Source organism: Alligator mississippiensis, chromosome 3 (assembly GCF_030867095.1).
Source record: "Alligator mississippiensis isolate rAllMis1 chromosome 3, rAllMis1, whole genome shotgun sequence".
Classification (NCBI taxonomy): Eukaryota; Metazoa; Chordata; order Crocodylia; family Alligatoridae; genus Alligator; species Alligator mississippiensis.
This window is the reverse complement of record NC_081826.1, coordinates 83,717,482-84,005,839: the sequence shown is the minus strand read 5'-3', so window position 1 is coordinate 84,005,839 and position 288,358 is coordinate 83,717,482. Positions and strand designations below refer to the sequence as shown.

Sequence of the window (288,358 nt, the reverse complement as noted above, 5' to 3'; positions counted from 1 at the left end):
AGGACAGGCTTGTCCAGGGGGCAGGGCCAGCTACCTGCAGCTTTGCACACTGCTAGAGGGCAGGGGGGACCTGTGCCCCACAGACCTATGCATTGGGTGGGGGTGGGGGTAGGCTGGCCACCCTGCTGCCCTCCCCCGGAGCCTTTGTAGCCCAGCAGGTGCTACCTGGCATTGCAGGACAGAGTAGGGCCATGTGGGGAAGCTGCTTGCTACTGCAAGCTCCACACTGCCCTGAAAATATGTCCCCTGCGCACCCGGCAGTGGTGAGGGTGACAGTACAGGGTTGTGCCCCTTACTGCTGCCATACAGGCAGGGGACACCTTGTGAGTGTGGCATGGAGCTCACAGCAGCAATGAGCTTTCCCACATAGCCCAGTTGTTCTCTGCAGCACCAGGTTGCACCTCCTGGGCTGTGTAGGTCCCAGGGGAAAGCAGCAGGATGAGGACCTGGGCCCACAGTGGGCAGCTCATGCCCGGTTGTGCCCCACACACAGATCTGGGGGGTACAGGTACCTCCTGCCCCACAGGAGTGTGCACAGGAGCAGGGAGCTGCCCCCAGCCTGCATGAGCCCACAACAGGCAGCAGTGGGGGGAGCCAGGCTCTGCTCTAGTGCAGCAGCCACCGCTTTGTGCCAGGGGCAGGGAGCTGTAGACCTGGGTCCTTGGCCCTGTAGCCCTGCTAGCTGGGGGCACCCTCTGGTAGGGCTGGGGTGGGGCAGGATAGTGTGGGTGGGGGCCAAGAGGCACCAGGAGGACTGCGGGGAGCTGTGGGGGGGGGGGAGGGAGTGAGGGGCACTAGCAGGGCTGGAGGGGTCTGTGGGGAGGGTGAGGGGCACAAGAAGGGGGGGAACTGAGAAGCCTTTCATTTTACTCATGGATTTGGGGGGTTTTATCAAAGAATTTGCAATTTTTTTATCAGGGAAAACCACACTCCCTGGTCATTTGTAAGAGTAGAGGACTTCAAGCCCTCCCTTTCCTCAGTGTTCAGGGTTGCTTGGGTCAAGGCAATTTGTTCACGTCTGTTTCCAAATTATTCATTTACTGACCTCAATAAGTCATGTAAAGAAATTGAATTATCCTGGTCTCAGAGCCCCACTCTTAAATAGGCATCAGCACTGCACCTTGGTCTTAGCAAAACTCTACCTCTGGAAGGCCAGTTAAGCAGATGAAACCTCTGCTGAGAGGGCCCTAACACCAACACAGGCAAGGTATGATGTTTGAAAGGCATAAAAATGCCTACTGTGGTCCTTGTGTATCCCACAAGAAAATGCCCTTTGTTAGGCTTGACTCCTGCTGGTGTGGGGCTGCCAATATACTGGGGATGTGGGGCCCTGAAGCCAAATAACTACCTGTGTGTACTGTGCGACACATTATGCATCCCCTGGTATATCTGAACACACAGAGGCTGTGATTTTGTCACAGCTTCCACCCATGCGTGTATATGTATGCAGTAGAGAAGCACGAGTGCTTTCAGCCAAGAAACATGCCAACGTGAGACTAGCCAGCATCGAACCCTAAGGCCAGGTACAGACATTACACTTTTACCAGTAAAGCAGTCTATACGTGTAACAGAAGTGTGGTACACAAAACCATTTTATACCCATTACAGAACAGAAGTTTGACGCACACAGACTGATTTAAAAATGGCAGAGCCTGGTCTAAGATTGCCCCCCCATTAAAGGGCAAATGCATGCTCTGTTTCCTACCGATCAAAACTATGCCTTTTACAGAAAACTATGCAACTTAGACTGATTCCACCTCAAGCTTTTTCAATGTCTATTCCTAGCCTAAAGGTGACTTTTATAACCTCTGACCCTCCCATATTTACTTAGATTCTCTTTCAAAAGTATTTGGTCTGTCTCAGAATTTAGTCACTACATGCTCTTATTGAGCTCGCTGTGAATGTTCCTATATTTTTCTGTTTTGGTTAGTGGATCAATACACATAAATCCTGGTTTTCTTTGACAGCATTAGTTGTTTATCCATATCTCACACGCACTTCAGACTTATCCTTTTCAGAACACAGGGCTGTTAGTGAAGTATTCACTCTTCATTATTGGTATTGTGTGACTGGTTACTTAAATCACACTGTATTACTTCTTCTCACTAATTGAGGGATGGAAATATTTTAATCAGAATAATAATGAGTAACATATTATGCACAAAGAACTGTGTGTTAGAATTTGTAACACTTTAAGGATTCCCAAACATGGTCATGAATACTAATGGCTGTCTGAATACTCAGGAATAACGTGAACACTTTTAATGCTGCTGAGCGATGCTAATTTTCCCAAGATCCATTTTTCTTTTGCTATCTGGCCAACTTCACTTGCAGTTACTGGCAAGTATATCTGACAATTAAAAAACAGTTATACAAACAATTGAAGGATTGTTGCAGTAATGTAACTGCAAGTGTTGAGTAGGGCATGAGCTCCAGGTGCTGCCTAAGGGAAGATGCTGGAATAGAGACAGGGGAGTGCCTCAACTTCCCTCTCCTGCCCCCCTACTCAGCACCTTTTCTGCAGCGGTACAGCCACAGTGTTTGCACCTACAAGAGCTGGTACAACCAGAAGCCAGAGGGTTAATGCTCTTGTCTCCTTTTTTCACTGCCAAATTTCAGCTTTTAAATGACCATTCTGCATATATTCGAGCAGCATTAACCCTCTACAGAGCATCTTGCCCTCTCTCAGTTATGCCTCAAGACAATTGTATTGTCATAGTGCTAGAATGGTTGGCAATGCTTTTCAACAATAAATTTCCTAACTTCAAAACCAATGCCACCCAAAATTTGAAAAGATGCCTGTTTTGATGTTTTGTTTTTTTTGTAATTAATTGTGCCTGTCAAGTGACAGTTTACCAAAATCTCAGCTGTGGCCAATAATCCATAGGATAAATCACCTGAGGTCTTTAAAGGTTTTTGGTTGGGCTTATTTGCTAGCCCGAACTCACAGCATTCAGTGCATTTTATGGACTTCAGTAGAAAGAGTCTGCAGGCTACTGTTTTTATAAAAGAACAGAAGGTTTTCTAGTTGCTATTATTCTCTTTATTTCTTTCTCAGTTCTTATCTCAAGGGCTACTTTCACTTGGTTTGTCTGACAGTTGCACTTTTGCCTCTTAGTTCTTTTCTCTTTGGTTGTTCTGCCTTTTAAGTGGAACACATAGGTCAGGTGGTAAGAAGCTGTTTTGGGAACTTTAGTGAAAGTTTTTTTCCCCTCCAGGAATAACCTCATCTAGTCTGAGGTTTTTTTCCTGTACAATCCTTGTGTGTTTTTTTTTTCTTTTCCCATATTGAAAGCTTAGCTCCTCAAAGTAGATTTTTCTCTTAGTAATCCTTACAGGAAAAAAAAAAAAAGGAGAATTTTGCTATCACTTCTTAAAAATCTCTTGCAGTTATTGAAGAGAATATTCTTTTACTGCTGCAGCAGATTGGTTGTCTAAATCTAACTAGCAAATCACAAAAGTAATGCAGTTTAACACACCAAATATCTGTGCATGACACTTAATTCATCCTGCATCTTTTCCCCTCTTCATATGCTCCTGTTTATTCTCCATTACTGTTCACTCAGCATTTTACAGTGACAGGCATATAGACTTTATAGAGCTTTGCAGCCAAAGCACCACTGAATGCAAATTACCTCATAAAGGAATTTCTGCTGGGGTTGCTGTGCTTTAAAAATATAGGGCCAGCTCCTCAGCTGGTGAAAATAAAGAGTGGTTTTATTGATTTCAATGAAGCTAGGCTCATTTAGGGTAGCTGAGGATCTGGCACAGCATTTAGGTAGGGGGGAAAAAGTCACAGCATCCCAGTCCTCTCCACAACTAGGTATTCTTTCCCCCCTTTCTCCACAGAGGGCCCAAGGACCATGCTACCCTCCTAACCATGAAATTGGCACTGCAAAATCAAGAAGAGACAAGTGGATGGAGTAGAGTAGAGAGGGCTGCAATACATTTGGACAAACATCAGAAGTCCCCCACTCCCTGGGTCCTCTATTGGCACAGCTGCATAGCAGCAAACTCTCCAGGCTTCTGGCCATGGCGGCATATGCCAGACACCCTGTCCACCACCACTGCGGCATCCAGAACAATGCAGGGAGTGGCAGCCGAGTGGGAGGGCTGCACTTTAAAACCTCTACAGAACAATTGGTCTTTGCTTCAGATAGCTCCCAGACTTCCCCCAACCCCACCCCCACCCCCCAATTTAGGTGTGGCAATTGGGGGTAACAGATAAATGGGAGGGGACAGGGTAAGGAATGATGAGTGTTACAGGAATAAAATTGTGTGACTACTCAGGTTAAGCATATGCCCATCTCAATCAGTCAATTCAGTTCTAAAGCTGTATAAATAATACTAATTGCCTTGTGTATCTCAAGTGTCACACAGTAAGCCACTCTAAAGGAAGTATTTGTGATGTTTTCCTTGTCCCTCAGCTTCCCTAAGGGGAACAGGTGATCTGCTGCATTGTGCCATACCCACCTATGGCTTTTTGATAAAACGTATGAAATGTAGATGGGAGCACGGGTATCTTGAGTAACCATTTATACCAATTCACCTGAGTACAAATCAGAATCTCATCATTTCGTATGAACTTTGCAGTAGGTAAATGACCACACAAAGTGCAGCAGCAATGGAAAAAATCAGATCCAGAAAACATTTGTACTATAACCATATGACAGTTGAATTAAAACATGACCCTCATTTTGCAGTGAAAAGTGCTAGTTGACTTTGTTTTACAAGACACAGAGTATTGCTGAATAACAATGCAGTCATTTACACCAAAAGGTGCACAAGTGCAGTACTTCACACAAAATTATAAAGACAATGCATGAGCAGTTAAAATTATGAGACTTAAGCACTGGCTGTCTAAGACGTGAAAACGCCTCACATCTTTAGTGACTTAGGCGCAGGGATATTACCAACTGGTAGATAAAAATTCTGTGCAACTTTATCTAGAACATTTTTTCCTTGGTTAATTGTAGCAGCAGTAGAAAGTCTGTTGAGTGTATGCTATGGTGCAGAGCAAGTCGTATCCCATGTTTGGGAATCTAATATGCGTCAGGGCCTCTGATCAGATGTGCCCAGCTGGGCCAAGCACTTGAGTCATCATCACATCTGCCCCGATCACTGGCTAATGTGACAGTCCCAGTCAGGGTTTGAATTACACTTTGAATCTTGGGGGGAAGGGGGGGAATGGAGAGGTGGTCTGCGAGATAAATTGGGCTGCCCATCATGATGCCCTAATAAAATTGGAGACCCTCCCCAGGTTAGTATTTTGAAATCTTACAGAGGGGCTCATCTCTTATGGGGGAGCTCAGCCCCACTGAGCTCCCCCGTAACATGAACCCTAGTCCCAGTTTTCTGCAACTGGATTGACAGATGAAAGCACCATTCTCCCCTTATAAGTACACCTGCAGCCTCAGGCTGCAGGCATGCCTTCACATAGCCACAGGCTGTTCTGGCAGCCTTGTGTTCACAGCTCTCTGGTTCTCTGGACTCAGCTTTGGCATTCCCTGACCCTGATTTTGGACCTCCTCTGAACCTTGGCACTAGCCCTGCTCTCCCTAGTTTCCCTTGCATCCTGACTTAGCTTGGCTTCCTTGACTATGACCTTGGATCTCCCTAGGAACTAGGCAGTGGTTCTATGACTCCTGGATCCTAACCTTGGCTTATATCCGGTACTATGTCTCTTGGATCTCCCCTTTCAGCTCAGGTAATCTGTTACCCTGCATTGCTGACCCCCAGATCACTTCTAGTGGCCTACACCAGGCCTGGTCACCTATGTCCCAGCCAATCCCTTACAATATATGTCTTGCTCGGTAACAAGAAACACTCCTAATATCTCATCTTCCAGTCTTCCACAGGGCTTACTATTTCCATGCACACTGCTGGATTTTATCCACAGTTATGGGAGTCCAGGGAATCTACAAGGTCAACTTCAGAACTGCATGGTTATTATTTAAAAATAAACAATAATGTAATGGCTCAGATACAGCAAAATGTAATGCAAGGTGAGAAAGAAAGGTATTGAAATAACGCACCTCATGTCTTTGAGTAATCTTTAGTACCAACCAAACACCACTCAGTAGTGACATCCTGCAATCTGAGCTGAAAAATGACTGACTGAAGTTGCAGCAAGATTTCTCTCTTGGTATTCAAAGCCTCTGTTATACTGTGTACTAAAAAATCCCCCACAAAAACATGAAACAGAGGGAAGATGAAACATGAAACAGAGGGAGGAGAGAGAAAGTCTACTTAATTGTGCTCTTGACTTTTTGTCTTGGCTTCTTGGTAATGTTTCACCTGGTAAGCTTGCCAGTTTCGAGTTCTCTCCCTTCTTTCTAGCAAGGAGTACAGGTATGGGGTCATGGTAACACAAAATCATACTTGTACTAGTATTATCTTTTTTTATCACTAGTTGCTTCTTAATGGGCCTAGACTGATAACTAACTCTGGATGAAAATTCATAAGGGGTGAAAGAGGACTAGTATATCTTCCTTAACTTAAGCTTGCTGACACACTTATCATTTCTTTCACAAGTTTCTTAAGTATACTGTATTATAAACTAAGAAATTGAAAGAATCCTCACAACCTACTCAACTGATTTTTTTTTTTTTTTGGGTAGATATGCAAGAATTTGAAGATATTCATGTACTGACTAAGTGGGATAGAGTCTAACTGGTCTAAACTAGAGTAAGTATCCTAACTACTACCTTAGACTTAATCTATGTGTATTGCATGTGTATTACTCTAAAACTATTTCAAGAACAAAAGGATTAACTGCAAGTAATTCAGACAGTAAGGGTGAAATCCTGGGCCCAGTGAATCCAATGGCAGAATTACCATGGATTTAAAATGGGGCCATGATTACATCCCAGTTTTCCAGTTACAGTACTCTCTTCACAGGGTTAGACTCCATACCCTCCCCACCCGAGCGCACACTAGCCATGTACACTATGTAGTTGTAGCAAACAGCAGCATGGGATGATGGAGGTATACCTCCTGTTTGCTGCCACTCTTATTTAAAACAGTGACAATTTTCCAATTAATTGTGTGGAGCTGTGTTTGTGCTGGAGTAGATCAGAGATGTGGAGCCCTGTGAAGTAAGAGCTGCAACAATCAGCTGAGTGGCTTTTTCCACATTTGGCAACCTGCGGAGAACTAAGTGGGTTGTGAATCATCCAGGTTCTACTGTACATGAATTGAATTTAATTTCAAGTATCAAACATTAGAACTGTACTGGCCGAAGGCAGGGAAGGGTGGCATCTTTATAAATTAACTTGTTTAGAGAGGCATGAACTTTTGCAGGCTACAGCCTACTTCATCAGATGCTGCGAATGGACTTGCAGAGAGCAGGAGTACCAAACAGAAAGGGATAAGGTCATGATGGGTACATCTACACATTGCCATATGGTGACATTGCTATGGCACTGCACTTTAGTACTTCCTTCTGGGTGGTATGGGTAGTTACTGTGCTGTGTGTGTGGTCCGCAGTTAGATTTTGATGCTACGTCACCATAGCAGCATGCTATACTGGGGAAGTACACCACTACAGGACCATAGTTGGCAGTCACATGTAGACCTGTGCGATTCCTACTTCACCACAGCAACCTCGCTGTATGGCATGCTATGTCACTATAGGGCGATGTGTAAATGCACCCTTTAAGTACAAAAGCTAGGGAATGGGGGAGGAAGGAAAGGGGCACTGCTGAGACAGTTGAAGAGGAGCTGAATGGTCAAAGGGGCTAAACAAAGCACTTAATCTACTGAGGGACATAAGGTTTATAAAATGTACTCCAGTTAATGGGATAAGACTCCATAATCTCCAAGACCATACTGAGCACAATCCAGTCTGTGGATGATTTCTTGTTCCACAATTTGGCATACAAGTCAGTTTTTATTTTTTTTCTTTTGGAGAACAGCAGCTTTGTGGTCAGTAATGGGAGGTCCAGAGAGGATAAGTGTTCTGCCATAGGCTTTTGTATTTTGGTGTCCACTCATTCTTTCACACAGGAATTACCCCATCTGTCCAGTGTAGGCAGCAGAGGGGCACCTTGAGCAAGCAGGTGATGGTGTACATGATGTTGGTATAGGAGCAGGCGAATAAATCTCTGATGTTAGTAATCCATGCCATCATTTTGGTCTAGTGATAGATATCCTCTGTGTTAATGAGGGGCACAGCTGGTCTCCAGGTCAGCTGCAATGACTAGTGCCTTAGCAAGAACAGGAGTTATGTCATCTCTTCTTGGCTATATGTTGTTTGAGATTAGGAGGCTGTCTGTAAACCAGGATAGGCTTGTCCTCCAAGGCTTCCTTGAGATTGCCATTACTTTCTAGGAGGAGTTGGAGGTCACTAATGTGTTCATACTGTGCAGGCTTGTAGGTTACAACAAGGGCAATTGATATAGCCATGTCACATGTTCTTATTATTATCACTGGAAGTTCTTAGAAATGATATGCATGGCATATATCTGAGTTAATACAGAGGTCCAGACTCTTCCAAAGTCGATGTGCTCTACTGCATGGCTAACTAAACTGGGATGGAGAGGACTAGGAAAGTGGTAGTGGAGAACCACTAGCATTCAGCGTAGGGATCTAAGTTTGCTTGTTTGTTTGTTTTTTCAAGGTAGGGGCCAATCCTGCTTCTTTCAGTTTTCTCAGACAGGTCAGCAAGCTCTGCAACTGGGAAGGGATTCCCTTTGGTCCCTTCCACCTCATTCAATAGAATCTCTAGCATGAGACTGGAGATCTTTCTTCCCCCTCCGGTATAATGACAGACAACCCTAGGTGAGAGAAGCAACTTCTGAGGAAAAAGATTTGAATGGAAGTGAGCAAATTTACCTTATCATAAATTGATCCCATCCTGGCTCTGCAGAGTCCTTGATTTTTGGTCTGGCTTGAATCTCTGCTGTGAAATTTAATCCAATAGACTTTGTACACCCTCATTCCTACAGAAATATCAGAAAATGCTGCCTAGCAGATTACTTACTATGCTCACAAATACGAATACACTTAGCTATTATGGGCTGAACAGTCAACACCTGTGACTGTGGTAGTGTAGGAGTGCAAAACATTGGTAAAAAAACATGTTTCAGAGACCTTAATTCTGTTAGGGAAAACAGACAATTCAAGGTGTATGAGATTTATGTATGTATTTAGAAAAGGAGGAATAGACCAGGGAAAATCAATGTCGGTTGTGGTGGAATATGAAAAGAGATCACTTATCCCTTGAATAACTATTCCAAATGGTGGAAGAAATATAGGAGAAGGAGAGAGGACATGGAACCAGGTATGACATGCAGGTTATATATAGCCTGGATTTGAAGGGAAGGCAATTGTCTTCAATTGATTTAACTTGATAAAATAAAAGGTTTAGGCTGACTACAAGATTAAGTGATGCAAAGTTTTCAAGCAGCAGTTTTTCACAAAAGGTGAGTTTTGCTTTCTTTTTTACTTTGTGCTGAAGCTACAGGTAGCTCCTTTGTCAGCACAGCTTGTGAAATAATACTGCAAGGCAGCACAATGCGCCTGAGCAAAACTTTCAAACAACCAAACAAATAGTTCCTCTTTACCCTGTATTGAAAATAAGTCTGTCCTTTGCTATCGATGCAGCTTATGATGTGGCATCTGTGACCAGTTTCCACAATAGAAGAATATATAGTTGTCTTTTTTGTTTTAAGCCTTTGTGATAGGATTGGGAGATGTAGCAACTCATGGAATCCCAGCAGTGAGTTTATGAATGATGCATGAAATGAAATCTCTCCCTGCCTTGTGCACAGAGGGAATATCAGACAGACCTGTGAGATCACTGCTGTACTGGGGTGTTTGATGTAAAATTCAGCTCAGACACAGTCAAGGAAGTCCACCAAGCAAAGAAGGCTCAAAGTAAATGCATAAAAAGACAAAGAAATAATTATTTAAAGTTTTTTCAGGTTTAAAAAAACTTCCCTTTTTCTTCACTGTTATCTGTTTCCCTAACCAACCACACAGAATAGGCTAGGATGAAGAATGCTTTTCCTACCCACCCTTCTCTTTGCCCCAAAAGGAAATGTCTCTGTCCTTTAAAACAAAGCTTAAAAAAATTAAGTGCATCAAAGCTGGATTTCCTCCTTGAAAGGACACCTGAGGGGAAATGAGGGGGAGCTCACTAGGCCAATGAAAGCCAATGAAGTCAAGGAATATCTTTCCATTGGCATCAGTAGGGTTTTGGTCAGATCCTTACTATATGTCTCTTATGCTTGGTTTATACTAAATATGTACTAATATATCTTTGATAGGAGATTGGTTGTTGAAAACTGACAAGTTCTCCTGTGTTAAGTATTTGAATAGAACCAAATTTATGGATTATCAAACTGCTTATAGTGATATTTATCTATTCCATCCAATTTGGTGAAGAGATATATGTATCAGAATCAAGGTGGCTGTTGGCAGCCAAAGCAAAAAATGATCAAATGGGCCTAGAGTCATCTGCCTGTACCAGGAGAGAGTCCCACAGGTCATACGGGTGAGTGGAAGGGGTGAAATTATTGAGTTTTCTTGGTGTTAACTGATGATTGCTGAAAACCTGAAATGCAGTAAGCATCACAGCGCATTTAACAAAAACTATCTGCCTTACTGATGCCCACTGGTCTATGCCAGATGTAGTTGTTCTGATCGCTTACCCTGTCTGTTACATGGTTATCATGGTCTTCTTTCATCCTTCCTCTTAGAGCCTTGCTACTGGCTAACTCTTTTTCATTAGTTCAACTCTCTTGTCCTTCACTCTCTCATTGCACATCTGTCCATGTCTCATCACATTGCTCCTTCTCTCTCCATTTTAGCTGTGATGTTGGCCTAATTTGACTTCTCATCCTTCCTGCAAGATGACAGAGCATTCTTATTCATTTCTCTGCTCATTTACCCTGTGCACATTTAAATCTTCAAACACCCACTTCTGACATGAGGGCCTCTGAGAAATTAGCTGCCTAATAATGGCCAGGTATAATAGGTATGACTGGTACTAGGGTATAGAGAAAGATTAAGCTCTACACATAGCTTGTGCATTTTATACTTCTTTTACCTCCTCTACCTAGGTCTGTTCATCCATTTAGCTTTTTAAACTGTAAGCTCTTGAGTGCAGGAACTATCTGTTCCAGTGTCTCTGCAGACTGTCTGGTTCACCTTGGGCATTAGTACAATGCAGATATTCATCACAATTCATAGCTGTGAGTGCAAGCCAAAACGCAGTCTCAAGCAGGGCACTACTTGGGCATCTCCCTAATAGCTAGAATATCAGAACAGCCCATCAACTGCGGTCACAAGTAGGGTCAGATATATAAGGGACAATAAACAAAATGGTGCACATTGTAGGACAAAGACTAAGGGAGCAGAAGTAATTAGAGACTGAGCTCTATGTGATGCATTTAGACTGGAACAAAGCATGCTGCCTTCATCATGGATCTCCAGGTAATCCCTGAGAGAGAGTGTACCACATAGACTATAATGCCATATTCACCAGGTGTTGTCATTTGCCAAGAGCAAATGAGAAAGAAAGAGGTGAGACACGAATAGCTTTTGGGAGAGACAAAGGGGCAAAAGTAATTAACCTCTGCCAGACAATATAATGTGTTATAGTCATCAACAGATTATTCCTGCTGCAGCTACTACAGTTATGCTCATGCATGTGCTTAAGTCTTGCAGACAAGGTTCTTTGGGTAGATGTAATATTTTTTATTAGAGCAACTAAATAGTCCTTAGCTCAACAGGGCTACAGCCAACAACCCTAAGTCTTGCAGATTCATTTACAAAATGTCCCAAACACTGCATTCTTTGGTAACAATGTGTATTTCAGTTCTCATGTAATTTCCAGATAAATATGTGGAAATTAATAATAAACACTGGAACCATAATGCTGTGAATATTTAGAATGATAAAAGCCACCCTAATTATGTAAAAGTATGGAAAGACTAATTAGTGAACAGTGTTTGGAAAGTTGACATATATTTATTGTTTGTACCTTTGCTAATCAACATGTACTCGCTTAGGCGATGTTCTATCAACTAGTGGTAGAGCATGAACTTGGATGGAGATCTGACTTATATTTCTGACTCTGCTACTAACCTGTTGTTTGGCCTTTGACTGGTCACTTCATCTTTGTCCATTATGGGTGGGCAGGAAAGATATGTTCTGCACAGTCAGATTCCTGGAGGGGTTTCACTCTGTGGGTTGCAAGGAAACTTGTGATATATCACAGCGAAACACACAAGGTCTATGCTGCACAATATGGACAGGTATGTTATACATCACAGTAAGGAGTATAGACTGATGTAAGGGTGGATCTTGTAACAAGAGCTGGGAGGAGAAGTATAAAGCACATAGGCATTTATCAGTGTACACATCTTTAGTTTCCTATTGTTAAAATAAGATTAGTGATAACTCAGAGGTGTAATAAGGCAGCTTCACACCCTGGGCAGTGGTGATGTACATGGCAGCAACAGCAGTTTTTGTGCCTCCATAAAGGCCCAGGTCTGCAGCCCCAATTGCTCCCCATCAGCTACACTACTGGTGACACTCCCTTTGTAACACAACTTAAGATCCATGATGAAAAATCCTGTGTGCAAAGCTAGGTGCTGTCATTGGTCTCTATGTGAAGAACGTGATACATCATGAGTAGCTGTACACAGTTTGTGTGATGCTGCCTGCTTTGCACATACTATGCATGTGTGCAAAGGAAACTTTGGGGGCTACCAGGGGTCCAATATTTACAAACTGTATACATTTCTTTAGATAAAAGGCATTTTAAAATTACTCCTAAAAATGACTTGCTCGATCTCCAGTTCTTTTATTTTTTCCCTCCAAAAATCTCTTCTGAAACTTTATCTTACATTTCCATAATGCAAGGATTTTTATAGTTGCAGTGAGAGGAAGGCTAAAAATCAGCTTTGTAGTAGAGACCTGTTAGAAAACTCCACCTACAGAGAGACTTATCATCTCTGCAATGATCTCTAGAGTGTTTTGAGTCTTCCTAACTAGTTGGGTGCTTTCACTCATTTATTTAACTTGTTCAATAGTACTGGTGTAGGTGTGTTTTTTAAGAAAATGATTCCCTTTTTCAATAAAGCACACTGTCAGGAGCCTATTCATTCTTTCCAAAATAAAGTGACAGGCACAGTGAAATGCAGCTTTAGGACCAAAATAAGAAAAAGAAGAAAGTTTTTTTTTGCTAGTCCCCGGAATGAGCAACCAGCATTTACATCCAGCAGATTATCAAGTCCTATTTATATCTCAATCAGTCCTTATATCTTATTATACAATTGTTATTTTTGCTGTTAAGTGGATCACTGATTATTTGTTGGTGCAACAAAGCCATTTTTTCTTCTTGAATGTGTAATCATGGATATTTTTGTTCAAAGAAGGCTGACCACTTTGGCCCCACTTCAGCAAAATACTTAGACGTGTGCAATTTTGGGCATATGACTTCAGTGGAACTTATAAATGGAATCATTCAAGTGCTCAAAATAAAGCTGAAGCCTAAATGCTTTGCTCTCTAAAGAGAGGAAAGGATTTCTGAGAGTGATATCCTTTATTAGACCAACTGTACGGTCCAATAAGATATATTACTCTAAGAAATCCTTGCCTCTAGCAAAATTTCTGGACCATCAGAACTAAAACATCACTCTTATACGTGCTCTATAAAGTGCAGGTTGATTAACGTCTTAATCCCATAGGGTGCGTCCAGACAAGTGCACACATGTAGTATGTGGCACTGTAGACCTGTCTGCAGTGCCACAAACTGCATGTGCCACACACGCAGGTGCTTGGCACACTGCTAATTTGCACAGCAGTGGGGTTTTTTGGCACTGAGAGATCCCGGTGTCAAAAAAACCCATGCCTGAAAGAAGTGGAGCAGCACATGTGGCAGCAGCATGTGCCGACTAAAACCAAAACCTGCCCAGCTAGAGTCACGGTCAGGCTACGCACACTGGATCACCACCACTAGAGCCCCAGGAGTCCTTCAGGACCCCAGGTAAGGCTGCTGCAGCCAACCCAGGTGCTGGCCCCAGCCTCCCCTACTCCACCCAGGGCAACTTGCCACATGCCAGAGCATGGACATTCCCCAGGGACAAGTAGCAGTGGCACAACTATGTGGACGCACCTATAGTGTCTGTTCTAAGATGAATTGAAGTCGCAATAGAACTTGATCCAATACTGAGTAGCCCTGAGAAGGTCAGTTAGCAGTACCTGTTTGCTCCCATAATAAAAAAAAATAAGAAGGCAGGATAAAAATAGAAAAGAAAAGTAGTTAGATCACATAGCCTCGAAAGATAATTGGGTGCCTAAGGGCACTTACACACATGCAGAGAGGCTGCTCCCATGTACTGTAAATCCAGCATGTCAGAACATGGAAACTAACATGCTCCAGCAGCCTCCAGGGTCATGTGTATCAGTGTCTCCATGCTGAAAAATGGTGGCAGGGTGATTTGAACTAAAGCTCAAACTGCTCTGCTGCCATTTTTTTCAGCATGGGGATGCTGATACACATGACCATTGGGTGCTTTTTATTAGTGTAGCTTGCTAATTAAAGCACCCCCCACACCCACCCCCTCCTGGAGCATGTCTGTAAATGCCTTAAGTGATTAGTTCTTTATTGGAATCGTACCTCAGTAATATATTGTAGCAGTCATGCACAGCTGAATGGCATACATGTTTGAAAAGTGTTTCCATTTCTCTGTTTTAAACTGCTTTTCTTTTTTCTTTTTCATCATGCCTCCTTATTTTGTATTATGAGAGCAAACAGGTACTCCAGGTGTAACTGACCTTCTCAGGGCTATTCAGTATTGGATCTAGTTCTATTGTGTTATCATTTATTTGTGTCTCTCTAAAGTCCTAGCCTTTAATTCTACACATACAGGAGAAAACTTGCCATACACCTGATCTTTTCCACTGCCATCCTCTGGACCTATACCATTTCTTCTGTATCCTTTTTGAACTGGCATGACCACATCTGAAAATGTTATTCCATGTGAGGGCATATCATCAGCTTAAATAATGAGATATTTTTAGCGGCATGCTCTTTTAAATACAAAGGGTTTTTTGCTTCTTTTAAACACAGTTCTATAGCCAAGCAATAGTTTTCATCTATGACCACATTCTAAGATGATGCCTAGTTCTTTTTTTCCCCCTTCCACTGAAGGTTTACAGTTAATTTAAAACTGGCTAGTGTATAAATAGCTATACTTTTTCTTTTCAGTTTGCATCACCATATTTGTCTCTATGGAATTTCATCTGACATCATTTATGCTTGCTTAATTTTTTTTCAATCCTTCTGGAACAGAGGTCAGCCACCTAGGACCCCTGGGCCAGATCTGGCTCATCACAAATTACTATATGTCCCATTTTCCAAGAGCATCTGGCAGCAGGAAGAATCAGAGACAGTGGAAATGGTGTCAGCAGTTGGGTCATAAATGGTGGCCTGCCTTGTAACAAGCTGCATTGTTTCAGGCCACGACTCCTAAAAGATTGCCAATACTTGTTCCAGAATTCTTCCTTGTCTCTTGAAATCTGAGGCCTAGATCACAGTGTTCCTATAAGTACTGAATAAGAGAGAGCACCAAGTTGTACTGCCTAAGAAACAGTCAGGAAATTAGCTGTAACCCAGCCATCATTCAATTTATTATTCCTTTAGTCTTTTTCCTGGCTTATCTTATATCCTTCTCCATACTAGCTCTGTTGTGATAATAGTCTTGATAAAGCAAAATATCAAGAATCAATGGACCAACCACTTGGATGGGAATTCAGAATAAGAGCTCCATAAATAATGCTCTCCCCCTTCCACATTTTACTATAAGCTACTTGCACACTGAACAGAACATGTTATGCTCCTTACTGGCTTGTCCAAGATAAACAATTTTATATCATCTGCATACTTTACCAAACTTGTTTTTCAAAAGTCATGCATGTATTGAATGATATTGACTCTCAGACTTTTTTTGGATGTAATTTAACCTGTTTCCATGCTGAAAACTGACCATGTACAACCATCATTTGTTTACCACTTCTTAACCTAGTCTAAGGCTATTCTCTTACTCCCCAACTACTTGGTTCATCACTCCCCAACTACTTGGTTCATTTAATCATTTTTTTAGTCTGAAGTCAGGCAGAAGCCATAGCTGGAGTAGTTTTTAAGGTACCACCTTGACCTACCTTCTGTCGTAGTTTTGTGAGGGAAATTGCCAGGAAATGCACAATAGGTGTCACAGCTGGTCTGTTGCCTCCTATAAAGTGAAGCTGAATGACCCATTCTCCAAGTAGTTCATGCTCAAGTACCAAATGGTACCTGAAAATCTCCAGGTTCTTGGCAGTAGTATCTGTTCCCACTGTGGAGGATGTGCAAAAGAGTTTGTCAGGTAAAAAGCTGTTCACCATTCTTGATGAAAAGGATGGCTACCAGCAAGTCAAACTGGACAAGGAATCAGCAGAGCTGTGTACCTTTAACACCGTATTGGGATGGTCCCACTTCAATCACTTTCCCTTTGGTATTAAGTTGGCTAGTGAAGTATTCCAACAGAAGAATCATGAGTGCTTTGGTGACATTCTGGGAATGACATAATCGCGGATGACATGCTTATTGTGGCAGCTACCAAAGAGGGGCATGATACTATCCTGAAACAAGTCCTGGAGAAAGCAACTAGGAGAACAAGTCCAGTTATTCCTAAATTGAAAGGAGTAAAGTTTAATAAGGACACACACAGTTTTTAGTGGACAAGATTAGGTATATGGGCCATATCTTCTCAAAAAGATGGCGTCAAACCAGACAAAGTGGAAGCCATCAGCAGGATGCCCCCTCCAACAGACAAAAATGGTCTTCAGAGACTCACTGGATTGGTTCCAAGACTTGGCGCAATACATTCTGCATGAATCCAGCCTGATGGCCCCACTGAGAGCACTTCTCAGGAACGACATTATCTGGCAATGGGGACCCGAGCATCAGGAAGCCCTGGATAAGTTCGAGCAAACCATCACAACAGCACCTGTGCTCAGGTACTTTAACTTAGCAGAGCAGCTGGAAATCCAAGCTGACGCATCTGGAGGTGGCTTAGGAGTATGTCTGTTTCAGCAGAAGCAGCCAATCACATATGCTTCAAGGGCTCTAACAATCTCAGAGAAATTATGCTCAGATTGGAAAAGAACTTCTGGCAATTGTCTTCACCATGATGAAGTTCCACCAATATGTATATGGCACCCAGATAAGGGTCCAGTTGGACCACAAACCCTGGAAGTGATTTTTGCATAGCCCATAGGAAAGGCTCCAGCATGGCTACAGAGGATGCTGTTGCAGTTCCAAATATGACATCCAGATTCTCTATACCAAAGGCAAAGACATGTTAGTGGCTGACACGCTTTCTAGAGCCACAACGTTCACTCCTCCTCCTGAACCTGATCTTTTCCAGCCAGCACGGTAATAGCCAAAATGAAGTCTGTATTTGCTCGCCATGGCATACCTACAGAAATTGTTTGTGATCACATGCCACTTGCAAGTCACATGATGAAACAATTTGCAACTGACTGGGGCATAACTATCACTCATTCTAGTCCAGGTTACCCACAATCCAATGATCAAGCTGAACACACGGTTCAGATCATCAAATCAATGTTTAAGAAGACTACAGAATGTACCTTTAAGGGGCCTGCAGTGGAACACTCCAGTCTTTCCCCATGATGCCCAGTGGGTATGGTTTTGTCGGTGGTGGGTTGTTGTTGTTGTTTGCCCTGCAAGCTGTGTTGCTGAATCCTGTTCCTAATAAAGATAAAGCTGTTTACCACCCCACCGGTCTCCCCTGAATGCCGACACGAGGACAGAACCCCAGGGGCATGGAGGTCTGAGTAAGTACCCCAGCCCAGGAATCCCAGTGGCCAAGGGCAAACACTATGGTATCAGCCTGTAGCAGACCACAGGGGCTCTGGCATTAGTCATATGCAAAAACAGGTAATGCCAAAAGTGATTTTTACTTTGAACAACTGCAATGTGTTTTTTTCTTCTCTGAATAAAGCAAACTTCCTGTCTCTCCTCTTGGCATCACGTAACCCACTTAAAATAATTTTTTACTTCTTGCTGCTCTTTCTCTTCCAGATATGCAGCCCCTGTGTGGCTTTTCTCCATCAATATTAAGGCTTTTGTGTTCTCCCTCTTCTGTTCCTGTCCTTCTCCCTAGAGTTCCCTTTTCTGTAAAGTTCTGGATTCCACCACTTATACAGCCTGGAAATATTAAAGCACTGTTTCCATATGACATATGTTTCCATATGACTTACATGTCTGGAAGAGAAAGTGCATGCTAAAATTCACAACCACAGAAGCTACTGAAATAGAATGTTTTTAAACATTTTAAAGTGTGTGCACTGATGTTTAAATCCTTTTTGTGTTGATCTGCTTTTGGCAATGGATATACCAAAAACTCTAGGGGAAAAAAAGTCTTATTTACTTCATAGGTGGACCCTTTGGAAGCAAACTCATGAAAGACTTTTGGCAAAGTATCCAATTTTCCATGTCTGCCCCCCCCCACCCCCCACTGGACCCTATCCCACCCTACCCCACCCTAAATCAAGTAGTTCAGTTAAAAATTGAAATGCCGTGCAGCTTAGTTGCAGGATAACCTGGGAGCTCCAAGATTTCCCAAAAACTAACTCCCTAGCTGCAATACATACATAACCTTAATCTGCACTGAAATAATACCTATTGTGGATCTTGAACACAACTGACATGCTGCAACAACAGTACTACACAAAGCTGCTTTACAGGGGGAAAGCAAGAAGCAATCACTTTTTTAAAGTAACACTACTGGGAAAATAAAAGAACGCAAGCTGGACTGTGGCCATGGTTCAGGAAGGATTCAGCTGCAAAAGATATTCAGGGGTGTTTGCTTAACATTCAGCAGCTTTCATGTCATGCAGGTAACATAAGGGCAACAGTGTTATTCATTACTTATTTTCCACACAGCCAGAACTCTTATCCAAGCCTTTATCATCTCTCCTTTTGCTTATTGCAAGATGTCCCTTGTTGGCCTTTTTGATACCTATTTTGTTCCCACTGATCCATTCAAATTAATGTTTTATGATCATCTGCTTTCATAATCATTTAGAACACCATGCCACTCTGCTAATCCATTCTTGAGAGCTCCCAGCAGCCACTATTGCTGTCTTGGCTGTCCTGCTTTATTTCAGCCTGGCTTTTACACATGAAGTAACTCCCCCACCCTCATCCCAACTGATCCATTAGGACATCACTCTCCTTACTTTCAAATCATATTACACATAGATTCACTTCTACTATGACACTCCTGACTTAAATGCAGGTATATAAAAGCAAAAAGTAAGGGCAGGGACTGATTTTCAGTCTTCAGTGTCCTCTTTCACTAACTGCTATGAATCCCTAATGGCAATAGGTAAAAATAACATACGCATGTGCACTAGGTAGGAAATTGAGCAGCAGTTGTGTTCTCATACTCCTGACAAATACAAACTATTAAATCCCCAGAGTAACCACCAGCCTGCTGAAGATTTTTATGACCTTCATTCTGAAATGGGATTGAATGGCCAGAGGCAAACAATGGCTGCTGATCTGTGATTGTTTTGGAGACAGTGAGCCATGGTCATATTACTCCTGACCCATCCAGTTTGCTTATCTTCTGAATCACTGAAAATTTCAGAACACCATGAGTGGCTTTGAATGGCCCGTTTTGATAAAAGCACCTACCTCTCTCACATCTAACAGAAATAATTGATCTTCAATGCTTAGGCCCACTACAATTCTCATTTACAGTTCCTGAAATCCTTTTCTTGTTAATTAAAATCTGGTAGTGAGATCTTACATCTTATGCCAGGCTCTTCAGCAGGCAAGCCTCACGAATGAGATGTGCCTGCAATCCAGCAAGGAGATTATTGACTGCAACAGTGAGACATTCCTTTCATGCTAAAAATAAATTACTTTGTGGCCACCCATTTTAAAATGTTTTGTTTTGTTATAAAAAAAAAATTAGATTGCTACTTTTCAAGAAGCTTTAGAGGTAACACTATTGGCTAAAGCTTCAGAGTGTTTAAAGCAAAAATGGACTTCATTCGCAACTTATATCAGACTGCACAACAAGCAGAGATGAAATATAATTAAATTTATAATCCTAGGCATTACCTCAAGGACTTGTATATGAAGATATAAATGTTTTCCTCTCTGTGGGGAAAAAAATATCGGTGTAATCATGGGTTGTAGGGACCAGCAGTTTTTCTGAAGCTTAAAGGAAACTAGTTTTGACTATAAAATGTATATTATTCATTTTGCCCAGGTAAACTTTATTTTTCTGTTAATGGAGTTTTGACACTTGAAACTAGCATTCCTGAATTTACTGTAAATCTCTGCAGTATTAGTCAGGCTGCAAGCTAGTAGTGGAAGATGAGAAATATGAGCTGTGGAATAGCTCATTTATATAGAAATATAATATGAGTTAGGGACTCAAAAGTCAGGCTAGGACTGGCCTGCTTGAGAACACCTAAGCAGGTGTTCAGACCTCTCTACATGGGCAGTCTGCATGCACTCCTCCAGCCCATACACATTTTAGTTCCTGAGCTAGGTGATATTATAATGTCTCTTTACTGGATATTGATACTTTAAAAGAAATCATTGTCTTTTTTGAGAAATTAAAGGGTGATGATTCCGTAAGGATAATCTCTTTGATTTAACAGTGAATTTGACTCCCTTTTTGTATTCCACATATACTTAAACAAGAAAGTTTTGCTTAAGGAAAATGAAGGAATTGGTAGTGTCAGAGGTGTAGCCAGCAATTTCTGCACTTGGGGCAGAGGTAGGGGGTGGGAATGGATTATGCCAACCAGTGAAGAGTGGGAGAGGGAGCAGAGGAGTCTTACCTGCCCAGCTCTCCTCACTCCAGCAGCAGCTTCTACTGCTGCAGCTGCTGTTTCAGTAGCACAGGCTCCCTTGTACCCTGTTCATTTGCACAGCTGTGGCTCCTATGGCAAAGCCTTCAGGTGGGAGGCAGGGAGGAAGCATCAGTCTACCTCGCTGCCTAAAAACACAGATACACTTCCACAGTGTAATTCCCTCCCAGGTTCACTATTGGACATGGGGCTATGCTTATCCAACTTCTATAGCTAGGAGCCTACCAAAGACATAATTTTACGGAAATCGTATAAATGGCAGTCTCCCATGAAATAGCTGGTTCCCCATGAAAAAGTGCAGAGAACCGGCTATGTTCAAAAATCGATATAGAGCTGGCAAAAAGCTGTCTCCTAGAAAGGTGGGGGGAGGGTGAAAGGAGCAAAGGGTCGGGGGGAGGGAAGTCAGACTGCCTATCCCCTGAGCGGGGGGAAGGCAGAAAAATTCCCTTCCCTCTGTCTCCAGAAGGGAAGAGGGGGAGCAGGGAAAAGTCTGCCAAAATGGGTTGTTTACTCAGTAATTAATTGTCCTCTGCCCCTTGAAGGGATTGATAATTACTGAATTAACAAGCTAGCCAGCTCCAGGTAGGACTGTCAATCAATGCCTGGGCCCGCAGCCAATCAGAGGTGCGGGCCAATCAGGGGTGCATTGCTCCACCTTCAAAATGGTGGCCCTGGCCATGATATGGCTGTGAAATCAGGGGCCCAGGCCATGTTACAGCCCTGTAATCAGCTACCAGGGCCCATGAATTTGGTAGGTCCCTATCTATAGTGGGTGCAGGGCTGCCCTGTGGTAAAAACTCCTGAGAGGTACCCCTAAAAGTTGGCACCTGGGACTGATACCCCAACCCCACCCCACCTGTTGTGTTTGGGATCATCAGAAAACAATGTTCAGGGGGCACAAAACTATTAGCCATGGTTTACCACTGTTCCCATCCTGTGTATTACTGCAACCTGGCAGGGGTGGCACCAGCCTCTTTCTGGTGGGATGGCTGAGGCGGGCTAGAAAGGAAACTGGGGGGTTGCACTATACATCTTCTGGCCAAAAATACTTATTTGGCCAGGCCAGGAGTGCTGCACCTCTGCTGGCTGTGGGTGAGAGTAGGGTGGGCTCAGCTGTGCAAGGTGGGTGGCAGAGGCCTGTGGGAGAAGCAGGGGGTTTGACAGTGCTGGGTGGGGTGGCCATGGGGGGGAATAAGGCCAATGGGGGGGGATAAGGCCAATTTTGGGGTGGCTATAGCCCCCCCCCAAGCCTCCCCCAGCTCTGCCCCTGCTATCTACCCAGCTATGCCTCTAAAATGAATAGTCAAGTATTTATACGAGAAAGGGTGTATGGTATGACATGACACCCTGAGTCTTTCCAAAACACTCTTAGTGAACTGTTAGCATTGTTCCAAAGGTAAAAACAAATTATTCAGGAAATGGCCTTTATGTCGTCATACCTGAAGATGCAGGTGCATTGTGTGAAGATATGTCTTAACTGCCAAGTAAAGCCAGGTGGTTGGCAGCAGGATCTGAGCAACTTGGTTAACCCAGTCACATTTCAAAACCATGTGGAGTTACAGCATCCTCACTGGTACTGCACTCATCTGTGTATGACACTTCAGGGACATAATCATGATTCTCAGTGTTGCAGGAAGCTGAGCTGCTCTTTGGTTCTTCCCTAGTGAACTGTGAAAGAATATGCCTGTCCTTTTGGGCACATGGAAAGAATTGACTTAAATCAGACACAAGAGATACCGGATAGCCACACTGAGCAGGGAATCATACAGCATACACTTACCAATCATTGTAAAAAAGAAAGAATCCTTCACTTCCTGCTAGAGCACAAGCGGGCAATTATTTTGGGCAGACAATTATTTTGGGTCGCATTGAGCCCGCGGGCGGCATTTTGCCCACCCCTGTGCAAGAACAATAAAAGTCAGGTACATTTAACAGAACATTTTCCACCACCTACATGGAGAAATATTTAGGGGCAAAGGGAAAAAGAGGCCGAAAAGATTTCTATTCTTGATGCATCAGCAGTAGGGCGATGCGAAGATTCAGTCGCTGATTTGATTTGGCGGAGATTCAGCCCGATTTGGTGGTCAAATTTCCAAATCCGAATTGAACCAGGAAACCCATTAATCTCTCCAAATCAAATCAGAAGCCTCTGATTCGATTCGGAGAAATTCAACGACTCTGCCATAGACACACAGCTTTCTATGTTGGTTTCTTTTAATCGAATACTGCCTGCTTCACACACCCCTACTGTGCAAACTAACCACTTGAGAACAAGTTGGTTAGGCTTGCCTGACCAACCTGAATGCCTTCTATGATGAGATGACTGGCTCTGTGGATGTGGGGTATTCAGTGGATGTGAATCACTTCAATTTGAGCAAGGCTTCTGATAAGGTCTCCCTCACAGACAAGCTAAGGAAGTATGGGCTGGATGGTTGAGAAAAAGAAAGTATGGAGTGTAAGGTTGACAGAAAACTGGCTGGGGCATTGGGCTTAGAGAGTAGTAATTGATGGCTTGATGTCTAGTTGGCAGCCAGTGTCAGCATCAGTGTCTCCTAGATAGTGCTTAGTGATCATTGAAGCACAATTAACCTAAATGGAACATGAAACACAAATGCAGATGACTCAGTGTTCTAAAATCAAAGTGTAACTTTATTAATACAATAAGTATTATCTTAGCAGTTTCTATATTCAGAGAGAGAAAAACATTCAGTACAATAATCTCACCCAATCCCAGATGTTACTTTGCTCAAGACAGCCACTCAATTCCTGGATGCAAAGGGTACGTCATGGGTTGGGACAGTCCAGACAGGTGTTGAAGGCTGGATTTATGACAATGACAATGAACTTTCTTTCTGCCCCGTTATGCTTTTCTTCAACTTCACTCCTTTGATGACTCTTTGCTTTTGGAATGGCCTCTCTGCGGTCAGCATACTGTCCATCTTTTATCCTGTCAGCAAATTCCTTTGTTCAACAGACCCATCACAAGCATATCTCTTTTTCTGGTGTCTTACTTTGGGCACTGTCCATTGATCTCCCTTATCATTTTTCATTAACATATCCAATCATTTCATCCCTCTGATTCAGCTGGTTAGTGCCAAGTTCAGTTAATTTGAGCTGGTAACATAACTATTACTATGTTGTGTTAGAAAAATTTCTCACAGTGATAGAAAAGGAAAGAAACATAATGCGAGCAAACTCAAGGCCATAAACTGCTTGCAAAAGGCAAGGCCAGCTGATAATGCAGACACCAGCAAAATGAAAAGTTCAGATAATAATGAGGCTATACAGAACTTAAGCAATGATTAAATAAGGCTGAATATAAAAGAAAACTTTTATATTTGGGGAGAGTAATAGATGCACTGGAAAGTAGGGCCAGGATTCAGAGTGACCTTGACAAACTGGAGGATTGACGAAAAGAAATCTCATGAGGTTCAACAAGGACAAGTGCAAAGTCCTGCACTTAGCACAAAAGAGTCCTATGCACCAGTACAGGCTGGGGACTGACTGGTTGGGCAGCAGCCCTGCAGAAAAGGACCTGGGGGTTACAGTGGACAATAAGCTGAATATGAGCCAGGAGTGTGCCCTACTTGCCAAGAAGGCTAACGGCATCCTGGGCTGCATTGGTAGGTGTGTGGCCAGCAGGTCCAGGGAAGTGATTATTTCCCTCTATTCAGCTCTGGTGGGGCCACATCTGGAGTATTGTGTCCAGTTTTTGGACCACACTACAGAAAGGATGTGGACAAATTGGAGAGGGTGAAGTGGAGGGCACCAAAAATGGTGAGGGAGCTAGGGGACATGACTTATGAGGAAAGACTGAGGGAACTGGGCTCATTTAGTCTGAGAGGGGATTTAATAGCAGGCTTCAGCTACCTGAAGGGGGTTCCAAAGAGGATGGAGCTAGACTGTTCTCAGTGGTGGCAGGTGACAGAACAAGGAGCAACAGTCTCAAGTTGCATCAAGAGAAGTTTAGATTAGATATTAGGAAGAATTTTCTCACTAGGAGAGAAGAAAAACACCGGAGCAGGTTACCCAGAGAGGTGGTGGAATCTCCATCTTTGGAGGTTTTTAAGACCCAGCTAGACAAAGCTTTGCCTGGGATGATCTAGTTGGGGATGATCCTGCTTTGAGCAGGGGATTGGACTAGATGACCTCCTGAGGTCCCTTCCAACCCTCATTTTCTATGACTCTGTGATTACTGTGCAAGGATGTCCAGTGAATGTAGGATGCAAAACATAGGCTTATGAAACTGAAAGAGATCAGAGTTCCCTCTCCTGATATGTTATGACAGTAAGCATGAAACTAAGTTATCTATGGATGCCTTAAAGGAGGGTCTTGGCTCAGTCTTCTTACAGCAATGTACAAAAAGCTAGACATGAGTGTCTACTGTATCACAGACACTAACAACACCTGAAAGTCAAGTGTACTCAAATGCATGAGGAAGTTTTGCCTGTGTGCATGTTGTTATTTATGGAAGGCTTATGCGATTGCAAGGCTTGTTGAGGTTGCAGAGAGGTTCACACTTGGCAATGGTGATCAGTCAGAATGCAGCATCTGAATGAAGCAAACCTCAGCTAGACTCCTCTGGATGATCACTAAATAATCATTGGACAAGACAGATTGGGCAATAGAGCTCAGTCCCATTTCTCTTATCTGGGTTCTCTTATAGAGCTTCTGTTCTACTGCATCCCAAAGTCAACCCATGTAATTTAAGGAACTAGCAGAGACTAATTAGGATAGTAGTATAACTAAGGTATGTGTGTGCGGGGGGCAACTGTGTAGGTGCCAAATTAGAGAGGTGGCACAAAAATAGCAGCTGCCACTGTCCGAGGCACAGAACAGCCCAGGTACACCTCTGGTTCAGGGTGATATGGCTGCAGGTATGTAAGGACAAGATTTACTCATACTTAGGCCTTCCCTATTCAGGACCTGTGGGGCTGAATTAGGCATTCAAAGTCCCATGAGGGCTTCTTTATATCATGGTTCTTCCCCCAATGGCTTTACGAATGCACTGGCAGTACTGCTGTGGTTTCAAGAAGTGTGGCTGAAGCTGATGGGTCTAACAGCTGCCCTTCATTTCAGATGGCAAAAAAGTAACTTCCAAACTAAAACACAGGCACATGTCAGCACCACAGAGGAAGGCACAATGTGAACTATGAAGGATAGAGGCTTGGCTGGGTATTATCCTTGGTAGAGAGATGGAGGGGTATGAGTGACCAACAGGGAGAGGAGTGGGAGAAACAAAGAAACAGACACAGAAGGAGTAGACAGACTTAAGAACTGAGAGCACAGCCTCCAGAATAGCCAGAGATGCAGAGAGAGAAAGCATTTGGCTGTATACTGGCTGAAAGGGGCTTTGAGCTGTGAGCAAAGAATCTGCCTCCCCTTGTTTGATTCCTCCTGCGTTCAGGGAAACAGGACTTTGTACATTCTTTCTAAATAAACAGAACTGCATCAAAGATACCTGGCTGCATCATCCATTTCTCCTTCTAACAGAAAGGACTCGCGGGGCCCTGACCTTTGCCGACAGCTCCAATCAAAAGGAGTAGCATAACTTCTTACATTTTTCAAAAGGGAAGGTGACAATTAGAAAAAAAGTAAAGGTATACAGCAGACTGCAGACAGTATTAGTGACTGAAGGAAATTAATCCACACCAGCAGTTAAGATATGAAGGAAACATCTGAAAAGGCTGAAGAAGCCAGATAAAATATTTGAATATATATCAGCACAACAGTAAAAAAAAGAGAGAGAAAGAGAGAGACTCCAGTGGAGAAAAGCTGCGAAGCTGCATACACACTGTGCAGGAGAACAGGATTAACATAATCTATCTACTTCTGAAGTTGGGGGAGGGAACAAAATTAATGTGCTAATCAAAATGTTAGAAGTGTATTGCATCCTGATGAAGAATACACATTGGGGCACCATGTGTTCAGCAACTGCAAACAAAAAGGATGCGAGACATCTGATGATTTCATAATAGACTTCCATATACCCTTCATATCTATGTAGGAACATCTTGTAGAGGAAATACTTTGTAATAGAATTATAGATGGGTTGAAAAGAGATGAGGCAAAGTAATGATAACATACACCAGAGAAACTATAAAAGAGTGAAAAGATGCATGCAGGGCAAGAGAAGCTATGGGTGTTTCACAAATACAAATAAAAAGTCTGATATATGCCTGTGCAATAATCTCCATAAAAAAAAAAAAGTATGATACCAAATCAAGGAAGCAAATTATGCAAGAAAAAATGAGCTTAGATAAAAATCCCAAATATAGTTGGAGTGGTAAATTGCTAAGAAGCCACAAAGAAATGAAATACTGAGGAAGAATTAATTTGATGTTCAGGTAGTAAACTGAGCCTCCAGATATTGGTGTTGAGTTCCTGCTTGTACCATTGACTACTTTTCTGATCATTGGCAAACTTTACTGGATTTGGAAAATGGAGACATTGCATCCTTTCTTCCATCCTTTGCCTGTAGTTTAAATTCTTCAGGAAGGAGTCTTATTTATAGTCAATTGGGTTATTTATAGTCCGTTTATTTATTTATAGTCTAAGTAATAGGCAAATAGACATCTGTCTGTCTCACAAGACATAATAAGGCATCATGTTCCTGATCATCTGCGAGTGTAGTTGTAGAACCCAATCCTTGAATGGCAGTCCCTTCCACACTCATCACATGTGAAATTAATATATAACAGTCCTGAACATGATGTAGTGTTCTTCCCGAGTTTTCTTCTTTCCTCTGCATGTGAGGCTCTTCTTTTCTCAAAAACCTTCATCCACGTTTAATAGACTGTTTCCAAGTGATTCAATCCTCAACTGTCTTCTCTTGTTTTGCACAATGTTCATTGCCTTCATATGAAAATTGTTTAAATGAAGGTAAGGATGCTCATATGCTCTTCCCTCTGTAAAGAGTTCTCCATACCAGAGATCCTTGGGTATACTGCCATTGTCCATTTTCCACATGACCAAGTGGTTAAAGTCGATGCTGACTGAGAAGATAATGGCTGTTCGAAATATCGGCACATTCCAAGACCTCAGAGAAAGCTACTTTGTGCCACCAGGAATTTCCTAGAATGCAGCAAAGGCAATATAAATGAAAGCTGTTGAGGCCCTTTTCTTGAATAGAGTGTGCAGGTCAGGTCATGTTTGCCTGTTACCATAATTTACAGTAGGCCTCTATGTGCTATTGTGATAACCAGAGATCCTGGTTTTCTGTGATAAAAAATAACAAATTCTCTGATAAAAATCCCAAAATCTGTGGTTAAAATTAAATGCCCCCCACAGCCCTGCTGGTGTCTTTCACTCACCCCTCACAGCAATTCAGCCCTGCTTGTGCCCCTTGCTCCCCACCCACAGGCTCTGCCCCCCAGCCCTGCCGGAGGGGGCCCCAGCTGCCAGGGCTATGAGGCCAGAGACCCAGGTCTGCAGCCCCCTGCCCCTAACAGAAGGCAGCGGCTGCTGCAGCAGGAGCACCAGCCGACTCCCCCTCACTGTCTGCCTGCTGTGGGCTTGGGTGGCGCCAGGTCCCAGTGGCAGCATGCATTCCCAGGATGCAGGGGGGACCCACCCCCCCCCAGATCTGTGGGAGGCAGGGGTAGGGTGGGTGTGCACTGCAGGCTTGTGCTCCCCACTCTGCTGCCCTCCCTCAGGCCCTCCAGAGCACAGCGTGTTTAACCTGGCATGGCAGTGCACAGTGGGGATGCACGAGAAAGCTGCTTGCTGCTGCGAGCCCCGTGCTGCCCTGACCATGCTTCCCCTGCAGGTGGGGGCAGCAGCAAGGGGCACAACCCTGTGCTGCCCCTGTGCACACAGAGGAAGCATGACCAGGGCAGCACAGAGCTTGCCATGGCAAGCAGATTTCCTGCACGGCCTCACTGTGCCCTGCTGCGCCGGTCACGCATGCTGTGCTCCGGAGGTCCTGGAGGAGGGCCGCAGGGTGGGGAGCACAACGTTTGTGACCCAGGGTTTGCAGCCAGCCGGGCACTCTGGCTGGGAGTAGGGGGTGGTTGCAGCCCCCTGGGCACTCCAGCCAGGGAGGGAAGGGGGGTTTGCAGTCTCCCCACTCCTTCAGCTAGCTTGGGCATTCCCCAGACGGACACTCTGGCCAGGGGCAGGGGTTTGCAGCTGGCTAGGAGCACTGGGGGAAGCTGCAAACCCCCTCCTGGCCAAAAAGCCCAGCTAGCTGCAAACTTCCCCACTCCTTCAGCCTCCAGCCAGCTTCTCCCCCAGCTCTGCCCCACAACCCCCAAACCCCACTTACCTCCAGCAAGAAGAGTGAGCCTGAAGCATCCCCAGGTAAGCACAAGTGTCAGGGCCCTGCTCTTCCCCCTCTTCCTTCCCCTCTGGGCAGGGTTGGGAGTTTCCCTGCCCATTTTGCAAACACCGCTTGCAGGCTGAAACTCTACCCACCTGCAGAGTTCTCTGCAAAAGTGGGAAATCCGCAGGTTTCTCTTCTAAAAGGGAAAATCCACGTTTTCTCTGATAAAAATGGGAAATCCATGGTTTTCTGGTTTTCTGTGGGAAATGGAAAACCGGATCCCTGGTGATAACCATATAGATTATTGCATTCTTTATTGCATTTCTAGAATGTTAAAGTGGAAACTATTTGTAAAGAGCAAAGAGTCAAAACAGGGCACAAGTCCATACATAACAGTGAAATGATTCTTTGCCTGCATAGAACAATGAGGTGGAATGCACTGAATCTTTGTATGTTAATCTAGATATTGTTATGCTGAGTGGTGCTAATGGCTACCAGCAGATGAGTCAGGCTATGTCTACACTATGTTTCCTCTTCTGCCAGAATTTCTGGAGGTGTAGAGCAGCTACCAGTGATAACACATCATAGCATGTACACACTACATGCTTCTCTTAACTATCTAGCTCCACTGGAGCAAATGAAGTGCATTCTAAAGCTAAAAACAGACACTTTTATTCTGGCAGCAGCTGTGCCCAGTACACCTTATCTGATTGACTGGGCAACACAGATGTCACCAGTGGTCTCACATGGTCAGGCCTCTACCACTTCCAGCACTTTAGGGGACTAATCCTGTGGGGCAACTGTGACCAGGGGAACCCTGGGTTCCTGCTTGCAGATATGTACCTAGGAAATCTCCCAGCCAGGGATTACCTGAGCACATGTTTCATGCTGCCACATTGAGGCCCCCCCACATTTCCACATGCATCCCCAAGTCAGAGTACAGCAGTATGATATGCACACACAGGGAATCCATAGCAAGGGGCCTTCCCAGAATGTCTCAGGAAATGGGAGAACCCAGGAAGGGGCTCTTACAGCTTCAGGGGCCTGATCCCATGTGCCCTGGGAATTCCCATTCCCATTCCAGGGGTGTGCAGTACCAGACCCCTTAAACCCTGGGAGTGCCTGCTTGGGGCAGCTGGAGAGCACAGGTAGAGCCAAGCTGTTTGTTCTTTCTCACTGTGAAGAAAACTGCTGCAAAAAGTAGCACAAATTTTAAATGCCTATTGTTGGACCCAGTGTTTTGGGCATTTGTGGCATGAACTTCAGTTCATTTGGCCTTTGTTTGTGCTGCCATAAAAATTTCCAGCTTAAGAGGGCAGCAGGTGCCATAGCAGCCACTGAAGGCACATGAGCATCTTCACGTGCCTTCAGTCAATACATCACAGCAGAAGCCTATTCAATGTGACTGAAATGAAGCACAGAGGCTGAATTTCTTGCACATTAGAGCTTGATGGACTGGCAGACTTTGAGACTTCTGAGCCAGGAAATTGCCTCTGCCATTCATTCCTATGTGTTCAGAGACACAGGATCCTGTGAAGTTTATTTTTTGTCTTTTTGTAAATATATAATATTATTACCAAGACTATACTTGGCTCATTTCACTGATTCTGTTGCAGTAAGAGCTTGCATATTGGCTAATAATTCTGGCCAGAAATAGCACAATACTATATGTATACAATTACAAAACAGCCCCGTGGACACTCATAAAATGAATCTAGAATTACATTTTTATTTCAAAGGCATCACATTTGAGCCCTGACCTCACAGCTTTTATGCAGCATACAATACGGTGTGGTGATTTTTGGACCTTAGAGAAGCTGTGAGCAGAGGCTACAAGCATTAGGAACAATCCTCAGTACTGAGTAGAAAAAAACCAAGCCTTTTGAGAAATACTAACTTTTATGCTGTCCAAGATATAGATAGAAGGCATCTTAGAGGTGATCTGGACTTAAGGGACTGATCTACACCATACACCAAATATTGCATGATAAATGTAGAGTCAAAACTGAGATTCAATGCAGGAGGCAAAGTAACATGATCCTACAAAAAAGGACTCCTGTGTGGCTGCCAGATTATTCTTACCAAGGGGCAGGGATAAGGCTGAGGAGGGGATTACATAGCTAAGCACCTCCTTGGCAGGTTCACCTTTGTGCTGCAGCCCATTCGTGGCTTTGCAGAATCAATATCTAAGTGCAATCCTCTGGGTGCACATTATGCTCTTAGCAGCACACTTTACTCTTTGCTTTACTCTAAGAAGAATAATTTGATGGCCAGAAAACAGCATTCTGTCTCATAAAAATAGGATCCATCTCCCCTAAATTACCTGACAGGCCATCTATGTTTGACCTTGTGTTTATATGTGCAGCTCTGCCTCTGCACTGTGCAGCATCAAATTTTCTATCTAAAAGAGAACAGTGTTTTATTAGGACCACAAGTGAACAACAAACCCTTTCACCTAGGTACATTATATACTCAGACAAAAGACCATACAAATCTAGAACTAGTGAAACTGTGATGAGCAGTACAAAAATACCAGAGATAATGGACATGGAACTTGCTATACAAGCGAACACATACTATTTAACAATAGACCTTTGAGTGAACAACAGTTAGGGGCAATCAAACTAGAGACAGACAAAGATAAAATACTGAAAGCATTAAAAAGTGATTGCCTTGCAGGTAAAAGTCTACTTGTCAGGGAATAGTCCAGTAACTAGAGGAATGAACTGCATATTATTAAGGAAATATGGAAAAGAATTGAAAACTACTGTTTCCAAAATAGGAAAAAGAATGTATATACAGAAAGCTATAGGTTCAATCCACTGTATTTCTTTCTGATTTGAACATCTTTTGAGCTGAAGAACATTTAGGACTGCAGTTCTGAACTCTGTTCCAACTGTAATTAAAGCAGTATTTTCAACAAGATCGAAGATGGTAGCAATAATTAGTTTATGCCTGGTCCTGAGCGCTGTAGGGAGATGGCACTCAACTTGTAGGACCACCTTGTGGTGACAAGTAGGGGTTTGATTCTCACCCAATCTAGCCAAGTGAAAAGCAAACCCAGTAAGTTCCAAAACGAACAGTGTTTAGTTGAACTGAAAGGACAGTTGCTTGACAAAGGAAAGCAAAAGAAGAGCATTTAGCTTGCACCTTGTATGTTCAAGGTGTATCAAGTGTCTGGGACTGCAGCCTCCTTGTTTACTCATGGAACAGTCTTTTTTTCTTTTGGGCTCCCAATAGGGCAGGGTAAGATCATTAAGGTTATTTAATTCCTGTGCATCAAGTTAGCGGGTAAAGGGGAGAGACTTTGGACTGGGAGACAGAACGTATGAACAAATAACCAGGAGGTAGGAGTGAGCTACTGCTGCTTATTTTTAATTTACCTCAGTGTAAGAATTACTTTGGAATAGATGATGAACAATAAGTCTCTACCTCTGTTCAACTTATTAACTTTGTTCATATAGTGATCAAGAGAACCAGACATGGGAGCCACACAGTACTGGGTGGTAGGATTGGACCTTGTTCCCAGTGAACAATTGCCAGTAACATCATGACACAATTAAAGGATGAGCTCTCTCAAGTTACAGAAACTCCTCTGACAAATGGAGCAAGGGCAGAGCAAGTCACTGAGCTGATAAGCACACAGTGGGTGTCTACACAAGATGCTTTATTGCACATTAGACTAATCTAATGCACAGCAAAACATCACTGTCTACATGTGCATGTCAATTACTGTGCACGAAATAAGTCTAATGCTCTGTTTGCTAGTACCAACATATACAGGTGCATTGACTAATGTGCTGGAGCGCACGTGTAGACTCTGAGGCCCAGGCAGCAGGGGGCCACTGCTTCTTGGCTAGACCCTGATCTCCACAGGACATGGGGAGCTGTCCCAGCTGCAGGGCAGCTGTCTCCCAGCCATGTGGTGATTGGGATGGGTCCCGATCACCACGCAGCTGGAAGGCAGCTGCCCTGCAGCTGGGACACCTCTCCCCAACCCCACAGAGATTGGATGGGTCCTGATCTCCACATGGCTAGGAGGAAGCTGCCCCCAGGGTGGGGACAGCTCTCCCCACCTAGTGGAGATTGGGATGGGTCTTGAACTCCACATGGCTGGAAGACAGCTATCCCCAGAGGTGGAACAGCTCTTTCCACCCCATAGAGATTGGGGCCAACCCTGATCACAGCAAGGCTGGGAGACAGCTGCCTCAAGAGCTGGGACAGCTCTCCCCACCCTGCAGATGTTGGAACCAATCCCCATGCCCCCTGCCAGCCTGGGGCTGGCACCCAGGGGAGTCTGGAGCATCCCCTGGCTGCTGCAGAGAGGCAGAGCAGAGCAGGAGTGGCCCTATACTGAACTGCTCCCATTGGGAACAAATTTGCCCCAATGGGCATATGTCCAGATGCATGCCTGGTAGTGCTTTTATGAGTCTGAACTCTCTGCACAGAAAATTCAGATACATTAATTGCATGTGTAGACATGTCATAGATTTATAGATGATAGGGTTGGAAAGGACCTGAGTAGGTCATCGAGTCTGACCCCTGCCCTGGGCAGGAAAGAGTGCTGGGGTCAGATAAGTGCTTGTCCAGTCTCCTCTTGAAGACCCCCAAGGTAGGGGAGAGCACCACCTCCCTTGGAAGCCCATTCCAGATTCTGGCAACCCTTACTGTGAAGAAGTTCTTTCTAATGTCCAGCCTAAATCTGTTCTCCGTCAATTTGTGGTCATTGTTTCTAGTTATTCCAGAAGGTGCCCTAGAAAATACAGCATCTCCTGCTGCCCTCCCCTGATGAATTTATAGGCAGCCACAAGATGACCTCTCAGCCTTCTCTTGCAAAGGCTGAAGAGATCTAGGTCCCTCAGTTTCTCCTCGAAGGGCCTTTCCTGCAGGCCTCTGACCATACGAATGGCCCTTCTCTGACCCCTCTCAAGATTCTCCGCATCCCTCTTGAATTGTGGCACCCAAAACTGGATGAAGTACTTCAGCTGCAGCCTGACCAGTGCTGCATAGAGGGGAAGCATCAGCTCCCTGGACCTGTTCATCATGCATCTGCTAATGCATGATAAAATGCGGTTAGCCTTGTTGATCACTTCGTCACATAGACGACTTGTGTTCATCTTGGAGTCAACTACGACTCCAAGATCCCTTTCCACTGCTGTGCTGCTAAGAAGGTCAACCCCCGGCCTGTAAGTGTGTTGGTGGTTCTTTTTGCCCAGGTGCATCTCTTTGCACTTGTCTTTGGTGAACTGCATCCTATTTTGTTCTGCCCATTTTTCCAACCTGTCCAAATCTGCCTGAATCCATTCCCTACCCTCTGGTATGATAACTTTGCCCCATAATTTGGTATCATCTGCAAACTTGGACAGCGTACTTTCCACACCCTTGTCCAAATCACTGATGAAGACATTGAATAGCACCAGTCCGAGGACCAAGCCTTACCAGACTCCACTGCCCACATCTTTCCAGTTCAATATCGACCCATCCACCACCACTCTCTGGGTGTGACCCCTAAGCCAATTTGCCACCCACCTGACCGTGTAATCCCCTACATCACAACCTGTCAGTTTATTTACAAGAACAGAATGAGATACCATATCAAAAGCCTTCTTAAAGTCTTAGGTAGATGACATCTACCTGGACTCCTGTGTCTAAGCATTTTGTGACCTGGTCATAAAAAGAAACGTTAGTCAGGCAGGATCTATCTGCAGTGAACCCATGCTGATTTCCTTTCAGCATTATTTCCCCTGCTGGGCTCCCACAAATGTGATCCTTAATGATTTTTTCCAGAGTTTTCCCAAGGATAGAGGTGAGACTAACTGGCCTATAGTTTCCTAGTTCCTCCCTCCTCCCCTTCTTGAAAACAGGGACAACACTGGCGCTTTTCCAGTCCTCTGGGACCTGACCAGAGCACCATGAGTGCTCAAATAGCCATGCCAGCAGCTCTGCTATGACACTGGCCAATTCCTTCAACACCCTTGGATGAAAATCATCCGAGCCCACTGATTTGAACACATCCAGCCTCTCCAAGTGCCCCTTCACTTAGTCTGCCCTCACAGTTGGTGGGCTGGTGTCCCTCCTGTGTCTATCTGTGATCCAATTGGGAGATTCATCTTGGTCGGTGTCCAGGAATACAGATCCAAAGAACTCATTGAAGACCTCAGCTTTGTCCCCCTTCTCTGTCATCAATTGCCCTAGTTTGTCCTGTAGGGGTCCTATGCTACCCTGCACCTTCCTTTTGCTCCCTCTATACCTGAAAAAGGACTTTTTGTTGTCCTTAATTTTTGTCACCAGCCTAAATTCTAATCCTGCTTTGGCCTTCCTAACTGATTCTCTGCAAGTGCAAGCCAGGGAGGTATACTCCTCCTTGGTAGCTACCCACTATTTCCACAGCCTGTATATCTCTTTCTTTGCCCTTAGACTTTCCTGGACTTCCCTGTTCATCCAAGAGGGCTTCTTGGCCCCCTTTTATGCACAATGGGATCGTCTCCTTCTGTGCCCGTAGATTGCTCCCTTGAGGAACAACCACCTTTCCTGGACTCCTATTTCATCAATGCTCCTGAGCTTTAACACCTCACTAACTAATCTCCTGAGCACACTGAAGTTAGCCTTTCTGAAGTCTAGCACTTCAGCCCTGCTGGTTAGTTTACTCACCCTTCACCAGACAGTGAATTCAACCAATCAGTGGTCCCTAGGTTACCTTGTACCTGCAGATTCCCCACTAGGTCATCCCCTGTAGCTAACACCAAGTCCAGCAAGGTGTTTCCCCTAGTGGGATTGTATACCCCCTGAGTTAGGTGGTGACCCTGTATGCATTTTAAGAACCCATGTGAGCGGTTAGATTTGGCTGACTGCTCCTCCCAGCAGATGTCTGGGTAGTTTAGGTCACCCATGACAACCATGTCTCTCGACCGTATGGCATCTGAGAGCTGTCTGGAGAATTCCAAGTCTAGCTCATCCTAATGGTGGGGTGGCCTATAGTAGGCCCTCACTACCAAGTCCCTTTTCCCCCGGCCTCCTTGTATCCTGAACCATAGTATCTCAGTCTGGCCCTCCTTTGATCCCATCTTGATTATAGAGGATGTATATTGTTCCTTAACATAGAGAGCAACAACCTCCCCACTTCCAACACTTTTTTCCCTACTCAATCCCATTTGTATAACCTGTAACATTGAGTACCCTCAATGGCTACTGCCCAATTATGAGTAGAGTCCCACCAGGTTTCAGTTAGTCCAACCAGGTCAAAGTTGTTGCTTGCAAGCAGGAGTGCAAGTTCCTCCTGCTTGTTCCCCATGCTCCTAGCATTAGTGTAGAGACATTTAAGCCCCCAGTGGATTCCCTTGGTACTGTTCTGATGTCTGTCAGGCCCCTTAGTTTTTACCTGGGCTGATCTAGTGCATTGCTTTTGGCTCACTGATCCTAGGTTCTCCTTATCCTCTCCTTCTCCATCACCTGATGAACTTAGTTTAAAGCCCTTCGGAGGAGATCAGCCAACCTGTAAGAGAACACTCTTACCTTTAGAAGAAAGATGAGACCATCTCATCCCAGGATGCCTCTCTCATGGAAGTGCAGATCATGGTTGTAGAAGCCAAAACCCACAGGATGACACCAACTCTGGAGCCGCAGGCTGACTTCCCTGATGCAGGCATCCTGATGCTGACTGCAAGGATGGATGAGAAGACCACCTGTGCCCCTGACTTCCTAAGCTTGGTCCCCAGAGCCCTGTAGTCACTCATGATGCAGTCTGAACTTCTCCTGCCTGCATCATTCATGCCCACATGGACAAGGACCATTGGATAGTAATCAGAGGGCCAGATGAGGTCGGGAATCATTGCAGTGATGTCCCGGATCCTGCTTCTGGGTAGGCAGCAAAACTCCCGTGCTGTAGGATCTGGTCGACAGATAGGCCCTTCCTTGCCTCCCAAGGGGGAGTTGCCTACTAAAATGACCTGGTATCTCTTCCTCTGGCTGCTTAGTTGTTGCTCAGCCTGTCTGGTGTTTGTTGCAGTCATGTCTTTCCCTGTGGCTTCCTCTGCTGCATCATCCTCCAGTGCTGCCAGGGCTTCATATCCGGTCCCCAGTTGTGTTGGGGAAGCAGTCACAGCTGCATGCTGGCTAGCTCTGGAGGTGATCGTCCTCCATTCAGCTGTCCTGGGACACTTCCGTGATGTCGCTGCACTAGGTGTCTGGTCTTGCATAGAACGAAAGTATCCATCAATCTCATCCTCTGCAGCCCTGATCCCACACAGCCTGCTCACCTCTGCCTGGAGTTCCCTCACCTGCCCCTCCAGGGCCTCAATCCAGGCACCTGTGGGACAGGCAGGGGAACTTCCAGCCTCCACAATACCCCCAGGCCTTATAGGTCCCACCAGGCAACCCTTGTAGACAGGGGGCCAGGGCACTGCTGACCCATCCAAGGGGCCTGTCTGGGTAGAGGCCTCACAGGAGCTCCAGGCCAGAGGCAGCAGCATGGCAGGGGCCCAGGCTGCACTCCATATCACCACCCCCATAGTAGCACCCCTCCCTCATTCACTTACCTGAAGTCTCTGTTAGAAGCTCCCATGTACTCCTACACGGTATGTACTCTTACCCACGAATGTCTATTGGTTATGTCTGCGGAAAGAGTGAGTGCAGTCCTGGTTTATTTATTTATTGCAAGGATGTGCTTAGCTCACTTTCTGCATTCATCATTTATTCTCCAAATCCAAATTCTTTTGTCTTCCCATGTATTTCTGAATAAATGTGCCATATAATTAGAAGAATGAAAGCTGAGTGCTGGGCCTTGGATTCTGTTTTAGGCTAGCTAGCATCTGGTACCTCCTCTTGGAAAGAGAAAGAAGTAAATAATCAATTAAACTATAATTGCCTAAGACAAATCCCCAAGTAAATTTGGTTTCTCAGGCAATTAGGTGTTGTCCTACAGACTACTTTGGGGTAAAGGCTGCTGCACAGGGAGCATCTTTTTTATAGCATTTCGTTGTATTGCCATGAGCAGGGATCAGTATAACTTTCCCATTTGTTTCTATCGTGAGATCAACTTTGAGGTGTTTAGCAAGTCCAAAACTGTCTTTTTCTCTGGATGAAAGTCTGTCTAAATGAGCTGCGAACTGGCTTGCCAAATCCTCCTCTGTAGAATCTCTATTAGCTCATACTCATTATAACATTTCAAACCAGTCTGTACTAAAGGTCTGGCTTTCTGTGCCAGAAAATGGCAATGATAAATTCAATGTGAATTAGTAATTCTTCCCTACTAGTTCTCAATATACTATTCCTCTGGTTATTTCCTGCTATGATTCCTCCTTTGACATTGACAAGAAGCAGCATGAGCACACTTACTAACAACTTCTGCAAAAAATGGAATAAGGTAGACTCAATCAGCAGAGGACTATGAGACAATTTGCAGCAGCCACTCAGGCATTAGTGCTAAACAAAATTTTCTGTTTAGTTAAAAAAAAAAAAAAAAAAAAAAAGTCCCTAAACAGCTGCCACCAGTTGTAGCAGGCCAAGTTAGAAATAATGAGAGAGTTTTGTTTTCAGGCATTTCTGGTAGAGGAAACAGTTATAGACCAATTGTAGCTGCTCCTGTCTGCATCTCCTAGGGAGTCTTTCTATCAGCAGAAAATGTCTGCAATATAAATGCCACCATCTGCTGGTAGCCTCCAATATTGTGTTACAGCAGGTTAATGAAATACTTTGCAGAACACAATTATTGTTTAAAGGCAGAGCCATTATAGCAGGGAAGCACCACATAAAAGCACTGATCTTTAAGAAATTACAATGGACATTTATAGTTGGCTGGAAAAGCTATGCACTTGTGAAGGAAAGATGAGAGGACTCCCAAAAGCAATTCTACTGTTGGGAAAGGATTAGGGGAAAGAAGCTATCCCTCCCAAGAAACCTGCTTAGGAAAACATATTTTTTGGCAATGTTAATAAAGATGTTGAAAAGTACTATTGAGGTGGTTTGACATTGCTCTTCTCCCACTGACTTTTGAGATATTTGGCTAGCACACCTGAGGTGTCAAGCCAGAGCATCTGGTGCTTATTTCCATCTAGGTTTTTGTGGGCTTCCTATAATGGGTGCCCATTCCAGACTCCAGTCGTCAAGCAGAAGGGTTCTCCACACTGTTTTTCAGCTTGCAGTGGTGAGCTGTCTGTGGACTAAGTAGATTTTTGTAGGCTCTTCACTTTAGAGAAGCAGGTTACCTGGAGAGGTTGTGGAGTCTGCATCCTTGGAGCTTTTTAAGACCTGGCTTGACAAAGCCTTGATATAGCTAGGGATGATCCTGGTTTGAGCAGGGAGCTGGACTACATGACATCCTAAGATCTATTCCAACCCTAATTTTCTCTGATTCTGTGAAATACTGCTCATAACCTCCTTTTAGGCAGCCCAGAGGATCCACATGTTAAATAGCTGTCCACTCATGAGTGGAACCCAGTCTTCTTATCACAAATCCTGGGATCCTTCAAAAATGTATATGCAGATGAGGTTTAGGGCAACCTGGTTTGGCTCCACACTAATCATATGCAACAGGCTTGACAGAAGGGGTGACAGAGGGCTTCTTGGGGAAAAGTTTGGGACCCTGTTTGGTGATGTTTGCCAGGCATTTAAGGCTGGTGAAAAAACAGGAATAATTGGAAATAGGAAAGAAAGGTACAGCTCAGCTAGGGGAGCAAATAGGACATTGAAATGTATTTAAAATATTGACTCCCCATGACAGAAAAAGAGTTGGTGCTGAGAGGGACTGAGTGCAATGTCTACTATCATATATAGATTCATACATTGTAAGACCGGAAGGGACCTTGGAGCATCATCGGGTCCAGCCCCCTGCACCAAGCAGGAAAGATGACTGTCAGGTGACCCCAGCAATCTTCCTCTTGAAGATTTCCAGGGTAGGTTACTGCACCACCTCTAGAGGCAGCTTATTACACAGCCTAGACACCGTATGAAGAAGTTTTTCCAAATGTTGAGTCTGAAACAGTCTTCCAGGAGTTTGTGGCCATTACTCTTAATTTTCCCCTCAGGTGCCCTGGTGAACAGTTGTTCACCAAGCCCTTGATGTACTCCCCTAGTGTAGCAGTAAGCTGCTACCAGGTCCCCTCAGCTTTCTTTTCTTCAGGCTGAAATGTGTCAGATCCCCCAGCCTTTTCCTCATATGGCTTGCTGTGTAAGACACTGATCATATGGGTGGCTCTTCTTTGGACTCTCAAGCTTGTCCATGTCTTCATTAAAGTGTGGTGCCCAGAACTGGACACAGCACTCCAGCTGTGGTCTCACCAGTGCTGAGTAGAGTTGAAGAATCACCTCCTTGGTTTTGCTGGAGATGCATCGATTGATGCATACCAGAGTATTATTTGCCCTACTCGCTACAGAATCGCACTGCCAGCTCATATTCATACTGTGATCTATTATTATCCCAGGTCCTTTTCATTTGTGGTGCTAGTCAGTTTGGTGCTGCCAAGCCTGTAGGTGTGTTGGGGGTTGCTCGTCCCGAGGTGGAGCGCTTTGCATTTCCCAACATTGAACTTCATCAGATTCCGATCCGGCCAACTTGCTAGCCTGTATAGGTTCACCTATATCTGTAGACTATCTTCAAGTGTGACCACGTTGGCCCATAATTTGGTGTCATCCACAAATTTGGCCAGTGAGCTCTTCACCCCCACATCCAAATTGTTAATAAAGATGTCAAAAAGTACTGGACCAAGCACTGACTCCTGTGGGACACTGCTACCCACTTCTCACCAGGATGACAGATCTGTTCACAGATCTCTGGGTCCTATGCTGCTGCTAGTTTCTTGCCTACCTGACTGTCTCAGAGTTAAGCCTACACTCCTCCAATTTTCTTGCAAGGACATCATGGGTTACTAGATAAAAGGCCTTTTGGAAGTCTAGGTATACAATGTCAACCTGCTCTCTTGTGTCCAGGTGATGAGCTACTTGGTCATAGATGGAGATGAGATTGGTAAGGCAAGACCTGCCTGCAACAAAGCCATGTTGGCTGACATTCAGAATCTTACCTTCTGCAAGCTTATCGCAGATAGACTCCTTGATGAACTTTTCTAGGATTTTCCCTAGGATGGAGGTTTGCCTGATAGCCCTATAGTTACTCAGGTCCTCCCTCCCTTATGTGGATGGGCACAACATTGGCCCTCTTCCAGTCCTCAGGAATTCTCCAGAGCACCACAAATTGTGGAAGAGTTTCACCAGGAGTTCCTCAATGACTTCAGCCAGCTCCTTCAGCACGCTCAGATGAAGATCATCCAGTCCTGCTGATTTGTATATGTCTAATTTTTTAAATTGGTCATACCCGAATTCTATGGCAATAGTAGGAAGGCAATTATTCCTACTGTGCTCATCCTGTACTCCGCCTAGTGTGGTTTTCCCCTTGGTTCCAGTGAAAGACCAAGGCAAAGTAGTCATTCAAGAGTTCAGTTTTCTCCTTGGTACCAGTAACCAGCTCTCCTGAGTTGTTGAGCAATGGCCCCACACTCCCATTTGTTTTCCTACTGTTCCCTATGTACCTATAGAAGGACTTCTTGTTGCCCTTGATTCCTGTTGCTAATCTAAGTTTGGTTGCCACTTTAGCCTTTCTTATCTGGTCCCTGCAAATGCAGGCCATCATGGAATAGTCCTCCTTGGGGCTTGCCCCGAGCTTTTGTTGTTTATAAGCCTCTTTCTTATTTCTTAAGAGGACCGTGATTTTCCTGTTTAGCCAAGAGGGCTTCCCAGCCTTACATTACCTTTTCTCCGCATGGGAATGAACTTCCTTTGTGCTTCAAGGATCGTGTCCTTAAGGAACAACCACTCTTCATGCATACCTTTTGTCTTTGGTCTCTGGTCCTGCAGTACTTCCCCCTACTAGTGACCTAAGCTTGTTGAAATTTGCATTTTTGAAGTCCAGCACTTCAATCCTGCTGTCAGATTTTTCTGCCTTAGGTTGGACAGTAAATATGATGGTTTAATGGTTGCTGTTGCCCAGACTTCTCTCTGTATTTAAGTTGGTCACCAGGTCACCTCCTTTGGCCAGGACCAAGTCTAGTAGAGCCTCACCTCTGGTTGATCCATGCATTGCCCAAGTCAGGAAGAACTCCTCGACACAGGTTATGAAGGATTGCAACCAATTCAACTTGGCCTAGTGTTCCTCCCAGGTGATGTCTGGATAATTAAATGTCATGTGCATATGTGGCCTCAGTCAATTCTCGAGTGAACTCCAGACTGAGTTCCTCCCCCTGGTTTGGTGGTCTGTAGTATACATTTACAGTTATGTCTCTCTTGCCATGCCCCCCTCCCCCCCCGCAACTTAACCCAGAGAGTTTTGAGCCGAAGTCAGCTTCCAAGGTGGTGTACTGCTCTTTTACACAGAGAGCAACTCCATCACCTTTCTTCTTATTCAGATGGCCTACACTAAACTGATAGGAATAGGACCTATACTGGGTTTTAGCCTAAGAAAAGGTTTTTTGGACTGTCAAATGGTCACAAGACTGTCACATAGGAGTCACAAGACAGGTTGGTAGAAGTATAATGGGGGGAGGGGGAGTGGTGTTTTCCAAAAACACCAAAAACCAAAAACAAAAAAAAAGGGTAGCAGGTTCCTATCAGTATATTTTCCTAATATGGGCTGTGTTTTATAGTCAAGCTCAGTATCGGACTTTTTTAATCAACTAAGTAGTTGGTTACTGAGATTAATGATTGATAATGTATTTAATGAAGTTTCTTTATATGTAAATGTAAGATGAGAAGTCTGTCTGTCCCCCCCCCCCCTCCCATGCTGTTTGGTGAAAAAAATGTCTTCTTATATCCAAATAAATATGGTAATTGCTTGGTCTTAACTGTGTTTTTACTTCAGGGTAGGTGATGCACATTAGTTACCACCAGATAAAAAATAAGTCACTCCTTTTTTAACAGTGAAAACAAGTCCTTAGAAAAGTGCTGAGAAGACAAATTGATGACTGAAGTACGTTGAATGTGCCAAGTAAGTGACACATGATCTTGCTGGTGCCACCTTCATCTTTTCTCACCCTGCTTTATTAATCATCACTTATTTTTCCCTTAGATTCCAATCAACATTTTCTTGGTTAAAATAGAAATGAAGTATAATTGAATGAAATAGAGTGATAGAACCTATGGCTCTTCACACACTAGATACATAATAATTAAGAGCAATTTTTAGCACAACCAAATTATATATGACTATTTCCCAGGAAAAACAGAACTTAGATTGGAAAGGGTTTTTATGGGGAGGAATTGTTGTTTTACTGTACATTTTCACAGTACCTAGCCCATCATTAGTTATGTTTATCAGCACTGACCGGGCCTGTAGACATTTCATAGTTGGTAGGATCAGAAGGGACCTGAGCAGATCATCAAGTTCGACCCCCTGCCATGGGCAGGAAAGGATGCTGGGGTCAAAGGCTAGGTGATTATCTAGCCTTCTTTTGAAGGCCCCCAAGGTAGGAGCGAGCACCACTTTCCTTGGAAGTTGGTCCCAGATCCTAGCTGCCCTGACTGTGAAGTAGTGCTTCCTGATGTCTAGCCTGAACCTACTCTCAGTCAACTTGTGGCCGTTATTCCTAGTTACTCCCGGTAGTGCTCGGGGGAACAGGGACTCTCTTGTTCCCTGCTGGTCCCCCTTGGTAAGTTTATAGACAGGCACCAGATCCCCTCTCAGCCTTCCCTTGTGGAGGCTGAGCAGGTTCAGGTCCTGTAGCCTCTTGTCGTAGGGCCTGCCCTGCTGCCCCCTGACCATGCAAGTGGCTATCCATTTCTACCATAGAAATAAATAATATGCCCCCTTAATAATAAATACTAAATATTTTAGTAACTTAATGATAGTATTTTTGTTTATGGAGTGAGATGAAATTTCCATATGCCCACTCCTAATTTGAACCCAACTGATGAGAGATTCAAACTTTAAACATCAGTTCTTACAAGCTGGTTGTCTTTGTTTGAGCTACGCTTTATATATATTGCTAATTACTTTGATATGAATACTGCTTCAACGGTCATCTGCAGCTGTTTTTTCCCCATTACCCATTCAAAAGACGTAATTTAAGTTCTAGGTAAGATTCATGAGATGGCATTAAATGCTGTGTTTTATTTCAAGGAAGAAGGCTTTTTTGATAAACAGCTTTATCTTGAAAGGAATTCAAATTTTTTTTTTTTTAGCTTATCATGCTTCTCTTGTATTCAGTTGAAATGTCACACATCAGCATCTATAGGTGGGCTATTGTCAGTGACCTTTACATTACCTTGAAAAAGCACCAGGAATGTCTTTTCTTCCAGCTGCTCAAAGAAAGAAAGGAGGGGAGGGGAGCACTGAATGCTTTCTGTGCCAGCTAAACCGAAACCTGGTTTTGAATAACGCACCTTTTTCTTAACAGGTGACACTAGGATTAGTTACTAAAGAAGTGGTTGGCAAATTACAGAATTTTAAGGAAGCTTTTCCCCTCATATTCTGTGGCTCACTTAATAATGGATATAATAATATATTTTCAGTACAAAGCATTCATTTTACCTCAAGAGATCCCCATGGATCCATCCCCAGACAGAGACACGAACATGAGAGCTAACATCTTTTTAAAAAATTAAGACTAGTTTGCATTGCACTGTAGATTAAACAAGACAATTACATGCTAATGATTCAAGCTGGGTGCTTATGTTTTGGATTACTCGCCTAATAATGTTAGCATTTAAACGGTCAGCTTTGATGTTAACAAACAGCCCATTAAGATGCATCGGGGGAGTTCTCTGCTCTTTGGGTGCCATTGTTTCGGTCTGTCTGGCTGCAGACTCAACAAAACAGCAGTGATGGGATTTACATAGTGAAGACTGTTTTTGCAACTGGAAGGGCTAGAAACTTTTTTTAAAATGAAAGCTTATATTATTGAGAACACAACATGTAGGAAAAAGCTAAATCTGTTTGTTTCTTCCAAGCCCTGGGATTTCTATTGTCCTGCCGGATGCTTAAGTGGAAGTTGCTTGGTTCCCAAGCAATTTCTATGTATAGCAATCCTCCTTTTGCAGCCAATCAAAAAATGGAATAGATTGCTGAAGTCCCTTTAGTCTGTTATTATGCAGTACTTTCAAGGGTTAACATAAAATCCACTCCTGTCAGCGAAAATTAAAGGAGGTACAGAGGCAAAAATTACCTCTTGTAATGAAAATTCTTCAAGGTGGTGACTCTCGAAAGGACAAAAATAATTAAGAGATAATTGTCAATGGAGTAGGCCATTCTCACAGGATAATAGTCTCCTGCTGATACAAGAATGCCAAGGCAAAGCCAAGGCATTTATGGAAAATAAATGTCATGGGGTGACTAAGACTTTTTTTTTTCCACAGTGCTGAACATTGATCCAGTGACAATGTTCCATTATTCCAAATCATTGATGTAGACTTAATCATTTGATTTGATGGATGTTGGTTCAGGGGTTGTTCGCTCTGCCATTATAGATCTATGCATTTTGAGTACCTCAGAGAAAAGACTTGCTGTAGACTTCAGCTGATGGGATTTCTTCTATACATTATACTTTCCATTTGGCCTTCTCAGTGCTTACCATAAAGTGCTAACAGGGATACCTAGTTCTTTCGTACTCTAAAAAGTACTGTGTATGTTGTATATTACAGATTGATAATAGATAGTAAATATTATCACTTTACTAGCCACCATAATATGGGCTTGAGGCAGCTCTCATTGAAGTTAACGGGAATCTTTCCACTGACTTTAGAGAGAGATGTTTTTGACCCTTTATGGTGCTTTAGAAGATACGAATTGGCCTTGAACTCTCTCTTCCTCTTCTGAATAAAGAAGTCAGAAAGGATTCAATTTTTTTTAAATGTTATGATTATCATGTATGTCAACACGGGTCTTTCATGATTTTATTGAATGATTTCTTGGAAGCATCACAAAATGTATATTGTTAACTCTTAGACCTTAATTGAAGGGGTGGAGTTTGAGTCTTTAACAAGTAATTCCTTTCACTAATATGTGAGTTAGTCCTTGAACTCAACAAATAAACTCTCTTCCCTTAATTGCTCAACTTTCATTTTTTTCCTTGTGATGTCACTGCAGTGGTACATCACAGAGTCTTTTATGATAACATCTAGAAAGAAACTATCCAGGCCCTGTTGTAACAAAACCTCTTAATCTTTTATCATGAATATAGGTAGTGAATTCTTAAAAGGCAAGAATTATTTATCTCTCTCTATCATATACCATCTGCAGCAAAACCACAGTCTTTCTACAGCAGCTTCGGCATTCTGTGGTCATGTAGCAAGACATAGTATTTGGCATTAAGTCTTCCATGAACAATGTGTACACAGTAACTTAATAGGGGAAATAAAACAATTTTGGAAAGAAAAAAAATCCAGCATCCCATGAGCAATGCCACGAGCAAAGAGGGATCAAAAAATAACTAACATCAACACTGTACCTTATTTGCTCGTATACCACATGGACCTTTCTTTCACAAAATCAGCTCTCCAAAATTGAGATACATCCCCTAAGTGGGAAACCTGGTTTTCATTGGAATACAAGCAGGAAGATACTGTGTTCTAATGGCTGATGCTTTTTTTCTGTTTTAGCAAGCAGCAAGGGTGGGGGGGTTTGGTGTTAATCCTTGCACAGCTACTATGGCTGAGCATTGTAGCTTGTGCCTGGAGAATCAAATGAGCTGTCTGCAGCAAGTGAGCTGTTGAATATATATATATGCATGCACGCAGGCGCGCGCGCACACACACACTAGGGTAGTGCAAAATGGGCCCTATTCGATTTGGATTTGGACTGAATCAGGAACAGTGATTCAATTCGTTGATTCAGATCACTGTCCCCGATCTGATTCGGCTGAATCCAAATCTGAAGATTTAATGCTGATTCAGAGAATTGGCTATTAGGACACAGACACAGCTTTAAATGTTTTATTTTTTATTTTATTTTATTTTATTTTTTTACATACCTTGATGTACCAGTGTGGCTTGTGAATTCTGCGATGCTGGGGCACATGGAGCATCCCACAGGAGTGCAGGGGGACCCTCCACATGCTCAGCGGCGAACCTAGAAGCGGACTGAAAGTGCTTCTGGTCCACTTCTGGGTCTGCTGCTGAGTGTGCTGGCACTCCCTGTGCCCCGGTATCTCAGCATTCACAAGCTGCTTGGTACCTAGAAAAGGTATGTAGAAAAAACATTTAAAGCTGTGTCTGTCCGAATCGTCAAATCTTTCTGAATCTCTCCGAACCGATTCAGAGGGATTAAAGGGTCTTCTGATTCAATTTGGACACAGGGATTCAGCCACCGAATCAGGCCAAATCTCCGCCAAATCAAATCAGGGACCAAAGCTTCACACAGCCCTAATATACACACACACAGATATAAACACATATATAGACACACACATATATACACACACACATATGAAGAGCTATTTATAGAAAGAAGTAACAGTTTTGCTACTGCGCTTGCAAAAGTCCAGGGTCTAACCTTGTTATTTTCTTGCCACATCAGGTAGTTCCTAGCACCTCACCCAGACTATCTTCCGGGATACCACATATCCTGGAGACTCTGTTTCCAGGAAAACTTACTCTATGTGATAGTTGGCCATGATTGTAGAAAAATCTTTTTTTCTACATTCTGCTTTCCAAAGACAAGGTGCATGTCTTATTTGGGGGACTGTAGTATGTGAGAAAATATCATGCATTAAAAACAAAATACTGTCAACAGTTGTTAGAACAGACACCTGATGGTTTTTGATAGTGTCATTTTTAATTTGAAAATACTGGAAGGACATGTACTTTCCATTGTGTTTTTTCTTTTGTTACAGAGATATGAGCTGTGATCAGTTTTATGATCTGATGGGCAGCTTTCTTTCTTAAATGGAACTCAATTGACTATGCCTACTATTCAAAACCTTTTCAGCCGTCTACTTCAAACAAATGATCTTTTGCTTCCTGTCCTTTCCCATGTTGATTGTCAGCAAATAGCAAGGAGACTATTACAAATCAGAAATGCTTTTCATGCTAAATGTGCTGCCATGTAGCTTGTGTAAAGGTTTTGATTTTTTTAAAGTTGGTTAAAAGTAAGTTCATACATGTGGCACAGCCTTTTCTGTTGGCATTGGCACACCTATGTTAATTTGACCATGGGTCATAACTATGATTCTTTGAAATTCATTCAGTGGTCAGTCTCTTTGTTGGTCTCCACATAGTGCTTTATTCCACCCAGGAAGTCTAGGATATCTGGACTTACTGTATACCAGCCCTGAACAATTTGGCCAAGATACCATATTAACTATAATTTTTCAAAGCTTATTTGACACTGTTGCAATCAGAAGAAACATGCATTCCTATAGCACTGCTAAACTAGAGCACTCAGTAATGTGCATGGCAGAAGTTTGGAGTTGCAACATTGTTGGTCTCATCTTTCAGTGGAAGATACAGCATATTGCAAGGCAACTCTATCCAGCTCCTTGCTAAAACCGTGTCCAGCCACAGTATTAAGTCTGGAAGCAATTGGCTTCTGCGTCCTTTTCACTCAGTATGATTTAATTTATGAGATGTTATGCCAAAGGTGTAACTCCTTGTTTCACTGCTCATGCACGAAGAGCTTCAGCTCACCACTGTTCTTCTGTTTGTTTTTACAACACTTGCCAGTAGATGAACAGCTTTATCCCCTATACATTATTGACCCCAGCTATCCAAAGGGTGACTACTGTACAGTTAAACTCTCCTTCCCATACTTTGGTTCCTCTCCTTGTGCTTCTGTAACAATATACATGCCTCTAGTTAATCCACAGTATCTGAGGAAAAAAGAACAACAATCTGAACTGCTGCTTTCTGGTGGGGAGGAGTAGCTGAATGGGAGGACTAGCGTGTGCGAGGAGTAGATGGTAGTTGAGTAGCATATTGAAGCTCTGAAGTGCTAAACCCAAATTATTTATGGCCCCAGATGTAGCCCACATTTTCTGCTGGATTCACTGTCAGCCTGTGACACACATACGAATCTTTGACAAGAGACACCAGTCTCTTCACCCCCAGGAGTCTGGTTGAGAGGTTCATCTCCAGCATGTATCAAGCTCTCCAAGTTTAGCCCTTGAATTACAGCTTTGCATGGTCTGCGGCCAATTTGCAAACAGCATCTGAAAGAACTTCAGAGATCCCTGTCCATGAGCACTAGTTATTCTGACAGCCTCTCATGCTGTTATTCATGTTTACTGCAATTGTTTGGCCATCTGAGGCTGTCACTCTCCATCATGACTGACAATGGCACATAATTCCTCCCTTACAGAATTTTAGCAGTGCTCTAGAGCTGATGCATCTGAAATTCCAAGGCTGCAGTCCATCATTTTCAAGCCAATGGATAGTCAATCTAGGATACTTTTGCTTTGCAGCCTTCCCATTACCAATCTGCTAAACAGTCCAACCCTGGAGAATCACCAGCCCAGCTCAGGATGGGGAGAGTGTGACAGCACTCAGCAGGACAGTTAATACATAATCCATGATGAACAGCTCACTATGGCAGTTTCTGACTGCCTATGAACTATAGACAAAAAAACAATATTTGGATTTCTCCTTATTTACTAGGACAATGCACGGGAATGCACAAAATCATTCAGAATTGGCCTGCATTTTTTACCGAACACTCATGGAACAAACTTAAATTTTCTTGTCCAACTGTAAATAAAGTTTAGGTGAGTTTAGAAAAAAATCTTTCACTTCCACTGTTCTTGTTTATTAAAGGAAGATTTCCCATTTAACTTAAAATCAATAGGAACTTTCTATTTAAAAGTTTAATGTTATTGCAGACAGTGTTAAAATGGAAGAGGCTATGGCACTACAAAAAGCAGTGTGGAATCTGGTAATAGCTTTCCCTTGATACCTGAGATGTCTGCATTGCGAGAGTAAATAGGGAATCACCTACTTATTCCCTGTAATCATGTAATGGAAAAATGAACTGGTATTTATATACTGTGTCAGTGCCATCAGGGACTTTATAAAATTACATAAAACACAATGAAAGTTGTTTCCATCAAATTGTATCCACCAGATACTAGAAAGTAGTGCCACATGACAGACTTATTTTGCGACTATGTTTTGATTTATATGAACAAATCTGATCTTAAAAACACAGAAAAAACAACAAACCCACCACATATTTAAGTTTTCTTCACTCACTTGGCACTACATTTTAGAAATAACTCAGTTAGAAGGTGCTATAGGAAAATGTCTCCTCCCTTCTGCCTTCTTTCTTATGGGGAAAAATATTATAAATACTTAAAGGGTAAATTTGATATGAGAGAGGAAAAAAGAAAACAACTTCCTCTCAACTTTTCATGACAACAAAGCAGCTTTATATATCCCTATCCCATAAATGTAATAAAGTGCAAGTGAGGAAATCACTTATTCTTATATCTGCTCACATTAGCCATGCTAGCCTGAAGTCAGGCTATAAATTAGGCGTTTGTGTGCTTCATGGCACCTGATAAAGTAGACTATCATCTGTGAAAGCTTATGCCTCTATGAACCAATTCATCTTTAAGGTGCCATCGTGTCCTGCCTTGTGCCCCACCTTTTAGAGGATTTGTATGTATTAATATAAGTTATCAGTAATACTGCTTGGCTCATCCAATTATCTCAATGTGCTTTATATTGGTTAGAAGTATCATCCCCAGTTTACAGCTGGGAAAATGAAGCACAGAATGGTTGGGTGACTATCTAAGGGCACAAATAGGCTGCGTCTGCATTTCCAGATTAGCTCATCACCACCCCAATCCCAAATGCCTTACTGGCACCAAATTTAGTCAATACTGTTAATATTTACAAGACTCAGCTCTGAATTATTAGAGCAATGCAGAGCAGAGGTGTAATGGGGTGCTTGAGCACCCTGGGCTGCAGTCATGTAAGGGGCAGCATCAGTGGCTGTCCTGCTGGTGATACAGTGGCAGCTGGGCTGGCAGCTATCTGCTGATGTTTTTGCATACACATACTCCCCACTTCACCTCTCAGGGCTGGCACCCCTGTTGCTCTCCCTTTCTTACACCCCTGATACAGAGGGCAGCTAGCCTAATTGTAGGGAATCACCTACATATACCTTGAAATAGTTTAGTAGAAAATGAACTGGTATTTGCACTGGAGCAAAACATGGACACAAGGCAATGCCTTGTGTTAGATCCATTGTCTGTGAATATATCAGTGTTCAGCACAAACACACAGCAAACCAACACAAAATTTTTCTTCAACATTGTAGGGAGAATCTTGGAGGGAAAAAATCCATTCTCTAAGACCATGATAACCTGGCTAGTACCACCCAGAAACCTAGCCAGGTCCTGGGTCTTTTGACTGGCAATTAGTCTGATATTCAGGACAGCTGACAAGTGTTTTTATGGTATTTTAAAAACTGATTCTTTCAAAGCAAAATCTGCAGATTGTGGGTTAGCTACAAAAGCTTTAGAGAGAACTGAACATGAGAATAATAACCACAAAAGGAAATGGAAAATGCAATAGATTTTTGATGAAGATAATAAAAAGTAAAAGGCAAAAATGTCATTAAAGAAATAGGTAAAAGAAAGCTGAACCTAGGTTGAAGCCATGTCGCATAGGTGCCCAATCACAATCTGTTGCCCTGCTGGTGGTCTTTAAATAAAGGTCAAACAAAATTGTACTGAAAGCTACATGGGGATAACTTAAAGTGGTTATTTAAGGCAGTGGGCTGCCTATTGGAGGTGGTGCTCAGTGCCGGTTTCACTGTATCATTAATAGCACTTAATTTATTTAATTTCATGTACAAAATGACCCTCCTTTAAGCATATGTACAGCTGTTACATTAAGACCGACCTAACTACAGTAAAGTCGATCTAAAGTCCCATCTGTGCAGGTGTTCAGGGGGGTTCAATTGAGCAAATAAAATGGCGGGCCTGATCTAAGTTAGTTCATCTGAGGATGAACTAGTTTAAATTGGGAACAGGTTAACTCAATCTATCAAATGCCTGTATGCATTTGAAGTGCAGTCCCAGGGCTAGGAAAGCCCAGCTACTTCCCCAACCCCAGGCCTGTGGTCTTCCCCCCTCCCCTCCACCCCAAATTCTGATTGGCTCCTTAGTCTGTCCACCTCTAGATGGACAGTGCACCCGCAAGCCCTGACTCACCAACTCTCATCCCTGCAGACCCACCAACCCCCCTGATCCTACCCACCCCTCCCTCCACACTACATTTCTTACTCTAGTTTCCCTGTGCGACTCCCAGGACCAGTGAATGGCTGTACATGCTGCTCCCAGTCTACATTCACATGGCTTTAAGTAAGCTGTGTGAGCATAGGTGTGCACCCAAAATATGCCTGTCTATGGGTCACACTGCCTTTCATTCTAGAAGCGCTTATTCCTCCCTTGATGGTTCCAGTGGAACAGACATCTTATGGTTCAAGGTTTTGTTTGCTTCCTGGCTTCTGCACTGTATCATCTCCCTGCAGCAGGGCAAGTGAATGGCTAATCCAGGGGGGTACGACCATGGAGCTTAAACAAAGCCTAAAGATTCTACAACTTTAGCACCAGCACTTGTGTCAGAAAAAGGATCCAACCACCAACAGATACCCTGCTCACCCCTGTGTACCCACTCCACCTCCATCTTCCTCCTCCTCCTCTGCTAACATAGCCACACATACATAGAGCATGCTGGGTGCATCTACATGTTCATTAATGTGCTGTAATTACATTAGGTTTAGTACATGTAATGACAGGTAATAACTTAATGCAGTGTATTCAGTGCTACTGCGCATTAGTGCAGATGAACCTTTTTTTTTTTTTATGATGCTACTACACACTAGACTAATTGTACTGCACATTAGAGCAGCAGGCAAAGCCTGTGCTAATGCAGTGATGCACAGTAGATTTAGTCTTCTGCACATTAACCATCTCGTGTAGACGTGCCCACTGGGAGTTACAAAGATCAATAGAGAAATCCTGGGTATTTGCTATTGGATTCACTTAGCTTATCAAACAATTGATAGGAAAACTATTTAAGAGACTGACTGACCTGTTGAGCCCATGTAAATTGGGTGACTGCATGAGCAGATGCACTGTTTTCACATGCAGCTGCCAATTTGGATATAACAATACAGGTTTACTTGACATGGGTATACATGCATTTCCTGAATACAACTCACATACTTACACTGTATGTTTTTGGAAAAATATTCCTATGAGGTGGGTATAAATATTTGCTGTTGAGACCCTTAAGGACAAAAATCCTCCGAATGTGAATGATGAACTCTTGCATCTCCATTATAAGTACTTAGACTTAGAAAGTTTTCAACCTATTATCCATTGCCTAATCTAGCAGCGCTGTTGTGCCCTGTTGCTAGGACTACCCACTGCTAAATACAACCAGTGCAGGAACATGTGGGTCAGGTTTAGGATTGAAACCACTTTAAAAGTGCCCTGTAAGGTAAAATTGATTTAGTAATAAGCAAGTCCTGTAGGGAACATTTTCCTTTCTGTTTCCATAGAGTGTATGTGATGAGATGTTCCCTGCCTTTCACAAAATGGTATCTGATGGGAACTAGTAGAAGTTGGGAAACGTAATTTGCTCAGTGAAACAAGTTCATTTTTTGCACCTGAATTGTTTCTGCTCCCCAAGCAAGAGCACGCATCCTCTGCAATTCAGTACCAGACAGTCATTATGTGTCTGGCATGCAGATTTATCAGGCCAATAAGTACTTTTAAAATAAGGATGGGGAAATGGCAAAGTCTGACAAGGCATCTTGATCAAATGCTAGAGATTTCCCCAGTAGTTCAACACTGTTCATGTCTGCCAGCGGAGAGGCTTAGTGGCACATTCACAGATAAAAAGCAATCCCACAGAAATATTATTCAGGGCTGTTTATTCCAATGTTTATTCATTTTTCTTTCTCTGTAAGCTTCATTATGAATATTTCAAAGACACCCATGCCACCATTTATAATGGCTTTGGTCAGTGATTTCTACAACAAATAATCATTGTTTCTTATATGTCTTCAAAGATGTATTACAATAAGATGCTTATTATCCTCAAAGTGGGCTGTAAACTGCCTCTTTACTCAACTTCTTGGTTTGCAAATGTACAAGTATAACTGCCCTATGTTAAGGAGAAACTAAGGCGTATACTCTCCATTACAGAGATTCTCAACAGGGGTGCCATAAACTGCTTTTAGGTGTGCCGCAAGGTACAGCACAATATTAGTACCATAAGTGTGGATATTTCTACATGCACTATTTACAAAACAAACCCAGAGATTTCAAATTCCTTTTTGAAACCTATAGTCAAAAACATTCTGAACTGATGTGGTCTTCCTGAGTTCTCTGCAACAGAAGAATTGATTTATTATTTTTTTGTAATCACAAATGAGCGAAAACTAAGAGCTGAGATTTTCTGAGTGGTGCCTTTAGTATAATGAGGAGGGCCTTGAATCTCAAATATTTGAGAACCACCAGTCTATTTGGACTAGGCCAATAGAAGTAGATATTGACATTCCAATATTTTCAGCTGGAAGTCTTATTCATTTGATGGCATTCAGGAATATTCAGATTGTGTTATCAGCTGCTGAGAAGGCTGAAGATGTCAAGGGTACTTTTAGACAACTAACTTCTTCAGGTCAGTGGCCCATACAGATGCTAAGACAGGTGGCCTACATTTAAGTTTGGCAATGGGCACACTGGAATCATGGGCTTAATTGTGGATCTCTTACTTTTCAAGTAGTCCCCAATGGTTTCATTGGGACTACTCATACAAATGAGTCACAATCCTATCCCACGGGTTTTTAAAACACACAAGTTAAAATTATGATTAGTAGGCTTGACAAAAAAAAGCCCAAAACAACCCCCCACCCCACCCCCCCAAAACCTAAACTAAACTAACAGATTTGGCCAACACTTAACTTCACGTATAGAGAGAGAAGTAACCTACCATAGGCAGCGAAGTGAGGGCAAGAAACATTGCAAAAGCAAGCAGAGAGGAGAAGAGAATTGAGATTTTTCTCTCTTTTGTCTTAGGGTTTCCTTAACTCTTAATGACAAGATGTTGGGAGCAGTAAAAGAGAACTGCGGGCAGCCTTGGCTTTATGATCTAAAGTTTCTGAGTTGACTTTAGAAGTTCTAGCAGAAGTTCATAATACTTGCACCTAATCTTAAGTGAAAATAAGAGACTGAAAAAATCCCAAGGATTTCAGGATGCAGGGGGAGGTTGGGGGGAGAGATTTAAGATGACAAGGAGGAAAAAAGCTAGCATCACACCTTTTACTGGGAAAATCAAGCAAGCTAGGATTATATTTAAATATTTAGCAAGTGTTTTATAATTACAAATGGGGTGGGGGAAAATGTAGCTTCAACCCACATAACGGAGTAGGTGATAGTATGCTAACATGTTCAGTTTTGCATATTAGTCTTAACTCAAGACTCCCTTGAATTTGAGGCCAGTGTTCCTTTGCAAGGGAAATAATAGACCACCTTGTCTTGTCAGACCGGTGAGTTAGGAGTAATGCCTCCTGCAATTAGCTGTGGTAAACCAATGAAGCCAAACTCAGAATCAGGCCCAATGCACCTGCAGATATAAATCAGTATTTCCTATCTTAAAATGGCATTCTAGGGTGTAACCAAAAATACTCTGAGAAACACTGCTCCCAAAAGGCATCAACAGAGAAAGGGACAGCTTCTTACCTCTTGTATGAACTTTGACAGGGGTTATCTATTGCACTGACAATATTTTACAAAATATTTCCTGCCAGTTTGGAGGGAAGTGATCTCCCACTCACATGTCTGAAGGTGACTCCCTCTACCACATACCTCCCTTAAATGGTTCCACCTTTTTAACCCCCATCAAAGCTTAGTTTAAGTCCATCAGTTTGTCCAGCTATGGTCATTTTTGCAAGAAGGGCATCCATTTTTTTCTCTGTTTATAGTAAGACTGTAGTTGACCCCATCTTGTCACTTCTTGCCTTTTCAGGAACCTGAATTAACCCCCTTCCTAGCCTTATAGATTCTGTATCATAATAACCCTGTACACTGACTTGTTGTTCATTTAGTCCCCCAGACCTAGGTCTAAACAGTCTGTATATTGACATTTTTTTACCTTTAAATGATGTTTCTCAGGCACTCTGGTTGGGAAATCTTGGGCATTCCCTGTCATCACAAAACAGGAAAAAACATGCTCAGTTCAGATTATGCAAACATTATATTCTTCTTCTCTTTCTCTTGTTCCTTGTAAGGAATGTTTATAGCACTCAGAAACAAATATATTTGAGGGAGAGCCTTGTAGGCATTAAGATGTCACTACTGAGTGTGATAATAATGAAAGCGGTATAATGAAATTGGTATGTTCAGAGAGGGTCATTTCCAGCTGGAAAAATCATTGAAGTGGAGACATCAGATAAAAAAAAGTTCTGTTTCTGCACCTTGTTAATACTAATTGAAATCTTGAAATATGCCCAGCAACCTATCCCAGAAACAGCAGTTTATAAGTAAGAGAAATCCTGAAGAATGAAACTAGAGCTACACGTTCCAGGTCTAATAAGAGGCTTGTCTATAGACTCTATAGCTTATGGCTCCAACTGGATCTCATATAGAAAGGGTAAAAACTGGTTTGTCCTTTCTGTTCCCAACATTTGTGGGCAACAATACTGAATAAGAAACATGGTACAGGTAACATCATATTTGCTCTATCAGGCCTGGTTTTTTAGTTTTTAGTGGCAATAAGCAATGTCAGAGGGCCTATTGGACCACGTGTTTCAAATGAATTATGGATTAAGAAACCACTTCTCTAAGAATTCAGCAAGTGAAGAGGCATAGGTGCCAGCTCCATGGGTACTCTGAGGCTCAAGCACCCACTGGTAAAACTTAACGGGTGCTCAGCACCCACGAGCCACGACCGTTTTGGTTTGACATGTTACAGCTCTGTGGCTGCTTGCAGGCATTAACAAAAAAACCCAAAACCAAATAAATGCACTTTACCAGAAGAAGAGACACATTACTTCAACCTGGCTCTGCAGTGTCTGTAAAGATCAGGTGCTTCTGCAGGGCTTTTTGGTGCTTTTAACTAAAGCTGATTTATTTAGCTATTGGATAAAAGCCCCTGATCTTTACAGATGTCGGGTGAGCTAGGTTGAACGCACTGTCTCTTCTGGGCATGCACGGGGCTCAGCACTGACCTGCAAAAACCAAAGTCAGTGCCTATGGAAAGAGGGAGAGGGGAGAGAAAGAGAGAGAGAGAGATGAAAAAGACCCTTTTTATTACCTTGAAAACAGAAAAGTGTGTGACCAGGTAGAGACTGTGTGACATGCTAACCAACCAGAGACCCTGTGCATCCACTGTGCTTCAGGGCCCCATGTCCACCTCTGTGACTTCTGATATTGTGCCTCTGTTGTACCTGAGTAACCATCTCTGAAGGAAATCCTACAGAAAAGTTAGTACAGCCTCTAGCTGCATTAGCATTTTGGCCGATTCCACAATAGGTAGGCAGGAGGGAGTGGGGAGAAAGAAGCAGGAGATACATTTCTATCCTGACCTCTGTTCTAATTAGAACCAGAGCTGACCTTAGGGAAAATGGGACCCTGGGCAAACTTGTATTTGCCCCCTGCCATGTTCCCCCTCAAGTCACTGGCACTGTGTGTGTGGGAAGTGTGAGGGGTGTGTGTGTGTGGGTGGGGATGTATGTAGATGTGTATGGGTTTGTGTGTGGTGGGGGTGTGGGTGGGCATGTGCATAAGGGACATATATGCCCCAGCAGCTGCAAGTGGCAGGGAACTCCGTGGGCTATTGTGGGGCAGAGCTGAGATGTTGACCTGGTGCCGGGAAGCAGTGGCAGGGACTCAGTGCAGGATAGCAGGAAGAGTAGGAGGGCAGTCAGGCCTGCCTGCATGGGAAGCCCAGCCCCAGCAGCAGGGCACCACTATCCAGTGCCACCTGGCTGCCCACACCCACACCCTCAGCAGTGGCCACAGTGGACTGCAGCTTGGTCTCCAGCCCCAGCAGGTTGGTGAAGGTAAAGCCCTTGGCTTGCAAGTCAGGCCTACCCAGATGTACCAGTTTCTCACTGCACACCACTGCCTTGGCATTATCTTGGTCCTCAGCACCTTCCTCCTGGCCTGTCATACTGCCTGACAGTGTCCACCATCACTGCTGCCACCTCCCAGGGTTGTTTTTTTTATCCCACTGCCCTAGCCAGCTGGCTCAAATCAGCTCTGGACACAGCTGGCAGGGGGAGGCGGGCTCTGTTGCCCAGAGTTTGGGATTAGTTGCCACCAAAGTCCCCTGACAGCTCCTGCCCAGAACAAGTGGTAGGGTGAGGTAAGGAGAGCATGCAAGTATGCAGCACCCCCCTAACCACAGCACCCAGGGCAGTTACCCAAGTTGTCCACCCATAAAGCTGGCTCTGGCTAGAACTTCCTGTCCACACTCACGGTTTCTTTTCACTGGTAGAGATGTGTGGAAGCAAAGTGCAAGGCTCCCAGAGAAGAAAATACAGGCAGAGAATTGTGAGTGAGCAGCAGGATCCTTGACCCTGCTCGAGTTTTGTGCAGAGGAACACCATACACAAAGACTAAGTAATTGGGTCTGCACTGAAGTTAAGTATTTGGGTGCTGAATAGATGGGATAGACCACATCTATGCAGCACCAAGGGCAAACTAATTAGCACTACCAAGAGTTAGTAACAATTAGTCCACCCTTCATTCCACATGGATGTGACTATATGGCTTCTGATCAGGGTTCACATTACAGGGGACTCAGGGGGGCTGAGCGCCCCCCCCCCAAGAGATGAGAGCCCCCTGGCAGTCGGGCAGAAACTGCTGTTTAGCATGGGGGAAAGGTGGCGCCTCCTGCTTGTCACTGCCGGGTGCTTTTCGCTGCAGCAGCCCTGAGCCTGCACCTGGGCTGCTCTGGGGCTTCTTGCTGCCGCTGCCACCACCTCCAACCCCCCCTCCCCCGCCTCAAAGAGTCAAAGTGTAATTCAAACCTTGCTTCTGATCCAGTAAATGGACCGTGCTAAAAAGAAAAAAAAAATCCTAAACAGCAAAAATTAGACCATGCTATCAACTGTTAGAAGAATCCAGCAACCAAGCTTCTCAAATTTGGGAAAACATCAAAAACAGCACACTCCATAAAATATTTTTTCTTTTAAAACAAGATTATTTTGTTATTGTTTAACAATAAGAAAACTGTGCATACAGAAATGTGATACATGCACAATTGTACATATGCACGTTACTATGCACAAGGTAGCCAAGTTGCCACCTGGTGTTAATTGCCCTAAAGTCAACCATTTCAACACAATCAGGTTTTCAGCACTTAAGAATCTGACTGCATACATTGGTGGGGGCACACAGAAGCACACGCTGATATATTGTGATTTTTTTTTATATATGTATATATACACAAAGGAGTCATCTCTCAATCAAGGTAAAAACCAGGCTGAAACATTCCCATTTTTAACAAAGCAAGCCTTAGAAAACCGGCTACGCTAACCTGTGTCTATTGTCTCACACAGAATTTAAGCCATAAAAGTTTACTAAATATGGCAAGAACTCCATGTAATTACTATACAGAACTGAACTGGAACCAATCTCAAGTTGGATAGCATCACTGACTTGCCTCTGACCAAATGAGCCATTAAAGAGAGTGCCATTAACAAGGATGTGTGATTCTCTGACACAAACGAACCTAGCATTTTGGCACCAAAAAAAAGAGAGACAGTGGTTTACCTGAAACTTCTCATTCTTTCCAACAAACACCTTTCAACTACTGAATTATTCTCTCTCTTAAAACTTCCATTTTTCCTTTAATGTACAAGGATTGACTCTCCCTTTAAAATGTTTTGTGATGCTCTGTATGAAGGACAGTATATAAAAATAAATTGCATTGTATTCTATCCAAGCATCATTTGACTTGATATTACAGTCAAGGTTTTTTTCCTCTTCAGTTTTAGGGCTGACTGGCAAGCCAAATCATTTCTATTTGCTATCGTAAAGGCTAAATAAAAAGGGCAGGGAAATCATAGCTGTTACAATAAAATTCATGTTGTTATTTCAAAACGCTGTTTTCTTTTTTACCCCCACATTTGCATATAATGCCATTTAGATTGCTTCTCTGTTTGCATAATACATAGTCTGCAGATATTGTTTCCTTTGTAAATATGGGAATGATTTATGGTCCTTATTGGTAGATTTCAGTACTAAAAGAGAGCTCATCATAAAATTAGTGTTTAGGTACAATATTGAAGATGGTGAATAGATGTAGGTTTTTGGGGTTTTTGTTTTTTGCTAATGTACAGATGATATTACATTCTTTGTAGTAAATCTCAGGACACCCAATTAGAGTTAACTTACAGCTTGCAAACAGCCTGTTAAACTTGCCAAAAATATGCTGCCATATTGTCAGTCAACGTACTTTGTATCAAACAGTGCAAGATTGTGACAAAACCTCTCATTATCTGATTAGCCTGCAAGAAATGGAGTTCCTTCCTGATATTGAATTTTGCACATAGTAGATGTATTGTCTGCATTACTGGCTGGAACCTAGTCTTCACTGACTCTACTGAACAGAAAAGGAAAGTCAAGTGGTTAGAATATTGGTTTTCAATTATTATTTATATTTTTCCCAAACAACAGAATGTTTCTGTCAGGTACTTCACCACAAGAAAACTATACAGCACAACAGGAATTATTTGGACATGAAGCTAAAGAACAGGCCTTTCCTCTCCATCCTTGTCTGATACTGTGAGGACTGAAAAAGAGATAAGTATGGGAATAACAAGCATACAAGTACAAAAACAGCCACCAAGAATTTTGGAAGAGATTGTGCTACAGAACATCAGCTGACCTATTGCTAAAAAGAATTAGCAATGAAAATTCCCTGCAGTCTGTTCATTTCACAACTACCTGCTGCAAGGTTTCCTTACACCTTCGACAGCATCTGATATTGGCCAGTGACAGTCAGAATCCTGAATTAGATAGAAGCATAACATTGTTGGGTTAGACAAGAGCTGGAGGGTCATCTGGTCCATACCCCCTTGATCACAGAAATCATAGAAATCAAGGGCTGAAGGGTCCTTGAAAGATCATTGAGTCCACCCCACCCTACTCTGGGCAGGAATACTGCTGAGATCAAATGCTCCCAGCAAAGTGTCTGTCCAGTCTCCTCTTGAAGACTTCCAAGGTTGGGGACTGTACCACCTCTTTGGGAAGTCTATTCCAGATTCCCCCCCCCCCCCCGGTCTTCTCAGATCCCTTAGTTTTTCCTCATAAGGTTTGTCCTCCAGGCCATTAATCATTCTTGTGGCCTTTCTCTGGATCCCTTCAAGATTCTTCACATCTTTTTTGAAGTGCAGCACCCAGAACTGGACACAATACTCCAGCTGCAGTCTCACCAATGCGGAGTAGAGAGGAAGTATCACTTCCTTAGCCCTGTTCGTGATGCATTGGCTAATACATCTCAGTATGCTATTAGCTCTGTTGACTACAGTGTCACACTGGTGGCTCATGTTCATCCTGTGATCAACCATAACCCCAAGCTCCCTTTCAGCCATTATGCTGGCCAGGGCATCTCCTAACCCATATTCATGTCACTGGTTACTTCTCCTCAGATGAAGCACTTTGCATTTATCCTTATTGAACTGCATCTGGTTCCTCTGTGCCCAGTGTGACTGCTTTCCCCATAACTTAGTATCGTCTGCAGACCTGGCCAGCATGCTTTCCACATCCTCATCTAAATCATTGATAAAGATGTTGAACAGCATGGGACCAAAAAACAAACCCTGTGAGACACCACTGGCCACCTCCCACCAAGACGATACAGACCTTTCCACTAACACTCTCTGGATTCAACCCCTTAGCCAGTTCCCAACCCATCTGACTGTGGACTCTGTCAGCCCACAATCCCCTAGTTTTTTTTGTAAGAGCATCATGGAAGACCATACGAAAGACTTTTTAAATATCCAAGTATATGATGTCAACCACGTCTCCCATATCCAAGCAGGTCATCACTTGATCATAGAAAGAGACAAGGTTGATCAGACGCAACGTGCCTGCAACAAAACCATGTTGGCTATCCTTCAGCATCATGCCTTCCGCCAGTCTCTCACAAATGGACTTCTTGACAATTTTTTCCAAAATTTTACCCAGTATCAAGGTCAAACTGACTGGCCTAGAGTTTCCTGGATCCTCCCTCCTCCCCTTCTTATAGAATGGCACCACATTGGCCCTTTTTCAGTCTTGTGGGTCCTCTCCTGAGCACCATAAGCCTTCAAATATCTTCGCCAGCAGTACTGCAATGTCTCCAGCCAATTCCCTCAGCACTCTTGGGTGTAGTCCATCCGGTCCTGCCGACTTGAAGACATCCAGGGCTCCTTCACCAGTGGTGTGATCCAGCATAGCAATTCAATATCCTAAGAATTTAAATTACATGAGAAGGGAACTGGAAGCCTTTTATTGCTTTCCTGCTGTTGCCACTGAGCAGAAATTACAGGCCTAAAGCTGCAGTCCCAGTTCTGCCTATATATGCAATAGCAGACTTGGAGCCACAAACAAACAGTGACAAATGCGGGAAAACATTTATAAGGAAGAAAAAACACAATGTTCTAACAGTCAGGGTTTTTTTTTTTGTGACTGTTTATTAGAGTTTGTGTGGGCTGCATGCCAGCCAATAATGCAGACAATACATCTGCTACAGCATATGCAATATTCAATATGGTTAAAGCACTGTAATTTCTTTTATTACAGTTTGTGGCAAGAGAGAAAGATTTTGTTGAATGTCTTATGACAATAGCAATTTCAATGGCAGCTCTTCCTGATTGTGTAGCTAGAGTATTATATGTACCACTGAATCAGTTATAATATAGTCAGGCTTCATTGCAGGCTTCCTCACAGTCACAACTGTCCCACCACTAAACATAAATCTTGGCCTCAAGGGACTATCTTTTCCAGAAGGAGAGGCAATTTAGCCTCCATAACATATCAGTCTCCAACTTGTCTTCAAAAAACTGTCAATTGTGTTGAATTATGTATAAAAAAAATCAATGCTAGATGCTGTCCACCAGGGAACAGGTTGACATTAACAATCACATTTCCCAAATCCTCAAGAACAAAAAAGAAACACTAGCTTTACCTTTATATTTTGAATGGTTGTAACACCCATATCAGAATTCACAAACCTGCTTTTATGTCTGTACACAATGCAATGCATAGGTTAAAGTATTAAAAAAACAGAGTAGCATTATAAATCCTTAACATTTGCAATTCTAATTTCTCTATATTCTTTCGCACATGATCACTAACAAGTGCTTTATGTAAGGCGAACATTTGGTAGGATTAAATAGATAGCATAAACAATAGAATGTGGACTCTTTTACAATTGATTTTCAATAATATGGATTAAAAGAAAACCTCACCTTTTAAATGTGTGTATGTGTACGTGTGTGTATATGCCATAAATGATAATATTAGTTATTCATATGAAATAGGAAGCTCATATACCGTGATAGTGTTCTTCAAAAACATGATGCTATTGGTAAGGCCTATTATTTCTACTTATGCAGTAGTCATTTTAAATTTCATATATTACATATAAAAATACAGTCATAATAATTGCACATTATCTTCTCATAATGTATATGAAATATACATCTTGCATGCTAGCACCATTTTACCATATACACATGCTGCTGTAAATTAATAACTGACACAGCATTGAAATATAATTTCAACAGTGGTCTTTGCCCCCTTTTAGACCATGGTTAAAACCTGATTTTCTTGTGACAGCTACTAAAGGTCATAATGTCTAAAATTCTTTGAGACTGTGACACAGTCAACCAATAAAGTCATACTCTGAATTCTGTTCCAAATATTCTGCCCAGAATTAAATTATGTCAAAGCTCAGTCTACACAGTGTCATCTAGAGTTATGGCTGGCATCAGAGATGCACAACTAAAGTGTATTCATGAATAAAATTAGTTTTAATACAATTAACAAGTCATTAGCGAGCCATTCTGCAAATAAAGACAACACCTGACTTAAAGCAACTTGGAATGATTATATTGATCCAGATTTGCTGATGCAAATGTGCATTTGGCTAATACTGCTGCCTATTCAGCAAAAGAATTACTCCATATGGCATCATGTATGGCTGTAGAAATTTTATGATGAATGTGCTCATTAGCATGACTTTTGCATTGTGCATCTGATCTCAATTACCCAAGTTGACAGGAGGCTCCCAATTGACTTCATTGGGCTGTGGATCAGGCCCCAAATACAAAGGTTCTGTCACCCTTATCTCCATTCAGCAGGACATGACTCCATAAGTAGCCATGTTGATTTCAGTCTGGCTGCTGGCATGTTAAGGCAGTCACATGAATAGGGTTTGAGGAATTTTATGCCTCATTCCTCAAATCTCACAACCTGCCATGCCAGATGTGCATGGCAGATCATGCAATTATGGGAATAGGGAATGAAAATTCCTCAGATCCCCAATTATGTGACTACCAGCTGCTAGCATAGGGGGCAAGGTGGGGCATGAGCGTGGGAGGAGTGGTGGGGGAGAATAGCATCTGCAGCTGGGAAGTCAATCTCTCTGTCCTCAGCTGCACCCCCACGCACCTGGCAGTGGCACCTGGGAAGCTGGGAACTCCCAATTCCCTAGCTACCACTTCTACAGGTGCCTGGGAATATTAAAAAGTTGACATGAAGCTAGAGCTCCCAATACATGCCTGATTTTTAAAGGTTTGGGGTACCATGAGCACAAGACTGAGGAGCTTTTCCCTGATTCTGGAATTAAAGTGCCCCAACCTTTAAAAGGAACACATGCAGCTGGGAGTGCCTGACATGGAGGAGAGGCTTCCCTGTGCTGGGCTCATGGTGCTCCCCATGGTGAAGCTCCCTTAACCTCCATTGCTCATATGGGACACTACTTTAAACCAGAGCATGCAGATGGGGATGGGAGAAGCTCCCCCATCCCTAGCTGCAAGCCCAGCAGGGATAGAACAAGATTCAGCTGGGTTCAGGACCTGGAGCAGCCTCCAGCCCAATTCTGTCACTTGGTTAGGGGTCAGCTTTGTCCTGAACCTCAGGGCTGCCTGGTGCCAGACCTGAATGCTCAGCTGAGCACTGGGATTCAGCACTAGGCAGCTACATTCCACTTGAGACCTAGGGTTGTCCCCTGTCTAATCCTGAGGATCAGGCCGGGAAGTCTGTCCTCCAGATGTTGGCGCTGCCCCATGCCCTGAGGCTCACTGGGACTTGCCACCATAAAAAGCCCAAAAGAGCAGGGCTGCAAGGCAAGGATCTTTAATGTCCTAGGTTCCAGCAAGCCTGAACCCTAATGCAGGTTATCGTCAATTGTTAGCATCAGGGCCAGGCTGGTCCCTGGCCAGGTTCCAGACTGGGGGCTGCCCAGGTCCTGATGCTGACAATCAGTTGATTATTCTCATCAGGATGAGGAAGCCTACTACACATTCAGTTTATAGCACCATACAAATCAGCCACAAAGATTATACAGATCTTTTCAGGAATATCTTCATGGCTGGTTTGCCATTTTATGGCACCACAAATCTGATGAGCCTATGGCATCTTATTGTTTTGGGCATGATTATTACATTATTTGCAATAGAAATTTAATAAGCAACAATGGTCTGGGAGTATTTGCATCTCTGAAAAGTAAAAGTCCTTTGATTTTTTTACACTTTATCATCCTAAATGTCCATCTTGCCTCCAAGAATCTACAGGGAAAAGAGGATTGTCCTGAAAGGATTCTGGCCAGGCAGCCAGAAAACAAGAATGCCATTTCATGACAAATGTTGAAGCTTTGCAATTTGTTCTCATTTTGCACTGAGACAAAAATGGGAACTTCCCAAAATGAGAAACTAACCCCAGAGCAGTCAGTAATGCAGTGGTTGGTACCCTCAGTTGGGATGTAGAAGGCCCAGCTTCAACACCCCACTCTTCATTCTGAATAAGGCCTTGAACCTAGATCTTCTACATCCCAAGAGAGCCCCTGTTTATTGATTTCTCTCTTGCTCTCTCTACTCCAATACTTATTTATACGAAATGGAAGAGCTCCAATGAGGAGAGATTGATTAATAAGAGGGAACTGAATCTGGGGTACTTGCATCACAAATGAGTGGGTACCTATTCATGAAGTCATTCTGGGTTGTGGGGTCCCTCTCTCTGACCAGAAATTTCACCCGTGACTTGTAAAACCTCCATTGGTGACATTTTTTAGGATTAGCTCCCAGAATAGCAATAATGTAGGATTAAGAGACCTCATCGGGTCTGGGAGAGGCACAGCAGGTTCATGTCCCTGCTTTGCCCGATTCAAATCAGGACGTGGTCTTCCACATCCCAAGTGGGTGAGAGACTGACTCTACAGAACAGTGCTGTGGTCACTTGTCTGGGATGCGAGACTTCCACTTCCAAATCCATGCTGCAGTTAATATCATATGATCTATGCAGAGAATTAGACTTCCAAAAGCTCCACCCCAGAATAGCTTAGGGACTAGTGACTAAGCCACTCTCTTAGGATGGCAAGAATGATAGGAGAGAGATCTGAACATGGGGCTTCCACATCAGTGCTTCAAATACCCGGAGGTTCTTTAGTGGGCCTTGCTCTTGCTCTCAGCTTTCAAAAGGTGTTGCTTTCATTCCAATGCAGGAGGGGAATTTTTAAAAATGTTCAACCAGTTTTGTGACACAAACATCATGGCCTGCTTGGTTCAGGTTAAAAAGGCTCTTTCTTGCTTATTTGTGAATTCACTCAAAATAATCTTGCTGAGCAAACAGACTTTCATTAACTGTGTCAAAAATATACTAACAATGAGTATGTATGTCTTTAGTGTAATTCTTTCTAATCAACCCAGCAGAAAACTATGCTTGTTGTCCTATCTCTTTTATGCAACACCACCACTAATGAAACGTTCTAGAATTGGAACATAATTTTGATTATCTGGCCATTGCTTTTGATTTATGGAGCACAGACACAGATGGATTTTTATAAGCTCACCCTGCAGTATTGCAGATAACAAATGTAATACAATAATCAAATTTCTGTAATATGGAACACAGAAGGAGTGTGCCTATAGATCTGTCTATCTATATATACACACACCACATCAAAGAATTTTATCTTCACAGGCAGGGATATAAAAATAATTTGCACAATGCTAGTATTCATTATTCATACTCAGAACAGAATTGCTTTTTCAGTATTGATATTTAGGCTCTGCATAAGGGAATGAACAATTTGAAGGGAGATTCATTAAATTATATAAACTTATGCCTCTACAACAATTGGCTTACAAAAACACAGCCTTACAAGAAGAACAGAATTTAAGAATTAAAAATGATGAAAACCCTAGTGAGCACTGAAACTATTTTTAAAACATGGTGCAACAAGAGAAAATACTGACAAGAATGAACATTAATTCTAAAAAACATAATTTAGTTATTTCAAGTAAGAAAAATACCCAGTTACAAGCAAGCTGTGGACAATTTGATTTAATTACAGAACCGATAAGAACATGTAATAAGAAAGGAGGGGGGAAATAGAAACACGCTATCACACTTGCTGAAAAAGAGAGACACAAGAGGTTAAATAAGTTAATGGCAGATTGAAAGGGCTTTATAAATATAACTGAATAATTACCAGGATAATTAAAAATACAGGCAAATATCATATATTAATAAAGGTGAAGAAAGCTAAATCAGTAGTGATCCTAAAATACTTTTGAAAAGAATGCTGATGCCTTTAACAAGGGGAAAAAAAAAACCAAAAAGGAAAGAAAAAGGATCCAGGCAATAAGATAGTAATTAAGAAATTGTCTGTGTAGCTGTTGACTAAAAAGCCAATAGGGGAATAACTTCGGAGGAACTGAATATGTAAGTGTTAGTAAATCCAAACATTGTGTGTTCCCAGGGTCAAATACAAGCGACATCTATGCTCCAAGGAAAAAAGGGCCAAAGACCTGGAACACACTACTCTGGGCTCTCCCCAAACCACAGGCATTCAGCCTATGCATGTCCTCTACAGCTGGAGTTACACAAGTGCATTCCAGGGTGTGAGGGCAGTGCATATGTCCAGCATCTCATCCAGATTAATCCTTGCAGGGGGGCTCAACAGGAGGCTGTGACTAGTTGAGAGTGAGAACTTGTATTCGTTCTGTTATTGTAAAATCAGTGCATCCCTTTTGTGGCAAAATCAAAATGCATAGTGTCTGAATAGGACTGCAGCTTTCAAAGAAGTCATGTAGTTTCTTTATTGATTTATAACCAAGTGCTGTGCACCTGGAAAAAAAGCACAGAGATCTCCAGGGGTCACAGGGTATAGGAAAAATGGTATTTGTGACACTAATCTTCAAAAAAGGAAGCCAGTTATTCTGGTAACCATCTGGTGAGCCCCTCTTTAGTGTGTAGCAAAATACCTGAGAAAATACAGGATGAAGACCCTGATTTAGCAAGGCACAGGCAGGAAGCTTCTCCTTTGGATTATGCAGGTGTTTAAAAGTTCAACACATTCTGTAGAGGTCAGAGACAAAATGGGAATTCATCTCAGGGTGAAAGGTCCTTCTGCTCCCAGCAGCTCTATACTACACCTTTTCACAAGAGCCCCCTTATTATATTGAGAGGGCACCAGGCCAGAAGAGGCAGGCCAGTTGATGCCTCTGGTCTGACCAGATCAAATGGACTAAAATACCATATTTACTTGATTCAGAGATGAGTTTATTTTCTGCATTTAATAAGTGGAGAAAAAAGGCCCTGGTCTTAAAACTGCATACAACAGTGGGGGGGGGGGGGGGGGGGGGGGCAGGCAGCTGCTGTGGCTTGGGCTCCCACTCCTACCTGGGGTAAGGGCCATAGCCACAGCTTTTGTCTGCCCCTGCCCTTGCTGCCTGTATACCCTGCCATCTTTCTGCAGGCTCTTCTCCCCAGCTCCCCCACTTGCCCCTCTCACTCCCATACTTGCTCCATGCGGGCAGGCTCTGTGCACATTGCAGCCCAGGGCACGGAGCATGGGCCCAGCTTGGCTTCATAAGTGGTGCACAGCCCCCACAGCTGCTGGAGGCTGTGCTGGGGCAGTGCTTAATGCCAATAATTATATTCTATACATGGATAATTATAACAAATTTATAAGTTTTCCATATATAGAATATAATTATGGGGGGGGGTCATTTCAAATTCAAGTAAATACAGTAGATTTAAGTGCAGATGAGCAAGTCATCATTCTAACCCACATACTGGGGGGGCAGTGTGCAAGTAGTCTAGAATACATCATGTTGCTTCTAATTTCCCCACCTCCTTCCCTAGGGGGCCTTTGTGTACACGTGCAAGATCCACTGCCCCCTTTTATTATATTCTGAATATTTTTCTTATTATGATATTCTAAGTGCCAAGATGACCCAGTCAGAACAACAGAATCATAAGGTTAGAAGGAACCTTGAAGGTTACATAGTCTGATCCCCTGTACAAATGTAGGATTCACCATTACACCTAAACTAGGAAGTTGCTTATTTAACCTCACTATTCTTATAGCTACAATGGATTTTTTTTTTTGAGATATACTTATTTGCTTTGCTGCATTTAACCCTATTGCTTTGTATCCCACCCTCTGTGCAGGGGGGGGGGGGGGGGGAGTGTTTCTCCTTGCTTCTGGAAGCCTTTCAAACATTTGAAAACTGCTATTGTGTCTTCCAGTTTATTTCCTTTCCTCTAAACTAAACATACTTAATTCCTTCAATCTTTTCTCATGCACCTTGCTTTCCAAACCCTATTTTCTCTGCAGTATGCCCTTTGTTCAGAACCTATACAAGTTGAAAGGCAGGCACCATTCTTAGAGAGTTTATATTAAGAATCACTATGTAAAAGGCATATTTAACAAATAGGAGATGCAAGTGATTAAAAGGAGAAGGACGATACCAATGACATAATAGGTAGCTGCATAAACTCATAGGTTACAAAATGCACAATACACTGATTCTTAAAAACTGATAACCGTACAGATGTGCAGTTATTATTACCAAGTGACAACTACCAATTGATAACTATAGAACATTATTAAATAACTATTGGGACAGCCCCAGATCCTGCATTCTGCAAACAAACAGAATAAAGAACAATAAAGACTGGAAGTTATACCAAACCTGATCATCTCTGACAGATTTACAAGATTAGCAGATGCAAGAAATACCACTGTGGTGAAGGATTTCAGAGAGGCTTGCTAAATTTTACTTGACAAATTAATTCCAGTTATTTTAGGCATGATGGCTCAGTTCAGTATTCAAGAAAAAAGATGGTCAGTTAAGTTCCCACATTTTCAACCCCCTTCAACAGAGGGCAGACACATGGAAGTAATGTGATAACAATTCTACTCCTACCCAAAGTAGTACCCATCTCTTGTTCCTTGATGTAAGGATTGTGCAAGTGCTCTACCAACAGTCTCCTGAATACCTGCAGAGTGATCTGAGAGTATCTGAAGTTTATATCCAATTCTCCACTGGTGATGCATAGGTGGTGCACACGGGAGCATGTGCATGCATGTGCGCCCCCTGAGCTTGTTGGTGAACCCCTTGCAAAAAGTGCCACCAACTCGCCACCCTCCCCCCCATGCCGTCGACACCACTGACGATGCCTGTGGGCGGTCCCCGACTGCTGCTGGTCACTGTCGAGGCTGCTGGTAGCATCTGTGGGGGGTTGCCGATCATCCCTCGCCCCACCACCGACACCGCCTCGGCCGCCTGCAGGAGCTCCCCACTTGCCACCGCCACGCCCTTGCCACCCCCCCACAGGTGGTCGCTGTGCCCCCCCAGCCTCCAGGGGCATGCAGCGTTCATGCAATTCTCAGTCTGAAGAATGCTGCAAGGTGGATGCGAACAAGGGAGACCACATATAAATGTTCTTTAGACTCTGTTAGAGAGACAGAACAAGCACACACATACATACATAAAAAACCCACAAGACTTCTGAGCAACAGCATACTAGATCTGAAATGGCTCTCAGCACCAAATCGACACTGCTCCATTGGAACTGAAAAATATAAACTATGGAAATAACCTGCTGTCTAAAGTGTTTTTGTCCATAATTAATGGAAGAGCATCTCCTCACAAACAGATGCAACCAGAGCATGAAATTAAACATTTCCTTTCATTTAAAATGTAAATGACATTATGAACATTTTAAAAAGCAGACTCAAACAAATGCAAGATGAAAGAATAGGGGGAACAACACTCTAAGGGTTTAGTGTTTACCTGTGGTAATAAGGTATTTATATGGAGCTTGCTATTCAGAAGGATATGGAAGCATTTTACAGCCATTGCTTCACTTGCAAGGATGCCTTTGACAGCAACACTATACACAATGGGTCAGATTACTGCACATACAGTGGAACAACCTGCCAGTGCCTGCTAAGAGATCACCATACGGTGATACTATTGCCATGTCTTTCTGCTGGCTGCTGCTTCCTCTCACGTCCTTGTCATCAACTAGATGTTTTTCCAGAATCATGCACAAGTGATGGCTATTTCTGTTCCTGCAGTGAGGTCCTCCTTCAAATGTCTCATCAAGGAGTTGGTAAATGAACAGGTGCTCCATAGTCTACACACCACACTCTCATATATTAGAGTAGCCCCATTTGATCATGTTTGGTTTTGATCCTCCAGTTTGCATGTGTAGGTGATTCAGGCATCACCATGTTGGCCAATCTATATCTGCCCTTCTGAGAAGGTCCTGGGGCTTCAAGTCCATTTCAGAGCACTGGATTGCACATATTCTTTCCTTCCGTAACCTCAGTTGTGCCCTGTCAGCCACTGGTCACAAAACTCTTTTGCACTTTAAGCCATTTTGTTACTTCTGTGTGACCATGGAGTGGATGCCTGGGATCTTCCATATGTCATGATCTTTCTTTTTTGCTTGCTACCTTTCTTTTGATATCAGGTGGTGCAATGCCAGCCAGTAAGTGTAAGTTCTGTTGGTGGGAGTGTTGGAGTTGTTTGGCTCTCCCTATTGAGTGTGAATAGCAGAGTCTAATCCTAAGCCTTGGAGACTCCATAAGATCCCATCCCAGTTATCCATGCTGATGCTTTTTCCCCAAGCATTTTCCCTCCTCACCATTCTGTGGCAGCAGGCCTCTAATAGTACTGTGTTATAAGACATTACTTTAAAGAGGAATATTAACTGTAAAGATATGGAAAAGGGGAAGGTTACATAGCCTTACTTTCTGCTAGGAATCTTCACCAGACATAGGGCACATGTGTTAGCCTCACAAATACAGGGCTGATGGCTCTACTTTGCCAATCTATGAGATGATTCTAATAGAGGTAAATAGGTATCCCCTCACTCAATGCATGTGATCATCATTGCTTTTTATAAGAGCTGTGTGTTTACATAGAAAATACATCCATCATATTTCAGTAGAAAAATATAATACAGCAGGAATGTGGTATAGAAGCCAGAAATTTTTTAGCAGTATTTTGCCCCTTCTTTTTTGCATCGTTTCAAAAGGTGAAGTTCATCTGACATTTCCATTTTGTTGCTTCTTGAGAAACCAGCTAAGAAATTGGTTATTATTTTTTTTACTAGATAAATTTCTGCATAAGCCACAGCTGCTGAGAAGACAGTGAATACTGCTGTGTTAAAAGGGGCCTTTTGCTTGTCTGTATAATTTGCATACATAAATCTTGCTGCACAACTCTCGACTTCTTTGCTCACTTATCTATGCACAATCACGTCTTCATTTGCTCATTTTTAACTATGCCTAGATCTTTCCTTATCTCTCTCTAAATATGTAAGAAAGCTCATCGCTATAATGCTTAAGTTAAAACTTAAAGTTTTGTTACTAGACAGTCAGTTACAATTTATTTGTAATATACAAAGTATCTGAATAAAATAGAATGGCATATGAGGACACTAAGAATCTATCTGGTTCCCAGAGATGTCCAATACAGAACTCCCACTGACTTTAAAGGAGCAGGACTGGACGGTGAAAACAGACAAATTCACAAATAGCTCCTTAAAGAAAATGCAGAGTCAATTTTGCAAATCTTAGTGGCAGAGGTGCACTGACACATCAGTCCAATATCAGATCGACACCGATAAAAAGAAAATTGTCTGTATCGGAAATTGGCCTGATGTGGCTAATAATATGGCTGATAAATGGCCTGTGCACACGTGCAGCCACAGGGTAGCATGTAGGCAGTGAGGAGCGCAGCCCGGCAGCTTGGAGAGTTGCATGTAGCTGGTAAGTCTGTTGTGTTGGAATGGGAGGGAAGAGGCATGGGGTGGACAGATCATGGCTCTGGCACAGAGAGGGAGTGGGGCTGGGGCTGCCCAGGCAGGACAGGGTGTGGGATGGAGCTGCGGCTTGTCCGGGGGGCAGCTCCCGCTGCTGCATGCACCCTGGGAGGGCACGGTGGGGGGACATGTGCCCCTGGATCTGTGCACGGTGGGGTGGAATGCCACTGTGGGTTGGGACCGAGGCTGCACTGGGCTCTTCCCAGTGGTAGGCCTAGGCCAGGTTGTGCTCGGGCAGTGGTGCTGGGGGGGGGGGGGGGAAGGCTATGACAAATTTTGGGGTGCCTGCAGCCCTGCTTTGTAGCTCCCTCTCAGCTCTGCCACCACCTGCTCCGAGCACAACCCAGCCCAGCCCCCACTGGGAAGAGCCTGGCACAGTCCCGGCCCCAGCCTGCAGTAGCAGTTTGCCCTGCGCAGATCTGTGAGGCACACCCCCCCGCCTGTGCCCTCCCAGGGTGCGGACAGCAGTGGGAGCTGTCTCCCACCACAAGCCATGGCTTCATTCCACACCCCATCCCAACTGGGTAGCGCCTACCCCAGCTCCTACCCTACTCCACTCTCCCTCAGCGTGGGGGCCTTGAACTGCCCCCTATACTCCTTCCTTCCCTCTTTCCCTTCCACTACAGCTGATTTACCAATATGATTTCCAATACAGAATGGAAAGCTACGCAGCTCGTATCAAGCAATATGCCTCGGTAAAAACTGAATATCAGTATCGGCCTCAAAATTCTCTATTGGTGCACCCCTGCTTAGTGAGACAAGGTTCCTTGGGTGAATTTGATATCTTTTATTAGACCGACCAACCCAAATGGCTGGAGAATAGTTATTAAGTAAGCTTTCGGGTTCAAAAACCCTTCATCAGGCTAAGGAAGCTTCAGCAGTTGGTGTGTGCTCTTAGTGGGCCTTTGTACACACCACAAAATTGGCCTTTAAAAAGTGGCTTAAATGGCTTTTTGCACTGCTTTAATGGCATTGCTGTTTGCACGCTCAGCAGCATAATGTACTTTAATAGCGCTGTTTGCATGCTAGGCAGCAGATTCTGCTTTAAATGATTTTGGTATGTAGCAAGATAAAACACCTCTGAGGTGTTTGTTTGCTACATAACAAATTGCAACAGTGCACAGGGAGCTGGAAGCCACTGGCCTGCCAAGCCTGGAACAGCTCAGGGGTTGTGGGACCTGGTGGCAGCCCATGTAGGCAGGCACCACTGAAGAAAAAAAAAAAGCACTGAGCCTGATCTTTTTTTTTTTCCCCCTTCCCTGAGTCTGCCTGCCTGCCTGAGCTGTGCGGGGGCCCAGTGCTTCCCTCCGTTGGTACAGGGGGACTGGTACTTCTCTTTGTGGATGTGGCACCTCCCGGGACCAGCCGGGGGACCCTCTACAGCTCAAGGGGCCACTCGACCTGCTGGCAGCTCCCCCACTTCACCGAAGAGGCAGGTAAAGATTGGGCCACCACCTTTGCGTACAAGCCACAGGGGTTGATTTCAGTTTAATTCTCCCTATATTGAAGTGGTGCTTATAAAAACCCACCATTTCAACTTAGGGAGAACTAAACTGAATTAAACTCCCGTGGAGTGTACAAGCAGCCAGGGGATATGAGACATGCTGAAGTTAAAGCTCAGCTACACGGATTCCAGAAAAAGGTCTGGAACCTGGACTCAAATTCTGAAAGCCATCCTGTAGCTTGTGCCCTCAAGTAACATACAAAGGGCAAGAGGCTGAAGAAGAACCCAGAGGATCCCTAAGCCTGTTTCTAGCCATCAGTACATGCCAATGACAGTAAACTGCATCTAACTGGATGACTTGGTGGTAACATTGTGGGGTAGCTCCTATAAAATACCACAATGTTACAACTTTCAGAGTAAGATGAGTATAGGGTGCCTCAAAACCCTAGCTCTCACTGCCTTGTGGGTACTCCTTGTTTGGAAAAAGGTTAAGGGACATCCCCCTGACAGAAATGTACCCTTGCTGAGGCATTAGGCCAGGGGCGGGCAATTATTTTGGGCAAAGGGCCACTTACTGAGTTTTGGCAAGCCAACAAAGGCTGCATGACAGGCAGCCCAGGGCAGATGCATATTAATTTTTTAGGGGCCCCATAGGCTGGATAAAATGGCCTGGCGGGCCACATTTTGCCCACCCCTGCATTAGGCAGTCAGTAGCAGCTCTACTCTTTTGCTGTCTCGCAGAACTACAATCATTGAGGCACTAAACATCTGGACTCGGTCTGGCTTTTAGACTGTCTTGATGGTAGGTCTAGGACAGCCTTCACTCCTCCATACTCTCGCCTAGGCATATGTGCTGAAGGTCTTGGTGTGATGGTTGCATTGACTTACTGCACGTACTGCATGATCCAGAGGATCAATGGTTGCCAAAATAGGTGCCAATGCAGAGAGCTGCTGCATTTAGCAAGGGGCCTGAAGAAACCCTGGTGCTTGGCTTCCCTAGCAAACAGAGGAAACATGGGGCAGTTTTACATGTGCTCCGGGCATGAGCAGTACTTTAATTAGAGAGTTACTCTATTTAAAGCACTGTGGTATCTCGTGTATCAGCATCCTTGCACTTGAAAACGGTGGTGGGGGTCCTTGAACTAAAGCTCGTTCAATGAGCTCTAGTTCAAATGCCCCCACCACCACTTTCAAGCATGGTGATGTTGATACAAGATGCAGGAAGTTGCAATTGCCACACTGTAGCAGACTTGATTAATTTCAGCACATCAGAGCAGCCTTGGCACTCGTGTGTAGGCATCTATCGTATTTTAGTTGAACCACACGGTGTTCAGATTTTGCCCTTACGTAATAGGAAAAAGCAGCACTAAAAATAGGCAGACTGCTATAAGGGAAAAGCAGAACTGCTGTGCCTAATACATTTGTTTCGTTTGGAAATCAATCACTATCTCAGTTTAGCGATTAAGCTAGGAACCATTAATCACCTTTTACTTTATTTTTTTAAATAACTGCTCTTTTGTTCAAGTTAAATCAAAAGGAACACTATAACGGGCTTGATCTGATTTGCACTAAGGCTACCAGGTACTTGCCATTGACATCAATATAACCTGATACAAGCAGCAGGTGCTTTGCCAGGATTTGCAACCTCCTGGGTTTATATTAAGCAATAGCATGCTCATATTAAAAAACAATATTTCCAAACTGAACTGCTCTAATTCTCTGGAGAAAGTACATTAAACATAAAAGCCAGCTATTTATTCAGAACTATATATTTGACTTATTAGGAAGACTACAGTCATTCCTGTTTTTCTTTGGTAACTTCCTTAGCTTATAAGTAATTTATTCACAGTTCAAGTGTACCGAATGGCAAAGAGCTGTACACACTTTTCACTATTATTCAATTAACATTTATGATCTTACTTTTTTTATATAATCAGAACTGCTAAAGTAGAAAAAAATGGCAAACCAGCCACCAGATCCAAAATTAGCATTTTATTCAGAACGTCAGGGTCAGAGGTGTATCATTTATATTCTGGTACACAATACAGAGGCAAAGCTGTTCTCAGAAGTCTCCCCATTTTAAAAGCTCCTTTCTTTCCAACATACTGTATATTTACTCGTGCCACCAGTTTCAGGCCACCCCTTTCTTTTTTTTGGTACAAATTATGTAAAACGTTTGTGCTAAGAACTTTTTTCCCTCCCCAAACCAAAAAAAGAAAAACGAAAGAAAAAAAATTGAGTACTCTAACTACAGTTCAACAATTGAATCAATGTCACTTGTTTGCAACCTGTTTTGTAAATACTTTATCCATAACGAAAGATATAAACATGCAAAAACCTGAATCCATAGTCCAAATAATACATACACATGTTCTGAAGTTTCTGCACTTCTCCATAGACTATGCCAATAAAACATTATGTACACATACCATTTTTACAGTGAAGTGGGAAAAAAATACCAGAAATTTAAAAAAAAGGAAAAGAAAAAATGTGTACATGGATTAAGACCAAAATGTGTCTAACATTCTAGTGTAAGAAAAAAAACATCAGTTCTGCTACAAACTGGTGATATGAAAACTCCCTTTATTTGCAACCAGCTGCATAAGTTTTAGAATTTTAGTGAAAAAAAAATCCCCTAGCATCTAAAACTAGAAGTAATGTACATTTTTCAATCTCATGGTCTTCTTCCCCAGGTAATAAAATTGTTCCATGAGGTCTTCCCCACCCCCCTCATTTCCTTATTTTAATAAAAGCAATGCAACGTAACAAAAGCATGTTTGAAGCATATCATGGTTTAACTTACTCCTCCCTACCCCAACATATTTCTTCTCTTTAATGCATTATTTCAGAAATCAGTACCATTAAAGCCTTAAACATAAAACTAATTCCGATCTGAAAAAGGTACAAAAAGGCACATAAAATCCCAGTGCTTCTGTACTGTAAAATTCAAGTGTAACTGAGCTCGATATTTTTTTTCCAAACAGCATTGGATTACTGATATTCCCACTGAGCCCAAATTGTTTTGCAGCCTATGCCAAAGCCTTCAGCAAGCACTTGTGCTAGTAGACTACAAAGTTAAAGCCTAGCTTCTGTATGCTTTTGGGGAATATCAGCTGAAATGTTTGTACTTGTCCAAAAACAAAGTTCACTTTGAAGTTCAGTCATCACCTCCACCATACATATCAGCAAGTTTCTTGAAACGTGGGCCCCAGTCATTTAGGTAGTCATAGTCTTGCTCACCACCACTACTTGAAGAGTTGAGAGAGCTCAAAGATCCAGCAGTAGAACCACTACCTTCATAGTCAAAGACTAAGAGGGAGTCATACGGTGGGGCCGTAGGGTCATTGTCAGCTGCTTTAAGTCCCTGAAATAAATAGGGAAAAAAAAAAAAAGAGAATGGTCTATATGCAATACAGAGAGCAGAAATATAAGAATCTCTCGATTCAATTATACTAACTACTGTCTGAGAAAACCTCCTTCTTACTTTTATGCATTTCCACAAATTTCACCTAATATAATGGCAGTAATATTTTTAATACCTGAACAAAAATATAAATAATTACACTTCCATTCCAGTGGTCAGGTTGCCAGTGCTCAGTTACTGGACATTTAAGGCCTAATCCCAATTGTTCTTACAGGCACTGCAATGTCAAAAATGTGGGTGCCTTGCCCATAAGACCATGTGTGAAAAAGACTTCCCTGAAGAGACGGGGAGGCGGTGGGACGCTGCACCGGGAGCCGATCACAGCAAAAGTGAAACTGTGGCAGCCAGAGCCACCGCAGGAAAAGACGAAAAAGGAAAAAAAAGCAGAGGAATCAGGAGGAGCCGGGAGCAGCTCCTGTGTCAACCTGGGCACACTTTATAAGAGCGTGCTGGGGCCGATTGGTCAGCCAGGCACCCGATGCCGGGATAAAAGACCCGGCAGAAGAGAAGCTCGGGAGACTGGAAGTGGAGTCCTCAACTGGCCCGAAGGGGCCAGAGCACTTGAACGGTCCCAGCCAGGGGACCTGGTGGGTACCCCGGAAAGGGGTCACAGCGGGGATGCCGGGCCAGAGAGGCCCCAAGGATCTACTTGCAGGGTCAACGTGGACCGAGGAAAGCGGAAGCGATGACTGGAGTACAGCTGGACCCAGCAGGGCCAGGATCCAGACGCAGCTGACGGATGGCAGGTACCAAACCCAGGGAGGAGTCGACACGCCAGGGGATGGAACACTGCCAAGACCAGATGCCATGTGGACAAGGAGAAGGGGGGCCATGGGGGATGCCCGGCTCAGAAGCATCACCATTAGCCTGTGGCTGAAGACCCCGAGAGACCGAGCGCCAAGAAGTTTCAGAACATCAACCTCGACAACACAGGTGACAACATTGCGGTTGGTGGTAGGTGGGGTGCAGGGGAGGTAGAGCACCAAGAAGAAGGAATAATGGGAATGACCAAGGGAAGGCACCAGGGGAGGCGGGACCAAACATCGTCCTCCTAATACAAACATAATCAAAGATGTGGCAGACGAGGCCCCTGGGGGACCAACCCAAAGTCACCCCAATAACCAGGCTGTGCCGCACAAGAAGCCATGGCGAGGTTCGAGAAGTACCCACACGTGCGACGTTCAGGGGAAAGGCACGGGAGGTTACACCATGATATAGACTTAGCTGTCTCCAAATGGCAATCCAAAGCCCTTACATATTAAGCAAGGAAGACACTCCTCTGGAAGAGTGGATTCTAGGGACTACAGCCTGTTCCCCGGGTATTTTTGCTTTTGGACCAAAGACCATCTAATACAGAAATGAACACACTGTCCCGAAGCACAGACTAGAAACCTGGTCTCTTCCCCATCATGGGTTGCAGGGTTGGTCTCTCTCTTGCTTATGCTCCTTCTGGCCACCTGTATCTTGTGTTTTCCCCTGCTCAGTCAGGGCTTTGTGACTACTACAGCAGGGCAGATCTGGATTGCTTTTTCATGCTTTAGGATGTGTCTAAGCTACATCCCTGGTACTCCCAGAAAGAACCTCGCCTACCTGTTCCTCCACATTGCGCAAACCCTGGAAATATTGTGGGGAAGCTGCTCTAAAGGTGTCCCCATCTCCATTCCCAGATGTGCTGGAAACAGAATGTGCTGCTTTGAAGTAGCACATTGGGGTCGCTTCCAGAACAGAGTCACCCATTTTGTTTGCAAGTTCTAGATTGCTTGAGAGCACCCCCTCCTTAGACTGCTGTGGAATACAGAGGTACCCATACATACCTTATTTAGTGGTACCCATACATACCTCAGTTCTACTTTACCTCCTTTCTATTTTAGGTACTTATGAGAACAATTTAGTTCAGGACTTTTCAATTTAACTTTATCCACAATGCTATAGCTTCAGAAAGCATTATTGTTATTTCTACTGCAGTAATAGAAAGCCAGTGTGCTAGGTACAGTACAAACACATCATAGTCACTTGACAACCTGCCAATAATTAGATTCTATACACAGAAAAATATATAAATTTGTTGTATATTTTTTCAAGTATAAAATCTAATTATTGGACGTTTGCCTTGAATTTGTCCTGTTCTCACTTCTATAGCAGGGAAAATAAATATGGGGGGGGAACAGGTAGACCCTTGCCCTCTGTCCACCAACTTCTCCCCCCTGAAGCCCCTTCCCTCCTTATTGCTGTCAGACCCTGCTCTCCCTGAGCACATAGAAATGAGGGGCAAACTTGAAAACACTAACCTTGAAATGAACATTCCTGTAGTAAGTTGCATATAAGTAAATTACTATGGGTACCACTATATTTAGGTCATCCAGAATTGATGCATTTTACCTTTAATCAATTTACTGCAATTTTAGCACAGGTACACTTTTAAGCAGCACTTTTGTATCTACTTCTATATAGTGCAAACTAAGCATGTTATCAGTCCAAAGCCAAAAGGCTCATGATTTACCATATTGTTGATTAGGTTGGCCCCAGCAGAGTCAACTGTGTTTCAAGCCCTGGTGACCCCCTAGCTCAGCATTATTCAGTATGCAGGTGTGTCCAGATGAGCGCACACATGCTTTTCCCCAGGGACAAACAACAGACATATAATATGTACTATTGTTACTTGTCTCCAGGGAACGTCCAAGCACACGCACTCTGGCATGTGGCAAGCTGCCTCAGGTGGGGTAGGGGAGGCTTGGGCCAGCACCTGGGCCAGCCCCAGCAGCCTTTCCTGGGGTCCTGGGAACCTCCTGGGACTCCAGCAGCAGCTATCTGGAAGCAGGGAGCCTGGCTCCAGCTGTCCAGGCTCTGGTTGTGGCCGATGCAAGTACCAGCAGCGTGAGCCTTTCCAATGTTATCAGGCATTGGTTTTTTTTGACACCAGGATCTTCCAGTGTCAACTGCCACTCATCCCCCAACCCATGCTGCAAATTAGCAGCGTGGTGAACACCTGTACATGTGACCACCCATGCTGACTAGGGGGGGGAAAAAAAAATCTCACTGTGTATTCATGCAAGTACAGTAGTCTGTCCATCTGTCTGGGCACAGACAGATTCATACACATACACACACACATTAATATACATATTACACATACATATACACACACAGACCATGATCCATATACCTCATGACCTAAAATATAAACAAGATATGATAGATGATCAGATGGTAGAGACAAAGAGAAAAGTTAAGAGATGTAGGTGCATGAGCATAAACTAGTTCTAATAACCCTTGTGAATAGTACTAGCCTTACCACTGAAAGACAGCTAGTCTTTGATCCATCTATACATTCCACAGCCAGGATTAAGTAACTCAAATCATTAAGGGTGCCTATGCACGAGCCTGGAAGCTGCTCCTACATGCTGCAATTCCAGTGCGTCAGACCAGACTCGATAAATTGAGTCTGCTGGAGCTGGCAATTACTATGCTACAGCAGCCTCCCCTGTCTCCTGTATCAGCACCTACGTGCTTCAAAACAGCAGTTGGGATGCTTTATCTAAAGCTTGTCAAACGAGCTTTAGATAAAGCACCCCCACCACCATTTTGAAGAGCAGGGACACTAATACACAAGATGCTCCAGGCACTTTAATTAGAGTGACTCTGAGCCACTTCAATTAAAGTGCCCCTCCAACTCCCAGAGCATGTGTATAAATACCCTAAGAGATATTATATAGTGCCCTATTCAGCCCTTCTGTTACTCATTGAGAGAAGTGATACCACTTAATGGCATAGGCTTGATGAGTTTACCACTATCATACAGGAGCTTTCACATGGTTTTTACAAGCAAAAATAAATTTTACAAGATCAACACTCAATCTTAGCCAAAAGGCTGAGTATGATGAAAATCTGGACATGCGCTTTAAGGGTTTTTTCCAGTGATATTTGGGTTCCAAGATTATAACTTCTTCTATTACAAAGTATTCAATCTATCAGACCACTAAACTGAGGTTGTAACTATTTTAAAATCCTGCCTCTACAGCTACACAACCCAGATTAAAACAATACCAACTCTCTCTTTCCTCCTCCTAAAACAAACCAAAAAACCCCCAAAGCCTTAGCACTCTGAGTTTATCTTAATTATCTTGAGGTTTGAAAGGCTGGGTGGTGGAGTGAGTGAAAGACGTCTGATGAATTCAGCAGGCTAGAATTGTTTTGTTGGCGAAGCTTATTTTCAGAGTTGGAATTATAGGTAGAGCTGTTGCCAAATCTCATTTGGGAAGGACTTTTTCCCCCCCAGAAGATGTCATTTTGCAACAAATATAGAGCTAGAAATGTAACCTGGTTTCCTGTCTGGACAAAGTCCCTGTCTGGACAAAGTTTCATTTGCCTGCATTATGAAGATTCATTTGGCTTAAATAGTAACATGGATTTTTGGGACAAAGGTTCCAAGAAGTGTGGAGCACATCCCAGGATTTGATTAACAAGGATTTCCACTTTGGCGCCAAGAAAAGTTAAGTAGTAAGTGACAGATTCTTTCAGATGCTAAGGCCACCTGCATGTGCCCATCACAAGGAGAGTGAGAATGTTCCACAGTCTACACAGTACTTCTCAGCCCACGCAAATCATCTGAAAGGGCTTCTCTGCTAGTCACAGGCATTATTTAGGGGCATGACACATGCATCTTGTGGGCCACTGGAAGTTGGCGGCATGGCCTGACACACAATATGGGGCCCTTGGGCCCTGGTGAACATGACAATTAGTGGCAGGAGGGTGAGCAAGGGCTGATACAGCTCCGCTCACCCTCTGAATACTTTGCCCATCGCCATCTGCCATGGTCCCAGCCCCTTGGCTACTGTTGTATGCCCTAAAACTGAGCTAGAGCTGTGTCACTGGTGACAGCTTCAGCTCCAGTATTGGACATGCAGTAGGAGCTGAAGCTGTGCTACATATCCAAGGTCAAAGCAAGAGCTGCTACCACTGCATGCCAACAGGAGCTCTTTGGTCCAGATCTGGCCAGGGGTTCAAGGTGAGTTTGAGTCCCCTGAGTGAGAGGGAAAAGAAATCCCTTGTAAAATCCCATTTTGACTAGAACCCAGTGAGAGTATAAACAGGGAGGCGGAGAGAAGAATCTGTTGCTTTTCCTCTCTCTCCCCCTTGCCACCGACTTCACCCTACCCCTGACCCTTTCCTGCTGTCCTATGAAGCACTACTCGGCTCTAAGAAGGAAAGCAGTACTTTATAGAAACTGCAGGCCCGATCCACTGTCTCTTAATAGCACTGGTGAGATCGGAGCAGCTCCCATGCCAACAATTCACACAATAGCTCCAGAATCCTCCTCCCGCCCCCACCCCATCTGTAATTTCATGCTTTGAATGCTGAATGGCTGTAAAGGGCATTAGGACTGAAGGGATATAGTAAAAAAATGCTGGAAGCTGTTAGAAGTCCCTACCAAAGCAAGAGTGAAAAAAATACCTGCTCTAGAGGTCTAGCATTGTCACCGTAAAGTGAAGGTTCAGTTGTGAACCTAATCACATGTCCACAAAAAAGTGGTAAAGACACCCCACTCCCTTGTGTGGTTTCACTGGGACTACCTAAGGCAATGGCTCTAGGAGAGTATAACTAAACCAGGGATAGGCAACCCCCAGTACGTATGCCAACTAGTGGAACATGGAGAGATTCTCCTCAGCATACCAGAAGGTGTGCTGAGGTAAAAGGTTTTAAAAAAAAATTATTTTTTTTTAATTTGCTGCTCCAGACTCTCCAAAGCAGCCATAGCTCCTAGCACTGTGGCAGGTATTGGGAGCAGGGTCAGGAGAATGCAGACTGCATCTCTGCTGCATTCTCGACTTTGCCCCCAAAGCCTGCTGTAGTGCTGGGAGCTTTTATGAAGCTTTGTAAAGCACTCAGCACCACCACAGACATCGGAAGCCCCTTTTTCTCTGCATATACAAAGAAAACACATGGCTCAAGGTGGCAGATAGCTCAGTAGCACGTTGGTGCTGGTGCTGATTTCTGTGCTTTGCAAACGGAGAGTTTAATGTTGCGTATCATTCAGTTTATTTTGCTCTGTTAAATCGATTCATACCCAGTTGTTGCTGCGTCTCAAACCAGTTCATATTATTCAGTTTTTTTACTTCCTTAAAACAGCTCATATTCAGTTTATTTTAATTTCTCTACTTTGCATTCCTAGATTTAAACATTTCATATTGCTCACTTTTTTGTGCACTTTTCTGCTCTCTCATAGTCTTCTTGGAAATACTTACCCAGATTTATACGTACTTCAAATCATTTAGTTCTTTCTGATTTTCTGCTTTCTGTTTGCTTGTTTACATTGCTTGGCCTGCCTTTGGTTTGCACAAACTTCAGGACATTTTAGTTAGAAGGCATACAAAGGTAACAGCCTCCCGGTTTCATTCCTCGATCCCCCGTTTTGGTCCTTGATCCTCCCGGTTTTGGGCTATGGGCTAAGGAGGGAACAGAGGATCGAGGTAGTCAACCAAAGACTGCGGCGCTGGTGTCATTGTGAAGGCTTTGGCTTCCATGATCACAGTCTACTCTTTGGTGAGAGAGGCAGTGGCCTGCTGGGAAGAGATGGCCTCCACCTCACTCTGCTGGGGAGGAGGCTCTTCGCAGCCAGACTGGCTGACCTGCTCGACCAGGCTTTAAACTAAGCCCGCCAGGGGATGAGGGGACTACCACCACTACAAGCCCACTGGGCAACCTTTTCAAATCCAGCAGGCTAAGGCACTTAAGGGAACCCACCCCTACCCGAGCCCTGGAACAATCTGTAGGGAAGGCAAGGGCCCCCAATGGGACATGTACATACCTGTACACCAATGCCAGGAGCTTGTGGAATAAACAGGAGGAACTGGTCCTCCTGCTAAACAAGAATGACTACGATCTCATAGGGATAAAAGAAACCTGGTGGGACTCCAGCTATGACTGGGCCACCGTTATAGATGGCTATACCTTGTACAGGAGAGATAGTGTGGACAAAAGGGACAGGGATGTAGCTCTCTATATCAAGAAAAGCTACACATCCCTGCAAGCCAACATTGGCACCAGGGTGGATGACTGGAGTCTCTCTGGGTTAAAATCCGTGGTGAACATGGCACAGGGGACACAATTGGTGGGAGTCTACTACACATCTCCGAGCCAGGATCAAGAGCTTGACCAGGAATTCAGCAAGGAACTGGTGAGTGAGGCTGCACGCTCCCAGTGCATGGTTGAAATGGGAGACTTCAATTACCCAGACATCTCATGGGAAGAGCACTCGGCCAGATCCAAACGGTCGTAAAGCTTCCTCACGTGCGTGGATGAGCTCTGACTCAAGAAGACTATGGACTAACGAGAGGCAAAGCACTACTCAACCTGGTACTAGCAACTGGGGATGACTTAAATCAGCAACTTAATGATCGAAGGGAAGTTGGAAGACGGTGACTATGAGCTGATCACCTTCACCATCCGCCGTAAAGCTGGCAAGTCAGTCAGCAATGCAGAAGTCCTTGACTTCAGGAAAGCTGACTTGGACAAGCTCAGGAGGCTCGTTGGCGAGGCCCTAAGGGACCAGGACCTAAAGAGGAGGGGAGTTCAGGATGAAAGGTTGCTCCTCAAGGGAGCAATCCTGGAAGCACAAGAAATGTCTATCCCGTCTTGGAGGAAAGGCAACAAAAGGGCACAGCAGCCCCCTTGGCTCTGCAAGGAACTAGCGGACCTCCTGCATCTAAGAAGAAAGACCTATAAAGGATGGAAGGCTGGATCCACCTCAAAGGAGGAGTATTCTGCACTGGTCCAGACCTGTAGGGAGCAAACCAAGAAAGCCAAAGCTTCAACTGAACTCCAACTGGCCACACATATCAAGGACAATAAAAAGTCTTTTTTTAGATACATGAGGAGCCGGAGGAAAAGCAAGGGTAACACTGGACCCCTGCTACACCATATGGGGCAACTGACAATCAACACCCAGGAAAAAGCCAACCAGCTTAATGGGTATTTTGCGTCGGTTTTTCACCAGCCCCAAGGGACATCCCTGCTCAATATGGCATGGGACAGCCAGGGTGAGGGAGAATTGTTACCCTTCTATGTGGACCATGTGAAGGAACACCTTGAGAGGCTGGACACCTTCAAGTCAGCCGGCCCAGACAGTTAACACCCGAGGGTACTTAAGGAGTTGGCAAGCAGCATAGCTCAGCCACTGGCATGGATCTTTGAGGACTCGTGGTGCTCTGGTGAAGTGCCCGAAGATTGGAAGAAGGCCAATGTGATGCCTATCATCAAGAAAGGGAGGAAAGTAGATCTGGAGAACTACAGGTCCATCAGCCTGACCTCTATCCCAGGTTAGATGTTGGAAAAAATTATCAGAGACCATTCTTGACAAACTGGCTGATGAAAACATCCTGAGGGATAACCAGCACAGGTTTGTTGCAGGTAGGTCTTGCCTGACCAATCTCATCTCCTTCTATGACCAAGTGACATATCACCTGGACACGGGAGAAGAGATTGACGTCGTATATCTTGATTTTAAAAAAAGCCTTCAATCCGGTATCTCATGCTCATCTCATGAAAAAACTGGCAAACTGTGGCCTCGGCTATATTACAGTCCGATGGCTGGGGAATTGGCTCCGAGGTCGGACCCAGAGAGTGGTAGTTGACAGAAGTCAATCATTGTGGTGCGGAGTGACCAGTGGGGTCCCCCAAGGTTCCGTCCTTGGGCCTATACTCTTTAACATCTTCATTAATGATGTGAACATTGGTATCAGAAGCGGACTGACCAAGTTCGCCGATGACACCAAACTTTGAGGTAAAGCTTCCACATCTGAGGACAGGATGATGATCCAGGCTGACCTTGACAGGCTCAGAAAATGGGCGGATGAAAACCTGATGGCATTCAATACCGAAAAATGCAAGGTACTCCACCTTCGGAAGAAAAACCCGCAGCATGCTTATAGGCTCGGCAGTGTTACGCTTGATAGCACCATGGCTGAAAGGGACTTGGGGGGTCATGATTGACCACAAGATGAATACGAGCCACCAATGTGATGTTGCAGCTGGTAAAGTGAGCAGAACTGGCTTGCATCCAGAGATGCTTTTAAAGCAAATCCCAGGATGTCATCCTCCCACTGTACTCGGCCTTGAGTATTGCATCCAATTCTGGGCTCCACAATTTAAAAAGGATGCGGAGAAGCTTGAGAGAGTCCAAAGGAGAGCCATGTGCATGATCAGAGTGCAGGAGAACAGGCCTTATGATGAGAGGCTGAGAGCTATGGGACTCTTCAGCCTGGAAAAGTGCAGGTTCAAGGGGGATCTGGTAACTGCCTATAAGTATATAAGGGGTGTATATCAGGATCTGGGGGAACGCCTGTTCACCAGAGCGCCCAAAGGGATGACAACGTCAAACAGTCACAAACTCCTGCAAGACCATTTCAGGCTGGGCATAAGGAAGAACTTTACGGTCCAATCCCCCAAGGCCTGGAACAGACTGCTGTCAGAGGTGGTGCAAGCACCTACTCTGGACTCCTTTAAGAGACATTTGGACGTTTATCTTGCTGGGATCCTTTGACCTCAGCTGACTTCCTGCCCCTGAGGCCAAGGGCTGGACTCGATCTCCCAAGGTCCCTTCCAGCCCATGTCTATAAATGTCTATAAAATCTATGAAACATTTTGAAGTTTTATATTGTTACCAACTTTCAAAAAAATTTTTTTTAAAAGAGCAACTTTTATGATTATTAACTACATTAATATGCAGTGCGTCCTCCCATGTATAGCACCACCCGGGTTTTGTCTCTCTCACATGCCAGCACTCCAGCACCTTATAAGGTAGACATTACCTTTTTTTTGGCATGCCTACCAAAAGTGTTGCCTACCCCCAAACTAAATGCTTAGTACTTTCCCACACAAACCGGTGGTCAAAGACATTGCTGAAAAGACTACAAAGCAAGACAGTTCTCAACTGAAATAGATGGAAGATAGAGAAGGAAATCCCTTCGAGATGCAATTCTTTTTTGGTGCTTCTGAACTACTTCCTCATGTAGCTCCAAGCTTAAAGGCTCAGTCTACTCCTCAAGTTTTTAGAATATTGAACAAATACCCTACACTAGAATCTCTGAGAAGCTTATCAGTGAAATGGCCACATAGGGGACTGAAATGTAGAGGGTATAGTAAACATAGCCCACCAGTCTTTTCAGCCCTGAAATTCCTTCCACTGGATTGGCAGTGTTTTCTGTAAGGCCATCAACTGAAGGATCTACTTCAGCAAGCATTGACCAGAAATAATATGTCTGCCAAAATTCACTAGGGTTTAGTGAAGAGTTTGAGTTGAATGCGAGGCCCCTGTCAAGCCTCTCACTCTTAAATTAGTTTTAACTATGCTTTATGTACTGACAAAATTCTCTTCCTGACAGAAACGATTATCTGAAGGATCGAGTACCTCACTGGAGGTTATCCTTTTACAGTAGACTTTGTCTGATATAGTATAAGAGATCTTAATCTAAACTGAATATTGTAGGTTTAATCACATGACATAACTGACTACTTTACAGGCATTGATTTTTCTAGAAACAGCCTATATAGCTAAACTCCTGGACACATTCATGGGGAGATGAGGCTTAAGGTATAAACCTAAAGCAAACTGCATGGTAGCAGCTGTACATCTGAAAGTACAGAAGCAAGCAGATGGTACATTTAAAAAAGCAGGCATTTGAAAGTGTGGCAAATTTAGCCCAGATTCATCCAGAAACAGATCCGCCAATGCTGCAATGAGTACAAATTGCTTTTAGGGGCTGTCATGCATTCATACTTTTTAAAAATATGACACAGTTTGACATGCCACTGGTTATCCCATTTCTATTCCCATAGCCTAGTTGCTGGTTCAAGCTATCTACTTTTGGGATAAACTTAACCAAGAAAAATGCTTTGATTTTCAGATGGTAAAACTTGCAACTAAGCAAGTTATTAACTGTCAATTATCTGATCAGAATAACTAATTTTTTCATGCTCTGTTTTCCATTCAAGCAGCCCTAATAAGGACACAGAAGTAAAGGGAAATTGTAAAAAGCCTGTAATTGGTGTAGGTCACATCCGACCTGTCAATGCCTTAAAGAATCTCTTGAAGTAGAAACAGAATTTTATTTACCAGACTGCAACTGGATCTATACTGCTAAATATTTTCCTTTTCAACCTGACCCCTTAAGCTTGCTCAAGGCAACAGGACGTGGATGACCAGGGAGGAGGAAAAAAGGCTGTTTCAGCCTATGAAGTTGTGCAAGAATACTAGGATCAGAGATATCTTGTAAAAGCTATTCACAATGTTGGCCTGGAGCAGAAACAGACTTTGCTGTAGTTTTCAGAGCTGATTGTGCACAAGCCCAGGGGGCTGGATGTGATGCACTTGAGGGTGCTGAGACTCTCAGAGTTGGCTGATGTGATTGCAAAGCTGCTGGCCATTATCTCTGAAAACTCGTAGTGATAGGGAGTGGTCCCATACAATTGGAAAAGAGCAAATATAGTGCCCATCTTTAAGAAAGGGAGGAAGGATTCAGGGAACTATAGACCAGTCAGCCTCATCTCAGTCTCCAGAAAAGTCATGGAACAGGTCTTCAAGGAATCAGTTTCTAAGCACTTGGAGAAGGAGGTGATTAAGAACAGTCAGCATGGATTCACCAAGAGGAAGTCATGCCTGATCAACATGATTGCCTTCTACGACAAGATGATTGGCTCTATGGATATGAAGAGAACAGTGGACATGATATACCTTGACTTAAGCAAGGCTTCTGATACAGTCTCCAATGACATTCTTGCAAGCAAGCTAACGAAGTACGGGTTAGATGAATGGATTATAAGGTGGTTAGAAAACTGTCTGGATCCTTGGGCTCAGAGGGTAATAATCAATGGCTCAATGTCTATTTGGTAGCTGGCATCAAGTGGAATGCCCCAGGGGTAGGCCCTGGGACCAGTTTTATTTAATGTCTTCATCAGTGATCTGGAAGATAGGGCAGAGTGCAACCACAGAAAGTCTACAGATGGCACCAAGCTGGGGAGAACAGCAGATATGTTGGAGGACAGGGCTAGGATTCAGAGAGACCTATACAAATTGGAGGATTGGATCAAATGAAATATCATGAAGTTCAGTAAGGGAAAATGCAAAGTCCTGCACTTAGGACAGCACAGTCCCATGCACTGGTACAGACTGACTGGCTAAGCTGCAGCTCTGCAGGGTTAAAGTGGACAATAAGCTGAATAAAAGCCAACAGCGTGCCACTGCTGCAAAGAAGACTAACAGCATACTGGGCTGCATTAAACAGGAGCATTGCCAGCAGACTGAAGGAAGTGATTCTTCCCCTCTATTTAGCATTGGTGAGGCCACATCTGGAGCACTGTGTCCAGTTGCACATGACTTGTGAGGAGAGGATGAAGGAACTGAGTTTATTTATTCTGGAGAAGAGATGACAGAGGGAATTTAATACCTGAAGGGTAGTTACAAGGATAATGGAGCTAGACTGTTCCCAGTGATGGAAAACAGCAAAACAAGGAGCAATGATCTCAAGTTGCAGCAGGGGAAGTTTAGGTTAGGTATTATGGAAAAAATCTCCCACAAGGAGGGTAGTAATGCATTGGAACAGGCTATACAGAGAGGTTGCTGAATCTCCATTCTTGGAAATTTTTAAGACCTGGTTAGACGAAGCCTTGGCTGGGAGGATACAGCTGAGGATGGTCATGCTTTGAGAAGGGGGGTTGAACTAGATGATCTCCTGAAGTCCCATCAAATCCTAATTTTCCCTGATTTTATGATCCTGCCTCTGGATGCCCAGCTTGTGAATCTGACCCAGGATCGCTTAGTAGACATCCATAGACAAAAACAACTTTCCCACCTAACTGTGGAAAGACTCTGTCAAACATGTCCAACGTGAAGCCCACATTACAAACTGAATAATCTTTTTCTCAAACTGAAAGTGGCTTTTCCTGGTTTAAAATCTATAGCTAGTAGTGGATAAAACAGAACTGTTGGCTCCACTGAGTTTATAATGTAGTACTGCCAGGGAAAATTCATTGTTCCAGAGGCTGCACTTAATGTGCAAACTATTGCCTTGAGAAAAGGAACCTAGAGGTAGCATAAATATAATACAACAGCTCTTCAAAGACAACAGACTTTTTCCCTTCAGTTTGGCAAAATATTTTTGCAGAGCACACATTCAACAACGAGCTATTTTTGCCCCTCTGTTGCTAAACTTTCATCAAACTGACCCCACCTGCCAGATACTTTTGTAATCTGTTCGTATGCTCCATGACTAACTAGCCCTTCTTTTTTTTTAAATTATTTTTTTAAAACGTGTTCATTACCACAAGGAGCCAGTAGGGTCATAGGGACTTGGATTTCCCCTCTGAAGATGTTCAATGGATGGATAAACTGCCTGAACTGCAGAGTTACAAACTTTACAAAGATATGCCAAGCTGAAATGTCTCTCTCTCTGCCCTCTTTGCTTACTAGCCTCTACTGTTAACAGAAGACAGAAAGGACAGAGTTTTTACCCAAAGGTGACATGACAGAGGAGTTTCAGCGACCTTAAAATTAAGTTATCTATATTAAGCAGCTATAATGTTCTTATTTTATTTATTACCAAATGAAAGACATTTGTAAATGACAGAGTACTGAATGGAAACTGAGAATGGTTTTGAGCTTCTATTTTCATTCATTCCAATTTTTAATCAGATTGCATAAACTTCTGTAAGGAGAGAAAGAAGAAAAATAAAAAAAGACTGCATCAACCTACATAAAAACGGGAGGTTTTTTTGTTTGTTTGTTTGTTTTTTTACAAGAGAGAACAGTGAAGGACCTGATCTTGCAACAATATCTAGTATCAGTTGTTAGCAGCAAGAGACTTTAAAATGAATTGAGGATCCCTAGCACCTTGTGGGACAAGATATTAGTTTTTGATGTAAATTTAATTTGCTTCTGGCTGGATCTTCTGTTGATTAGAAATGTATCTTTAGCCATAAGCACTTTACCACACTACAGGTTGTCTGATATTTCTACCATAGACATATGGAGGAAAGTTGGGGAGGAGGGGGAAGCAGCAACTCCAGTTCAATACTAACTGAACAAAACCACTGCAAGGTATGTTTAATTTGTGCTATCAAGCAAATCTTAAAGTACTCTAAGTGTTAATATTATGTTTCACATTCTGTAGGTCATGCTTTAAAAAAAAAAATCATATCTACAGAGGTTTCTTAATAACACATGACTTACTTCAACTGACTTGTTTGTACACTGGTCTGGAAGAAAAGATTCAACCCCCCCACCCTTTAAATTAGACATCTACCCACTGAAACAAACAAAATAAAAAAGTCCCCACGGTAATTTTGGTCATTTGCCTGCAAAGCACATTACAATGATAAATCATGACTGGAATTGTTTTAATTTAGAAACAGGCTACATTGTTAACTGTAACTTTATAAATATTTCCAAAATATTTTAATAGCATTTCATATTTGTAACAGCTGTTTTTAGCTGACAGGCCATTAAGAACAGTACACCAGGCTCACTGACAACATCTTATCAGGTTAGGTAAATGCAATGCAACTGATGACAATTAGGTGGTAATATATTACACAAGAAATAAACAATCTATTGGTGTCAAGGGAAAGGGGGCAAAAGTTGATTTGGTAGGTCTTCTCTTTTTTTTTTATTTTGGGATTTGGTAGCAAGAATGGGGGGGAAACCCGATAATTTCTTTCTAAAAATAATTTAGTCTTTCTCAATGCAAAATAAATGAGCTATATTACTTTTCTCTGGAATTCAGGAAGGATTCAGGTTTTCTTCATTTATTTTTTTTTTGGAGAGGCTTTACAAGATTAAGCTCTGTCTCTAATTTTTAGCCCTTAAAATCGTTCCTCTGCAACTGGAGATAACTGGCTCATTTGCTGGTTGGTCAAGCATAACATTGTGGCACCAGGGATATCTGAATGGACACCACAGTGTTTATAAAAAACCTCAGTGAACTTTTTTGCAGCTAGACAACTACAATACCTACTTGGATCAGAACCAATTAGAATGTCTTCCAGTTAGATAGCAATCTTACTTGCAACATAATCCTTGCTGTCATCACTACCAACATTTTAATAAGATTCTTCATGCAGAAAATAGATTGGTGAAAAATTCTTGTACAGGAATTCTAGAGCTCTGGATCAAGGGGCCAGTTTCACCAGTTATGGGACCAAGAATTTAAGTCTCTCTAAATTCTTCAGTTACTTTATTTAGGGCTTGTGCAAGCAACTTTTCATCTCCATTTTGGAAGGTTAGAGTCTTCACTTGGGATAACTGACTTGTAAATACAATTTCCTTGCAGCCACTAAGTTTGGGCTCTTGCTTTTACAGCAAATCGCAATGAAGTCAAGGATGAGTAATTTATACAACTACTGAGAGGGCTTGCCCAAACTTTGAACCCAGTGCTTTTCACATCAAAAGTCAGGATCATGCTCTCAGACCAACAATCCCCTGTAGTGTCCACAAAGCAGATATTCCTGTCTGAAGACAAGACCTCCTTTGATCTTTAGATTCTCATGTGTTAAGTTGCTGATCCTGCAATGGTAATAATATCTGCATGGTCAGTAACGAGGCAACACAAAGACTTTCCACAGGTTGTCCTTTTTCTTGAAATCTATGGCCTTTTGGGGAGAGAGGTCCTTCTGGGGCTACTGGCGTTTTGTTGTTAATTGGTATTAAAGCAACCGGGGAAAGAACACGAATGTACAGCTTCTGCGTTCACAATTGGGAGGTACAGAATGTTGCTAGAGAGGAACCATGTAGAGACAGGAACTCTGTCTTAAGTTTCTCATAAATGACTGTCTGGGCCAAACTGGGGTGCAGCTTTGCTTTTTGGTATTAATGCTTCCCCTAGTGTTTTTAGAAGGGAACTAGCACCCCTTTATTTTTCATCTGATACCCTGATTATAGACAGAGCCACTTAAGAGATTACCAGGAATTTGAAAAGATGGCTGCCAGTTTCCCAAACGGATTAACTCCCTTTTTACATACTTAAGAAAATACTTTAGGAAGTATTGGGGACCTTATTCTAAAATAAAATCTTGATTTTTTTTTGTTTTGCTTAAACCACAAGACATTTTTTCCTTATGCCTCCAGTAACAAATGGTGGTGTGCAGTTGCACAGAAGACATTCTACACAAAGACCATCCTTGAACTCTGAGGCAGAATTCAATGGCAGGGATCCATTTTCTTCCCATTCCTTCCCTGCACAGTGAGTGTGTGTTGGGGACGGGGGGGGATGAGTGCCAGATAGTTAAAATATTTGTCCTTTTGATACTAGAGTCAAAGAATCATCAGAATACACATACGTAGCAGGCTTAGGTTTGGAAAGCAAGAAGCATAAACTTCTAATTGAAGGAAGGGCAGCAGAGCCACTGATGTTTCCTCACACCTACTTAATATGCAGCCTAGGACCCTCCTTTATTGGGATTCCTTCCCAGGGAAATCCTGGTGCTACTTCCTATAGCAGATACATAACTACATAGAGTGGAGAGACTGATATGTGTGGCCTACCCTCTATCTCCAAGCACCATCCCTGCCAGAGTGAGGATCCGGGCTAGCCAGAAATGAATATAGCTACAAATGAGTATACTCCTTTGAAGCTCTTAAAATTGCTACATTGCACTTATTTCGCTGTTCTGGAACAGGGTAAAGGGATCATGTATCATAGTACAGACGTTTTGCATTGGAGGATTTGGACAGCTGAAACTTCAATCTAGGGATTCTGCTACTGACGACAGAAGGCTGGAACCCAAATGGCGTCCCTACTGGTCAAAAACTAATTGAAATGATGGAACAAATAGTTTAGGAGAAGTCCAACCTCCAACTTGTTTAACCGGCAAAACTTCTGGCAGTTGAAAATCAAGAGCACGACTTGGTCCTGAAGCCCAAGCAACAATGCTGAATAGCCTGAATCAAGAAAGAAAAGGGGAAGATGGAGATATTATGTGCTAGAATAATGCACTGGAGTCAGAGTTTTAAAAAGAAAGATGTGTTGAAAACCTCAGCCTAAAGAGCTTAAAAAGGATTATAAACTGTTATAAAGACTTAAACATAAACATGTTTTTATTTAATTTATTGCATATTCAAAGGTATCTAACTTGTACTTGCAGTGGTATCATCCATGACAGTACTTACATTACTAAAGGTTTACTCATGCAAATAAAGGTAGTCGGAAGATTCCTCTACTTTGCAATACAAAAAAAAAAAAAAGAGGTGCAACAGTGAGATATTGCTCACATATAAGAGCTGTTAATGAAATTAGTGCTTCTGTATCTGTACTATAGCATGCATATGTGAGGTTAAAGCAAGGGGCCATCTATTATTCCAGTTAAGAATGCACATAGGCACAATACATCACTACAAGACATCAGGGCATGACCGTATAAGCACACAGGAACTATGTCACAAGAAGAACTGAATGATCAATTCATAAATACTTTATATGAGGTTAGATTATCTCTAGGTTTTTAAGTTGACTAAATGTGTTAAACTCCCCATCCCTTCCCAGGTTGTATTTCTACTGGGCTGATTAAAGAATGCTCAGACAGTGGAACGGTAGAGGGAAAGCAAGCGCTATTTGTACAAAAACTCTTTCTTCCGAGTAGGATTTATATAAAAAGAGGAGACTTGGTTCTGTTTCTGCTCACGAGCTCAGGAATGTTAAACATGCCATTTAGTCTATGGGGCTAGTAGACAAGCTGCTAATTCAGGGGCAGGGTGAACAGGGCAGGGCTCGCTGCCAAAATCCATGGTGTAGCACCCCACTGGGGATGTGTGTTGGCAGCAGGGGGTCGAAGGATAGTCACATCACCTCTTGTAGTTCCCTGATGCTGCTTGCTCTGCTACTGCTAGGTCCAGGTCTGGTTCCCAAGGAACCCTGGATTCCAGATATGGCTTGTGTGGGCCAGGAGAGTTCAACATCCCTGCTCTAGCTGGTCAGGCATGCGCAGAAACGGTGAACACAGTGCAGTAGCTTACCCATCCCTTCTTCATAGCACAAGGTGGACTAAGAAATCTACTCCTTGCTAATATTACCTCAATAGTTTCTTCAAAACAGTAGTCACTGTGTACAAGAACATTTGTAGGATACAGAACTGAAAGGGGAGTGAATCACAGTATAGAGTGATTTTGCTTCAGAAGTCAAATCAGTGTTCATAGGAGCATTTTTGCAATATCTGCCCAGCTCGAATCAGTCACCGTAATCCATATATTCAACCAAAATTAGAGAATGTCACTTACAAACTCACCACATTTTCATACCCCACTTTATTTTTCTTCTTATGCTGATATTTTTTTTACTATTGTTTCTGTACCAAGTAGAAAGCATCAAGAATACACTGAACTGTCTTTTAAGTTCTACAGAGACAAGGTCTGTTTACAAATGATGAAAAAAATATTTAAAAGAAATATGTCTTTGAAAACCTAACAATATATGGTATATTCTGAATCTCAGTTTACTCAGATCTGTCTCTTGTTACTCTGAATGAATCGGAGAAAGCATAGAAACTCGTAAAGCTTGCTGACAAGGCAAGTACTTAAAACACTTACATAACATTTAATTTAGCTGCCCTGCTCACTAATCTTATTCGATGGAACCCTTTCGGTCTTTCTGAACGTATTGAATTTCAACTATTATCTGGATTCAAAGGGCAATGTGTGAGGAAAATCAAAATGAACTTCTCCCATTATTAAATTAATCTGAATTAATATGTGAATTTAGGCTAAAGTATAATTTTGTTAGTCTATTTATTACTTGGAACCCATGGAATAATCCCTCTTGGAGATATTGTGGTTACGGCTGATAACATATTATGAATGTAATTAATACAAATGTACAAAAGTTAATTGGTATATCTTTCCTTTCTGTTTGAATGAGTTAATTAAATTTGTCTGCACTTAGAAGGGACATATTTACTTCTATCTAGCAAGATAATTTTAATTGTATAAGCAAGTTTTAAAAAGTTATTATGTTCTAAATGTAATAGCTATTCATGCAGAGTGCAATTATCAACATATAAAAAGCCGATCAGATCTTGCAAGGACACCGTTTTTTTCTCTTTTACCTCATTAATGAAATCTCCGATGTCCCCAGGATGAGGAGCAGCTGATCTGACTGGGTACTGAGGTTCTGCATGGATTGGTCTTTCATCAAGCCGCCTGATTCCAACAGGTTTGATGGCATCTGGTTCTACTGTGTCAGGCTGCTGAAGCTGGCTTAAATCATAATCCTATAAAATGTGAAACACAGACAATGAGTCAGGATAATTTAAAATAATTTTGTAAGAGGAAAAACCAGAAGAAAAATAAAATAATAAGGACACTTTTTGAAAAAGACATCTCTTTAGAGGAACATTTATCGAAAGTACTTCCATTGGCATCCGAATAGAAATCCACCAGTTACACAACGTTCTATCAAAGCATCATTTCTTTCATACTCTTTTTTTATCTACCTTTGCAATATCATTCCAGCTATCTGTATCCCATCAGTTTGTAAAGCAGATCATCAATTTTCCATCAAGAAACATAGTATTCTTGAGTGACTAAACAGCTTTCCTAGTACCGTATATGCTGATGTGCTGCATAAAGCAAAGCTGACAAATCTGACTCATACTTTTTAAAACAAATAAATATCAGGCACACATATTCTGTGACAAAAACAAGTGCAGAGCTCTGCACAGTTTTATAATTCTTTCAGAGAATGAGTTTAAGACTGCTTGCTGATTTCATGTGGCTTCCTTAATATGAAAGCCAAAAGGGGGAAAATGTCATGCAAAGTACAAAGCTTCTCAGATTTGGCCTTAATTCTAATCACTTTCTGAAGATTACTCTTGGATCTGATCATTAACTACTTGATTCTGCAGTTTCAAAATCTAGCTGACTCATGACACTAGCAGAGCATTAAAATTCTGTCAGTGGAAGCAAAGAACCCTTTAACTAGTTGAACGTTCATAGATTTAAGATAGAGAAGCCAGACTGGGGCTGTATTTGAGCTGCTGCTATTATTGTTTGTATTACATTAGTGCCTAGGAGCCACAGTCATTCACTCCATTGCACTGGGCACTACATATAGCAAAAAGCCAGCCCCTGCCTCTCGAATTTACAAATCAAAGCTAAGCTCATAAAATGTATGCCAAACCTGTCCCTTGTGTACAAACAGTCAAATCAACCTTACTGCTCTATTTCATGCCAGCTGCCCACTGACCCATGATCCATTTCCAGCAGTCAGGTGTCCCTGAAGCCAAATTCCCAAGTTATTAGTCATATCCCATCTTCTTCCCCATAGTGGGAATTAGGTGCCGAGGGGTATGGAAATAGCTCTATGACACTGAGGCTATTCTGGGAAATCCTCATGTACCAGGATCCATTGGCTCCTTTGCTTCACTGGTTTGGGAACTGGAATTTAAGTTATCTTTTGCAGAGCAACATGCTCCATCTCCCTTTCATTCCAATTAAACAAAGATATAATTCTTTAAAATGACAGCCCTGGTTGTACTTCCAGAAATGGTATGTAGCAAGTGAAAATGTGCCTAGTGTATTTCTTAAAAGTGTTAAACATTCCATAATATCATTTAACAGCTCTACTTTTCAACAGAAGTCAATATTTAAAGATTATTAACTTGTAAATCTTATCTTTCTGGACACAGGTTCCTCCCTGTATAGAGGGTTATATTTTTAAAAGCTTTTGAGTGATTTTGGCACCTAAGTTCCACTGGTTTTTAATGCAGCACAAGTGCTTTTGACAGTGCTATCAAATGACTCCTCTGGAAAAGACTCATGCTATTAGGTAGGCAGACAGACAGGTCAAGGCTGGTTTGTTAGGGAGAACTGTGTCAGAGTACTGTATACACTACCTCCCTTACTTTGCTGTTCAGGGAATGACAGCTTTTATAGCAGTAAATATGTACTCAAACAAGTGGAGCAGTTCTGGGAATGGAGTTGCATATGCTTGAAATTTGTCATCTGTTTTCTAATTAGATTGTTAGCTCCTTGGGGCAGTGAGTGGGTCTTCTTCTCTACAACCCTTAACATGTCAAATAGACTAATAAGGTAATCTGTACTGAATAGTTAAAACTGATAAAAGGTACGAAAGAATGAAGAAAGAGCTCCTAATACTCCCCCCACCCCTTTTTGGGAGGAGGGGGTTAAGTAAACTACTTTAAGAATGAGAGGAGAATTTAAATTTTGGAAAAATGAAACATGGAATATAAATATGCTTCTCATACCTGTAGAGAAGACATATGGGAAAAACATCAATGGGGAAGGATAGACAAATTCCCTGATTTTTGTACTAAACATTTCCACAAGGCAGAATTCAAACAAGAATAATTAATGTTGCTTTGATGCAACTCCGAGACACTCTACATTTTAATTTATTATTATAAAGTAAAAAATAACCCAAACAGTTCTTTTTAAATAGAAACCATACAAGCAACACATGGGCTGTATCATACAGCAACGCAATATCAAACCACCAAACATCATATTTTCATTTTTCTTCCTGTTAAGTTTCCAAGCAGCCCTGAGTGCTACAGTTAAAGAGGTTATTACTAATCTTAACTGGGCAATATGACTGCCATACCACTTCTTCCACATATACCTGACCCTGCCTTCTCAGGGTTAGTGATACTTCCTTGCCTGCTTTCCTCCTGTGAAAACTCATATGTCTTTGGAATGACACTATCAAAGCAGGCATATAACATTCACCAAATGCATACATTTTGCGTATTACTCTAGGATATCATTTAAATTAATGCCAACTACATGCTAGCTGTGCAAGGCTGTGGCCTTGGTGTGTCTGCTGCTTTAAGAGGTTAGGCAGCCTGTTGAGCCACTGGCAGGTGGGGTCAGGCCTAATTGGAGAGTCAGCTGACCCAGGGGCCAGCAGGTGAGGTCTGGTCTGATTAAGTGGATCACCTGATTGAATGAGGGCTGGGCTTAGACAGGGTCTGAGAGCAGAGAGGAGTAATTTCAAAATTTTGGGGGGCACCCCATGACAGAGGCCCACACCACTTCTTCAAATAATTCTGAATTTCTGCACAAACACAAGGACACAGCAGCTCTCAGAATAACTGTTCTTTACATCCTTGCCAAAGAGGGATCTGAACAAAAGATGTTAATTGCAGAATGGAGAACCTTACATCAAGAATAAATTATCTAAAGCCAATTCTGCTCAATTGTATTTAATTGCTGCAAGAACAAACAGGGAAAACGAAAACGGCTTAAAACACCCCATGTTATTTAAGACTTTATAGTTTAAAAACAAATCCTCAAAATCACAAACATGAAGCCAGCATAAGACATGGAACACAAGAGATTTGTACTCAACATCCCAAGGATGTGTCATGAAACAGACAAGACGTCTGTGCTAGCAGAAACCTCTGATCAGTCTTCAAGGATAGTCTCAAGCAGAGACAGTCAATACAGTTAACCTCAGGGGTGACAAATTAATGGAGAATTGTGGAATATATGAGAAAAAGGACACAAGCAGGGGTAGATAAAAGCCACTACACTTTCTACAATTCTAGGAGTGCAGAAAAAAACTTCTAGAAACTTCAGTTTGCTCTCATAGCCTGTGAAGTCAAGGGGGTAATCAGGGAGTGAAGTAAAGCAGAGTTTGGTCCTATTCAGTGAATATTTCTGACTAGAGGCTGGGATAACTTGATACAGAAGCAGAATATGATGCCTGCCAAATGTTTTGTGAGTTTTCTTTTGCTTGCCATCATCTTCTCTAACTTATATGTAGCCTGATCTGATACAATTCCTAAATTAACACCCCCCTCCCTACCACCCCTTTGTGCTTGGACACCATTTAAATCAAACAGATTAATTTGGGGACTTGGCATCTTGTTTCCCAGTACTCTTTCAGATTAGGCTCAATAGAAAGAACCCATGAAAGTAGTAGTACTGGCATCACGCCAGCCAAATTCTCAATCCAGATCACCATAAGTAAGAGAATAATCGATACCATCAACTTGAAATATTTTACCTTTTATCACTATTAAATACTGAAATAAAGTTAGCTAAAGCCAGTCCATTTAGTGCACCCGACACCCCTCTGTGCACTGACAATTTTACTGTTTTGTTCACAGAGGCTCCGGTCTCATGGAATAGCATCTTTAGTATTGTGGCTCACCCTCAGCAAAAGAATCCAACACAATTTTACCCTAAGCATTTTTGTAACAAGAAAGGATTAAAGAAAGAAAATAAGAATATATTAAAAAGAAACTATCAGAAAAAAATTAGCCTTTTTAAAATGACTGTGCACTCAACAGCTTTGAGCAAAGATTTGGGTCACTGTTAGATCCCGTCTTGCGTTTCTGAAATGAAACCCCAGCTGTGACAAATATTAAATGTCAACTAACTGTCCAAGCCCTAGAAATTAACCAGTTCCTAAGTAGGAGGTAGTTGAAAGGGGTTAAAATTAAAAAAAAATCTGGATGCCCAATTCTGTAGTAGCTGGGAGCACAGCTCAAATTTTTCACATAACACGCACAATAAGATATAAAGGCTGATTTAAAGTCCAATAAAATCATTCAGACACAATCAAAACTTAGCCAGAGAGGTCCATTTAATATCCCTTCAACCTGCTCCTAAATACTTTCCTCTTGACACAAAAATGCAATTGTCCACACATGAGCACTCACTCTAAGCAAGTAAAGCTTCCTTCCTTGCAGCTGCAATCTAGGAAGAGGCCATTATCACTAACTAGGAGGCAGGAAAGGTGTTTTCAAAAGCAAAACCTCTCCCCATCTCCAGTTTCTAATCTCTCAACCTGTACAATCCCGTCAGAAAATGAGGAGACACTACAAATTGGAAGTAGTGGCATAAGAACGCTGCTTACCAGTATCTAGCCTTTTTCATTTCTTTTTGCTTTACACAGCATACTTGCCATCTAAGGAAGTCTATGCACAGTGCTTTACTATACCCACATGATCTCAGAAGGCTACCTATTTTGTGGACATTAAAAACAGCAAATATGGTAATTTTAATTAAATGCATATATCTAAAAACTCATATGATAGATACTAAACTCTGTGATGCAATCATTAGGAAGAGGCGAGGGGAAAAAAGAGAAATCTACAATGAACAAAAAAAATGTACCTACACTGATCTCTCAGTGCTGAAAGAACAAGTCAGGGACTACTTAGAAAAGCTGGATATATACAAATCAACGGGGCCGGATGGGATACTACTGAGGGTGTAAGGCTGGAGCTATTTGAGAAAAGTCATGTTTGCACCAATAGCTGTTTTATATTAGCTATTCATATTTCAGTTCCTTTTTGCTACCTTGGTTATTCCCATTTATTTTTTACTATAGATATACCTAGAGTATTGCTGCTTAATCATTTTCTAAGATAAAAAAAGATAAGCTGGCTTTCTGGTTAATAATAAAAAAACTGAAAGTTAAACTCCAGCTGCAGATAAAGTACTATAAAAGCCACAAGTCCTAGATAGGATGAAAGATATTTGAACAGTTTTGTAATGGAATTATTAAAACATTACCTTCTCTGTGGTGAGATAAAGATTCACCAAGGAACGAACATAATTTCTCCCTATGAGTATTGCATGTAGTCATTCAGAAAATAAAGTTAATTTCCTAATATGAAAAAATAATCTCACTAATTTATTTTTAATGACAATAAATATAGATGCCTAAGGATATCTTATAACCATCAGTTTTTTTTCATTAAGATCTTAATGTAAAGTTTGTGGCAATTTTATGCAACACAAGTGCTAAATGAGAGAAAGAAGTAAAAAACCTCTAAAATTAGGTGTTGGTAGGGATTTACACTTTGATAAAGTAAAAGAAAATCAGTCTCATGTACAGGGAAAAAAGTGTCAACAGGACACAACCAAATACATATTTAGATAAGAATTAAGACAATTAAGAAAAAATTATATTAAAATATCCTTATATTTTTCTTCTGGTGAAGAGCAAAAAAATAAAAAGATGGACAAAATAAAATAATCACCAGGCATTATAAATAAAGCCTGATTATTTGGGAACATACCAAATTCCAACAGTAATTTCTTTTTTAGAATTTAGATCCATTCTTGTACAAAAAAGTACTCCATTTTGTTTTAATTTTCTGATTATCGCCTCTGATCTAAATATTACTGAGTATTATAATGCTAATGTGCAGCATACATAAAGCCTTATAATCAAAATAACAAAAATGTGAGCTATAGGCTATTTTTAATAGCTTTTGAGTAAGTGTTAAGGAAAGAAAGTTCTTAACAGAAAACAGACTCAAAATAATATTAAAAACATTTTGAGTTAGAAACTTGCAAAAAAAGATTAGCAGGCTAGATGGAGCAATAGGCCCAATACAATATGTTCAAATCCTACAATATCTATGATAAATAGCATTTGTTTGGGCAGCACTGTTTACTTCAAAGAGATCACTTACATATGTGTTCTTCAACATACGCAAGGGCTGTAGAATTGGGGCAATACTTAGAGATGTGCAAAGTAACTACTGTGACTTATTCAAGAAAAAAAGGTAATATTAAATATTTGTAATACAAGAACTGAAAAGAAAAATGTGTATGTTAGTGGGTCAACATTTAATCTTTGTCACAACTAAGTCAAATACCCCAGTGACTCTGTTAATCACATCAATGTCCAGAATTATATCACAAAACGAATTAGTGATGCTCACTGGTTGTGACTTGTATGTATCCACTGTGTTCCAGAGATGTGCTAAGTACATTAACACTTAGTCAACATAAGGTTCTAATATTTAGAGCTGACTGTAGTGATTACAAATTGAGTGCACATCATGTCAAGGGAGAGCATTAGAGTGTCTGTCATTTGTCTATTAAACTTCCTCTGCCTACTGCTGCAGCCTAAAGATCATGCAATCTGTTGATAAGTACTGTCACTGGTAACTACAGAACTCGTCCGATGCCTACACTGGGTATGTACATTTCAGGAGACAGACATATCAGAATACTCAGACTATGACAATATTTCTTCCTATGGAAACATGGATGACATCCTCAGATGTGGTAAGTCAATATAGTTCTACTGAGGTCAACAGTGCTATGCCAGTTCAAACCCAATGATGATCTGATTTCTTGTTCTGTACTCAGATAAATATATTAGCAACACTGGAAAAACAAGCAAAAACAAAACTGATGCTGAAGCTACTGCTTTTAGGGAACTCTCTGCTTAGGGAACTCTACACAGCTGAAAGGGAGCATCAGCTCCTTGTGCAATGCCATCTCTTTGACATATTTAAGTTTATATAAGATAGACTGTCTGACATTACATCTGATTGGGAGCTGATAGTCCATCCTCAGAGCCATTTTTGCTGGTTGCATTTCCAGGCTATGGAACTTCAGGTGGAACAACATTTCTTGTGTTGCCACTGTTGCATGCTGCTTGCGACATGTGGGTCCAGTCTGAGACCCCGAGGCAGCACCACTAGCCAGATGCCAGGGCTCTGTGGGCCAGGTCTTTGACACCTTGAAGTAAAGCATCCATGAAGATGAATAAGTAGAAGTCTCTCGGAGACAGACTGGCAAAGATGTGCCAACCTGAATTTAAAAGAATTGAAATGTTTGTTCAGATACGAAAAGGACAAAATAACCGCTACTCTGCTATGTAACAACAGGAAAAAGAATGTACATTAGTAAAACTTTCCCCTACTTGGGAAATACTTGAATTGCCTCAATCCAGAAGAAACCACCGGGAATGAAGGAACACAAAGCTGCCATGTAGATGTTATTAGAAACCAACAATGTTTTCTTGAGTAAACTGCAGTACCCATTGATTTGATGCGATGTTAGCCACACCTCTGAGCAATTACAGAAACATCTTACCATAAATTAGATTTTAAAAAAAAATAGAGATGTTAGGGGTTTGGGGGTGAGGAATTCTAATCGGAGCCAGCAAACAGGGGCTGCAAACAGGGTAAGGAGGCTAATGATTACTGGAAAGAGATGGGATCCACATGAAGAGATGGAAAATAATCTTTGAAGACAGGCTCGCTAACCTAGTGGGAAGGACTTCGGTCACAAACAGGAAAGAAATGGTGGGGAACGTAGAATTAGATGGCAACTTGGGCAGCAGTGAACATGAGATGATTGAGTTCAGGATCCTGAGGAAAGGAAGGATGGATAGCAGCAGAGTAAGGACCGTGGACTTAAAAAAAAAAAAAAAAAAGCAGACTTTGACTCACTTAGGGAACTCATGGGCAGGATCCCCTGGGAAGCCAGACTGAGGGGGAGAGCAGCTCCGGAGAGCTGGCTGTACTTTAAAGAAGCCTTACTGAGAGTGCAGGAACAAACCATCCTGATCCACAGGAAGACTAGCAAATATGGCAGAAGACCACTTGGCTTAGCAGGGAACTCTCTGTAAACTAAATCACAAAAAGGAAGATTATGAAAGTAGAAACTTGGACAAATATCTAGGGAGGAGTATAACAGCATTGCTAGAGCATGCAGGGATGAAGTCAGGAAGGCCAAAGTCATAGGCGACATGTACGGTGGGTACGGCCACTGGTGCCCCTCCAGGATCAGAAGGCACCAGTTACCCACGGCCAAAGGACAACTGGAGTTGCAACTAGCAAGGGATGTGAAGGGTAACAAGAAGGGTTTCTACAAGTATGCCGGTAGCAAGAGGAGGATCAGGGAATGTGCAAGTCCCTTACTGAATGGGGGAGGCAACTTTGTGCTAGAGGGTGCAGAAAAGGCTGAAGTGCTCAATGCCTTTTTTTGCCTCAGTCTTCACAGGCAAAGTCAGCTCCCAGACTACTGCACCGGGCAGCACAGTTTGAGGAAGAGGTTAGCAGCTCTCAGTGCTGAAAGAACAAGTCAGGGACTACTTAGAAAAGCTGGATATATACAAATCAACGGGGCCGGATGGGATACTACTGAGGGTGCTGAGGGAGTTGGCTGATAAGATTGCAGAGCTGCTGGCCATCATCTTTGAAAACTCATAGCCATCAGGAGAGGTCCCGGATGAATGGAAACAAGGGGTTGGTTTGAATTGATCACCTCTAGATGGTCTGAATTGATCACCTCCACCACGTACCAGTAGGGTCCCTTCCAACCCTAATTTTTTTATTCTATTACTCTGATTCCCCCTTCCCAAAAGCTGCACTAGTAGATAGCTGGAATCATTTTAATTTGAGGAACAACAGGAATTGAAACCTTGTGTGGTCAATTTGGAAAAAAGGAGAACCTACTTTTCTTATTTTGCATAACTGGCAACAATTTACTTTCAAGTCTCTTAAGAAAGACTCTTTATGGAAGACTCTGCAGTAGTAAAAGACTTTTTTCTTTACCCAGCTTAAACCTTCCAAGGCCGGAGGCAATCAAAACTCTTAGTGGTGATGCTGCAGGTGGCAGACCTTGAGGAAAACTGCAGGCACTCTTAAAATGCATCTTCAGGGAGGATGCTGCAAGAGACATCTTTTGGGTGTGCAATAGAAGGTTTCATTATCCAAGACAGCTTTTCAGTAAGCAATTACAAGCTGCCAAAATGATTATGCAAGACAAATGGGCCAAGGAGCTGAACCAGTCTGAATTTTTGAGTAAAGTAAGTGGAATCACCTATAACTTTGAGGTAAGCCTTCTGTCAGGAGTCAGAAAGATAAGTAAGAGAGTCAATGCTTGCTAACAGGTGCAACAACAGGAAATCAAAGAAACTGGGGGAGCAGAGACAAAATAGAAGAAATGTTTCTAAGGGGAAAGGCCTCAGACTGCAATCTGGCAGTTGAGGTAAGCATGGTAATAGGCAGGACTGAAAGCACTGATCCACCTCCAGTTGCTACAGTTAGAAAAAAAACCATGCTCTATATTAGTCTGGATTGCTGGACATATAGGTGGGCTACTTCAACCAACAGTTCACGAAAATGAACTCCCTGGACTGGCAACAGGGTGGTAGAGAATCAAGTGCCAGCTTCAATACTTAAACATTAAATTAAGCCAAGTCAAAGGTGAGCCCAAGGTGAGTCACCAATCAGACTATCCTGCTTATGACCTGTGAATTTCTGAGAGGAGAGCATGACATTCAGATGCTTTTGATTCCCTAGCCCGAACCCTGGGTAAACTGGGAACAGCATTCATAAGTCCAGAGGATGGCTCAAACTTATGGCTCCACAGCAGTAGCACACCACCTTAACTAGTATGCAACATGCTGAAGTGTTAACTGTGATAACATCATGGTGGCAGGAGAGAGGAGGGGAGGGGAGGGAGAATCTCCATTTTAGAAAAGGAAAAACCATAATGGCAGGATACTAATTTGGATTGAAACAGTTTATTGGACATTCATAATCAGCAAGAGAAGGCTAATGTGTTGACCATTATAAATCTGTGATCTTCTTCACCCTGTTGCAGGATAAAATACACAGGCCAAAGCAGGGTTGGGAGATAATGTCATGAGCCCTCACCAATGTTGTAAACATAAGGATTAAGTGTTGTATAAGCAATTAGCAGAGGCTGAAAACAGTTCAGAATACAGGTTGGGGCTGCTTCCATTTTAAAAATCAGAATGGACAAATATTCCCCAGAAACATTTGTATTATCACCAAGATGCAAATCCTGAAAATGGCATGCTGCTGCCCTCAAAAATTAATCTAAGAGATTACTACGATCTAGAGACAGACTCAACATTTGTTCTGTAGTCAAATACTGCCAGTCAAATACCACACAGTCAGTCAAATATCATATTTAAAATCTCTAGCACCAAATGGCCTAATGGTTTCTAATTGCTGTTGCATTTTTTCACAAGGGTTGAGAAATAAGATCTGTAACTGGTAAGCAGTGTTCAAAGGCAACCACTCAGACAGCTTGTTCTTGAAAACTCCACTTTGATTCCTCATGTAAAGGCCATAAGTGAGATGATAATAAACCTCCTTGTAGGAGTTTGTCAAGTCTACAATGATGGCTGAGACAAAAATGTCTCCTCAATAAAAAGGGAAATCATCCCCTAGTAATTTGATTTTAGATTGCACGAACACCATACCTGAATGCCATGATGAACCACATGTATACAAGTACCCCAAGGAACCATAAATAAGAACAACAAAGAAATACAACATCATGTTGGATGACTCTTTAAATATCTGCTCAGAAATAAGCAGACATTTACAGCAGGCTTTGACAGACCTGGCTGCTAACATAAATAAACATATATAAATATATAAACATTTAAAAAGTTATGCATTATGGAAACATCTAACTTGGTTAAAATATGCTGTGCTTTCACTGAGATGCAATGGAAGCTTTGAACATCTTATTCTGCCACTGAAGACAGAGGCTTTGTTTGATTGTTCAGTGCTCTGGAGTCACATTATGCATTGCCTTCTACCAAAGGCATTGCCTTCCACCTTTCTTCCTCAGTCAAGTCTGACATTTCTCGAAGAACACACAAGCAAATGTTAATATTGATAAAAAAGCATGTTTTTCTGTTGTTCACTGATGACTTATGGATACAGGGTAACAGAATACACTTCCTCCAACTTGATTTTAATAAAAGAGCGGCAGTTTTGCTCTGTGAAAGCCTTATTCTGAAAATAGACTAGTAATGTAATTTCAAATGCTTTTCTGGAAATGCCAGAAAAACGGGAGCTGGCAGAATAAAGCTTTCTGCTATGATTTGTGACAAAGGTACAATCATTCAAAAAAATGCTGTCAATGACTAATGTCTGCTGCTTATAATGTTTTGTACACAACTCCGCATCTTACTTCTCTAAGCTAAATGTCTGGGCAAACATGATTGCTACTTGCAGGGAACTTTTTGGAACATTTCAAGTACTCAGCATTTCCTAAATTTCACATTACACTGCACAAAAAGAATTAAGAATGCTTACTACCCAGTTAAGTACAGATGGAACTTCAGATTTTACATGGTAAAGTATCTCATAAGGAAAAAAAAAGAAACAAAAATCCCAGGCTCTGAACATATGTTGAGCTTAAGAATCTGATCCCATATTACAGCCTCCAACTCAGTGGATTATTTTATCTGAGCCACATGAGGAATTACCTAGGGGCCTAGTTCTTGACTATAATACTAAAACTTTATTTCCTGAGATATCCAAGAGGTCAATGTCAAAATCCTTCAATTTTTTTTAAAAAACCACCCCAACAAACCCACAAAAAGCCACAATGGTGGCCCTCCTTGTTTGCATGCATCTTTCTTGACTCAACCAAAGAGAAGAGGAGGGAAGAAGGTTTACCAAAATAGCTGCTTTCTAGCCTTGCAAGTAGGATGCTTGGCTCATACACACAGGTAGCACATTACCTCTATACTATGGATGTGTAGGCCTGCACATATAAACTGAACATGAGCAGTAGGCTATCCTCTAGCTGGGTAGATAAATGACTATGTATGTGTACCCTCTGTAGAACTGTAAGTGCATCTAAGTAACAAAAAAACCCAGCTTGCCAGAAATCTACAACTAATGACAGAAGGCAAAAGAGGAGGAGGGCCCTTTAGTTTTAGCCACAAAAGTTGAGCAGTTAGGGGCTTTGCTCAGGAAGTGAGAGACTTGAGTTCTAGGCCCCCCCTCCCCCCCCCCCCCCCCCATCATCCAGGGGGAGTCCGAATCTGATCCTCTCTGACTTCCTAGGACAGTACTCTACCAGAACACAGGTGAGGCATTAGCCAATGTTCTCTCCAGTGTGCTCTTCTTGATACTGGGAAGAAGAGAGCAAGCTAAATTATGTTCAGCTCAGTGAGATGGATGTTGACATGGAAAAGAGCAGGTCCTGATTTCTATCCTCAACCTTTGTTCCCAACAGGGCCTTTCCACTGCACTGGTCTCCATCCATTCAATGCAATGGTTATTAATTACAAGAGCCAGTAGCTCAGCTTTAATGGAGTGGTAGAGAGGGAATTAAATAATGCCTACCTAATCTATGGCACAACAGTTAAGAGTGCTGTCCTAGGAAGCCAGAAAGATTCAGGTTCAAACTCCCCCTGCATAACAAGGGCTCAGAACTCAAGTCTGGGTAAGACCCCTAACCATTCAGCTATTGGGGATAAAACAAAGGCCCACCTCTTCCTTCCTCACTATATATATTTTTTTAAGACTTACACTCAGGTACATGCACAAATGCCTGGCCAGCACATAGCCTACTGAACACACTTAGTCTATGCACAAATGCTTATATGTCCACAGTGCAGAATCAAGGTAAATAACACCCAAGTATGTGGCTAAAAATGGTAACTTATGCCCCACTGCAAGTGCACATACAGTTGCAACTGGATCTAATGTGCAATCAACACAATCATGCCTCCTGCCATGCCACACATCCATGGCAGATGTGACTGTACGTTAGATCCACTCGTGCCTTATTGCAAGCGTAGGGGGAGCCTGATCATGCACTCCCCCTGCATTGGCAGAAAGCATGCTCCCATGAAGGGGATTGCACTGCTGTAACAAAGTCCCACATCTGATAGGGTTTTACTCTCAGTAGCGCCACACGTGCAGCCTGGACTAAGAATCCCTGCACCTGAGGTGGCTCTCAGTCCCAGCTGTGCCATATGCAAGGTACAGCTGGGACCAGGAATCCCTGTCAGCTGCGGGACTCAGCCGCCACAGCCATGGATTGCTGCTGTGGTCTCCCACCTGTAGGGTGAGTGGAGCACCCCATGGCTGTGAGATTGCAGCAGCCGTGATTTTTCAGCCGCTGCCTGGAGTGCTCCCTACACCTCTGTGGCTGGGCAACTGCACTGGCTGAGATCTCCCAGCTGCAGGGCTGCCTACAAGTACAAATTAAAGGAAGACAGAAACCGGCTATAAACTTATTACACATTTTCAAGCAATAACTTTATAGCTGATTGGAACCTTTTAAAGTGGAATAGTTAATTTGCACATGTAGCCAGTCTAAATTTACTGTGCAACTAATAAAGAAATTGCACAGTAAACGTAACATGTAGAAGGAAACAGAATTCTGTCCTAAATATGGTTATGCTGCACTGACAAATCAAGCTACCAAGGGACATATGAATACAGGTGTAGTTCTTAATGTGTTCCATAGTAAGTCTGGCAACATTGTATAGATTGGATACCAAAAGAAAGGCCCAAGACTGCAGAATACTTACATTGAGAAACAGCTCAAAAATGTCTGAAAAATGACTGGAATGACACCAAGGGACAATGTGTTTGGGAAGAGAGCTCCAGGATGCAGGAAAACTTGCTGAGGTGAGCACAAGGGGGAAGAGATACATTACTAATCTGAATCACTAAACTGAGTCACTGGTGGACAAGAGTGGGGTGCGTAGAAAACTTTCCTTTTCCTGAAGGCTTTTTAAGAGAAAATCAAATTGACACTCTTCACTGTTCATTTTTAAACTATTGCTATTACTTCAAAATATAATAATAATTTTCACAATCTCTACTGCTTTTACTTAGTGATTGTGAAGTACTTTACTATCATTACATTTTACAAGCTTCATTTGAACAAGCAGTGCATCTTACCGGGCTCAGAAGGACCAATCATCTCCTCATGTGTGGTCCTTTTACCACAAAGTAGCGGTAAAAAGTCCACTTGAAAACTTCATGAAACTTCCCCCTCAGAATTTCTTCATGTGCCTTCCCTGAGGCGGTAGAGTTTCTAACTTCATGTTGCAGGAAGTGTTGCCCAGAAATCTTACAAAACTCAAATTTCTGTGGTTACACTAAGCTGTAGTCACAAGGTTCCAGGAATATACTAGGGGAAAAGCTAGATCTTACTTCCTTACCTAGTTCTCTTTCCCTTGCTCTGTACCATCCCAATTCATTAGCTGCTGGGGGTGGGGACTAGAGGAGATAATTCTATTAGAACTGTGTGAAATTTCGGCAGCTGTTTCATTTCAGAGGTGTTTTGGCCCGTTTTGGCACCCGAATCCTAAACATCTCTGAAATGAAACAAAACCATCCAAAACGTTTTGGAAATGTTTCAGATGTTTAGTAGCCGGGCTTGCAGGGAAACAAACTAAGAGGGAGGGGGAAGAGGGGCGGAAGGACTGCTGATATTGGCATCTGTAGCTGGCCAGTGACTGCGTGGGGCACCCTGCCAAATCATGCTGCACCTGTGCCATGGGGCAGCTTCCACACGAGTGCCAGGCAGGGGGGCGATCCCCGCTACCCCCCACTGCTCCACACTGCGTTGGGGGGGGGGGAGGGGGTCTGCCTCAAGCACTCAGAGGCCCCAATTCACTGCTGCTGCAGCTCATGAATGTGGGGCTTTTTTTTCTCTTCTTCTCAGTGCCAGGACTAGACTGTGGCCAGCCGGGTGCAGGACGAGGCCAGGCAGGGCAGCCACTGGGGCTTCTTCCGTGGCTTCCCCTGCCTGGGGAGAGGCAGGCACAACCGGAGGAGCCACGGGAGAATCTGCAGCCACCTGGCTGTGCCTGCGTCTCCCAACGGATTTGAAGCTCCAAAATGGCATCGAAACTCCGAGACAGATTTGCCTGAATCAAAACGGAGCAGTGATCCAAAATGAAATGGCCGAATCCAAAATCGAAACAAGACATAGCCATTCTGCATGGCCCTAAATTCTATACATATCAAAGCAAGTTAAGAGTTGTCATCATTAGAATAGGTGACATGGTAACTGTCCATGTGCTTGCCCTTATCCTGTGGTAAGTGAAAGCTTAATTGGGGCACCTTACCTCTAAATTAAATTGTCCCAATTTAGTTTTCATTTAACCAAAGGTGCACAAACAGCTAATGCACACTAGCTCTTCTAGGGTAAGTCACTAGCCCCCATTACCTCCTTTAGTTTGATCCTACCCAAGTTAAGGAGGAAGGGAAGATAATGCCAGTCAAAAATGCATCCAGCCCCTGCTAAGCTAATGGTGATGTTTCCAGAGGAAGAGGCATGCAGTGCCAACTTGGAGGCATATCAAAAGGTAACATTTCTTTTGGGGATTTGTCTACATACATAACCTCCTTGAAATTTAAACGGTTTCTAATCTCAAATTCCAGAACTGGCCAATCTCTATTTACACAGCACTTTTTATTCAGAGGAAGCCCAAAGAGATTTATAGACTTTATGCATAGGAAGCACTTGCTCCTCTCTAAAATACAGCCTCATTCAAAGTCAAAGGCATTAACCATTCTCCCTCAGCAGCTCTACACAACAGTATTTTAGAGAGGTAGGTGAAGAATAACTTTCAAAAATTGAAATGAAAGGGGATTTAAATTTTCTTTTAAATGTAATTACCCTCAGCTTGGAATTTGGCCAGGATGCTATGGGAACTTTAATGCCTATAAGTGGTCAAGACACTGGTTTATTATTTCATCCAAAAAGGCTGGAATTTGACATCTCTAAACTGAAGAGACCTCACTGGAAAGCAGTATCCATTTTCAGGTTTCTCAGAGTGTGCACTGTTTGTTGCAAGAACAAGAATGCAAGAACACAGTCATGCTATATAACCAGGAAATGGAAAAGATGACTTACTACTCTGTCAGGTTTTCACCTACATTTCGGAAGCACCACATATGTTTCTCACCTGGTCTTCTTCTCCACCACCTTCTTCATCGTATTTTAGAATATTGTCCCTTACATCATCTTCTGGATCAATCAAGAGCTGTTTGGCCTGACGTTCCTTATCACGACGTTTCATCCATACAACAAACATCAAAACAAGAACTAGATGCAAAAAGGGAGGGAGGGAGGGGGAAAAAAAAATATAAAAAATTGAGGAACATTACTACTCTCTCCATTGTAGAATAGATTTATAAGTAGCTCTAAAAGCAGATAAAATTAGCATCTTGAATATTAAGACAAAGTTATGTTTTGAAGAAGGATTTCATGGAAGAAGTTTAACAAAATTATAAACACCTCAAATGGGATCCCTAAGACTTTCTTCCATCCCATGTAGCATTTATCCAAGATCTGAGGCACAGATAATGGCCTGATTTCAAGGTGCCTTTTTCAGGCAGTGCATCCAAAGAAAATGGGAGAAATGCAGCTTTAAACCTAGAGACTGTTCTGACTTGAGGTGTCTTTGAATGTGTCCATTGGGTCCATCTGCCAAATCAGGGTAGCCAGAGTACTATCATCATTCTTCTTCTCTTTAGCAAGCCTCCTACCAGAACACTCCTTCTCAGGCCAGTTAGAGACTAGTTTTGTGTGATCTAGGAAACTCATTGAACCAGGGGCATTTCCTGGGATTTGTGTAAGCCAACTTCATTGGCTTTTTAGGTAGGTTGTGGCAGTATGCAGAGCTGCAATACACAAATTATATTATCATACTAAGAAACTATGTCAAAAGAATGTGTAAGGTTACAATGTTAAGTGTTCAAAATTTAGGACATTTAAGGGAAGATGGGAAGATTTACTTTTCTAATCTTTAGAAAGGCATTGTGTGGTTTTTCCTATGCTGAGAAGTGTTTTTGAATAGAGGTGCACTGATACATTGGTTCAATATCAGATCAGCACCGATACAAAGGAAACTAGCCAACTGCCCGTCAAGAATGATGGCAGGGATAGGGGCAGGGGCCAGGCCAGTACCGCGCTGCCACCACCCATGCTGCCATTGCCACATCCAAGGAGCAGGGCTGGGGGGCCAGGGAGGAGGCCAATGTCCCCTCTCCTCTGTCCCCTCCATCATGGCAGCGCTCCACTGACCCACTCCTCCACCACCCCACGCTGCTGCCACCTTCAAGGAGCAGGGCTCGGGGTGGAGGATGAGGCCAGGAGTCCTGGCTTCGCCCCCCTGCTCCGCCACCTGTCACGGCAGCACGTCGTCCCCGCCATCATTCTCCCTGACACCCCCATTCTACGTCCAGCCCCGCATCACCTCCCCACACCACTCTGTTCCCTCTGTCCTCGCCATCATTCTTGATGGGCAATTTGTACCACGCACAGCACTGGGTGTAGTCACACCCCCCAAGAGCATTACAGACAGACAGATGGACTAAGCCCTTTAATATTTTTATATATATATTTTTATGTGTGTGCGCGCACATACATACACCCTCACTATATATGCACAAACATATACACACACACGGAATTGACTATATCAGAAATCGGCTTTTTTGCCTGATGTGGATGATAATGTGGCCAATAAATGCCCTGTGCATGCGCAGCCCAGCAGCTTGGAGAGCTGCATCCATCTGCTAAGTCTGTTGTGGTGGAGGGGGAAGGAGAGAGATGGGGGTGGGGGACAGATCAAGACCCCTGTGGTAAGGGAGTTGGGCTGGATCTGTGGAGGGTGGGGCCAGACTCAAATGTAAGATGAGGCTTCTCCTCCCAAAAATCAATGGTTGGGGGGGAGCCCCTCATCTTACTCTTACAAAACAGGAAATGGGGGGGGCAGGATTGGCAGGTGCTGCAACTCTCACTCTGGCCCTAAGCTCAGGTTGGGCCCAGAATCAGACCCACAGAAGTCTCCTGCCCCCTGCACCTGTCTTCCACAGATTCTGGTCACCACCCCCTTCCCTTACTGTCAGGTGCAGCTTAGCTGTGGCTGGCATTCGATTCCCTCCTGGGTAAGGAGTACGTGGAAGTTCTGTCCCCTACCTGGCCAATCCATCAGCAATGCTGACACTAGTGCATGGCTGATGGGCTGCGCTTCCATGTGCTGTACTCTGGGAAGGAACAGAGCCCAAGCAGAGTTTGACAGTAAGGTGGGGAAGGAGAGGGGAAGAAGCAGACTGGGGAGCAGGGGGAAGGGGCAGAGACTGTAGGGAGTGGGAGGGGAAGAACAAAGGCTGTGGGGAGCTGGGGTAGGGTAGGAAGGCTGCAAGGGGAAGAAGCAGGTGGGGAGGCAAAAGGCACTGGAGCCACTTGACCCCTTCCCGCACCCAGTCACTGTTTTCCCTGTTGCAGAAATGGGGGGGGGGGGGGGGGGGGGAGAGGTGGAGGTAGAGATGGCCAGACATGAATTTAAGACAACCTTGTGACAATTAGATTCTATACCTAGAAAATTAGAACACATTTATAATTTTTCCATATATAGAGTCCAATTATTGTGCGTGTGTGTGTGGGGGGGGTGGTCATCTTATATTTACTTGAATCTAGTTGACCCCAAATAGAGTAGATGAAATGTACATTATGCTTTTTTTCTGCAAATCACCAAGTACGTCCATAAAAGGTGAGGACACTGAAAAACACAATTTCCCAAGGTCACAAAACAGATGAACTGGGAACACAACCAGGGTTTTCTGATTCCTAATCATATTTCTTATCTATCAGACCTCACTACCTCTTTGTGTTATTTTTGGAACTTAATAATTAATTGTAGTATGTTCTTTTAGATTGCTTAACAGGTTATTAATTTAAGTTGGTTCTAGCAAGGTTAACAGTTGATTCTTTTACCTCAAAAACAAGTCACTTTGAATTCAGAAATGCTGAAACCACCTCAGATATGCAATGACCTGTACATAAATTATTTATTCAAGAAATGAAGGTCGTAAACCTGTCCCTAAGCTAGATCTGCCACATAAGATGCATATTTCAGGGAAGAAAGATTTAAAGTTTTGCAAGTGATCAGATGATTTATCAGGAATGTGTCCCACAGTAAAACTAAGTTCTAGAATAATGTGTCATTTACTTTTATGAATATAGTGCTATAAGAGTGGCTGGTATTGCACATGCCCTGAGGACTCCCAGGCTTCGCTTATGATCTAGCAGTCTGATCCATGGTACAAGAGTCCACCTGAATGGATCAGACTGCATGACTGACCTATGTTTAGACATTTGTTTAATCAAAAGAAAAAGGGATGGACTGAGAAAAAGACAGATATGTTTATAGTTTTAAGACCGTATGGGTGCTCAGATTTCTTCTTGTTTAAATCTTGATCACTATCAAATCACTACGCAATTTTAAGTTGTTAAAAAAAAAAAATCAATGGCAAAAAAGTCAGTTCAACAGGTCACAGGTAACTGGATTCTTGGTCTAATGGGTGTTTCAAGCTATAACCAAAAGCCTCTTGATGGAAAGAAATTCCAAATCATCTGACATTATTTCACAGAAATTTTAAATGATTTGGTAATTTTGACAGCACTTCATTAAATTACTGGCTAACTTTTTTAAAATGCCTTGTGTATCATCATTAACTGTTGTGTCAGTTCCATGTACAGATGAAAACTTTACCAAGCATGAAAAGTTTATTTTTTTATGACTCCTTTCCATCAGCCTGAATGTTCAAAATTGATGCACAGAATGCTCTTTAACAGATTAATCTCTTTCTTGCAATCAGAAATCAGTTAACCATAGTATGTAGGAGAGTTATAGTGTCTAATTTACTACATGGGACAGACACTTAGTCATGATGTTTAGTCATCTTCCTTATCAAATGTATTGGACAAAAAAAATAAAACATCATTTATGTCTTCAGGCAGCACTGAGAAAAAACACACACCTCTGTTTTTGCATGACTGGCTGCTTGTCAGACCTTGCATAGACAACTGTGAAGTACTACTTCCCCAAATCATAAAACACTCTACTTATTTCTGCTGCGTTTGAGATTATCATATCAGCAACATCTCTGTTGAGACACTGGTTCTATGTAAAGTAGGGGCAGAAGCAAACCCCAGCTGCATCCTGGAGTAAGACTGGATCACTGACAGCCCTGGCTCCTTCTCCTGTCCATCCACTTTTGGGCAACCTGAACCCTCACATATGTGCAGAAGGAGCAGAACCTGCACTCCTTTGGGCTCTGTGCAGTATGCATAGAAGCAGCTGCTTTTTATACTCAAATCCTTAAAATTTAGGGCCAGTTGCACCCTGGCTCACAAACTTATGATACTGTATTAGTAATTATTTTAGGAAGCCCTAGGACATCTTAGCACCAAATCTAATAACTTCTCTGGCTAGTGACCCTTCAGCCCTTCTGGTCCTGATCACAACAGAAAACCAACAACACTTGGAGGATGAAAGGATAGGCTCTTACTACACGCATTGAAATCTTATACAAAAAAGATTCCCTTTCCCATTTAAGTTACTCTTGTACAATACTAGAAGAAGTAGAGAACAAGTTTTTAAGAAACATAAGTACTTACTGAGCAAGATGATGATACAAAGCAGAATTGCAATGATGGCACCTGTGCCAAGCCCTGCACCAACAATCCGATCTATATCAGTACAGTCTCCATTTATGTCGCATTGGCAAAATTTCACCTTCAGAACAGAAGTGCTGGATGCATGAGGATTTCCAGAATCTGTGATTATTACTGGAACATCGTAGATACCAGCCTCAAGGAATCTGAGTCTTAATGAAAGTTGGGCATGATCACCTGTATGAGAAGAGAAAGTATGTATAAAAATATGATGTATTGTTGATATGGATTTCAAATAAGAATCAAAAACTTACAGCATTTGAACTCTGTTAACCTTTTACTACTGAATGTGCTGCATGTCATACAAGATGAAACTCTTTTATTACTGTAAACGTTTTTAGTTTCTAAAACCTTCCATTCTCAGGGGAGCCTGTAGTACTGCCAATTGGTAAAATGTTATTGACATTAACTTAAAAATTCAAGCCTCTAGGCAAATAATCCTCAAACAAAATGAAACAATGCACAATGTGCAGAGAGTAGTTTCTTTAAAATTATTAAATTTCTTTACGTAAATTATTTTACCACTGATACGAATGATGGTCCAATTCCTCTTAATACTAGCTGGCGAATCTGGTAGCTCAAAGGCAAACGGCCCTGCATTTGGATCGATGTCAGGGTCTGTTGCTGTGATGTTAATTGCATTGGGTTGTGGCGTTTCACAGGTGGTAGCTTCTTTAGGATTCACTTGGGGTGCATTATCATTAATGTCAAGCAAGTATATCTGAAGTGTGCCAGTCCCACTCATAGGAGGAATTCCTTAAAATAAATAAACAAACATACAAATACATAAATAAAAATTGAGCTTGCTTCTCATTACACACAGTTACAATATTTCAGACAAACTGGTTCTACCACCATGGGCTATGGGAATATATAAATCCACTTTGGGATTCTGGCATTATGACCCAATCTCACATTAGGATAGGATCGTGAAAATATTTAAATGCTTATCCTCTTCCACTTGGTAAAAGCAAGTGAACATGAAATTCACAGATCAGAGCCTCAGTTTCCAAATACAGGAACAAAGGAATTGCCAGGCTGGTTCTCATTAGTAGTTTTTCTACACCAGCAAGCTATCTGCAACAGTAGCAATCAGCAGATGCTTCAGAGGAGGTGGACACGTGTATATTTGGGACCCATTCAAAGGGAAACGAAGCAAAACCACTCCAACTTTAACACTGTTAAAGCTGGAACAGTTTTGCTACATTTGAATCATTATGAGCTTGTTCACACACAATAATCAGAACATAAACAGCTGAGGCCTTCTTGAAAGGGTTCCAAGTGAACGTGTCCACACCCAGAGAAAGATGCAAATAACTGTTTAGCGGGCCGATGTGGAATAATCCACGCCCCAGAGAAGTCTCTTCCTAACTCTGAACAGGTAGACTCCAGCCAAAAGGCTTTAGAGCCCTTCCAAAAACCTATTATTTTAGTACTGACTATTGTAAATCTGGATACTATTGTTATCTGTAGCTGTTTTTTAAATGTTATTACATTTTGTCCTTGGAGATAACCTATAGCAGCTGATTTTAACTTGTTTCTTTCCCTTGCTCATATGTTATGAAGCAAGAACACAAGTGTCTAACCTACTTTTGCTATCACATAGCATTTTGATGTGTTATGTTTCTGCTTAGTCTCCTGTTGCAGGTAAACAATCCAACTTTTTTTTTTTCTTGTCATATGAGAACATTTACATAGTATAAAATATTTTACTCTGGGTACTTTTTTTTCCTGAGGTGATGACACACAAATAAAACAGTACTCCAGGTGAGGGTAGCCATCAATTAATATACTTATATTTTCATTCTTTTTCTTCATCCCATTCCTTATGCATCCTAAACATCTCTTTGCTTTTTTGATTTCAACTGTGAGCAGAGATTTTCAGTGAGAAATGTCCAAATCCCTTTCCTGAGGTGGTGCAGTTATATTAGAACTTCAGAAAGGGCATTTTTCCCCCCTGCTGCATAGTATTCTACACTGATTAAACAGTGGATTTTATCTGCCATCCAGCTGGACATTTACCAAGCCTGAATTAGGCCTCCTGAGGTTCTTCAGACTTCTGCACAGTTGAGTCACCTAAGTAATGTTGTGTCATCTGCAGAATTTGCTACCTTCCTGTCTCTCAGCTTTCTAGATAGCTAACAAATACATCAACTTTAGTTTTACCACAGAATCTCATGGTATCCATTTATTGGTTTTCACTACGACAAAACATTGATAGTTATTCCTTCATTTCTCTGTCTTAGTACAATATAATGCCATTTAAATGTACAAAGGAAAACCTTTTGCAAACATCTACATGTGAATACCCACCATTGTCAGATGCAAGGAAAGTAGCATTATACATGTTGTTTTGCACGTATAGCGACTCTCTGTCCAAAACAGCAGTTGTAGTTATCTGTCCATTAACTGGGTCAATTTTTAACCAGTTTGCAGGATCTGAAAGTTTGGAGTACCTGCAGAGTTGACCACAAGATTTTTTTATTCAGCTTATAACATGGTTTTTAAAAATGAAACATAACAATATATTTTAAATGGTTTAATTCTGAAGATCCCTGTGTTTGGTACCATTTCTGTACTTTAAAAGATTCCGTTTATTAACTTGCATACCTAGATTTTTGGATATAGGTACTGTTTTAATGTAGATAGTGTTTTTCAAAAGCTTCACCATTTAATTTGTCATATATCTCAATTCTATGATAGTTGTACATCACTGACTGAGAAGTGAATATACCTTCCATAAATTACTATGAAACATTTTTTCTTAAGTTATATCTGACTTAGTACTACAGGGGTACAGAGGTCATAACTCTCTTATGATTGAAATATTTCAAGATATTCCTCTTGCTTGCTTACAGCCAAAGGCTGTTTCTAGTTTCTTAATTTATATGTGTATACATGCAGAGAGGGAGTACAGACCAACTATTCTGTTGATTCTATTATTCTACCTATTTTACCTATTCAGTGCCACCTGACATCAAATTACTGCTATTTTATGGAGGCTAGAGCATTGTCAACTTACTGTACTATACTTCTCTGATCCTGGTTTGTAAGAACAGTATCCTTCAAAACTATCCGTCCTTACAAAAAGCACCTTGCTACTGTATCAATAATTAGTCTAAACCATCAAACTATCTTTGCAATGTGAATTTAAAAAATAAAAATAGCATTAAAGCCCTAAAAACCCCCACAGTGACTCTCAGCCAAAAGCAGGATGTGAGCAATAACTAATACATAAAAATAAATTAAACCCTCCCCCCCCCCCCCCACACCTCATTTTGCAAGGAAAGCATGAATGAAATGGGTTTTTGGCTACAAGTTTTGGAAATGGTGATAATAAATTTTGTTTTAAGGCAGGGCAGACATATAGCTGGGCCACCACTACTAGAATATATAATATATTCAGCAAGTTATAGGGATTTAAATATAACCTTAAGCAACCAAACTGTATTCTCTGTGACTTTCCATACTCTTGAACATTATGCATACACTTATATTATCTTGATGACCTGGAACCGATAAACAGAAGAGGATGCTACAACCCTCTGTATGGATTTGTATGGGGTACAGACTTCCTGGCTAGATGTCTTCCCACATAATTCCACACTGGAGGAGTGGCATAGGTTGGCTTAGTGGTGTGCTGTGGCAAATAGAATAATTCCTTATGTATGGCCATTTAAATCTCTAGCCACCTGAAAAAGGAAAGGCAGCATTTCTGCTTTGTTTTGAGTCTTCACATCATGCATGGGAGGAATGGGGGGGGGGGGCTGGAGGATTTGCTCCAGGTTTTCACATTACCACTATGGGATATGACAAGTCTCTTCCTTGGATCTCAAGCATATTTTAACAACCCTTGCAGCAGCAGGATACTGGTTGCCACTGAGCCCTTGCTTTACCTGTGGCAGGGTGCTATGCCTTGTATTGCAAAGGACTGACTGTATAGTTTTAGTAACATGTTAAAGCAAGGATATGTTTGTTTGCATAAAAATGATCCTGCCTTAGCCAGGGGGTTGAACTAAGAGACCTTCAGAGGTCCCTTCCAGCCCTACTTCTCTCTGACGACAGCAATATAATTTACACTATACCTTAAAGTAGTTTGCTGCATGTAGCGATCTGGGTCCTGAGCCGTGAAACTTGTTAATAGGTTACCAGCAAGTAGCCCTTCCTCTTGACGTATAAGCTTAGGATTTGGCACAAAATATGGACTCTCATTTACATCAATTACTGTGATGGATACAGTTGCTGTTGACTGAGGAGGATGCTGAATTCCTTTGGCCAAAGGCACTTGATTTTCCGCAGCTACAGTTAGTACAAACATCCTATTTGTCTCAAAGTCTATGGGCTGGCAAAAGGGAAAGGGAGAAAGGTTTGTAGTTACTCAGAGCTGTGACAGGGATACAAATAACATTTCAAATATATTTTTCATATTTTATTTATAATACTTATATTGAACCACAAAAACAGTGCCTAAACAAAATTTATTTCTCGCTGGGTACATATACATATGCCTCTTAAGCGGGCTTAGCCTAAAATCACCATTTTTAAGCCACATTAAGGAAATGTGTCTACATGTGCGTGCCCTTAATGAGCCTTAAAAATGGCAATTTAAGGTTATGTGAGCCTACGTTGGATACTTGCATAAAGCAAGTATCAGACTTGGGCGCAAACAGCTAAGTCACATTAGCGCACGTGTAAATGTGCTAATGCGCATTAATATAGTATGCATCAGTGGATAGGCACCATGTTAATGTGCATTAGCATGTCTGCACATGCGCTAATGCAACTTAGCTATTTGCACTTAAATTTAATGCGCCTTAATGCGCATTAGTGTGTCCATGTGTAGATGCACTCCTAAATAGCCTTAACACGCCTTAAGCAAATGCACATGAAGTATGCACATATATGCATGATCTTTGATACCACAATACCTATATAGCTTGCATTTTTTTTTAGTTTAGAAAAAATATCCTTAAAGGCTTTTAGGGATATTATGGCATTTTTAAAATTTCTGCGGTGGCTCTTCTGGCACAAGTTATAACTAGGAACTTCCCACAGCTAAGATGTTTGAAGGGCCACTGATGCCACAGGTGACCCTGACAAGGAGGCTGAGTGACTCTTTTCATCTTTACAAGTGTTCCTTTTCCAGTGGCTGGTTATCCTGCCATTAAACCAGCTTAAGCCTAATACAAGCTTAAACCTTCTCTGGTTTTCCTAAAAAATATATTTTTATTTTCCTAGATTTACTATTTTACTCTATTCTGTACATTTAAAGTACAGAAAGCAATTTAAAGTAATCTGAAATATGTGAAACAAGTTTTACACTTGGGGTTTTAGTTGCTTCTTATTACACTGGCTTGGTTTTATTTCAGCCTCTCTTTTTTTTGTTGTTAGCTCTTCCAGAAGATAAGTTTGTAAGTGTACACAGAGCTAGAGTAGACTTGCTTTTATCTAAATGCAAAGCACATAGGCCAAAAACAGGCAGTCATTTCAGTCGTAGAAAATTCTGGGAAATTTCTGCTACTGGAAATCTTTCCAGGAGAGAGAGCAGTACAGGCATTTAAGCCAGCAGTAGCCCCCTCTTCCCTGCTCTCAGCACCTTCACTAGACCAGGGTAATCCTAGTGGCTGTTCTACTCCTCCTGTTCCCTAGGAGTGGAAAAGTAGGTAAAGACTCCCCACATGGTCCTACACTGGAATTGGGGAAAGTAGCAATCTCCACTTTGCTCCCACTCTCCAACAGTCCCGGGGCGCACTCAAGTGGTATGGAAGCATAAAGACATTCTTTCCTGTGGGAGAAACCTGACAAACACAAGTACACTTGCAGGAGAGCAGAGATGCTCCCAAAAGAAATGTAACACCTGTACACAACCACAGACAAACGTTTGGTGTTGCCAGAATCATCTATAACAACTTGTACCTTTGGAGAGGTTAAATTATACATGGAAATGCATGCTGTGTAAACTAAACAGCTGTATAAAGATACAGATTTCTTTTTCAATAAGTGCAGAAATGATTTTTAAAAAGTCATATCTCAAGCTGAAATGTTAACATTTGCAGCCAAACTGCCAGATTTCACAACACACTACCTTCTTAAGCAGATGGTCCAGAATAGAGAAACTAAGGCTTGGAACCCTTATCAGGCAGACAAGAAAAGAAACTATTCCTTGACAGATTTAAATCATAATACTGATTTTTTATCATTGCTTAAAAACAAGTCACCCCTTAATCCAGGAGTACCTTGGCTGGTAAAAAAGGATGAAGAGGTTATTCCATGAAAGGTGTTTAAATTAGGTTTTTAGAAACAACATTCTTTAAAAGCCTTTTGAAGAGTAGCCTCCTACCATTGTGACCACTTTGCTTCCTCCCCAATATTGCCTTGACTGTTTATTTTGTGTTAACTGCTTAATGGGAACATATTGGCATAATAACAGTAGGTGATAAGTGTCCTGATTAATGGAGGTCAGATGTTGACCAAAAGGTAGCAAGCAGTTTTATTTACCACTGCAACAAATAGTAGGTAATATCAGCTTTGACTACAATACCTTAAACAAATGGCTGCAACTAATTATATTTTTGGCAACAGAGTATAATGTCATTTAAAAATTATCTAACCAAACAATAAAGTATGGAAACTTTCCAGAAGACAAATGGCTTACTCTTAGAAGGAAGATATGTACATTTATTTTAATTTCAAGTATCACCGTGACCTCAGAATTTAACCAAAGGGACATATTTATGTGCATATTCTCACTTATTTATACTCTTCCACTTAATCTGAATCTTCTTAATTCAAACAATCACTTACCTTCACTACAGTTACCAGCCCATCATTACTATTTGGATCAGTGAAGATAGTAAATCGTCCTGTAGGATCTCCACCAGTCATTCGGTACACTGCATTCCAGGCAGGGGTGTGTGGTTGGTCTTTATCAGTAACAGTTAGATTAGCTACTATTACATCCACTCTGTTTTCAGGTACTTCACCGTAGAACTACAACAAGAGGAGCTCCCTTTTAACACTGGTATAGAGGAGCAGTGTGCAATAATCATGATCACACAGGTGGGTATTCATCCCAGTCTTGAGAGACATCATGAGGCAAATCTCATCTAGTGTATTGTCAGGCAATACATCTTTAAAAACCTATTTGAATGGGAAACTGAGGTACAAGAAATCATCCACAAACTAGGTTGTGTTAAGCATGGTTTAAACAGGGGCTAAGGATTCTTATCTAGTTAACTGGATTGGCTTTTGACTCCTTTGTTCCTATGGGTTTATTGCCTGCATGCTTGCCTTTCCCAACATTGCCTCCTCCCCCTCTCCCTTCTGCTTTTGTATTCAAATTTCTCTCCTCTTAGATACAGCTTTGTGGATATCATTTCACAGCATCTGATAAAGTGAACTTTGGCCCACAGAAGCTTATACTATATGTGTATATCTACTTTGGTTAGTTTATAAGGTGCAAGTCTACCCAGACTTCTACTTTGACAATTTCCACCAGCTCTGGATCCTACAGCGAGTATTTGTACTGTCTAGCTTTATTCAGTTTGATCACAATAATTTCCAATATGCTCCTAGGGGAAGAAACCCCCACCCCACCCCCAAACAAGCACTTTAATAAAGGAGAGTACAACCTGGCTGTCTACCACTATCAAATGATAACGTAAGCCAGCAAACTAAAAAGCTGGTACAGATTTGGTACTTTAACTATAAACTTTTGATTTGTATTAAGTGTAGTATATTCTAAGAGATAATTTCTGCCTTTCATTAGACCTAAGCCACCCAGCAGGAAACTGAATAAAGTAAACATATTTTCAATTCATAAGTACAATAAGAAAAATTCTTCAGTAATAGCCATAAGCATTCAATTCCTTTAATAACGCCTATACTGTACTTACAGTCATAGCAGTGAACTCTGGAGGATTATCATTGACATCTGTCACAGTTATGACAGCAGTTGCAGTGTTTGAAAGACCATATGTTGGGTTTCCTTCCATGTCTGTAGCTTGAATTATTAAAGTGTACTGTTGTACTTTCTAAAACATAAAATGAAGCCAACTTAAGTTATAGACAAAACTGACATTCTAGCAGGACAGAAGGTGTTCCCTAAATTGTATTTTACTAGGCATGAAACCCATCATACTCTTCCTTCTAGTTACATTACTTACGACTGAATCAGAGTTTACATCACCAGAAGTCCAGCATCAGCTTGCATCTAAATATATTTAAGCTGCTTGCATTTTTAATTCTGATTAGGGAGGGCTGTATGCGTGGGAGGGCTGTATACTGAAAGAACTTTATAAAGTGAATTTATTTCTTCAGATTTAAAATCTGAAATTTTTTTTTTTTAACAAATGGAAAAAAAATTGTGGTTGTCCATGAATTAGTTAAATCCTGAAGAGCTTAGGAGATCTGAGCCAACCCACGCTGTTGGCCAAATGACCACAACTGCCAAAGCTCTGCTGTAGCAAAGTCTAAGCATAACAGTCTAGCTGCGATGTCTTGATATCACTATGGAAACTGGAGCCATCAAAGCTAACAAAGTAACTCATTAAGACACTGGAGGAAAAAAATTCCAAACCTGATTATTTCCATAAAAGTTAAACATTCCAAAGATGTTACCCCCTTCCCTCCCCTAACTTTGCCAATGCCAGTTGCTTTGAACGTTGTTAAAAACAACCCAAAGACCTGAGAATCTGTATTCTTAAGTAATTGCTGGAATTATGCCAGGACTCGCTGAGCCTCAGCCTTATATCTATGAACAAAATATGTGCGATTAAGGCTTAACCTCAAACCCACCTAGATCTACACTAGTAAAATTTAAGTCACCTTTTTTAAACAGTTACAAAGCTATTTTTGAATACAGCTTAAAACGGTCTTTTTTCTTCTGTGTTTATTTACATTTCACAATCAAACTTAAGTTATACTTTGCTTCATTCACCAATTCAGTTTCAGATTTAAAGCTAGTTCAGTGAGAGGATATTATTGTCTCAAATTCAGTTCCTCTTCCCAGAAGAAAACTGGCAAAATGAGAATTTATTACTTTGAAATGTCACTTTCGTGAATGGTTTATTGAAACAGCTAAAGAAAAAAATTCTGTCAAATATAGATACTTAGAGAATAGCATAACATTTTTCCCCTAAGAAGCCACAGTCCTTTTGAGATTACTTGAAAACCTAGAGGTATATAATTGATTATTTTACCTAGTAATAACTTAAGAAGTGGAAAACTGAATGACTTCTACACAAGATATTTTTAAGTAATCTAGACAGATTCCACTCATTTAAAATTTTCATTTTCTTCCACATTGCAGGTTTATACTTCTTCAGATACAAGGGACTGCATTTTTAAAGTATGTATACAAACAAGCATGTGCACCCCTGCACACACCTAAGATTTAAATAGAAAATATCCGGGGCCTAATTCAGCAAATATTCCTGTCTATAGAAGATACACATTTTCTGAAGTCTCACAGGTTTATAGGCAAGATCCAAATCAAGCTTCCAGGTGCCTAAAAAGATTTAGGAAAAATGTAGGCTTGTGAGCCACAAAGAGCAATTTAAGCCCCTGTAGGTGAAGAGATGGCTGTAACTCCGTCCCCCAGAGAACAAGCCATCTGTGCTTACCCTTACTGCAGATACCCAGCCCCTTTGCAGTAAGGGTAAGCACAGGAATGAGACCAGCAGGGAGATCGGGAGAGGGCAGTGCTGTAGATAAGATGGGTAAGCTCAGTATAGCTGCAATCTATGCCAGCCTGTGGTGGGTCAAGACCTTCCTGGGTTGGATCCACCCCCTTCAAGGTCAGGGTCTGGCCCAAGGTCCATAGGTTGCCTACTCCTGCCTTAAGTACCTAGTTTTTTTAGATACCTCTATTCTGGCCTGAAATGACCCCTGGGCAACTAACCTTGGGCTACTATGCATGTGCAGAAATGATCCAGACAAGACACTTGACACTTAGTTCCCACTTCAGAACTGGAAGAAGCTTAAAATTCAGCTAGAGTCCCCAGTTCCTTATGAAAGATCAGAGCATGCCCAGGGATATTCTGGCAGCACAGTTTAATACTATTTTTACTGAACTGCTCACAATCCAGCTCAAGGCTGGAGGTGCAAGCATGGAACCTAGGACTCCTGACTTCCTGTGCAAGTGTTAAACTATTGGGCAAGACATGGTGACCATCACCAATGGCTCTGAGAGAGAGTGAATGGAAGAGGTGGTACACTTTACACCAGGGATGCTCGCTGTCTGGCATGTGGAGCAATGACATCTGGTCCCCGGGAGTCCCCACAGGTAGGGAATTTGACAGCGGAGGAGCAGTGGCAACATCACCCTCCCCTGCTTCTACATTCTCAAGCCCCCCACAATGGGTTGGAGCTGGGCCATGCCCTCTCCCCATCTGCCCTGACACAGCCAGATAGGGGAAAGGCCACACGCTCTCCCCCACAAAAGTTTTACAGCCTCCTCCTCCTCTTCACTGCTTTTCTGCAGCTCATATAGTGTCAAAGACCAGATGATGGATGGCATGTTACAAAATAAATGTATTAACGCATTTTCAAGAACTTGAGCACAGTGAATCAGAACTGTACCTTAGGTACATAGGTCCACTTAGATGCCCAAGAAGTGGAATAGAACCTGGCCTGGTATGCACATCTCCTTTATGGCCATCATGACACATTACTACACTAAGAGGCTACAGGGCACTTTATATACAAAACTGATTACGTTTTCAGAAAATGTTTAAACAGTGCATTTAAAAAGCCTAGACACCCCCTGTAAAGGTTTCCTTCACTAAATGAGAATAGGACACAGATGGAAGAATCAAAGGAAAACAATTACTGCTTTTACATAATGAAGCAAATGTTCATTATTTAGTGCAAAACAACAAACATAACATATAATCATCTCAGGGCAAATCTTAGGGCCAGAGAATTCTGTGGCAGAAGCTCATTCATCTGGGCTGTAAAGTCATAGGGTCTGAAAGTAACTGCCTCAAGGTAACTGTACGATGAAGATTGTTTGGCTCCATGGCTACCCAAATTCTCTTTTACAAAATCTTAGCATTTTTTTTGTTAAACTATTCAGCATTGTGTTGGCTTGCCTTGGGCCATGTCTAACATACAGTGCCATATGCTATCCAAATATTCTGTTTTTTCAGCATTCACATAAAAAAGCTGAACATTTAGGGATAGGATCTGGGAATTATTCAGTATCCCCTACGTTCCAGCATCAGGTCGTTAGAGGGGTTGGTTCTTCCTGTTTTACTGACAGCTGGGGAGCAAATGAATTATCTTTACAGCATCCCCTCTGAAAATGAAACATTTACTACAGAGAAAAGATAGGCCCATTCAGTCACTTTTTTCCCCATCTACCTTATCTGATGTATAAGATACATTCTAACCCCATGCCACATACCCCACCCCAAAAAAGGTCTAAAAATAAGGTGCCTCTTAAACATCTAGGTCACAACAGAAAAAAGACTGAAATCATCATAATCAAAAGTTGACCAAAAACAAATCAAATTCATGTTAAAAACTTTAAAACAATAATTAATACTACATAGATAATGTAAGTAGCTTTCAACAACTTCAATAAACAATTATTCTTCTGGATGTCAGAGAAGTGATCAGTCATTAGAACTAATGGCAAATTACTGAGGTGGAATGCCTCCTTGATAGTTAATCTGAAGGCCTACAGGGAAGTTTTAGTATGGCAGCTGGTCCCTTCTGTGGTAAATCACTTGGGTACAGCTGGTTGCTAAGCAATAAAACATTTACATAGACTCCAAGTCTTTTTAAAAATACATGTCAAAGAAGACCTGAGGGTTCCAAAACCAGAGGTATATGAATACCAGGCTTGCTTTTAACTAAAAGGGGACATATGTCATTTGGTTTAATCTAAAATGTTCTTCTCCAAAGCAAACGTTTAGTCTTTCCACAGACTTCATGAAAACTGAAAAAATAACTGCAATATCAACAGGTTTCATATTGACTTTTACAGCTTTCAGTAACAATTTCAGCCTGCATAATGGAGCTGCTAATTCTACAAGTGCCTACTGTGGTATAAAAATATGGGTGAGATACAAATCAGAGTTCAAAGAGTTCAGAAGTTCTTAAATGCCACAAAACACTCAGGCAAACAAGGTTCTTTGGGTAAATCCAATATCTTTCATTAGACCAACTCAAATAGTTGGAAAAATACTTATTAGCAAGCTTTCAGGTACAAACACTGTTCGGCAGGTGGAGGAAGCATCTGCAGATGGCTTGCGCTCTTCCTGGATGGAGTGGTAAAGCAGCCAGAGGCCAGTATAGATGCAAGAAAGCTAGTCAGTTAAAATGTAAACTGAGGTGGTCGGTAGGTGAGAGAGAGGTGGGGGGTGGGGAAGGGGGAATGAATGTAGCTGTAGCCAAAGGATGACAGACAGGAGGGTGCTGGGGAAGAGAATGTGTCATAAATCCAAGGTCTACATTTAGTCCATGATTTTTTGTATCCAGTAGATCAATGAAGTTCATAGGCTTGTCTGTGAAAGGTATTTTGTGAATTTCCTTTAAGGATTACAACTGAGAGATTGGGAAGAGAGTGGCTGTCTTGTGAGAAATGTGCTGCCATTCCTGATACATTTTCGGTGTGTGTTCATTCTTGATGCACGGTTGTTGTTAGGTTTCTCCTACATATTTTCCATCAAGGCATTTGGTGCATCGGGTGAGATATATAACATTTCTGGAGGTGCAGCTGTAAGAGCCAGGAATGCTGACGGTTCTATTGTGGGATGTATTCATTGTGGCGGTGGTGGAGATATGTTGGCAGGTTTTACATTTCTTTACGTGTCCGAACAATGTTTGTGCCCGAAAGCTTGCTAAGAAGAATTTTTCCAACTATATGAGTTGGTCTATTGAAAGATATTGGATTTACCCAAAGAACCTTGTCTGCCTATGTCCTTAGACCAACACAGCTACAACCTACACCCCACAAATCACTCAGGTCATTGTTCTATTTATTCTGTTACTCCACTGATTAGAATATTTGCTTAATTAGGTTTTTCAAAATGTGAAAAAAACGGAAAAAATTAATGTCGTCTGCAAAGGTTGGCGTTAGATGCGTTTTGTAAGTTTTACTACCCAAGAGCAATAGAAACACTCAACAAATCTTCCAGAAAATTTATCCTACTTGCATGTTGCAATGGCAGGGTTGGAAGTGGTACAGATAGAAAGCAAGCGTAGTTTCTTCCTCTTATTTTTGTGGGGCTTCTCTTTTCTCCTCTTGTGGAGGTTGGTGAGAGGCTGAGGAGATTGAAGCACCTCTCTGGAGGAACTCCTGCTGCTCTTGCTAACACTTTTTCTGGCACAGCACTCCCTGTGTAAGATTTGTAACTTACCAGATGTAAGGAGGTAAGTATGTTTATCAAGGAGGTAAGTGCACTGTCATTCCTGCTAGCATAAACTAACACAAATCACTAAAACTTTGCTGTGAATGTTAACGACATGTGCAAGAAACCTTGAAGAACCTATGCATTTTGTGGTTTTTAGACTGAGGGACAGGAGCCAGCTACACTCCTTTCTAGTGCCTTTCCTTTTCCCTACAATTCACATCCACATCAGAAGCCCCACATGTCCCCCTCTCTACTTTTTCTCTAAGATGACTCTTCTATAACTTGGCAAAAGTCAGTCAAATTATACTACTGAATAAGTGAGACCAGAGACTTCACATTCTACTTGAAACATATACTGAAATAGCAAGTTCTAGGTTTTTACACACTGAGACCCACTAGCTGACAAGGAGTACTGATGGGTAGTGATGCATCGGGGGAGGAAAAAAAAGGACATTTCTATTTCTGGAGTGACGTCAGAGAGCAACATTTGTAAATAACGGACAAAATATTTTACATGCGTCTGAACATTTGCAATATACAATGCCACAGAGCCTACGAAGTTAAATCCTGCCTTACCTCTCTATCAAGCCCGGCTGCTACAGTGATAATATCACCAGTCTCATTGTTGATAGTAAACATATTTGGTGAGGGGCTGCTTGGGGCCTGTGATAAGATTCTGTATCTCAGCATCCCATTTAGTGCATTGGGATCATCAGCATCAATGGCGGTAACAGTCATCACATAGGTTCCTATCAGCAGAGTAAATAATTAGTGTTATATAAACAGTTCACTCAGATTACACAAGGTCACTTAAAAGCACAAAATCGGTCCAAACATTTACTACTTTGGATAAACACTGAACATTCCTTGGCTTACTAAAACAAATGGATTAGCTCTGAGACTGACTATTAATAAAGTAATTAAGATATGGAATACAAGATAAAAATACTTGTGTTTATAAAATATCCAATTTGCTTATTACTGAAAAAGCTTCATAAGCAATCAAAATCTTCAGTTCTTCCGTAAGCATATGTAATTAATGCAGTCTCTTAGCTTTAGTTTCCATAGTTGGGCCAAAAGAAACACTTTGTAACCCATGTTTAATTTTCAAATGCGTGTGTGGGTGGGTACGTGTAGGACAGGGAGGGGGTAAGGAAATAAAAACCAAACAAAACCAAACCAAACAAAAAACCCCCAAAAAACACTTTTCCTAGATAAGTTCTACTCCTTTCAAGTGCCAAGTTAGCTCTGCAAAATGGTATTGTATCTTTTATGTTAACCTTCTTAAAAATGTCATGTTGTACTGCTACTGTTGGAAAGTGGCTTCAGTCACACAGACAGCATACATTTCTACCAACAAGGATTTCTTACCAGTAGAAAATCAGGCTGGGAGCTGGGTTGAACATGCGTTCAGCCCCCTTGCTGGACAGCTATGCAGGCAAGCTCTCCAGCCAGGGGGAACTAGAGGGCTGCTCCTAGGGGAGCCTATTACTCAACAGCCAGTCTTCTCCCCTGACTGGGAAGGGGACAGTCTGTCAATAGGAAGTCCCCCAGCTTCCTAATCACCTCCTGGGAGAACCAGAGGCGCGAACTGGGTGGGGAGTCTCCCTTCATAATGGGAAGCTTTTCTGGGGCTCCAGGAGGGTTCCTGCCATAGGTGAATGTCCCTCTGTCCCTGCCAATCAGCTGACAATCAAGACAAGAGGAAAGTTTGCATACCAATCTCCTCTTGTAGTTATTTCAGATGAAACCTCATTTGACACATTATAGGGACCTGGATCCTGTAACTGATGGCATGCGTGTATCCATTTACATCTTTGTTTTGTCAACAGCATAACTTAGGCCAAAGTCATTTAATATAATCAAAGTGTAAAAAAAAAAAATGGCATTTAAAGTTTAGGTTTTAGTCAGTATTTGGGCCCATAAATAGATGGACTGATTTGCAAAAGTAATGAGCACACAGAAGGTCAACACTTTTGAAAATCACACCACTTACTCAGGGATCTGTCTGTTACATTTAACTATCACATACACACACATCACAAACATTAAATATTGTGTGTGTATTTAATTTATACACAAAATATAACATTTAATTATTCAAATACTCCACACAGAATTTCCTGTGTATTAAGGAAGGTATTGACAAAAATAGTTTTACAGTATTGACACTTATTTTTTTTTAAAGGGACAGATTTAGGGTCACTGGTATCCTGCTTTAATATGCTACTTGATTAGCACTCAAGAATCTTTAGCATATACAAAAATCCAGTCACCATGGGATAAACAGAGACATTTTTTTCTCAACTATGTATCATACTGGTACTGTATAATTATCTTTTTTAGCTTTTATTATTATTTTTAATCTCCTGATGGCTTAGTCTACTTGTTTAGTCATTAGGGGAAAGAGTTATTTTACAAAAAATGGGAGTATTACAAGGTCACTACTCAATGACATACAACAAGCTAATCTTCAGTGAACTACAAAACAATCCTACAGTTTGGTATCCCTTAAAATATTTTTCTCATGGCTGCAATTCTGAATGGGTCCTTGGAGTGCTAGCAAAAGTAAATATTTATTATCTGTTCGTACAAAGAAAGCAGTCCCTCCCCGTTCTCCCAGCCTTGTCATTTACTAGTTAGTAGAATGCTATTTTTCCTTGATATTAATTTTAGGATGCAAAATGTTATATTAAAATGAGAAAATGCCTAAATATTATCTGGGCTTTTTTCTGGTTGTACTCAGAATTCTCCTTGAATTTTTTTTAGATTCTAACTCTAATTTTTCCTCCAAAATTATCAAATATATATTTATAGCCCCACCTCCCCCCTGTACTACTGTATTTTACCTGGCTTTGATCCTTCAGCAACTGTCCCATTCCAAACCTGGTGTAAGAATTCAGGCCTATTGTCATTCATATCAATGACATTAATGACAATGTCAATAGGATTCTCCACCTGATTTCCATTTACATCCACTGCATGTGCTCTTAGCTGCAAAAACCATTAGGAATTATAAGGATTTGCAAAACATCTGAACGCAAATGAGATTAACACAGAATAAAGAATACTATTTTAAGCCCTTTGTTTCAGAATCTTTACTTGCTTCGCTATCGTGATCACCAACATTTTCAGGATACTCAGGGAGTCTTAGTAGATGATGTTAAATACAAATCACTCATGTGTGAATGTGGGCACGGGTATCAATTCTCTCTCTCTTCACATTTTGGTATTCTTTTTATTATTTTTTTCCCTTTCTAAAAATTTGCTTGGTCCAAGCAAAAAGAGAAAAATACATTTTTGAAAGGTTTACTCAAAAGGGACAGGTTGGTATAGGGTGGGTTTGAAGTTTATCACAACCTAATTTACACACTAAAAATTACTTCTAGAATAATATTATTGCCTAATGTTTTATAGACATATATTTCTTACCACTAATTACCAGTGGAATGACTCTAGAACATGCAAAGCTACACTTCGCTCAATTAATTGATGAAAAGGCAGAAGACCTTGTTACTAATCCATTTGGAACAAATATTGCTTCATTTTAATATATTTGAAAACGGTATTATGGAAACACTATTGCAAAATCATTTCAAAAGCACGCTAAACGTTTAAAGTCTCCAAAAAGCATAAATAATTGTTTTATATTGCTTGAAGAGAACCAAAGGCAGGGTGTAGTAAAACTTGTTTTCATTAAGCAACCCAAAAGTCTAAACAACATTTTTTCAAAGTGATTTTAGGTGACCAACATGAAACATCTTAAAGGACCATGATTTTCTGAAAACACTGAACATCTTCAGACAGTCAAGCCCCTCCTAATTTGCCTCACGTTGGACAGATCTAAACCCTCTCAAAAATGGAACTATCTTTCAAAAACGGAAAATTTAGGTCTATGTCTTTATAGGCAAATCTTGTACATTTTTAGGCACTTTATTCAGGAGTAGGCTTCACTGAAGTCCATAAAGCATATTTCTTGGTGTATAACTGGTTTTGTTTTGTGTTTTTTTACATATGCATATTAACATACTGCTTTTTCTGACTTGTAAACTGAGGCTGCAATTACCATGCTGCAGTAATTTTTTCGCTAAATTAGAGAACTGGAAGGTAAAGACTTAAAAGCTATAAATACGTGCGTAACATGGCACAGAGGACACAATAGTAGGAGTCTACTAAACAATTCCTAACCAGGAACAAGAGCTCGACCAGGAAATTGCCACGGAACTGGCTGAGGCTGCATGCTTTTGGTGCATGGCTGTCATGGAAGACTTCAACTACCCAGACATCTCATGAGAAGAGTACTTAACCAAATCTAAATGGTCACAAAGCTTCCTCACATGCGTAGACAAGCTCTACCTGACTCAAGAAGTCCATGGACCGACAAGAGGTAAAGCACTGCTGGACCTGGTACTGGCTACAGGGGATGATCTAGTCAGCAACCTAAGAATTGAAGGAAAGCTGGGAGATGGTGAGCATGAGCTGATCACTTTTACTATCCATCGCAAAGCTGGCAAGTCAGTCAGCAATGCAGAAGTCCTCGGTTTTAGGAAAGCTGACTTTGATAAACTCAGCAGACTTGTTGTCGAGGTCCTAAGGGGCCATGACTTGACAGGGAGGGAGTCCAAGAGGAGTGGTTGCTCCTTAAGGGAGCAATCCTGAAAGCACAAGGGATATCCTTCCCATCTCAGAGGAAAGGTAGAAAAAGGGTACAACAAACCCCTTGGCTCAGCAGGGAACTCATGGACCTCCTATGCCTAAAAAGAGAGGATTATAAAAGATGGAAGACAGACATCACCACTAAGGAGGAGTATTCTGCTCTGGTTCGTACCTGTAGGGAGTGAACCAGGAAAGCCACAGTTGCAACTGAACTCCCAATGGCTACATGTATCAAGGACAATAAAAAGTCCTTTTTCAGATATGTGGGGAGTCAGAAGAAAAGCAAGGGTAACACTGGACCCATGCTAAACCAAATGGGACAACTGACAACCAACACCCAGGAAAAAGCCAACCTGATGAATGGATACTTTGCATAAGTTTTTCATCAGCCCAAAGATACTGACCGCCTTGCCTAGCATGATGCGGGATGGCCAGGGTAAAGGTAAATTTATACCCAGGATCAGTGTAGACCTTGTAAAGGGACACCTTGAGAGGCTGGACACCTTCAAGTCAGCTGGTCCCGACAGACTGCGCCCCAGAGTACTGGAGCTGGCAGGCATCACAGCCTAGCCACTGGCAAAGATATTCAAAAACACATGGTATTCAGGTAAAGTACCTGAAGATTAGAAGAAGCCCAATGCAGTGCCCATCTTCAAGAAAGGGAGGAAAGTAGATCCGGGGAACTATAGGCCCATCAGCCTGACCTCTATCCCTGGAAAGATTCTGAGGGGGGCAGGGGGAATAAAAGAAACCATTCTTGACAAGCTGGCTGATGGCAACACCCTGAGGGACAGCCAGCATGGATTTGTTGCAGGTAGGTCTTACCTGACCAATCTCATTTCCTTCTAGGACCAGGTGACATATCCCCTGGACAAGGGAGAAGAAACTGACATCATATATCTGGACTTTAAAAAAGCCTTCGATCTGGTGTCCCACAATCTCCTCTTAGAAAATTGGCTAACTGTGGTCTCGGCTACATCACAGTCCAATGGCTGGGGAATTGGCTCCGAGGCCAGACCCAGAGAGTGGTAATAGACGGAAGTGAATCATCATGGTGCTCCGTGACCAGTGGTGTCCCCCAAAGCTCTGTCCTTGGACCTGTTCTCTTTAACATCTTTGTTAACAATGTGGACACTGGCGTTAGAAGTGCGCTGGCCAAGTTTGCCGACTACACTAAACTTTGGGGTAGAACATCCACACCTGAGGATAGGCTGGTGATTTAGGCTGACCTGGATAGGCTTAGAAAGTGGATGGATATAAACCTGATGTCATTCAATACCGACAAATGCAAGGTACTCCACCTCAAGGGAAAAAAACCCGCAGCACACTTGTACGCTCAGCTGTGCTATGCTCGCTAGCACCATGGCTGAAAAAGAGCTGGGGTCATGACTGACCACAAGGTGAACATAAGCCACCAATCCGATGTTGCAACTGGTAAAGCAAAAAAAACCAAAACTCTGGTTTGCATCCATGGAGGCTTCTCAAGTAAATCTTAGGATGTTATCCTCCCACTGTACTCAGCCTTGGTGAGGCCGCAGTCAGAGTACTGCATCCAGTTCTGGGCTCCACAATTCAAGAAGGATGTGGAGAAGTTTGAGAGAGTCCAGAGGAGAGCCATGCACATGATCAGAGGGCAGGAGAACAGGCCTTATGAAGAGAGGCTAAGACCCATGGGACTCTTCAGCCTGGAAAAGTGCAGGCTCAGGGGTGACCTGGTGGCAACCTATAAGGGATGTGCATCAGGATCTGGGAGAATGCCTGTCCACCAGAGTGCCCCAAGGGATGACAAGGTCCAACAGTCACAAACTCCCTCCAAGATGGTTTTAGGATGGACATAAGGAAAAACTTCTTTACTGTCTGAGCCCCGCAAGGCCTGGAACATACTCCCTCCAGAAGTGGTGCAAACACCTATTCTGGACTCTTAAGAAATGTTTGGCCACTTATCTTGCTGGGATCCTTTGACCCTAGCTGACTTGATCTTCCAAGATCCCTTCCAGCCCCAGTGTCTATGAAATCTATGAAAACTGTTACTAGGAATTCCAAAGTTCTAATGAGGCCTCCCCAAGATGCCCTAAAACAAGAACCGGGCTTCAGCCATGAATGGGAACTGCCAAATCCTCAGTACAGGAGAGAATCAAAGCTGCTCTTTGGAGGAGCCAAAAAGGGATGCTCTAAACCCACCCTACCCTAAAAACTCTCAAGGAATTGAGTTACTTCCATGCCATTGTTGTGGTGGCCTCTGAAGCAGAAGACAACTTTCAATCAAAGCATGGTCTTCTGCTTCTCACCAAAATACTGTTTTCTTCTAATGCTGTACAAGTATTTGGTCTGCTGTGCCAATTTCTCTAAAGTAAAGAATCATCATGAACTGTCAGGCCTAATTTACTATTCTAATTCCATTAAAATGCTTAGAATTGCCCTGAAAATGAAAATCGGTAGTTTTTCTTCCCATCCATTTCTACCATTTCAATTGCTGTAATTCCAGTAGTAATTATGCCCAAGTGAAGTTGTTATATTAAAAATAGGCTTCTGTCAAACATACAATATGCTAGAATTCGTAATCAATAGTATAAATCAGAAATATAAATTATGGCATCCACATCTCAGTCATCTTTAAATATTACAAGTCACATTTGTTAAGCTGTTTCAACATGCTAGGAGGTCTTTTTATTATGTATAATAAGTACAATAAATACAAATGCAGTACAACTCTTTAAATCACTGCTTGGAGAAAACTGTGCCAGATGCATAAGTCAAATTTGAAACAGATGTCAATCTTAGATCTGATAATCTGGTCTATAGTAAATTAAAAACTTACATGAAAAGAAGCTATTTGCTCCCGATCTAAAGGTTTAGTCACAGATAGTTGACCTGAGATGGGGTTGATGATGAAGATTCCTGTTGGAGGTTGGTCTGCTCCTGGTCCTGTAACACTGTACCTCAGCGACAGACTTTTATCCCGATCAGACCTAATCTAAGAGTCAAGATGACAATGCTCATATTAGTTAAACACAACGCAATATTGTAATTGCTTATAAAGGACAAAATTAATGTTAGTTTTTTAATGGATTTCACTTTCAACAATATCATTAGGCTGAAACCTCTTTTACCAGTAAAAAAGTCCATTGGAAGTAGGATTAACACTAACACAAACACAATGTGGGCCTTTTTATTTTACAATAAGTTCTCCAGGAAAAAACCCAAAAAACAGAAAAACAAAAATCAGACACAGGGATATTCTAAGATGCAAGTGGCCTTTCTTATAAATAGCTAGCTTTTCAAGATTTATTACTAAAAACAAAATAGTACCATATTTCACAATGTATAGGTCGACCCAGGTTTTCTGGTACAAAAAGTTAGGATTAGGATAGGCATAGTGTATATATGTCAGGACTGGGCTCTATGCTTGGCTGGCATGGCCCCATCCCCTGCAAGCGATGCTGCCTGGGCACCAAGCCCAGCCCTGTCCCTGTCCCAGTATCCTGTGAGCAGCACTGACGAGCGCCAAGCCTAGCCCGGTCCCCTGCAAGCCAGCACTGGAGTCAGCTGCCTTCCCTGCCGCCTACCTGCTATGGTGGCAAAGAGCACAGTCTGCCCGGCCTGCCTATATCATGCAACTCAGAGGGGCCAGGGCCAGGGCCAGGACCAGTGTTTGGCTGGTGAGGCCCAGGCAGCACTGCTTGCAGGGGCCAGGGCTGGTGTTGGCTGTGGTGCACCAGCCAAGCACCAAGCCCGGTCATGGTCTCTTTGAGCGGTGTGACTGGGGAGGACAGAGCAGGCTATGCTCCTGACCACCGCGTGCAGGCAGTGGGCGGGGAACACAGCTGACTCCAGCATGCACGGCTTCCCCTGGTGACACACAAGTACCGCTAGAACTACAAGCTGCTGTGTACCGTGGGGTGGAGTCTGTGGGGGGTCCCCACAACTCCCTATGTTCCCTCACACACCACACACCCTCTGAGCATGGGCTTTGTGCTCCCACCAGCCTCAGCCCTATGCTCTGCACTCCAGCTCCTCCATCCCCACTGCTTCCCTACCCGATGCCCTGAGCACTGCAGCAGGGAGACAAGGAGCTGCTGGATGCCAGAGAAACCAAGAATCCCAGTGGCTGCTGTTTCCATACCCTGGAAGCTAAGTACTGGCCAGGCCAGGCCCTGGATATGATGTATGAGTCGAGGTGGAAATTTAAGGGTCAATATTTGAGCTTCAAACCTTGACTTATACACCGTGAAATACAGTACACGTTTTTAATGTTAGTACTATTGCAGAAAACCTAAAGAGGTATGCAGAACTTGTATTAATACTAAAATATACTGTAAAATAATGTGTGGAGAGGGCCAATGTTTACATTCCATTCTCATTTGCATTCTAGGGCCAATGTTAAGGACACTACATTGCTCTCTTAATACTTGATACTGTATTTACCTAAATCCAAGTCTACCTCACATTTAAGATGACAACCCCAAAATTAGATTCAATACATGAAAAAAATAAACCAGTTATCATTTTTATGTACAGAATCTAATTATTGAAGAGCAATTTAAAATGTGTTCCCCTCACCACTGCTGCTTTCCCCACAAAAGGGAGAGAGGGGCCAAACCCCTGTCCCTTGCCCTCCCTGCCCGACTTCTGCAATCATTGCCCCATCCAAGCCTGCCCCTCTGCCACCTGTCCCTTACCCTCCTGTACCTGCCCCCTCTGCCACTTGTCTCCCATCCCATGCCTCATGCCCCCTTGCTAACTGCCCCCCACTGCCTGTTCACCCCACACTCTTCTCCAACCATTTTCTGTACCCCAGGCCAAAACTTAAGACAAGGCTGCTCCCCACCCCCCCCCCCCGTGTTGACTGGTGGGAGGGGAGGAACCTCATCTTTGATTCTAGTACATAAAAGGTTGCAAATTATTACTGTAACTGCTTGTGATCTCATAACTATTGCAGAAGAAAAACAGAATGATCCATGTAGGTCTTGGCTAACAAGTTAAGAGGAAACTGTACCTCTTGCTACTCCTTTACGTAAGTCACCTCCAAGTGTTCAGGCAAGACGCAGCCAAGCCCATATCTGTTCCCAGTACACTCCTCACCACAACCTCTGGGGAAACTGAGTGCTGCTGGCAGAATTAACAGACTGTCTACACTCCGTATGACAGAATGCTTGGTAATGGATATGCCCCTTGCCATACATTTCTCAAAAAAAGGCAGTCTCTCTCTCCCGTGTGCCTTTGAACCACTCCCAATAAGCTTAGTACTGTCCCTTATTCCTTCCTCCCTGCTCTGCTTGCAGGGACACATGCATGCACATACACCTCCCCTCTTCCAACACTCACGAAGAGCAAGTGGGGAAGTTTCAGAGTATGTAACCGAATAGCCAGTACAGTTACCACTGCCAGTTTTGTCCTGGTAGAGGTTCCTTCTACACAGGAAGAAATCACCAAGGCAACCACCGTCTCATTTTAAATCACTTTGTACAGAGTAAGGAACACAAAAAAAACTTGCCCGACCAAAGAAGCTAGCAAAACATCTTCTGGATAGCTGTAATAATGGAATTCGGCCCTTAAGTGTTTAACAAGGAGGTGAATTAACAATGATGCCAGAAGTTTTCTTCCAAAGAATGCTGTAATCACATTTCTATCTTCTTGCTTCCTAATAGCCTTACCCTAACTAATTCCTGAGGAAAAGGCCCTCTGGAGTTTTCTGGTAAATTGATTGGAGGAATGACCCAGTCTCTCTTCTGTCTCTTCAGATGACTACTGTGCTTATATTCTTGCCACGGAAATACAATTTCTTCAATTTTCTTCTGGTCCTGTCCAAAGGAATATTGAAATTAAATAGATATAGCAGGGGAATTAGTAGTATACATTGAAAAATGGGTTTGATACTGTCTTGTGACTGTCTGAAAGATGCTCTTTACTCCATGTTTATAAAGATGTCCATTAGGTTCACAGGACAATAGCAAAATGAGCAATATTATTTACATTTTTTCTATATAATATGACAAATGCCTTTTTTTCAGCATGCCAGTTGGAAAGAAAATAGAAGCATAAGCAATTTATTGCATGACACTGCTGTGTAAACTACTTTGCACTTTCTGGATATTAGTTAATACTGTGAAGAAATTAATAGTATACCTTTTATATTTCTCATTAGTTGGAACTACAGTTCAGGTAAGGTGTGTGCTACTGTACATTAAATTTAGATCTGGATGTGCTAAAATATAATATGAGTTCCTAGAGTAGTTTAATACATGCTGGTACGGAATGTCTCAAATATTTATGACCCTATTAAATTCCATAGAATTAATGCTGTAATTATTTTAAACCTATGTCAGCCATGATGGATGCTGTAGATGGCCCACTTTGCACAGTGGGCATTAATCTCTGCAGGGTGTCAACTTTTCCTTTCTATTCCTCTGTACATCTACAGTCACTGTAGCCTAAGTCTGGAGGCCTGTGTGCATAGCAGCAAATTATTTTCCTTAAGGATAAAACAAACAAAACCAATACTGATTCTCTTCCTATTATTGTGGGGGGAAATATTTTATCCAATTAAATGCATCTAAGTCTTTAAACCATTCCTTGTAAACTGAAGACCTGTTTCTCTTGCACACTGTGAATGGAGCAACTGGGCCTTTATAAAGGAACACTGCATCTCCTTAAAAATCCAACTAGTTGTTTACATATTAGGCTTTCCTAACAGGCATGACTACCTGCTTTCTTCACCAAAACTTAGCCCTAGATGTATCAAACATTTAAAAAATAAAAAACAAAAATAAAAATAACCCAAAACAACAAAACTATTTAGGACTAAGCCAATTTGCATCTGTGACTACTCTCAGAAATAATAAACCTGAATAACTAAATGCAATCAGTTTTAAAATGGATGCTTGGGTCTTTATGACTATTATTTTATATGGCTATTTCAACCACAATGGATGGAATTAACTTCTCTAAAATTTAAGATGAAAATAAAAATAATAGGAAAGAAAGTAGCTTAACAGGTAAGAGTAGTATAAACCTGAATATAAAGTTATACTAAAATGAGTTTACTAGATTATTTATATATGGATAGAGTCCATTTGTATTACTCGGTTTGGCTTATGGCAGTTTGCACCAAAGGGAGACTATCTGGAATTATGAATAATTTACATTCCCCAATTTGATTATGAAGGGACAAGACAAAACCAATCCTCTATGCCAGAAAGGCTTTCCTGTTAGCACTGTAAATCTACAGATTCCATCTAATAAACTTGACTGATGGATTCTAGTACAGAATTGTTTATTTTGTGGTTATATTTAACTGCTTGAATAAATACTGCACTGCTTTCAAGCAATTTAAAATAAAGAAATTACCACTTCCAATTTAAATTCAGGTATAAATCTCAAGCTGTACAAATAGAAAGCTCACATACAAATGATTTCTGGCTACTTAAACAGAGCTACAAAATTGTGTAATGTTGTTTATAGGACCAAGGCTTTAAACCGATTTATACGTTACTTACCCATTAGTGAGATGTTCAATGTGGAGGTGTATACCGGACACAATGTAAAACCTATTTTCAGATATGTTTCCTAGGATGCATAAGCCTGTTTTACCTTAACTGAATCCTCTGTAAATGCAGGCTCGAGGGTCAGCTTCACTGTCATTTGCCATTCTTCCTGGGTTTCTTTGTCTTTAGCATATAGTATGAACTCAGTGGGATCTGTAGAAAGTTGAAAACTTCTTGCTGCATATATCACACCATCTTCACCTGCTGCAAAATCTTCTGGCTTACTGCTTTCAAACCGTACTTTTCTGTTTTCATCGCAGTTTCTAAATCTCGCTGTAAAATAAAACAAAACAATATCAAGAATGAAAACTGAAAAGATGGAAACTGCTTGAACTCAACCATCTGGTATTAGTTCAAAAACAAAACAAAAAATCTTGGAAACATTATCTGGAGACAAAACAAAACGGTTATTTTAGCAATTTTGCATACCCACATTTAGGAATTAAAAATCAGGGTCAGCCCATACAACAGAGGCATCCCTCTGAGCAGGAAGCCCTGGTTCAATTTTTTTGTTTCCCACTAATGAAGAAACGTATTCCTAAATAAATCAACCCTACTGCAAATTAATGGACCAGAACTCACTGATTCTAAATGCAACCCATCCTGTTTGGTCTTTGCTAGAACTGTTATCATTAATATAACTATTTGTGCTAGCTCAGTGGTCCCAAACCCATAGTCCAATGTTGACTGAAGTGTAATTATTGAGTAACAACTTGCTCTGTATCATAGTCTATGAATCAGCAAAGGTTAGGGATCATGGAGGAAGAGCACTCAGGTGGTATCAAATGTGGTACGGCAATAAAATGAAAAGCTAAGGACTTTTTGATTAACAGGGAAAAATTTCAAAGAGAATTTAAATTTTTTTTATTTTTTTTTAAAGGAAGGTTTTCATATTCTGTGCAACCCTAAGGCAGAGGAGGACGAGTAAGTGCATAAAAGAACACATTTTCTATTTAAGACCCATCTTAATCCCATTATAAACCCCCAAAACTATGGAAAAAGATTTCCTTAAACTAGTTAAAATGCTAATCTGACCTGAAAAACACCCAGGAATTTAAGGAAACAAATTGTGAATGACAAATGCGTCTTAGAGTCCAGCTTCTCCACTGATAGCAGGAAAGAATCGGTATCCCCAAAGGTCAGTTAGGAGTCCTAACTTCTATTCCCGAGTCTGCCACTGACTTGCCGTAATATCTTGGACAGGTTACTTAAGCATTCTGTTTCAGTCTCCCCACCTATGAATTGGACATGATAATATATGCTTATCCTGCTAGGGTTAATTCACATCATGTTCAATCTGTTTCACAACATTTAAAAACAGGTCTAAAATACACTACATGAATCCCATTTAACAAACACATTTTCCTATTGTTCTGCTCTCCTCTTTACTGTTTAAAAGATCCACAACAAAATGGGAAAAATGACAAAACCAACTATATGCACAGTGCTGTCAAATGCACAAAGTAAAGCTGAAAACAACAAAGATTTTTTTCCAATTACCTTCACTTCTAGTTATCTTCAGTTTTACTTATAACAACATTAGGTAAAAATGGAATTGTGGCTTCAAAACTGATGATCATCCTTTAATGTTTTCAAAGCATTCTGAGATCTTTTGATTTTATGGGCAATAGGGGTACAATGCATTATTATGAAGGTTGTGCTGAAATGCAGATAGTGAATATGAATCTTACCCTTCTGCTTCATTTCAGTTATTGGACTTTTTACACTGCAGTGAGCCATGCACAAACTATTAAGCTCCAAAAACTTAAAGGTTCCCTTCAAGAGAAATCACTGCTAAATGCCACCCATCATATGCTTTTTCTTTGAAACACAGCAGTTAGAGGAAGGTACTGAGAAGGAAGATCATAATTTTTGCTACCTGAACTTTAAGAACTGGTTCTAACATTCAAATTACAGATAAAATTAGTTTCATTAATAATATTCTCCAAATATTCAGGTCTTCTCTATCCATCCTTTCAATCTCGTCACAAAAAAAAAAAAAAAAACAACTGTGAAAACCGCTCCTTTAGAAAACCTACATAAATATGTTAGAAAGCCAATTTTACAAAGGAAATTTTAAACAAAAACCAGCAGCTGGCTATACTGGAATGCAGGCCTAAGTCACTCTTTCAAGTGATCTCTGCCTAAGAGGTTGGGGGGGGGGGGGCAGGGAGAGGGGAGTAAATCTCTGAGTATCTTTTCATTAAAATTTGCGTTGTATCATTTCCAGCAAGATTACTTCCAGCAAAGAAAAGGACACTAGCTTGCCACCAAGACTTGAAGACATCACAAAACCTCTGTGCTTAGGTCCTGAACTGCTGCACTAGATCTAGGTTCTGCTTCTCCTTCCTGGCTCCTAGAAAATGCTACCTCAGGAATCCCATACTATTCATGAATGATCCACTGAAAATCTAATCCATTCTGAACCTCTCCTTATTTTGTCCAGGGCAATTAATCTGGCTGCATCTCCCTACCCCAATTACTACTTCATAAAGTAAAACTAACCCATTCCATCACCAAGATCTTACAAGCTTTCACAGACACTCTGGAGAGGGCTCTGCATGGACTAAGAAAAAAGGTGAAACAAAACCCCAATTCAGTGCAGGAGGGGGGAGATCCACATGGAGATCCTCTTCATGGACCCTGACAATGGAATAACTTCCTCTTCCCTTATTACTGCATGAGTGAACAAATTTACTAACATCATATTCAGAAATGCAAAAGCTGACTAAGGAAATATGGTTCTATATCAAGTAAAATAACTGGTTATAGAAACTGCACCATTATCCATAATATACAGAAGTACTAAACAATAATTCTGTGGTCTGACAGTCTAATCTGAACAATGCAAGATTAGATATTATTAGCCATAGAATAACAAATGTCCAGAACAGGTTCACTTAATTATCCTGTAATCTAATATTCAAGTAACCTCAAAATAGCATTAATAAAGATTATAAGAATATTCTGTGTGTTAGACAATACTATCAAGGGTAATTCTGATATTTCTAGGGCTCCATGGAGAAAAACTCTGTAAAAGTCTTCTCAATGAGCTTTTGTAAAAATCATTTCAAAGGGGAGGAGGTAAGCTGTGAGGACACAGTAGACAGCGGTTCTGCCTCAAGGAGCCAGGACAATTTGGTTTCTCATTGTGTAGCAGCACCCACAACCTAGATAAAGCAAAAATGCGTACCTGTATTCACGAAGTAAAATAAATAAATAAATAAATAAATAATGTGAAAGGCTCAACAAGAAGTCAGCTATGCAGATAGTTCCAACTATCAGCTATGGTTTCTTTGTCACGTTGCTATTTAGTATGGGTTTCTACTGCATGGGTAAGGGAACCACAGGATTGATCTGTAGACCTCAAAACTGAGTAGAAGGTTGAGTGTTCAGGAAGATTTAAATGTGAACTCTTGATTTCTTTTGTTAAAACTTAAATGAACACTTCAGTGATCGTGATTAAAACGCACTTTTATGACACCGTAACCATAAGAAAAAAAACATTTTAAAAAAAGTATTATTTAGTAATTTGATGCATCTAATTTTATAATATTAAACTTGATGATAAATGGAACTCTTCCCTCCCCCTTCCTGTATTCTCATATAGATTCTCATAACTCAAAAAAAAATTTAAGCTGCTACCTGCTTCATTGATATTCTTCCTCCAGGCAACTAACTGTACATTATACAATTCAATGAAAACCTCTCTCTTTTGACAGTATCCTGCTAAAAATGTATAAAATTGTCAATGCCTTAGCAGAATTATTCTCTTTCTGGAAGGAGCACACATTAACAAATTACACTGAAGTATAACTATCCATAATTAAATTACCTTGAAATAGTACAGGTTGTGCAGTAGCTAGTTTTTCCCCAACTGCATGACTATTAGTCTTATAAATTTAATTCAGTTTAGTTTGCTTCATTTTTCAGTCTTCAACTGGTATCTATAAAGAGGGAATTTGGACTATAGGTTTTCAATGACAATTAGCAGTGTGATTTTGCAGAAATATTAAGGAAACATTTTTCATTCAGAATGGATGCTAGTGGTACTAATCATGTTCTAACCATATTGGAGGGAATTCGTGCTTCTGAATACAAAGTGACCTTCAAAAGATCAATCATAGTGAATATTTTTCACTTTTATAATGATTTATCACTTTTATAATTATAGCACATTGCTATTTTAGTGCCAACAAAAATAATAAATGCTTCTGTATATGTTTTACTATATTTTTCATTAATAGTATCCACATAAATAATCGAACATAAAATTCTGCACATTATTGAGAAGAGCACATATTCAAGGATTTAATTTTTAAAGAAACCTCTCTTGTGGTTTTCTAAACATTTTGTTATGGTTCAACCTATGATTGTTTTCATTCCAAATGCATTACTTGAAGGTACTGAAATTCAACCATAGACTGAAAATGAGATTTAAAAATGTCTTAGGCCACAGCCAAGAAAAAGAGTACATCACATCTGAAAGCTGGCCTAAATCTATCCCAAACACGCAGTTGGTCCAATAAAAGACATCACCTGCAAAAATCCTGGCCTCCAGCATATACACACTTATTTAATTTTAAGCATGTAAGCAGCATTTGCAGGGTCAAGGACTGCATCCAGAAACAAAATTTATTGTGTTATTATTTTTATCTATTATGGTCATTGTTTTGCTATTAAATATTAATCCATTTGATGGTGTTGAATTTAATCAGTAAATTTAATATTATTCTTACTATACTGCAGCCAAAGCAAATATATATTTGCTGCCCAAACGAAGGTGCCAAGGGAAACATTATAACTCTGTGACTTTGACATTAAAGTAAGTTTATTAATTCATACACCTGTATGCAATTAATGAAAACACGTATTAATGTGTGGTATACAAAACCTTAAATTCTAACATGCAATTACCTTTAAAGAATGGTAGGGAATGACACCGTTCACTCTCATGTCTAGCAATATGAATTATTCGTAATATCTGTATAATACATCTCTAATCTCATGTACTTTACTAGCAATCTTCAATTAATCACTATCATTATTCATACAATTAAAACAGACTTATCTACCCCATTAACAAGTAGGTTTCCAGTCTAACAACCAGCTTTTGCAATCTTCTCTCAGGTCTAACTCCGACTGAAATCAATGAAGTTTTACCTAACCACTAAGCAATCTTTGTTATCAGTATCATATACCTCAGATGTATTTCATGTTTCATATACAAATTCTCATATGTTTTAGAAATCTTAAAAATTCTGCGCACTAATAAAAATTCTGCACCCAACTATAAAATACAAAATATACTCATGTCATCATAAATATCCAAATTTGCCAAGGTTACTGTTCCCTGGCTACACAAATACTGCAGTTTTTAATTAAAAGCAAGATCCAAAGCCCTGAATTTAGTGGTGGCTCCACCAGGGCCAGGGAGGGTTAACTTGGGTCTTGACAGGGACACTTGACCTCGCTCCCACCTGCCAGGTCTCTGCTCTGTTCTACTCCATTCACATCTCATACTAACATTCAGCTTATCCTGGGAAAGTTGAATGTACGCATGTTCAGCCTTTTTCTCCCAGAGTAAACATGGCTGCTCCAGAATAAAAATAACCTGGGAACAAGCAGCGTTAACTCACTTCCAGGAGGATTTCTTGTGGGAGAGCAAATAGGTATATAATGACAACACAGACTCACTATAGGCAGTCTGGGACAGCCAATCAGGGTGGCAGATTAAGGGAGCTTGCCCAAAAGGTCCCAACTCCAGAACAGAGCATTGGCCTTTGAAAACCAACGCCTGGCAGAAGCAATGAAGAAACATGCAGCCAGGAAAACCAAAAACTCCTGTATCCACTCCTCATCGCTCTTCTGCCTCTGCTGCGGAAGATTGTTCAAAGCAAAGATTAGGACTTAAGTCACCTACATACTCACGTGATCTAGCCCCCACCCCTCTTCATTTTTTCCCTTTTTTCCTCCTTTGCCTTCTTTCCCCTTTTCCCTTCCCTTTTTCTTTCTCACTTCTTTCTCCTCTTCTTCCCTCATCTCCCCCTGCTGGATGTGGTCATCTCTGCCTGTGAAGGAAGAACAAGGGAGCCTGCAGAGAACACCAAGATATATGTGCAGGGGACCTCCTCCCTAGCTGCAGTCAGCATTGCAAGCTCTCCACTCTTCAGGGACTCAGAAGTTGAATGTCTGTACATGCCCCTCTGGGTAAGTCTTTCTACCAAGAGAACAAACCTGGGAGAATTCTCCCAGATTATCCAAATGTGCATATGCAGCCTCAGATGGAGACTAGCACCCTCTCCCCCACCCCCCAAGACTCCACTGTGATACCTTCCTTTACCTGGGGCTCCCATATCACATAGCAGCTGCCCATGTCACAGGTTAGCCACCCCGATCTACCTATTCAGTGTATATAGTTTTGACATATTATTTCAGCCATCTTAAGGCACACAAAGCATTAGTGTCCTCATTGCACCTTCTGCAAGAAGCTGAACCATTGGTGAAACTAGTGGTGCTACCAGTGGACTGAATCAAACAACTAACAGATCCCAGTCAATTGGCTATAAAAGCCGACAACGTTTTTTCTAGCCAACTAGATGGCTTGATCTACTGAGACTGCCTGACACTAAAGGCATTTAATCTTTGAACACTGGGACTTTTCCATGAAGAAGCGGCTGTTTAGCAGGGTCCCCTACCATTTTGGATAGTGAAGGCAAAGGGGAAAATATAGTTTGAATAAAAATATTCATTACTTTGTGAATGACCAGTTCACTTGGGCTAGTTACTTCTTTATCTGTATGGAAATCTTAGTCCCACTCTAAACACAGGAATAGGACTGCTCGCATTTCAAGTTTTCTGGTTCTCCAGAGCGACACATGAAATACCCAGGAGATATCCTTAGTACCAATATAGGTAACCTTCAAGTTTATATATAAACTTTAATTTTTTTTTTTTTTTTTAAATATCACTGCAGAATCATTATAGCTTTGCATAGCTGAATTGCCTTGTGGCTTAAGCCATGCATTGACAGGAAGTTCTGTTGTGAGAATCTCTACTGTAGGTAAAGAACATACCAGAAAAAACATAAGTTTGGGTACATGCACACATTCACAGGACCCAGTTTACAAACACAGAGCTTACTTTAAGGCACATGATTGTACATTAGGTCCCTGCTTGTACATGCTTGCCAGTGATGAGAAACATGCCAGAAATGCAATCTAAGTCAGTAATGGGGAAGGGAAGGGGCAGACAAGATTGGGGGGGGAGGGGGAGGAGGAGACCCAGCAGGTCCATGGGGGAGAGTGCAGGTTGGAGGGCTAAAAATAGCTTGGTCAGGGTGTGGAGTGGAGTAGGAAAAAAGTGCAGAGCTGGGGCTGGGGTGAGCAACTGGGCTTCCCCAGCCCCAGGGTTGAACTGTGAATATGTGCACACGTTCAGTTACAACTGTCATGGTTTAACCCAATCTATGCAATGCAGCTCCTTATATGAGTTAAGTTAGATTGAGCTGGCCATTTTTTGCTCGATCCAACTCCCCAAACATACCATATTTATTCAAATATAAGAGGAGGCACCAATAATTAGATTCTATTTAAAAGTTTACCATAATTTCCAGGTATAGAATCTAATTATTGCAGGTTGATTTTGTCCCCCACTCACTGCTACAATAGGGAAAATAAATCTGGGGAGTCAGTTAGCTCCTTGCCCTCTGCCCCCCTCAACTTCATTCCCTTGTCATCTTTTCCGCCATCCTTACCGTCAGACCCTGCTCTCCCTGAGCACATGGAAGTGAGTGGCAAATCTGAAAGCACTGACCTTGAAATAAACATGCCTGTAGTGAGCTGCATATTAGCAAATTATATGGATATCCATAAACTTGGTACATCCAGAATTGATGCATTTTACGTTCTTTTTTAAACTGCTGCAAGTTTTAGCACAGGTACCACACAAACACACTTTTAAGCAGAACTTTTGTACCTACTTATACACAGAATACAAACTATGCATAACAGTCCAAAGCCAAAAGCCATCTGGGCATTTGGGCAGAGCCCCAGCAGAGTCAACAGCATTTCAAACCCCACAGCTCTGTACTGCTCAGTATGTAAGTGTATTCCAGATACACACCCACAAAGGATCCATGCACTAATTAGCCCCCCCCCCACTCATAACTGAAACCAGGTGTTGTCACAAAGCTGAGGATCCTCAGAAAATGTATACCTGCAGATGAAGTGCAGGGCAACCTGGTCCAGCTCCCAGGCTGAGAGAAGGGATGACACAGGGATTCTAGCTGAACTATTTAGGGTCCTGTTTGGTGATGTTTGCCAGACATTTAAGGCTGGTGAAGAAACAGGAATCATTGGAAATGGGAAACAAAGGCAAAGTTCAGCTGTGGCAGTAAAGAGGCAGTAAAAATGTATTCAATGTAGTGGCTCACCATGACTTGAAAGAGTCATCACTGAAGCGGACTGTGCAGAATTTGCACTACCATATATCTTACTCAGATGGGCTACACTATCCTATGCTTGTGGTAGGTTTCGAATATGGACCATGTGCTTTAGTCATGCTCAATGTCCACTGCATTTAATCAGCTTCATAGTTGATTTCCATTACTGAGCACATGCTGCTTTTGGCAACTGTTTAATGATAAACAACATATTTAATGAGGTTTTCTTGTATGCAAATATAAGATGAGGGGCTTCCCCCCCACCATGCTGACTGGGAGAAAACACTGCATCATGTATTTGAGTAAATATGATACGTATAGTGCAGCACTAAGATCAACTTAACCCAAGATCACTCAATTTAAGTGTAATGTCAGCATGTACCCTTTGCTTGACACCTGGAGTAGATAGTGATAACTGCTATAAAGATATCCCATCCTCATTTGTACAATGAACAAATTTGATAGGGAAATGATTAATGCAGAATAAATAGGTCAGAAAACTGTTACTTTTGTTCTTTCTTCTTTTGTAATTGTAAACACCTACCATGTTTTATAATTATTCCATGCATTAGAGGCAAATTTGAAAAATGACTAATTACTTGGAGGGCTCCTGTCTTATGGGCATCCAACTATAGACATCTTAGAGAGGCCTAACTGTAAGAGGCCAGCCGCTTAGTTCTTTTTGAAAAGCAGGCATACTAATTCACTAACTGCTCTGAAAAACCTTGTCCTATATTCTTTCTGCTATATTCTAACTTTCTTGTGCATGCTGATTAGTACCTCCTTTTTAAAGACTGATATAATACATATTAGCTTTCAGCTAATTATCAAGGGTAGCTCTTTATTCCCAAGTTTGCAATTCTCAAAACCCTGCAAAATTACGCATGCATAAGGTCAGCATCACCATGTTGATCACTTCTTCAATATGAGCAGTCCAAGATACTTGTATCGGTTTTCAGTTTCAGAAATTGACCATACAGCTTGCCATATTTCTATCTTGTAAGGTTTCCTCAACAGCCAACTAAGCATTTAACATGAACATCATAACTAACAAAAGGTTGATTTACAGAACTTGACAACTCATACAGTGTGCTTTTTCTTATTAGTTGAAAAACAATACGGCAAAAATAACTGCTTACTTATATCAGATTAAAAACCCTGCTAGCATACAATTCTTGTGTGTGAAATTTAAGAAATACACTAAGAGTTTTAAACTGTAAAATTAGAAGGACAATGTCTTGATAAAGAGTTTGTGCCAATTACTGCTTTTTTTTTTTTTTTTTAACTCGGTGCAAAAGCAATTTTGTTTCCAATTTTTAATTCTATTCAGAAGAATATAGACAGAGTCCTAAAATAGCATAATTGCAAGGCAATCTGGGTGCCTACAGATAGGGTGAGAGAAAAGGGAAATCTTGGTCTTAGTTTTCTTATTCTCAATGGTTTTATTTATTTATTTGGGGGCAGGGAAAGGGAGTTTGAGTGCTACTTAATATGTGTTGCAAAAACTACTAAAGCTAAAGCATACCTTGCAATCATTTTTAGAAGCAAATTTTCATTCAGTGCTACTGTCTTCCTACCCTAAAACCAACAGCAGGACCTATTTTTAAATTTACCTGTGAAAGAAAATACTACGACAGGACTGTTCAATCCTTAAATTCACAGTGAAAGACTTGCACAGTTCTTTAATAAAACATGTCACCTAGTTTCCACTTCCCATAATCCTCTTTCCATATTGAACAAAAGTCAAAATAGGCATGCCAGAATGAAAACAGGGATAAAGTTCTTTCTATTTGATAGAAATGCCTATGCAGCTTTTCAAACAGGAATACCGGCTGTCAGCAAAACACAGATTTGGTATCTCAAACAGAGCCCAAATTACATTCGATTCACTGATCCTTTTCAGTTCTTGCCCCTACTGCAAACTAACAAAAACTTCTGAGTTCTGAGAGTCCTTTTGTCGTCTATTTAGTAAATAAAAATGCAAGAAGAGGGTAAATATCTTATGGAGAAAAACATGTTTACATTGAGGCAACTACTTTTGGTTTTTTGTGTGCACGTGCACCCTCCCCCAACCCCATAGGGGTTTCTGTCCCCCCTCTGTCCATCATTTATTATTTCATTCACCATTGGCAAATAAATATTCTCCCGCAGAGCTCTGTTGGAATGTTTTTTCCAAGTGTTGCTAGCTGCAAGAAAACTCAGCAATAAATATCATTTTTATACTCTGGAGTATGCAATACACCTGCAATACTTTCTCAAGTATACAGTGCTAGAGAGTAATAAAAAGCAGGATTAAAGACTAAATCTCATATACCCACAATGTATCAATTGACTATACCTGATAAAATCCAATTTGATAATTAAAGAATACCTAAGGACCATCAGACTAGAAGACCAAGTCTTTATAGACAGCTAGCAAAAACGTGCTCCGTGTCCCACAGGAGACAAGACAAGTAGTAATGGGCTTAAACAGCAACAAGAGAGATTTAGACTGGATATTATGAAGGGCTTTCTAAGTATAGGGATGGTTAAGCACTAGAACAGATTACCTAGGGAGGTTGTGGGATTTCCATCATTGGAAGTTTTTAAATGCAGATTAAAACAAACACTTGGCTGGGATGGTCTAATACAGGGATGCCTTTGCACTGAGAAGGTATTGGATCTAAATGACCTTTTGAGGTCCCTACCAACGCTATTTTTCTATAAGCCTATGAAAACAGATCAACTCAGAGTTCAGACTTGTCTGTGTAGTGTGCCTGTCTTTAATATGTTTTAAATAAATTTTTATGGTTTAAGAAATTAATCTGTCATCATATTATAGAAGTTAAAAAGCAGTTAACCGCAATAAAAATCATTTAAACATTACTTATGTTTTTGTTTTTTACAATTTCACATTACCTCTTAGTTCTATGATCTTTCTGAACAATTGAAGAGGTAGCCTTGGTTTGTTTTTTCTGATAATAAAAAGAAGAGTAAAATTAAATACTATCCTGTATGCTCTTTGCTATGCTGTTCCAGACTCAGTTCTGTATTTTTGGCACACACTCTACATAGCCAGGTTCCCAGTTCTAATTTCATTTCTTACTTTTCTCTCTCTCTCAAAATCCTCCACCTTTTTCGCATGAACCTTTCTTTAAAAACCGTTTTTTATCATAACTTTCTTTTCCACATCTTTTTCCTTCACCTCATTTTTCAGTACACAAGATTTGAGCTACACCTTTGTCATCTCTGCCTATAAATGGGGTAGAGGTGGCTTAAGAAGAGGGGCTCTTGGGAATCTTTGTAAGGAAAAAGGGCAGGCTGAAAACATGAAACAGGCCTGGTATAGTGGTCTGTGAGGTTCATGTGTTTTCAGTTAGGCAATTACTTTGCTAACTCTGCTGCATTAACAGCTCTTCAGGTGGCCAGTCCGTGGGAGTTTTAAAAACCATAAATAAAATAAGTAAGATTGGGTGAACTTGCCAGGGGCACTGAAAGAGACAGGACATTGGACGTTCTTGCTTTTCAGGAATATCTGGTTACCTTATTAAAAACACAGAGTACCTATCAAAAAATAATTTAAGGATTTATCCATAGTTTCTGGACTGCCTCAAAATTAATCATCATAATTGAACTTTGCACTTGTACAGTACTTTTAATTCCTAGATCTCAAACTAATTGATGAAGTAGAGCAGGTGTCACTATCTTCATTATAGAGGAGAAAAAGATGAAGAGCGATTGCCCAAAGTCAAGCAGTGTGCACATGGCTTTCACTGGTTTTCTCAAACAAGCTGTCTCATATTTCCCCAAGACAATAAGGTAATAAAATAGGAAAAAAAGACATTTTTAAAAGAATGGCATGGGTGATAGTACAGTTGCTGCTGGCCCCTACAACTCCACAAAATATCCCCACATTAACCAAAGCTAAATTGTAGACTTTTCTTTTGTGACTAGTGGGTGCTCTAGGTCAGAAGCACATGCTGCACAGAACCTTCTGAAGTGGTCAATACAGATCAACTGCTCCAGCTGACACTTCTGCTACAAATAAAACAGGTTCTAACACACAAAACCACATGAACTTTAATCATGCCTCCATTCTAGTGCAGTTTCTACAATATCAGCCTCTAATCCATCATTTTGTAGCACAGTTTGGGTTGGAAAAACAATCCCTCCTTGAACAACTCAAGATACAGCAGTCATTTGGACCCGCTGTTTGCTGTAGATCCAGGAAGGGATAACAGGCAGTTCTTCACAAGTTATATATTTTAACCTAGGAAACAGGTGTATATTTAGAATGAAGAGGGCAATGAACCAAAGGTCATGCTACTTCTTCTACCCCTCCTGCCTGTTCCTTCTGTCTCATGCTTACCCTTGTTTGATCTGGCACTGGACCTGCCTCAGAACTTTTGAAACGCATTCTTATCAACATTTAAAAAACTTGAAGTGTGTATTTATATACAGGGGTCTCTATTAATTTTTCCTATGGAGCAGAAGTGTTCTATAAAATATCCTGTATAATATTTTTATTTTATAAACAATATGCTAGCTCTTCTGAGAAGCTAGTGAACATCTTGGTAAGTCTAACTAAGCCACACAGCTGTTTCTTATATATTAGTATTATGCATTAATGCTTCTGGTCAAGCTGAGCATTTGACTAAACTTAAGTAAAATGCAGATCTATAGATTCAAGTTTGGCATCCACATTTGTATATATGCGCACACATGCATTACAATAAACAAAACACTTAACTACACATGTTGAACCTATTCATTTCCATATGATGATTTTATATTAAAAAAATGTGAGCATCACATAGTATAGAAGAAAAGCAGCAAGAGGCTAGCAATATTTACACTGATATGTTAGAAAGATAGCTTAAAAAAAAAGTCAGAAATCCTAAGGATTATACTATCAGCCAATAGGCCCTCAGACAGAAAACCAGTAGCAACTGCCAGCGTAATGTTATCTAGACTACTCTCAATATTTTTTTTTACTTATAGTAAACACTTGCACACATATCTACTCTTAAAATAAGAAGTCACTAAATTGGTAGAAATTGGTACAACATTTTACATAAACTATCCCTAAAACAGCTGCCAAGTTTCAAACAAATTATTCCTCTGGTACCGCAGGGTACACTAAAAAAATAAGTGGAAGGGGAGAGGGCTAACAGAGACATACTAACTTGCCTGTATTTGATTCAAGAGCATCAATTATACCTTCATAGTTCACTGAACATATTCTTTGAATGTAAAGCAATATCTATGTGAAATTGTACATTAAAAAGAAAGTGCGTCTGCAATGTAATAATTAATTTGTGTGTGTATGTTCTATCAGTGCCTCCAAGCTACAGAGACAAAAAGAGGCTTTATTTATAATTAAGATATTAAAGCCATTGATGGGGAAACATACATCACCCATACAAGCTCTGATGGGCTCAGTGCAGACATCGGGTGGGGGTGGGGGGAAAGAGTTAGAAGGAGTTTAGATCTGGTTTAAAATGGCCACCTGACTTAACTTGGTTCTCCCAGGTACAGACCTTACATTTAGAATTGGTCTCAGTGATGAGAAATCAAATCTAAACCTGTAATAGTACTGAAGTTTTGTGCACACAGACCAGTCTAAAAATTGAGGAACCTCATCTAAGGTAGACCTAGATTGTTGTATACCCAAACTTCACTGATCTAGGTTAGATTGGTGCATAGAGCTTCTTCAGTTACCTGAGCAGCTTGGGGGAAGTCCTGGGATTGTGGTTTTCCTAGCTACTCCGCTGGCACTGGGCTATTTTTAGCTTCCCTTGGGCCCCCCCCACCTCCCTCCCCGCAGACCAGCCAGCAACCCCCCTTCCATACCCCCACAATCTGCAAGCCGCTCCAGGTGCTGGATTTATCAGCCTTTGCTGCTGCCAGGATCTAAGCAAGTAAATATTAGCGAGGGAGGGGTGGGCAAGAGGGCGGTATACGTTTACCGGGGAGGATGGGTCTAAAAATACCTCCTTGGTCATTATCCACAAAGCTCCTCTGTGGACCCTGCCAGACCCCCTGATCCTGCCAAACCCTCGCAGATCCCAACAACCCCCAGCAGATCCCTCCTGTGAGTGCCACCTGCCCCCTCCAGCCCCCGATCTCCTTGTAGATCCTACCTGCCTCCCCATCCCTCCCACAGACCCCCCCCAACCCTGCTTACCCCCCATACCCCAACCCCCCTCCACTAGCTCTCCCTCATCCTGACTTACCTTAGATTTGGTGGCCATTTTTAATGAGACCTAACCCCCCTCACCCACACCATCTCGAATGTCTGCACTTAGCTACAGTATATCAGTTTTTTATTCTTGTGACAAGTTTGCTGCTTCTGTCTGTACACATTTACACATTTTCATCTCCTGGACATTAAGTTGTTTACATGAGTTCAATTATATTAAGAAATAACCAAAAAATATTAGACATTACACTCAAATTAATAAAAATCTGGAAGGACTCTTCTAACATCAAAAACCATGAAAGCTCACCTCTATGTTTTATATAATCCAGTAGAATTTCTTTGAAGAATTTTGCCTTAAATTTAATTTAGGAGTTAGGCAATTCTGAACATGGTGCTTTTTCATCTGGACTTTCCTCTGAACTAAAACAGTGAATAACAAGTGCAAGTAATTATCAGCAGAGATCTAGAGCCTAAATAGTCTACAGTGGTACCACGGAAGGTTGATTAACTAGCTAGGCTTATAAAATTTAAAAAAAAGAATGTCATATGGATCAAGATTGTATCAACCTTCAAACACACTCAGTTCTTATTGGGCCAGTACATAGAATGGAACGGGGGGGGGAAGAAAGAGAGAGAAAAAAACCTTTGTTCTTTGATGAACACTTGCTTGCTATAATTACAGCGTGTTGGAGCGGACTCAATTAATCGAGTCTGCTGGAACGTGGTAATTGAGCTCCAGCAGCCTCCTGCATCTCATGGATCAGGGTCCCTGCGCTTAAGAAGGGTGGTGGGGGTGCTTTATCTAAAGCTCGTTTGACAAGCTTCAGATAAAGCACCCCACCACCATTAAGCATAGGGACATGATACATGAGACGCTCTGGGTGCTTTAGTTAGAATGGTTCTCAGAGCTGCTTTAATTAAAGTGCCCCCCCCCCCCCCCGAGCACATCTATAAATGTCCTAGGTTTCTAGACCAGTTCTCTTATTTGTGTTAATTAAAGTTCTTTGAAGGCCCTAATGTCCACTTGTACTCTTTCTCTGCAAACATGTTATATTACAGAATTCTTTTACAATACAAGAAAAGATAGAAAAATTCAATAGAAAAATAAATTGTATCTTTTATCACAGTAGCTAACCACATTAACCACTCTTTCATTAAAAAAGGCAACAAGAAGGTCAACTGAGTTTTTACAACTCCAAGTCAAATGTCAAGCAACATTACTTAGTTGCAAGTCCATTTTATCATCTCTTATATACCCCATCTAGAAGATGACAAAATTATGAGTCCATACAGACCTCCTGATTTCAGCTAAGCAGACAGTAACCTACTCTAAAAAGTGTAATGCTAATGAAAATAACTGACAGAACTGTTTTCTTGTTGAAATGCAGATGAATACAACAGCTATACAACATGAATACATGCAAGAGGGGAGAAATATCCTTGGATGTGAAATGAAGATAAATGAGAAGGGATGCAAATGTTATGGCAATCATCTAAGCAGCAGCTTATGTTACACAAAGTCAGCCCAAATTAAGACATTCTTTAAAACACAGTACCAAGACAATGCTGTGCAAATATATGCAATATATTCCACATAATAGCCTTCTCAGGGAACAGACTATAACAGACCTGGCTGAATATGATTTTATTTAACCACCATGAGTCAGTCCAGTCACTGAAGAACAGGAAAGGCTGCAAACAGAAATATAGATAGACAGATAGATAGACAGATAGATAGACAGATACATAGCACAGCTGGTCTGCCCCCATCCCAGCTCTGTGGAGGCAGTGGCAGCAGTGCGGGGGGGGGGGGGGCAGGAATGGGGTTGAAGTTGCCATGAAGAGGGGCGGGGCACGGGAAGTGGCCCAAACACAAACAGCCAGAGGGGAATGGGATCAGGCCCGAAGTTACGGGGGTGGGGGGAACAAGGTCAGGCCCGAATGGGGGGGCCGGGACCAGACAAGGGGAGCAGGGCCAAGCACTGGGCTCTGTCCTCGCTGGCCCCCCAGGTGGGAGTGGGGGGAGTGGCCCCAGCTCCAAAATGGCAGGGGCGAGTGTGAGGGGAGCGAGCTTGGCCCCAGGCCTCTATCCTTGTCTGCGCCCCCAGCTGGTGGCAGTGATGATGGAGCAGATGGGCCAGCAGTGCTTGCTCTGCCCCCCCCCTCCAGCACTGGCCCCAGCCCCCTGGCACCGCAGGCGGTGATAACAGAGCAGATGGAGAGGGCAGGGCCAGCAGATGTAAGTGGGGGGTGGCCTGGCCCTGAAGTGGTGGGGGCTGGGAGGGGGAGTGGGCATGGCCCCAAAGGTGGAGAGGGGGCAGGGTCAGATGCAGGCCTTCGTCCCCTTTGCCCCCCCCCCCCCCATTATTCTTGATGGGCAATTGGCTAGTGTTCTTCTAATGATAAATTAAGCAGATTTTTGTTTGGACTTCCTTGTCTTTCTTAAGCGCAAAACACAATGTATGACATTCAAATTGTGCAAAATTGGGATAATGCCTCAAAATACAAGAGGTTTGATTGATGTAAAAGTAGAATTTTAGTTCTACTTTAAAAGTCCTATGGCAGGAGTAAAATACTAACTTTCTGAAATTCCCAACTGGACTATAGGCAGGCACAGGAGGGATACCAACCCAACAACAGTTAGCACCGACCTAGTGAAGGGACATTTGGAGGGGCTGGATGCACTTAAGTCAGGCGGCCTAGATGATCTTTATCTAAGGGTGCTGAAGAATTTGACCAGTGTCATAGCAGAACCACTGGCACAACTGCACATTCAGCGCTCAGGACAGGTCCCAGAGGACTGGAGGAGGCCAGTGTGGTCCCTATTTTCAAGAAGGGGAAGAAAGAGGAGCTGGGTAACTATAGGCTGGTTATTCTTACCTCTTTCCTTGAGAAAACCTTTGAAAAAAATGACCCATTAGGAAAAATAATGCTGAAGGGCAACCAGCATGGGTTCATAGCAGGTAGATCCTGCCTGACTAATCTTGTTTCTTTTTACAACCAGATCACAAAATGCTTAGACGCAGGAGTTGAAGTTCATGTCATTTACTTGGATTTTAAAAAGGACTTTGATATGGTGTCTCATCCCATTCTCATTAATAAACTAAGTGGCTGTGACGTAGATGATTATATGGTCAGGTGGGTGGCAAACTGGCTTAAGGGATGCCCAGAGAGTGATGGTGGACAGGTTGGTATTGACCTGGAAAGATGTGAGCAGTGGGGTCCTCCAAGGTTCAGTCCTTGGACCAGTGCTGATCAATATCTTTACCAGTGACCTGGATGAGGGTGTGGAGCTCACTCTGTCCAAATTCACTAATGACACCAAATTCTGGGGCAAAGTAAACACACTGGAGGGCAAGGAATGGATTCAGGTGGATTTGGACAAGTTGGAAAAGTGGGCAGAGCAGAATAGGATGCAGTTTAACAAAGATAAGTGCAAGGTAGTGCACCTAGGGAGAAGGAATCTCCAACACACTTACAGACTGGGGGATGCCTTCCTAAGCAGCAGAAAGGGATCTTGTAGTCAGAGTCAACTCCAAGATGAACATGAGTCAATGTGACGAAGTGATCAGTAAAGCTAATCACACTTTATAATGCATTAGCAGGTGCATCACAAACTAGTCTAGGGAGGCTATACTTCCCCTCTATGCGGCATTGGTAAGGAGTACTGTGTTCAGTTTTGGGCGCCACACTTCAAGAGGGACATGGAAAACCTTGAGGGTCCAGAGGAGGGCTACTCAGATGGTTAGGGGCCTGCAGGTAAGGTCCTACAAGAAGAGATTGAGGGACCTGGATCTCTTCAACCTCCACAAGAGAAAACAGAGGGGATCTACTAATTCGTTTTTTTTGTTTTGGGGGGGGAGGGGGGGAGAAACACAGCAAGGAATAGGAGATGCTCTGTTTACCAGGGCACACTTTGGAGTTACTAGAAACAACGGCCACAAACTGACAGATAGCAGATTTAGATACGAATGGTCATATAGGACCGGTCAGGAGATTACTTATTACAGCACTTGTGCCATAGCTATCTTATATTTGTTGTTGCTCATAAAGGAATTTCATTTATATATTCATAAACAGCTCTTAAAGAGCTATATTGCTCTCTTTCAGTAACTCTTTTTGATAAGCAGCAATAAATTTTAAATTTCTGAAATCCTGATTCAGAGGTTTATTGCTCATGACAGTATAAGCATCTCAGTAGAAGTTACTTAGTAACATTTTTCTTCAAATGCATCAGAAACCTGTTTGCTTCTTAATATGTAAATTATAAACTGTCTGGGGCTACTGGACTCAATTACTGTGATTCAACTGGAGTTCATAGGTGCTAACAAAGCAAATATTTTTAAAATGTACAGTGTCTCAAGCACATACTAACACCAGAATGAGGGAAACAACTTTTGGCAACTCAAAGAAAATAAGAAATCAGAAAAAAATAATAAATACAAAGCTTTGCTTCTAGATACCAGTCTTGATGCCATTGCTTAAACAATGTTTTCCAAAAATAATCTGATATAAAAAGCCACGTTCTAATGAGGCAACTATTTATAATAGACACTGCTTTCTTGATTTTTCTCAAGTATTTAAAATCTTTAGGAAAAAAGCACATTTGCCTCTTGGCTCTTTTCTTTCAACAAAAGATTGTGAAGTTCTGAAGTGGAATTTATGCCTATAACAGCTTTACTATATTAATATGCACTTGAGAAAATACTTGTCATAGTTTACTGGATTGCCTACTAATGAGCACGTTTTCTCTTGGTTGGGGTGCTTTTCTCCCTTTTGTAAGGCATTATTGTGAACATCTTGTGCAAAATGACCTAAATGTTGCATCCTGATACCTAATGTCAGTAGATTCATGATCTAGCTAGATTACTGGTAAAGTTATTCATGGAAGACTTTTTTCCCCGTTGCATGAAGTGTGGTTCCTCTCTAATCCCAGACACTTATTGTAAATACGATGTGTTTTTATATGCACATGAAAATACTTTTGATCCATAAATACAACAGTTTTACCTCCCTACAATAGACAAAGTCATTCAGTGAAACAACGTACTGCTGAATTTCTGTTGAAACAAAACTGCAAAGCGTGAAATAGCAACCTGTCACCAGACACTGGGAGCCTGATGTTCATCCATGGCAGCTAAAACAACCCTCCACACCCACCTATGTCTCAGCAAATTGACAATACCATCTGCACGGCAGTAAGAGTGCAAGCCTTGCCAATCTATTACTGCATTTGAGGACTACATTCAAATTCTATTGCTATTTAGGATCTATTTCACTCTCTAAACCTAAGAGTTCCTCCCTCTCGGGGGACAAGCAAATAAAAAAAAAAAAAAGAAGTCTCTCTTCTGTTTCAACTATACTGTTCAATGCAGAGGCTCTCCAACACAGACCATTTTACATTAAAGTCACTGGATAAAATGTCTAGGCAGTGTTTGCACCAGGGAGTGGAACACTTCTCCCCTCACTCCAGGTAAGCATCCTAGCCTTCAGGCTAAAGCCACATTACCCGTTTCCTTCCCCGCTCAGACCATCTGACCCTTGCCTTTTTAGGGTTTGTTTTGGGGTTTTTTTTGGCAAAATGACAGCTTGAGAGTGGAGAGTGCTCCCACACCCCAGAAAAACCCACTGTCTGTTAGCTACAGCACTCTCCTGAGAAGGTGTGGATTTGGATCCCCTCAGGCTGAGGTGCTATGAACTTAGGTCATCTACTTTGTGATTAGAAGAGTGCTCTAACCTCTGAGCTATCATACAAGAGACACACCAATACCTGCATACTGTGTGTGTGTGTGTGTCTTTGTGTTCACATGTGCACATGCATTAGTTAAGGGAGGGTAAACCCTATTTTCTTTTTTAAAGGACTGTCTTAGGTGTCCTAAGTCCAGGAGAGGGCTTCAAACTGAATCCTCATCTGAAACTCATGCACCCGCTACAAGTTACAGGTATCCAGCAATTACCTGGTTACTTGCGCAATCACAATGTGCAGAGTAGCTATCACATAATTAAAAAAAAGCTACAACCAGCTACAGAGTTAGACCTAAAAAATGTGTACTAATTTTATAACTGGCTGCTATTGAGCTTTAATTTCCATGGGTAGCAGCAATTCCCATCTGCAAGGCCAGCTGCCAGGACTCCCAGTCACAGGTTGTACCATGCTCACTGTGAAATCTGAAGCTGGTTTCACAGGTCAGTGTGAAACGTCGCTGCCATAATGCCCCAGAGTGAGGGATTTCATGCACCTCTTCCCTGAGCCTGGGAGATTGCATTTGCAGAGCCCCAGGCCTGGGAGTGCTTGGGGCACCCCCACGGCTGTGAGCCCCTTAACTTAGGCAGCTCCCAGCTGTGGGAGCTTGCTTCTTGCTGGTGCAGGGAGATTTCAGGATTGAATTTCTCCTGCACCACCAGTAAAGCCATGAAAGGATCTAAAGCATGATCCCACAATTATGCTTCCTGCCATGCATATATGGCATGACAGGAGGTGCAATTGTGAGAATCACATGCCTTTATCTACATGTGTAGAGGGAGCCTCATGAAATGCTTAACTAAGGGCTGTAGGGAAGCACCTAATCACTCCAAATGGACAGATTTTAAGGCACACCCTATCTTTCTTGTTCTCTATTAGTTGACTTCAGGGACTTTTTACTCTGTGCGCTAGATGCTGTGGATTCCCTTCTGAGGTGTTTAACTTGCCCCTTACACCCAAAGGCAGATCCCTGAAAAGTGGTGTTGTAACAGTGTTTGATACTCCAGTCCCTTTAAGAATCTAGCTTTATGTGCTGGTTATGTATGAGAGGGTGAGAAAATAATACATATTGAATAATCAGCAGTGCCAAAACAGCTTCAGATTCTGAGTCTACATTGTGTGTCCTTGTAATTTGCATATTGATAGCTAGGTAAAGATTGATCAGGTGCTCAGATTCCCTTCTTGTAGCTCAAAATATTCTCTAAAACTCACCTTCTTTCTGATAATAAGAGAAAAAGACAGACCTAAAAAATGAAACTGAACAGATATGACAGAACTCTAAGCACTGGAACTACTGACACCAAGACACTGATCATTTACTAGGCTGCAAAGGGACAGCATGGACCCACGGAAAACTAAACGGTGTTTAGAAACAAAGCTACCATTTTAAAACTATACGCGTCTGATCTCGTTTTTTATACACACACTGGAAACCTGAGAAGACAATAGAGCAGAACACCATAAAATAAATGTTAAAGCCCCAATAGTTTAACCACAAATTTGAAAAAAATTCTTTTGATATCCTTTCATCTATAGGAGATGGTGGATTGCAGCCTAAAAAAAATTACCAAAGTAGGTATTCAGTGGGTGCCAGAACTATACCCAGACCATTGTGAAATATTTGGGTCAGTTAGCCAGCAAAATTCTTACAAGTTTCCTAATCCACAAGTATAACAGTGTTCTCCTCAGAACCCATGTTTTAATTAAGTCTGGGATAGCATTTTTAATCAGCTGTACAGATGTGCCTTTTAATGCCTGACTATTGGCATTTACCCTTTATGAATGTAACTAATCAATTTTCAATAAATTTTTCATGTCAAGTTATAACCTGTAAATGGATTATTATTTTTGCTCATTTGTTTATTCCTTTGGTTGTTGGATACCATTTTTTTTTCAGGTACCACACTTTCATTTGTAGCAATAAAGCAACAAAATAGAATGTGTTAAGAAATCGGGATAAATATAATAAATCTCATGTCTGTGGCACCCCCAAAACCCTCATTGTCAAGGGCGTGCACAGGATCCATCTCTGCCACAGCTTGTTTCTAGTTCCCAGGTACCCCTGGCTCTTGCTCAGCCCTGCTAATTTAGGCAGCTTTGGCAGCCCCAGTTTTCCTTCTTCCCCAGTATGATCCCACGCTTTTTCTTCTGCCTTTTCAGTATGACACTTCCCAACTTCTCTACAGTCTGTCAAACAAAAAGTCTGTCAAACTATATTTAATTAGCCTGAAAACCAGCACTGCCCTTACCCTAAGAACTCCAATATGCTGCTGCTCTGCTACTCTCTGCCAGCCATAAGCTTTCCTTACCTGTGCTCCCTCACTATTCTTCCTCAGTTAAAGGACTGGTTCAAATTTCAAAGTCTAGTGCCCTCCAGGCAGCTGCTAGGGAGAGTGTAAAAGAATGAGATGGTCTTCCCAAAACCACATTAGAGGAGAGATAAGACACTGGCAGACAGCAGTGCTTTGGAAAGCAGTTAGCTCTTCCTCACCAAGGATTGCATGTTAATTTGTTTTGGAAAAGGTACAATAAAAATCAGCAAAACACCCTAAAATAGAGCAATTCCCATACAACATGGGATGACAAGCCACCTCAGCTCATAGTATTCATACAACGACTTCAGAAAGCAACTCTAGAATTATTTCCCTGAAGATGACCAGAAATGGGGCAAACTGAATTGAAAAACCTTTCATTAAAAACAATCAGAAAATAGTGCTAAAGTGAGCATTAATCCTCATGTGGATCTTGTAGCAACCTCTCTGATCCTAATCCAACCAGCTGGTGTCACAATGAAATATAGAGGAGCCTTCCAACTGAAGAAAAGATTAAATGAGGTTTATGCTGCCATTCAATTAACTCTTATTTTTAGTTTAAATTGTATTGCTTTACCAGTGCATACCACTTGCATTGCCACTGTCAAAGCAGTATAAAATGCTTGTTGTATACTACACACATACAACAAAAGTTAAAGGAGAATATGCTATTGCATCCATGATGGGGGCTTTAATATTAAAAAAAATCTCTGTCTCTCTTTCAACCCTACCAATATACAGGTACTAATGTTTGCCAAGATCAGACCTAAGTAAGGAACATCTCCCTGGACGCCTCTACCACGGATTGAGTTAAACATCTTCTTCCTTGCTTCTTTTTCGTCCCTTTCACACTTTGAAATCTATTAGTAATAGGTCTAATAAAATCCAGAAATATTATAGATAGAATATATATGCCTCAGCAGATCAAAAGTTGTGATGCATTTGGCAGTCATTCCCTGGGAGAGAGAACTGGGCATTTAAGTAAAGTACTCTTTCACACCACTCTGTCACCAGATAATAAAGGAAACTATGAAACTGCTCCAAATGATTTTTCAGGCAGTATTTTTATTCCCTACAGTACATGCCACAAAAACCCCCCAAAATCCTGAATAATTTCTTCAGCTGATTGTTAATAGTCAGATACTGGACAAAGTTTCAAGATCTGACCAGTTGATTGCACCAGGCAGTCATTTTATTCTTTGTCTCCTTAATATGCATCAACTCTCTTTCTGTGAGATTGATGAACAGTTTGGAGGGTTCTGGAAAGCAGTGTCTTTGATTTAAAATCAGTGTAGACACACCAAAACTGAAGAGTTTTGATAATGATTTAGAACAAATAGTCTCAAATATTACTGCTGACTTATTAAGATTCTCAAACCCCATCCAATAAGCCAAGTCTTCATTACCCAGTGAATTATACAGATCTCCATATAAAGAAAATATAATTTGTCTAGGCTTGCTCTCTTTCCACTAACCCTACTTATTAGCCTGTTTTTGGCTTGTACTCTCAGAGCAGAGACTTCCTTCTTGCCCACAGCATACCTAGTGAGAGGCACGTAAACAAATAAAAATAACTCTCTAACAAGCAAGACAGAACTGGACCTCTGAATAGGTCATCGATTCACCTTGTGGCTTCTAGTGTGGCTTCTCAAGCTCACCGCACGAGTAATCTTTAACCTCCCTCCATGCTTTTCCACATTCATACAAATTGAAGTAAAATCTGGAGCTCAACACATGCAAAGTAATATGAATATGAATTACTATTATTCTAGCAAAGTTTTACAGAACCTAGTAATAAGCCAGTTCTGATCCCAATAAAGAAGCTGGCTCATTCTAGTAGAACGGTAAGTTATCTATGCATTCCCTGTAAATTTCAAGCACTCTTCTCACTTTTTTCAATAAAGATGCAAGCTCTGATGCTCTCAAAAATATGGATTCATATTTGTCTGTACATACATTAGTAGATAACAATTCAAGAGGGAAATATAAATGCCACAGAAAGGGTTCAGCCAGTGAGTTTCCCCATCTTTAAGCTGCTGCAGGCCCAAAGCATATAGGCAGAACGGAAGGTCAGACAGGTCAGCAAAATATCAGTGGCAACAAACTGTTTAGTGACTACAGAATTTTGTTTACTGTGCAACTGACTTTTGACTAGGAGGGATAGTAATCTTTTCAGTTTGCTGAAAACGAGCAGTAAACACTATAAAAGCATTACAGGCATTTGTGCGCGACTCAATAGCTACGGGAATCAGATATGGAGAGTTCTAGATTTGTTTCTTTATAACATGGCGAAACTTCCAATACATACAAGAGTTTTATATTTTTCATTTAGCTCTCACTATTTTAAGTAATATGAACAAATATGACTATAATCAACAGTCTCAGAAAAGCAGCAAGTATTCAACAAATTTCCCTTTTCAAATGTTTCCTTCATTAACAAATCTATTTGCCCTATTCTTAAGAGTTCAATATAACAACAGACAGATCTCACACCAAAATCTCTCTCCTAATCTTGCATGGCAGCTTATAAATTGCTGAAAAATAAATTTTACTAGTAACCTGTCAGAATTTTAATGATAACTGTGCTATCAGGGACTGATTTAATAGCAATAATAATAACAAGATGGATTTCTGTGTCATTTATTGACCATATATTTACTTTCAAATGATATTGTTTTCATATTGTAAATGAAAAAAAATCATTATAACTGATGGCAAGAAAGAACTTCAGTAATAACTTTGATAAATCAGTTTCTTCTTTTCCTCAAACCTTATCTAGGCAAGAGCTATTTTTATCAAAAGTACTAAAATTACTGTAGGAAAAGAAAAAAGGTAAAGCATTCAGCTCTTTGAAGATTGAGAAGGTGACTTTGATATATATTGATCTACTGTCCATTTACAAAGAGAAGCAATCAACCTTTCAAAACGAAAACATTTTTAATACAGCACACAGAAATGATTAATTTCAATTCATAATTTGATAAATTATTAAACTCAAATACCAATGATCTCTCTGAGAAAAAGCCTTAGTTTTGCCTTTTTTATTATTTTGATAGTGCACAGTAGGTGAAACTAAGAGTTTCAAGGTCTTCCTAATTATGTAGTTCTGTACTCACATGCCCACATGGTGAATACATATTGTTGCTCAACTGAACAACTCATTTATAGACAGTCACATGTTAGTGTGAAATTGTGTGAATACTGATTTTTTTTTCTAAACAGAATAAACTGTGTCTGTTAGAATGAGTCAAATCAAAATTTTTAAAAACCCCTTAAAATGTTGACAAATCTATGTAAAATTCTGAAAATTCCTAAAAGCTTACATTAGGCAAACTAGACCTTCAGGCACTGCATCACTCCATAAAATTGGTGAACAGTGTCTCCTTACTATTTAATTCAACTTAATTTCCCAAAAAACAAAACCTGATACTTTAAGGATTAATTAGATTATACTTGCTAAAACTGCTACATGAGAGAGGGGAAAAACAAACAGAAAACAAACTGCTGACAGACTGATTTTATCTGTGATTTGATTTTGAAAAGTAGGTAATACAGATATAAATGTGCTATTAATCACAAAACACAACTTTGTGGTTTAAATCTAAATAAAATGCCAACAGCCAACAAAGAGAGGTTACCAGAAAATATTTTTTGCTATTTGGACATAAAAATCACTTGATCTGCAAAAGTGCTAAAGGAATGCAGGAAAACTTAATTAAAACACTCAAGTTCACTCTACAAAAACTCCAACTGATTTCAAATGAAGATTACCAAAGTAGAACCGTGTGCGTCTGTACAAAGGGAGAAGACCTGAGTTGAAGTCAAACAGAACTATGATTATTACTACAAGCTAAGGATCTCGCCCTGGGATTTGTCTTCCTAAAAATTTTCACTGCTCACAGCACAAGGTGGGAACATTGGTATGGTTACGGCTGTCTCAGACGGCCGGAGCCGACTTGAGGAGGATCACTGATTACTCAGCCGTCAGGCGGGCTGGTGGATGGAGAGGTGGGACACAGCGTATTGGTTGCAAACTAACTTTTACTTTAACTTTACTTACGCCACTGGTGGCCGCGACGCAGGTGGTAAGGTTGCTTACGTAGTTACAGGTAACAAGTTGCTTGCATGGTTACAGGTAACTGGCGACCAAAATGAGCCGGTGAGTTTCTAGACAGTAACAAGCATGCAGGATGAAGGATATGTCGGGAACAGGTGGTGACGGGGAGATGTTGGAGGATGGCCAATCCGCCAGCTTTTCTCTACCGCGTGGCAAAGTTCTCCGCACTTTACCACGTGCTCTGAGTTCTCCGACTTGGGCGGAAGCTGCACGGATTTTTATACATTTAGAGTAGCCAATAACAGACTGCCAAGTGGGAATAGCTAATGAGGCAGAACGTACCAAATTTGCAGTTATTCAGGACAATGCTATTGTGACAGGGGCACTCAACTCATTTGGTTATGACAATGGCATCAACCAAAAACACCAGTGATTTAAAAGTGTCACAAGCCCACAATGTTTTGAGGTGTTAATGGACTGTCATGTATGTTTCCTTGAACTGGTTTTATTGATGTGTGATCCCTACGAATAGGCAGTATTAAGCTGTATTTAGCCTCATTTTTATGTCTGTATGCACTGCAGTATTTAATGTGAATGTAGTTTTACAGCAGAACCAAGACTGCATAATATGATGATTTTTAGGTGTTACTCTCTAATCAATGGATTTTTACACCTGGGAGAACCTAAATGGCTGAGAAAAGTAATCACCAAGATCAGCATCCTGCATAGGTATATTTAATCATCAGTCAAATAGGCTCTTGGAGACATACTCAGATGCATGTGAGCTAAGCCATTCCAGACAAAGATGAATTTATAATTTAAAAAGGAAAGGTACTAGGAAGAATGACACCTAGGATGAGCTATTGAAAAAAGGTTATTGCTCACAGTTGGCAGAAACTAATCACCCACCAGCATAAATGATATTCAAGGATACTGAATTAGCAATCTCTGTGTAAATATCTCCTGCTCATAACCAGGGCTCCAGGTTTTCCCTTTCAAACAAGAAAGACACAGATTTTTATTTTAAACAGAGAAACACATGGATTTTCCACTTTTGCAAAGGGCTCTCTGCAGGCTGGCAGAGTTCAAGCCTGCAAGTGATGGGGGAGCAGGAGGAGGGCAGTCACGCAGGAGGTGTCTTGCACATGTGCGTGCTCACACATACACATGACTGCCAGACAGCCTGGAGAGCAGCTCCTGCGGGTAAGTCTGGTGGCAGGAAGGGAAGACTGAGGCCCCCCATGAGGAGTGAGTTGGGCAGGGCTGGAGCTGGGACCGCTACCCAGCCTGGGTGGTACGTGGGGCCTGAGGCCATGTGCAGCCAAAGGGCCCGGGCAGCTTGTCTGGTGGCAGCAGGAAGCTGGCTCCCTGCCACTGTGCATAATCCCGGGGGAGGCATGAGGGGCACATGCCCCCTCAGATCTGTACGGGAGGGGTGCAAACTGCCTGCTGTGGGCTTGGGGCTCCCTGACCTGCTGCCCTCCCTTGGGGCCTCTGCAGCACAGCATGGCAGGGCAGAGCAGGACGAGCTGGGAAAGCTCCTTGCTGCTATGAGCCCTGAGCCACCCTGGTGAAGCACCCCCTTCCTGGCAGCAGCAAGGGGCACAACTCTGCATCACTGCCCCTGGTGTTGTCAGGTGGGCAAGGGGTGCTTCACAAGGGCACACGGGGTTCTTGGCAGCAAGGAGCTTCCCTGCCCAGACCTGTTCTGCCCTGCCACACTGGGTCCCATCTGCTGGGCCATGGAGGCTCCAGGTGAGGGCAGCAGGGCAGGGAGCCTGAGCCCGCATCGCCCTCCCCTCCATGGGCTCTGCTTCAGCTGTGCTGCCTGTGTGGAAGGGGGAGCTGGACTCTGCACTCTGCTCTGCTGCAATAGCCATCACCTCCTATGGGCGGCAGCCAATGCTCGGGTACTGTGGACCCGGGTCCTTGGCCCCCTAGCCCTGGCAGCTGGAGGGGCCCCTCCAGCAGGGCTGGGAAGGGGCCTCAACCTGCATACTGGTGAGTGAAAGGGGCAGGGAGCGCTCTGATTTTCCATGATAAAAATCCCAAAATCAAATACCAAAATCTATAGGTACTTAGAATTTATTTTATTACAGTAACTGAGGAACTGGTAGGCTTCCAAATTGCGTTAAATTGTAAATATATCAATAAAACATTGCATTCAATTGAGATGTGTGTGTGTGTGTGCGCGCGTGTGTGGATTAATGGATTTTGGGGGTTGTAATCAGAAAAATTGTTTTTAAAAATCAGAGAGGTTGTCATTTTTAAATACAGAAAGCCAGGATTCCTGGTCATAACTAGGGACCTACCAAAGACACAGCGGAAGTGCACTGCGTGGTAGCTCCTTTAAGCTTGCAGTTTCCCCCAATATAGAGGGTCTATAATTTCTAATCACCCAAGGCTGACCAGACAAGAGTGTGCAATTCTTTTAGTTGGCAAAATCTGCTCTGTTAAGACGGGTACGGCTGACGTGCCACAGGTGAAGGAGCTGACCCCTGGCACATCTCAGTGAACAAGCAGCAGGCAGTAGAGAGTGGTTTGGAACTGAAGGATACCCCTGAATATGTTAAAACACCCCAGGAGTACATGGCAAAGGTTTACTTGACTTAATCTAGGGTCATGGTGTGTCAAAGTGATCTCCATCTAGCCTCCTTGGGAAAAGTATGTAATATATACTAAGCCGAGGCAGTGAGTACAAGAGGTGGTCCCTTTAATTGTAAGCAAAGAAAAATATAGCATTTTGCCAAGTTAGCTGTCAATGCAGTGATCACATCCAGAAATAAGCACAAGGGCTCCAAGCCATGTAGAAAACAGTACAGTTTAATATTCTAATAAAGCTTCCCAAATGCATGGGCCCTTCTGTCTACATGCAAATCCAAAATCTGAAAGAAGCAATGTAGCTTCCAGAAGCTGAGTGTGAAATCTGAACATAATTAAGGTCTACAACAGGGTGGAGCAAACTTAGTGACCTCAAATAATGTTGCCAGCTCTTTCAAATCTATCTTGAAAGAGAAAGTTAAAAAAAAAAAAAAAAAATCTTACACTTCTTGAGTTAGCCTCTTTCCTCTGCATGTTCAGCAGTTGGAAACTTGTAATCTGGCTGAGCGATCTCCCTGGTGCCAGAAAGGAATATTTTGCTTTAGTAGAAACTCCAGCCACGTTTGGTTGACTTATGAAAATAGGCATATGCCCACTCATTAGAAGCCGAAAGCATGATTTCCTGAACTTTTTATCTCGACCGAGAATGTGCCAGGCCTGCAGAGTTTCATGCCAAAGATTCTGTTCATGCTCCATTATAAGGATGGGTATAATTTTCCTGCAATTGCTTTTCATGGCTATTGGGGGCTGCTGTGTCACTAGGATCAGAACTAAAGGCAGGGAGTCTGCCTTACAATTCTATACCAGTTGGAATAAAGGCAGCCAGGAGGACAAGCAAGCAGCCTAATCTGACTGCAAAAGGTTGAGAATCTGAGAAGAGAAGGGACAAGAGAAGTGAAAAAAAGCATGTGGTAAATTAGGGCACAAGGACAGAAGCAGTGGCAGGACAGGAGCAGGATAGATAGAACAGGGCAGAGTGGAAAGTTGTAGTATGGGATTGGAGGCAAAGAGGGAAGAGTGTTAAAATGGGAATAGAAAGATTGGTAAACCACCACAACACACCCTTCTGAAATATAGCTAGAACCCAAGACTCCTGAGTTACTCCTGTGAAATTCACTGAAAAAGTGTTTCTCTACCCATCTGACTGATAGCCCACACAACAGCTTATAAGTGCTACCAGTGATATTTCATTAGCACAAGTGATAGAGGATTTACAATGTTAGGAAGTGTCAGATTAAGGTTGCACACACAACCAAAATTCACTTGCATTGTAATTAAAGACTGTATGATAACATATACAATTACAAACACAATCATATGCCATTGTTCCCTGCCCATGTGAACTCTGTTTCAGTTCAAGCTCTGCTTCAACTCATGCTCAGGTTTGTGTAGTATATGAAGCTGTTGACTAAGACCTCTGACTGATTTGCTGCAGAAGTTGAAGGGTATAGTGAATAAGCATAGAATCTAGCTAGCCAGGGTATCATTTGTATCTTTACTTCTGCCAGAAAGTCCCTGTGTGATGCTGGGAAAATTAAGTATCCTGAATTTCAGCAGGTAGCTTCTGCGAGTTCCTCATTTTCTGAAAGCTCAAGTTAAGACCTATGATTTATAAAGGTGTAAGCACTGGAACAACAGCAAAGGCAAGGGGATAGTTCTGCTCAACTCAAAGGGCTAAAGTCATAACTTAGGCCTCTTAAGATGAGCACCCCAACTTAATGGGTACTTCTGAGAATTTTGGTTTTCATCTCTCTGGATCTTGGCTTCCAATTTGTACAACTGGATGATTCATACAAATTAAGATGCAAGTGAAGGTAAAGTTTGTTAATATTTGTAAAGCACTCATCTATTACTGCACCAAGGCTGTGTCTATACAGCATTCCTGCCAAGCCTAGGATTGTCACAAAAACAAACCACGTCCACTTGCTCTAACTCCATGTGTGCCAAACCCTAGCAATTATACAGGACCCGAGACTTAAGTGAACCACTAATGCTTAGGTTTTTTTATCTCAGGGGAACCTGAGATGAAGTACTAGTGCTCATAGTCAACCCTGCTAAACTGTACATACTGCCTAATAGCTGGGTTTTGGACCTGCACACAGCAGGAATGAGTAAGCAGGGGCTGGTATATGGTGACAATCCCAAGTTCAGCAGGAAGGCAGTTGTGACATGTCTCCAGAGCCATTAAAAAAGCATGTCATGACATAGTTCTACATTTGTTTAACTGTTCGATTTGTATGCATTTTCTGGAGTCTAAACTAAGGGTTCTCAAGCTTTTTACTCAAGGCATCCCTTGTCAGCCTAAAGGCATCCCTGCATAACCTTTGTGAATTGAGCACTCCATTTCAAAAACTAATTTATTTGTTACAGAGCTTACCTCTGTGCAGAAGGGGCAGGCACAGGGTAGGGCCATAGCCTGCCCTTATCTGCTTAAATTGCCTCACACATCCTGCAGCACCCTTGATAGGATCTTGTGGCACCCTGAGTGCCCCAGCACCCTGGTTGCGAATCACTGTTTTAAGCCTCTCTCAAAATTTGTGAACATAACATACTTCCTATATTTTGTATTGCAATTCACACAACTATGCAGAAATAGAGATAATTATCTATCTGTAGTTGTAGCTATGAGGATCACTAGTCCTGATTCCTTACGTGCACCTCAAGGAAATGGGTCAAATTCTACACCCACTGATTTCCGTAGACACATGGAGAAGCTTTCCTGAAGTAAGGACAAAAGGCCCCTCTCCTTGCACTACCCCTCAGTATGATCAGCCATTGGATGTTTCTGAGCAAATGGTAAAATAATTTTACAGCTACAGAACCCTATTCTGAGGGACAAGTGAACGTGGAAGTAAAGCTCTGACAACTCTTAGTTATCTTTTTTTCCCCAAAGATACATTTTGTGATAGGATATCACTCTTGGCTCAAATATTTAAATTGGGCAGGAAAAAGTACATCTATGTTTTGAAAATACAACTCTATATTTGCAACCAGCAACTTTTAAGAAAAACACAAATGCAATCTTATAGGTAGCCAAGAACAGGCAGGAGGATAGCCAATTTTAAATTCAAAAAAGCCTGTGGGGGTGGAGACAGGGATGGGTTAGGCAGTGAGGAGAACAAACTATATTGGAATAATAGAAAGTCGTAAAATCAAATGGTTAGGAAACAAAGAGAGCTGGAACACCCAGGAATTATTTATTTTACACTGATAAACCAAAAGTCATTTCTTCCTTTAATAGTGAATCCAAGCAATACAGTTCCTTTAAGCCTAGGTGTTGTATTCAGGAGCCGTCCTGAAACTCTCCTGGATAAAAACTGATTGGAAACTAGCTTTAGCAGCAGACATCAGCAAGCCTATTAAGGAGCAGCAATAAGAGATGCAGTCAGACAGCCTCTTAAACATGGTTGTCTTGGAGACACCAGAATCTACTGCATTGATGACAAAGGAAACAAAAGGCTGGGAGGACTTTCTAAGGCCTTCAGTCCACTCCTTTTCAAGTTGAGTTTGTGGAGAAGGGCCTCATTGGGATGAGTATGCAAAGAATGCCGGCAGTATGACTAACTGATTAAGGTAGAATTCTAAGCAAGGGCATTCGCTTTAGATGGCATTTGGCACAGGTTCAGAGCACTTCCCTATCTGTCTTCAGAGAGAAAATGTAGTATATGGTGGTTCAACTGAATGAAGACTGCCCTTTCTTAGAGAGTTTAACGCTGCAGGAAGTGTTAAACCTTCCACACAGTTCAGAGATATGAATTGGCTCAGAAAGATGCGTGGTCAGATTTGAAAAGGGTTCAGATTACTGTGCCATGAAACAAGGGTTTATTTTGTTTGATTTTGAATGGCTGGTTATAATTGCAATTATCCTTTCATGAATTTTGATGATTAGTAACTGTGACGATATCGGTCCATTTTTAATCTGATTGTTAATAACTGAAGTAACTGCCAAATGTACTTTTAGGAAAATGGTCTGCACCCCCGACAGACAAAGAAAGCAGTTTCCAGCAACTGTTGTAAAGAAATCCACACCAGCCTTTTGGAACTCAATTGTGAGCTGTTTCTATTTAAACAGAATCCTCTTCTGAACTACTCCTTCCAAGCAGCCAAAACCAATTCAGACACCCGCTCTTAAAAACCTGACCTCTGCACATCAATCCTCTCAGGAACTATGCCTGGTACGGTGGCTGCCACAACAGAGAGAGTTTGCCAACAGGTAGACCATGTTGGTATCGCAAAGACCAGAGTTTCTCCCCATCTCCTCCCCACCCCACAAAAAAACCCCTCTGGTCTTCCTACAATAAAACTCTTAGCTAATGGCAACCACTTTTAGCAGTTTTAGTATTAGTGACTGCAAATAACAAATGAGGTAAAAGAAAAAAAAAAAAAAGGAAAAATAGCCAAACTAAGAGCAGAAAACCTCTCCTCCCATACCTTTGGATAAGACTATCCCTCCTCCCGCCCTTTTCCCTCAGGAGTTTGTTTGGTTTTTTAATTGAATTATGAAATGCATGTGAAGTCAGGACGGTCCAGAATCCATTCCATACTAACTACTGAGTTGCTAATACAGCTCCCCAATTAAACTGTAAATATCAGATCCAGGTTTTGTGAAGGGTTATGCCACGTGCAATTACTGTGCACCTATCGAGTGCAAGGAGACACCACAGCAATAAAACAGCATACAGTTTGACTGGAACCCTCCTGTGAAGTTTTACTAAACACATAGTATAGGATGATCATTTCACTGTTTAATATTTTTCCTTATAATTCAAGCAAATTACTAATCTCACTGTGCATATGCCAACTTTATACTTAAAAAGCAGCATTAAACTAAGCAGCTATCATCCTCCATGTTTAATTTGTCTTAAATAAAGCAATTAAAATCACAGTTCCACAATAACAACTGCAGTGTATAGTAGTATCACAGTCCTTTTTGGTACACTTTTGTCAGACCTGCATGTAGTACTCACAGCAATGCTAATATTTAATGCTGATTAATACTTAATGATGGCTAGACAACACAGTAACAAGGATGCTGTTTACTACCTACCCTGTTATTTGAACCTGGATTAGAGCAGGTTACGTTGAGTCATAAAGATGGGCTGTTAGGGTTGCATTCATTTCTAACAGCAGAGATCCAAGTTCTCTTCTGCCTTGGATACTTTGCTTTTGAATGTACATGTATTTGTAAATTTCCTGTTTCAAGGCCTACTGGCTTTGTTCTCCTATTTTGGAATCATGCAAATATACTAGAAAATACTCTTGATACATCCACATTCAGGTCTAGACTCAAGGACAGAAGAAAGCGAGATGATTTAACAAGGAGAAATTGATAACTTTTCATATCATACCTCCTTCCCCTTCATGGTACTCCCCTCTTTTTACTGTACACCATGGCAAAGTGTTTCTTGACTGCAGAGAAAGCAGAAGAGTCTAGCTACGTATGAATACTTTAATGAATTTTTGTCTCCTTGCTCCCTGTTTTCATGTATGGTTCTGATTGACTGTAGGACAAAGAAAGAAGAGTAACATGACAAAAGGAAGTTTCAGTAAAATCAGGAAAACACTAGATGATCTCTCAATATTTACATTTAAAGCAGGGGTTATGTCAAGCTCATCTGGGGGCCAGGGTGGGATCTGACCTCCAGGCCTGCTCAGGAGCTCGATATAAATTAGCTGAGTTTTTCTAGGAGATACGAGTGGCTGCTGCAGCCACCACAGCAGCAAGGAGACTGGCAGCAAAAAGACCGGTCAGTGGCAGGCCATGCCACAACTTCCTGTGGCCCACGGGTAGCTCAGGTGTCTGGATAAAGAGGCTTCACAAGCTGTATATCTGACTCCCGATTTAAAATGATATGCCTATGTGCGGGCCGGGCGCAAACCCGGGCCCTGTGTTGCGCTGCACGTGGGCTGTGGCCGGCAGCCCGGGCACGCCGGGTTGGAGAGGGCGGGTGCCGAGCTAAAATTAGGCACAGACACATAATGGTTGATTTTAAGATTGTTTACTTACACCGAGATGGTCGCGGTGCAGGCTGAAAACTTGCTTGAGTTGCAGTTACAAACAAAAAGAACATGAGCAATCACGTGGAGTTTGCTAGGCTCCACGCAGACAGAAATCCGGATGTCCAGGACAAGCACACCTCAAAACTCGTCGATACGTCTTATAGAAAGTTACCGCTCGAAGACGGGAAGAGGTGGGCGGTGGATCAGGCCGCCAAACTCCTCTGAGTAACACACAGGGCTTCTACGACCCTGTCGCGCACCCAGAGTCCCCACGAGATGGATGTGGAGTCCTCTTCGGCTTGGGCGGAAACTGCTCAAGCCTCTTATACGGCTAGCAGGCCAATCGCTAGCCGCCACGTGGGAATAATTTAGCACTAGCCAACAGCGGGACACAAATTTACATCCAAATGGCGGGAACTCTTTGCACCGTGCATTTCTGTGTTGCAAAGAAAATGCACCTTGCAAAGACAGCTGCAAAGTGGCGGGAACTCTCTCCTTTGCACGCAGGTTCTCTGTGCAGCAAAACTCCACCGTGCAATGAAGCTGTAAACTCACAGGGATAATTCTAGTGCCGAAGCACACACAAAATCAGACCTTTGGGTCATGACTTCCCCCCTTGCTGAAGGCACAATAGAATTATACTTCAAATCCATTATCCGGGTTATTAGTAGCTCTGTCAACGGTTCGTGAAACTAAACGAACAAAAACAAAATCAGTTAACAGTAAAAGTTCATCCTCAAGGGATCGAATCAAATAATAGCTGGCACACACACATATATATACATAATCACATTCGTAACAAAAAACTGGACGATCATGGCTTCAGTGGGCATCATGGTGGAATCGCGCGTCAGGCCTTCGCTCCTTTCGGTGATGTTGTCCCTCTCAGGGCCTCTCTCCACCACGCACTCCGAATCCCTGATCTATAAAAGAACTCTCAAAATGGTTATTCCACTATTATTTACAAAATCACACGGGACCGCACGATAATGCAGTCGATTAAACTTATTATCACTATTAAATACAAATATGTAAACACGATTCTATACTGGACAGCTCTCTCTCTTTTCAGACTCAGCAACTCGACGAAATCGTCGAGGAGTCGTCGTCGCCTTCTTCTAGGTAATGAAAACCTAACTCGTAGGCTAGCTGCCATTGTCCCGCATCCCCCAAAATCCGAAGCTGTCGCTTATTAAGTCCAGAGTGCTGCAGGAGGAATCCAAACATGTAGCGCTCCTCTTGCGTTCTCTGGCGTAATACTGGACGTTCGGATTCGTGGCGTCTTGTGTTCTGAGCCTCAGTTGGGCGTTGACATTCCCAATCACTGGACAGTCTTGGCTCCATTAGGACACGCAGTCTTGGCAACTGATGAAGGAGACTACTCACAGGATGATCGACCATTGGGTTAAGCACAATTCGCAAAACCACGATGTTTCTTTGCCCATAGACCTTAAGACAACTGTCTATGCTGTCGAGAGTCACTGGAACGGTTCCAGGGTCTCACAGGTGACAATGAGGCCATGGTCGCATTCGCTGGAGCGGTGTCAGTCCCAGCGTACATGCTCTTGGGTTCCAGGAGCAATACGAAACTCCGATGATAGCCAGTACAAGTTGTTCTGCACCGGTGTGCTCTGGTCGTCCATTGTGCCATGCGTGGGCCTTCTGTTCGATCACTCCTGCCATAAGCGCTGGAATTGGAATAGGCCAGTGGACGCTAAACACCACCATGTCGATGTCAGTGACATGTCCCCTACTCCATGAAGCTTGTCTCACCAAGAAGCTTGCCTCTTCCTGGTCCAGGAGGTCGGACCCAAGCTCCACGACCAGATGTCCCAACCACACAGCCAGAGTTTCCTCAGGTCGGATCCTGGATTCTCTACACAAATTCTGCAGTTCGGCTCTGGAACGAGCGTAATAGGTGGTAGCATGAACTGCACTCTGCGGAGCGATGACTGGGCTGCTTGATGCTGCAGGATGATCAATTTCTTCGCGAGTTGTCGTTGTTGTTGCTGTTTCTGTCGGAGCTGTAGTCATTGTTACGGTGGGGGTTGTTGCTGTTTCAGGCGGGAGGGGCGGATGCACTTCTCCGCTTGACTCCCCCTCCCATCGGCAGAGGGGCGTGGTCGGCAGAATCGACGCTGCGTCGCTGGGCGGAGTTACCGGCCGAACCCTCGCGGGTCCCTCCAAAGCTCCATTCCTCTCTTCCGGCTTCTCCACGCGGTCTTCTCTCTGCTCGGCGCCATCTTGTTGGGGCAGTTTAAGATCCCCTTTCTCAGCTGCTTCTCCGACCGCCCGAACGGCCATACGCAGCTGGGTCTTCAAACTTAAAGTTTTATTCATTAGATCTGTCATAGTTTGAAAAGTCGCATTCAATTCTCCCCCCTTGTCGCACCGTAGGACCACTCTCTCATCTACGGCGCAGTCCTCCATCTCCGGGTTTTCGCAGAGCTCGGACAGATGATAGCGACCTCTCAGTCTAGGTATCACCATGCAAGGGGAGAGCCATCCGATCGGCATCGGCTCTCCCATCTCCCGGGCACACCGCAAGCAACGGACACACTCCTGGGTGGGGGTCGGGTTCACTGCGGTCGCCAGGTCGACTTCGGCGAGGGTTACAACATCGAGGGGCCTGTACAGGCCCCGCTCGTCGCTCATGATACACCCGAACGCCGCAGGGTGAAGATACACTTCTTTCCCTTCTAGGGCTCCGACTTTGGGAGCTCCCTCTTCTTCCTTTAGCAAAAGGCGTCCACAGATACATCTCCTGCCCATTCCGCCCACCTGGTGGTACGCAACATGCGCCTCCAGTTCCGCAACACTTGCTACGTTGCGTCTCCCACTTTTCCAAGGGCAGTTCTCAACTAATTCTAACTCTAGCGAGCCCTCTCCTGATCCCATCCTCGTCACCATGTGCGGGCCGGGCCCCGTGTCGCGCTGCACGCGGGCTGTGGCCAGCAGCCCGGGCACGCCGGGTCAGAGAGGGCGGGTGCCGAGCTAGAATTAGGCACAGACACGTAATGGTTGATTTTAAGATTGTTTACTTACAGTGAGATGGTCGCGGTGCAGGCTGAAAACTTGCTTGAGTTGCGGTTACAAACAAAAAGAACATGAGCAATCACGTGGAGTTTGCTAGGCTCCACGCAGACAGAACTCCGGATGTCCAGGACAAGCACGCCTCAAAACTCGTTGATGTGTCTTATAGAAAGTTACCGCTCGAAGACGGGAAGAGGTGGGAGGTGGATCAGGCCGCCAAACTCCTCTGAGTAACACACAGGGCTTCTACGACCCTGCCGCGCACCCAGAGTCCCCATGAGATGGATGTGGAGTCCTCTTCGGCTTGGGCGGAAACTGCTCAAGCCTCTTATACGGCTAGCAGGCCAATCGCTAGCCGCCACATGGGAATAATTTAGCACTAGCCAATAGCGGGACACAAATTTACATCCGAATGGCAGGAACTCTTTGCACTGTGCATTTCTGTGTTGCAAAGAAAATGCACCCTGCAAAGACAGCTGCAAAGTGGTGGGAACTCTCTCCTTTGCATGCGGGTTCTCTGTGCAGCAAAACTCCACCGTGCAATGAAGCTGTAAACCCACGGGGATAATTCTAGTGCCGAAGCACACACAAAATCAGATCTTTGGGTCATGACAGCCTACAGCCAAGTGGTCCCTACTTTCTCAGGCACTGACAGAATTGAGGCTGTATAAAGATACCATGGCATAATTAGATGATGTAAGACAGCAAAATTGACTGACCCACTGCTAGCCCTTACAGGTGTAAGAATTTGCAGTAAATACAGTAGCTGTTAGGACCAGAGGCTCTTTGCCTCTCTAAAGGGTAGTTAGGATTTTTGTACCAAGTGGAATGGAGAAAAAAGTTATATTGTGTCCTTGAAATAATCATTCATGGCTGAGTATCCAATCTTTTAAAAATCAAACTACTAAAGCTGCCCTATATATGGATTTCAGAACCTCAATTCAGAAATCTGTATTTTAAGGTCTTGGACCAAATGCTACAAACGCAGCATAACTCTGCATAGGCTCCCCATCCAGAGTTGATGCACCCACAATTACTACAGTATTCCAAAAAAGGGAAATTGTTTCATCCTGGGTAAAGCATGCCTTAGACTGTCACCAAGCCAAGGAAGTTACTGCCCAGCTGTGGCAAACATTTCTTTGTGCTTTTTCAGTGCTCACACATCTCAAAATCCCCAGTTCTCAAAATCCCCAGGGGCGTCTTTTTGTGGAGACATGCCATAAGTGACAAATATTACTGTGGGCATAGAGCCCGACATCCACAGTATGATCCTTACTTAACTCATTGATTTTGACAAATCCTACTTGCTAAGTCTACAATCTCATGAGCCTGGTCTTGAGACAAGACAGTTCTACCAGTATCTAAATGGTCTCTGAGGCCAAGCTAAGAAACCAGGGACTTTACAATGAACAATTATGGATTCAGCAACCTAGTGGTGACTCATACAGGTGCTTGGATTCTTCCTAAAATGTAGTCCTTAATCCATTAGCAATCTTGATAAGGAATGGAGGCTATGTTTTCCGACTGGAATAAAATAAAGCAGGGCTGCCTAATTTGGGAGTAGCTGGGCATTCAGGAACCCCCGCAACCACATGCCGCACAGGCCTTAATGCCTTCCAGTCTGCATACCACGCGGGCCTCACATTGTACTGTACTGCATGGTGTCCTCCCTTTTTGCCACTGCACTGCATGCCTAGGCTAACCATAAGGAAACACGTAATATCTGGGACACTGCCCACAGCCTCCACTGCTCTCCCAAGTCAGGCAGAAGCAGGGGTGGGGTGGGGTACTGAGCAGGTGGGCCTGCCTGGTGTGCCATGCCAGCTCACCTCCCTGCTGGACCCTATACCCCTGCACTTCCTGGACACTCATTTTAATTCTCACCAGCCAGCTGGGACTAGTCTCTGAAATCCAGGACTGTCCTGGCTAAACCAGGATGTATGGTTACCTCATGCATGCTTCATGAGTCACTAGCTGTACAGCCCTTGCATTTCATATAAAACACATTGCCCTACTGCCAGCCTGAACAAGAGCATTGTGAGCAGGCAAGTGCAAGACAGATCATAATGGGAAATATCCCTGGTACCAGATGTAAATATCTGAGCATAACATCTTTCTGTAAAAAGCAGCATTATTGCTGGAAACAGTACTTTTTAAATTTATTTGATGATGAGTGAATTGAGAAAGTCTGAAAGTATGAACTATTTTTCCTGTTGACAGCACCCAGAAATAGAATTTGTCTATGGCTGGTAGCCCATGATTCCTGTCTTCCATCCCTGCCCCCACCACCCAACTCTCTCTCACGGATAAAGTTTAAAACCCAACCATCTCTCTCTCACTCTGTTTGATAAAGTTTATAGACCCAACCATCTTAGGTTGTAAAGGGGACATCAGTAACAGAATGACTGATGCTTGCCTCCCATGGACGGCTTTCTAAGATGGATTTAGGTACATTTCACAGAAACTGCCACTGCATCAAGACTTTTGTTGTGAAGTTTGCCTAAATACAAAACAACCCTGAATTTAAGATGACCCCCCCATTAATTGGACTCCATACACAAACAATTTATGTGTACTATCATTTTCCATGTATGGAATCTAATTATTGGAGGACCATCTTAAATTTGTCCTGCCACTACTGCAGCCAACAGGAGGGAGAGATGATGAAGGGAACAGTAATGGGGCAGGATGTAGGGGGACAGACAGTGAGGAAAACTATAGGGAGGCATGTGGTAGAGCAGGTAGTGGGGGTGGTGAAGGACAGGTAGTAAGGTGGGGCTTATCAAAGGGCAAGTGAGGGGCAGATGGTAGAGGGCAGGCAATCTAGAAGTAATGTGCAGGCAGTGAGAGAAGCAGGCAGCTTGCCCCATTGCCTGTCCCACTACACATACGCCAAGTTATGCCTGCCCCCCCAAAGCAGCCTCAGGAGGCTCCGATACTCTTTCCCATGTCCCCCACCTCTTTCCCCCTCCACATCACTTCTCCCCCCCACAGGATTGAGTCCCCAACCCTCCTTCCTCCCGTCTCAACTCCCTTACTTTTGCTCCATGCCAGCAGGTTTCGCCCCTGCTGCAGCCTGGCCCAGGACAGAGCATGGCTCGAACCCCAGTCCTGTAGCAGCAGTGTGGAGCCAGCACTGCTACTACAGGGCTGAACTGGAGCATGCATTTTATGCCCCAGGCTGCAGTGAGGATGGGGCTTGCCAGCATGGAGCAAAAGTAAGGAGGAGTGAGGGAGAGGGGGAGAGGTAGCAGAAGTGGTGCGGTAGGAAGGGGGACTGGGGACTGCGATGGAGCAGTGGGTGGGCATGCAGAGGCAATGGGGAGCAGGTGGCAGCAGCTCTGTCTCCAGCCCTAACCCCTGCCTCCTGCCACCTCATGTTAGACTCGAAGGCACGCCCCCCACCCCCATGTTAAATGCGGGGAGGAGGGAACACTTCATCTTCTAATGCAGTAAATATGGTAAATAGGCTGTGCGCACATTTTATGCATCGATCCCAACAACAAAGAATGGATACAGCTTTACTGTATAAGATGCTGTTCCTCAGTTCTGAGTTTGTACAAGTAAAAATATGCTCTGTCAGTACACTAAAGAAATATTTGAAGTACATCTGGACAGCACTTTGTTCAATTTACAGGCCTTTTGTTTTTTAACAGTACTTTTTCAGATCCCGTGTAAAATGCAGACAATGTGCAGGAGCATCAGTTAGACAACTAGAACCACGGATGTATTAACACGCTTTCAGATCAAAATTATTATTTAATAAAATATGCAATAGCCATATTTCACAGTTGTTCCCCACTTTCAAAAAAATACCTTCAAGTAGTAGCTCAAAATCAGACTATATAAAGGCCTAACTGTAATGTCAGGACTATGATAATTTGGCAAAATAATTAAGTAGTGATTATCAATATTTGCTTTCCATGCAAATTTCCTTTAAGGAGGTGAAGACAATTTCAAACATCTTCTTTCTCTCCTCCCACTCCAGAAATATTACTACCACCAAGCATCTAATCCTTCCTTCCTGCCCTCAAAGCCTGTAGTTCTAATACCTTGTTTTCATATAATCTGTGAAGGATAGAAATCTTCAATTAGAATATTCTACTTTGGCTATTTAGAATTAGGTGTTCTTAATACACTGATATTCCCTTCCTGTCAGGCTCCATAATGCCCATGCTGTATCAATGAGTCTATGAAAATAATTTCACCACAGAGTAGCTGCAAAATAGAGATCCTTCTTGTTACCCAAATACCCAATTACTCCCCCCCCCCCCCAATTTTGAAATCTATACAATAATGTCATAGCACTTACAGGAATGTTCAATTTCCAAAAGCTTTCAGTTGCAAAACACTTTGCTGCATAGTCTGCCACAATCACGTGGAATGCCTAACTCTAAATTAGTGTCTACCCAATGACTAGGCTTGGGTAAAACAAAACAAGTGAATTCAAAGTGTGTGTGGGGTGGGGGGGGGGAAGGGAGGGGCAACAAAAAAGGATAAAATTGTAACAACAGAAACTGGGAAGGCTCACCCTCTTCTTTTTCTTCTCACAAAACAGAATGAAACTCTATGAGCCTATTAACATTTAGATTATAAAACTTCATAATTTCTGTGATGGCAGTAACCAGCTAGCTAATTTACAGAATCATCACAAAACTAGCAAACAAAGTAAGTAAGTGTTTGGAAGCTTGTCTTATAGCCTTTGCTACTTTAAGTGGAACAGGTCTTCCCAGCAGAAGGCACTTACTTCCATTAACATATTTTATAAGAATTCCAATCCCTAATCAGTTTGCTATATAAGGCTCCGTATGTTTTATGGATACATTTCAAATCCAGGAAACTTCCTTTCTTGGGAGTCTAAGCTTCAATGTTCATCTCTCCCCGTTTTCATACTATTTCAGTTTTTCAGACTAGTCAATCATGCGAATGATCTAAAAAAATTGAGGTGGCAGCTGAATAAAGGAATGAAGGGAAAGAGAAAATAACAAAGAGAAGCAGTAAGGTTAACTTTGTACTGTCAACTAATGTTAATGGCCTGGTCCTACAGTCATTAAGATTATGAAATTAGTTGCATATTTAAAGGACCACAATATTAAAGGACACGATTCAGCAAGAAATAGACTTACTCCATCACATACTGGCAGAGCCTGAAAGCTCATACTATACATCTCTCATTTAGCTAGTATATAAGGTGCAAATTCTTCTGCCTGACTTCAGACTAACAAAACTAACCATCATGTCTGCTCATGATTCAGCAATATGCTGAAGCATGTCCTAACTTTAAGCATGCGAGTATTCCCAGTGAAATCAAGGATTCCTAACTTGCTCCAAGTTAAATATCTGTTGGTGAATCTACACGTTTAATTAGCGTGGTGCGATAAACTCTGGAAGAGTTTACAATGGAGTTAACAGCTCCCGGGCACAACATCTACACATGCACCTGGAGCCGGAGCAGTTTGAGCTAGGGCAGAGCAGCCCCAAGCTGGCAGCAGGCTTGGGGGTTCCTCCTCCATCTCCATGTCTTGGCATCTGAGGAGCCGGCTGGAGCTTAACATCTACTTTTTACCTTAGTGTAGAGGCATCCAAAAATTCACCATAGTGAACAAACACAATTGGCTGTCATCTGGAAGAGAAGCTAAAACCCAGAAGATGAGGGGATGATGGGAGCTGAAAAGGAAGTGGTTTTAGTGTCTGACTTCAGTCAGTACATCCACATCTTGATACTTAATCTAAGATGGGAAAAGCATTCCAAGATAAAAGCAGCAGAGCATGCAGTCCATTTCATAGTATATTTATACCTCAATTTCATCAAACACTTCCTTGTTGCAAGGAGACTGGCTCTTTAAGAGGCTTATAGAAGGAATGAGCTAATCCAGATCTAGGAATGCTCCAGCATGATAGAGCTGTCTCCTGGTTCATCCCTCCCCTTTAGTTTTTTATTTATAAAAGTCTAACCTCTTCTGCAACCTGATTACAGCTCCTGGGCTGAACCCACAAACACCACACTCATTTTTCTCCTTTCCTTCCTAACTTTGTGTTCTATCCTATTCCCTCTTCTTCAGACAAACCCCATTGCCACTGTGCTTAAGGAGAAAATGCCCAGAGCATGCAAATAAGCCTGGACTCCTACTCTGGGATTCTGTATCAGCAGAAGCAGAGGATCACTCAGTGTCAGCTTTACTTTACTCCTACTGACAGCACTGGGATGGCCTTACTATGCAGAAGGAAAGACTTTGCAATGGCATAGAGAACTGCTGCATTTTTTTCCTTAAACAAATATACAAATTTCTAGACCATGTTTGAGGAACAATAGTGTAGAAAGGGTACAAGGCAAATAGGGTGCTGTATAATTCCTGTATAAGAGTATATTAGAAAAGCACTTAAAAATGAGGGGGTGATAGTCAATACCTTGTGTGTTCTCATGCATAATAAATGTTATTAATTTCAGTGTTCTATGCAAAACTTAGTTAAACCACATATTCACATCAAACAAGTAACAGGAAGCCATTTCCATAACCAAGAAATTAAATTATACACACGTAATTGGGATACATTTTTCTTATACTATTTTTAAGCTACTGCCTAAACATAACTAAAGCTACAATTAAATATTTGTTCCCCCATATAGTATTTTCACGTCAATGTCAGTGAGTTTCTTTCCATTTAGCTACAGAGCTAAACATAATTCGTGAAGGTATCTGGTTGCCATTGGTATTATTTAAATAGACACATACGGTGCCTATACATGTGCTCCAACGAGCAGACTCTATCACCGCGGCATCCTATGTATAAGCCCCATGAGTTTAAAAATGGCCACTGGGGTGCTTAACTAAAGCTCATTTGGCAAGATTTAGTTAAAAGTGCCCCAGAGCCATTTTTAAATGCACAGGGGGGCTTAATACACATGACACTGTGGTGTTTTAATTAGAGCGTTTCTCTGGAAACCGTTCTAATTAAAGCATCCCTCTCCCTCCCACCCCCAAGCACATGTATTGGGACCCATAATAACTTAAGCTCTCACAGCAGCATCAATGTAAGCTTCAAACAGAGAAAAGAGACTTATTTTCTAGTCTACTTCAACCTGATTTTAGATTTGGAAAAAGTCTACTTGTTCCAAATTGGGAAAACATCCGTAAAACAACCAGCCAAGAACACCGGGCTAATCAGTTACACATTCTGACGATTTATAGAAAATTACAGTTGTATTTGATTGGACATTTAACTTTCATTTTGGGGAAGAGTGGAAAAAACTGGACGATTGATAGAGAGTCCAATTATTTAACATGTTTTCTTTGCTGCTGATTCTACAAAAAGTTATGCATATATTTAACTTTACACATGAGAAGTTCTATACAGGCTCAACACAACTACTCATGACTACTCATAAGCAAATATATTTTTAGGACTGGAACCTGAGTGGATCACTATTCTGGATAGAGACTATGATTGAGATCTGCAATTGTTTACAGAGGATGGATGGTACCTATTATTCTACAATCTTGATGGGCACCTTTGGGAACTGCTGCAGGATCAACATGTTAAAATAATAATGGAGTTGTTATTAAAAGAAAATGATGGCTAATGTTCTTCTGTTCATGTTCATTTTCTCCTCAGTATGTGCAAGCATTAACTCCTATGGTACAACCAAATATGTGAATACAACTAAAATTTATAATACAATTAACTGGATTGTGTTATAAACCTTTAAGTTTACTTTCATGCATATTTAGAAGGTAAATATATACACATCTAATTCATCAAATAAAACATTAAAAAAAAAAGCTAGATTCAATTTGTTTTTAGACAAAACATGTTATATATTGAATCTTTGTATAAAGCAAACCTATAAAGCATTTCAGTGTTTCATGAAAGAAATATAAATATACAAGAGGAAAGTATTCTTCCAAGTATTGATTCTAAAAGTAATGGAGGTAGATTTTCATACTGGAAAGTGTAACCTTCTCATTTTCCCTTTTATGAAGACAAGCAGATCTAGAACATCCTTAGAACTCCCAAATACCAGCAACCAAAAAACTGCAATTTCCCTCTTGGGAGGTAAGGGGGAACAGTGGTGGAGGGAGTGAGAGAAAAATCAGAAAAGTGTATTTCATGTGTTTTTTCCTGATAACCTAACCAAAGAATTTGGTCTGTTTTCATTTCTAGGCCTTTATAGGCTATCAGTACTCTTCATAGGCTCCAGAACATATCACTCCCTCCACAAATAAACATCTGTGGTATTTAAAAAATGCAAATACATATGGGATACAAGTTATTTGTTTTTCAAAGCATGCATTTGCAATCTTTTTAACATTTCAATACATTTAGTTTCACAGTAAAGAGTAAAACTTCACACAAGCACAGTGATATGCCAACAGCTACTTACATAACTTAATTCCTGTTTGTTTATATGTGCTAGGGGGCTATGTATTTAAGGACATACAGCATGCACTCAGTAAGATGCGTGTCAGTGCATGATAATTTCTCTAGTGTTAAAAGTTATCCATATACTGACATTTCTGTCACTCCCTCCTTTCCCAGCTCTCATTTTGGGCCTGAAATTTAGGGCATATGACATCTCTTCAAGTAAGACATAATGCACAGCTTCAAATAAACCTTTTATATACACCAATAAGGAACAGCCAGGACTGTGAAATTCAGCTTGTAGCCATAAGGGTAAGATAGATCACAACCAACATTTACCAGTTATGTAACACCTTGGTTCTCCCTTTGTCTTTGATAAATATAGAGAAGGACCAGACGTTCAGAAAAATAAAAGCTGAATTAAAAAGTCACCCAGACACACTGGGCTTTAGTCCCAAAAAATCCATGAGTACATCTCAAGACATCAGAACAGGAGGAAAAGAAGAGGAGCCCTTTTGCCTTTCTGCTCAACAGTATGGTGGTTACCACACTTGCCAAAGCAGCAAGACACCTGAGGGGATTTATACACATACCTTTTCATGTTGAGACGTGCTAGAGATGCAGTGCATTGGAGCAGACTCGATTAATCGAATCTGCTCCACACACGAGCTGACGCACCCGGTGCCAAGTCACATACATTGCTATATCTTTCACAAGTGCCTGGCATTGCATTGCACACGCACCTAAAACTGCTCTGAGGTTCTAGGCCCCTCTCACTTAGAGGAGGTTGGAACCTGTTTCCATGCAGAGGAATTACTCAAATCAACAAATAATGGGCTAGGAGAGGAACGGCCAACCTGTGGCACAGGTGCCACAAGTGGCACAGGAAGCCTGTGTGTGGCAGATGGGAGATTAGGGAGGGAGTAGGGAGCACAAAATCAGACAGCACAAGAAAAAGAAAGCAAAATAGCAGATCTGTCAGGGAACACAGGGAAAGAAGCAGAAAAAGCAGAACAGCAAATTAGGCAAGGAGCACAGGGTTGGAAGCACAAAGCAGAGCAACAGATTGGGCATGGGAAGTGGATCAAAATGGCACCTGGGGAGGATGCAAGACTAGTTTGCGGCACAGCTGCCAGAAAGACTGCCCCCAATGCATAGTCCGTAACATTCTTCATCAGTTCAAACCCATTCAAACCACATGCCTAGAAGGAAGCCTAGCACCTGGGTTTCCTGCTCCCTCAGCAAGAGTCCAAATTACTGAGCTAAAATGTCAGAGTTCCCCTCCTTCCACTTCCAGCAAGCAGATACAACAAAATGATCCTATTTTGCCACAGAAGGAAACGGAATTCAAAGCACCCAAAGCTGTGGTTACATAGTCATGTATGTACCATTTTAGTACACACACTGGATTTATTCCTAAACAGAGGGGGAGGGGGACTAACGTCACCCAAAGTTCAGGAACATTTATAAACTCACCTCTTTTGACAGGCCTAAAGAAGCGGTATAAAAGAAAACCAAAAGCAAATAGAAATGCTTATTATTTCAAAACAAAATTTTTAAAAAAAGAAAACAACAACAAGCCTCTGGAGGACAGAATGCTGTAAGAATGATCTTATGTCTGTCTGTCATAGACACTCCCAAGAAAATTAATCTGAATTAAATTTTAAAGTAGATTAGTTTAAGATGCTTTAATCCACAGTGTTGACACACTCATTGAGAATTAAAGGAGGCTTTAATTTGATTTACCTGAAGTAAGTGAAATTGAATTGAGCCCAATTTAATTCTGAATAAGAGTGGGGGCACACAGGTTTAATATGCAGTGTAAGTTATCCACAGCTTTATTCACATCAACTCTCTGGAGCAACCTTGTGTATGCATGCCAGTACACACACACACACACACACACACACACACACCCCTCATGCTACTCTGTATGGTTTGTGTCAAAAGAGAAAAGATGTTAGGGGACTGAATTTCCAATTCAGAAGATATCTTTGGCTGTCACTGGGCACATCTACATGATATGTTTACTGCAGAGCTGCCTAATTAGCTACGCAGTAAGTCATTGCCATCTACATCTGTGGTGCTATTAAGCAGGAGTAAACTAATTAATGCCACTGTAGCACAATACTTGTAAACACAAGTACTAGCCTATGGGGGGGCTTATTTATTTGGCAGCAATGCACATGTAGACTCTGATAGGGCTGGCTAGGGCATGAGGGTGCTTCAGTGCAGGCGCTGCCCGCTGCCTAGTCCTGTACTGGAGTACACTCGTGCCCCAACCAACCCCTGCGTAGCATGCTGAGCTGGGTCAGAGCAGCCCTGGACTGGCAGGCTGACTCCCTGGGTTCCCTGCCGGCCATGGCTGCTTCAACCCAGCTCAACGTGCTGCAGTCCAGGTGCACATGCAAATGCGGCACCCAGAAATAAACTGTGGCGCAAACTGTGCCAGAGTTAACTGCCTCTCACATTAATAGCACATGTAGACATGCCCACTGAATAACAACCTTCTCAATGTAGCATGGAAACAAAGATAGAGAAGCCAAGACTTAAAAACATGATAATACTCCAAAGGTTAATTGGCTTCATTCATTAATGTAGTTATATAATGGTGGAGACAAGTGGCGTGTCCCACAAAACAAATTGTATGCAAGTGAACTTTTCCATGTACACTGACAAATCGAGAGGGAACTGAAATTAACTCCAGCTGATTAGCCAAGAAATAAACTTCCAGAATGCACAAACCATTGTAGTCTTACTGTTATAGCAGATGTTCATTTAAGTGAATACATATTTTAAGACTGCAAGAACTAGACAGATAATGTAGAGAATGTATAAGTAGCCCTTGATATTTTCAGGCATTTTATAACCCTTTATGGTAAGATTCTTAGGTGGTTAAGTATTTTGATATAACGCACAGAGAAAGATAATGGGGTTAGAAGACTTGCCTAAGGCCACAGTGTATGTTGAGGGCAAAGCTAAAATTAGAGTTCAAGAAGCACATTTCTGGATTTAGTCTTCTAAGATCAAAGTGCCACTTCACTTCCAGGATGCTGCAGCTAAACTATACACAGAAATATAGACCTTGAAATTAAATTTACCTAAAATGTGTTTCTCTGTCCATCACACATCGGTGTGTGATGATACACACCGATGAACAGATAATGAACATCTAGATATGTGTAAAATGCTGCTTCGTAGGTCAAAATTTAAGTAACAACTGGAAGTGCTTGGTTATGAGCCAGGATAGATAAGCTGGACATATCAAAGCAGACCAATAATAAAAAAAAAAAGTACAAAAAACAGACAACCCCCACCCTGCACCTGTATAGAAGTACTTCACAAATTCAATTAATACACTTCTTCCAAGTGTAATGAATATTTTTCCAGGACAGCCCCAGCACTAAGATATTAGTTCTTAACAAATCTACCAAAACCAAAAAAAAAGGAGTCTGTTTATTGACATTGATTCTGATAAAGTGAAAGTGAATCAGCGCAGATCACAACAGGTACTGCTAACTAAAAAGTGAGGGGGGGGGGAGGGGAAGACAACAAATTGCCAAGACAGATACATTAGCTTACAGCTCTGGGGCTGAGCACTGAAGATGGAGATTCCACCACCAACCAGTTGCTGCTCTAACACGCAGCAGGATTCATGCAAAGCTAGCAAGTGAAAACAGCTAATTTTCCCGCTTTCTCTATTCTGTAAAATTCACAGCAAAAACTGAAAGCTGTAAGCTTTTAACTCCTCCCTTTAAAGCCTGCCCAGCTGCCTCTGTAACACTTCAGGTATGCTGGGAAGCAACCTTCCCTTCTGAAATACCTCCGGAAAAAGAGACCTTCTTGTCTTACTTCAAAAGGAGCATCCTGCTTTGCTTTCAGCCCGCTTTGTGGTGCTCGGCATTACGTAGCTTTGAAGAAACGTACCGTTAAAGCTTTCTAAACAAACCAGAACAGAAAAATGGTTTGAGGTTCCCAAATTCAGTTCCGGAGGGTGTAACAGTGCTTTTCAAGCTTTTCCTCAGCATGACCCCATTTATGACCCCATTTCCTCAGCACAGCCCCTTACTCTGAACTTGCAGCCTCCCACAACACCAGATGCTCCTCATTCCTCACCTAGAGCCCCATACCCCTCCAGGTGCTCCAGGGCCCACAGCCGCCCCCTGCCCCTCCACCAGCACCCAAGTCCTGGCTGCCACTTGTAGAAGGTGGCGGCTGCTGCAGCTGGAGCAGAGTGCAGGGGTTGGCCTCCCCCCGCCCCCATCCCCTCCCCTGCAGGCAGCACTGCCAGAGCAGAACCCACGGGGGGAGAGGGGGAGGGGGGCCTCAGTGGGCTGCCCACTGCAGGCTTGGGGCTCCCCACCCTGCTGCCCTCTCTCCGGCAGCTCTGCGGCCCAGTTGGCAGGACCCAACATGGGAGAGGAGGACATACTGCACTGCCATGGCTGCCAAGCTGAGGCACCCCTTGCTCACCCAGCAGCAGCATGGGCACAACTGTGCACCACCGCCACTGCCATGCCATGCCTTACCTTGGCAGCCATGGTGCTGCGGCACTCCCTCTCGCAGTGGGTCCCACCCACTGGGCTACAGAGGCAGCTCCTGCCCAGAGCTGGACCAGTGTGGCTGCAGCCCCACACCCCACTGTGGGTACAAAAATCTCAGGGGGACACATTTATCATGACCCCATCCACTGACGTTGTGACCCTACTTTGGGAACCGCCGGGTACGGTTTACCTCCAGAAAAAGAATGAGACATCTAGGAAGACACGAGTTAAAAATTATTTACATATGAGCTAGCTAGATTTCTTATGTCTCAATGAGGCTCCAGTTATGCACTTTTTCAGTTGTTGCAGGACTCCACTTCACATAAAAAGCTTAATTGACCAACTGGAACATAGCTTTAGGCAGCTGAGAAAAAGGTTGACCAATCAGAACCTATAGATATAATACTATTTGTATTTGAATCTAATTAATAGTTAAGAGAGCCAAGTGTCTTTGGCCCAAAGAACAGGTGTGCTTGAATGCACAAATACCCGTATCTTAAACTGATGAAGCCAGTTAAGTCACATGGAAAAATAATTTCCTTCTTAAATAAAGATGGTTTTATTTCCTCTAAGACTCTGAAAGACTTGAATTAGCGTATAGGAAATCCAATAAGTCAGTGCTGGGTTAAAACCTTCAATAAATCTATATTACAGAAGTAGCAACTAACATATATACATATTAAAAAAAACAACCCCCCCCCCCCCCCAAAGACACACTAATGGAAAGCTAGGAATGCTTCAGGGGTTTAGGTGCCCTAGCCATTTTAGAAGCGTAAAAAAAAATAAAAGAAGCATAAATATTTTATAAATAAAATATATTTATAAATGCTTCCTAATATCTTTTGTTTGCTTCCTAGTGAATGGCCTCAAAGAATTTACTTTGAATTCTTTCTTTTGCTGACTAAGAGATACAAAAGAACACATATCACAGGACTTTGGAGAAAGCAACATATTGATCCTACTTATCAACACAAGCCTGATGACTGTCTAGCTACGCTCTTGCATGATGCATTTTGCTGCCTCATATTGATAGAGAGGGCAGAAAAAGGGCATTGTTTGATACAGTTTCATATGACTGTTATTTAATAAACACCTCACAAAACTAGAACGAAATTAAGACAGGGAAATGGTCCATCTCTGATGCTATTCAACCTGGCACTGAAAAAACGAATCAAGAACATAAATAAGATGAGGGGAGGAGTTCAAGTGAATGGAGAACACAAAGTCCTCACATATGCTGATGATATAGCTTTCATAAAAGAAAGTATGAATTATATAGAAGCTCTGTATACCCAATTAACAAATGAAGCAAAGAAAAATAAATCACACTACAAGCAAACATGGACAAAACATGTATTCACTGGTAAACAGGACAGAAGTAAATCAGGGAACTCAGGTAAAAATAAACTACATCAATTTTAAGCAAGTGACTCAATTCAAGTATTTAGGTTCCATCACAGCACAGGACTGTGATATAAAGAAAAAAATAAAGGAAGAACAGAAGCAGGAAATGGAGCCTACTTACAAGCTCCTGTCATTCAAGTTCATCCCAAGGAAAACTTATTTCAACTCTATAAAACCATAATCAGGCCACATGTAACCTATGGCAGTCAAACCTGGTTTCTCTCACAATCAAATGAGATACTACTAGATCATTCTGAAAGGAAGATTTTTACAGAAAATCTCTGGCAAACAGTATGATCCCAAAACACGAGAATGATGCATAAGAACCAATAATGAGACCTACTATACAGAGTCTGAACCCTGACACAGAAAATCAGAGCCCAAAAATTACAGTAGCTGACCATGTCAAAAGTATGGAAGCAATCCAGACACGAAAGAAAGTGTTTGCCAGGGTACTAGAGAGGAGATGACCAAGATGAAGATGACTAGATGATGTAGTTTCAGATCTACAGAAATTAAAGATGAATAACTAAAGGATCAAGGAATGAGGGATGGGAAAGTGCCGTGATAACTGGTTAAATTACTTGATATTCTTTACCTCCAAGCAGGTGCAGTCTGGCAGGGAACTGGGGGGGTGGGGGGAGGGAAGCATAGCCAGTATAATTAGAGGTGGTTAAATTAATATTTTAAATGGGTATAGGCTGTAGCCATCTTGGTCTAAGGATGTAGGCAGACTTTTACCCACTGGCTCCTCAATTTACATCTTCACTGACTGGCTTTCTTGCATGCATACCAGCCTCTAGCTTCTTTACTATTTACTCCAGCCAGAAAGAGCACACACCAACTGCAGATGCTTCCTCAACCTGATAAAGGGTCTTTATACCTGAAAGCTTGCTAAGAAGAATTTTTCCAACTATCTGAGTAGGTCTAATAAAAGATACCAGACTTATACAAAGAACCTTGTCTGCATATTTTTTAATGATATTTACATCAATGAAGGTAGTAGAGGCATCCAAGGGCCTCTACGGCCCATAGTGCTAAATTATTATTATTCACAAATGGTCTAACAAACTGTCTGACTAGAAGAACCCTTGGGTGGAATTTGCTTCTCAGTTGCTTCAAGATTTACACAACTATAATGAAAAGAAATTTGGCGTATGTGTCTAGGAAGTATGTATGGGTATACCTTGATTGTATTAAACATGTGATATGTAAATATAGTTCATAGCAAATTATTTTTTTGTTATGCGGTGCTTTAAATTATACCACTAAAATCCTATACCTGAATGGAAAAAAGCAATATTATCCTACTAGATACAGGATGGAAATCATTAGAATGATAATGTGCAGTGCCTGTTCTTAATAATTTGATTTTCATAATGAAGACTGTATGTTTTCCTACCAAGCTTGCCAGCTGTCCATAAGTTTATGGACAGTTCGTAAACATGCAGCTTAAAAATGTCTGTCTGTGATGTCTGCAAGAAAAATTAAATCATCCATAAGAAGCAGAAATCCTGAACTTGGTTCAGGATCAATGTCAGAATGAAGATACCAACGAGGAAAGCATCAACCTAGTGTCTAAGTGGAAGCATTACTCAGACCCCTTCAGTGAACTACATCTGTAGCTGCTTCTCTCTCATGAGGCAGGTGTGGTCCCATGCCCTGTAGTGCATCTGTGCAGGAGGGGTGTAAGCAGGGTCAGAGAAACGAGTGCCCCTCCCCATCCCCCAGACTTTGCCAGGGGAGGCTCAAAAAATGAGGAGGAGGGAGAAGTAAGTGAGGCACAGAACAGGGCACCAGGAATGGCCCAGGGCATCTGCACCAGCAGACAAATCTCAGTCCTGGGAGCTGAAAAATATCTTGCTATGCCTCTGGATGGGGGTGAAGATGATACAAGGTGTAGTTAGGGGGTACCCCTGTGGTGAGGGCAACTGGGTGTAAAACCATTGCTGTAAATCGCACATGATTGCTAATCCAAGACTGTTTTGTTTTCTTAACAATAAAAACATGTGATCACCAAATAACAGAATTCACCATAAGACGTCGAGTGGATAAGGTAACTAGTAGGGCGAAAGTGCTAGACTTTAGGAAAGCCGATTTCAATGAACTCAGGAGTTTAGTCAAGGACACACTGCAGAGTAAGAGTTTTAAAGAGTTGGGATCCCAGGAAGGGTGGCTGTGCCTTAAGGAAATGATTCTTAAGGCACAGAGGGAGACAATCCCGATGCGGAGAAAAAGGAGGAAAGGAGCCAAGAGGCTTCCTTGGCTGACCAGAGAAATCCAGAGCAGTCCACGGGCTAAAAGGGGGGCATATAAAAAGTGGAAACGGGGAGAGATTATTAAAGAGGAGTATACCTCCTCTGCTCGCACTTGTAGGGAGGCAGTTAGACAGGCCAAAGCTACCATGGAGCTGAGGATGGCATCCCAAGTTAAGGATAACAAAAAATTGTTTTTTTAGATACATAGGGAGTAAAAGGAATGCCCAAGGTGGAATAGGACCTCTACTAAATGGGCATAAGCAATTGGTGATGGACAGGGGGGACAAGGCTGAACTCCTCAACGAGTTCTTTGCCTGTGTTCCTAAGTGAGGGGCAAGACAAGTCTCTCACTGGGATGGTAGAGAGGCAGCAGCAGGGCGCCAGACTACCGTGCGTAGACCCTGAGATGGTGCAGAGTCACTTGGAGGAACTGGATGCATTTAAGTCGGCAGGCCCAGATGAGCTCCATCCGAGGGTACTGAAGGCACTGGCTGATGTCATTGCACAGCCACTGGCGGGAATATTTGAACGCTCGTGGTACATGGGCCAGGTCCCGGAGGACTGGAAAAGGGCCAATGTGGTCCCCATTTTCAAGAAGGGAAAAGGAGGACCCGGGCAACTATAGGCCAGTCAGTCTCACCTCCATCCTAGGCAAAGTCTTTGAAAAAATTATCAAGGCTCACATTTGCGAGAGCCCGGCAGGAAAAATTATGCTGAGGGGAAACCAGCACAGGTTCGTAGCAGGTAGATCATGCCCGACTAATCTAGTCTCTTTTTATGACCAGGTTACAAAACACCTGGATGCAGGAGTAGGGGTTGACGTCATTTACTTAGACTTCAGGAAGGCCTTTGATACGGTATCCCACCCTATACTGGTGAACAAGTTAAGAGGCTGTGACATGGATGACTACACGGTCCGGTGGGTGGTGAATTGGCTAGAGGGTTGTACCCAGAGAGTTGCAGTGGATGGGTCGGTATCGACCTGGAAGGGAGTGGGCAGTGGGGTCCCGCAGAGCTCGGTCCTTGGACTGATCCTCTTCAATGTCGTCATCAGTGACTTGGACGAGGGAGTGAAGTGTACTCTGTCCAAGTTTGCGGATGACACAAAACTGTGGGGAGAAGTGGACATGCCGGAGGGCAGGGAACAACTACAAGCAGACCTGGACAGGTTGGACATATGGACGGAAAACAACAGAATGCAATTCAACAAGGAGAAACGCAAAATGCTGCACCTAGGGAGGAAAAATGTCCAGCATACCTACTACCTCGGAAATGACCTGCTTGGAGGCACGGAAGCGGAAAGGGATCTCGGAGTCCTAGTGGACTCCAAGATGAATATGAGTCGGCAGTGTGACGAAGCCATAAAAAAAGCTAATGGCACTTTATCGTGCATCAGCAGATGCATGACAAACAGAACCAAGGAGGTGATACTTCCCCTCTATCGGGCGCTGATCAGACCGCAGTTGGAGTACTGCGTGCAATTTTGGGTGCCGCACTTCAAGAGGAATGTGGATGACCTGGAGAGGGTCCAGAGAAGGGCCACACGTGTGGTTAAGGGCTTGTAGGCCAAGCCCTATGAGGAGAGACTGGGGCACATGGACCTCTTCAGCCTCCGCAAGAGAAGGTTGCGACCTTGTGGCTGCCTATAAGTTCATCATGGGGGCACAGAAGGGAATTCGTAAGGCTTTACTCACCAAGGCGCCCCTGGGGGTTACAAGAAATAAATGGCCATAAGCTAGCAGAGCGCAGATTTAGACTGGACATTAGGAAGAACTTCTTCACAGTTAGTGTGGCCAAGGTCTGGAAAGGGCTCCCAAGGGAGGTGGTGCTGTCCCCTACCCTGGGGTCTTCAAGAGGAGGTTAGATAGGCATCTAGCTGGGGTCATCTAAACCCAGCACTCTTTCCTGCCTATGCAGGGGGTTGGACTTGATGATCTATTGAGGTCCCTTCCGACCCTAACATCTATGAATCTATGAACATAGGTCAATAAAATAGTTACAAACTGCCAAGAAGAAAGAATTCATGGGTTAGCAACCTTATTTTTTACTAAGTGAAGTAAAACTGACAAAGCTAAGAAATGATCCACTGTATGCACAAGCACACAGGAGACAGTCAGGTCTTGACAGTAAAGGAGGACATTGTACCAAAAAACAGAACTCATACCTTACAATATACCATACTAGACTATGGTACAAAAGTGATGTTGGCTTTCTCTTTGCAAACAGTATTTACTGAACAGTGAGGCAAGTACCGACATGGCAATACATAAACTTTAATTGAACTAACAGTATAGCAAAAAGAGAGAGAGAAACAAGAGTGAATATCACAAAAATATTTTACAGAAATTTGCCCCTATCTTGTTATTTCTTCATTACTAGATTATTTCTTATTAAATGTTAAAAAAAGAAGAAATGGAAAAGTAAATTCTTTCCATTCCTTTTTACTCTTATTAAATACCATCTTATCAACTGAAATTGTTATTATCATTCAATCTAATGTTGATGCTACATTTTTTAACTTCAGGATTAATTTGAAAGGGGGAGGGACAATCTGATAAAGACTTTTTTCCCCCCAGAAAGTAGTGTTTCAACAGGAACTACTTCTTCAAAAAAGGCCAACAGAAAATTGATCATACTTACAGCTGCCTTACCACCAAGAAAAGGGAACATTCCCATGGTGTACTAAAGAAACTCATTCCTTAAGCTTAGAATTTGAAGCAATTGGCAAAACTTGTGTACTAAAAAAAAAAAAATCTACTTTTTAGGACAGCTCTAATCTGTGCAAGTTTTTCTTAACACATAATTATTTTAATATTAGTTTTCAAGAAAGGTATGAAACAAATATGTTTCACAATCAACATGATATTTAAGGTACACTAAATAACAATTTATCACATACAGTAGAAAAAAGTTCACATATATTTGTATTCACTTTCTTACATTAATTTCTCTTGTGTTCAAACACTTTATAAGATCAGTGCATGTGAAACACTGTATCTATATGATCTACAGGATAATACATTTTGGCTCTAAAGCCACACGTGCTTATCAAACAGGTGTACTCCCTCTTTCTATCATCCCAAAATAATGAAATTGAGAGGTCTGCATTTCTTCAAACAATTCTTATGGGTAGTTTATTGTCCTTAAGTAACATGCACGATCCTTTATTGGGTGAATTGTATTGATCCATCATGCCTTTCAAAGTCCATACAAATATAAGGGCACAACTAAAAAATGGAAAAGTTTAAATAATAATTATTCTAGTTGCATTTGCACATACACACACATTTATATGTGGCAGGGGTTTTGCTCAAGTTCAATGGGGCCTTGTATTCAGTTACAGTTTCCTAGCCTATGCTCTCATCTCATTAGAATTTCTGTATCCTCTGGTCTTGCAGAATTCCCGTTACCTTCTTTTGTGTTAAGGCACTAAAGATGGTAATTTACGTCTAATTAACGGAACTGAGTCATAATGAGCTCCTTTCTTTTAGGCATGATTTGAATGTTAAATGTCTAAAATAACCAGTAAGATTGGGCTTTTACTCTTGTTTCATGTTAAGTTTTTGCAACACAATGCTCTTATTCAGGCTTCCTGCTTTGCATACAGTCAGAGGGCTAGAGGTTATCCACACTGAAAAATTCTTAAGATGGTATGCACAAAGGGATTTAGCAGCATGCCACCAGCTTTAATATTTTAGCTAAGCAGCCATGTTGAACCAAACAAGCTCACCGTCTTATCCTTCAGAATCTGTCAATTTTCCCTCTACCTTTGAAATGGTATGTTTTCACCAGTTGCTGGGTTTGACAGCTTTCTTTATGAAAGATCAATTTCCATGCAAAAAGAGACAAAAGGCAGGATGAAAGTTAGAAGCGAAGCACACAAAAGGCTGTGCATCTGTGTAAAGAAAAGCATGATAAAGCAGTTCTACCACTGATCTGTGAGGAACAACAAAGATGTAAACACAAGGCTGCCAAAGAAAAAATAAAAACCATTACTATCGGCACACACGAAAAATTTCCAGTGGAAAAGTAACTGAACTTCAAATCCCAAAAAACGAACATATTACTGATTCAGTGCATATTACAGCTAATACAAAATGAATGAAAAATTTTAAAACTATTTAAGATGATAAGCTTTCAGACCCTGTACTATAAAAAAAAATTGTATTTTTGCCAATGACAAAATTAAGAAGCATGCATAAGAGCAGATATTCAGTTAGAGTCCACCTAGCCTGGACCTCTGCACCTACAATGAACTGCAGGTAGAATTATTAGAAGTTAAAAGGTATACTGTCAAAGAGAGAAAGTTCGCAGCAGCTTCAAATATTACATCTATCCCTAAAGACAAGACAATTTTCAAGGTACAGCAATCCCATTTTTCGCTATTTTTAAAACACGTTTTTCTTTCTTCTGTTGTGCAACACTACTACAGCACCACAAAAAGGCACCTCTGAAAACTGAACAGGGCCCTGATACCAAAAGGCTACCTAACTAGGAAGATGAAATCTTGTCTGCAATCTTTACATTGATAGCATTTCAAATGAGCAAAACGGGGCTTCATTAAAGAGGCTGCTTTGCATTTTATTGGGAAACTGATAAATACCTGAATAAAAATATTTGAATAAAAGCTAGTAAGTAAATACCTGAAATACTCTAAAATGCAAAAAATAAAATAGAGGATAAATTGTTTTTTAGTTATAATCTTGGACGTTACTTGCATCTTATATTGTTAAGTTTAACAGTAAGTTAAACCATAATTTTACATTTTAAATTGAAAACATCATTCTAAAATGTTTAAATAACTTATTTAATGTCAAGTGATGTGTATTCAGCTGGCTGCCCGCTCAGTGGCCACTTTTTAAGTCTCAGCCTTAAGATATAAATATTGGGATCATAATAAAAAGGATCACATTATTTTAGTCTTTATATTTCTATACTGCTATATGTATCCAAGCCCAACATTTTCCACCAAGTAACAGTTAATTCATACAACAACTACGTATTCAAAAGCACTGGAAAGGGAGAATGACAAATGCCATGCTATGATATAAACAGAGAATGAGCAGGTGAACCAACTTTGATTTTGCTTGGTAAGGAAAGGCTGTCTAAATTACATGTGAAGACATTTCTAGAGCTACATTTTAGACTTGTCAAAATAATGGATGTTCTATCAAACTAAATGAATTGACCTCAAATAAAATTTTAAGTACTGGCAAAAATAAACCCCTAATTATTCTCCATTGGTAGAAAACATTACTTAAAAATGATTGCATTAAAAGTACAATAAGAGAAAAACGCAGCATACAAATTGTAAGTCTCAAGAACTTTCTCAGTTCATGCGTACTTTCTTTTGCTCTACGATCACAATGGTTTATTAAACGCTTTTCCCATAGAAACAAAGTAGAAAGAAAACAAATCAGACTTAACAAGCTGTATAGAAACTGGTTCTCATTCTTGAATACTGATATTGAGATATTCTAAAAAAATATTTTAAAATATAGCTGTTTTTCAAAGCAACTGTTCGTAGAGTCATCAGCCAAAAAAAGAACACCCTAGAAATAAGGAAAATTATCTTTAAACTGAAATACTGAGATCAAGGGACTTTGGGTTTACATGATTTACCACGTTGAGTATTTTCTTCTTTGAAATAGTCATCTCGCAACAAAAAAATAAAATGTATAGCATGTGACATTTTACCATGGATTAGGCTAGTGGTACTACTCAACCTTTTGGTGCTGCAGGCGGAGGGGGGCTGGCGGAACCGGCCGGAGTGCAGCCTCGGCTCTCCCCACCTCCCCCGCCACCAGGCTGAGCTCGGAGCTGCTCCACCAGTCCCATGGAGCTCAGCCCGGCGGCAGGAGGTGGAGGAGAGCCAGGGCTGCACTTTGCCTCCTGCTGCCCAGTTGAGCTCCATGGGGCTGCCAGAGCCGCTCGGAGTACAACCCTAGCTCTCCCCTGCCTCCCGCCACCAGGCTGCTTCGAAACTCGAAACGTTTCGAAACTTTCGAAATGTTTAGAGTTCCCTCATTTCATTTCAAAGCTGTGCTTTAGCTTTTTGTTTCAAATGCACTGTTTCGAGCTCGAAACATGTCAAAACAACTTCAAAATGAAATACTCGGTGACATTTCACACAGCCCTAATATGCAGGGCCATACTCTCTGGCCCACCAGGCTCCCCATAGGTCTGATTATTTGGTGGCAGGAAAGCACCAATTAAAGATGCCACCATCAAATGTCCAGACCTGTTGGGAGCTGGGCGGGCCAGATGACAGGGATGTATGTGTTATTTAAATAATTACCCATTTAACCTCCCTTAATCATATTGGATAAACAGTTAACCGGTAACATTGCTGCTCAAACACAGCTGCTACTGGCAGCAGTTACTCAGGGGCTTTGACCAGGTTGGGGGGAGAGGCAGTGGCAAGTCCCACCAAATAACACAGCCCATGTGAAGCCACCGACTGAGAGAGAGGGAGCACCTGTGAACAAGTAGCTAATTGCTTACATGACAAATCATTAAGCCACCTGCTGTTTTTTCTTTAACCTCACAGGCTATAGGTACTAGTCCCCACTCACCTCTCTCCTCTTCACTCTTTCCCCCCTCCCAACCTGTTCCCTCCTAGTTCATGCTGGGGTACCACAGGGCTTCACTTCCCCCACTTCTTTGCTGGACTGTGCTCCATCCCCACACTAAACAATAACCGGTAAGCTAACTGGTTATTGCTGGGCTTATCAGTTAAACAATTAATCATTTAACTTTTCACATTCCTACCAGATGACATGGCTGTACAGGACAGATCTGACCACCTCTGAGTTAGACAATAATAGTCCACCCTGACTGGCAGCCCAGATATACTGCTTTCAAATGTAAGATTGATGTAATGGCTAATTTGCAAAATCTATACTTAAATCGCACTTGGTTGTAGCTTGCTTTGAGAGTAGAGGGGGAAGGGAAATGTGGAAGTAGAAATGGTATTAAAGCACATGCCAAATATTAAATATCTGGCCCATCTTTTTCAGAAAGTTAATTCAGTAGATAACCAAAGCGTGGAAATGTTAATTCACTGAAGGAACCATTTTGTTCTGTTAATTACATTATATTCAAACTGTAAAGTATTCAAAACTATACAGACTACTGTAGCTTAGAAGAGCAATTTAAAAAAAAAAAATATGTAAAATGTTTCTCTCAGTGATTTACACAAAGCAAAATTCAATGTACTAAAATACATTTCCAATTCTATCTTTTTTTAATCAGAATAAAAACAAAATGGCTCTATTTCTTAGAGCTGTGTACATCTCTTTTTAAAAATATATAGCTTAGTTTAATAAATATAAAGACAAGAACACAGGACACTTAAGTTTTGTTACCTTAAAAAGTAGGTCACAAATACTCTTCCTGATCAAACAGTGATTACTTCACCCCTGCAACATCTTACTCTCCATCCCAACTTTGTATCTGCAGCCAGCGCACAGAGATTAAGGCCCAAATTCAGATACAGTATAAATGAATATAGTCCGTATTTGCTCCTAAAGTTTAACATTTCTATGAGCAACGATGTTAGCATCAAATCTGGCTTTCAGGTTGCAATTTAGGGACATATTTGTTGCAATAAATTTAAAAAAACCCCACAAAACAAAAACCAAACAAACAGTGAACTAGATTGCAAAATATTAAAGCTGTATTTAAAATAAGCTGCCACCAAAATAATTCTTTCAAATTTAGAAAACCTAATTTAAAATGAAGTTAAAAAAAAAAATACACACAATTTGTGCTTATAACCCTTCACTTCTGCATCCCAGCCAATCCCTTTGTATTACTGTTTCTCATTTCCTTGCCAGGATATTGTAAGGAGCTCTCGGGCAGAAAAAAAGAATGTTGCTAATAAATGGGAGGGGAGGAAGGGGGAGGGAAAAATAATCTATGAAGGACGTCAAATAGGGAGAATTACATGAAAATAATAAAAAAAAAAAAAATACTACTCATCTAAACCTGCCCATTAATAAATCTTGTTCCAATGGATCCGCCTAATACCAGTTTCTAAAATCCTTAGTCCAATCCCATAAGAATTTCAATTCCGTGCTCAAGTATAAGAGGTCTTTTGTAACTGTTTTTTGAACCTTTTGAATCCTGACAGAAAACAACTAGTTTTAGGGCTTGCCATAGATGTAGCTGCACTTATGCAGCCTTCTAATGAAAATAATGTTCTACATCAGGGCTATCCAACCTCAGTGGCCAGGCAGGCATCACTTGCCCCAGAGGCCGCACAAGCAGGGGCTGCACACTACAGGGGCAGCACTAGTGGGGGGCCATCAGTCTCCATGTGTGCATGATGGCAGATGCCCCCCCTGCCTCACTCCACTGTGCCACCACCCACTCCCATGCGGCATGGTACCCTGCCTCACCTTATCTCCTTGCAGGTTCCCCTGTCACACCCTGTTGCATGGGTGCTCCATGCTGCTGGCTCCCTCAGCACCGCAGGCTGTGATGCACTACACTGCCCCACCTCCCTGGGGGTCAGGGCATGCAGCAGAAGCTGGGGGAGGGAAGAGAGCTGCTGTAGCCAGAGCAATAGGGGCAGAGGCAGCTGGGCAGGAACTTATGGGCCACATGTTAACATAAGAACTTAAGAACATAAGAATTACCATTTACTGGGTCAGACCATATGACCGTCTTCCCCAGTACCCACTGTGCCACACACTAGCAGAGAGAGGGCAGAGATATTAAAACCTCATGGGCCACCAATTGGACAATCCTGCTCTACATCAGTTTAAAATGTACCCACCACTTTTAAATCAATGAACCTAACCCAGGTCCTTTGCCTTTGCACAACATTTAGTGGTGTCCTACCTTTGCACAGATCCCATCTGGAGGTATTCCCAAGAATTTACAAAACAATTGTATTATGTAGTATTTACTTTTGGTCAGATTACTTTAGAACCACTGTACTTAAACTAATTCAATAGAAAACTAGATAGTCTAATCTCCATTTGGCATATTTCAGCAGAAGACCTTCTAATATTAGCATAGAAAGTGCTTAATACTCTGAATTAGCAGAATTACATTTCAATTAACTTGTTTCATCACTGGGAAAAATAATATGCTGGACTGCTCCTGTATGATGCATGAAATACCTCAACTCATGAAGACTCTATACATTAAGTTATAACCCAGCACGTCAGTGGTTGATACAGCAATACCTCCACTGACTGTAGTAATCCAGAGTCAGGACCAAGGACATATTAATACAATTAAATATTTATTAATATTAATAAATCACAATAAATTCATCTACACAGGTTGTATTTTAACAATTAGTTCAAGTAGTATTCTTGACAATACTGATTTTAATGGTACCCTCTACACAAGAACGAAGAAAGCTAGAAGTCTATTAGTGTCCGAGTCTGGATAAGACTCAAACTTAGAATCAGAAAGAAAAAAACATTTGAAACACAGTAAGATACAGAGGAGTCTGAAGGCGTAATATTTCAGGATATTTTGTCCTGAACTATTCAGTAGGAGTTGAGTAGAAGGAACTGCATATTTATTCACTTCCCACCTTCAACTAATCAGGCAAACAGAGATACACAAGATGGCTTCTTATAATCTGACATTATATTAGTCAATTAATTGTAAAAACAAAGGGTATGGGCAGGTGGTCATTTCTGGCACTAAGACTTTCTGTGAATGTCATGGCACTGGAAAAGCGGGCTGGGACTTCAGTCATACTAGGATTCCAGCTCCCAGCCTGGAGAGCTATCCAGACAAGCTCTCCAGCCAGGGGGCACTAGAAGGCTGTTTCTAGGTCACCACCCTTCCCCACCACTCTTAGGAGAGATCAACGACTGATAACTTGGGACAGTGTGAGCCGCAGTGAATTTCCCTCTACACCCTGCAGAATGTCAGTGTCACCCCAGTCTGTACAAGGGGCAGGAGCTACAGCCAGCGCAGCAGGATCTGTCCTGATCTGCGAAGGGTCAACTGCAGGACAACACCCCCCCAATCCTCCTCACTGTGCACAACTCTAGGGTTACCTGTAGGTCTGCATGCAGTTATAGGAAAATGCACCACAGCTGAAATCAACGCACAGCTGTGATGCGGTTCTAGCCATGGAAGAATCAACCCACATTGCACCCAGACCCAGGGTGACCAGGAGCTGGTCACAGGATGGTAAACAATGTAGCTGGACGTATCCCTCTGCTGGGGAAGTGCTCCTCCACTTGTCCACTCCAGTCTGTTCAGAAGGGTGGGAGACAGCACAGCTGGATACATCCCTGAGCCCCAGGAGGATTCCAGACTGGGGGAATGATCCTAACCCCCTTCCCCATATCTCCTGGGGGGCTATCATAGAACCAAGTGGGGCAAGAGCAAGGGAGAACAAAGGACTGTGAAATACTGGATGTCTTCATCAGAGAAGCATACAGCTCTTCAAACTGGCCTGAGAGAAGTGAGTTCTTCCTGGTGGGAAGTACACTCATTTTTTGTGGAAGAGCCCATTCTCTTCCATGAAAACCCCCTTGAACAGCTGTATGCTCTCTTTTTGTGTTGGAAGAAAGGTCCTTCTCCTGGCACAAGTGTAACACTTGTCCATAGCCAGTATAGGTATTCCCTCGATTCTATGATTTTCTCAATTCTGAGGTGGAGCAGGGTGATACCTTACAGATGAGCTTATTCAGGAGTGCACAAGCTTTTATAGCTACTTCCTCAGATGAATTCATAGCATCTAGTGCAGGGGTATCAAACATAACCCTGCAAGCCAGATCCAGCCCAGAGAGCCCCACCATGCAGCATACTGCCCCTGGATATGATCAAGAACCCCATGAGGCAAAGCAAGCACATGTTGGGTGGGGCCAATCTCCAGGATCAGGCCCATGGTTCCCCTTCTCTTTCCCCTTCTCTAAGCGTACCTGATCTGGTTGTTGCTCCAGCCAGCCTGAGATCTGTGCTGCATTCACAGGAACCATGTGCAGTACAGATCCTGGACTCGCCAGAGCAGGCACTGCATGTGGCACAGTTCAGATAGGAGTTATGTTACCACCCTGCTTGGGCTGAACTAACACACATGGCACCTGCTCTGGATGTTTCAGGATCTGTGCCACATGCAGCATGGGTCCCAGACTGGCTGGAGAAGCTGTTGGATCAGCTATGCTGGGAGAAGGGGTATATAGGCCTGCACACCAGCCCATGATATTCATTTAAATCACAAAGCTGAATGAGTTTGACACCCTTGATCTACTAAGTTGGCTTTTGCCTTGCTACTTTAACACCTAGTTTGGTCTTTGAAATGTAGAGAATGGTCTCTGGGAGCATTTGTGCACATGTATGCACAACAACCCCAGGTGCTTTTAAAAGCATCTGGCATTGTGGCACATACATTCGTATAACCAGTGAAATGTGCATCAACGTACAGAAAATGGTGGCAGCACGCTTTTGAACTAAAATGCATTGTAGGGGCTTTAGTTCAAAAGCACGCTGCCACCATTTTCTGCGTGCTAATGTGCATTTTGTCATTTATATAAATGCATATGATGCAACGCTGGGTGTGTCAGCTTGCGTACTCCAATACACTGGATTTCCAGCGCATTGGAGCAGACAAAGGTATGTGTATAAATACCCTGGGATTCCGCTGCAAGGTGTAGCTCTTTGCACTTCCTCAGTTTTCTATGTAGAGTACTATGTCAGTGATGTCAGAGCTAATTACTTCCAGTAAGCTAACAATCACACCATGAGGTTTGTGGTCATTCTATTGACAGAAGTCAAGAAAATACTTAAGGTTTTAACTTCAATTTAAGTAAACCAGCCAAAATGGGGTGAGGGGACGGGGAGAATACTTTAGTCTCAAGTTCCCCACGAAAACATTTCTGGGCAGTCAGCATATTAGAACTTTATAAATATTTCCCCTAGCGTCTTAATTATTCTTTGTAAGGTAGTATTTGCAGGAGTTATTAACATAAAACTGTTTTCCAGTAGCTAACAAACAATATTGGATTATCCTTGCCAGTATTTAAAACATGAAATGGTTGTAATAACTGTGATTTTTGTTAGCCAAGATTGACTTCTTAATAATGAGCTCTGCAACTAACGTTGAACCCATGATAGGGATTATGCAAAGTGTACTGGTCACTGAAGACTGGTAGAAGACAACCAGACACTTTTTCCAATTTACTGGAAGCATCCTTCGAGGACAGATAGCATGCATGTCTCAAGTAACCTGTTCTGGTCTTGCCTTGTTTTACCAATTCTCTAGTCTTCATTTCTTCTAGGTCTTAGAGAAGAGGAGACAAATGGGAAGAAGCTAAGCCAAAAAAAGAAGAGAAAGAAGAAGAGGTTAATTTATGATGGGAGAATAAAATAGTTGAATAAATTGTATATCTTGGTTAAGCAATAAATGAGGGAGACATGTTAATTATCTGCAAAATATTTGAAGGTCATAAAAACAAGGAGGGAAATTATTTAAGGCGGTATAACCCAAGATGGTATACCTAGGGCAATAGGCTGTAAAGATGAGGAAGTTCAAATAGACTATCAGGAAAAATTCTTGAGACTGAATGACCTGACAATACAGTTGTGTTAAAAAAAGAAAAAAAAGGAGGGAGACACCACACTGCATGAAAACTTAAAACTACAGAATATCTGCATTCTACACTAACCATCATGGAGAAAGCGGACTGAAAGTCTTTTCCCCAGCTCTAATTTCTCTAATTCCGTACCATGCCTGGAGAGAGAGTAGATCTTTACTGCAGTCGGAGTTTCTCCTTACAGATCTTGCAGAAGTCACAGGGGTGGCAATTATTGTGCCAGGCACTTGTACAATTAATTTTCTTATTTATAATTTTAGTGAATTTTATTTGGGCTCCAGAAGTAGAAACTCCAAGTAGGCAGGAAGCACACAAACCACACAGAGATTCTAACATAATAGTTTACAAATGCAAAAAAAACCCCAAAAAACCCCCCACAAAAGTATTCACTACAAATAAAGGGAAGAGACGCAATTGTGGGTCAAAACAATAAACACTACTAAGAATCCTTCTCAAACTGCCAATAACCTTTGAACTAAAAATTTTATTACTTCCCACAAAGAATAATTTCAACCTCAGTAGAGAAATCCTAGCAAAGCATCTGTGGATTATTTTTTCCTCCACTCCTGAAATAATGTTTTTACCTAGGACCTCACTGAAGAGAAGGTCCAAGTGACTCAGTAAGCCCAAGCAGTAAACTCTTACTAAGAGTCCAGGATCCAACTATAGGACTTCTGAAAGACCCAATACACCTAAATGAATCTGTTTAATTGTTTTTGGAAAATTCTATTGCTTGATGTTAGGTATCCATGCTAAACTGGAGAAGACAGCTGCAAAAGGTAAAGATTCTCAATATGAACCAAGCGAAGTGAAGTGAAGTGCTGTGTCAGAGTGAAAAGAAGAATAATAAAAGACTGAAAGAAATTTAAGGCAATGGACAGGGATGCAGAAGGAACTTATTACATACTTGGGCACCAAAAGAGCCAGAGATTGGTATTGTTGCATGTCGGGACCCAGGGCAGCCGGCCAGCAGCTCTCCCTGACTCCCACCCGGGCAGATAAGGGTCCGGGGCCTTAGAAGGCCGTCAGGCAGGTACTTGTGACGCTTGGAGTGGAATTAATTAGGCGGACGCTTATCGGTTGCAAAGCAAGATTATTTACTCACGCCGTCAAGGTGGTGAATAGCGGAGGTCAGAGATACTTGTTTAGTTACAGCTTAAGGTTCATAGGTCATAGGTCGGTCTGCATAAGAGTTCGTTGGTTGGGCAGATAAACGGAGAAAAAAGTCGGGCCGGCAGGTCGTTGATTTACATCTGATAAGGTCGAGACGGGGGAGATTGACAAGTGATCAATTTGTCAGTTATTTTCACGCATACGTTCAGAGGTTTTTCAGATGTGTGTGCGCGGAGGTCTCCCGTTCTTCACGGAAGTGAAGATGGGTTTTATTTGTGTAATAGCCAATTGCTTTTCGCCACGTCATAAATTTAATTAGAATCGCCAATTACCTAGCGGTCTTCGCTAGGGTATTATCTCACAGGGTTACTCCCTGTTTTCTCTGACCAGTTATAATGATTTATGTACAGCACAGAAGGCTAAGTTCTATTTCATGTTAGTGTCGCAGTTATAAATCTCTTTTTGACATGCGCAGCAAAAAAAAAAAGCGGTTACTATCATTATTGTTAACCCTTAGTTAACCTAGTGCAGAAAAAAACTGTTTTGAATGGTTTTACTTGTTTGTGACATGGGCACTACTTAATTTGGTTGTGACATTGCACACCTCAGAAAGAGATTTTTCCTTAGTTGGAGAAGGAAGGACACAGAAACTGACTGAAAACCAAACCCAAACTAAGACCAAAAATGTCAATGTAGCTATGAATTATTTTTTCCTTTTATCCAATCAATGGATTTTTATTTTTGAAACTCAATTCCAATTACTTTTAACTCTGCAAATGAGAACTAAACCCTTATCACTAGGCACATTTGGACCAAAGAGTAACTACAGGTGGTGCAAACAAAACCAACCCTGTGAAATTTTAACAGTGAAGATGATGACCAACTCCAATCTCAGATTCCAGGTCCACTGACAGATGTTTAATTTAAAAGAGCAATGGTATCTATCTGAACTGTGACCTTGACACTCGCTCCTCCTGTCATGCCACATGTACATGGCAGGAGACACCAATTCTGGGATCAGAAATCAGATCCTGATCACATCCTCTTGCTGGAGTATGGGAAGCCTAAGATCAAGATCCTGAGGTCCCCCTGCACCAGCAAGTAGAAAAACCCGGTGCCTAGTACACCCACAGCTGGGAATGTCAGTCAGCTGATCAGTGCTCCCAGCCTCAGGAACACAGATTAGCTGACTGATGCTCCCAGATGCAGAGGTACCAATCAGCTGACTAGCACCAGACTGCGTGGGAGTGAAGGGCTCCAATACAGTCTCATGGCTGGGAGCACCAATCAGGTGACTCAGAAGCACACCAGAGTTCGCAAAGGGCTCCAGGGCACTCCAGAGGCTTGGAGTGCCAATAGACTGATCCTGTTACGGCCAGACATTCAATTTAAGGTGCAACAGGAACCAGCCACAGAGTTACTACATTTTGCGTAGTTAAGTTTGTGGCTTATCCCATGTTTTATTCCGTCATTAACTACATGAACATTTGACTAGGTTACTACTTAAGATGTGATTAACTGGTTAATTGCATCTTAAGTGTAACGTCTGCCAGGGGCCAAGGTTGAATATACAAGGGGACTGGCAATTAGAGAAAACATTGTTTCACTTGTAAGCCAAGCCCATTTGATATTATTGAGAAATAACAAACAGAAAAGTACAACACCGTTTCTATGCAACTCTCCAGAAAAAGTCCGTTTTAAAGGAAAAAATAAAGTGTACACTCCTTGTTTTTCTAAAGACCCATTGTTTGAATCCTTTTATTTTGATGATTCTTTCCATTTACTTTCTAGAAAAAGCGTTATTGTATCAAGTATTTTTGTTTTGGACAGCTTTAAATGTTAGCTAAAAAGTTGTGTCAGTCAGCAAAATCTGTTGCCTGGCCTCTCTTTTTTCATTGTTTTACATTTTTAAAAATACATACTACTGTTATAGGTAGACTTTTTTGTAATTGGAAATAAATAATGATGACATCTGAAAAGTTTTCTTGCAGCACTGAGACTTTAACCACTGATGCCCCTTGCTTAAATATTTATTTTCTCAATAATAAATTTTCATTGTAGCAATTTCCTTTAAATAAAAGATGTATTAGTTGATATAGGTGCATACACATACATAATGACCCTCACTAATCAAATATCTACGTGATATTCTTGACTACAGATAGACTTTGTCCTAAAGCCATTTAAATTAAGGGGAAAAAAGAAAGAAATGTGCAGTCATATTGTGTACTCCTTCTACATAATGTAAGGCCCTGTAGGCACCTCAACTTCAATTTCTTCAGGGTTCTCAGTCACTTCGAAGCATCTACGTCCCCCTTCTTGGAGTTTTAGTCAAGTCCCTTCCTCCACCCTGGTTAAGGGATTCCATAGGCCTATCTTGGTACTTTACAATTGTCCAAGCTCTGTAGAGTTTCCTTTCCCTCAACACATTCAGCTGTTTTTTAATCATGTTCTGGAAGCAGCTATCTATTTGTTTTATCCTTTAAATGGCTAAATTGTTCATTCCTTATAGGGATATATTATGAAATTGGGGGGGGGGGGATTTATTAAAGGCAACAAACTACTTATTTAATTACATTTCTCAGATTACTGAAGTGGCATTAATTGTCACAACTGAAAAGTAAGTAACAAAGCCTTCAGTTTCATGGCCAACACTTCATCCCCTTTCCTACATTATCCATTCAAAATCAAAAGAAAATCCTAATTGCATTTTTCCACTATTATTCTTGTAGTTGTGAATCTTACAGCTTTTCGTTCCTTCAGCCTAGAATTTGCCAACTGGCTGGTATTTTCTCATCTAGCGACCACTATTTTGATTTTGTTCCTAAAGCCTTTCAGCACTTGACAACCACTCAACAGTAAACTCGTGTCATCAACAGGAGAATTAATCACCACCACTAGTAACCCACTGAGACTCATGCATTGGACTCAGTCACTCAAGAAGTTGTGGCGGTACACGGTAACCCACAAAAGGTACAATTCTCCATGTTCTCCCGAGACCAATGGGCTGCCAATGATAACTACTAACCCAAATTCTGATTCATTCTCAACTCACATGAACTGTGCTTAGTCCATAGACTTCCTCAGCTTCTATCTGTGCTTACTTCCTGAAGCCATTGGGTAGTCCAGCCTAGTATGTCTAACTATCAACGTTGGGATTCTCCCTCCTCCCCCCAAATAATTCACTGAACAAAATCAAAATTTTACTATTATCACAGAAAGAAAAATGTAGTACATGTACTACAACATTGAACAATACAGAATTTATTCAATTTAGGTTTTTAAAGATTTGATATGGAACAAAATGAAAGAGGACAAGATAGAAAGATCAGTCTCCTTTCTTGGCTATTTTGAGGGTACAGAAAGAAAAAAAAAACCAAGATCTCCAAAAAAAAAAAAAAGGCTTACATTCAAAATAATACCGATACAATATTTATTTCCAAGTTACTTTTCTCAAAATGGGAATAAAGGAGTACCAGAAGATGTTTCATATTTTTTCCACACTTTGTTTTTGCCATTCAAAATGACCTCCAAGGTTAAAATAACGAGACATTCTTGTTAAAAAATTGTGTAAAAGCAATGTATTTTTCACTGATGTAAATTATTTAACAATTAGAAATTAGGGGTGCACTGATAAAGATTTTTTTTTGCTAGTACCAATGGCCAATTATCAGCCAGCCATATTGGCCAATAATGATCCAATTGCCCATATGCAGCCTGGCAGCTTGGAGCGCACCATCCAGTAAGGCTGTGGGAGGGAAGGGGCGTAGGGGAGTAGACTGAAGCCCCTATGGTGAGGGAGGGAGTGGGGCTGGGGCAAGGGCAGGCACTGCCCAGCCAGGGTGGGATGGAACTTCAGGCGGCTCATCTGGGGGACACAGGAGAGGTGTGTGTGGTGGGGGGGGGGAGCAGCTACACACGTTGCACATATCCTGGGGCAGGCAAGGCGAGGCACGTGCCCCCTGGATTTGCGCACAGGGCGAAGGCAGGCTTCCCGCTGCGGCCTCTTCCCAACCAGGGGGAGAGGGGCTGGGGCAGGCGGCAGTGGTACTGGGAGGGGAGGGGGCTATGGGGTGGGCTACAGTCATCCCAAAATTTGCTGTAGCCACCCCACAAACTTCTTCCAAGCACTGCCACCGCCTGCCCCACCTGCCCTGAATGCAGCCCTGGCCCAGCCCTCACACCAGGAAAAGGCCAGCACAGCCCCCAGCCCTGACCACAAAATGGGCAGCCCACCCTTGTCCTATGCACAAATCTGGGGGACACATGCCCCCCATGCCTCCCTTGGGGCTGCGCACAACAGCAGGAGCCACCCTTCTTCCTGCGCCCCCCCAAGATGAGCTGCCCGTGGCTCCGTCCCACACCCCACCATGCCCTGCCTTGGCAGTGCCTGCCCCAGCCCCATTCTCTCCCTCACTGTAGGAGCCTCGATCTGCTACCCCCATGCCCCTTCCATCCCTCATGCCTCTTCCTTCCCCCGCAACCACTTACCAGCCAGACACTGCTCTCCATGCTGCCAGTCTGCCAGTCCATGCTGCTGGTTGTGTGCATGCTGCGACTATGCACATGCATGGAGCATTTACCTGTAACATTAAATCAGCCACAAAAAGCCAACAGCTGATAATGTCAATTTTCCTTATATTAGTGCCAATACAATATTAGAAATAATTTAAAACAGTTATTGGACTTGGCAAGCTTTTAAATTTGAACAAATTTAGGTAAAACACAGACAGCAAAAAAACAAAACAAAATACTGGTAGTGTTTTTTTTCAGCTGGCGATGACCACCGAAAGAGAGATTGTAAACTAAATGAGAGAACTGCCTGAGAGAGTAGCTATGCTGCTTTTTTTCATTTGCATGTGTTGTAAACGTACAAGAGAAATTCAATTTAAGAGCCTCAACTGCTATTTGAATTAATCAAGAAGCAGGTTCTTGTAAATTTCTGTTTAGTGGTTGCATACAAAAAAAAAAAATCAAGCAGATAGAGGGAAACAGTACTATAAATATGTATATGTGCACACTGATTTATTACAAGGTCCAGAAGTTGCATGCCATCCACAATTTGTTTTCTAGCTTAAAATAGGGGGGGGAAATCTACACGTGCCTCATCCCAAAAATATTTCCCCTTGAAAAGGATAAGTGAAATTTTTCTTACATTTTAATTAGCTAGCTTGCAAAAAGGAGACAGGTGAAGACTACCAACTGACACCTTCTGTAGCTTACACTTTGTACCAAAAGAGAAAAAAAAACAAACAAAAAACCTCTCCTACTCTTGGCCATAAAAAAAAACACTGCTTCTTTTAGCATCCTTCCTGAATTTATCTTAAGAGAACTGCTTGTTTACAATATAAATAGTATTCTGTTACAAATTAAAACCAACTAATCAGAGAAAAATTTCCTAATAATTAAGAAAAAGCCAGAACCTATAGCTTGTATTTTCTCCATCGTCAGAAAGGCTGTAGATGTTTAGAACAAATAACTACTCACCTTTTTTGCAAGTTCACTAATTAAAAGTATTGGTAGTCAGAGAGCATGATAAAGGTTCATTTTCTAATATTTTAGTTTTGGTATTTGACCAAAAAATCCTTTCCAGCAATTAAATAAAGTACTGCAAACTACTAGGGTCATTCAATGATTTTGTAAATATAAACTTCTTTAGAACATTTACTCATTCCTAGCATATGCCCTCATCAACTTTTTCCTTCTAATTGTAATACAAGTCATTGTAATTTTCAGCCATTGCTGAAGGACAAACTGCAAGTATCCTCCTAAACAGGGCCAGCTGTTGAGATAGCAAACAGATGAAATGCAATCGCACACAGTTGGGACTTTGCCAATTCTAAGACATCCTGATAGGCTGGTGCTCAGTTCTTAATCACACAGCTGCTACAGGACTCTTTTGAGACCATTTTAAGAGTCAACTTCAGCAATAAAGCCAAATGTACGGTAATTTTAACATTAAGGGCATCTTACAATTCATAAAACACAAAACCTGTGTGTGCATTGCATGGTTACATTTCAACAAGAACAGTACATTGGTGCATCTGTGAAGGACAATACATTCCAATAAAAACAGACTCCCCAACCCCTTTCTCCCTCCCAGATTTCCAGATGTTACTTCTAAGGAATCTAATTCTTCCATTAGGATTTTGGAAAACATATCTGAATGGGCAGGGATCCCATTTAGCCAAATTCTTTTTTTCCTTTATAGGTCTTGTATTATTTCTGTGTATAAAGCACCAATATGTAACAGCACTATATTAACAGTTCAGTAGATTAGAGTTCGAGGGAGCAGAGTTTCTAATCTAAAACATCAAAAGCAAAGATGTAAGGAAAAAATAATGGAGGGGTTGGGGATGGCAGGGGAGAGTTGTACTGCAAACCAAATGACTTGTGCTTTCAAGTGGTATATCCCACATTCCAACTAAACAGAGTATACAGACAGAATTGTTGTCCTGCCACCATCTAAATTTAGACTGCACTGCATTGCCTGGCCACAGCAGAACCAAACTCAAAAGCACTGATATGAACATAAGTGCTATATATTTAGCATGTATGGCAGTTCTGAACAGTAGCTTATACCATGCATCTTTTCATTCTTCAAAATCATTAAAAAGAAAAACTAAATCTAGTCAGTATATATTTCTTTAAACTCAATTAAAGTATACCCATCCAAAGCTTGTAATCTCAAAAGCACTTCCAAAAGTCTACCTAAAAAATAGTCATGCTTTACTTTCTCAACTTGACCCAAAACAACATATCTAGATGGTAAAATGGGGGGTAATTTGAATACAAAGTCTAATCTCAACAATACCACTAAGAAATCATGAAAGATTTTTAAAAAAAGCTGACAATACCTCCCCTCCACCCAGCAATCTTGCTTTGAGGATGAATCTAGCCCTGAGTTACACATCTTGTGGAAAGACTAAAATTATACCACAAACATTTAAGTAACTTGACAAATTATGGGGTTTATATGACAAAATAAGCAACATGAATCCTGAACCAGATCCTCTGAGAGCAAATGACATCTGCTTTTTGTATAATTCCTTCAGAACTATTTCTGCCACTCTGTTATGCAGTCTCAGCATTTTTCTTCCCTCCTTGTGTCATTTGGGACATTTGTATGAAAACATTCACTTTATTTCTTGTTAAGCAGTACTTTATTTTAATTAAACTACTTTATTAAGATTACAGAATTTACACAGCTCTTTACAAAACATAGTAGTCCCTGTTCCAGTTTATACATTCATAATTCTTACAAACTGATCCTTGTACAGAGATCCAAGAACAGAAAGCTGTAATTTATGACTTCACTGGGGCTTGCTTTTGACTAATCCTAATGTGGCTGTGCAAGACAGTGAACGCCTACCTGCAACCTGCGAATAATCCCATTAGATCTGCTTACACTGTGTCTTGGGCATGCTAGGTTTGGGCTGGGGAGTTGCTCCACCAGCAAAGTAAACAAGTAGAGGGAAAGCAGAGAAGCCATGGCTTCACTGCTGGCCAAAAAAATCTGGTGAGGCATTAGAGGTAAATTAAACTGCACCCTACAAAGAGATGACAGTACCACTTTACTCCCTCTAAACCCTCAGGATGTGCAAAAAGTGCAAGAACTGTGGCCAAGTAGCAACTGCTTTCCAGAGCTCCTTCTAGGGAAGAATATTTATGGGGTATATTTACTATCCTCAGGACTGAGCCTAATGGATCAATCCACCCCAAATGAGTGCAAAGGCTTATAGAAAGACAATTCAATTTGGGGTGGGGAGTTTGGGGTAGATGACATTAAAATAATTTATCAAAATGCATTTTGAGTGCCCATGCCTGTAGAGAATGTCTCCCATCATTTTTCAGGAACGTACTCCAGCTCTTTGAGAGAATCGGGCTGACTTAAGGAAATGGCCATGTTGAACTTTTGTGTGTCGTTTCACCAGCACTGCCCGGCCAAAAGGCAAGACATCACAAGATATGAAGTGCGTAAGTCAGAACACAGATAGAAATAACTGTGCTCAGCGTTATATACTGTGGTTTTCATCTTCAGTGGTGCTGTGAAAACAAAATTCATCCCCACAAAATTTGCCTGGATATTTTCCCAGAAAGATCTGTTAAATTCCATTAGTCTCCAACAGCTTCTCACCAACCTTCCTGCCCTAGGTAGCTTCATTTCCCCTCCCCCTCAAACTTTACTTCTGTACTAAATGAAATCTGTGAAACTGCTCTCTCCTGTAGTGAATAAATTAAATTGAAAGATTACCAATATTCTATATAGTTCCATTTTATACAGCTACATAATTCCATTATGGTAATAGGAAACTGAAAGTTTGATTATCCTGTCACTTACACCAAAGCAAGTCAGGGGCCTCTACAAAGCTGCACTGCTGTGCAACCAGTGAGGGGCAATCTGGGTCCAAAGTCTCAAATCAGTAGTTCAGCTCCAACTTGGGTGAGCAGTGAAGTAAAGTTACCAACTGCTAAATGGCATGCCTGAAAGGGATTTATGGTCTCATTTCAACTATTAGGAAAGTCAGGGGGGAAAAACACCACGTGTACACAAACATGTCTTTGAGAATGCTATTACCCTGTCTTGGTAGAAAGATCAAGGGTTTAAAGGACATGAAGGATGACCTGCCATAATACTGCCAGGATGGTTTTTCCAAGTTCCAGACAGAACTGGAGGAGGGAGCTTGCAGTGTCTCTGCTCATAGAGCATCTGTTGTGAGCTACAGAGAGATCAGCTTCCAGTATACTAATCCAGCAGCTTTCACAATGGCTAAACTCATTTAAAAGATCAAACTAAAGATTCAGAAGCAGCAAATGAACCAAGCAAAGCCATTCTTATTTTTACTTTTAAACTTCTGCTTGAGCCAATGTTAATCTTTAGAAAAGAAAACATTTTTTTAAATGAACAACACAGTCAATTTCATTTCTTAAAAGAAAATACATCATTGAATTTTGGTTTTTAGATTTTTTTTAAATGCTGAACAATAATGTACTGAACCATGGTATAATATTCTCTTTTTCCTTAAATATTCCGTTGTGCATTTTAATGGCAAGGTTCATTTAGCAGTCAATGGACATCAATGGCTGAATTATATGGCACAGCTTAACACCTAATATAAAGCAAGTCTTGGGAATCTTTCAAAATAATGTTACTACTCTAGCTTACTGGCTTAATAGAGATACAACCTAACAAATGAAAAAGCATACTGGATGTATGCTCTTCTGATGGAAAACCTTCTATGTTTAGGACATGTTTAGGCTGACCCTAGAGGGGCGCGAGGCCCGGGGCAAATCAGCTTGTGCAGGGAGGGCCCCTTAACACCATGCAGAGCCCGTGGGACCCCCACAAAGGCAGGGCATGGGATGGGGTTTCCCCCACACCCAGGGTGGGGGGTGTCTCTGCACTTCTTCCGTGACACGGGGCAGAACCACCAGCACCAGGCAGGTGCTGCGGGAAGGGCCACAGCTGTTCCGCCCAGCTCTGAGGGGCCCCCCAAAGCACAGGGCCCAGTGCAGTCACCCCAATTCGCCATATCCTAGGGATGGCCCTAGACAGGGGGCATCAGAAGCCAACCCAGAGCCATGTCATCTGGCCCACAGGGCTCCTCACAAGTCAGGAAAGTTAGCAGTGAAGAAGTGAAAACAGTGTTAACTGCCATGACTCCCAGAGCTGCCACTGATCATCTGCCAGATTTCGAGACTCATGGGAAAGCCCCATGGATCAGATCATGTTGTCCCTCAAACCTATCGTATACCTCTCATCTAGCCTGCAAACTGATCCCATGCCACTGGGTTTAGGACCTTTTCTTTAACTGCATTTTATGCTTCTAAGAGTCAGACTATGTCAATCTTCTGTTGAATAGCACAAAAATCCTGTTCTTTCAATGGGATTAGAACAGGGGTCAGCAACCCCTGGCGTGCAGGCCAGAGTGTGGCACATGAAGGCATTTTCTTTGGCACATGTGCCTCAGGGAAGGAGCCAGGGCTGAGCTTCCACAACAAGGATCCAGCCCCTTGTGGCTCCCCCACCACCATCAAGGCAGGCTGGGGCTCTGCAGGCTTGGTGTAGCTGCTTGCAGCCTCCCCGCCGCCTGCAGGAAGCAGCATGGGATATATGGCCTGTCCAGAGCCTGGGTTGGCTGCAGTAGGCAGCTGGGAAGCTGCAAACAGCTGTGCTGGGGTCCACGGAGTCCTGACCCAGCTTGTTGTTGGCAGCCAGTGCATGCACAGCTTGGGCAGACGGTAAGGAATTCACGTGGGGCCCAGTCCTTTTTGCAGCAGCCCAGCACCAGCCCCTTCCCCACCATCCACTGAGACACAGGTGTGCTGGCAATGAGCAGAGCCAGTGCTCCATGGAACCTGGTGCAGTCACTTATAATCTCCTGGGTGCCTGCCATAGCCAGTCCGGCAGGCTCCTGCCGCCCAACAGAGAGTCTGGGCTGTTCGCAAGCAGCTGCACCACGACCTGCAAAACCCAGCCCTGGTTCATTACCAGCAACAAGTGCATGCACATCTCGGGGTGAATGGTGAGGAATGGGCCTTGGCTGCACTGCTACAATAAGGATCAGGCCCCTCCTGGCTCCCCAGCCATCTGCTCTGGGCATGCCAAAATCTTCCAAGTAGGGGTTGCAAGTACTTTTGGCACTGTGCCCAAAGATGGTGCTGACTCCTGGATTAGAGCAAAATCAATAAGAACTCAACTCATATAATCATAACATCATGGAGAAGTAAGGCTGGAAGGGACTTCCAGAGCTCATCTAGTCCAACTCCTTGCCTGAAGTAAGATCATCCCTATCCAAACTATTCTATATAGTCCATAATCTAAACTCTATACAAAACTACTGTCAAACCTGACAACACAGACCTAACTCCCTAGCCTGTCACAGGTAAAGCAGGGGAGCCACAGCAGCCAACGTCCTGCTTCTATGAAATAATTTTAATATATGCTCCAGAGATCCCAGGTAGAGCGCCATGCATCCTGCTACAGTCAAAGGCAAAAATCCTCACAGTCTGACCATGGGGTAAAATTCATTCCTGACCCCAAATATGGAGATTGTTCTGACTCTGTGCAAAGGGGAAAGACTTCCTAGCCAGGAACCTCCGGCTTTGGTCCCAGCCTCATCTGTAGCAAACATTCAATGCCTCTGAGGGAGACTTAAAAACACCCCGATACATGCAGGAGTGGGAAGGAGAAGTGAGGGCAACCAGCAAAGCCAAGAAGCATGGGAAATGCCCATAGTAGAACATAGGCATAGCTACACCTAAATCAGCAGTTTTCAAATTATGGGGCGCATGCCCTGGGGGGCGTGCAGGAACACTTGGGGGGGGGGGGGGGCTCACCACACACTGCTAGGATGAGAAGTGCCCTCTGCCTGAATGTGCTGCTTCTCTGGGGTGAAGGAGGAAGGGAGTCCAAACAAAACTATCTTGAAGAGAGGCTCAGCTCTAAGTTTGAAAACCGCAGGCCTAGACCATCCCCAACCAAAGACTGCCTAACCTCTTCTTGGACACCTCCTCCTCTCTGCAGCAAGAAATAAAAGGTGTTTTCCCCTTATGGCAGCCCTTTCAAGTATTTGAAGAATGCTATCATGTCCCCTAAGTTCATGGAAGAACTTGGCCCTAATTATTGATCCTTCAATTAGATTTATAAATGTGACATTCCCAAAAATTAGAGTCACAGATTCACAGAAGGTTAGGGCTGGAAGGGACCTCGTGAGATAATCAGGTCTAGCCCCCCTGCTCTGAGCAGGAAAGATTGGTGGGGTCAAGTATTTAAGGATTTATTTAAAGATGTATCTGCTATGAGTCTTCATTTTTGCTTTATAATAATGTATGAGACTGGATGTTTCATGCCTTGACACGCTAACTTTAGCTGACACTACAGCAGACATAAAACTATTAACTACTAGCAGCTAGTAATAGATCTAACACAGAGATATTCTGTACCCATACACTTTTGGGGGGGGGGGAAAGCCTCGTCATCTAAAGATAAGTTTTTAAATTGCACCTACTACAAGTTCCTTGAAGCATGTAGTACTGTTTATTTCATATCTCTGCTATGTATCCGTATCCATAGACAAGTCACTGGACAAAAATAAACCACAAACGCTTTCTGTCTTTATCATCTTAGAAGCTGGTTAGTGATATTTGCCTGTAGAATTCCACAAGGTAAGCCAAATTAACAGAAGCTCATTCAAATACTGACCTCAGCATAGCTGAAGCAGAATGATTGTTGGAAATGCTTTACACATGCAGAAAAGAATTCCTTTGGTAGTGACATCAGCGTGATGGCTAGAGATAAAGACCATTCAGTTACATCTCCTCTTAGATAAGCTGCTTCAAACAGCATTAGTGTTTATAATATTCAAAGATCATTTTTATATATTTTTCAGTTTCCATTCTCATTTATCCTAACTTCATTCAGTTACATTGTTTCATATCTACAATTCTTAGCAACTACAAAATAAAATTATATTTATTTAAAAAAAAGAAAAGCAAATTTTACTAAAGAACATAACCACACATCTTACTCAAATTTGTGTGTTTGAACAGACATTGTCACAAACTATCATTTAAACCTACAAAAGATAGAAAACCTGAGGTAAAAGCGGGGGCAGGGTAGAGGGGGTTACCTTCAGTTTAATTGTTTTTATTTATATATTTTATATTATAAATTTAAAAAAATCACCAGCATTAATCCCAATGTGTTTGCTGTCATATTTTATTTTACACACACACACACACACACACACACACACCCCCCTTCACCCTTTTTTCCTGAGCAACCCATGGCAGCTCTGTCTCTTGGGGACCGTCCGCATAGCACATACAAGTCAGGACAAAGTTCCTGAGAATGGAAGTTGGTGTCCAGCAGGATCTGGCTGTGGAACCAAGTTCCTATAGGACAGAAAACCATCTCTAACACAAGGAGAATGCTGTTACATATATAGTACTGCAGAACACACACAGAATATGAGAGAGAGCTGGTTGCATGGCAGTACTATGAGAAAGGATATGTGAGTCTTGGTACATCACAAACTCAAAATGAGTCTGCAGTGTGATGCAGCCACACAAAAGGCAAATAAAGCTTTGGGATGCATTAACAGAAGCGTTAGGTACAAGACCTGGGAGGTGATAGTGCCTCGACACAGCACTGGTTAGGACTCACTGTGTACAGTTTTGGGCTCCACAATTTTAAACGGATGTGGAGATCCAAAAGAAGGCAACAAAAATTATAAAGGTCTTGAAGGTAAATCATATGAGGAGAGAGTAAAGAGCTAACTAGGCATATTCAGCTTGCAGAAAAGGTGCTTAAGAGGGGACATGATAGCAAATTCTTGAAGGGCTGTCATAAAGAAGAGGAGAAACATCCCCTCTCTCTCTTGCTGCAGAGGATATTGAAGACCTATGGCTTGAAGTTGCAGCAAAGTAAGTTTAGATTGCATATCTGCAAAAATTTCTTCACTGTTAAAGCAGGGAGACAGTGGAATAGACTGCCTAGGGAAGTTGTGATTTCTCCATCACTGGAGGTGCTGAAAAAGGTTGGAGAGCTACTGGTCAGGGATGATCTGGGCACAGTTATGCCTATATTCTACTGTGGGTATTTCTCATACTTCTGGGCTTTGCTGGTTGCCGCAAGGTGCTGGGAAGGAATTTCCCCATCCCCCTGGTGCTACATGCGTCAGGATTTTTTAAGCCTTCTTCAGAGGCACTGGGTGTTGGCTGCAGCCAGGGCTGTGGATTTTGACTAGGGTGTGTCAATGTTCCTGCTAGGACTTAAACCCAGAGATTCTTGGCTAGAGGCTCTTGCCCTTCTGTGCAGTCAGACAGATATGTGGGATCAGGAAGGAATTTCACCCCACTGTTAGAGTAGTATGGACTGGGGGTTTTTGCCTTCCTCTGTTGCAGCGGGAACGGCCCTCTTCCTGGGATATCTTGAGCGTATATTAACAACCTTTACAGCAGCATGAGGATGGCCACCCAGAGTCATCCTGCTTTAACTTGTGGCAGATTAGAGTGTTCTCTCTTCTTCTGTGTCAGGGCCGACTGCGTGATTTTGCTAAGAGATTAGACAATTGATTTGTGTAGGATGGTTTGGACAGAAATGATTCTTCCTCAGACAAGATAGCCTATGGAGGTCACTTCCAGCCCTGCTTCTCTGTGATTCTGCAATAATTATTGTTTAAGTATACAAGAACCCTTTACATATTAGTACCTATTGTACCTACACAGTACTGAACTTTTAAGAAAGACGGGGAAGGCACGAGGGGGGCACTCACTACATTTTAAAGTTTATTTAAAGGAAGAATCACCCTCCCCACAAACCACTGAACCACCACAACTATTTCCAAACTGGAGCCCATAGCTTAAGGAATCCTGATTTTTCTAAATTCTAAGCATCCACAAACACTGTTTAAATTGGAGGTCCTCCTCAGGACCTTTAAAAAAAAAAGGGGGGGGGAGGGGGGAGGAAGGGAAGAGGAATCAAGGTCAAGGCAGCTGAAATTGAACACCTAAAACAATGCATCAGTGTGAATTTCTATTTGATATTTAGTGTATTCTTTCTGCTAATTCAGTAGCCAAACAGCCCTATTATTTTAAAAGAAACAGACCCAAAATTCTATATGCCAATGCTTTCAAAATTTAGATAAGGTATAATTTAAACCCACACAACAATTTCAAGAACGATATCACTATTAATAACCATGCTGAATTCAAAGAATGGAAAAAAAGTGTAAATGTTTTTGCTAATTTAATTTTTCTGTTATGCAATTATGAATTAAACTTACTTGACAGTCTAATGATCTCTAAAAAGGAAGAAAAAGTCTATCAAGCCTGCATAAACGTTTTGTTCAGCCTACAACATTATCTTTTCCATTGTATTTTGCACATGAGAATTCAAAAAAGTTGTCACCCATTTCCTCAGCATCCCTTAAGTCTGTAGGCATGCTCTCTCATTCAACTATGCAGAACATAATCAGATTCAAGAAAAAGGCAGACACTTTATGGGCCTTTGTTCTTCCAGGTCGCAGAGAGCCACTGAGAACACTCTCCTTGAAAGACACTGTCAGTCCCATACCATATACCTTCAGCACAAATTAAAACAAAACAAACCCTAACCAGCCCTCCAGACAGCAACCACACCACTGACATTCTCCAAAAAGGCAGAAAGGGTAAATCGGCACCTGTCTCTATGGAGAAGATTACCATAAGGAATGAATTTTACCTGATGATGGTTTCTGGAAAGGGAGGTTTCATGTGGTTCTTTACTCTCTTCTCGGAAGGGAGCCATACCTAGATCTATTCTGCTCAATATGCTCTACTTCTTCCCAAGTGACAACAGTACTTGTATGGTAGAAAGAATGGGAAGGTCATGGTTTATCCTACAGGAAGGATAAAGCTAATTCTTGGTGGGGATACACAGTCCTCAGGATTTGTTCTGAGACTGAAAGACAAAATATTTATATACTACCACCAAACACTCCTCATTTGAGAGTTCACGGAAGTCAGGTGAGGTCTTAGGTGACTGGAAAAGGATAAATATAGTGTCTATCTTTAAGAAAGGGAAAAAAGAGACTGAGGAATTACAGTCCAGTCAGACTGCCCTTGAGCTCTAGAAAGATCATGGAACAGGTCTTCAAGGAAACTATTGTGTGATGCACCAACAGGAGAACAAGATGATCAGGAACAGCCAGCACAGATTCACCAAGAGCAAGTTATACCTGACTGTAACAGGATGGTGCCCACAGGCCATCGCGATCTCTCCTAGTAGCCATCTTCATTCTGCCTGGCTCCCGTTTCAGCCTCTCAGGATCTTAAGTACCCTGCTTCCTCACCTGCAATGCCTTGATGCTAAAAGGTAATGAAGGGAGGCTGCCCAGTGGTGATGGCTAGCCTTGGGTGTTCTCTCCCTGTACCCAGTTCTTCTCTTGGGTCCAACTAAAGCTAAACTTGTGGCCTCCTTCCACCCCTACAGCCATGCAGATGCTACTCTTTCCACAGTTCAGTACTTTTGTAGGGGCCTCAGCCCTCTGGGCTTTAGCCCCCATTTTCTCTGGGTTTAAGCTTCCAGCCCTGGCTCACTGATTTGGGCCACAGCAGCAGTGCCCTCGCTACCTGACCAGGGCACTGCCCTATTGACCTATTAAGTAGCTAGTCTTGCAATAGGCATTTGTAGCCTGTGAGCCCTGGGTGCCTATTCCCTTGCAACTAGCCCAAAAATCAGTCATCTTACCCAAACCTGAGGAAATCTCTACTTCAGCTTCTCTCTCTAAGTACCAGAAGTCCCTAGCTCCCTGTTATGCTGAGCAACTTGATTTTCTTCTATGGCCAAGGCAACAGGCTCTGTGGATGTGGAGAAAGCAGTGGATGTAATCCATCTTGACTTCAGCAAAGCTTTTGAAAATGTGTCCAACAACATTCACATTAACAAGCCAAGGAAATACAGACTAGATGAAAGTACTGTAAGGTGGATACATAACTGGTTGGATTATTGTGCTCAATGAGTAGTCATCAATGGCTCAATGTCTACTGGGGAGAAAAAAAAAAATCAAAAGGAATTCCCAAGGGCTCTGTCCTGGATCTGGTATTGTTTACTATCTTCATTAATGATTTGGATGGTGAAATCAAGTGCACACTTAGCAGATTTGTACATGTCACCAAGTCGGGTAGAATTGCAGATACTCTGGAGAATATGGGCAGGATTCAGAATGATCTAGGTAGATTGGAGAAGTTGTCCAAAAATCAAAGAGATAAAATTCAACAAAGACAAGGGCCAAGTCCTGAATTAGAAAGGAATAAGTGCATGGACAAGTATAGACTGGGAAATGATTCATTAGGCTGTAATACTGTAGAGAAGGACCTGGGGGTTACAGTGGACCACAAAGTGAATATGAACAAACACACCAGTGTTCTCGTGTTAAAAAAAAAAGCCAACAGAATACTAGGTTGTAGTAACAGGAGTATTAAGTCAAGGGGAAGCAATTCTTCTACTCTGTGTGGCACTGGCGAGGTCTCACCTGGAGTACTGTGTCCAGTTTTGGGCCCCACGCTTCAAGAAAGATGTGGACAGATTGCAAAGATTACAGTGAAACACAAGAAAATGTAAGACCTAGAAAAACTGATTTATGACATAAAGCAGAAGAAACTAGCATTATTTAGTCTGGAAAAGAGAAGACTGAAGGGGGTATTTGTAACAGTTTTCAAATACCAGAAGAGAGATTAAAAACATGGAGATTACTCTGTTGCTGTAGGGAACAAGACTAGGAAAATGGCTTCAAAATGCAGCAGGGGAAATTTAGGTTAGAGATTAGGAAGAACTTCCTTATTATGAGGGTGATTAAGAATTGGAACAGGCTCCCTAAATTGGTTATGAAATCTCCATCCGTGGAAAAATTTCAAGAGCATGTTAGACACTTGACTAGGAAGGTTTAGTCAGGAACAATCCTGCTTTGAGCAAGGGACTGAACTAGATGACCTCATGAGGTCCTTTCCAGGCCTACTTTCCTGTGGTCTCCTCCATCAAAAGAATGAAGCATTTCTTTCTGCCCTCCTTTAACAAATGTATAGCAACACTCATATTAAGTACATGCCTCACAACAAAAACAGAGTCACCCTACCAAACAATACATCTGCTGTACACACTTTCCCCTTCAGAGAGGAGGAAAAAACAAGCATGTGGCAGATGTGAATCACATTGCTCAGTAAGCTGCTGGAAAGTGCTTGGGTACAATATACTAGTCAATCACTACAGTAAAAACATATAAGCAACAGGCATAAAAATGAATAGACCTAGATGTGCAAAGACTTCTAGCAGCAAAACTTTGCAAAAAGATGGAAGACAAGATCCTACAGTAGGGGTTGGCAACCCCCGGCACACGTGCCACAGTGCAGCATGCAAAGGCATGTCGCTTGGCACGTACACCGAGGCAGATGGTAGGGAAGGGGCCTATGCTGTGCTGCCAAAAGGATTGGGCCCCTCACAGTTCCCCTACCGTCTGTCCCTGGCACCCCAACATCTAAGTGGAGGTTGCAGGTATTTTTGGCACTCTGCCCAAAAAACACTGCCGAACCCTGATCTACAGCAAGGACTAAAGAAAGATACATAATATTTAACTAGCCTTAAAAATCTGTATCGGTGCATTTATTATATTCAATATGAAAAATAGGTAATGCATCTGGTGACAATGATTTGGGAAATATTTCTTCAGTAAAAACTGCAAATTGGAGAAGGAAAAAAAAAAAGTCAGACATTTAAAGCCACAGGGATGGACATAAAACAATGCATTAATATGGGAGATAATTCCAGCTCCAGAAAAGGGAGCCAAACATTATATTGGGAATAATTTACCTTCAGTGTTAAATATGAATTTTTTACACAATAAAATGCTTTTTAAGCTTTGATTACAATTTTTGTGCTGACTGAGGGTTGTAGTCAGTAATGAGCTTTTGCTTTTTCTGCTGTGTCAAGGATTTTAAGAACACAACCAAAACCGTGCACCTAATGAAAGCTGAGCCTATATAACCTAATAGGTATTGATATATTGCATGATTATGTAACAAAATCAGTCTTGCTTATTCTTGCAAAAAAAGACTACAAAATTTTAAGCTGATTTGTAACCAGAGTCCTAGTTGTAATGAAAGGTAATTGGGAAATTAGAAACTTTTCTATTTATTTAAAATTATTTTTTTAATCAGCTTTTCTCAACAAAAATGTATATATAAACCCTAGAGTAAAGCCAAACAAATGACTTAAATCACTTTGTGAAAAATCACAACATTTTGTTAAGTGCCTTCTTTCTAATGGCATCCTTCCTTCCCTTGCCAAAGGATGTCATTTTGATGTAAACAGTTTCTTTACTGTAACACCCTTCCTCAAAGAACAGTGAAATGTTCAGCTAAATCAAGCACCATGTATGGGGAGGTATACTTAACCTCCTCTTTTAACGGATGCAGAAAACAGATGCATAGGGCCATTTTAATTAGCTTCTAATTTTCACTACCTGATTAGTGCCAAAATTTAGTCACTTATCCCTGATTTCAAAGGGTTCTGAATGTCCCAAATCAAAGTGCATTTTCAAAAATTTGGCCCCTTCTGACTTCTCCAAAGTTAAGTTGTTGAACTCACAAGAAATCAATCTTTAATACATAAACATAAATATTGATTATTTCTTTGTTGTTTTAACAATAGAGCAACGTTAATAAAAAGAAAAAGAGCTAAAACAAAGTGCCTCAATTCATTACTTTTGGCCCAAACACTGAAAATCATTTTTTAAAAGTCTACTTAGGAAATTAAAATTATTGGCAAAAGCTGTGCTGTATTTTGCAGAAAGGGCTCTCCGGCCACAGCTGTCATTTTTACTTTTGGAATCAGGATCTACCCACGGATGCTGAAGTAGCTGGTAACTAACAGGCTCATTAGAAGTCAAGGACAAATTAAAAAACTCCATGGAAACAAGTATGCAACCCTAATGTTATTTATCATATTCAGTACACCACTCTAATATAAACAATGCCATTTCATTAAACATATAGCTTTAAGCTAACTCGAAAACCACATTTAACAAAACGAACAACAACAGTTGTATGTAGATTATAAAGACCAGAACGCAACAGACTCCTGACTATTGGGGTAAAGGTCCAGATTAAATACATAAAAACAAATCTGTTTGCTTGGATCAGGAAACATCTGTACAGAATCAGATATACATGTACTCTATTCTAAATATAAAAGCACAAACAAAAGTACAATAATCACAGGACTTCTACAGGCAGACAATGGAGGCAGTTTATCCTTGAAAAATGCAGAAAAGCAGCATCAACATCTTTTGTACACATGTAACACTTCACACACAGCATATGGTTTAACTGAGATGGTAACACTGTTGATATGATCTTTTCCAGCATATCAGAATCTTTTTTCCATTCAAATTCCTTTTATTTTAAGGGAAATCTTCTGGGTAAATAAAGAAAACCCTGAGCTCCAGTCCCCCTCCCCCAAAACACACACGCACAATCTCACAACTCATAGCTGGTCTTAGTCCAATAATCAAGTTCACTTTGAACTATTATAGTATTCTTGAAGATGACAGTTCTAATTCTACTCATTTATATCAGTTTTACAACAAAATCCATTAAAAAGATTACCTTAGATATAACATTAATACAAGAGAAGAATCAGATTGCACTGTGTAAAAGTATATACAGTGAATAGTTCAAATGTGGAGGGTGTGGGGTTTTTTTGGGGGGTGGGGAGGGGGGGTTTAATGACGTTAGGTATTTGCAAGTATTTTTAAAAGGCAACTAAGACTTAGATGTCACTCATCCTAAAGAGAAGCATCAAGGCTTCAAAAGGCACCCTATCGCAAGGAGCCACCGCTCTGCAGTTTAGTAAGGAGGGCACTGCCCTAGAACAGAGGGAGTCCTAAGTTATTATCCTTACTTCCAATTTTACATTAAATAGTCATTGCATAAAATGGATGGAAGCCTACAAGGAATCTAGGAACCATTATGAAATTTTACCTACTTTGTGGGGCAAGACTGAATAGGATGACCACTCAGGGTGCAAACAGATATTGCCTTTATGGCAGCACTAAGGGAAAGCAAACAGTTGTCTATACCAATGTGTCTCAACCCGTGGGTCGCAAGAATACATGAAAGGGTTGCAAATAGGCTTTAAAAATGGATTCTCCTTTAAAGAAGAAAACGTGGAAAACTGGGTACATCTACACATGATGCTACATCACTATAGCGACATGCTGCAGTGACATACCTTATCGCTACAGTCACATAACATCCACGGGCATAAACTGTGATGCTGACACTACCTCACCATAGCAATGAGCTATTTCAGTATAGCACATTGCTACTTTGCTGTAGTACTTGCTTTCAGAGTAGCAATGCTAAGTGACAGCGCAGTAACAATTGCACAGAGGAGGGGGGAGGCGGGGGTGGTGACGTGTAGATGCTTCCACAGTAGCTTTTCCCTTGCAGGCTGGCAGCTCCAGCCTGCAAAGGGCTGCTTGGGGACTCCCCTACCCCACACATCATTTGCCATTTGTTGCACCATAAATGCTGAAATTTGTGGCCCAACAAAAGCTGGTAATAATTTCTTCCCCTTAATTATGGAAGGTGTCTGTTAGCTTTACAGCAAGAGTGCAGGCAGCCCAGAGCTGCTTGCACTCTAACTGTCCCAAGGCAGGCGCACTCAGGGCTTGAGGGGCCCAATCCTGCATCCCCCATAATTCCCTTGCAGGATTGGCCCCCTCAAGGCTAGAAGCACTTTCCCCCTCTTACAGAGACACCTCAGGATATCTCCAGGACACACCTCTGACAACAGGGAACCCAGGCTTTCCCCAGTTACAGAGACAGGTCCCAGAGACTCCCTAGGGCACACATTATACAAGTGGGGAACATGTTTCCTATTATCCCACCCATTGATCCTGTGCAACAGCAAGCAGTGTGTGCTGTACCCAAAGAAGCAGATCAGCTGTGCTGAAATGTATCTCAGCGCAGCCGATTTGCTTCATTTGGTGAAATATATTTAGACCCTTAGACAAGAGATACTGTGATACCTTAGAGGCAACAAAGATATTTTTTGATTGTTTGCATTAGCTGACCAGTTCTAGTTGTTGTGAACTCCATGCATGAGAAAACTAATGGAGATCATTTAGACTGCTTACAGATATAAAACCAAAAAATCCCCGCACTTTACCTTCAGCTTGGTATATGCTCCCACACTAAGTGCAGCACAAGCCCAAAAGAGGAATCGCATCAGTTTGACATGGTTCCCTGGTGCCTGTATAGCTCGAGCACTTCAGTGGAGCTTTTTGGTACGTCTATGTAATAGACAATCCAATCAGCTATTAGATAAAAGCACCAAAAATCTCCTCAGAAGCGCATGAGCTATACAGATGTTGGGGAGCTGGGTCAAACTGATACAATTCCTCTTCCAGTAAAATGCTGCTCCCCCCTCTGCATGTCTGTCAACATCCCTACATAAAGACTTTATTCCTTCAGTTTCTTCAACCACTCATTTTTGCATCTCAGTCACCGTACAAAACACCCTAAACAAAGTTCTAATTCCAGGTTTGGTCACTTTTTGCCCCAAGAGCTACTGTAAGAACTGTGGAAGAAAGCTGTACAGCTGCCTATACAAACATTTGCAAAAGCCCCAAGGTAGGAAGGAGTGTTGAGGGAGGAAAAGGAACCGCTGCATACACAACTGAGATTCACAGGACAGGCAGACTGGTACCTTGGTCATTCTCTCCCACACCCCTACTGAGCCGCAAATTTGGTCTTGCCCCTTTCACAGATATGGCACAGATTTTTGTCTCTGAACAGAATGTAGCTCGCCTGGACGTGCAAAATAGCGCACACGTTCAGGAAAAAAAAAAAAAAAAGAAACAGAACAAGATTAAAATGGAATACAGTACTTCACCCTCATTCTTTACATGAGGGAATTCACTAGCTGTCCAATAGCTGTGATTTATACATTCATTAAAAAGTAACAGTAGTGAAAAGGTCATCTCATTTGCATATTAGGTACCCAAGTCAACCACTATGGTTTTGCAGATGTATTGCAACTAAAATGGCAACAAATCAACATTATTAGGCAAGATGCGGTAATTAAGTTATTATCTTATAAATCTTTTTGTCATAGATCGGTCGATGTCTGATGTCCATTTTCTAAGTTGTCTCAAACACTTGGAATGTGTTCTCATGAGCCACTCAAACTCTGGGAGCTAAAGAGCAGGCCCAAGACATGCAACTCCTGGAAATTCCACGCCCTACTGCACAAGAACGTTTTAGATGTTACACTTTCTCTCCCTATCATTGCAAAACACCTGCAAAATATGAAAAATATACAAATAAATCTCAGCCAATTTTCTGATTGTGCAAACAGCTTTGAAGAAGAGCTCAAAAGTGAAAAATCACCACAGCCATCTGAAAGTGGACTAAATCCAAACAGCAACTGGCAAGCTATTTGAGCATTTGCTGGGTGCAGCAGAGCAGTTAAGGCACCTTGCTATAGCTCCAGGACCCCAAGTTTGAACCTCAATCCAAGGGCTGCCCTCAGCCCTATTGCTCTCTGGCATGACTTCTTTGATATATGCATGTTCTGAACTAGGTTACCACAGATCATTCAAGAGAAAATATTCAGTTAGTGTAATTATTCAACAATACGCAACCACATCTGTGAGGCTTCTCAGGTGCCACAAGCCTTAACTGTCTTCTGTGTGTCTATTAACAACTCCAACTTCTGGCAGTAGCTTGTACAATGTAATCATGTTAAAACAATTTGGGGTTTTTTTGCAGGTAAAATAAACCAAGTTCAGCATTTTTGTATGCTTTACATTTATGTTACTGTGATATTTTAAATTTCATTTAATAAAGTGTCATTTTTTTCTCTAAACTGCTGCGTTAAACTGCTACAACCTTTACATGCCATTTGCTTTTGGGTATACTTAGTCTTGGCCAACAAATGCATCACTAAAGAAAAAGACTGCCCCATTCTGATTTTGGTAGATATAACAAATCAAACCTTGAAAAGTTTACCTTCAAAGAAAACAAGAAAGCAAACCAAATCAAACAAAGCAATGTTCTCCTTCAATGGAATGCCAATGTTTTAAGTTACGGACTATATACTCCCCATTTCACACCTGGGGTGTTTATGTTGCACTGGGCTGTCTGGTAGCGGAGCATCACTTGACTATTCATTCCCATTCTATGCACAGCAACCACAAACTATAAGTATTTGGTGAAGCCCAAGACATGCCCCAATCCTCCCTCAGGAACTTAATATCCGGCATACTTATGAGACAGACTACATTACGGTTTTGAAATTAGGTGCCTGCAGGGCAAGAACAAGTGGGTAAGCAATGGTTTCACTGCAGAGCATCTAGGACAATCCAATGCAATGTAGACATGTACACAAACATATGGCTGAAGGTGCTATCAGGCTCATTCAAGCTCCTTACATCATCTGCACTCCTAAGGTTTTTTTTAAGCAAAAGAGTACCCTTATCAGATGAGAGGCCATAGCAAAAAAGTAAAGAACTGCATTAAATCCTCCCCAGGCAATACTTATTTCCTATGCCTATTACCATTCATTTTTACTTGGAAAAATTAAATGTTATCCACTCTGACCCTGACAAAAACATGAAGGAACCAAAAATCAAACTACATATGGATTCCACAGAGTTTTAACTTAAGAAAGAAAAAGAAAAAAAGCACACTAGGATGGTTATCAGTTTGTCACTGACACATTCATTCTGAACAACAACAAAAATATGTGGAGTTCATCTCACAGGATATTTAGAGTTTGCATTAGAGGATTTGGGGCATTTGTATGGAAGAAAATAAGAAGTGTAGTTCAATCCTTGTATAATAGGAAAAAACTTCAATCATAATTTTCATTGTGCTTTATAACAGAAAAACAGACACCTTACTATCCCCTGCAGTGTCCCTAGCAGGGAACTGGAGCACAGACTTCATTACAGAATCTAGATCTTACTAAACAAAGGGTTCTGAATTTATTGATCAGTTCCAACTAAACCCCTAACTGTTGCCAAACCATGCATGATATGCAGTTCTGCACATCAAGAGAGCAACACAACACTTTTTCCTTTTAGTCAACCAGAACAGCAGTACTCTTATAGCCCATAAAAGAAGTTACATGATTAACCTACAAGCAGGCAGCATATAGCATTAATACAGGGTAGCAGAGCCAGAACTCAAACTGCTGCAGTAATACCTGAAAGTTTAGGACTTTAAACATATTGAGCTTGGTTAGCTTAATTTGTATTTAAGCAGGACAAGAATTTCTATCCTCCTACTCAATAAGCTTGCTTTTAATTTAAAACAAACCTACTAATAACATGCAGATTCAGGACCAAATATTTCAGATATACTTGCCTGTTTCCCCACATCGCTGCCTCAAAGGACCTCAACTTTTGACAGCTTTATATTCCTTTCAAGGAAAATAGTTACATCCCATTTCTTTTCAGTCTTTTCTTATTCTAGAAAACTTAATGTCACAGCCTTTATTCAATTCTGGATACCTTGACTTGTATAAGTGACCCTTACTCATGCATGTTCTTTCGTTGCCCACTAAATACAGTGAAACTATTGAATGAGCATCAGCTCACCTATGCAATAGGTGGTGGATTTTATGATAAGGATAGTTTTCCCCAAGGAAGTGGAAGGGGAAAACAAAACAAACAAACAAACAAACAAACAAGACTTTCACTAGTTCCTGACGTACTATATACTTTGGAATCTGCTGCCTTGCTCTCTACAGCTTAGTCACATTTTCCAGAGTACAGTGACATGCTAACCATCTCTGGCTATAACACTTTGGTTAACACAGCTATAATACTTCCCATTTCAGTGTGATATCTAGCACTGGACAGGTATACCATTCTTAAGAACAATCCCTCACTGGAAATGACCAAAAATTATATATCTTTCAAATTTTGACATGGGTCTGTTAAGTGCAGAAACCAATAGCCTGTTTATATGGATATTTTGTTTGCATCCGATTGCCAGTTTACTTGTATTTGTATATCAATTTTCAAGCTAATTAGAGAACATCACTGAGCCCATTATAGAAAGATAGCACTTCACCATTAGCTGCAGTGCTGTCTAACCAAATCCTTTATAGACAGCCTTCAAATGCTATTTTCATCTCCACTCAAAACAATTAGTGTATGTTTACTTCACATTTTAAACAGCATAGAACCAAAATTTTAAACACTTTAACAGATTGTATTGCTATTCTGTCATCTTATAAATTACAAATTATGCTTTTTAAGGACTCATAACTTGCCCCTTTAAAACTCCATTAAGTTGAAAACTTGCACATAAGGCTTAAAAAAAAAACCTGCCTGCCTACAACAAGCAGGAATAATTCAGATCAATGTATTTAGAATTTACACTTACTTTTAAAACCAGAATGAAATCTAGACTTCATAGTTGCAATGATCATATACTGCAAGAACAAGCTTCCTCCTAGAAAGCCTTCATCTTCAGGCAGAGATCTCCATAATTTCTATTACCGGTCACAGTTTTGACAAACTATAGCAAATCAAAGGTGACTTTTCTGAATTTTTCTGCTCTGATTTCAGAATCCTGTAGGCAACTTTGAAAATGACAAGAATCAGGTCAGTTCCATTCAGCTTCTCCTCTCCATCTCCATTCTGCCCAGAGCCATGCCAACAGGGGGAGTGAGCCAAGTTATGGATGGAACTAGGTGCCCTGGCTCTCAGAGACTATCTGCAGCCAGGCTCATAAATGGAACTACACTGACTACTGTTATTTGCAACCAATTTGAGATCTATATTCAGTTCTCCAACACATCCAAGCAGTCAAGCACACACTGTAGAAAAGGAGTCGTTCATGGCTTTCAGATCCTCAATTGTATGGCCCTGGCATAAATCAAAACAGTTGGTGAGGAAGGAGGTTGCAGCCACTGGCAGAAGCCCTTGAACTTAAAAATAAATAAATAAGTAAATAAATAAAAACATAGGGTATCATCTGTACAGAGCAAGGCAGCAGATACCCAAGCATATAGTACCCCTGGAACAAAAACAGCATACCCACATTTTCCAGAGTACAGTGACATACTGACCGTCTCTGACTACACCACCTCAGTTGAAAAAGCTATAATATTTCTTGTTTCAGAGTGAAGTTATCTAGCACTGGACAGGTGTATTTATAGTGAAGCTTCACTCTGCCACAACTTCCTTTTCTGGTCTTGACACACTCCTTTTACCCTTTCCTACACCCTTTTCCCTCAACAAGCCCTCTTCCCTGTAGGCTAGGAGGCTGATTTTTGACTAAGGGGAAGTAATATGGGTGAGAGAGACCTGCTTTTGGTAGAGATAGATAAGTTAGAAATACTTTGTGCACAGAGGAAGTTCTTCATGGAAAATTTCTGGCTGGTGTAATTTCAATTTGCACCACAAAGGACCAAAAGACAATCAAGCCCTTGTCAGTAAGATACTAGTAAAATTAATCAAACCTTTGGTTTTCTTGATGTAGGTTAGGACCCCTTTTACAAGAGATCCCAATACTAAAATAAAACATGAATTTCTCTGAGGAGATGTCAAGGACAGAGGCCTTCACCAACTTTGATCTCACCTCACTATCAGAGGCCAAAGGGCATGTCTCCATCTTAACCGTGGCATATTTCAGCTGTGGCATTCCAGAGCATGCCTTTGTCTACCCATGCCTGCCCATGTATCCAAAACTTCAAAAATATGCTTGTGAAGCTGCTTCAGAGTGATCCCCAACCGCTACTCACAAGCATGTTGGAGACCAAGGTCTTGAGAGCAGTGGCAGATGGATGGCCTGAAGAGATCTCATAGGCATATTTCCAGGTTTGTGGCAGGTAAAAAAGGACAGGATGCTTGGAAATGGTCCAAATCCAAAAAAGGTAGCAATTGCATAACTGCCTGATAAGAAGCTGTCTCTCAAATTTCCCATTGGAAGATCAGTTGCAGCATAATGGTTCAGGAACCATTTGGGAGGGAGGGTCCATTACTGATTCACTTAGCTTGCAGCAAGACTACCATCAGTGGCAACTAGTATAGCTTCTCAAGTCCCAGTGGAATGGCGGTTTCATGCTATACCAGCTGCAACTTATTCATGATTGATGTTTTCACACCCAAATAAATGGCATTATAGAAGCTTGGTGGGTTTATTCCCATGACTGGATAACAGCAGTATGTGCGTGCGTGCGTGCACCCATACACGCACAGTTGGGAGGATAGCATTGGAGGAAAAAGGTGGCAACGGATTAGAGAAGACAAGAATACCTCTGCTTGTTCCCAGGACATGCTGGTGAAAATGAAGAGGGAAAAGAACAAGAGTGATGTTATGGGGGGAGGGGAAGTCTACTGTAAGCTGCCAAGTCAGTAAGGAGAGAAGGATGGGAAATTCTTCAAATAAAAAGAACTTTTGAAACTTATTAAATGACTAGAGAATTGCCCATCAAGAATGACAAGAGACCCGGGGGGGAGGGGGGGGGCAGCAAAGGCCAGTGGTGCTGGCCTTGCCCCCACCTCCATCCCCTTCGTCATAGTACCACTCCACTGTCCCACTCTGTCCCCACTGTCCCCCTCTGCCATCATCCCAAGCCACCACTGCCTCCAAGGACCAGGTCTGAGGGGCAGTGCAATGCCAGAGCTGTTGGCCTCACCCCCCACGTCATAGTGGCACTCTGCCCCTGCTATCATTCCCCCCCGCCCTCCAGCTCCGCGTCTGGCCCCACACCACCCCTCTTGCCTCCAGCCCCACCATCATTCTCAACAGGCAATTTACCCCACGCACAGCACTGGTTGGAGCCATGTCCCCTGAGAGTGTTACAGACAGACAGACAGACAGACAGACTAGCCAATTGTCCATCAAGTATGATGGAGGGGTGGAAGGAGGAGGGGGCTGCGATGGAGTGCCGCCACCTAACGCACCATGCTGCTGCTGTTCTGCCTCTTGCAGGGAGCGGGGTGGGGAAGCCAAGGTCAGTGCTGGCCCCGGCTCCCCCACCCTGTCTGGTTCTCAGTGCAGCTTCAGAATCATGGCAGCACTCCCCCATGCTTGGAGCACTCTGATTAGCTATTTCCATCAGCCAAAGTGTGACAGACAGACAGACAGACTTCTATATATTCTACTAGTATAAAAGCCTAAGTCTGTCTGTCTAATGGTGGATTTAACTTCCCTGATATCTGCTGGATGAATAATACAGCAAAACATAAGACATTCTTAACATATTTAGAGGACAAATATCTATTTCAGAAAGTTCAGGATAGAAGTAGGGGGTCATCTATCTTGGATTTTGTTCTACTCAATAAGGGAGAAGAGAAAAACTTGGGAGGCAGCGATCGTGATATGATAGCATTCACAATCCTTAGAACAGGAAAACAAGATATTAGCAGAACTTCAAAAGGGCAGTCTTTAACAGATTCAGAGAAAGAGTAGGTAAGATCCCATGGGTACACAAGATTGAAGGATAAAGAGGTCCAGGAGGGCTGATAAAGGACACAGTATATCAGAAGTTCAATAAGAAGCTATTCCAACATGGTAGAAAGATAAAAAGATCAATGTGACTACACACAGAGCTTCCTAGCTGCCTCAAAAATCAAAAGAGAAACATAGTCAATGAAAGGAAGGGTGTATCATTAAATACATATATACCAAGGAATAACAAGAAGCTGGGGTGACAAAATCAGAAAAGTAAAACCAAAAATGAGATGCAACTGGCAAGGGATGTTAAAGGCAATAAGAAAGGGTTCTATAAATATGCCAGAAAGAAAAGACAGACCAGAAAACTATGGATCCATTACTCAATAGCAAGTGTGAATTATAAACAAAAGATACAGAAGGCAGGGCTGCTCACTGACTACTTTGCCTCAATCTTTACAAGATCTCACCAAATTGTAACCAAACAGTTAATAAAATTAATATACGCAAAGAAGCTGACAAGTGGAAGAACATAATCTCAAAATAGTCTGTCACAAAGCTGTTGAAAAATCTGTAAGAATTTAAAGTAAGCAAGCCTGGCAAAATTCATCCGAGGGTTAAAGGAACAGGCTAAAAGATCTGAAATCTGAGTCCTTAGGAATAATTTGTAAAGTTGTGGAAAACAGGTCATGTTCCAAAGGACTAAAGGAGGGCTAACATAGTGCCAATCTTTTTTTAAGATTGTGACTTCAATTACCCAGACATCTCGTGGGAGGATCGCTCAGCAAAATCTGAGCGGTCGCAGAGCTTCCTCTCGTGCGTGGATGACCTCTACCTGACTCAAGAAGTCTATGGGCCAACAAGAGGCAAAGCGCTGCTTGACCTGGTGCTGGCTACTGGGGAGGACCTAGTCGGCGATCTAGTGATCGATGGGAAGCTGGGTGACAGCGACCACGAGCTGATCACCTTCACCATCTGCCGAAAAGCTGGCAAGTCGGTCAGCAACACGCAAGTCCTTGACTTCAGGAAAGCCGACTTTGACAAGCTCAGGAGGCTTGTCAGTGAGGCCCTAAGGGACTGTGACCACAGGGAGAGGGGAGTTCAAGAAGAGTGGTTGCTCCTCAAGGGAGCGATCCTCAATGCACAAACTAAGTCTATTCCATCTCGGAGGAAAGGCAGCAAGAGGGCACAGCAGCCCCCCTGGCTCTCCAGGGACCTAGCAGACCTCCTGAGGCTAAAAAGAAAGGCCTACAAAGGATGGAGGATGGGAGTCACCTCCAAGGAGGATTATTCTGCACTGGTCCGGTCCTGTAGGGAGCAGACCAGGAAAGCCAAGGCTGCAACTGAACTCCAGCTAGCTTTGAGCATCAAGGACAATAAAAAGTCCTTTTTCAGATATGTGGGGAGCCGGAGGAAAAGCAGGGGCAACGTTGGACCCCTGCTGAACCAGATGGGGCAACTGACAACTGACGCCCAGGAAAAAGCCAACCTATTAAATAGGTACTTTGCGTCGGTCTTTCATCAGCCCCATGGGACGCCTGTGCCTGCTACAGGGCCGGGAAGTCCGGGTGAGGGTGATCCCCTGCCCTCCATTAATGCTGACTTTGTGAAGGAACATCTTGAGAAGCTGGATACCTTCAAGTCAGCCGGCCCTGACAATCTTCACCCCAGGGTACTCAAGGAGCTGGCGAGCATCATAGCCCAGCCTCTAGCGCGGATCTTTGAAAACTCTTGGCGCTCTGGTGTAGTGCCCGAAGACTGGAAGAAGGCCAACGTGGTGCCTATCTTCAAGAAAGGGAGGAAAGTGGATCCGGCTAACTATAGGCCCATCAGCCTGACTTCTATCCCGGGGAAGATCTTAGAAAAGTTTATTAAGGAGGCCATCCTTAATGGACTGGCCGACGCCAACATCTTAAGGGATAGCCAGCACGGGTTTGTTGTGGGTAGGTCTTGCTTGACCAATCTCATTTCCTTCTACGACCAGGTGACCTATCACCTGGACAAGGGAGATGAGATTGATGTCATATATCTTGACTTCAAAAAAGCCTTCGATCTGGTGTCCCATGATCGTCTCTTGGAGAAACTGGCCAATTGTCGCCTTGGGTCCCCCACGATCCACTGGCTGGAAAATTGGCTCCGGGGTCGGACCCAGAGGGTAGTAATTGATGGAAGTCACTCATCGTGGTGTCCTGTGACCAGTGGGGTCCCCCAGGGCTCTGTCCTTGGACCCATACTGTTCAACATCTTCATTAACGATGTGGACACTGGAGTCAGAAGCGGACTGGCCAAGTTCGCCGATGACACCAAACTTCGGGGCAAAGCATCCACGCCAGAAGACAGGCGGGTGATCCAGGCTGACCTGGACAGGTTCAGCAAGTGGGCGGATGAGAATCTGATGGTGTTCAACGCCGATAAATGCAAGGTTCTCCACCTTGGGAAAAAAAACCCGCAGCATCCTTATAGGCTCGGCAGTGCTATGTTGGTTAGCACTATGGAAGAAAGAGACTTGGGGGTCATCATTGACCACAAGATGAACATGAGCCTGCAATGCGATGCTGCGGCTAGTAAAGCGACCAAAACGCTGGCTTGCATCCATAGATGCTTCTCAAGCAAATCCCGGGACGTCATTCTCCCCCTGTACTCGGCCTTAGTGAGGCCGCAGCTGGAGTACTGCGTCCAGTTTTGGGCTCCACAATTCAAAAAGGATGTGGAGAAGCTTGAGAGAGTCCAGAGAAGAGCCACGCGCATGATCAGGGGTCAGGGAAGCAGACCCTACGATGACAGGCTGAGAGCCCTGGGGCTCTTTAGCCTGGAAAAGCGCAGGCTCAGGGGTGATCTGATGGCCACCTACAAGTTTATCAGGGGTGATCACCAGTATCTAGGGGAACGTTTGTTCACCAGAGCGCCCCAAGGGATGACGAGGACGAATGGTCACAAACTACTACAAGATCATTTCAGGCTGGACATAAGGAAGAATTTCTTTACTGTCCGAGCCCCCAAGGTCTGGAACAGCCTGCCACCGGAGGTTGTTCAAGCACCTTCATTGAACACCTTCAAGATGAAACTGGATGCTTATCTTGCTGGGATCCTATGACCCCAGCTGACGTCCTGCCCTTTGGGCGGGGGGCTGGACTCGATGATCTTCCGAGGTCCCTTCCAGCCCAAATGTCTATGAAATCTATGAAAACAAAAGATGGGGTGGGGAAACCAAAATACAGAGAATTATATACTAGCCAGCCTGACTGCAATACCTGGGAAGTTATTGGAGTAAAATCAGTAAACCATCAATTTTTAAACAGGTAGAGGAGAAGGGGATGATCAGTAGCAACCAACAGGATTTGCTAGATGCACATTATGCCAAACCAAGCCAAACCGACAGCCTTCTTTGACTGAGGCTTGGTGAATGGAGGGAAGGCAATGAACTTAATACACCTGGATTTTTAAAAGACTTTTGATACAGTCCCATTTGACACTTCATAAGTAAACTAAGGAAATATGGGCTAGACAGAATTACTATCATTAGGTGGATATATATAATTGACAGGTTAACCACAAGCAAAGAGTAAGTACAAATGGATCGATGTCAGAATTGCAGAAGGTTTCAAGTAGTGTTCCACAGGGGTCTGTTCTGAGGTCCCATGCTGTTTAGCATTTTTATTAATTACTTGGATTAAAGCGCTTCCTAACCAAGTTTGCAGATGACAGAAAATTAAAACGACTTGCAAACACTTTGGAGGCTTAGATTACAGAATTCTGAAAGAACCTGATAAATTGGAGACTTAGGCTGGAGAGAATTAAATGAAATTCAAAGACATGCTGCACACACCAAGGGAAGAAAGACTAAATGCACAAATAGAGTGGCAGTTGATTGACTAACCAGCAGCACTGCCAAGAAGGATCTGGGTGTTTTCCTGTAGGGTTGTCTAACTAGAGGCTTGTGGGCTACATCTGACCACTGATGGGGTTAATCTGCAGCTCCCAGACTCCTGGTCCAGGCACCACTTCTCCAACTGCTTTCTACATGCTGCTGCCAGTCTCCAGGCTCCCTCTCCCTCCTCCTGCTTCTGTTGCCTGCTCCCCCCACCCCAAGGTGCCCTGGGAGCTCAAGGAGTGCATGATGCAGAGGGTGGGGAGGGGCACACATGGAGAGTGGGCATATAGTGCAGTGCACTGTAGTGCAGTGCAGCAAGGGTAGGGACAGGGCCCATGGGCAGCCACTCAGATGTTGGACAGCCCTATTTTGTTGAATCATAGACGCAACACCAATAGTCACAAAAAAAGCAAATGGTCTGGATGAGTAGTGTATATAAGATGCAGGAAGTGATAATATCACTACAAAGCACTGGTTAAGACTCAGTTGGAGTAATGTATTACTTTCTGAGTTTTGCATTTTAGGAAGCACGTAGTGAAACTGAAGAGGATCTAGAGGAAAGTAAAGAAGATGGTAAAGGGATATAGTGTAAGAAGTACAAGAAAAAGTTGAGAGAACTAGGTATGTTTAGTTTGAAGAAAAAGAGATTAAGGCGGAAAACATGATAACAGTTTTCAGATATATGAAAGGCTGCTATAAAAATGGAAAACAACTGCAGGGGGTAAGGCACAGAGCAGTGGGTTTAATCTGAAGCAAAGTCTATTTACATTTTATCTCAGGAAAAAAAAGACAGAACAAAACAAAACAAGTAAACCTTCCTTACTATTTGAACAGTATGGAAATGGAATGAGCTGCCTAGTGAAGTTGTAATCTTTCACTGGAGGTTTGCAAAAAGAGGCTGGATAAGCATTTGCCAAGGATGATTTAGGAATAGTGTACCCTGCATTTGTGGAAGGGACTGGCCCTTGAGATTCCTTCCCATCGGATAATTGTATGAATAAGCAAGCAAGAACTGAGGTAAAAACCTGCATTACTGAGGCTAAGTCATCATTAGTAAGGACAATCAACACTTTCCTATATAATTCTGACTGCTGTGTAAGATTTTCAGTTTAGTTCAGAATCCAAAATTGCAGACTTACAATGCTTAGTGAGTATATATATCCTTGATCAGTAGAAGGCAAGCCATGACTACACTGCCTTCAAGCTCTTTTCCCTTTGTCTAGCAGAGTAGCTTCCATTCTGCTAGAGTTGATCTTCAAGCAGTTCTTCCTTGTGCACGCTCCAATCTTGACCACATAGTGAGATCCCTAGATTTCCCAGTCATACTAATGAAGCAGGAGTTTTTTTGTACTGGTAACATGGGAGGTAGTCTCCACCAAATGTGACCTCTTGATGTTACTGTTGGCTGCAAAAAATGGGACAGATATGTGAGTACTGCTGCCTTTTGAATCTATACACTCTCCTAGTAGATGTATGTAAATATTAGATAAAACTGGGAAGAGGAATAGCCATGAGGGGCTCTCCCATCAGTCAGGGCTAGAAGATCAGTTTCTCTCGACTACATTCACATTACCCGTTTCCAAAAAACATTCAAATAATTTTTCTGAGTTTCCCTAGACCCCTGCCATTTCCTTTCAGATGTGTAACACCATCTTGCAATTGCCCGTATTGAATCCTGTGGAGAAGCCCAGGAATACCACAGTCCCCACCCAATCCAGCTCAACCTAGGAGCTCTTAATACTCCCATACTCCTTTTCTATGGTCTTTTATTCTCCCTACCAAGACAGGGGGCTGTGTACTCTCACCCGTACTCCACAACAGGATCCTCCAACCCTCCCCCTCAACTCCATCCATTCCAGTGCCCTACACAACTGCAGTTGTGTGTGCTCCCTCTTACCCGACAGTGGGATACCCATTTCCTCCCATGCCAAGGGATTTGTCAGCCTCTACCATGCATCATCACTCTCATCTCCTGCCACAGGAGTTTGTATGCTCATGCTTCCATCCTTCCCTTGCCAGAGGCTATAAACTTTCTCCCCATAACACACACTGTTCTTCCTGCCCTCTAGGATATACATCCTTTGGTGTTCTAGTATGCTAAACTCAACTGCATGGATGGAGAGCTGACAGCTGAGTACTGGCATGCTGGAAAGTATTGTTTCACTACTTTACAGATAGTGAAGAGGTGTTTAGCAGACCACAACAAACAATTGACTGGGGCTCCATGAAACCCCCTCTCTTCTTTTTATACTCCTACATTCCAACAAAATCAATAAGGTTGTACCTAAAATATTTCCTGAAATTTTGGAATCAATCACGTATAGCTTTCAAAAAGTTATCATCTCACAGGCAGCAAAATGCCATAAGGCTGAACAAAACTTGGCCAACAAGAATGAATCCGGTTCACTGAACTGAGGTGAACTCGAGAGCAGCTCAAAATATATTTGGTTTTGTTGACTGGCACCTGTAGCACAGTACGATTTCATTTCACGTAGTCAGTAAGTATTTAGCTACTACTGGAATTCATTTATATTTAGTATGGTAATATTTTCTGTAATACAAGGTTTTTTCCTATAATATCAGTTCAATACGATGCTTTAGTAATTTTGTCTTCTGGGTTTCTACAGAGATGACAAGTCAACAAAAGATGCATTGTAGTCCTAAATGATATAACTGAATGTATAATGACACACACAATGTGCAACTCAACAGGGTTTCACTTAGGAATTATGTGAACACAGTTTGGCTCACCTGAGATCATGTTCTGTTCATTCCAATACCGTTTTTGCTATTTTTTTCTTTTTTCTAAGATTCCCCTCTCCCATGTTCTCTGTCACTCATTTCCCCACTTAAAATGGCTAGATCATCAGCCTTCTCTATCCTGCCCTTCCATGCAATTCTGCTCTAGCCATTCCTTCCAACCGTCCCCAGCAAAGAGATCAGGCCTGGAGAATCTGTTGCAGTGGTCCTAAGTCATAGCGACTCCTCAAGTATCATTACTAGCTGGCAGAGTTTAAGCAGCCCCGTGACTGCACTAAATCATTTTAGGAAAGTAAAACTGGGACTGACGTTACAGACTGCCAAACTTTGCAGTCCCCTGTTGAGCTGTGCTTGGGGCTTACTAGACACAACAGAGAATTCAGCCCTCAGGGACACTCCATTTCAGATCCTTATGAGCCACTCTTCATACTGTTAAAGGGAAACTGGAATACAGCAAGCAAATTAGTTCCCACCCACAAAGCCCCCAGATAAATGCAGCACGAATGAACTAGAATAAACTGCAATATTACTGGATTTGTATTAAATTCAATTTCTCTATAAACAGATTTTCACCATATCAAAATTTATTATAAGCCACTGTGCTAAAACCAAGAATAGCATATTATTTTCAGGATTTTTTTTGAGACAGAAATACTTAAAATTCATGTATTCCACTAGAGAAATAAGCTTCAATTGATGCAATATTTGTATAACTCACTGAACCTAATATTTCTTCTCTTCCTACCCTCCATTTTCAGCATTTTCTTAACAGTGAAATGTAAAACAAAATGTAACCCAGAGCTTTAAAAAGTTAAATATTCAGTATTATAGTTTAGATCCAATTGGCTAAAATTTTACAAATAATCAAGCCACAGAGATGACAACTCCCCCTGAAAATGTGGCTGCTTATGCTGATACAAATTTTACATCCAGTGACAACCAGAAGCATTGATGCAGACCATGGGACTTACTTGACCAATATGTATACCCTCTGTGGACCACAGGTTGAAAACCACTGCTATACACCAAGTCAAAAGCAAGCACTATACATGCTTCATATACCAGACCCAGACTATCCCCTGGCACATGCACCCAACTTCCTTCCACTACCACTCTCCCCCATAGCCAAACTCACAAACCCCAAGCCCCACTTAGCTGGTAGGAACTGGGTCACACTTTCTCCCGCAGGGCTAGGTGGGACCCAGTCATGACCCCTCCACTTGCAAGGCTGAGTTGCAGCTAAGCCATGACCCCCCTCCCCACCACAAGGCCAAGCCACTTCTCCTTCCCACAGGGCCATGTCCCCTACAACTGTAAGACCAAGCTGTCCCCTGCAGCCTTCTGTTTGGCCGGATGGTGCCTGTCATGTCCCCCTTAGGTACCAGATCAGGACCACTGGCCACATACAGCCCATAGACTGACCAGGCACTGCCCATCCAGCTTGTGAAGGAAAATGGTTAAGCAACACTGAAGTAAGGGACTGACTCTTTATACTGTTTCATTAATCACAGATTTTACTAATCGTTTACAGAAGTATCCTGGTTCCTACATCACATCTATGTAAAAGAAGTGCATCATCACCAAAAAATGAACCCAAAATCATGGTGCAGTAGTTTGTGTTTATACTTATGACTTAGCAGAATTAGCTATTTAGACCTGCAGTAAACTTTAACTAGCAAGCGAGGAAAGCACCCAACACCAACACCACATTTGTACCACCTGACACCTTGAAAAGGATGTGCAAGACTGAGGTGCAAGACATAACTCTTTGAAAGTCCCTAAAAGCCACAAATCAGCCAATGCTGTAACCCTAAAACGTTTCTGAAGCGTGGGAGCAACAGCACATCAGTGGCAGGATGTCAAAGAAGCAGGCAATAATGCCTTCCCCATAATTTAGAGCTACGTCCCACTCATTCCAATCACTGCCCAATTTTTTAATGGACTTGGCAACTTGCTGTGTTTTTTTCCCCATAGCAAACTCAACTGGCTCCTCCTGCTCTCTCACTCTGTGCTCTAGCACAATGAGCGCTGTCGTGAATTTCTTTGCTTCTCTCCCTTCTTCCCTCCCTCCACTGTAATAAATCTCATTATTTCACTCTTCCTTTTTTTAACAGCCTCCTCCTCCTGTCCACCAGTGCCCCTTTCCATTTTTCCCCATTCACCAGAAACTGAGTTTTTCAGAGTATGCCAGGGTGGAATTCCATGAATTTGCTCTATGCGGCTGGGCTGCAAGTACGCTGCAGTAAGATGAATGAAGTGGGAATAAAGACATTATGCGTGGGACACTGGGCCGCTACCTGAGACTACTTATACAGATGAACAGTTCCCAATGATACCTCTGTACCCCTGTGGGGAAAAAATACATTAGGAGATATTGTGGAAATAGAGAAGGAACTATTCTGAACAGAGGCAAGCATATTTCAAGAAGTTACCTAGCTCAGGTAGTAATCTTTCGGGAACAGCATTTCAAAATGACAGCAAAACTAAATATATGTCAAAGCTATACAATGACGGACTGCATGTTTACATGTAGCCAACAAGTTGTATGCATGATGAAATTTTAAAAAAGAATAACAATTACAGTGATTAATTAATTCCTCAAGTCTTTTTTTAATCTATTTCATACTGCTTCTCATATAACATTAAACATATCGTATGCTTTGTACTTTTTTCTATTCCTTCTTCCCTAAAACATCATCATCAAAAAATCTGCTTCATTAAAATTCATATAATTTATTGAAACAACTGGATAGTTGGAAGAAATGTTAAGACAATTTTGGAGGCAAAAACACCTTTCCTCAGATTTGGAAAAGATGCAGATACAGCCTAAAATCTCTTCAAAGGTGGCTCATCCATTTTAGCCTCACCCACAATAAATTTATCTTCGTAAGCCACACTGCCTCTAAACCATGGATACAGCCTTCGCACAAAGATAGCTTCCCCCAATATGCCAAGCTCTCCATGAGTCATCTTGAAAAAAAACCTTTTTGGGAAAAACGCACTATGAAACCTTCACTATACCTATATACTTTTTCATCATCTGAACTGAACATCTGGATATACCTAGTTCTTTCTAATTTCATCTACCATCCTTCTATCAAATTATCTCTGGAATATTAATATCAACTATCTAGCTGCTGCAATCTACATCCAGAATGGCCCTATAAACAGAAAGCATTTGATGAAGTAAACCCTCTGCTTCCAAAAGCTTATGCCACCGCTTTCTGATTTACTTAGTCTGAAGTCAGGCAGAAGGCAGGGTAGATTACCACCTTACAAACTAACACAGGTAAGTACATCACCCTATAAACAGCCATACATCAAAAAGGAAAGAAAAGGTCATGGGCCAACATACTTCTTTCCACAAAACTAATAAACTGCCCATACATATCAAGAAAGTTGTAATCTATAGCAAGACCCTCAGATACCATTGCATCTGCCATGAGGAAAATACTACACACCCACCTCACCAAATCCGTTAGCTGCCTTCAACCAGCAAACAAGAAGACCTGAGGAATGGCATTTGGGCCCAGCCGCTTGTTTAACATCTCCCCCTACTAGGAGTGCACCAATAGAGATTTTTGGGGCTGATACGGATCCGATTTTCAATACCACCCTGGGCGCTGGAAGAGCTGTCCAGTTGGTAAGTCTGGTGGGGTGGAAGGAGAAGCGGGAGGGAAGGGTCATGGGGGGGGGGGGGGAGGGCAGATCCAGGCCCCAGTGTTAAGGGAGGAGCGGGGCTGGGGCTGCCCAGCCTGGGCGGGGCAGGTGTGGGACAGAGACATGGCTCATCCGGGGGATGCTGGGGGGAGAGGGGGGCGTGGCTTCTGCCACTGTACACCACTTGTCCAAGAGCCACTCATCCAGTGCACACCCACTCGTTTGGTGGCTCCCACCACTCGTTTGGGAGAGCATGCGGGGGGGGGGGGGGGGGGAAGGGAGGCATGTGCCCTGGATCTGCGCAGAGTGGGGCTGGGGCAGGCTCTTCCCGGCACGGGCTGGGCTGTGCTGCACTCAGGACAGGCGGTGCTCGGAGGGGGCTACAGGGGTAGGGCTGCAGCCATTCCAAAATTCACCATAGCCCGCCCCCCCCCCCGCCCCAGTCAATCTCTCACCACTGCTGCCACCCACCCTGAGCACAGCACGGCCCAGCCCCAACCTGCCAGGTAGAGCTTGGTGCAGCCCCAGCTCACCCCACGCACATGCCAGTGCCCCATGCTCTCCCAGATGAGCAGCGGAAGCAGTGGTGGGAGCCACCAGACCAGCGGCTCCAGGACAAGCAGTGCACAGTGACGAGAGCTGCCCCCATTCCCGTGCCCCCCGGACGAGCTGCGGCTCAGTCCTGCACCCGTCCTGCCTGGGCAGTGCTTGCCCCAGCCCTTGCTCCAGCCCCACTCCTCCCTCACCACGCAGGCCTTGATCTGCCCGGCCCATGCCGCTTCTACCACAGCAGACTTACGAACTGACAGCTCTTCAAGCTGCTGGGCTGGTATCAGAAATCACGGGACATTTACCGGCCAAGTTATCGGCCCATCAGGCCAATTTCCGATCCAGACAATTTTATTTATATTGGTGCCGATCCAATAACAGACCAATGAATTGGTGCACCTCTACCCCCTACTATATAGTTATCCCAATAGAAGATATTAAAAAAAAACCCTCTTGTTGCTCACATGTTCTCTAGACTACCATAGCTACACCATTATTCCAACCCTACCTTACTTTATTGAACAAAGACACTCTACCAGAGAAACAGATCATCTCTTTGAACAAGCCACCCAAATATTTTATACAAACATACAATACCTCACACTCCATTGCACAATAACTAAATATACTGGACAGGAATCACAACTTGAAGGAAATATTCACTACCCTCAACATCCCATAGTCTTCATATAACCCTCAACATTACCAAACTCATCAACAGAAGCAAACTCTCTGCTAATCAACAAACACCAACCAGAATAAGAACCTGCCTAAACAGCAAATGCCAAGCCAGCCAACATACTTCCACCATCACTTCAAACAAAACTCCATACAGCAAAACTATCAGAATATGTAGATCCTACAGTACTTATCACCAAATGTATTATGTCTCATTTTGTGTACCAGTGGCCTCATGGAAACTAACCTAGTAAGCTAACGTAGCTCCTATGCTCCACAATGACTCTTGCAGAAAAATGGTAAAGGACAAAAAAACCTCCCCCCCAAAAACCATTTCGTAGTGGGAGAACACTTTCTACAGAAAAGCTGTTCCACCTCTAACCTCCCATTCCTTGTCCTTCAGGGAAACCTACACAAAGCCTTTAGAAGATTGGCTTGGGAGCAAAAAATTAATAACTGAAACAGAAATCTCTCCCAAGTATACAGATGATTCAACAACCATCATGGCTACAATAACATTACTATGCTTTGTATTTGTAATGTCTTTCAAGAGAAGATCAGCTATATTACTTCACATATTATATTCAGTTAAAAAGTAATGAAATATTATGGGGACAGCTAATGAGTAGGAAAGTCCTGTGACTGTATGATACTATGTAGACAGTCCATTCCTAGCATCTGACAAAGCAAGCTATTTCTTATGAAAGCTTATGCATTTCCAATTTAGTCAGTCTGTAAGGTACAACTCTATCCTGCCTTCTGCCTGAATTCAGACTAACAGAGAACTACTGATCAAAACCAGTTTAGGGTTTAATAGAGTGTATAACAGAGTCATTATAATCAGATGAACTATACAAAAATTACTTGGGTACCTAAGTTCAAGTCTTAGTAAATAGGTATTCACTTCAAAGCCATTAAAAATATCATTATAAAGAGCAAAAACCTAACTGGAAATGTTAGAAGGAAAAAAGTCTGTCCATGGAGACTGACTAGCACAGGATGAGAATGACGCAGGCAGAGTAGACTTCATAGTTTCTATTTCTGGGTACTACTGTAAAACATATTAATTCATGCATAGAAAGAGAAGGAGAATGAAAAGCAAAAAAAGACAAAACACAAAACCTTACTGACAGCAAGTTGCCAGACTAGTACCAAAACATTTTTCCAATTATTATTTCAATAATTTCTAAGCGTCTGCTTTTTAATAAATCAATACATAAATCTGTAATGAACAGTATATACTTGCTTGAAGTGAAACAGAAGAATAATATCTCAAGTTCTAATACTCTAAAGGTGATCAATTCTTCCTTCATTCAAGTTTCCATGATACTTTTAACACCACAAAGCAAGTTTGTAAAAATATAAATTAAAAGGAGATAGTTACATATAGTAAGTTAAATCAAAACTAAAACTTTTGGTCCCAAGAATCCATTTGTTTTGCAGCTTAATTTAAAAGGTCTCTTTATTTAAATAGTTTGATCTGCATAGCCATATTGATATGGAAAAGAAACAAAGAATGAAATTAAATTAGTCTTAATTTAAGATGTATGTGAAACCGCCTGAAACCAATTTCCTTGGTCAGCTCCACCACTTCTAAAATTAGCTGGAAAGCAATTTCTTTGATACTCACTTAAAAAAGAGCAAAATTAACACATTCTTAAATATTAGATTTCTAGGGACAATTACAACTCCACTAAAATGCATCTATTTGGGAGTAATTCTGCATACTAATAAAGTCTCAGCAAATACACTAGTTTGAATTCTAAAAAGAAAAAGCAAGCTGGAAGAGAAACACAAAGAACTGGATATTGAGTCTCCAGTCCTGAGGATCCCTGTGCTTATGTAGAGCCCAAATGGCTTCAGTTGGAGTCTGCATGTGCATGAAGAACTCTGCATCTGTGTTTCTGCAGAGTTCACTGCTCGATCAGGACTTTGTTAGATTCAATCTGGGCGCCATGCCGTTTAGGCATAAATACGCACTGGGGCAAAGCAGAGGCACACTACCCAGGAGAGTGCCTTCCACATGTCCCAGTGCTCAGAAAGAACATGCACACTATTACATCTCTTAAAGGGATACATTATGCCCCCCTTAAATCCACAGAACTGCAAATTCCATTGATTAGCACACACAGTGTGTGTGTGAGCTCGGATTGCACACACAGCTCGGCTTTTTCTGTACCTTTTCTGACCCAAATTGAGAACACTGCATGCCCCAAAGGAATAGTAGGGAAAAGTCTTCAGCGTTACCCTGAACATTAAGCAACAGGTATAACTGCAGTCTTTACATAGGTCATCAAGTGGAAAAGAAAGTAATCTTTTTCCATACTCCCCACCGACTGCTCAATACAGGCTGGTGACGTGTTAATAAAGCAATTATTAAGAAACAGAGCCAAACATGAATTCTATGCTGAGAAGCACACGGTGGGGAGATTCAAGGGAAGGTTTGCTAGATAGAACTCAAGTATTTTCAAGTTCTTGCCAGTGGGAGTGTTACATGTTTTTTAAAGTCAACAAATTTTCCTTGAAGTCCCATGGCAGTATCTTACATAAACAAAGAAACAAACAATTATTCAACACAGATGCAAGAAAAAGCGTTTAAAAAAAAAAAATAAATCACACGCTCCAGACCAGTGCTAGAAAACATAATAAATTAAAAACAAACAAACCAACCCCCAAGAAATGAAACACCAGAAACATCTATTTGTAAATACCATTGAGAAGAGACTGTCCTTCGCGTACACTCCTTGATATGACTGCATTGTAAACATCTTCAGAAAATCCAGTCTTGCATAAGATGCCTTCACAAGCTGCTTTTATTGGTGCCTGAAATGCAAGACAAAATTTATGTAATATTTGCAAACCCATTCAGCCGAGGAACATTCCATTTGGCATACACCCCCATTTTGCTACTTTAGTATACAAACAACCTCTGTTTCTAAATGGCTACAATGAGAACTCAGAGGGCAAAGGGTTAATCTTTTTGATAACTGACATGGAAGGAACAAATCCCACTTGTCTAGTAAGATCTAAATAATACACAATCTTGATTCTTCTAACAACTGCACATTTCATAAAACAGTCATTGACTGCAAAGAGGAATCGGAGAGGAAACAAAAAATATTCCTTCCACTGGAAATAAGCTTTGCATAAAACTGATCACAAACTTTTTCCATAGATAAATATACTCTATAAATATATTTGAGAAGAAAGATCTAACCACTGATGAGTGTATTTGACTGTGGGTACTTTTGTACAAGTCTGCATTAGCTCAATGGGTAAATAAATTTCTTTAAATATTGAAAAAGCAACGTTTTTACAACAGAACCTATGTATTTCATAACTGAAACAGGTATTACACTAAGCCAAATACTTCCAACACCATCCTATGTGGAAGAAACGTTAAACTAGTAGCTCCTTATTAAATTGGTGTAAAGCAACAGGTTAGCAACTTAATCTGAGATGTTTACTCTTTCAAATATAAACAACACTCTTGCCCCCAAATCAAGTAGAATTTCACTTTTTTGAAAGTAAGGTCATTTAAAATGAACACTGGAAACCTCCTCATTTCCTAAATGTTCTATAGGTTTCTCCTTTGATTTCAAGCAAGTTTTAAAAGTTAACGTGTGGCAGAGTCATCAGAAGGCACAACGCATTCCATATAGCATAAGCTTTCATTTGGCTGGGGTTTTTTTTTATTTTAGTGATACACAAAGCACTACTCAAGTTTATGTGGAACAAACTAAACACGTGTAGCTGAAAGCTTTCACACTTTCTGTAAGTTCAAATGCTCACAAAAGCATTTGAACATATACCTTCCACCTAAAACCAAGAGCACAATTCTCTTGAGCTAACTCTAGACACCTACATTTTTGACAGTACATTCCTGCTTATGCACATGCCCAGAACTTAATTCATCCTAGGAAGGTAGCAGTTGGATTCATCTCTCACAGTCAACTCAAATGGGGAGCCTTAAAATTAGGAGCTTCTCTCCTTTTCTCCCGTTAGGGCCTAGTCAAGTAAGCACACTGAGTAGATTCAGTACAGCTACTAAAACAAGCACACTACAAAAATGCATCCACCACAACCACAAAAGCATGGCTGAAAGAGAAAGGAGAGAAGCCCCCTCTCATCACAACCCCCTCAGTTAAACTACTCACCCATGGAGAGGCTTAGGTTTAATTTCTTTCCTTTGCTTGAGGGGGCTCAAACACACATTTCCCACTTCTTAAGAGAGAACCCTACTCATCAAGTGACAGACTCTTCCAAACTGAGAAAAACAACTTCCACCCCTCCTGCTGAAGCCAGATGACCATTTTTCAAAAGCAGAATTTAGGATTCCTTGGGCCATAGCGGGGAACCAAAACAAACAAAAGAGAAAAAAAAAAAGAAAAAAAAAAGAAAAAGCATAATGCTAGCCCAGTGGGGACAACCTTATCAGCATGTGTCCCACAAACTAGCCCTGTTCCTTCCCTGAGTGCCACTCCCAGTTTCTTCCCCTGCCTGATCTGCTGCAGCGCTTTCTTCTTCCTGACCTGTGCTCCCTACCCCATTTGCTGCTCTGCATTGTGCTTCCTTCCCAATCTCCTGTTGTGCTGCTTGTCCCTTCTTTGATAGGACAAGTGCCACACAAAGGCTACCCATACCACTTATGGCATGCATGCCACAGCTTGGCTACCCCTAATCTAGCTCAAGGAATAGGAAGGGAGATGGGGCAAGAGTTTGCTCTGCAGCCCCAAGGCTGTTCATATATTTAACATTAAACAGTCATCAGATAAGGTGGCACAGTTTCAAAACAAAATGGGGAAATGCTCCATATCACAGAAAAGCCTAGAGATTAGGGCATTCAGCTGCAATTTGGGACAGAGGGGTTCAAACCCCACTCAGGCATAGGAACCCATTTCTCCCACTTCCTGGGAAAGTTTTAACTACTAAGAAATACATGGGGAAGGGGGGGAAGGAATGATTCCTCAGCTGGTGAAAGAAACTTAGGTTCTTAACTCAAGAAGGGAGGGGGGCTGTGAATCCCAACTATTGTAGCCACTTCCTTGCAGCCCAGTTAGGTGTGTAAACCCTCAAGAAAAGTAAAATTAAAAACAGTCGTGCTTTCTGCACTTCCTCATGGCTACTCTAGGCATCTTGCGGATCAGAAGTTGGCGACTATGAATCACTGAAATAACCAAATTCTGAAATGCCCAACACCTCCTGCCCACTCACTGCTCCATGCATCATACAAGCAATTTAACTACATCTGTAACCAGATCTAGGGATCCCACCAGCAGCTAGGACCCAAATCCTCGAAGTATTAAGGTATCTAATTCCAGTAATTTCAATGGGGTTAGAAACCTAAATTTTCATGAAAACCAAAGTCAAGCACCTGAAAAGAGAGGCACTGTGATATGTAGTGTTCCAATGCCCAAGTCCTTTTCTGAGTCTAGATCCTACTGATCACTTTGTTATATGCACATGCATGTAAAATGAAAGAAGCCGTGTCTGCAAACACGGAAGAATAAGATATTGACTTCACTCAGAAGGTCTTATAGGACTCTAACCATATGCATGCATATTAGCATCTTGGAGGTTCTTTCTCTAAACAGGGGAAGTATGTTTACCATGGTCTCCTTTTCATTGGAGTACACTGTTAACATTTCAATTTCCAGTACATTTTACCACTTACTGAGAAAGTTCTTTAAGTGCTCAACTGAACCGACATCCACTTAATCCCAGTTCATTTCAAGAGCTGTACCAAAACAGTACACCTGTCAGCATACTCCAATATGGTTTTTTAATTAGTCTACTATCCATTTATGAGATGGAACCTTTCATTAGGGGAAGCACCTGTAAGAGGGCTTCTAGTTGTCAAGTGTGTTTGCCTCCAACTAACTTTCAACTGTGGACTGGATTTAATTGCAACATAAAGGGCACCTCAGCTAAGTACAATTACTTAAATGATCTTGCATTTCACAGAAAAAAATAGGCTTAAAAACAAAAAATGGAAGACAAAGAAATATGTAATAGAAGACTGGAGACAGAGGGAGCTGCATTGAAAGGACAGTCAAGTATGTGTTAAGATTTATAAGTAACAATGACATTTAGTTTCTTTAAAAACTTGGACGATCTGGTAAATCTAAAATAATTATGATCCCATCTGTCTCCTTCCTCAGCTTTACACCTCATATCATGTTATAGCTTCTTCTGTTATTAAAAAAAAAGGTTTCAACTACTATAAGAAGTAACCTCAAAGCAAACACGATAAGGAAAGAAAAACTGGCCTTTCATAGGTATCCTTGAAACGAACAAATCCAGGATGGACAGCTGAGAAGATAACTGGATTTTAACAAACCTATGCTTATGTGCCTGGGAATCCTTCAGCCTTTCCAACAATCTATTTGCACTAAACAATCTTATAAACTGAAACAATGCCTCCTCAAACAAAGACTTCAGACCATGAATAAAGAGGCTTCTTTGTTCCTTTATTTGCAACCCCTTGGTTAAATCTAGAAACAAAAGACAGTAGTCTGTTCCCAAAAACAGGCTATTATAAAGATTATTTAAAAATAAACCCAAAAGAAAGACAATTCCAAATTTAATATTACATAAAAATCCTATGTTAGGCACGCTAAATGAAATAAGTGTACCTTAAAACTATATATAGCAAGATGCGGGCTGTATCAGGTTCAGTTAAGGCGTTCTGAATACTTGGCTATATTTAAAATGTTGTAACTCTAAACAAAATTATCTGAGGTAGAAATATAAAGCTTTCTGATATTGAAATGTATCCCCCAGCCCCTTCTCAGTTTCCTGACTGGGGCATAAGGGAGAAAAAAGGAAGATTGTAGGGCATATAATTGTAACCTACAGGGTATTCCTACAACTAGCACATTTTAAGCACGGCATTAAATTAGTTTTATGCTCATCTACAAGAAAAGACTACTGAAAAATTTACCTTTGCAAATGTATTAATAGAAGTTACAGAGCTATTATTAGAAACAACAAGGAGGCAGCGTGAAAATTTGCCTCTAGAGGTCTGACAAACTTTGCCAAAGCAGTTGAAAATCTAGCAATATTTAAGCAAAACAGGCCTGTTTTTTCTGCTCCCTTGCACCTTACTTAGTCATCCACAACTGGGAAAACTGTGTGCAAAATGCTACCATTTACAAGTGTTAACAACTATACATGGTTCATGGCAGCAGCAGATCAGGCCCAATGAGTTAGGTATTGCAGGACTGAGATTAGGTATGAAGTGGCAAACTGCAATCATGAAGCACAATGATGTAAATTAAAGGGATGTTATCAAAGCTAATGTGAATTCAACTACCACATTTGATACACTGACACCAGGGGATCAAGCAGTTTACAAAACCCATTTTCCTGAACTACTGATGCATTAGCTCTGTCTAGATTTTTTCCTGTAGCATTATTTCCTTTGAAGGCTCTATCCTAAATACTTACCCCTAAAGATATGTCCAGACCCCAATTTGATACCCCTTTTTAAAAGGATTCTAGTTTATGAATTGTCCCCAAAACAACTGTATTAAGGATTTCAATTTACAGACAGTTAAGACTTAAGTTTACTCACACAATTTCCGCACTTTAATAATAATAAAAAAGGCAATAATTTAACTATTTATAATTGCTTTCTAATTAGTCCCACTTTTTAGTTTTCAATCATTATGCAATGTTGCTGCCTTTAGGTCAACAATACTACACAGGAATGTTTTCTTGGGGGGAGGAATCAAAACTGTAGGAGCATTTCACTCAGAGTACATCATGTTGGCAAGACTGGACCCTCAAAAAGTAAATCTGCCACACAGGAAAATGTGCTATTGCCTTCAATAAGAGCAGTGTGAGGCCTTGTTATATCTGTTCTCCTGCTATTGCTAGCAAACGCAAACAGGCACGCAGTCATCTGCAGTACTACACCCTTAATTTTTGTTGTTATTGAGAAAATCTGTTCTGGTGGTTTTATTATTTGAAGATAATCAACACTAAAGTCGCTATTATTAAAATAGCAACAGTAATATGTCATAAACAGGTAAAAATAAATATTCATATAATTAAAAAAGATGCGATATAAGTTTAAGTGACTGGCATTTACATGAAGGCAATACCCATCATAGGGGCCTACTTTGTTTTTTGTCGGTGGGTGCCTGCAGACTTAAAAAAAAAACAACACAACAAAAAAAGCCAAAACTTGGTGCTTTACTTTGAACTCAGTGCATTCCCTCACTGAGCTTGGCGCATGCCCAGAACAGGCAGCATGTTACTTCAACCCAGCACAGCAGCATCTGTAAAGATTGGGTACTTTAGTAGGGCTTTTTTGGTGCATTTATCTAATAGCTGACTGAATCAGCTTTCGCTAAAAGTGCTAAAAAGCCCTGCTGAACCACCTGATTTTTACAGACACTGCAGAGCCAGGCTGAAGTAACGCTCTGCTTCTTTCAGTAAAGTGTGGTTTTGTTTGTTTGTTTTTTTAACGTTTGAAAGTACATGGCCATGGCTCACGGGGGCTGAGAGTCTGCTAATTTTTTTCAGTGGGTGCTTGAGCCCTGGAGCACCCACAGAGTCGGTGTCCATGTCACCCACAATACTGGGGCTATTTTCCAGGTTTAGTGATCATTTTTGTGTGGGGTATGGAAGCAGGGATAATTGCATCAAATTCCAAATGATTTTAAAACTGAAATAGTCAAACTTGTTCATGAAAACAATAACAGAAGTGTTTAGAATGAAGAAATACTACAACCATGATATACACAACAACTGGATATTTCAACCCTTTCTCCTTAGTACCTCACTTATTACATTTTCAACCATGGCTAGACATCATGTTAAACCTAGGTACCAATCCTACCAACATTTTTGCATGTACTTCAACTTATAGAAGATGGGCAGTCCCATCAAAGAAAGGAAGCCGTCCTACTAATTTTAATAGATTAATCAAGATTTCACTCAATAGGACAACCCACTACAGTTTCCAGTTTGACTGTAAAATCTTTGGAGTAAAGACTACCTTTCGTTCTGGATCTGTATAGCACCTAGCACAATAGACTAGGCTGCAAAAGTGTTCCAGCAAAGAAAGTAAAGTGAAGATATAACTTCCACAGCTAGCTTGGAGTAGTGAAGTAAATATTACTCATGTTCAAATTCTGGCTTTGTAAGATGGGGGTTTCCAAACTCAGGTCCAGAACAACTTCTCAGAAGTCATTCAGTTAGCCACACCTAAATCCTCCCCAACTTGGTTTTGATTAACATTTCCTCAACTTTAAGCCAGTGTTCTACTTCACTAAGCCAGGTATTTCAAAACACAAGTCAGTTCTTAAAACCAAAAATTAAGCTTTTCTTAAATATTCCTTAGCTATTAGCCACTGCTTCCGAAGTTATACCGACCCCAAAACACTATTTTCCCTTCTTTTCTCAAATGAAAAACATCAAGGCCTCAGTTCTCTAAATCACCTTTGGCCTTCTTGAAGCATCTGATGTAACATGAGGCCGTAACCCAAGCTGCAGCTCTCCTTTCCTACAACTGGGAGAGCTGAGCATGATGAACCTTCTGAAACACATGATGCTCCAGCAATGCTAAGGTCCCAAAGAGAATGAAGATCCTGATATGCATGTGTAAAAACATAAAAACAAACAACCCGACCCAAAAACCACAATATTTTGGAATAAATTTGAGGCTACCTTTATGCTCCTAAAAAGAACATAAAACCCAAGCCATTAAGTTGAAGTGTGCTTCCAAATTTCTTTATGGAGAAAAATAAAAACTTTAAAATTTGATTTATTACAGATTACTCATGAATAATGCCCCTAATCACAAAAAGAGCTGCTAACATAAATCTGAAAGATTTCTTGTTCATTGACCTTCAGGACATAAGGCCTATACGTTTTTTCTATCTACGAAGGACTGTGGGAGACTCTACTGGGAGATTATAAAACCTTAATATTTCTTCAGGTGAGGGGTTATTGTTGTATGATAAATATTGTGAAACAGGGAGTCCCCAGTGTAGACTGTTTGTAAACATATTTTTAAAATGCATAAGGAATGTCTAGAGAAAAGCATACCGTTCCTTTTTAGGAGTGTTATTATTTCAGGCAATATTTAGTAAATTTGACTAAAATAAGTTAAGCAAATGCTTAAAAGATTTGGCAATGATATACCTGCCATTTTGAAAACTGCAGAGCCCACATCTTTTACCATAAATCACCTAACAATAAAAAGACTACTGCTCTTCTCATTCAGGACATATACTTCCATGATCCACAGTCAGACATACAGGATCAGAACAAATTATTAATCTTATAGATTAGGTATCATTGCCACAACTTTCTTATGAAGGAGTACAGAAAGTGCAAAATGAATAAATCAGACCACAACACAGCAACAAACTGAATTTTTTTTCTGTACCTGGTTGCGATCAAATATAAGCTCTCCTTGAGGTGATGTGCATCAGTGTGTAAGGATACTATCCTTTCCCTCCAAAAAAATCCCTCAAGACTCAGTTCTACATATTCCAATATTAAATCAGCCAATTAATGGGGGCTAGGTTGAGAAGCCGGTAGAAAGAGCCATCATCATTATAACAATTTTTACAAGAAAGTGTCCCTTCCACTCATACTGTCCTGCATCTGCCATTTGTCTTCTTGGAACCACAGCTTATGCACAACCAATGTACCAATGAATCTGGAAAGATTATCCATGTGTAGAAAGACAAGGTTTTTTCCTCCTAAAATTAAAATTGCTCACCCTGGAGATACCCGAGATTGTAAGAGCTTTATGGAAAAGACTATGGTTTTGCTTGTGCTTGCACAGACCAATAAAATGCCTATCTTCACTGCATCCCCTGTGCACTTAAAAATAGTATAGTTAGTTCTAGAGACAGCTATAATACTGTATTATTAAATATTTTTGTTTTAAAAAAATGGATTATTTTTCCATCATGTCTGTATACTCATTTAATACATTACCCCCAAAAGGAAACAAACAAGAGGAAAGTAAATTATTCTAAGGATGAAATCTGGACTGACCAGCTATCCTTACCGGAAACAAGCAACATGCAGTGCTTTGGAAGTAATGTTATTTTACAGTACCACTTTGAGGTCCCCGTCCTACAAACTCTTATTATGCACGGTCTTAATTTTATACATGCGAATAGTCCCACTGGAGCTACTCATAGGCAAAGTTAAGTGTGCATAAGCCTTTTCTAGACTGGGATTGTAAGTATTCTATCAAGCTATGCTTTAACGTTTAACATACGAAAGGAGGATGGAAACATAAAAGTAAAATGATATTAATTCTACATTTCTCATAATAAACATAATGAAAAATATGACAAATAAGAAGTTTGCAGCAACATTTCTACAAGCCGTCAATGCTGTACCTTATAAGCTAACTGGCAGATTAATAGCAAAACTGGTAGGCGAGTTTAAACTTGTAATTTCTCCAAAAATACTGTAATAGGTAGATATTCTACCACACTCCTCTCTGTATTTACAAACTGAATTTTTTTTCATAGCTACCACATGAGATGCTTAGGAATGAGCATAGAAATCACAAGATAAGGAAAAGAGAGGGAGCATGAGTCACTTCTGCATGATCGTCTGTCAGGTAAAAATAACTTTACTCCCAACTTCCCCAAGCTACTCTTGCATCTATACTGTACATTCCTATGGTAATTACATTTCAAATTGTATATGCTTTTTAATAATTTAAAAGCTTTGTAAGTTTGACTTGCTCTGAAAAATCAACTATGTTGAGATGGGGCCTAATGGGACTCCCAGTAATGTTACTGAGTTTGCCACCAATCTGAGTGGGAGCAGGAGAAAAAAACCAAGAGCACTACACTTTGAGATATGCACCACATTTTAAAATTAATTGCAGTTATAAAAGAGGTCACTCTACTAGGTTCTTGTACTTATGTTATATAGTTCTACTTTGCCATCTATTTTATGATGACATTGTAAACTGAATTGTATTTATTTGCTCTATTTTAATACAGCAACATGCTGAGTTGCATGTGTGTAGGAGTGGTAGTAGGAGGAGGCTTTATAAACAACATCAAGTTTTTAGCAGATTGAAAAAATCTGAATAAGCTACAGAAGCAAATTTGTAGCTTCCTGCACATATACTGCATAAACATCACATATACTGCTAGTACAGCCACATCATCCTAACAGTAAACCAAAACAAAAGAGGGTCCTGAGATACAATGACTTTCCTATTTCTGATAAACCCAATCATTTCAACTGTAAAGAGCCAACTTCAGATCCAAAACTAACATAATAGTTTTCTAGAACTACACACAAAAAGTTTTTAAAATCCTAAGTTATTATGCAAAAACATGCCTTTATTTTTTTTCTGCAAACTTGCCATTTAAGAGCAATGTGTCAAAAAGAAAAATTTTCTTTTTTATCTACAAAACCAGAGTTGAGGTTGTATTGATGATGTCACTGTCACCTAGACTAAACAAGTATAGGTTGCATTATAGGTTTTAGAAGCATCACTAACTGCTGCAGAAGAAAATAAAATCTTTAAATGAGCTCCTAGCAGGCAAACAGTTTTCTACATAACGTTTAAAATGTATATGTTACTAAATAATCAGCCAGTCTAAGAATATTGGAAGTCCACCTACATATTCTGTTTCTGAGCTTATGTTCCACCAAGTCCATTTAATTCACTTACCACCAGCTCAAATAATAATAATAAAAAAAGAATAGTGATTACTGAAGTTACACCTGCCCTTGAATCCTCAAAACTGATTTCTTTGATTACACAATCACATTCACCATATCCTCAATTTATTTTCAATGCAGCACTTTTTATCTGTACCGTAACACCAAAGTACTGGTGCCTGAAGACCTTCACAACAAAAAACCCAAAAGCTGGGGTATACTTAACACCACCTCATCCATGTGCCTGGTTAATACTGACCTACAGAATCCACAAGTAGGCGTAGCAGGGTAGAGCCATTCAAAAGGAATTCAATCGCTGGGTTCTTTACTGAGGCAGCTAATAGTGATGCCACTTATTGTAGCCATTTTTCAAGAATAAATTTACTAGGAACAAGACCAACAGAGTCTTCAGGCAGTAATAACTTTCATTCTGTCATCTAAAGCTGAATTCAAACCAGTGACCTGGACCTTAGAGGAACTATAGCCCATTATTACTTATCTCCCCATTTCTACCATGTCTATCACCGTGATGTTCACATGTCATTGCCACAGTCATAATAAGCTTTAACATATCAAAAACTACTGTTTCCTGAGCATAAAATTGCTATATTTCTCCCCATGAACATCTGAACACCAGCTTCACTCTTGTCAACAGCACGGCTCTCGCTTTATTGCTTGAATACTGTGCACTTGGTTATTTCTTAAATTTCTCGATTTCTACTTTACTCTTGTGCTTATCACCAATTTCAGCAGAAAAAATAATAATTCATGTTTCTGACAGTAAAGCAAGGGTGTGCCCGCCTCCCTTTTATCCTCATTCTTTTTTTGTCTCCTGTGAGGCTTTTGCATAACAACCAGACCCACTGACAGAGCTTACAGAACAATTAATCAGGAAAGACAAAGGGCCAGTTTCTAATCTCAAAGGCTGAAAAAACAAGTTTAAACTCTATCCCAAATCCCACTTTTCCGATCATAAACCAAACCTCTAAGAGGACCAACACCTATTCAGTTCTGATTATTTTTTGAGCAAGTCAATCACAACTGCTTCACTACCCCGCCAATGAAGAAGTCATCAATAACTTGCAGAAATAATGCGTGTCATCTTTGTGACAAGGGTTTGAAATGGCAAAATAAGCAAGTTAAGAATAAATGCAAGTCTTAAGCATTTCAGACTTCTCTCTTAGAAATTAACTCCTCTTAACCAAGAGCACCAAGTCCAATAATGGAAAAAAAAAGTTAATAATGCATCTAACTTGTAAGGTTTTGTTAGCACTGCACATGACAAGGACAGCACCATTAAAAATGAAAAGGTGGCATACAGGCACAGGTTTATCAAACTGATTTCATACTAAAGCTCCAATTTTGTGACACTAGCAAAACTGCATCCTAACCTGATTCAACTGATCTTCAAACAAGGGAGAAATTGGATTCCCCAATCAGAATATGCCACTAACAAGGATGGCTACACAAAAAAGCATTAAAGCTAGTTCCTGTCCTTCATTCATATATAGTTTGGGCTTTCATTTAAAGCCAGCCCTGGGCAAAGAGATGGTGGAATAACACAGACCCCCGCTTTAAAGCTGGCAGGTGCAGAAGCAGAAAGGGAGGCAGGTCCGCTCCAGTGCCACACAAAGACTCGCCTAAAGAAACGGCAGGTGGGGATGGGCCAAGTTAAGAGCATAAGAAAATCCCCCCTGCTACAACCCTTGCCCACCAGCCCAAGAAACAACCTGGCCTTTTGAAGTGACCCAGGAAAACAAGTTTCCACAGAGGGCGGCAGGTTTGCCAGAGGAGCAGCACTGGTGCCCAGTCGCACGGAGCAGACGAGCCCAGCTCCTCTTAAGCCAGAAAGAAATCCCCCAGCTGTGAGGGATCAATGTTTCAGCACCTCATTTGCCCGCTGCCGCCAGCAAACCCTGGCGGGGAGGGGACACACAATTGCCTGGGGAGTGGGCAGAGGGAGAGAGGGGACGTCGGAGGCAGGGGTGGGCAGCGAAAGGCACAGGCAGGGAGGGGAGCCAGGCTCTGCACCATGGACAGTGACTCTGCTTCTGCCGCTGCCGCACCAGCCCTGAAGGAGCCCGGGGAGGCCAGGCTCGCCGCCTGCCCCAGCCCGAGCAGGGACCCCCACGGGGAGCTGCCCACCCGTCCTCCCCCGCCCCACGCAGCATTCCCTTTAGGGGGGCACCAAGCGCTCAACTCCGCAGCCCTGCCCTGCGCCCGCCGCGGCGGGACACGAGCTGCCCGTGCACCTGCTCCCCCTGCCGCGAGCCGGGGAACAAAGAGCCGCAGCCCCCGTCCCCGTCCCCGTGCCTACCTGCTGCAGGGCCGCGAGCAGCAGCAGCAGCAGCGGCGGCGGCAGGAGCCGGCACATGGAGGCGAGAGGGCGGCGAGAGTCCCGGGCTGCGCTCGGCGGAAGCCCCCCGGGTCCCGCGGCCGGATCGGGATCGGGCTGGGCTAGGCTCTCCGCGGATAAAAGGCGAAGCCGGCGCCGGGATGCGCGGGGACAGGCAGCTCCTCTCAGCAAGGAGCCGCCCAGGTGCCGGCGCGGCGCCCCCAGCCCTGCTGCATGCTGGCAGCCGGTGCCTCCTCCTCGTCCTCCTCCTCCGCCCCCGCCTCCACCTCCTCCTTTCTCCCTCCGCCGCCTCCCCGCCTTGCACGGAGCGCGGGGACAACAATGCCGAGCAGTCCCTGCCTGCGTGTGTGTGTGAATGTGCGTGCTCGGCTCTGCGCTGCGCCGCCCCTCCCCCGCCCCTCCCTCCTGCCGCGCGGCCAATGGCGGGGCTGCCCGGCCCGGACACACAGCAGCCCACCCGCGGGCGCCTGGCATGGTGCTGCAGCCCGGGGGGAGCTGGGCGGGGTGCAGGGCGACAAACCCCGCCACAACCGCGGGCATTGCAACCGGAGCCCCGCGCTGGTGCATCGTGCATGGAGCCACCTGCGGGGAGGGAGCCGGGCCTCGCCATTGCCGTTGCGGGGGGGCTCCGCTGCTGCTCCACACGATGGCGGAGGCCGAGGAGCTGGGGGATGAGGCGGCATTTGCAAGATTGGCGAGGAGGGTCTCCGTGTCCCCCCGCACGCAGGTTGCGGAGCGAAGTTGTCCGCCCGCCCGCAGCGCCCAGCCCGGGACAGCGGGAAGGGACGCGCGTGGACATCCTCTTCCCCCCCCCCCCCCCGCACGCAGGCTCCGGCGTTTGCCGATTCAAAATGGTGCATTGTTGATTTTTGTCAACGTCTCCTTTTACACTTGAATTTGCAAAAGGGGGGGAGAAAAGAAAACGCGCCAGGCTCCGGCTGGGTTTTTTGTTGTTGCTGTTGTTGTTGCTGGTTGAGAAGCGAGCATGCTGGATGCCGAGCGGGGGGGGGGGGCTCCGGGGCTGCGAAGGGAGGGGAGAAAGCCATCTACTTCGTGCAGCGCTGATTGCACGGGCGGCCGCGACCAGGTGGCTGCTGCTGCTCCCCGCTCCTCCCTCGGCCGCTCCCTGCAGCCTTTGCACGGGACCCCAGGGCGCCCCCCTGGTGCCGAGGGCTGTGGCCGCTCGGCCAGGCTCTGCCGCTGCGCCTTTGCAAGAAGGGTGCTCGGTTGTTTGGCGAAAAGGGAGTTATCCCCCCCTCCCGCGCCACAAGCCCAGGGGAGCCTTAAAGCGTCTTTTCTTCACGAAAGAAGAACCACCCCCATGGGTTGCAAAACTGTACAGCTGAAAAGGTTGCTGCTGGCCCTCGCTCCATATTTGTGCCAGCAGCTATGAGCACAGTTGGGGGAACTATGAGTGAAGGGGGCAGTGGTAATGAATTTCTGGGCACTAAGCTACAACTGCACTGCTGCAGCAGGGGGGGGAGGATAAGCCTCCTTTAATTTTCACTTGAATTCACATGCTCTTCATCCAGTTTTCACCCCAACCCCTGTGTTAAGTTGTTGCATTTTAAAGAATGCAGCCGGGATAAACCTAAACCTTCAAGTGCCAAGAGATATTTGCCTTGTAAGTAGATATGATTGTTAAGTGTTTAATTCTTTTATTATGCTGAAACCGTCTGCTTTCATTCATCCAAAGCTTTATGTGCTTTATAAAATGCAAGACAGACTATACCAAGAAATCTAGATGCATAAATACCGTGTGTGTGTGTGTGTGTGTGTGTTAATGTCCAATGCAAGTTATTACCCAGCAGCTAATTAGGCTCAGCCCCTCAGCCAGTCCATTCCCCCTCAGGTCTGGAAGAGAGAGGCTATAAAGCTTGTCTGGAAGGTTACCAGATCTAAGCTCTGGCTGACAGTTTTCATGGTGCTGCTGCTTCCATTAAATTACTTAACAGAAATAGTAACACTAACATAAAAATTGCTTTCCCAACACCTTCCTACTGAATCTTTTAGTCTTCAACAAGCTACTGTCAAATTTACATCATGATTTTAACCAAGAACAGATTGTGGCTCTTTTTCCCCCCAGTGTAAAACTACCATTAGGAGGCACGCAGGGCAATGCAAACACGTTTTTCCAAACCAACCATCTATAACTGCTCATACTCACCTTTTATTCTTGCTATTTTAGAAAATTAATATTATGCATAAGAAAGGTACTACCTAAAGATACATATAAAATTATAGAACATGGTTACCTGCAGTAGTGCAGGGCAAGACTCAGTAACATAAAATAGTCTCTCCAGTCTTGTATTGTCGTATATCCAATCCTGAAAGAGTTGATCTTCTTGTTTCATGACAGAATTGGTAACAGTAGAGTAAGTTTTCCTGAATCACTCTATCTACCTCAGCAATAATCTAGAGTAGACACCTCTATCAAGAAAAGAGCTACTACAACACAACTGGTCTTGTTAAAACTGAAATAAGTACTAGTGAATTTTTTCATCCTGTTTTTTTGTTAAATGGATATAGGACCTGGAGAAAGACCACTGACCCTTTTCATGTAGAACATGCAAGAGCTAGAACACAGTGGCAATATCTGGCCTAGACCAAACTGGTTGACCAAGAGTTCAAAAGGTTCTCCTGTACCTGTAAATGGAAATAGAAATATGTTGTAGCTAAGAAAACTCACGGGCTTCAGTAAAATCCCTGTTAAGATTACGTGACTGAAGTTTGGAGAGAGTTTTGATGATTTTCCTGCCTCTAAAGGAGTCAGCCTCTTTGGATTCCATTAAAAACATGTCCAAGTTGACTTTTATCCCTGGAATTCATAAATGTTTAAGCCAAGTGATCGTTTTGATTTTGGATTGATTTTGCTGCAGGAATTTTGAAAACTGCTTTTCGTGGATGACGATATCATTACATTCCACTTGCAAGGCACCCCTCCTTCCCCTCACCGCCCTCTTACTACTATTACTGTCCTTGTTTCACATTTATGTAAATTGAACCTCTTGCTGTCCGTTTTGGGTCCAATCCTGCAAATTCACAAAACTACTTTAACCAATAATATAGTTCTAAATTCAACAAAAGTACTTGCACTCATATTACCCATGTTTATAAATGTATGCAGAAATAAGGCCACTTTCCATTTTTAGTAAAAAAAACCTATACAAATAAAAAACCATGAACATAGTATCTAGTGTGCTTTTGTTGACTAAGTCTTACTGTTGCTTCATTGGTTACAAGAAATGACTTGCGTTTACCTAACTAAAAGTAGATTTCCCTAGTTCTTCACCTGCCCTTTCTAGGAAGGCATATAACCCTCTTATGGAACTTTAGCATTAAACAAAGATTTTAGCAGTAGGTCTTCACTGAGATTAGAGTAGGCCAGACAGCTGTGGTAACTAATTAAGTTTACATGGGTTATGAGTACTGTGGCAAAGTTTAGTGCCCAGGACAAAGCCTGCACCAGCAGCCCACCCTCGCCCTGCGCATAGAGCTAGGGGGCCACTCACCGCTCCCCCACCGCATGCTTGCCGGGGAGCTGCCCCCCCCCCTCCTAAATAAGCTGCTCATGGCTCAATCCTGTGCCCCACCCCAGCTGGGCAGCAGCTGTTGGCACCCCTTCACTTCAGCACCCGGGGCGGTTGCCCCACTTGCCCCCCCTTGCTATGGCACTGTGGGTTATCCTATAATACAAATAATAAAACCATGAAATAGAATATGGCCAAAGAGGAAGAAGATGGATATTACAGCATCCATTGAGGAAGAAATCAAAACAGCACAAAGTTGTGAGATATTTGCAAGAATTTCAGAGTTCAGTCTAATTCAAATGTAAGTGTTAATACTACTGTTTTTTCACAGCTATAAAAAGTGACCCTTTATATATCTCTTTTTTGATTTGGTTGGTTTTTTCAGAATGTAAACTAACGATTGTTGCCCAACTGAAAACAACTAATTAAGGGTCCAAGCATTGTCTCCTGTGGGGAAAAAAAAATGCAGCAGGGGGAAGAGAAAGAAGGTTGGGAATTTAGTAATCTTGACTAGGTAGAGTTTTCTAATCTATTAAAGGAGTCAGGTACTCTCCAGAGCTCCTTGGCACCTCTCAGCTGTCCTTGTGAACTGTATATCCATACTTTGTCTCTCCTCACTCCCACCCCCCCAAACACACAAGGTGCACACATTTCTCTTCTATTTATAAGAAGATGGGGGGGGGGAGTAGTGGGGGCTGAAAGTGCAGCAAATCAGTAGCATGCCCAACTCAGATTTATTATTTAAAAACAAAACAGGGACAGAATATATTAATCTGGTTAGGGTGGGAGAAAGCTGCTTGGGAGACTTTTGTACTCTCCAGCCTGTGTTTGCAACTCCTCGTTACGGTTCACATCTTCATGTTAGACAGAGTATTAGATATTAGGAAAGGACTATTGTCTGTTCTTATACCAGTATCTCATTCTGGCAACATTGCGACCTCTTAGCTGAAAAGCAGAGCATGCTGGTGCATCTCAAGTCAGCTACCCAGCAGAAGGGGAAAAAAGAGAAATCAATGTTGCCAAATCTAAGAGTAGTGCAGGATCATTGATCTGGGAATGTGCAAGCTTGGTTTCAAGCTAATAAAAGTAAACAACAGGATACAAAACCGTACTTTAGACAGATATACCAGCCCTAGAACAGAGATGGTCAAACAACGTACCAGGAATCTCAGTGACGATACCATCAGTTTCTAAACAACGCTGCCTGAAGAATTTCCATCAGAGAGCAAGGCAGAAAGCAAACTCCCTTGATGCTGCAGCTTCTCTGTCCAAAAGCTCATATCACAGGAGAACTAATCGAACAAACATTTCTTCTGAGACAAAAAAAAATGTTTGTACATTTTAAAAAATGAATTCAGAAAGCTTTATGCAACAATGCCATCTGGTGTGTCATAAACTATAAAGAAAGTATCACTGTTCAACAGGACTATTTGGTAATCCAGTGCATCAGTAGGAAAAATTCTAAATTCTCAAAAGGTTCTAATTTCAGGCTGTGAATCTGCTTTTTTCCATTCAATGGCAAATCATTTGTTTGGAAAAATAGCAAAATATTCTTTTGCTAATTGACCATTTGCATTTAATTGTTTTGTGGTCTCAGTCTTGCACCTCCCCCCATCACACTCACACAGTGTAGTGTCTCACTTCCCACACTCCCCTCCTTCAACATCCCATCCCGTTCCCCTCCCCCCTTTTATTATACAGTCAGGTTATTTGTTGGCTGTTCTGAAGGTTTCTAGAAGTGTAGAATCATTGATCTGATAATATCCAATCTTGACTTCAAGCTAATAAAAAGTAAACAGGATACAAAACTGTACTTTTGAGGTAGACTACATATGTAACAGCATTTAGGATCAATACATGTTTTTCTAGCTGGAAAAAACCTTCATTTTCATTGGAGATTTCAAGTGCTGATTGCTTAAGGTAAACAAAATGCAACACTTTAATTAGAATGGCTATAAAAAAGAGCTTCTATGTTGGTTGCTGCTTTTACTAAAAGCAAAATTGGCAAAGATGCTACTAGTTAAGGTGGTCTTTCTTTCTATTATCAGATCCTGTTTTCAGTTACTTATTATATTACCCTACTTTCACTGATAAAGTTAACATTCTCTAAGCTGGTTATAAAGCTGAATTCTTTTGCAACACTTCAACAAAGCTAGTGATTTCCAAGAACAAAATTAAGGGAAGATGTATTTTGGAAAACATGGAAAAAAATCTCTTGCCATGATTTCACTGGAAATTTCCAGGGCCCTGGTGCACTGGAGAAAGGATACCCCTGACAAAGTTTTAAGTGTAGAAGGATTTGAAGTGTGCACCCCTGACTATTACCACTTTGTATTAACAGCAGTGTTACTTTCAAATTTAGGGAAATGATTCTTCCACTGTATTCAATGCTGGCCTCAACTTGGAGCACCAAGCCGTTTTGGACCCCTACATTTTCAAGAAATATGTGAAATGATTTGAAAGAGCCCTGTGGAAAGCAACAAAAATGAGTTAGAGGCCTAGGAAATATGACTCAAAGAGTGGTTGAAACAACTAGGATTGTTGTTGCTTTAGCTTGGAGAAGAGAAAACTGAGGGGGGATTTGATATGAGCCTTCAAATAGTCCCATTATAATAAGCATGGATGTAGACTTTTTCTATGGTTCTAAGGCAGGGGTATAACTTGTCAGGTCCCATAGGGCTGTGGGGCAGGTCTACAGTCTGGATTGTCCATGTTAGCTGGGCCCAGCACCATGCACTGTATGCAGTATGCCAGCCCTGGCCCTACACAGGCCAATCCAGGACATGCTACATGGTATGCAGCTCCAGTCGAAGACCCAGGGGCAGCACCATGGCATAGATCCAGTCTATGGGCCATATCTTTGATACATTTGCTCTAGGAGACAGGGCTAGAAGCAATGGCTTCAAGCTGCAGCAGACTAAATTTAGTCTGGTGATTCAGAAGTTTTTCTGCCTAGGATGGTAGTTAAGCATTGGAACAGGCTACTGAGAGAAGTAGTGGGATCTCTATCCCTGAAAATTTTCAAGACCAGGTCAGACAGACACTTACCTGGGATGGTTGAGTCAGGGAGGATCCTGCCTTGAGCAGGTCTCTTTGTTGCACTTGGGGAATGTGGGCCTAGGCCCACCATGTAGAACTATAAGCTCCCCTTAAAACAGGAGGCCACTGAGAACTCAACAACAGATTTCTTGGGACAAAAAAGAAAACAGGAATGGGAGCGAGGTTTACAAGGTTCAAAACAAGGGATGCAGGAGTGGGGACTGAGCAGGGGACCTCCTACCTGGTCTTGTAGATGGCTAGCTTGGCCAGAGCCAGGAGGAGGTTGACCAGGAGGCCCCAAGGCTTGGTGGGGCCACAGGCAGGGAGTGCATAAAAGAATAGGTGTGGGGAGAAGGGCAGCCAGAACCTCAGCAGGTTTTAGAGGAGACGAAAGAGGGATTGCTACCTGGCGCATTCGAGGTAGGCATGTACCAGGGTCTCCCTCTGTTGACAAAAAAGGTAGGTATCAGGGGTGTCTGCAAAGCATGCCAGATCCCTGCCTGGAGCGGGGGGCTGGACTAAATGGTCTTTTCCAGCCCTATTTGCCTATGATTCTTGTCCTTGATCCAAATTTGACCATGCTAGAAATCTGAAAAATGTAACCCTGATGCTTCATTGTGGCATCAGTTAGTGACTGGTAACTACATTTTCTGAATATACTGCCTGTAACGAGCAACTCATATGTGCCAGGCATGGTTCATGCAAGCCATCCTCATAAAGCAAGTGAGCATGCTCCAACACAGGACTACAGAAGCTGAACAGAAATTTCCCAGCAATTGTCCATACTGGTTGCCAACTTCTCTGTTTGTATGTACCAGAAATGACAGCAGGTGCTTCCCCCAGAAGTGCACAGACAGCACAGAGGAAGAACTAGCCTGTCTTGAATACAGACAGGTAAGCAAAGGGGAAAGACTAAACCAATGGTTCTTTTAGATGCAATTCTGAAAATAAATTTGTATTGCTTCAATATTTCTCAGTCACAAAATGACAGAAGCATATACAGTCCTTCAGGTAAAAAAAAGCTACTGTCAATAATTTTACTTTACAGGTATCATCTTTTAGAAATGGATTTTGTTTTATATGGAAGAAACTTGGAGATAAAGAGTACAGAGACTCCTAGAATTATATTATAGTTGATAGCCTGTTTACATTTCAGAGGAAGAAAACAGCTACCATACATAAGTTCTAGATCATAGGCAAAGTTCCCAGAATTGCAGATTTAAAAGTTTTTATAAAGCTTTTATATAAAAGGTTTGTTCTTGCAGTGGTAGAAGTTTAAAGCATTTAGAATTGTAGTATGCTGAAGAGTCTTGATCCTGAAAATTGCCTTTATTGACAACTAGGTTAATTATAGTGTGCTCTTATTCAAAGGCTTACAATTAGGCTGTATGAATTCACTCCAGGTTAAAAATTGGATGCACCAAGAAATTTTCACTGTAGCTATACTTTACACACTTTCAGAAAACTCTGTTTGATGATTAAGAAAAGTATTTCTTGGTTTTGACTGCTTTTTATGCTTGTAGAACTTCAAAATGGCTTTGTTCTCCAAAATGACATTTTGGAGACTTTTTTTTTCCTGTTGTGCAAATAAACACAGGTTTTAAAATACTCCTAAATGCTATGTGTATTTACACAGTTGAGTCAGAAATCTGCATTTCATAAAGTCTGTAAACATTATTTAGGAAGGAAGAATACTTTCCTGTGTTACACCACATATATGGAAACCTGAATCCCTAAGCTTTCATCCTCTCTATATATACATTTCCCACAGAAAACTAGGCAACACAAAGATAGATTGTAAACTGCCTGTGCACCCAAATAGGGATATAACTATAGCTCAGACTATTATTCCATCCACCTGGGGGCATCTACATGTGACATGATTTCGCCGTAGCAACACACTCCCTTGTTTAGCGCACTGCTACGGCGACATATCATCTAAAAATAACAACACGCTGCTAGCACACCACAGTACAGGCTGTTACTGCGACATCATTAAATACTTCCAAAGGGCAGTACTAAATGATGGTGCAGTAGCAATGGTACCATAGGGGCATGTGTAGATGCACCCAGACTGTGAAGTCTTACCCAATGTTGGGATTAGTGGAAGCTACTGGGTGCTGAGCACTTTTGGGAATAAATAAATAAATAAATAAATCATAAAATCAGTCTGCTTCTTTTGAGGCTAGCTTTTTAGAAGCCTAAATTTAAGCTTTCACTGCTAAAAATCTTGGTGGCTTCTTGCCTTTTTATTTGCTCTCTAAGAGCATGAGTAAGTTCTTCAACTACGATGTGACATGCTTAACTAGCTTCTGAAATGATTCTAAGAATTTTAAGTCCTTAACTTTTATTTTAAGATTATCTCTAATTAGCTTTTAGATTTGAAAAATAAATTCCATTTTTGAAGCATTACATTGATAGGTTTTCCAATAATCATATATTTTAAGTCCATAAGGGATCGCTCTGATCATCTAGCCTGACCTCAACTTAATTCAGGCCAGAGGATTTCACTCCATTATTTTTTCATCAAGAACAACAACTTGTGACTACACTAGAGCTTGCTAACTCAGACATCAAAGCTTGATGTAGAGCGACAGAGAATCCACCACAATTCTTGTCAGTTACTCTTATGATTAAAAATTAGTACATTTTTAAGTGAATGCTCCATTCCAGAATATTGACTTTGGTTAAGTTTGTGGTCATTGTTACTTTACAAGTCAACTGCACTCACATATTCAACCAAATCCTGTATGCTACTTTGAACTAATGATATATTTAGATCGCAGTCAGATGCTATCTGAGGTAGCTTTAACTAGCTTGTTGGCATGCCATAGCAGGTGTAGTATGGAATCCAGAATGGGCTAACTGCCCAAATATTTACCCCATCTCTAGGGCAGGTTTCAGGACATACTGGTCTTTCAATTGTACAATTGTCATAAAACGCAAAGTAGCTAATTTAAAGCTAGCTTAAGAACATCTATGGTACGCTGAAGTGTAGCATACCCTGTGTCAAGAGAAGTGTCTTCAGAAAAAAAATGATGGCAGTAACTGTGGTTCAGATACTTTAATTGTGGTTGTTTTGAGACATTGTTTACCAGTGCTTATAAATTACATTGCGGTCATTATATTGAAGATGGTGTGCTTCATAAATTAGTCCATTTTGACCTGCTGATCTATATTGTGATCTTTTAAACTGACTCCTTGAATACACAAGTAGGTCATAGGATTTCCCTACATCCCATCCATTGTTTTTTTGAATTAGAGCATACTGCTGGTAATAGAGAATCCACCACAACCCTTGCTAAATTGTTCTGAGGGACAATTACCCTCTTTAAAAGTTTAAACCTTATTTCTAGCATCAACTCCCAGGCTCTGAGTCTTGTTATGCTTTTGTCCAAGTGAAAGAGCCCTCTATCCTCAAATGTCTGTTTCCCAGGTAGATGGTTAAAAATTGTGATCAAGTGCCTGCTAACCTTTTCTTTGTCAGGCTAAATGAATTGTGCTTCTTGAATCTTTCATAAACAGATGGTGTGTTTTCCTAATCTTTTTGTTGTTTTTCTGACTTATCTGAACTCTCCCCAATTTTTCAGTATGGGCACTAGTACTAGACACACTTTCAGAAGTATTGCCAAGTACAGAGGCAATGTAACTTTCTAATTCCTTCTCAGGAGTTTCCTGTTTTTATTTGAGGAACATGTTAGCCCTTAGCCACAGCTTTGCATTGCAAACATCTTCAGCTGATTATCCACCAAGATTTCTAAATTTAACTTCAGAATCGCTGCTTTCTGGGACAGTCTTGCCCATCCTATAACTATGCCTACATACCTATATTTCTGCTCCTAAATGTACAACTCTGCATCTGGCAACATTTAAAGACATAACATTTGCATGTGCCCCATTTACCAAGGATTCAAGATAACTCACTCTAGGTCTTATCTGAAAAAAATATTTAGTAATAATATATGCAAAGGCTAGAATGACTTGAACTTCAAATCCAGACAGAGTAGAATTAGAACCCCCTCATCTCACACTTTCCCCAAGAGCCACCAGGGACCTCCAGTTTCAATGCACATAGATAAGTCCATCTTGCACCCCTATATACTGCTTATAAGTGGGGAGTGAGCTGGCAGGAAAAGACAACGTTTGCTTCACTCATCTTTGTCCCTCTTATATACCAGACAGCACAGCTGAATTTATATGAGGGACATTATAGCTTATTATGGCAAGCAGTGGTGTCTGAAGCTTTGACTATTTGGAAATAGTACAATGTTATATTAATTAGATTTCTTTAAAGTGTGGGGGTTTTTTTTGTCTACACACAAGTTTTTTAAAAACAAATTATTTGGCGTGTTAGGTTTCAGCAATTCTCTTCAGACCAGGGTAGCTCCACTTTGCAGTGAGCTTGTTTCCTCGAAAGGGTTAGTCTGGATTATCCAATAATCTTATGGCACCTATACAGGTACTGGATGTCTGCTGTGATGCATGCTAATTAGCAAACGTTGGAGCAGGCTCGATTATTCAAGTCTGCTGGAGCACATGCTCCAGCAAGCTCCATAGCACACGTATTCAGTATCCCTACACTTCAAAATGGCAATGGGGGCACTTTAACTACAGCTTCTTGAATGGGCTTTAAAGTACCCCACTCCTATTACCAAACATGAGATGCTGAATACACATGATGCTGTGGGCGCTTTAATCAGAGCCGCTCTAATTAGAGTGCCTTCTTCCCCTCCCCTGCACACCCATACCCTAGAGCACTTGTAAAGATGCCCTTAGTGATCGCATTTTGTCTCAGATCCCTGTCTGCTCTTTTAGGTAGTCAGCCCTTAAAATTGCAAGATTCTAACTAATCTGAAGCTTAACAGACATTTACTTTCCACCTTTCTTGAAATTTAAGTTTAAAAATCATCTCATGTATGTTTCATTTTAACACAGAGCACTGTACTTACATTTTTGTAATACAATTTTACAGTTAACCTCCTTTGCCTGAGTTAACACCACAGCATTAAAAAACATTAAATGCTTCAGAACCAGTTACTGTCAGAAATAAGGCTATCTTCTGTCTTATTTAATACTGTCACCCATTGCTCGCAGGTAGAGATGAAATACTGTGTAAACTGCATTCTATTATTCCTTTCTATTCCTGACTGCTTCAGTTATGTTAAGACTTTTAGCTACTCCATTGTTTCTCTAAGGGTACTTTCTTACCTTGTTCAGTAATCACTCAAAGCCAAGAAGTCTGACAGAATTTCATATACATGTATTAACTTTCTGACAGTTAAGCCATCTTAACTTTTTTAAGTTGACTTAACTGTCAGAGCTTACACACGTATGTGGCACAGAGCCAACTTAAATGTGGTGCATGATAATACACCTCTGAGGTAGAGTACCTAGAGTAGCATTAGTTAAGTTGACTTACCTCACAAGAGGGTTGCCATCATGTCAAGGAGATGTACATGTGTATGCTCTGACATGACTTAAATTGATATAGTCACCTTATTTTAAGTCAACTTAGTATGTACGTATGCACTCAAAGAGACTAAATAAATCAGACTTAAGTGATCAGCCTCTGCTCAAATATCTCATGCCAAAGTCTCTTAAAAAGCACATAAATATATTTTTAGCCTTTGTTGCCAGTTGTGGAAGTGGATTTTTACTATATTTGTTGTAACAGATACAGAAAAAGAAAACCCATCAGAAAAGATGTATTGGCTCACAGTTTCATTAGAGCCTGGGATATTTTTTTGCATGTGTCACAAATTAGCCGCACATTTTATCCAAGTACCACTCTCTTAATTTCCCCCCTACCCAAATTGTTGCTCTGCTTTCTGCTCTATGCCCTGTGCTACATGCCTGATCTGATTTTTCACTTTGTGCCATACCCTATATGCCACTGTGCTGCCTGGCCCCTCCTCAGTCTGCCACATGCCACACACAGAGGCTACTTGTGTTACTTGTGGCACTCATGCCTGCATTAGTGCATTCAGTTTTTAGTAAAGTTGGAATTTCAGGACATAAATGGCTAAAATTATGCTACAGAGACCTTTAAAAATACATAAAGATTTAAAGACATTATAAGGTACTTGCCTTTGGAATAGTTACTGCAGAATTGCATTAATATTGCAGTGATTTTATGCTGATCTGTAGATATAATAAAGGAGAACATAAGGCAAAGATACTTCTCTATTTTGGTACACATATTGAAGGGAAAAATCACTCTCTTGGGACTGACTGGCCTGTGAAGTAGTGGATATGTATAAACTATGTGTTGCTGTTAAGGCCACCACCAAAATCTAAGCTGTTTCCACCTGTTTTATACATTCCATACCCAGAAATATAGCAGTGAGGACACTGAGAATGCCTGCTACCACCAGTTTTGAAATCTTCAGAGACAGATTTCAGTTCATGGTTTGGAGCCTGGAGTGGAAGGAAATGAGTGGGACTCTTTTGACAGGAGCCTTGAAGGTAGCACATAGGCAATGAAGGTAGGGCCAGTTTTTCCCCTATGTTCATGCACCAGCTGGAAGGGACATCATTTTCATAACCAATAGCAATGCCATCTTACTGGTTTGCCTACTATCTTTTTTAACCAAACCATTGTGTACCCTGAAAGGAGTCCTCAAAAGGTCCCTCCCTTGTAAGAACAGCCTCAGGGCTACAGCATGCAACTACCAGTCTGCAGAATGCTACCCCTTCAATTCACCCACACATCAGAAGCCAGCTAGAGACAGCTAAACATCCTGCCTTGGTTACAAGGGGCATATCCTGGGGGAAGTTATTTGGAAAACATTTTCCTAGAGCAGGAAAAGACGAAAATGGCATTCTAAAATTGCGGGAAAAGAAACGTTTTATCTTTGTTGGCACTAAGATTACAAGGAGGGGAGCGATAAGTATTTGTGCTTTTGCTGTAACATGACAGCATGCATGAAGAAGGAAATTATCACCCACAGAGAGGCTGACAAACCTCTGAATAATAGGTGGGGGGTGGGGAGGAAGCAGGCAGAGAGGTTATTGAATTTCTCCCGACAAAAGGGCCGTGAAGGCATAGTTGGGAAGGAGCTGGTTTTCTAGAGCATTCTCACAGGATCAAAATGCAGCACTTGGCCCTAGAAAGGGACATGATGCAGAGGCAATGTAATTGAGTCTCTTTTATTAGAAAGGTCAAGTACAACTCGTCAATCTTCTGCAAAAAAATAAGAATGCACCATACTGGGACCACCATATTAATCAACCTCATTACAGCTCTTTCACAACAATTAATTTGTCAGGAGATGGACAATGCTTTCAGGAATTCAGTTTCTATCTCTCTATTAACATCCAGTGTTTGATAAGAAAACAAAGATTTGGTTCAGTGTGGGCAGCAAAATAGTCATGTATGTCCTGTTAATAGCAGTTTGGAAACCTTGTCCATGCAAGACTATCAATGACCTTCTAACTCTAACCTTCATAGTTGGTCCAATAAAAGATAATTATCAGGCCCTAAGAAATCTTTGCCTCTTGCATAATTTCTGGACCATCACAGCTACAACACCACTGTTACACTACAATAACCTTCTCCATATTGTTAAGCTTTATGACAAAGCACCCTTTTCATACCATTCCAAATCTCCATTATGACAGCCCAGAGAATTGATTCATCCAACTGTTTAAGCAGGGGTGGCAAAATTGTAGATGATTATGCTTCTTCATATCAAGGTCAACTCTAACATTAGCCTTCTACTGATTTGAAATTCATGAGAACTTTACACAAATTTTGGGGAAAGTGACCTTTGTCATCTGGAAGTTCTGTCCCCACTGCTGGTCATCTCCTATATGCATCACTGCCAAGCCAGTGATAGTTGGCTAAGCCCAGAAGTGAAAAACTACACCAGATATATATTCTGCAGAAATAACTGCTTAATTTAATCCTGTTGCTGCCACTGTTTTTCCTCCATTAGCCAGATCACCGGATCTCAAAAGACACATTAGATTACAGAACCAAATCCATATGCCTACCTGACTGAAAGTACATACACATCATCCTGTTTGTACTGATATCTTTCATGGTCGCGTCTTCCATGCAGCCTGTGAAACCTTCCAAAAGGTGGCGCTGACAAAATTTATGGCCCCAAAAAGAAGAATCATGAGAATTTATAAGTCTGGACCTCCCTTCCCCCCAGTTCTAAAAATCAGGTAGTTTCTACCAGACATCACAGAATGGACTATAAAAAACAAAACAGGGTATAGAGGTAGGCAACAGAACACTAAACTATGGGATAACTCAGTAGCATAATTAAGGGAGTGAGAGGAGATGACCAGGGCACCAGGCTCAGGCAGTGACCTTGGGGGTGGTGCAAAAAGAGCAGAAGCTGGGTGCTTCTACATGCGCACTTTACTGCGAAGTTGACTAATTAGCTCTGCAGTAGAGCATCACCATCTACATATAGGGCGCTATTAGGTAGGAGTAAACTAATTAACTCTGCTGTAGGATAGTACACAGTTTTTTATTCTGCCACAACGCACATGTAGATGGCGACTGGGGCTGGCTGGGGCACAAGGAAGTTTCAGTGCAGAGGCTGCCTGCTGTGCTCCAGCCAGCCCCTCATGCCCCAGCCAGCCCCTCTGCAGCACGATGAGCCAGGTCAGAGCAGGTCTGGGCTGCCAGGATGACCCTCCGGGACTCTGCCCACCAGGGCTGCGCTGCCCTGGCTTAACATACAGTTCTAGGCACACGTGTAAATGCTGCTCACTGGAGCAATAAACTCCAGCATGAACTGTATCAGAGTTTATTCAGCCATGCTCATTTCACGTGTAGATGCACCTGCTGTATTACTGCCATCACAGCTGCTGACAATCCCACGATAGTCAGCCACAGCCCCTGATGTTGCCACATTTACCACTGCTACCTAGAGCACTCAGGCATCCAATTACAGCTCTGGGATAACCACTCCAGCATTCTGGGTAGGAAATTTGAAGTAGCACTTAGCTGTATGGATGCAAAAGAACAGGGGTGGATCCACAGTGGGGTACAGTGGCATGGCTGTACCACCCATTTTGGATTGGATCACACTACGGAAGCCACTGGGGACTTCTTTAAAGTGCCCAAAGCATGTAAGAATCCCCCTCCGTCCCTTCTTGCTCAGAGGCATGCCCCCCGCCACTTCCCTCCTTTGCTACTGCATGCAGAAGCTTCAAAGCCCTCTCCTGCCCACTCCAGCCAGGTTGCATGAGAATAAGCTCAGCTGGGAATGCTGACAGAAGCAGAGGCAATGGGCAGGGGGGTCCCACTCTCTGCTAATCTCTGCTACTTCTGTTGTCACTGTTCCTAGCTGAGCCCAGCCTCCTTGCAGCCCACCTGGAGCAGGCAGGAGGGACTTTGAAGTTTCCACATGCAGTAGCTAGGGGCAGGGAGGAAGGGAGAAGGGAGGAGAGGACATACCTCTGAGCATGGAGGTGAAGCGAGGGGATTCTTACCTGATTTGGGCATTTTTTAAAAAGTCCCCAGAGGCTCCTCTGGTGCTGTCTCTTCACACTGGTGGTGGCTGCTCCTGTACCCTCTTTGCCAAATCCTGGATCTGCCTCTGCAAGACAAGGGCACCACATCAAATCAGCATAACATAATCTAATAGACACATTATAGTTAAATCACTGAACATACAACAAATTCACTGTGTAGCAAAACCCGCCGTTTCTCTTTTATTTATTTATTTATTTTAATATGCATTCCCTCCCCTTCCCCAATCATTTCTGACTTTTTCTCTCCCTCTCTTTTCCCTATAGATAAGTATATGTAAGATAAGATGTAAGATAAGGTTTAAACATTTTTATTTTGGTAGCAATTTTTTGGTTTTAGATATCCACTGTTGTACATTGTATTATTATTAGGTTTGTATTGATTTTTACTGTTGTATATTGTATTATTATCATTTTTGTACTAATTTTTATTGTTTCATATGGATAGTGTATGGTTTAGGCCTGTGTTTGTAAGTGAACCAAAGTCATGTCAAGTTTCCATTTTATATGTCAAACCATCTTCTGCCCTCTGCCTGGGCATCCCATGTTGCAACTGTATGAGTCACGTATCCCTCCCACGTAAATTGGTTCCCTGATGAATAAGTGTGATTGAAAATGATTGAAATACAATGGTAGCAGGCCTCTACTGAATGGCCTGTAATGACTGGGCCATCACCTTGCATTGATTCACCCAGGAACCACGGACCTCACCCAGGAACAGAGACAAGACCAGCATTTGAAAGACAAAGGACCCTGCAAAACCAGCAATTCTCACCATTACAGACACCAGAAACTGCACATCCCTGCATGGAGCACACATGCTTAGTACACCAGGGGCTAACCCTTGCCTGGGCATGCCTCCTGTCAGTAGGGTCATACAAGGTCTACTCCTATAAAAGGGGCAGTGAAGACAGACCCAGTGGGAACGCCATTTCCATCTGGACCAGCACCATGCCACACCACCTATCCACCCAGAGGCCCTGCCAGCGACCCCCCTCTGGACAACACCTACTGGACAAGGACCCCTTTCCAGCCTGGAGAGGTAGATATTACCTGCACACCTCCTCCTACAATTTGGAGTCTCTCTCTCTCTGTCTCTCTCTCTCTCGTCCTGGACTTCAGTGGACTTCAGCCCCTGCACCAAGCCTCTTTAACCCCTGCTGCCATTGTGTGCATGTGTGTGTGGGTGCAAGGGAACCAATTTGGCATTGTGTCACCATCTGCCCTGTTCAATAAAACCACTGTCATTTGCAACCCCAAGTTGGGTCATGTTTTACTGAATCCCAGTCCCTTCCTTATCTTAAATTCCAGCCTTATTCTCTCTCTCTCTCTCTCAATTCCAGCCCCCACCCCTCTCCACTAGTTTCCTGATCTCCTCTCAATTCCTACTGCCTTTTCCCTGTGACTTTCTGCTGCCTTTCTCTGCTTTCCCATTGCCCCTGCTGCCTCTCAGTCTCTTCTGCTGCTTTTCCTGTGATTTTCTGCTGTCCGTCTCTGTTTTCAGGCTCCCCCCACCCCCTCCTGCAGCTTCCCAGACTTCTCAGGCTGCCCCGGAGCCATCCTCTGGCTCCCCCACACCCAGAGCCCCTCTTTAACACCCACACGTTCCCTTAGTCCCACTTTCCCTCTCCAGCACCTACCTTTTCAGCTCCCCCCTACCTCTGGCTCCAGTCCCAGACTCTGTGCCGGCATGTTTCCCTGTTCTGCAGGCTTTGGGCATTGTCTTTTAATCAATTAAAATCAATTAACCTAAAGTTACCCCCAGCCTCAGTTCTTCAGCCCAGGCCCCTCTAGTCTACCGGTTCTAATCCCAGTCCTGGTAACTTTAACTCCCTGCACTTCTACTTTCTTACCTTAACCTTTCCCCAGGTATCCCAAGTACACCAAGCACATACATACATACACATCACAACACCCAATTTAGGAACTCACCTGTGTGTATGTGTAGGTGGGTGGTATGTGTGTGAATTAGTGAATAAACATATATATACACATATATAAATATCATTGTGTGTATGGTATATGAATTAGTAATCCACGTATGTGTAATGGATGTGCAGGTGCTGGTAGCTGGTAACTGATTCTGTCTAAATGTGGTGTCTGTAGCGTGTATGGGCTTAAACTGGTGATAGGTGTGCATGAACCTAGGCTGGTTATTTTGAACATGTGTGTATATGAGTTGCTAGTGTAAGTGTGTGTGTGTGTGTATATATATATATACATATACACACACACACACACACACACACACACATATATATATGGAATTGTGTGCATGATATACGAATTAGTGATCTGTGTCTAACTTTTGGGGTGTATAGTGTATGTGCTTGAATTGGTGATAAGTATGCAAGTATGCATGTGCCTAGGCTGGTTTGGATGTGTATGTGCCTGAGCTGGTAGTGTGTGTGTGTATGCACCTAATTGATTTGTGTGTGTTTTGTATATGTGCAATTGTGTTACACCCTCCTGTCTAACAGCGCAATATTAAGATCCTGAGAGTTGGTCTGACTCCCCAGGGCAACAACTGGATGCAATATCTGCATGTAGACATGGCCTAACTAAGAAAGATATGGCAGAAAGCTTCAGGTCATATTTCTTAACCCTTTACTCAGAACTGTGCAAAGGACAGTCTAGTCCAAATATGTATGTTTGAGTATCGTGAGCCTTCCTCTCCACCCGCAACCCCACCTAACACTTTATTTATAGTATTTAAGACATTGACAAACCCACAAACACATGAAAATAACAGAATTAAATATTGAAACTAACCGTAATACACCTTATTAACATTTGTGCAACACTCCACCTCAGTCTGATTTAAACCTCATAAATATTCTTACAATACAAAATCCCATCAGGTAAAATTGTGTGTCAGCATTCAAGCAGTCTTGCTATGTGAAATTATGACAAATAGAGTATCATTTCAAAGCATATTAAGAATGCTTTTAAAAATTGAGTAAAAGTTTAACCCTGTCAATATCAACTGAAGGACAATGCTAACCCTGTTTGTATCATGCTGGGTCTGGTGGTTGGGGAGGGGAGGGGGAACCCACATGTTGAATATGATATCCATGAAACGTTTTGTTTGTTTCAAGCTAAGAGGAAACGGAAAAATAATAGTGTTACCACAGGGCTGTCTCCACAGACACTGATTCATCTAGATTCAGAATTGAAATATAATGCAAATTCACAATAATAAAGTGTTCTGCTTCTTTATTAATACTTTTTGGAATTTTTTTGTGACACAGCATGCTTAGTCAGGGAGGAAACCCCCCCCCCCCCCCCAAAAAAAAACTTAAAGTAAAGTCCAGGCCTAATTACAACCATACTTACAAGGACTATTTTTAATAGTTGCTCTACTTAAAATCTACAGGAAAAGAGCGGAAAGATTTTCCCCACTTTTTATTGAGTAAAACAGGCTTTAAGTTAAAACAAGCTACAAATGACCAAGCTAAACCTTTTAGTGTCTTTAAGTTTAATCAGTTGAGTAGTACTGGTATTTGCATTTGAGCTACTCTCACACTAAAAGTATATGCTTTAGTGCTTCTCTGTGTTGGGACTTACATCTGATTTTTTTGTTGTTGCCTTTCTATTCATTTTATCCCTACCCAGTAATTTTCTGCTGTGGGAGGGGGAGAGGAGAGAAGGAAACACACACACCATTCCAATATAGGAGACAGAGGAATAACTGTGTAGTTCTACTTGTGCCTTGGGCAGCACTGGCACATGGGGGCATCGCCTGCAGCCAGGTACCACAGCAGCCTGTTCACTGCCCCCCCAGGTTACACTACTGTTTCAATGAATGGGAAAATCAGACACTGATAGCCAAGCAAATGAAGTCAGAAGGTTTTGTTTCAACTAGCATAATAAATATGGTGTCAATATGTGGTAGCTAACATAATATTAAAGTCTAACATAAATAAAGCAGTTCATATCTTTAGGGATTGATTAAACTGTAGGTTATCCCTAACAGGGACTGATCTGGTGTCCACTGATATACAGACAAGTTTTGCATCACATCTTTTTAGGTACCACATAGCTATTAGTAACCTAGCCTATGCTGATGTGGGACTGGGTGGGTATTAGCTCCTTATGTCTTCCATGCTACACTTTGATAGACCCCAGAGCAACAATATTTAGAATTTATGCAGATAAAGCAAGTTTCACTGCAGGACCCGCTCCTACAGAATCCTTCTAAAATTCTGGAAGAGCCTATTGGTTTAGTTTGCTAAATTCTGTGTGTCCGTTGAATAAGAATA

General features: G+C 42.0%; 1 protein-coding gene across 1 annotated transcript; it reads right to left on the bottom strand.

Moving 5' to 3' along the window:
- Positions 1-76,870: 76,870 nt before the first annotated feature.
- On the bottom strand, positions 76,871-268,286 carry CDH2 (cadherin 2). Its single transcript, XM_019487460.2, has 16 exons — positions 267,997-268,286; positions 255,725-255,836; positions 143,958-144,184; positions 142,022-142,168; positions 139,186-139,341; positions 134,561-134,705; positions 132,288-132,460; positions 126,246-126,383; positions 125,155-125,340; positions 122,436-122,692; positions 120,664-120,806; positions 118,873-119,106; positions 118,294-118,527; positions 113,792-113,931; positions 97,401-97,565; positions 76,871-78,257 (listed from the first exon to the last, which is right to left on the bottom strand). Exons 1-16 carry the CDS (start codon positions 268,051-268,053, stop codon positions 78,051-78,053), a joined length of 2,721 nt encoding a protein of 906 aa, XP_019343005.1. The 5' UTR covers positions 268,054-268,286; the 3' UTR covers positions 76,871-78,050.
- Positions 268,287-288,358: the final 20,072 nt, after the last annotated feature.

Coding starts and splice junctions, on each gene's coding strand:
- CDH2 (XM_019487460.2), bottom strand. CDS start 268,053: ATGTGCCGGCTCCTGCCGCCGCCGCTGCTGCTGCTGCTGCTCGCGGCC. Junction 139,342..142,021: donor TTCCTCAGGAATTAGTTAGG/GTAAGGCTATTA, acceptor CTTGACTCTTAG/ATTAGGTCTGATCGGGATAA. Junction 122,693..125,154: donor GGCTGGTAACTGTAGTGAAG/GTAAGTGATTGT, acceptor CCCTTTTGCCAG/CCCATAGACTTTGAGACAAA.